At 51.6% G+C, this 276,892-nt stretch overlaps 9 protein-coding genes across 18 annotated transcripts in view; 5 read left to right on the top strand and 4 right to left on the bottom strand.

Annotated features, from left to right (window-relative positions):
* Positions 1-4,684, top strand: part of TMEM59L (transmembrane protein 59 like) — an 8,719-nt gene extending 4,035 nt beyond the window's left edge. The window contains exons 4-8 of one of the 2 annotated variants that reach the window (XM_075444193.1): positions 1,569-1,715; positions 1,810-1,909; positions 2,241-2,352; positions 2,501-2,618; positions 2,864-4,684. In XM_075444193.1, the coding sequence (XP_075300308.1) occupies positions 1,569-1,715; positions 1,810-1,909; positions 2,241-2,352; positions 2,501-2,618; positions 2,864-3,025 (639 nt within the window). In that variant the 3' untranslated portion in view covers positions 3,026-4,684. Of the gene's footprint in view, positions 1-1,568; positions 1,716-1,809; positions 1,910-2,240; positions 2,354-2,477; positions 2,619-2,863 lie in introns of both variants that reach the window. The other variant, XM_075444192.1, reaches the window with a different exon arrangement.
* A 9,844-nt stretch (positions 4,685-14,528) lies between these two features.
* Positions 14,529-33,822, top strand: KLHL26 (kelch like family member 26). 2 transcript variants are annotated; one of them, XM_075444190.1, is made up of 3 exons: positions 14,529-14,684; positions 26,797-26,979; positions 30,106-33,822. In XM_075444190.1, exons 1-3 carry the CDS (start codon positions 14,638-14,640, stop codon positions 31,685-31,687), a joined length of 1,812 nt encoding a protein of 603 aa, XP_075300305.1. In that variant the 5' UTR covers positions 14,529-14,637; the 3' UTR covers positions 31,688-33,822. The 2 variants fall into 2 exon arrangements, with proteins under 2 accessions (XP_075300305.1, XP_075300306.1); XM_075444191.1 differs by lacking the exon at positions 26,797-26,979.
* A 9,379-nt stretch (positions 33,823-43,201) lies between these two features.
* CRTC1 (CREB regulated transcription coactivator 1) lies at positions 43,202-96,155 on the top strand. Of its 5 annotated transcripts, XM_075443977.1 has the most exons (15): positions 43,202-43,380; positions 63,149-63,265; positions 64,821-64,868; positions 67,800-67,937; positions 68,735-68,796; positions 69,663-69,757; positions 71,090-71,175; positions 71,587-71,630; positions 71,945-72,165; positions 75,787-75,923; positions 76,495-76,746; positions 78,906-79,007; positions 84,279-84,365; positions 85,178-85,358; positions 86,149-96,155. In XM_075443977.1, the coding sequence occupies exons 1-15, from the start codon at positions 43,255-43,257 to the stop codon at positions 86,358-86,360; spliced, it is 1,908 nt and encodes a 635-aa protein (XP_075300092.1). In that variant the 5' UTR covers positions 43,202-43,254; the 3' UTR covers positions 86,361-96,155. The 5 variants fall into 5 exon arrangements, with proteins under 5 accessions (XP_075300092.1, XP_075300093.1, XP_075300095.1 ...); XM_075443978.1 differs by lacking the exon at positions 64,821-64,868; XM_075443980.1 differs by lacking the exon at positions 78,906-79,007.
* A 1,877-nt stretch (positions 96,156-98,032) lies between these two features.
* Positions 98,033-135,535, bottom strand: COMP (cartilage oligomeric matrix protein). Of its 3 annotated transcripts, XM_075443988.1 has the most exons (27): positions 135,368-135,535; positions 134,462-134,566; positions 133,559-134,228; positions 132,897-133,321; positions 130,297-130,449; positions 116,111-116,232; positions 115,817-115,944; positions 115,219-115,350; positions 114,119-114,370; positions 111,901-111,986; positions 109,650-109,701; positions 107,304-107,476; positions 105,894-106,031; positions 105,032-105,109; positions 104,723-104,881; positions 104,069-104,173; positions 103,779-103,886; positions 103,167-103,326; positions 101,801-101,919; positions 101,317-101,369; positions 100,691-100,884; positions 100,131-100,309; positions 99,861-99,909; positions 99,416-99,612; positions 99,100-99,272; positions 98,831-98,970; positions 98,033-98,652 (listed from the first exon to the last, which is right to left on the bottom strand). In XM_075443988.1, exons 9-27 carry the CDS (start codon positions 114,192-114,194, stop codon positions 98,606-98,608), a joined length of 2,286 nt encoding a protein of 761 aa, XP_075300103.1. In that variant the 5' UTR covers positions 114,195-114,370; positions 115,219-115,350; positions 115,817-115,944; positions 116,111-116,232; positions 130,297-130,449; positions 132,897-133,321; positions 133,559-134,228; positions 134,462-134,566; positions 135,368-135,535; the 3' UTR covers positions 98,033-98,605. The 3 variants fall into 3 exon arrangements, with proteins under 3 accessions (XP_075300103.1, XP_075300102.1, XP_009930558.1); XM_075443987.1 differs by lacking the exon at positions 132,897-133,321 and having other exon boundaries at positions 114,119-115,350; XM_009932256.2 differs by lacking the exons at positions 133,559-134,228; positions 134,462-134,566; positions 135,368-135,535 and having other exon boundaries at positions 114,119-115,350; positions 132,897-133,469.
* Positions 135,536-135,911: 376 nt separating this feature from the next.
* Positions 135,912-159,224, top strand: UPF1 (UPF1 RNA helicase and ATPase). 2 transcript variants are annotated; one of them, XM_075444489.1, is made up of 24 exons: positions 135,912-136,248; positions 142,484-142,626; positions 143,059-143,148; positions 143,691-143,858; positions 144,747-144,927; positions 145,514-145,675; positions 146,323-146,407; positions 146,578-146,676; positions 146,869-146,977; positions 147,833-147,992; positions 148,114-148,232; positions 148,521-148,685; positions 148,906-149,020; positions 149,215-149,358; positions 149,793-150,006; positions 150,223-150,340; positions 152,001-152,157; positions 153,164-153,306; positions 153,998-154,172; positions 154,899-154,980; positions 155,489-155,650; positions 155,935-156,152; positions 156,594-156,716; positions 156,821-159,224. In XM_075444489.1, exons 1-23 carry the CDS (start codon positions 136,024-136,026, stop codon positions 156,711-156,713), a joined length of 3,354 nt encoding a protein of 1,117 aa, XP_075300604.1. In that variant the 5' UTR covers positions 135,912-136,023; the 3' UTR covers positions 156,714-156,716; positions 156,821-159,224. The 2 variants fall into 2 exon arrangements, with proteins under 2 accessions (XP_075300604.1, XP_075300603.1); XM_075444488.1 differs by having other exon boundaries at positions 146,860-146,977.
* A 1,611-nt stretch (positions 159,225-160,835) lies between these two features.
* On the bottom strand, positions 160,836-164,539 carry GDF1 (growth differentiation factor 1). Its single transcript, XM_009932259.2, has 2 exons — positions 163,359-164,539; positions 160,836-162,295 (listed from the first exon to the last, which is right to left on the bottom strand). The coding sequence occupies exons 1-2, from the start codon at positions 163,633-163,635 to the stop codon at positions 161,460-161,462; spliced, it is 1,113 nt and encodes a 370-aa protein (XP_009930561.2). The 5' UTR covers positions 163,636-164,539; the 3' UTR covers positions 160,836-161,459.
* A 91-nt stretch (positions 164,540-164,630) lies between these two features.
* Positions 164,631-180,133, bottom strand: CERS1 (ceramide synthase 1). Its single transcript, XM_075444491.1, has 7 exons — positions 179,848-180,133; positions 170,570-170,729; positions 169,898-170,078; positions 169,392-169,553; positions 167,953-168,100; positions 166,885-167,033; positions 164,631-165,835 (listed from the first exon to the last, which is right to left on the bottom strand). Exons 1-7 carry the CDS (start codon positions 180,067-180,069, stop codon positions 165,793-165,795), a joined length of 1,065 nt encoding a protein of 354 aa, XP_075300606.1. The 5' UTR covers positions 180,070-180,133; the 3' UTR covers positions 164,631-165,792.
* A 2,477-nt stretch (positions 180,134-182,610) lies between these two features.
* On the bottom strand, positions 182,611-188,154 carry COPE (coat protein complex I subunit epsilon). The gene is made up of 10 exons (XM_075444394.1): positions 187,982-188,154; positions 187,583-187,645; positions 187,082-187,182; positions 186,722-186,874; positions 186,189-186,242; positions 185,612-185,693; positions 184,421-184,576; positions 184,077-184,145; positions 183,502-183,576; positions 182,611-182,968 (listed from the first exon to the last, which is right to left on the bottom strand). Exons 1-10 carry the CDS (start codon positions 188,105-188,107, stop codon positions 182,921-182,923), a joined length of 927 nt encoding a protein of 308 aa, XP_075300509.1. The 5' UTR covers positions 188,108-188,154; the 3' UTR covers positions 182,611-182,920.
* A 171-nt stretch (positions 188,155-188,325) lies between these two features.
* Positions 188,326-193,723, top strand: DDX49 (DEAD-box helicase 49). Its single transcript, XM_075444402.1, has 13 exons — positions 188,326-188,481; positions 188,639-188,762; positions 188,861-188,946; positions 189,146-189,267; positions 189,369-189,556; positions 189,694-189,834; positions 190,172-190,247; positions 190,369-190,445; positions 190,936-191,033; positions 191,400-191,474; positions 192,086-192,174; positions 192,837-192,908; positions 193,203-193,723. Exons 1-13 carry the CDS (start codon positions 188,367-188,369, stop codon positions 193,377-193,379), a joined length of 1,440 nt encoding a protein of 479 aa, XP_075300517.1. The 5' UTR covers positions 188,326-188,366; the 3' UTR covers positions 193,380-193,723.
* Positions 193,724-276,892: the final 83,169 nt, after the last annotated feature.

The following is a 276,892-nucleotide window of genomic DNA, read 5'->3' as shown; positions in this document are numbered from 1 at the left end:
CTCGCGTCTCGCTGAGCCCCGGCGCCGGCACCCGGCGTCCCTCGGCGCTTGCCCAGCGCAGAGGGGGACCCAGCGTGCCCCCCACCCACCCACCCACGCCCCCGCCCGGCGAAACCCGCGCTGCAGGGCGCCCGCTGGCGTTATTTGACGTCCCCTGCGGACGGGTGCGGGGTCGGCAGGAGCCCGCCGTCGGCGCGTCGCCCTGCTTCGCCCGCAGCGGAAGAAGCGGCTGAGCGGGGCTCGGCGCGGGCTGCCGATTCCACCCGGTTCCCAGGGCGAGAGGTTCTGAGCAGTGACTGTGGCAGACTCCCCCACTTTTCATCTGTCATCCTTCCCAGCAATTAGCGACGCTTTTTCCTCCTACATTTAATTAATTCAGATTTTGCCCGGTTAATTAAATTAGTCTTTGGCCCAAGGTAGAGGCTTTTGGCTTTGCGCACGTGCAGACAAAGATGAGTTTGTGCTGTAGGAAGCTGCGGCTCCTCCGAAAAACCACTTTGCAGCTTGTTTTGAAGCCCTTCCCGGTGGCCGATCCCGCTTCCCAGCCCCTCTCCGGGGCCGGGGGTGAGCATCGAGGGGCAACCGGCTGCCGGGGAGGGCTGGCACCCCCTCCACCCCCCCCCCGAAGCCTTTTTCCCGCGGGTTCCCAGACAAGCAGGCAAAGCAGATTTAGCATAATAATTAGATACAGAATCTGACCTATTTATTTCCTGTTTGCTGGTCTGACCGTGCGAGGGGTTGTCGGAAAATGTTCGGAGCCAGTGGCAGGGAGCAGCCAAGCGGATTCCAGCAGGGATGCTTTAAAAATAACAAACCGCTGCGACGGCCAAGAATCCAGGGCACGGCGAGGCTGCCAGGAGAGCAACGCCCTCGGCATCTCGGCCGCTCCGCTCCTCTTGTCTGAAGCCCCGGTGCGAGCCGGGGGCTGCCGAGGGGTTGGGTGATGGCCCTGGGGCTGGGTGGCGGCCCTGGGGACCACGGCCCTGGGGCTCGGTGACCCTGCTATGAGGAGAGGCTGAGGGAGCTGGGCTTGTTCAGCCTGGAGAAGGCTGCGAGGGGACCTTAGAAATGCCTCTAAATACCTGCAGGGTGGGGGTCAGGAGGACGGGGCCAGACTCTGTTCAGTGGTGCCCAGTGACAGGACAAAGGGCAACGGGCACAAACTGAAGCAGAGGAAGCTCCAGCTGAAGATGAGGAAGAACTTCTTCCCTCTGAGGGTGACGGAGCCCTGGCCCAGGCTGCCCAGGGAGGTTGTGGAGTCTCCTTCTCTGGAGATATTCAAGACCTGCCTGGACAAGGTCCTCTATAGCCTGCTGTAGGTGACCCTGCTTGGGCAGGGGGTTGGACTGGGTGACCCACAGAGGTCCCTGCCAACCCCGAACATTCTGGGATTCTGTGATTCTGCGGCTGGACCGCAGGTCCTGCGCATCCCCAGCGCTGGGAGAAGCAGGCTGAGCCTCAAACCAGAGCGCCCGGGTCAGCCCAGCTCTGTCCTCAGCGTGGGACGTTGTCTGCCGGGGTGGGTGACGAGGGGATGGCGGTGACACCATGTCCCCGCTCCTTTGCAGAGCCCGGAGCTGAAGGTGCCGTTGTTCTCCATGTTCGATTTGGTCTCCACCTTCTGCAACGACATTGTCAGCTCTGCCCAGAGCTTCATCTCCTCCACCTGGACCTTCTACCTGCAGGCGGACGATGGCAAAGTCGTGGTGTTTCAGGTGGGGGGGTCCCGTGTCCCCTCTCTGCTGGGTGCTGAGGGGGAGGGACCCCCGTGCTCACTGCTTTCTCCCTCTCTCCCTGCCGACCTGCCAGTCCCAGCCCGAGATGGAATATCCAGTTCCTGAGGTGCAGGAGACCGAGCCGGCGCAGCCGGGACCGGGGTCCAGCCCCCGTGTCCCCCAGCCCCACACAGGTGCGGGGGGGTCCGGGCTGCTGGCCGGGGGGGCCGGGAGCCTCCGAGCCCTTCTGGCTCTCATCCGAGTTCCCCAGAGCTAAACCCGTTACCCGCTTCTCGGGGCTGATGAGGTTCCCAAACCCTGCACCCCAGCGTGGGGGGTGAGTCCGGACTCGGGACCCACTCCGAGACGCTGCCGGGATCCTCTGTGCCCCCCCCAGCAGACAGAGGGTCCCCGGGGGGAGAGAGGACCACCCGGCACCCCTGCGCCCGGTCCCATGCTGGCAAGGGGATGGGGAGCGGGGCAGGCAGAGGGTGCCTGGGCTCAGCATCGCCTTTCCCCCGCCAGGCCCCCAGGGGAAGGGGGAGAAGCCCCCCGTGAAGGAGCTGCGGGGCAAAGCCAAGGCGCAGCACCCGGACCCCCCGCAGCCGGAGCACGACTTCCTTGGCTGCATGTCCAAGTAGGTGCAGGGGGGCTGCGGGGGTCCCGGGGGGGACCCGGACCTGCCGGACACACCAGAGGATATGGTCCTGCCCCCCAAATTCCCCCCCAGTGCCCTGCCATAAACTCGTCCTTTTTCTTTGGCGGGGGGTGGTGGGGTGCTACAGGCGCTCGGGCCTTCCTCGCTGGATCCTGGCTGCCTGCCTCTTCCTCTCCATCATGGTGATGCTGTGGCTGAGCTGTGCCAGTCTGGTGACTGCCCCCGAGCAGCACGTCAAGACCCAGGTACGGGGCGAGCAGTGCTCTGCGCAGCCCGGGGGGGTTCCCACGGGGGTCCCTGACACGCTGGGTCTCCCCGTCACGGCTGGGTGAGACGTGGCCGGGGTGTTTGTGGCCACCGTGCTGGGCTCGCCGGCGTGCCCACGCTGTGCGGTACGTCCCCAGCCAGCCCCGCGGTGTTCCTGGTCTGGGGACAAGGGGGTCCTGTCCCCTGCTCCGGGGCTGCATGGTCCCCTTTGCCTCTGTTCCAGCCTCTGAGCATCAACGGGGACAAGGAGTACCTGGAGGACCTGGACGGCCCCAGCGCCTTCCCGCTGCCGCCCGTCATCGCTGTCACCCTGTGCCCCGCGCGTGGCGGCGAGGACGTGGGGCCGCTGCCCCTCAAAGTCGACCTGGACAAGACCGTCCTGTAGACCATCCCTTCCTGTCATCTCCACGCCACCTCCCTGTCCCCGTCCCCGCGGCATCGTCCCCGGCCCCGCTCCGACTGCTTCATGTCCCCGGCTCCTGGAGCGGCGTCGCGGCGGGGACCGGGGCTGTGATCTGGCTCAGTCCCGCTCTGCTCCCCGGGCACGGCCGCTGCGGAGGAGCTGGGCCATGGCTCTGCCTCCTCCGTAGATGCTCCGTTTGCTGGGATCCTGGTTTCCAGTGCTCGAGAGCCAAGAGAGGAGCTGCCGGAGCCGGGAGGCTGGGGGGATCCCGTCCTCGGAGCGGGGCGGTCGGTCTCCTCCCGACCGGAGCCCCCGGGGCCCCGCAGCCCTCCGGGCATGGGTCCAGCGCTGGGCAGGAGGGAGCCGGCTGCGGTGGGGGATGGAGAGCGTCTGCAGCGAGCGGGGCTTTGGCTCGGCACATCCCCGGCCTCCCACCTTGGGCTGAGCCTCCAAGGCGCCGTCTCCGGCCCTGGGAACTCCCTTCCGCCGGCCGGAGCCGATTGCCTTGGGGAGCCGAAACGTGGCGAATGGATTTGGCGTTGGCAGCCGGAGAGAGGAGTGGAGCTCGCAGCCTCCGTGCCCACGCGAGGACCCAGCCGGCCCCTTCCCGGAGCTGCCGAGGGGCTCCGGGATGGCTCCTTCCCCTCCCTGCTCCGTGATGCCTTCGGGGCGGCTGGCCCCGATGCCGATGGGGTGCTGGTGGGACAGAGCAGGGGACGAGGTCGAGCTCGGGCAGGAGGTGGGAGCTGCTGGGACTCCTCGCCCTGGGCTCGGCGTCCCTGCCCGATGCCGGGAGCGGCTCAGCCTGCGGTGCTGCAGCTGATGGCAGGACCCAGCGGCAGCTGGCCTCCGGGTCCTCGGGCTTGCCGCGCTGCTCTGGAACCGGGGTGCAGCCCTGGGGTCTCCCGGCCAAGCAGGGACCCCCTTGGCTCACCCCGGCACAGCCCCTCGACGTGGAGGGGTCCCCTCCCTCCCCCTGCTCCCGCAGCCGGCCTCACCGCGCTCCGGCGCATCTCCCCTTCTCCCCGCCGTTCTCCATCACTTGACTTCGTGCGTCGTTTTGTGGTTTGATTTGCGTCGGCATGTGGTTCCTCGGCCCCCCGTGCCCCACGGGGACACCCCTGCGTTCGGGAGGGACGGCTCGGCGGCGGCCCCGGCCGTCCCCACGTCCACCTAACGCGTCTGTACAGATTAACTTATTACCTGTGACTCCCCACCCTTGGGTTTTTAGGCTCTCACCGTGCGCCGGCTGCTCCCCAGCGCTGAGCGGTCTCGGGGGGCCATGGCGTGGTGGGGCGGGGGGCTCTGGTCCCCATCCCCGCCGGTTTTGTGCTGCTCCGTATCCCTTTCACCCGTGGAACATGTCTGGGTTTGGGGGGATGCAGGGGGGTCTCGTGTCTGTTTCGGGGTGCACTTATTGCTTTTTGGCCGCTCAGCTCGGTGTAAAGCTCGGTGGAGTCTGTGGTGGTGTCCCCGCCGTGGTGGCTCTCCCCGTCCCCGGGGTGCGACCGCGCTGGGCAGCGAGCTCGGGGAGGAGAGCGGCCGCAGACCCCCCCCTCCGGCTTCACTTCCAAAGGGCAAACCCAGCCCCAAGCTGGCTGGGCAGTGCGGGCACGGGGGAAATAAAAGGTTTGTACCGGACCTGGATGAGTCGGTGGCTTCACGGGGTGCCTGTCGCCATCCTGGCTTTGCCAGGTGAGCCAGGATGAAACCTCCGGCAAACGAGAGGGATCCCCTGCTTGGGCTGCTTCGCGCGGCCGCGGAGCGATGCTCCTCTCCGCCGCGGGCTGCGGGTTCGCCGGATCGAGGGATTCAGCACCAAGCGCACCAGGAGACGCTGCGTTCCCTGGGGAGCTGGTGCCAGCGCCCGTGGGCTCGCTGGGTGCTGGGGGGGTGCGGGGTGGGCAGGGGGCTGCGCACCCCAGCCCGTGCACCCATCAGCTGCGAGGAGGAGGAGGATGAGGACGCTGAGACGCGGCAGCTGGGGGGATTACGTACGCGTGCTTGCGTGTGCACAGAAAGAAGGGCTGGAGAAGGAGGGCTTTTCCCGCTGGAAATCTCCCACCGGCACCCAGGTGCCCATTTCGAGGAGGGAAAGCGTAAATGGGGTCGTGCCCACGCGCGACACGTCAGCGGAACACGCAGCGGCCGCCCGGGCTGGAGGGCTGGGGCACGCTCGCACGTGCGTGCGCCCACCTTTCCCCCGCGGCGTGTGTTTTTCCTGGCGCGGCGCCTGCGTCCACGCCATCGTCGAGCTCTGTCCCCATGCCAAGCACGGCACGAAAGCTCACGCGGGGGCCTGGAGGCTCGTTTTCAGCACTCCAGTAGCTCAGCGGGGTCCCGTCCTCGGAGCCAGCAGCAGCGCGGGGCCCCCGAGGAGCCGGGGCTGGTGCTGGACTCAGCCGCTTGTTTTCCCCAGGATGCAGAGCTGGGGACAAGGAGGTGCTGCCCGACCCCGGGGAGGGCTGCGGATGGGTGCTGGGGTGCTCGAGGCGAGTCACGGCCAAAGAAGGATCTCCAAAGGGGAGACTCTGTTCAGTGGTGCCCAGCGACAGGACAAGGGGCAACGGGCACAAACTGGAGCAGAGGAAGCTCCAGCTGAAGATGAGGAAGAACTTCTTCCCTCTGAGGGTGATGGAGCCCTGGCCCAGGCTGCCCAGGGAGGCTGCGGAGTCTCCTTCTCTGGAGATATTCCAGCCCCGCCTGGACAAGGTCCTGTGCAGCCTGCTCTGGGTGACCCTGCTTGGGCAGGGGGTTGGGCTGGGTGACCCCCAGAGGTCCCTTCCAACCCCGACCATGCTGTGATTCTGTGATTCTGTGGATGCAGAGCCTGCTCCGCTGCCTGCCAGCAGCCCCCGCTGCCGGAGCGGAGCCCCCGCCTGTCCCTGAATCGGGGGTGCGATGTCACCCCCACACAGCATGGCGATGCCGGGTGCCGGAGGGAGACGCTGCGCTCTGCGGGCTGGGCTGGGCTGGCCAAACGGAGGGGACAGGGATGGTGTTTCCAGCTTGCTGCCAGCCCTGCCCGTGCAGAGGATGCTCTGTGCGGGGCCGGTGCGGGAGGCAGAGTGCGTGCCGTGGCTGCGTCGCCCGGGCGGTGGGACCTGGGGGCTTGCGGGGTGTCCTCAGCCATCAGCTGGGCGCCTCGGGGTCCCAGGGTGGGCAGAGGGATGTCGGGGGCCGGCAGGACAAGAGGGACGGGCTGAGAGATGGGAGCCCAGCGCTGAGCAGCCGCTGGGGTAGGCACAAGCTGCTGACTGAGAGGCAAGACCCCCCCAGGCCAGGGCCAAGCCACCGAGTGCCCCCCGGCCGGCGTGTCAGGGGGTGCCTTCCTCCGGCATTTTCCATCCGGAGCCCAGGGCCTCAGCGCTGAGTCGGGGTCCTGCAGACGCTCGACCCCAGACACCCTGCGGCGACGGAGCGGTGGTTGGGTGCAAGCGGGAGCAAACAGGGAAACCCCGGGATGGTGCTGAGACCCCCAGCACAGGGCTCTCTGCGTCCCCCCGCCACGGGCTGGTGCAGAGGGAGGTGGCAGGGCGCAAGATCGGTGCGGACAGCTGGTAAACCCTGCCCGCCGCGGGCAGCGGCTCCGAGCGGGTCCCCTCCTGGGATGGGAGCCGGGCTACGAACCGTGGACAAGCTCCTCGCCTTGAAACTGGAGTCAGATTCCTTGCTGCTGGCTCGGGGTGCAGGAAACCGTGCCCAGGAGCAGGTGAGGAGGGACCCCACTCCAACCAGAAGGAGACGCATGAAATTAGCTGGTTCCACTCCCCCCAGCAGGCAGCCGGGGGGTTTTCCATCCGACGCCTTTTCCTTCTCGTTCCCTGTTTTATTTTTTCACGGGTGAAGCAAAATTCGCGGTGTGTGGCCCCATCGGCGAAGAGAAGAGCAACGGGCAAGCCAGCCCCCGGCAGAATCGCACCCTCCATCCCACGGCCAGCGGCGAGGGCATGGGGGACCACGCGTCCGCGGCGGGTCGCGTCCTCGTGCCCACGCTTGCCTCCCGCGCGTCCAGACGTGGGTTGGCAAGAAACCACAGACCGGTAGGTGGGGACTGCTAGCCACGCTGCGGCGAGAAGTGGCCTCAAAAAGCGGGGGGAGGCCAGCAAGATGCCCCCCACACCCCCGCCACGGACCCTCACAGCATCTCCCTGCTCGTGGGATGCCATCGCGCGGTCTCCACGCCGGCAGCGGGTGCTGCAGGTTGCAGGGGTCTCACCGACCGTGGTTGGGGTTGGTGGCCCCCGCCGGCTGGTCCCTCCACGGCTGCATTGGGCTGCTGTTCTCACCTCCGGAAAATGCCCCCTCGTTTCTCCCCCCTGCAAGTCTCAGCTGCCGGGAGCTGGCCCGGCTCCACGGCCGCTCACACGCTCCAGCTGAGGAGCCGGGCCACGCGGCGAATGCATTTGTGCACGGATTTCCCTCCCCTCTTGCCGTCTGCTCCCAACGGTGTCGTTCGCCTCTACTTCCCACCACGCTCTCCTGTGCTTGGGGACGACTTCGGGAGCTCTCGCAGCTCCTCGTCCCACTGTCGGGGGCCCGGGACCCTGTGCCATGTCCCACCAGGACGTCTCTGCTTGGGGAGAGCTTTGGTGTCCATGGTCCGGGGATGGGCACAGGGCAGAAAGCCCGGGACTGGGACAGCAGGGCGGGGAAGGACCCTGAGAAGTCCCTGCCTCGCACACACGGGTGCCAACCCTCGTTTCACAGAATCCCAGCATGGTCAGGGCTGGCAGGGCCCTCTGTGGGTCACCCAGCCCAACCCCCTGCCCAAGCAGGGTCACCCAGAGCAGGCTGCACAGGACCTTGTCCAGGCGGGGCTGGAATATCTCCAGAGAAGGAGACTCCCCAGCCTCCCTGGGCAGCCTGAAAGTGATTTGTGACCGACTCTCCCGACGCGGAGGGGCCGGGGTGGTGGTTCAGCTGGGCCTGCGCCCATTGCTCCTCTTCGCTCCTTCCTGCTCACATCCCTGGGAGATGCTGCTGGACGCGAAGCAGCCGGGGGGGAGGTTTTGTCTCGCGCTGGAGGAATGAGGGTCTTCCATGAGAAAGCCCAACCGGGGGAAACAGCAGGTCTGGGCCCTGCCAGAGCAGGGCTTTTGAAGATGATGGAAAAAGAGCCAGGGCTCCTATCTCAGCTGGGGAAGGGATGTTTTCTCACTGCTCCAGCTGCCTCTTGCTGCCCCTGGCCCAGCTCCTGCTAGCACATGGCTGCAATCCGGCGCTGTCCTGACCAACACACAGGGCTGTAAATTCAGCTTTAACCCCGGCGGAGGTACGGCTGCGTCCGGAGATGGAGCGAGGATGAGGAGGCAGGGCGGGGAGTTGGACGGGCGTTCGCAGCGAGCTCTGGCAGCGCCGCTGGTTGCAGCACCTTCCTGACCCCACACGTGGGAGCGGAGCCTTCGCCCTTACAAACGCTCCTTCGGACCGCGCTGGGCACCATCCTGGGGCTGGTGGCAAAGCTCACGTGGCCTTCAAAGATGGAAACCTCACGGTGCTGCCGGGCTGGCAGGGCAGCGCCGTGCCGTGGACGCCCACTTGGGAAAACTCATCCCTGGGTTTCCTCTCCTCGCCCGCCTTGCTGTGACCCCAAAGAAGCGGAGCCACGGGTGATTCAACAACAACAAAACCAAACGAAAAACAATCTCCTCGTGCTAATGGGATTGGTTCTGTCCCTACCACGCACATTCCAGCCCGGCTCGAGGGACCGCTCGGGGCGGGGGGGGGGGGGGGGAAGGGGAGGCTAATGAAGCCAAATTATTCTCCGTCTTCAAATGTCAGAGTTCAGCGCGGTGCCGCTGGCTGGACCTGGCGCAGCTGCCGGGCCGTGGCGATGCCGTGTGGAGGCGAAGCACCCTCTCGGCAGCCGGCACGGAGCGCCTGCGCACATCCAGCCCGCCGCCAAGTGACATGCATTTTCCATTCCCTGGGCTTCATTACTTCTTGGAACGCAGACCTCGCTCGCCGGGCCGCGAGGGGCTTCGCTTCCCTCCGTGTTTATTTTCGCTGCCGTGTGTTCTTTTGCCAGGTGAGGAGCGCAGCCAAGCTGGTCAGGGAAAGCAGGGACGCCTGGTTGCGGTTTGGCCGGGCGGATGGGAATCAGGCTCCCTTCAGTGCCGGCACGGCAGCGCGGCACCTGCTCACCTTCAGGCGCTGGAGCCGTCCCGCTGAATTCGCGGTGATGACACACGTGCTCACCGCTGCAGCACGTGCAGGGCGGGTTTGCTGGATGGTGGCCTCGCACCGGTACTGAACGGCGCTGGGGATGGCCAACGCCGGCAGCTGGCGTCAGAGCCAGCTCCCGTAGGTGCCGCCGGTCAGCTCGCCCCGCCGCCCACGGGAGTGGAAGGAGCCCAAGATTCGTAGAAGAGGGTGTTCAGCCTTCCCCCGAGCCAGGCCCTGCGTGGCTCTGCCGGCTGCTTCCCGCTCCCGCCTGCTCCTCCCGCTGACTGCTCGATGCGGGGCATGGCAATGCCCACGCCTGCCAGCACGCGCGTCCGCAGGCGCCTGCGTTATCGGCGCTGGATGAGACGGCACCGCTGCGTCACGGGGTGGGCAGCGCTGCCCAGGGCTGGCAGCCCCACCAAGCAGCCAGGTCGTCTCCATCGCGGCAGTGAGGGGACGCCGCTCGGCCCCTGTGTCGTGGTGGAGCCTCGGCAGCAGCTGCTGCATTGGTTCAGCTCTGCGGCGGGAGGTCGGGGACCTGCAGGGCTGGTCTGTGCCCCAGGACGGGAGGTCTGCGCCTACAGACCGCATCCTGCCTGGGGGGCTCGGGTACCACCGCATCGCTGGGGGTCCCGCGTTCCCGGGGCTGGTGGCCGATCTCAGCCACAGCGTTATCTGCAGTGGCAGTGGCAGAGACGGTGCTCAAGGAGGGGGAGAAGGATAGAGCCCCTCACTGTCACCACCCTCCCAGGAGAGACCAGGAATGTCTCGGGGCACCAAAACCCCTCCACGCCTGAGCACGGCCGTGCGGAGAGACAGGCAGGGTGTCCTGACGGGGCACGACAAAACGGAGGGAGAAAGCCCAGCTCACGCGATGCCGTGGCCCATCTCCACACGGCGAGCCCCGGCTCCACCAGCACACGCAGACGCACCCCAGCCCGCATGCTCGCCCCCTCCCCGGGCTCGCACGCTTGCCGGGATTACACGGGGATTAGCAGAGAGCAGCCTACCAGAAATCGAGAGGGAATAAACCCAGCCAGAAGCGCAGGCACCGAAAAAGCCCACGGCACCCTCCAGCTACGCATGACAAGCAGGAGATGCGGCCGCGTTCGTCACTGATGCGGAGGCAGGGAGAGACAGCGAGGTCACCCGCAGACTCCTCCATAACAATAGCAAATAAAGGAACCGAGAGGCTTCGTTGCACTGGGGAAAATCTAGCAAGAATTGGAAAAAAAACCTCGCTGGGGCCAGCTGTCCTCCTCCTCCACCCAACAGAAACCGCGTGGACCCGCAGTGCCGCGAGGAATTCCTGTTTCTGAGCGCTCGCAGGATGAAACGCAAAGGTCGGAGGAAAAGGCAGCGTTGCCAGCTCATGATTTTGTCATTAGTCTCACAGTGCTGGACGCAGATTTTAAAGCCCCAGCTGTGGGAGTCGTGGGATGTGCGAGAGCTTGGCTTGCAGTAAAAGGTACATTGCTAGACCTCATGTTTTGTAGGGGGAAAAAAAATAAAGTGAAAATACGACTCAGATACATCCTGATGGCTTAAAATGAAGATCAGAAAGAAGAAGAATGGAAATAGTTTGGAGTTTTGTTTTTTTTTTTCCCTAACCCAGTAAGTCAGAGTTGTGATTTCCCGGGCGGACCGCCGCTCTCCACGGTAGGAGTACCAGGACGGCCCCCACACACCGTGTGTGCGGCAGAATTATCGTTCGGTTGTGCGAGTCGCTCAGATGCTGCGCTAACACTGGTCGTAAAAATCACCTTAGATATAAGGCAGGCTCCTCGGGGAAGGGGCTAAGTGCACTCAACAAATAATGAATAGAAATAAAAATAAATATCAAATGGCCCATAAAATCAAACAATAACGGTAACTAAAAAGTTCCTGGATTTGCTGTGAGAGATAAAATCCCACCAGCGGTATGAAATCACAAGAAATACCCCCTTTTGGTTCCTTCTCCACATGACACAAGTCAGCACGCCTGGTCACCAGAGTAGTTACGGAATACATCTTCCTTCCAGAGTCTCATAAATGCATTTTTCATGCTTTGAGAGACCTTCTGGGGTTCGATTTAACTGGGGTCTGGGGAACACGTGAAAGGCATTTACGGCATGCGGCACAGCCCGGTTTTTCCTGCGGGGGAAGCAGAGGTGTAACGTTCACAGCTCCCAGCCGCCGACCCACCTGGGACCCAGGGGTCCGCAGCCAGCGGGCAGCCCGGCCGGGCTAGCCGTCAGCAGGGCTGCTTTCTGGAACCGAAACAGATGCACTTAAAACATCTATATGGACCTAAAAATAATAAAGGGAAAGCATTTATTTTAAACCTTTTAAAGAGCGGGGTGTGCCGCAAAGCTGAAGCTACAGAAAGCAGCCCCAGGAGAAAGTGGAAGGCATCAAATGAAGCAGAGCCGGTGCCTGAGGAAGCAGGACAAGCACGAGGGGGTGGTGAGGAGGGGTGGGAGCCCCCCAGAAACACCAGCAAAACGCAAACCAGCAAGGTGAGGGGAGAGCCGGGGTGGGAACCACGCTCGCTCCCACAGCTCCATCTCACCAGCAACACGGCCCGGCCGAAAGGGCAGCGCGGTGAAACGCCGGGGACGGGCTGCTGTGGGCTCTGCCGACGACTTACGGCGTCAGCTTCCATCCGCTGCCTCTCCCGCGTCCCTTCTGCTCTCCCCGCGCTGACATCTCCTCCTCTGTGTAGGTCAGGTCTAAAATAACAGGGCCCCGAGGTCCTGGCCGGGGTCTCCGTGCGCCGCAGCAATACAAATAGCAAATTAATAAGTACTGCTTCCCTTTCTCCCAAAGGTTTTACGAGGCTTAATTAATGAATGTCTGTAAAACGCATTTGGAGCTGGGAATGAAATGCGCTGTGGAAATGCCAAATATTTTTAATGCTCCAGCAGATTTAGAAGGTTTAAATAAGAAAAATACACAGCTTTGCCTCGGAAACAGATTGCTCTCCTTGAAGCGGAGCGCTCCAGAACATGAAGTTTTCATCAGGCTGACTTGAAAGAGTATTTTCACGGCTTTCCAAGTGCGTTTATTCTCATATACGAATTCCCCCCGTCCCTTATACAGATGTGGACACCGAGGCATGGTAAATCAAAGCAATTTGCCCCCGGTCGTTGGCAGAGCCACCGCTATGAAGAATTTCCTGATTTCCACCGATGACTGGAATGCCCTTTAGACCATCCGCTCTCTCCAGATGCGCGCCGGCTTGAAAAATTACACGGACCTCGCGACGCTTGGCCTCGTCTCCGCCGGTCGCTTTGGGGAGAGCCGGGAGCGACTCTGATGCCGACCATGTGTGGGGACGCGGGGCGGCGAAGGCGTCCTTGGCACCGAGACGGCGCAGCCGGAGCGCTGCGGTCTCCGGCAACAAGACTGCACCCTCTGGAGGGTACTGCTGCTCTTGCACAAAGCGCTTATCGCAATAAAACCCGGGCTGTAATCATCCGGATGGCGCGGTGGGAGGCTTCGTCCCCGCGGTGATGGGGAGCGGGGTTGTCCCCGCAGTCCCGGGCTGGTTGCACACATGAAGGTCCCTGCAGGAGACATTTAATGAGTTGGGTGTGAAGTCCTGAGGGAAGGCGTTGTCGCTTGGGTGCAGGCCACGGGCAGGGGCCGTCGGGAGCTGTTGGGTGATGGTCGGCTGGAGGGTGCTGGCATGAGGAGGCCCATGGTGGCCTGTGGGGTGGTGACAACCCCCTGGATCTCCTCAGCTGTGAGGTGGGGACCCCAAGGTCCTCTCAGCCATGGGGCAGTCACCCCGCAGCCATGGGGAAGGAACAGACCCCGGGCTTCACAACCATCAGATGGTGACAGACCCCTGGGACCCCTCAGCCATGAGATGGGGACGCTGAGGTCCTCTCAGCCACGGGGCAGTGACCCCATAGCCATGGGGAGGGGACAGACCCCGGGCTCCATGACCATTAGATGGTGGCAGACCCCTGGACTGCCTCAGCTGTGGGATGGGGACCCCGAGGTCCTCTCAGCCACGGGGTGGGGACCCCAAGATACTTTCAACCATGGGGTAGTCAACCCACGGCCATGAGGCGGGGACAGACTCCAGGCACCATGGCCTTCGGCTGGTGACAGACCCCTGGGACCCCTCAGCCGTGGGGTGGGGACTCCGATGTCCTCTCAGACATGGAGACCCCAACATACTCTCAGCCACGGGGCAGTGACCCTGCGGCCATGAGGAGGGGGACAGACCCCAGGCTCTGTGACCATCAGACGGTGACAGACCCCTCGTACCCCTCAGCCATGGAGTGGGGATCCTGATGTCCTCTCAGACATGGAGACCCCAGTGTCCTCTCAGCCACAGGGTGGTGACCCTGCGGCCATGAGGAGGGGACAGACTCTGGGCTCCATGACCATCAGATGGTGGCAGAGCCCTGGGCCCCCTCAGCCACGGGGTGGGGACCCCAAGATCCTCTCAACCATGGGGTAGTCAACCCACGGCCATGAGGCGGGGACAGACTCCAGGCACCATGGCCTTCGGCTGGTGACAGACCCCTGGGACCCCTCAGCCGTGGGGTGGGGACCCCGATGTCCTCTCAGACATGGAGACCCCAACATACTCTCAGCCACGGGGCAGTGACCCTGCGGCCATGAGGAGGGGGACAGACCCCAGGCTCTGTGACCATCAGACGGTGACAGACCCCTCGTACCCCTCAGCCATGGGGTGGGGATCCTGATGTCCTCTCAGACATGGAGACCCCAATGTCCTCTCAGCCATAGGGCAGTCACCCTGCAGCCATAAGGTGTGGACAGACCCTGGGCTCCATGACTGTGGCAGACCCCTGGGACGTGTGGGACCCCTCAGCCGTGGGATGGGGACCCCAAGGTCCTCTCAGCCACAGGGCAGTGACCCCGCGGCCATAAGGTGTGGACAGACCCTGGGCTCCATGACTGTGGCAGACCCCTGGGACCTCTCAGCCGTGGGGTGGGGACCCCGATGTCCTCTCAGCCACGGGGCGGTGACCCCGCGGCCATGAGGTGTGGACAGACCCTGGGCTCCATGACTGTGGCAGACCCCTGGGACCTCTCAGCCATGGGGTGGGGACCCCGATGTCCTCTCAGCCACGGGGCGGTGACCCCGCGGCCATGAGGAGGGGACAGACCCCGGGCTCCGTGGCCGTTGGCTGGCGACAGCCCCCCGGGACCCCTCAGCTGTGAGGGGGTGCCAGGCCCCCAGGCCCCCTCAGACAGCCCCGGGGCAGCGGCCGCGGCCGGGCCGCTCTCCCGCGGGGCGGTGCCAGGCCGCGGTGCCAGGCCCCGGTGGCGGCGGGGCGGCGCCAGGCCCGGCGGGAGCGGAGCGGTTCCCCGGGTGCCGCCGCCGAGCCCCGCTCGCTCCTGCGCCTTTAACGCGGCGGCTCCCGCCGCTTCCCAGCCCGGGGCCCGGCGGCGGCGACGCGAAGATGGCGGAGTCCGGCGGGGCCGAGTTCGGCGCGGAGCGGCCGAGCAGGTGAGCGGGGCCCGGGCGCGGCCTAGGCCGGGGGTCCGCGGGCGGGGAGGCGGCCGGGCCATGGCGGCGGGTGCGGGGGGGCCCGGCGTGGCCGCGGGGCTTCCCCGCAGGGCTTCCCCGCTTCCTCCGGCGCCCGCAAGCCCCCCCGGATTCATTGATTTTCCCTTTATTTTCGGCGGGGGTCCCGGCGAGGGGGAGAGCCCGGCCCGGGGGCCTGAGGGGGGTGTGTGTGGGGTGAGTCCTGGACAAGGCCTGGCGGCTGCGGGTCCTGTGAAAGATAACGATAATAATTAATAACGCTTCCCCCGGTGGAGTTGATGTGGGGGAGAGCTGAGCTTTGAGGGAGGCTCTGAAACAGAGAAGGTTGGGAGTCACCCCGAGACCCCGCTTGGGCAGGGTTTGTAGGGCCGCCGGCTTTGGGGGTTGATGGAGGCAGCAGGTTGATGGGTTGATAGAGGCACCAAGCTTCTGGTGTTTCAGGCCGGTTCTGTTGTGCCCCATCCCCTCTGCTGTGACCCTGGGCTGCAGACCCCTCCCTGGGTCACTGCGTTTGGTCCCTACGGGGTCACTCGGCCTTTGAAAGGAGTGTGGGGTCGGCAGTGGTACCAGGCAGGTGGTGGTGGTACCAGGGAGGTGGTGGTGGTACCAGGGAGGTCGTGGTGGTTCCACGCAGGTCGTGGTGGTTCCACGGAGGTTGGTGGTGGTACTGGGCAGGTCATGGTGGTACCATGGAGCTTGGTGGTGGTACCAGGGAGGTCGTGGTGGTACCACGGAGGTTGGTGGTGGTACCGTGCAGGTCGTGGTGGTACCATGGAGGTTGGTGGTGGTACCACGCAGGTCGTGGTGGTACCACGCAGGTCGTGGTGGTGCCAGGGAGGTTGTGCTGGTACCACGCAGGTCGTGGTAGTACCAGGGAGGTTGGTGGTGGTACCAGTGCCATTGTAGGTGCTGGTACCGGGGAGGTCGTGCTGGTACCGGTGTGGTTGTAGGTGGTGGTACCGGGGTGCTTGCAGGGGGTGGGTGGGTGGTACCTGTTCGTGGAGGAGTTTCTGTTGCCCGGGGCTTTTCTCTCTGCCGTCATCCAAAAGTTCCCGTGTTGGACAGTGTTGAGAAAGTTGTGTTGTCTGTCTCTCGGATGTTACGCCGTCAGCCTGTCACCACTTCAAAGTGCTGTTTGTCCTCAACTTAACTCTCTCTGCGTTCGCTCCTGAAATAGCCACCCTGCATGTCACGCCGCGGAGAGGGAAGCGCTTGCAGTCACTGTTCAGCGCTGGAGAAGCCTGTCCTAATTCTCACCTTATATATATATATATATATAATATTTCTTTTTTTCTGATGACTACCTGTGTAAGCTATATGCCGTGTTGCCTGGGGCATTTCATTTTCTCTCTCTGCAGCTCCTTTCTCTTCCCTCTCAGAGCAGGAACAGGAGCACTCCTTTCTCCCGGGTGTCGGTAGGGCCGCTCTCTGGGCGCTCGGGAGTTTCTCGGTGCTGGGGGTGTAGCAGTGAGAAATGGAAGTCATTTGTTTCAGGGCCATGATAAATCACCCAGACTGGAGCTGCAGCAGTTTTGTTCCCTGAGCTGGAGCTCCGTCGTGTTCCCTGTTGCTGTGTGTTTGTTTTCTTTGCTAATTTTGAAGTAAAGCCCGTTGAAGCTTGGGCACTGCTTCTTGTTGGTCATTAGTGTTCTGTTTTAAAGGATGGATTTATCAAAGAATACAGGGGAGAATGATGGGGGACACTGAACGTGCCGCGTTGTCTCTGCAGAGCGAGAGGAGAATTTCAAGGGCATTCCCTGTCAACAGTGGTAACTTATTAGGTGCTGCCACTTGAGACTTTTTTGCACTTACTGAGTATTTACTCTCTAAGGCAAAAGGACAGAGTCCTGTCTTGCTGCTACCCACATGCCATTTCGGTGGTGCACTGCTACTCAGACAGCACGGACAGAATTTCCATCTTTGGAATTGCTACCGCATGGCTGGTGCTGGTTAGCCGTCAGTGTGCTGGCTTCCCCAAAGCCAGAAAACTAACTCGTCTGCTGGGGATCCTGCGCGGTCTGTCGATGAGGAACGCGCTGTGCCAGATGGTGTGGACATCGGACACTGATGGCACGAGATGAGGCCATTGCCATGCATTGAAAAGCAAACGGCCCAAATCTTCTATTTTGAAATAAACTCGCCCCCCCCCCCCCTTTTTTTTTTCTTTCTTCCTCTATGGGTAGAATTTCATGAGTTACAAATGGGTTTCATATTTTACTCCCAGCCCTCAGTATCATGTGGAGGGAGAGTTTCAGGCTACATAATTCACTCTGTAATACTGTGCTGCTCCTGAAGATATGCTTTGAGGTTGGTGAGCAAGTAAGTACCGAGGAAGCGGTGAAATCCATCGGTACCCTCGGCAAGAGAAGCTCTCTGTGCCTTAGACAGTGAGACGCGTGAACTCTGCTGCAGTGCTGGTGAAGTAGGGTTGTACAAAGCAGGGTGACAAAGGTCTAGGAAAAACATCTTTTCATATGCTGGAGAGGATGTTGTCGTGCAGACCTTTAAGCGGGAATTAATCAGGCTGTCCAGACAAGCTGCATGTCTTTCAAATTGGGAATAATCCCTTGAAAAAAGGAAGGCAGCCAGGCTGGATAAACAATTTCTAAAACCCTCCCTAATATTGTTACCCGCTGGTGTGTTTGCTGAAAGCAGTCCCACCTGTCAAAACCAGAATGAATGGGCGAGGGAGACCTGCAGGTCTTCCTTATCTGGAAGTACATATGTCTGGGTTCAGATCAAGAGAAAGTCACCCTGAACTCCCCTAACCTTGTTCCTTCTTAGGAAAGTGGTGGGAGAGAGAGGAAATGTAGAGGAGGATGGAGTAAAACCGCGTCGGGGGAAGATAATAAGGGCTGTGAGCCTGCCTTGCTTTTGTGTTCCTGTAATCTTACATGGCTTCGGTCTTCAATTAGGCTTTCTTCTTCCTTTTGAAACTGTTCAAAGTTTAGTTGTGTGTGGTTTCTATGTTCTATACTCTGCCACATGGCAATTTTAAAACAGATTTAGTTGTTAGATCTGGTAGACGTGGTATAAATGTTTATGCTCTAATTGAATCACTGTAAAAATAACTGCTGCTTTCTTTTTCAACATTGGGAGACTTGTGAGCTGGAGGTTTTATTTAGACCGAACGTAAACTTCAGTGATTCTTTAAAGGTTCCTGTCTCACCTCCGAGTGTCGCGTAGCATTAACTGCTTTGTGAGGAAGAGCCTGGCATCACGGGACGGCGGCTAAGGCGCCTTTTCCAGTTTCTCATTTACGTGGAAGATAAATGCTGAACTTGCACAGAAATGGGTGACCTTGAAGAAAAGCTTTTGGTGCACTTCTGGTGGTCTTGGGCCATTCTGTCTAGGTGACGCGGTGAGGGTGGCACGAAGCCTGTGCCGAACGGAACCGCCCAAGGAGCTGGGAAACATGATGGTGTTGAGGATGGGCACAAGCCTGTCGGAAGGTAAGCGCAGAGTGCTTAGATAACGAGGGAAACGGGCTGCAAACAGCGGCAGCGATGGGGAGAGGATTTGATCCTGGAACTGAATTGGAATGGGTGTTACGATGCCAAGTGCCGGGGCAGCTGCTCGCATCTGCTAGAAAACGCGCTGTCGTTAGTTTGCATTGAGGGGATGGTGGGGTTTTCTTCTGTTGTCTGCTGTTTCGTCATTTTACGTGGCTTTTGCTCGAGATCCCTGCCTGCTCCGAGGCAATAATCTGGAGGGTGGAGGTGCAGGGCGTGCTGTGGGTCGCTGCACGCTGTAGTACCTACTCTGCGTGTAGCTAGTCCTGTCATTTTTATTGCAACACTGCGCAGAGGATGCAATCGGACGCTGCAGAAACAGGCCGAGACAAATGCTGCCCCGAGTACCTCGTAGCCCGATTTTGACGTTTTTCTAAGTTTTTTCCGAGACGTGGAGCAAAGAGCCTGGTATGGTTGTGCGGGAGAGGATTGCAAAGTGATTTGTTGGGGGGGGGGGCAACTTTCTGTCCTGCTAGGAGCTGCTGGCAGAGCTGGAATGGGCTGTCCCCAGCAGGAATGCGACCCGGCCATTGCTGTACGGTGACAAGCCGGGAAGCTGAGACATGTCCCAGTGGATTTTTGGGTGAAAGTGGCAGTAGCCGTGCCACGGGTCGGCTTCGCTCCGTTTCCGAAGGCAAAACCACGATGCTGGAGTGGGGTGGATGGTAGAACTGGGCTGGAGGGAAGAGCGGGGTGGCATCTAGGCGGCCAGCAGCAAAGCAGGGCTTGGGGCTGGGCTGGGTGTCACTTTTGGGGTGGCCTTGGTGGCTCTGCTGTGCTTGCCGACACCACTAGGTGCCTCTCGGCCTTTGCACAGCGGCTCTGCCACGGGTGCTGCTGGGAGCCCTGCGCAGGGGATGCGGGCGCAGAAAGCACCCCCTGCCGCTTCTGGCTGCTGAAGCGACCGCGGCGGAGTGTTGGAAAAGGATGGTTCTGCTTTCTGCCTTTTTTGTTTTTTATTTCTCGTTCCAGCATCACTGTAGTTTTCCTTTTTCTAGAGCTGGGGTTGGCAGGGTTTGACCGTAAGGGCATATGGTGGGGGAAACGTGGAACTGTTTAAGGCAGCGCTGTCAGCAGGAGTATCGAGTGTGTAAAGAGCCTGTACTTAGCCGTGTACTGTGAATACACAGGCAAGTTTTACGTGGTGTAAAATCCACCGTCCTTCTGGGGGTCCTTGTGTGGCTGGCTGAGCTCAGGAGCAACAGAGAGCAGCTGACTTTCACTGCTGAGATGCTGCCTGTGGCTGCCAGAGTAATTTATATGCTTAGAGCGATTTTTATATTTGCTCAGTTTGTTCCTGGCTCAGCGGGATTAGGTTTGGGGCTGACAAGAATATAATCACAGTAAAGTCTGGGGGGTGGCGTAGTGTCTTCCCGTTCTCGGTCATTGTAAAAATCCAGGCTGAGGTTGTGGAAGGGCAGGGTGGTGGGAGCGATGGGTGAGGTGCGTCGCCTGCGCCTGCTCCACACGCTCTGCTGCCGGAGGAGGCTTTGGGCAGGACTGAGGGCGCCCCAGGAGAATCCCCCGTACAGGACTAGATCCTCTGCGGTAGCTCTGGATGTGGGTAGAGAGTAGAAAAATGGCAGATCCTGGTAAATGATCTTCTCAGCCTGATGTTTCGTGCCCTTCCAAGACCCTAATGCTACCGGTGTGCAAATTTGGGCTCGCGGAGCCCTTACCTGAGAGTTGCATTGGCCCCTTTGGCTGTTGAATGAAGAGGACCAAACTGCTGTCCCTATTTGTCACTGCACCAGCATAAAAAGGACTCTGGCTCTGTGACAGAAACATTTTTAAGAATCTTGTTGTTTCTTCCCCCCCCCGGCCCCAGTTTGTCCCGGGTACAGCACGTACTGACCAGTCCCTCACATTGAAACTCCATGAGGTGGCACAGAGTTTAATGCGTTCAGATATTTTGCCCTCTGCTTTTTTATTCTGTGCTCCAATGCTCCATTTTGCCAGGCCAGGCAGCTTTTGACAGACATCCAGTTTCATTAGTGCTTTTAGCAGAAACCAAAATCCCACCTCCTTTGGCTTGCGAACAACCTACCGATTGATGCTTGGGAGCAGGATCTGTGTGTGTGTGTGTGTCTGCTGGGCCCCGTGTGAGTCCAGCTTGGGGAAAAAGAAAAACAGAGATTTGGAAATGTGTCTGGGACTTCTCAGGGGACAAAAAATAATATATACATTAAAAAAACCAACTTGGCAAGCCTCTTGCTTCAACTTGCTGCTGTAACTTTGGGTTATAGGGGTTTCCTTGGTTCCAGCTTGGGAGAAATCGGGTGCAGATAAGCAAATGATGATAAGAGCATCGGTAGGACCTGATTCAGAAAGCACTTAAAAATGAAACATTAAGGTACCTCCTGGCTTCTGTGAAATACGCCTTTAATTGCTGTTTTCACTAAGTGCAAGGCTGAATCAGGCGGGGGCTGTCGGGCAGTGCGAGCGTGGGAGCCCAGCGGCGGGTGGCCCGTCTTCTGCGACCTCAGTTCCCCCTTTGTGAGAGGGACAGGCCTGTGGGTCCCTGTAACACAAAGAAAAAAAGCTTGGTTTGTTGATCTGTGTTCTTTTTTTGAAATAGTGAACGTTCTCCCCTTTGCCAAACATTAACTTTCCTTAAATTTTGAGACTGGAAGTGTAAGAGATGAAAGACGAGACTTTTCAAACTTCACTGTTCAACTTCAGGCATTTTACAGCAGACCATTTTTCCCCACACAAAGCATGACTCCTTCTAAAACTCAGACCCATTTATAAGCTCTTTATTTAAGCACTCCAAATTGCTAGTCACTTCTAAATAGAGGTATTAGTCTCAGGCTTTCTACTTGTGTTTATTGCCTTTGATGAAGGAGAGGGTGTCAGGAGAGGAAAATGAGTGGAGGCAGAGGAGAGAAATAGGAGAAATTAAGGGAAGGAGGTGGAAAAGGGAACAAAGAGATCGATTAAATGATTTTGCGCGCATACTTTTCCTAAGGATGATTATGTTTCTGTGGAAAACATCCCCTTCATTCGATGTGTTAATAGTTAATTAGTGGCTGGTCATTAAGTCCTTATTGTTGTTGCTAATTTGGACAGGGAAGCGATGGTAAATGTTGTTTCTGATGGGGTGCTGGTGACAATCTTGCTTGCTGCTGGCAATGTAAGTAGGTTAACAGGGCAGGTATTTTTAAGTCTCATTGCCTGGCAGCATCGAATCTTCCTTGCACCCAAACTTCAAGGAAACCTCTCGATGCCTTTTTGTAGGGGGGTGCAAAGGCCATGGGAACGTTGTCCGAAAGTCCCGAGAAGAGTCTGTGAAACAGCAAATCTGCAGTAAAGGGTTTAGCCTCTCTGCCCTAACGTAACATTTGTTAGTGTGAGGTGCTGAAAACTCATTTTCATCATTTGGGCATGTGATATAAAGCCTCAGGATCTGAAATATTACAGTAACCATAGCTACCAGTGACTTATCCGAGGGAGTTTGACTTTTGTTTTGATTTTAAGTGTCTTAATTGTAGTTTAAAAATCAGAATCTGAATGTGTTTTTTACTTAGGGATGAAACTAAAGGCATTAAATGATTTGCATTATTAAAATATCTATAATGCTGCCTTTCAAAGGTTCTTAAAGCAGGTCCTTAATATTCATACCCTATGTTCTAAATAAAGTTACTCTGCAGCTTTATGTTAGTTCTGCTGCTCTCGCCATTAAAAAACATCTTGCAGGCTTGAGCGCTCAGAAGGTGCCTCGCTGGCTGTTTTGCAGTCCCGAGTCCTTTGTTTGTCCACAGAAAAGCCGTGGCACGGCGTGCTCGATGCATGCGAACACACACGCACGCTGCTGCTTTGCCTCCCTCCTCTTCTGTACCCCAGCCATGCCCCGCGGGGTCCTACCTTTCGAGCTCGTGTTTACTGTAGAGGCTGCCTGTTGGAAGTTTGCCCTGCTTAGGAATCTTGCCAACCCCCTCGAGTTTCTCCTGTATGAAAAATTACCGAGCACCACCTGCCCTGGGAGTGGGAAAACGGGGGCGGATGTCAGCAAGGATGCTGAACTGGGATGGAGAGCAGGCCTCGCCAGCACCGAACTGTCCCTCCTCCCAGGGAGAACCGTGTTGTAGCAGAAGAGTAGGAAGACAACAGGCAGTTGTGTAGCAGAAGATTTTTCTGATTTAATTCAATCAGTGAAATGTTATAATCTGGCCTGGTATAATTCTCTCCATTTGTACTTGTGCAGTAGTTGCAAACACGCTGAAATATGAACTCATGCTTGGTAAGCCTTTAATTCCAGCTTTGATGTTTTTAATCATTAGTACAGATTTGGTAAAAATGATTCATTAGCTTGAAACGCATCTTGGATTACACGTGATGTTGTGGAGAATCGAGAAGGCAGAGACAGGGGACGGTTGTTCTTTGGGATGTTCTTTGTGCCTCATCTGAGCTGATTCTTGAAGTATGGCCGTTAAATATCTCTCAGCCCCTCGACTTTAGAGGCCCCTTGGGCATCCAGATGCCTCCTTGCTGCATCTGTTTCTGCTCAAAAAATCACGCAGTCCTTGCTCAGAAGCATGTCGGCTAAGGATGTGGTCGGCGTGCTTGGGGCAAGGATGAGCACGTGGCCCAGCTCCTCTGATAGGTATGGCAGCAGGAGATTTTCTGGGCTTGTTTGCCTTCCCTGCCTGCTCTCTGGCTGGAACTGCTCCCTTAACCCTTGCTTTAACATTTTCACAGGTGTGCAATGGGCGTACGGTTTTGGGTTGATTTTCCCCAAGCTGCGATCACATACGCCATGCTGAACGACTGGAGAGGACTGAAAGCAATCTGGCTTCAGAGCAGTGGCTTGGAGACAAATCCTCAATCCCATTACGTGTTCCCTGGCAGTCCCTTTTTGAAAATTGGGTGCCAGTGATGTTATCGGAGTCTCTGAGTGCGCTGCCCAAAATGGGTCGCCCTTCTCAGTCAATGCATCTGTTGAATTCCAGCTGCCCCCACCATTCGTGCTATGGATGCAGTTGCATGAATATAAAGATGCCTTTCACTGCTCCAGCTATTTCCATATGGAAAGTGGGATTTCTGTTCTGGTAAAGTCGCCTTTATGCCAATATATTCATATTAGAGGCCCCGATCATGTAAACATTTTCAGATCCCCTTGCAGATCACTGTGAAGCCCGTGGGACGTGCAGTGGAAGTGCTGCTTGATGTGAATGTGATTTTTATGTTTTACATTTTTCCAAAGGATAAATTTGACTGGGTGCAGCCAGACATACTTGCCTCGCTCCGAGCTAGCGTGCTTGGCCCCTGCCAAAGGACACTCCGGCCACAGAAACCTCCGCAAAGCTCTGCGGCAGGGGAAGGACTTCACTCAGCGCCGTCCTTTTGAGGACAAAGACGAAAAGCCGAGGAAAATTCCAGAAGCTCTCCAGCCCTGCCTCCATCAGAAAGGGAAGGGGGAAGGAGCAGAAGAAACACTTTCGCACTATTGTGTGATGAAAGGCTTTTATCTCGAAGGCATGTTCTGAACTGCTGAGGAGTGGATGCGACTCTTCCGAAGTTTGTCTGCAAAGCTGTTTCTTCTGTAACAAATTGTTAAGCAACAAGTACACGGCATATTCAGATCTCAGAGAAGATAGGGACAGCCTCACAAAGGCGCTTTGAGATGTTCAAGGCTTCCTTTTGTGCTTTTTTTTTTTTACCGCTCCTAGTCTCTGACATCCAGCGGCTGCCTCGCGTCTTCCTCTGCTCCGAAGGCAGCGCGAGGAGTGGAGAGCAAGGCCGTGCGGCAGGATGCGTGCCGCTGCGCCGGCGTGCCCGCGGTACGCCAGCCTGCTCCGAGCCAAGCCTGCTTTAGCACAGATCCCCGGTTACTAACCGCGGCGCAGGCAGCGTTTGTTGCTGTTTTCTCACCTCTCCTCCCCCCGCTTCGTTTTCTGTAAAGTCTCCTGCTTGATTTCTTATGCTTTGTGTGGATTTTATTTTGCTTCCAGCTTATGTAATTCTTCTAAAAATTCTTTTTTTCCAAGCTGAAGAAAACTGGACATTATCAGTATTTCTCTTACTGTTAGGTTTTGTTTTGTTTTGTCGTTATTTTTCCTCCCCTGAAGGATTGTGTAATCATGGGCTCCTTTTATTCTATACCTGTAAATAGACAAAGGAACGAGTACAGGGAGTTTTTCAGGGGTAGCTGTTCACAATTACCTATTGAAATGAATCGCACATGCAAACACTCTTATTCCAGCACAGAAATATCTGCCCGCCCAGATTTAGTCCTCCGTCTGCTTTAAACTTACACTCTGGTTATTAACAGTGCCTGTGAAAGTTAATTGAGAAAAAGGAAAAACGAGGAGTGTTTGTTCAGGTAAAGCTTGTTGTTTGGAGAGGCACCCACGCTGGGAGAGTTGTGGATATAGTGAAAGCAATCGTATTTGGGTAAGCCCTTCGGCTAGGAAAAGGAATATTTAAAACTGGTATGAAAAAAACGCTGAAGAAAATTCCCATGAGAAGAATCCTGCAGGAGATCGAGCCTAATGAAGTTATGGTAAAGTCAGGAGTTACCGTCTCCCAGATGAGCCACCAGAGCTCTCTGTGTGTATTTTTACCTGTCCAGCGTGAAGCAAAATGAGTTTGCTCGGTGAACGATACTGTGTTCAGAGGCGAGATCATTTCCTTGCTTATGCTCAACGTGTCCTCCAGCGAATCAAAGCCGTTGTTCCAGAGAGGAGAGTAAAAGGAGTTTGACGTGATGAATATTCACGCACTCACTCCGATCCCTTGCCTCTTTCGCCTTGGGAAGAGCTGGAGTGGATAGATGTTTCTTGGCTCGCGGAGTAACGGCTAAAGGTCTTGTCAGCAACTGACGTTTTGCTAATCCTTTTTATTGTAGGAAGGATGTTGTAGCTGGACTCCACTCGCTGAACTAAGACTTCAGTGTGCTTTGACATTAGGGTTGGAATTTCAGATCTGTGCTGCAAGCAGCCTGGCTGACCGGTGTCAGTCGTCCCTGTAGGAACTCGTATGGAGCTTGAGGTGCGTTCCCAAGCCTGTGGGGATTCGATATCTGCATCCTGCAGCACCCCAGCGAGCTCTGGAGCCGCTCGCACAAGGCGGCTGCCCCTGCAGTGCTCTGATGAACATCACAGATTTCCCCTAACTCGCCTCTTCTGTAAAGCTCGCAGGAAATTGCGATCCGATAAGTTAGGCAAGTAGCAAGTCCTGTCCATTGTTCCTTATTGTTTGAGGATTGTTCACATCCCCTTTTGGGTTATCCCATCTCCCTGACTCTGCGCTGACCTTGCCTACTTGTTTCGTGCATTGTGTGTGGCTTTTGTTGTTGGTTAGCTAGTGAACTCTTAGGGACAGTTGTTAGTAAATGATGAGGTTGTACGGCTCCGAGCACACTGGGACCTAGTCTCTGTACCATATTTTTTTGCTTTGTTGGTAGATTCTATCCAAATAATAATAACAATAATACTCTTTAAGCACAGTACTAAGTGCACTCTTCCACTGTGGACTTGGGAGCAAGTAATGCAGCTTTCCAGATCCGGTACAATGTGCTTGGGATTTTTTGTATCACGCATCCATAAAAAATTTCTTAAAATGCAGAGATCAAATAGCAGGTCGCTTCTGAAAATGTAAACCCCATCCTGAATATTGGTCCTCGTGTGTGTTTTCTTCCCAGAAGGACTCGGCTCTTGATCCTGAAAAGTAGTTCAGAGTTGGATTAAATTTGCCCATGACTTTAGGATCACTGCTGTTGGCATGAGTGGACTCCGTTTGGTGGGCAGGGCATGCTGGCCCGCTGTCGCCTTGCTCAGGAAGTCTGCAGCATGACTGTAGTTCTTTTCAGAGGAGCACGGAGCATCTAATAGTCTTTTCCACGTGCGCGGAGATACTGCTGATGTTCGCCTCCAAATGCCACCTTCTCACTGACAAGGGCATCTGAGGCCAAGCGAATCGAAGGATGATGCTCTCCGCACTGGGGAACATGTGCGAGAGGCATTGGGAAAGCCGAGGAAATATTTACACTGGGAGGGGACTGTTTACAATGCAGTTCAAACAGCTGACGTTATTTAGAGCAGCCAGTGCTATGTAATCTTTTTCTTTTGCTCTTCTCGTGAGGGTCAGGCATAAGGAAAGGATCAAATAGGGTGAGCAGGGCCGTGCTTGGACAGCATGGAGCGTCTAACAGCTGCAGTCAGGATAGGTGGTGAGAAGAAGAAGCAACTGTGCTTCGGTCTCGTGGTTGAAGTCAAGGTCAGGGTGGACTCTGGGGTAGTTGTAGTGTGGGGACACCAGTGTTTGTTGGAGATTTTGGCCCCGCTAGCTGATGTTTGGATGGTCTCTGAAGCCCACGTGTGCTGCAGCGTGACGGGTTGTCAGTAATGCGAAAGTATAATTTAAAAAATTGGAAGTCTCTTTTGTATTGGGAGAAGGGAATACAACTGAGGGACTGATGTCATGATGTTCTGTGTGGCGATTGAGCTGGGAATTTGCGTTCAAACTGCTTCGTGTTACAGTATCTTCCCCAGCATGCTTTGTAGGTATACCACATATTGTTTTAATTTAAAACCAGCCTGTCTCTCTTGTTCTGTTTTTAGCATGGCTGACAAGAACAGCACCCTGAAATGCACGTTCTCTGCTCCTGGCCACAGCACCACTCTACTGCAGGGACTGGCCTCGCTCCGAGCTCAGGCTCAGCTGCTTGATGTCATCCTCACTATAAATAATGAAGTGTTTCAGGTTCATAAAGTTGTCTTGGCTGCCTGCAGTGACTATTTCAGGTGAGAATCCGATAGGGAAGCAGGCATTTTTACCTTTCCCATTGGTTTTCTGTTTCCCCATCCTCCCCCACCCCAACCTCCCCACCACACCCCGAAATCACACCCACACACAACCCTTTGGAGGTCTGGTTTGTGGGATTACCCACGGGCAGGCAGAGGTCCCTCTGAATGCAGCTGAGGTTTGTTTGACTACAGTCACTGGGCCAAGACGCAAGTTCAAGCCCAGGTCTTGAACCCACCTGGGCAGCACTGGTAGGTGCTCTGCCCGCTGGAGGAGACAGGCTTTTGCCCTGGAGCTACCTGAGATGGTTTTGAAGTGGCAGCGAGGGCTCTGAAATGAGTCATCCCATTGAACGATGGTGCCTGCTCATGTTATCTTTAACTACCACTGATCTGTCTGTAGTGCTTACTGTTCACAGGCTGAAGAGTGTGAAGCGCTTTGTGTGTGCGCGTTCCCTGGCCCCCCGGGAGATAGGGGAGAACTGTCCCATCTTGTGTGAGTAGAAAACTGAAGCATGGAGATGAGATTTCACACCCAAATTAATGCAGAGGGAGCCAATTGCAGAGCAGGAAAAGTAACTTTTAAGCGAAAATACGTATTCATCCATCTTGCTTCTGTCAAACTGTGATGGTTCTCTGACTTGGAATGACTTCTGTTTCAAGTTAGGGGTCCTTTCTGGCAGCACCAGTAGCAGTGTCAAGTGAAGGGCATGTTGGAGGCACTGGGTATAGGGAAGGTTCAGAACAGCAGAGAACTCGACCTGGGTGTTGTTCCAGACTGCGTGTTGCAGCCGGTAAGAGGGGAGAAGGGCTGCTCAGCGGGGTTGGTGATCCCTTGGTGTGTAGGTGACTTCCTGACCCGAGCAGACTGGTTTGCTGAGCAGGTAACCGAGAGCAGGGCCTTCGGTGTCGCTTGGCATGTCTGTTGGATCCCTTTGCCCATTCCTTCAGCTGCTCTGCTGATGTCTGTCTTATGTACACACAGATTTTCTAGGCTGTTCCCTTCTCTTCTCCCTTTGGTGACATAAACCTTCCAAGCTTATCACTCTCCCTAACAGCCGTGCAATTAATGATGGAGCTGATCTCCCACCAAATGCTAATAGCACTATTTGTATTCATAAATGCTGTATGCAGTGCCACTGCTAGTGTGTTTTCGCTGTCGAAATGTAATTGCTGAGTAGGTTTCTTGTTATAACTTGTGTGGTGCTAAGGAAGGTTGTCCTGGGGAACAATGGCAGAATAATCTAGCTTTTGAAAATACTCTGGTTTTATGCAGAAGGGGGGAGGGAAATCGAGGCATTTATATAATCAGCATTTTAGAACAGTAACACTTTTTAAAGGAATTGCATTCTATTTGATGATTTGTCTTCATCATGGCAACAATAATGCTTTTCTTCCCTTAGGCACGTTCAGGTCTGCATAGCTAATGCACGAGTACACATATGTCTGCCTGTCCTCTGGGGCAAGGGATCAGGGCAGCACGCTGTTCTGTGACACGGGATATGCAAGGGGATTTTAGCAGAATGCTCTCATCCGCTATATGGACAAATAATTGCGAACAGTATTCCTGGTCACTCGGTTACAGAAAGCTGATTTCATATGCAGATATTTCCTTATTTAGGTCATTTAGGATTTTGTGGGTTTATGCTGGACGGCAGCAGGTTTTCTAGCCTGGTTTGGACAGGAAACTTGGAACTCCTGTCTTTTGACAGCGCTCCCAAGATATTCCTTTATTCCTGTGTTGCTGCAGGAGAGCAGGGTCTGTTGAGCATTTTTTCTGACTAACTTGCACCTGAGAGTCACTGCAGCTTCCTAAGGCAGCTCTAATTACACAGTGCCTCCACAATGAATTCACCTTTCCGATGGAAAAGAGTAGGTTATCGATGGTGGGAAAACCAGCCCAAAATGCGCCGGCAGCTGGCAGCGGTTTAACAGGTCTTTTGTGTGGCAGTCTGCAGCCGTGCTGTGATGCGTGTACGACGGCAGCGAATGGTGAAACTCCGTGTCACGGTCCTTCCAGCAACCTGTTTTGACTTTGGCTTCCCCAGAACTGCTCTGCTACCGCTTGTTGAACGCCGCACAGAGCGCAAACCTTTGCCCCCGAGCTACCCATATATAAGAAAAACTGCTGAAATTTAATGTAAACGTATAAAAAACCAAATGTGCAGTTGTGTCCCCATCATGCCCACAGGCCCCGTAGCTGGGAAATGCAGCACCGCTCTAGAGGAGCGGTTTACGAGATGTCTGCGCACAGTCCTTGGCGTGGTATGTGCTTCCTGTGGAATTTAGAAGCCTCCCCAGGAGGTGATCTCGGGCCTAATCTCTGCGTGGCCTGGTCAACTGATGTGCTTGCAGCTGTGCTGTAACAAAATCTTGGGTTTTGTTTTTTTTTTAATTGCCTGTTAGCCCCCTGCCGTCGTACTGCAACATGACAGACATTTTCTGGAGTGGCTGCAACTCCTATTTTCTGAAAGCGTTGGGAATGAACCTTGGAAGGGAGGTTCTGCTGCGATGACCAAAGCTGTTCATAAGATGCGTTGCATCTGCAATAGTGAAGCCGTTTCGTAGCTCGCCTTACGATACAGTGGGCCAGCTGAACGCTCAGCCTGAAGGCAGTGCTGCCGGCAAGCTCAGCGGATCGAAGACCTCCTCAACACCCGTGTCTTCCAAAGTGTATTCTTCCTTAGTGCTCACAGATCCTGCATACTTCAACTCCTAGGGTGTGGTTACTGATTTCTGCTGATCCCGTTGTGTCCTTTGGTTGTTGAATATCCTGGATTCTTTGGTGTCCAGTGTACTACACTCCCTGCTCTGGTAGCTCTGCTTACTTCTTGAAGCTTTGTCCTGTGGTCCGCTCTTCTTTTTGTTGCCAGTAGGATTGAAAAACTTCACTTTCTGATAGCTGAATATTACTTCTTAGCGCACTGTTTATGCAAGCTTTATGTAAGTAATTGCATACTCTAATTTCTCCTGGCTTTTAGAGGTTTAGCCTTGTTTTATCCTCCACCTTCCCCGTCCTCCCTAAGAGAATCAGTATGTTAAAAAAAAAAAAAAATTCTCAAGTTATACATCCTTTTACATCTATTTAAAGGGAGAAAAATTTTTGTTTGTGTTTTTGTCCTCCAGGGCAATGTTCACAGGCGGGATGAGAGAAGCCAGCCAAGATGTGATCGAACTGAAAGGTGTGTCTGCAAAAGGACTGAAACACATAATAGACTTTGCGTACAGTGCTGAAGTGACTCTTGATCTTGACTGTATTCAGGATGTGCTGGGAGCTGCTGTCTTCCTCCAGATGGTGCCTGTCGTGGAGCTCTGCGAAGAATTTCTGAAGTCTGCCATGAGCGTAGAAACGTGTCTCAATATCGGGCAGATGGCCACCACCTTTAGCCTCGCATCCTTGAAGGAATCGGTGGATGCATTCACTTTTAGGCATTTCCTCCAGATCTCTGAGGAAGAGGATTTCCTGCACCTGCCGCTGGAGCGCCTTGTTTTCTTCTTGCAGAGCAATAAGCTGAAAAGCTGCAGTGAAATAGATCTCTTCCGTGCTGCCGTCCGCTGGCTGCAGTACGACCCAACCCGCCGTGCCAACGCCAGCCAGGTGCTCTGCCACATCCGCTTCCCGCTGATGAAGTCCTCGGAGCTGGTGGACAGCGTCCAGACCTTGGACATCATGGTGGAAGACGTCTTGTGCCGGCAGTATTTGCTGGAAGCATTCAATTACCAGATCCTGCCCTTTCGTCAGCACGAGATGCAGTCCCCTCGGACCACCATCCGCTCGGATGTCCTGTCCCTCATCACCTTCGGTGGCACTCCCTACACCGATAACGACCGCACTGTGAGCTGCAAAGTCTACTACCTGCCGGATGCCGGCGTCCGCCAGTTTAAGGAGCTGACGGAAATGGAGGTGGGCAGCAGCCACTCCTGCGTGGCCGTGCTCGACAACTTTGTCTACATCGTAGGAGGGCAGCACCTGCAGTACCGGAGCGGCGAGGGAGCTGTGGATATCTGCTACCGTTACGATCCGCATCTGAACCAGTGGCTGCGCATCCAGGCTATGCAGGAGAGCAGGATCCAGTTCCAGCTCAACGTCCTCCACGGCATGGTGTATGCCACCGGTGGGAGGAACCGGTCAGGGAGCTTGGCCTCCGTAGAGAAGTATTGCCCCAAAATGAATGAGTGGACTTACGTGTGCTCCCTGAAACGCAGGACGTGGGGGCATGCTGGAGCCACGGTAGGCGACAAATTGTACATATCAGGTGGGTATGGGATTTCGGTGGAAGACAAAAAAGCCTTGCACTGTTACGACCCCGCTGCGGATCAGTGGGAGTTTAAAACCCCAATGAATGAGCCCAGAGTTCTGCATGCCATGGTCAGTGCAAACAACAGGATTTACGCTCTGGGAGGCCGCATGGACCATGTTGACCGTTGTTTTGATGTTCTGGCAGTGGAATATTACGTGCCTGAGACAGACCAATGGACAACGGTGAGCCCTATGCGTGCAGGTCAGTCGGAAGCTGGCTGTTGTTTACTAGAAAAAAAGATTTATATCGTAGGAGGGTACAATTGGCACCTGAACAATGTTACAAGCATTGTGCAGGTGTATAACACAGAAACTGATGAGTGGGAAAGGGACTTACATTTTCCAGAATCTTTTGCTGGGATAGCATGCGCTCCTGTTATACTACCGCAGGTCACGACCCAGAGATAACTACGCGCGCTGCGGCGGCCCATGAAATCGCCTCGTGTTGCATGTTACCAGGATGCTGTGGTGTTTCTTTGGTGTTTGCAAATGGTATTGTGCGTTTTGTGGGTGAGGGAAGGAGAAAAATAGCTTGCGTTCCCTCCTCCATAAAGTCCCTCCTCCTCTTATGTAGTGTTCTGGCAAGCGCGTTTCATCAGAAGCACTTGTCAGCTAGTTAGACTTAACAGATGCTACAGCTGGGAAAAGCTTTTCTCCTTTTTTCTTTTTTTTTTGAGGGGGGGGTGCATTTTGCCAACTTTTCGGATTTTTAACGATGTTACACATTGCAAACATTGACAGCTCAGGAGTAACTAAGTACTGTGGTATGTTTAAAAGAGTTCAGGTGTCATTTTTATTAACAGCTCCAAAAACCATTGTATGTCGCTTTGTTGTTTTTTAGCAAACAAAAACCCAAAACCTTAACATACTGACCTCCAGAAGCAATAAAAGGACAGTGGGAGCTAGAAGAGCTCAGGTGCTTGGATTATGAAAACATATTCTTGCTTTTTAAAGCTGATTCCCCCCCTTGTAAAAGGGGAATACTTATCCCTGCACACCTCTGGTCTCCGTCGGTTCTTCATTGCGAGGATAACACTGCAGTTCCAGTTCCCTTCCTCGCCCCCTCCGGATACTCCAGTCCAGAAATTCTCCCTTTATTGGGGCATCCAGAGTCAGCAACACTACAGCCATGTTGATAGCTTGAATCCGTATAAATGGGCATGATTATTTTTAGAACTACCAAAAATTGGTTTGGCTTCCTTGGCAATAAGAGCTCTGCAGCCGTTCGCCTGGGCTGAGCCGCTAAAGCGGAGAGCACCCGGAGTTTCTGGCTGAGGACCCCGCTGCCTTTGCCTTTCCGACCGCTCCACCAACACTCCTGCATCCAAACTCTGTGCGTGCAGTAAAGGAGGTGGGTGCTACTTGTTCATGAGCTCGAGGGTTTTCTCCCTTGACTTGTAAATAAGGAACTTGGCTTCACATGAGGATGGAAGTCTAAGTGGAATGGTGGGGTTTTTTTTTGTTATTGTTGCCAGTGGGTATTTTAAATCAAGAGGTGAATTTTAAGATGACTCGTGTCATTTTTGTAAAATCTGTTTGCTGCACGGAATACTGTTACTTCCTGAACTTTCCTTTCCTCCAAGCCATTTTTTCTAATTAATTTGACTGATTAATGAATTGAAAGTTTCTCCTTTTATCAGGTATTCTGTTTCAAGGGCTTTGTTTTGTATCTGTAGAAGTTTGATTTTGATGTATGCAGTCTTCTTTTTGGAGAAACCATTGCATTCTGCTGTTAAATAAATACTGTGCTGTAACTTTTGCAGACAATATATAATGTCTGTTTTGGTCATGAATCATTGATCAGGTCTGTGTAAAGCATGAGCTCCATACCTCAGACTCACTTAAAGATATTTTTCTCTAATAATTAAATCAAAGCACCTTTGGATATGATACAGTGAGGGCACGTGCTCCTCAGTTAAGCTCTGCATTCTAAATTGGAGATAAAATGACGCATAGTTTCATCTCTTCCTATCTCTTTGCTGGTTTGCCAATAATAAATTAATGAAAAGTACTTGTTGTTGTATCATATGCTAAAGTCATGGGCAAGCTTCGCTTTCTAGCTCCTAGGCAGTTAATTTACGCCATTCTCTCTTCATTTGCTCTGGCGTAGAAGCTAGAAACACTGCAAAACAGTCTTGGCAGATAACAAGCAAATTTTGAAAGGACGAAATGTAACTTGATACAAGCTTCAAAGTTACAAAATAATGGATTTTCTTTTTTTAATGCTTCCATATGTTTATGAAAAGGGTGCTTTCTTAGGTTATGGCAAATGGATGGTTACTTGCTTTCCTCTTTGTGGAATACAATTAATCCTTAGGAGTGTGTCATTCCTTCATCATTGCCTTCCTAAAATACGTTAGTATTATTCCCTATTTTATTTAAATTTTCCTTCCAAAAGGAAGCAGTTGATGGTTTGGCTGTTCTCTAATAACTGAGTTTTTCTGAATGTGCAGCTGTAGTGCTCATAAGCCACGCCACATCAGATGGCTGGAGAATCCATGCGATGACCAGAGTTGGCTTCATAAGGAAACCGTGCTTTATTGTTCACTTCCAGCTTCTAAGGTACGTGTGCGTGTCAGGGGGTGAAAAAAGAAAAATGGAAAAGTATGTTTGGTCTCACTTTTAAAACACCTGCAAAAACAAACTTGACCTCTGTATTTGTTCATATCGGAATGGTGGCTTTGAAGGCAGGAGGATACACAAAGCCATTCTGTACCTGTATTTAATAAAGGACTGTTGCCTGCCGTGCAGCAAACTAGCCTGGTACCCGTGTTCCCGATCCCGGCACTGCAGAGCAGGAGCTGGGAAGGGTTTCCAGATTCTTTCACTGAGACTTGTGACAGAGAACTGCTGTGCACCACCTCTCTTTGCTACTGGAATGTTCTTTTTATAGCAATATAAAGAATTATTTTTCATAACGTGAGCTAGAAATATTCTAGCTGTTCTAAATTTAGCAGAGACTGGCTAAAATGTTTGTGGAAATGCATATCATCCATATTGACAATAAAGTTTGTTTTACTCCTGTGAAGGATGGAGTTGTGGCTCTGGACTGTTCTGTGCATAACCTATCCGTTATTCTGAAGATAGACGGGTTTGATTCTTCTGCTGTATTGCAACAACTTGACTGCTAGATGAGGGTCTTCACGTAAAGCAGCGATCGTGCTCCGTGGCTGAGTTGGAGAAAACGCTTTACAGGATGCCCTGCACGAAAAGCAAGTGGACTGGGCTCGTCTCCTCTTCAAGAATGAGCAAAGCCAGATAAACGTTTGATTGCACTCCGAGTCATTTATTAGTCTCAGAGCAGCAATAAACATCATAGGGGTAAACCTGATTTGGTGCGTTTTAAAATACCCTTGAACAGATGGGGAACAGTAAAAGCACAGCATCATTAGTTCTAGGTATTTGCAGAGTATGCGTGTCCCATTAGGGACTCCTGTCATGGCCAGCATAATAGCTTCTGTCTTCTCTGATGTTTTATGGGCCTGAAATTGTACTTAAAACGATAAAGAAAGAAAGCACTAGAACTCTTGGCAGGGTGCAGAATAGCTGGAGATTGGGAATGTCTGCATCCTATTAATGGTGTCACTGACCCTTTTCCAGAGGGTCTGTCGGCTCGGCAAGCCGACTGTCATTTCTCCCTATCCTAGAACCTTGCTAATTTGTGCAGACGTGTCCTAGCTTTCGTACCAAGGTCTTGGAAGTTTAATAGCGGCAGAAAATTTCATTTCTTTGATTTACAATGAATGAAGGCACTCCCACTAGCTCTTAGTGCCCTGGTGCTGATTTAAAATGATGCTCTGCAACAGAACTGCTCGGGACCTCTTGTAAGCCACATCAAACCTAGTCAGACGTTTCCACTTTCATGTCTGTGATAAGGTCTTTAGTTGCTGAAACTCTGCAAACTTTAGGGACATTTATCATGCTAGGATTATTGAAGCCAGACTACTGTCAGAATAAATAAAACATGTTTCCCGGTGCAACTCTAATTATGATTTTTAGCCAGTTGTGTAATGTGCAGAACTTTATTTACAATAAATCTTCCAGTTGCTTGCATAAATGAATGAGATTTCATCACTTGTGACTTAAGGACCAGGAAAAGTTAATGTGGCTGAATTAATTTACAGTCTAGCCTGGGTGTGTTGGCATGTCAGGCGAGTGAGGGAGCAGAGCTGGCTAGCGTTGCCTTCCTGAGAGGGCTCGGCTATCTTGAATTTCACCTGGGATCATATATATATCTCATGTAGACATCTCTCCCTTCAAGTTATTTTTTACAGAGACAGCTTAGATTCTACTCTGCATTTTAATAGTGAGTAGGCACAGTATCATCCCACAGACTCCAGAACTTTTGTTTCTTGTTCCAAACTAATAACTGAGTTTCAGTAACACAAGTTTGGCACTTTTCAGTTTAATTTCAACTTGAGGGAGTTTCACAGAAAAGTTTTAAAATTTATTTGTGGGGCAAGTATGATTTCAGCTGCTCCAACATTGAATGTTCCATAAAATGAACACAAAATGTGCTTTCTGCTTGGAAACAGCTGCTGGTTTAGCTGTGGAACCTGAAATTAGCCTCAGACTGTAAGACAAAGGGTAAAGATTTAGTAGAGGGCAATGGTGGGGGCCTGCAGGAGGGCAGCAGTGGAGTAGTGTGTGCAGTTTGCAATGGAAAGTAGGAAAGCTGTTGGAGCGTAAGTTTTGGGAAGGTTTTTATAAGCTGTAGAGAGCAAATCAAAGGTTCTTGGCTTGGTCCCTGAGGCTTTGCAGTTGCTATTTCACACCCAGGCCCCTGTCACGTAATTAGCTAGAACTAGTTTATATGGCTTTTTAAAAAATGAAAATCTTTTTTGCTTGTTTATGCAGGCTACCAGCCAGTCTGCTTCTGGCTACACTGCTTTGTATCTGGAGCAGTTCCTCCGAAGTCACTGGACTTGCACTACATTAACGCTGGAGCACCTAGAGCCGAATTTATCCTTTTAGCTGAGTTCAGTATTTTTGATGTGTATCTTCCGGTCACGATGCTTTGAAAAAGTGCTAAAAAGTATTTTACACATGGTTATCTGATGTTTGTCATCGGGCTGCTAATCTGTGTCTCCCGACAAAGTTTGCAGTTACTTGCTTTAAATGCACCCTTCTTTCCGCCCCCCCCCCCCCCCCCCCCCCCCCCCACTGTGGCCTGGGGTCTTGTTCAAACATGTGATCCTCCTTACGGACGCAGATTTACTTTTTGGCAGTATCAATACTTGCATTCTGTATTAGTGCCTTAAGGATAGTGGTTTACAACTGGATTTAGAAGGAATGTATGAATTTCACTGAGGTTTGGAAGAGAGAAATTTGCCCTGTGGTGCAGTTAGCATGTCTGGACCTTAATTTTGCATGCTTTGGGCTTCTCACGTGATGAAAGCTTCCTTATGCCAAAAGCATGTACTTGCTATTTCTTAAGAAGAAAATCAGAGCATATACTGTGGGAGAGGGGTCAGGTTTAGTCCCTGGATAAGCAGAGATGCTGTCCACGCCCAAGCACATGTGTGTTTGCCCAGGAGTCGTGCAGGCTAGGGCAGCTGTCCTGTGCTACTTGTGCAACCTTCCTCTGCTTTCTGTGGGGCTGCACCGTGCTTCAGGCTTTTCTCTGCAGCATGGGAGTCTTTCCGAAAGTCTGGTGCGTTCTGTTGGCCTGCAGCTGTTGCAGTTACGCTGGGGATAAGAGGAGGAACGAGGAGGGACCCTATCCTTCCTGCTTTTGTTGGTAGCATTAACCTAGAAATATGTCCGCCTGTTGTACCAGGAGTGACCGTAAAAGCAAACCTTGATCCTAGGCCAGATGTTCAGCAGGTTTTCAGCTGAAGGCTTATAGCTGGCAGCAGAGAATCTCCCATTTTCACAGTGAAAAACAAGTTGTTACATTCCTTCTGAGGCTTTTTCAGGACAGCAATTAGAGTTCGAGTGACTGACTCGCTGTTGTTATCCAAGAGGCCGGAAAGGAACGTCTTATAAATGCCCTTTTCTCGAGGCAGGGATCCTTCATCTGCAAAGCCCAGAGGCTTGCAAGTAGTGCAGGGCACCCCGTTCTGCAAGGCACTCAAGATGGTGTTTCAGTCCAGTGTAGAAATCTGTTGTTACACGTATGCGGAGGTATTTTGCTGAAATAGGGTATAACCACGTGTTTGAAGTGGCCATGTACTGATGCGCTGTGCTGAACTGCAGCCTTAAAATGGCTACAGCCAGCGACCAGATCTGCACTATAGACTTTGCAAGAGAAATCTGCCAGTGTCCCTGAAAAATCAAATTAATTTTTCCCCTGTTGAATTGTCCCATTCGGCAGGTTTAACAATGCCGCTTGTTTTGCTTCGGTAGCAGGAAGAGGGAGGGAGGAAGGGAAGGAGGCGCTTCTACTTTGCAGCTACAAAACAATTTGCAAGCACGGCTGCGTGGTAGAAGAAATGCTTTGCTGTTAGGGCACACTGCTGTTCCTGTCCCAGTAAAGCGGTCCTCGCAGAGACTTAACCTGTGCTGCATTCACACACCTTGTTCATTTGGTGTGCAAATGAAATCTGGATGAAATCAGTGCGGATAAGGCAACAAGAAAAGCTTGGTCCCAGAAGCCACAAAAACGGGACTGCTGTGGAGGGTTGCTTCGTGTCCTGCTGAGGAATCGACTTTCTGTACTGCCCCTCCTTTGCTGCGAGTGAAATGATTGAAACTCAGGAGGTGCCCGAATTTGTCTGGCACATTTGTCTAACTGTTCATCACGTTTTCATGCAAAAATTGCCTGTCCCTGCAAAAAAATCACACTGAATTCTCCTTCACCCTTAGGTTTAATTTTTTTAATACCTTCAGCATGAAAATCGAGCCTTTAACTTGTAGGCAAACATCTGTCCTGGGGCGTGGAAATACCAGAGGTTGGTTTAGCACTGGGAGGTGAACCAGAGGAGTAGGCGGGTGGCTGACCCTGTGGAGCCTGCTAGCCACCGCTGAAGCTAATGGTTGGTACTATTGCATTTCTGCTGCCTCGTGTTTCTGCTCGAGTATAGTAGGAGGGAGCAGGACAAGGCCTGATCCTTGTGCGGCTTCACACCAGGGATTGTTGCCTACCCTGTAGCTGCTTTACTACACCAGAGTGCTCAGGAAACGTCTGCAAAAAATTTTGGATATTAAATGTTACTTGTGACCCGTTCAGCACACGTCTCTGAAGCTGAACCATGAGATTTAAAAAGAAAATATTTTCTGCTACTTTATATATAGAATATCACCAAATTCTCTGAACTTGGATTTGACAGAAGGCTATGGAAGGAAACATCTTGCTCTCTGCCATGCCTCTCTGTCTGATCTACAGCTTGATTTGCAGTGGTGTAATCTCTTAGTGGTAAAAAAGTATTTCCCGGTTTCCTGTTTGTTTCAATAAAGTGCACGATTCTTAGCGGTGCCTCGCTCTGCGGTGCTGACTGTGAATACACCCGCATAGAATACTTTGCCTACCATCCAAGGGTTATCTTTGGAAAGACATGAAGTGGCTGCCGCTTTACCGGCTCACCACATCACCTTTAGCATCATGGGAATACTTCTTGCTTCAGCGTGGCATGAAGCCAAGCCTTGATTCTGGGAAAAATAACCGTAACAGAATCCTTTGTGTGGTTGCCAAAGTATTTCAGAGCACCAGAAGATACAACGTGTAGAAATTAGAAGAATACCTTTTAGCAGTCAGTGTTTGCTTGCTTTCTGTAATTTTAGAATTTATGGGGAATGCTAAAGAAACTAAACAGGCAGAGTGACACTGGAATATCGGTATAGAGAGCAGAACCAAGCGTTCTGTGTGGCTGCGAATTGGTTTGCTTGAACTGCTCATCAGATTTGATGAGTGGTGTAGAGAGGGTAATTGAGGTGCTTTTTTCTGCCCTCTGGAAACAAGGATATCTAAAATTACAGAGAAGGGTCACAAATTCCACGTGAAACGAGAATGTTTTCCTATTGAAAGCGCGATTTGGAGCTCAGTTCAAAATCGCATTGGAACTAGGGACTCTGTGGACCTCACAGGATATTCTTCTCTGAGGATAATGGGAATGTCAACAGGAACATTAAGTAGGAAGTGTGAGAGATCAAAATCTTTGTGTCTGTAGGCAAAAAAATGTCAGCGTATTTGTCGATCAAGGCACAATCTCATGCTGTTTGCTGTTGTGTAGGCTGTTCAACCTCATACCTTCCTCTGAAGCCTCTAAGGGAGAATTCGGAAGTGGCTGGATCTCGTCTGCCAGAGCAATTCCAGAGGACCTGGAGGATAACAAACAAGTGATAAGCAAACACAACCTCCTTCCTGCAGCCCCCTTGCTCTCAGCTGCCTCTGCTCTAAGAAGCTGCAGGTTGCTCTGTAAGGAGTTGTTTGCAACATAAGCAGATGTGAGCACAACAGCCTGGTCCTCCAATGACTCTTTGTTTGCTGCAGAGCAAAGCTCTCATTCTCAGTTACAAGAAACTTTTTCATAACACGCCTGGAAGACTGGGGGAGATAGAACTGCTGTCCCGGGGGATCCCATCGCAGCTTTCTGGTGAGATCGGGTTGTTCTCACATGGCCCCATATGTGCTCAAGGTGAAGAAGGCAGGAGACATTATAAATAATACTTACGGTATGAGCTCATCATTTTGTCAAATGCATGGCATATCTCCTTCGGTAGAGGAAGAAGGAAACCTGGCACCCATCGAAAGTGTCTCCTTGCCAATGCCTTAATGCAGTCAAGATTTACATTGTCTGCTAGGTCATGCACTTAGCAGCCATTCAGATCCACCTACACCCCAAAACATGGAGCTGTGAGTGGGTGAGAAATTCCAGAAGCAACTTGGCAAACACAAATGTTGTATTGAAGAGAAGTTTGTTACGCAAACTTCTTTAAAATCGGAGAATTTAAGAACAGAAGTACGGTCCAGGTTGCACACTGGAATTCCATCTGATAAAGCTGCACAGGCGAAACAATAAGAAAAGGGAGTCTTCTTAAGGGAGGAAGTTGTAACCCCCCACCCTCCCCACCTCCCTGGCCATCTGCATTCCTTCCCTGTGAACCACCAGCAGGAGCAGCCGTCGGAGGGGAGATTTCACTCTCCTCAATCTCGGGAGATCCAAGAGTGGAAAATTTATCAAGTTTCATCTTAGGCACTTAATCTTTTGGTGCTACAGAAGAGGCAGAGTGGCAGCTGGGTCTCTAGATGTTTGATATTACCACCTATGGTATTAAATCCAGGATAACAAAATTATTTATCATCGTCTCTCTTCTCAAGCAAAAGCAATGTGGATAATAGGTATCTTAGTGTTAAATCTTTATGATTTATATGCTTTTAGTGTGACAGGCCAATTTTACAGGTCATATGCTGTTCATGTACACAGCTCGAGGGTATTTCACTGAATATGTGCACCGGTTGTTTATTCCTGGTGAAAAATGCAAGAAGTGGTTAGACTAACATCTGTCAGGAATGACAGAGGAAGGGCTGATCCTGCCAGGGCCTGGATGATCTTTTAAGTCCTGGCGCTGTTTTCTGCGATGGTTATCTCATACTGTGTTATAAACTTTTAAGTGCAAGCTGGCAACTAGAGTTTAGGGTGGGACGTGACTTTCTGGCTAATACTAATCCTGACAGTTGCTGAACTGAGTTTCATCCATCCGTCTCTAACAGCCTTGCAGCGGTGGATATTTATAATCTCTTATTTTCACGTGGGCAGGAAATGCTTGTAAGTGACTGGTAACCTGACTGAACCAAGGCCACAAAGGTGATCAGCAGTGGAAGCGAGAGCAGAGTTTCATTTCTTTGATCTGATAGTTCAGCTGTGACAGGATTTGGTTACTGGAGTAAGCACTGTTCAGGGGCAGAGCCATGCACCAAAAAAAGGAGAGAGACTGTCCACTTTATCTCTGTTGTATTGTAAAAAAAGAAAGTGTAAAGGGCAATGTGTGGGTGTTGGGAAGCAGTACTGTCAGTATTTATTACTGCCTAATGCGTGCGTCCTGCGTATCACAGTGCTTTGCACCCATCGGATGTTAACACAGCTGGAATCAATGGCTTAGCAGCCTAAGCTTGTGTTTCGAAATGGCTGTATTCCCTAGAACTGCCTGCTCTCATCCCAGCAGGTCAGCTCTGCCTGTTGTCCCGTCCCCGTGACAGATACGCTGCGTCCCACACACATCACCGGCACTGCCGGCCAAGGTCCCGACTCCTCGGGGAGAGTGAACAAGTCTCTGTGTTCCGAGGACGTGTGTTGACGTGGGGTTGGGGTTCACCGGGAAGAAGTCTGCGTATGCAGAACGCCACAGGAGAGGGAGAAGGGTGGAGCTGGATGCGCTCGCAGGAGTTTGGCAGGGAAGACGCGCTTGCATGGGAAGGCTGCACTGTTTTGTTCTGCGTCGCTTAGAACAGAGCTGTGGTAGCGTCTTCTGCTTCGCTGTACAACACACCTCAACGGTGTTAGAGATTGGTTATAAAGACTGATTATAGAATAGAATAAAATCATAGAACTAGAACGTAGATTCAGCTGTGTAAACACAGCTGTGTTAAGAAACCATACAATCGATATGTTGCAATTGGGATAGAAATTAATTGTATGGATTGTATCAAACAGAATTTACAAAAGAAGCTGAGACGACCCTGAAACCAGCGAGGGAGAATTCTACGAAGACAGAAGAATAGAAAGAACTTAATAAATTATGTACTCAAAGGAACGGAACAGTTGCTTAGAAACTTATGAAGATTCTAGACTTGATGTAATCGGTTTAATAGATGTATATAAACTGGTCTAGCGAGTTAAGCTTTGCCATGCACTGAGGTGATGGCCCAACTCTGAGTTGTGAATAAAGCAAAACCTAGTGTAACCCACTCGTGTGAGGATAAAATTTTTAACAACGGTCCAGGAGAATGGGAGACTTTCCCAACTCCTAAACCTTTCCCAGAAATAATGCCTTTACTTGGTACGAGATTTCCTCTTTGCAGGTATTGCCTGGCTTGTAGCTTCACCTACCTTATCTTGCAGGAAGAGGCAGGTATCATGGAGTAGGAACTGCTACGTATCTTAAATGACTTGCTAATGAGTTCGTAGCTTGTTTTGCTCTCCCTTTCTCTCCCTGCTGCTCCATCCCAGCCCTGGCAGGTGGACCAAGAGGAGCTGGTTCTCTTCTTCACCTCCTGCCTCAAGAGCCCAGCCTGGTCTGTGTGAGGCGCTGGGTCTTTGTTCAGGAAATTCTCCTGACTCCATTATCTGAAGGAGGGAGGAACGTCTCAGTGACTTCACACAGAAAAAAATGTAAAAATTGAGGCTTTAAATTCTTTGGTTAAAAAATAGTTGTTTTTTTTAGAGATTTGGGATTTACCTCCCTCTTCGGGGTAAGGTCTTTGCTATTTGAGTGCCCAGGGGGAGCACAGGAACACACCTGCCCGCCCTTCTCTCCGCCTGGCATCACCCATTCGGGCCTGGCTCCGCGACCCGGCCCGCTCACGGTGCCGTCAGCGCCGGGGACGACGCCGAGGAGTTTCGGCGGGAAACGCCTCAGCCGCGACGCGCGGGGCCTGCCCGAAGACGCCCACCCCGGCCGGGGCAGCACGGAGGCGGGGATGCCCGCAGGCTGCGGAGGAGGCCGCTGCGGCCCCAAGCGAGCCGCGCACGCCGGGAGAGGACGGCGAAACCGGCGGGGAGGAGCGGGGGCCGCCGGCCCCGCCGCTGCCTCAGAGCGCCCGGCGGCAACGCGCATGCGCGCCGCGCGCCCCCGCCCCAGCAACATCGACGGGGGAAGCCCCGGTGCTGCGCAGGCGCGCCGGCGGCCGCCCCCTCCCGCGCGCGCCGTCCGTGGCCCCGCGCATGCGCTCCTCCGCCCCCTCACCGCCCCCCACCCGCCCCGCGCCGCCGCCGCGCAGGCGCCTTGCAGCCCCCCCCTCCGCCCGCCCGGTCGGCCCGCCCGGCGCATGCGCTTCGCCCCCTCCGGCGCGGGGAGGGGGATGCGGACGGGGGAAGATGGCGGCCTCGAACAACCCGCGGAAATTCAGCGAGAAGATCGCGCTGCACAACCAGAAGCAGGCGGAGGAGACGGCGGCCTTCGAGGAGGTCATGAAGGACCTGAGCCTGACGCGCGCCCACCGGGTGAGCCGTCGCCGTCGCCCGCCCGCGCGCGCGCCCCCGGCGGAGGCGGACGGGCGGGGGGGGGCGGGCAGCGCCCCCTGGCGGGGGCGGGCGGCGCCCTCGGTGCGGGGCGGGGGGCCGCGCTCCTCCCTCCCCCCCCCCCCTTTCCTCCCGTTTTCCCGTTACCGGGCCCGGCCCGCGCCGCCCGGGGCCCGCAGCATCCTCCGGATAGCGGCACCTGCCGCCGGGCGGGGCGGGCCGGGGCGGCGGGGGCAGGTGCGCTGCGCGGGGCCCGGGGCAGGGCCTGGCGGGGGGTGGGGGCTCTGCGCAGGGGCATCTCCCTCACGTCTGTGCCGGAGCGGGCCCGGCTGGGTGGGGGCTGCTCTGGGCTGGGGGGGGGACCGGTTCCCCAGGGATGGGGCTGGGGAGGGTCCCGGTTCCTCAGCCCGGGACAGGCCCAGGTCTGAGGGGAGGGGTCCCTGTTCCTTTGTCAGGGTCTGAGGGGGCTGGGTCCCGGTTCCTCAGCCCGGGACAGGCCCAGGTCTGAGGGGAGGGTTCCCGGTTTCTTCACCAGGGTCTGAGGGAGGGGGTCCCGCTTCCTCACCCTAGGACAGGCCCAGGTCTGAGGGGAAGGGTCCCGGTTCCTTCACCAGGGTCTGACGGGGAGTCCCCGTTCCTCACCCGGGCACCCGGGACAGGCCCGGTCTGAGGCGGGGGGTCCCGTTTCCTCACCCCGGTCAGGCCCAGGTTGCGGCAGGGGGGTCCCAGCCCCCCGGGAGCGCGTCCCTCGGGCCCTGCGGGCCATCCCCCGCTCGTGCCCTGGGCTGCCGGCAGGTAAAGCCCCCGGTTTCCCCGTTGCGGGGGCGGCTGGGCACGGAGCTGCCGGACTGGGTGTCACTAATGCCGTTGCTGTTATACTCCAGCTGTCGTAGGTGCAGACTGCTGCACTTCCCAGTCCTCCCTGCCTTCTGATGCCTCTGCAAAGCCCATCAGCAGAAATTACCGGCGTAACGAATGCGCTTTCCGAGCATCAGATGCCTTTTCTGGTTTAGGTATAGGGATGTCACAGCTTTTCTGTATGGTTCTTGTTGTCTCACCTGCTTGTGTGAACAATGTTAAGTTTTCTTTTAACTGTTTAAAGAAAATTTAAGATCTTGTTTGTGGCTGAACCTTTGCCAGAATGGGAACAAGAGAACATACAGTTTGATTTGCAGTGAAACGTTTCCTTTTATTCCTCTGTATCAGGATAGGGTAAATGCTTGCTTTGAACTGGTACTGCTGGTGGTCAGGTGTGAAAGAAAGGTGTGCTGCTCCCCTCAGCTCCTGCTCGGGACGGTGTTCGGGCTAAACTGTTTGTCCAGGCTAAACTATTTGTGGATGTTTGGTAGAAGACGTGTTAGGGTTACTGTTGGAGTTAGCTGAGTGCAGGGTGAGGACAACTGAGAGATGTTTGCAGTCACTGGAGCCCTCTTGTTTCTTGCACCTCTGTCGTGCCTGCATAGCTCAGCACCCCGGGGTTTTGCCTTTTGATGGTCACTCCTCAGCTGCCGCTCGAGAGCTGGGTGCTCTGGAGAGAGTTCTTGAAGTCTGCAACTGCAGGTTGTCCTTCAGTTAGCTCTTATGGTTAATATTCACCTTCTGCAAGATAAGTTGGAATCCTAATTCAGTTTCTCCCAAATCTGAGTGTTCCTAACCCAGGTTTTGCCGATGGAAACCCATCTGATTTTCAAGGTCCTGGTATTGAGTAAAGGACCCAAGATGAATAAGTTGTCTGAGGATTCTGGGTACTGAAGTGATGGAAACACTGACCAAATAGCTGAGTAAAATGTCTCCTTTGTAGACTTTTTCTGAATTCCATGATTTCATCTGTGTTTAAAATGCAGTATAAAAGCAAAAAGGGGTTAAGCACAACTTTCTGTTTGCTCTTATTTTCATTTGGCAACCAACACTTTGCTGTCAGTTTGAAAATGCGTTACTCAGTTTGTGGAAGCAGCCCAAAATTTCTGCTGCCTTTTCATTATTAGTAATTGTCTTTTTGCAGTGTTTACCATCTTGTCTGTTTTATTGTTAGTTACTGGTCATAGCAGAGGCAGAGAACTACTGTTCCACCATTTCTTGTGCATACACATGCTGTTTCTGAGCTTGCTTTCTGACTTGGTAGTCTTCCACCTGTTTTTGCTAGTCAGTCCATCTGAGATTTGAAGTTATGATACAGCTTTCCTGCCCAGGACAAAACAGAGCATGCTGTTAACTCCTTTTTTCTCTATTGCGCTCACCATTCAGTTGAGGAAATAAAAAAGAATTCGTTTGAAAAATAAATCGGTTTGGTTTCAAAAGTGTCCCCCCTATTCTCAGGAGCGACAAAATCCTGCCTTTCAGCTGGCAAATTCAGGAATGCGTTTTAGCTTTTCTGTGAGACGCAGACCTTGTGAAGAGTCGTGGAGGTGGGTGGCCGATAGAAGCACTGGAGCTGCTTAATTGTCTTGTGAGTGGGACCTTCGTGTTTATAATCCAGAGATTTCTGTGAGTCCCATAGTAACAAAGTGGGTGAGAAGAGGAGGAGGGTTTTTTTCTGTGTGACATTGACTCCTGTATTTTGCTTGTGGTTCTGCTGCTTTCCTTTTTTTCTGTGAAGCACGAAATTTTAGAAGCACGCTGATTTCTGTGTGCCGAGGATGGCTTGTTTACCAGGGCCTACTCTCAATTTCTGTTGTAACGCAGCCCAGTGATGCTTGCTGCGTTGCATGTATTTACTCATACAAGGCTGTTGCTGCCCTTTAAAATTGTAATTAACAAAACATTTAAGGTGCAGGACAACACAAATAGTGCTGAGCTCTTCAATGTATGGATCTTCAAATGCCAGAGGATGTAAGATTTTAAAGAAAATTTGGGCGTAGCTTGTGACCTGCATTTTAAAGGTGGTTCCTTTTCAGTTGGAGGTGGTCTCAGGTTTTCAGGCTTGTTTTTTTAATATATATTGTTAAAGTCAGTTTGGGGGGATTTTAGCCAGAGCTGTGTTTGAACTCCCTCTTACGGACCTTGCAGTCTTACCTTTAAAAAAAAGACACCCACCCCCCAACCCCTAACTCCAAAAACCTGCCAGCCAGCGCAGCTGCACCTGCCTGGAGAGCTGCACTGATGTTGATGTTACTGGAGTGAAAACAGGGAAGAAAAACCGCATTAATGGTGATGTTTGGAAACATTCTGCAAAATTCCAGCACTACTTACACAGTCTTTTTCTGCACACAAAGGCCCCCATGCAGGCAACTTGCAGAAGGTGTCTCAGTGAGCTACTTCTAACAGCACTTCTCAAAAAGAGGTTCTTCAGGAATAACCTGTGTTCCTTAGTGACACAAAACTTATTTTCTGTGCTCCAAAGTACGTAATTCAGTGCTTTGTCAATCTGTGTGGTGGTGCCGTGACGGGGTTTGCTTGCGTGTTTTTAGGTGTTGTCAAAAGTTGTGTGCGCCTGCGGTGCTTTCTGAGTTCTTGAAAACTACGTGAGTAAAAAGTTGATGTTTATATTTTAAACCTCAGTATTTTTAATACAAAGATCCTGTTTTAGTTTAGTTTTTGCAAGTGGAATATATTGTAATGGCATAGCTATCCATAGATGGCCATTTGACAGAAGTGAAATTAAGTAAAAATCGAGTAAAAACCCCATTGTTTGTATTTGTCTGTGTAAAACACGTACACACACCTCCCTGTAACAAATATTGTACTTACGTATGAGACAATTGTGCATTTACTTCTTCCTACTGGCTGTGGAAGAGGTCAAAATGTCTTTGTACATTCACAGATCATTGTTCAATGTAGATAGTATGCAAGACAGTATTTAAAAGCTTAGTTAAATCAGGAATGCTAATCTGTGGTTTTAAAAATGAAAAACAGTAATGATGATGACACAGTGTCGCAATGTTTCCTAATGTCTTCAGCGTGCTTTTTTTAAATAATTTGATAAAAAAGACGTTCCTGACTACGCAATAGTATTTTTGAATGTCTGAAAGATATTAAAACAGAAATACATCAAAATCAGGACTGAGCCCTCCCACCAAGCAGATTACTGCTCTCAGCTGGAAGTAGTTTTGTTCGAGTTAAGTGCCCTGAGTTTCTCTCAAAGCAGAAATGTTAATTTTTCAAGCTCTAGAGGTTGTTTTTCTTTGTTACTTTCCCAAACACAGGGTTTGAACCCAATATGTGTACATTCCCAGGCCAAGAAATAGGTCGCTTAGGCTTCATCCGTGATGTCCCTCTGCCTTGTCTGGTGAAGCAGGACGCAGCCCCGGTCAGTTGGTTTCCATGCTGCCAACTCACCTGTACCGCCGGCTGCGGGCATCGTTAGTCTTTTGACAAACACAGGCTGGGCAAGTAACTGCATTGAACGTGCTGAAATAATGGTGCAGCGTCGTTAATTCTTTGAAAGAGTCATTGTAAATCAGCGAGTGAAAATGCAGAGGTGAGCTACCCGCAGGGGCACAAAGAATCTCTGTTCTTGTGCAACACTCGGCTTTCCTGAACTCGTCTGAGCTGTCCAAGGTAAACACGCGAGGCGGCTGCTGATATGCCATGCTGGAGAGCTCGCATACTTCAGTTAGCAGTGTAATGTTTCTTCTGGTGAACCCAGGCAGGTTTTTGTTGTGGTTTTGTTTTGATTTTTTTGTAAGGGGACAATGACTTTTTTTGTTATTATTCCGTTGTTACCATGCATTACAGCTGCTTGCTTCAGCTCTCGCACAAAGTCTTTTTCTGCGCGGTAGCCAAGTCCGTCTGTTTCAGTGATGTAGCAAAGCCGTGAGGGATCTGTAGGCACGTGAAGCTATGACTGCACAACCGCCGTATTTCAATGCGTTAATTGTAATTCACAGGGTGAGCGTGTGGAACTCGGCTCAGTGTGCTGCGTTTCCAAGTTTTCTTTAGCTTCAGTGGTGGAGAGCATTTGCAGTAATTTGCATTTATAGAAGCTATTCATATAGTAAGAGAATACGCTCTCAAGGTTATGTACAGTCAGCTCTTCCAACTCTTGGAGGGTGATTTGGGGTCTTCCCTTAAAGCGAATTACCGCGCTGCAAAGCTGTTCTTGCAGAGGTCGGCTTTGCCTGGAGTTAAGATCCTGTAAACTTTTGGGTCTGGTTACTGATTTTCTTGGTCTTGTATTTACAAACTGAAGTTTGTAGTTTTTATGATTCTGAGTTCTGGTTGTGAATGTAGGAGCTACAAACCTCCGGTAGAAGTTACAGACATGGCAAAACCATCAGTCAACAGGAGGAGGTGATTCTGCGTTAATCTGAATTATGTGCCGGCATCAGTAGAAGCGTAGAGGTAAACGACTGTTCTCTGTGTAAGTAAAGCATTAAACCACAAAACAGTACAACAGGAATCATTCCCTAAAGTACTTCTCAAGAATACGTTGTACTGAAAAATGGTTTTAGTAGCGATGTGGCCTAGGCACAAACTCTCTTCAGTATCTGTTAGATGAAACAGAAGAGAGCTGTTCTTTACATAGCGCAGTAAAAAAAGCAGGAGGGGAAACCCTTAAGCCCTGGAAAGCCCATCATGTGATTGTGTAAGGAAGTGGTGTTGAAAACCGTTTTTAACTGTAGTCAGGTTTCTCATTCAGATGACTTTTAATTTTTTCATCATGTAAACCACATTTTTAGTTTTCTAACCATCTTGGATTACCTGTGCTGATTGTTTATTTTAAGCTGCTGCTCATCAAACTGCTTCTTCCAGCACTAACCATTTATTTTCAGTTTTCTAATCAATTTATTGATGTCATTGATGTAAGTTATGAAGCATTTACTGTACCTTATCAAGATCACGACCCCCATTCTTTGCTGTGGTAGGAGCATCGTGCGTGTTGAAGTTTGTGTATTCTTTCAGTCCTGCGGCTGCCTGGAGCCGCGTTGGTGCAAGCTCCGGCATGCCGGTGGGGTGGGTTGCATCAGGGGTTGACCGTGTTAAACTGGTGGATTGGGGGTTTCTTTGAGGTGAGCTTTAGCCCAGACAGTTTCCTACTCTGACTAGACATGTAAGTTGTTCTGTAAGAAATTATTGGGTATTTCTGGACACTTTCATTGTAGTGGTAATAAAATATGAATTTGTCAAAAAGTAGACATCTTCTAAAAAACAATCAATAGGGATTTAAACAAAATGTCTTAAAGGCTAAGTATTTGTCTTTGGTTTCTATTATCTATCTCTAATTGCAAAGGAGCGTTTTCTTGGGCTGCGTTCTAGCGGTTTTGTCAGTCTCCCCAGACAGCATCGATCAGTCTCTAATGGTATGTTCCATGCTGGCATCAATATTTTTGTACCTAATGTAGGATCTGAAACTCAAGTGTACTTCAGGGCACTTTTCAGCAAATGTTATACTGTGTCTTAAAAAAAAGAAAAGAAGCTTTTCTTTTTTAAAATAACGTTTCTGGTTGAGATGGCTGGAATTTGACCCTGGTGTTTTTGTCGATGTGCTGGGGTAGCTGTTGCTTTGTAGTCAAAGGTGTATGGTAGCTGACAGGACCGGAGTAAGTGGGTGAAAAGAAGCAAACTGTCAAAATTTGGTAGATTTTTTGTGAGCAGAAGCTTGCAGCAGTGCTCATTTTGTGACAGCAACCGGTTGCATCCTCAGTGCTGCTTCCCTTTTTTTCTTTTGGTCTAAACAACTTGCATTTCAATAAACAAATGCAGCCCCAAAGGCTTTGGTGTAAACTTGAGGTGGTAGCCAAACGTGTGAGTCTTTATTAACTCATTAGCGAAGACCGGCGTATCTGATAGTGCGTAGGAGTTAATATTTAAAATGCTGCTTTGATTTGTTTTAAATGGTTTGCATAGCCTGTTTAGTCCTGTGTAAGTGATACCCAGGAATAAGATTTCTGTCAAGATCTCCACGGGTACTTGTTGAGCCAAACAAGCATTGCAAAAGTGCATATTTGTCAACTGGGGATGTTTTTGTATGATCTCATTGGTACTTCATAAATTATGAAGTTGTAACTGAGTGTTGATAATAGTCTTGTTTTGCAAATTATTTCTTGGGAGCTGAAAATTCTTCCCCTTGTACCAGAACAATCCTTTGCAATAAAACACCACCACCACACACCCACAAAAAATGGGTCTTAAATAATGAAGTAGAGGAGAATGAAATGATCCGTTCTGGCTTTAAGCTTCAGTAATAATTCTACAGCACTTCTTGATCCTTGTGTAGAAGTGTGTCTTTTACTTCCTTACCTGCTTGGTCTGTCACTGTTCTTGATGACTGGGAAAATATCCTCTGTGATGTCCCTGCTGGGCTACTCGCTCATGTTTTTTAGTGTGGCTCCTTATCATTATGTAGTAGTAAGATGTGTTAACAGCAGACTGCAGTTCTGTTAGATGAATTTTCAACTAATTTTTGATACCCAGCTATTACTATTTATGTTAGTATTATTTTCTTTGGATGGCCAAGATCTCAAAGAGGAGGGAATTTGAGTTGATCTTCCAAAATATGTGTATTTTCAGGCAGGTATTGGTGGTTCTCAACTCGGAACGCGTATCAGTTGTTTGTGACCTGCCTTTCTGTACATTGGTGCCTCTTTCGACCTGTTGTGGAAGCAGCATCTTGCAGCGGTGTGAAGCTGTGCAGAAGATTTTTCTAGCTCTGGGGTCCTAAAGTGGTGTTTCAACATCCATAAGCTGGATGAAAGAGTAAAAAGCCCTCGGTAGCAAAAGGGAAGAGTGTAAATGTTTAATACACTGACTTTTCACCTATTTCTTTCCTTGAATAATCTTATGTAAATTGTATTCGTGGTATCTGTTCAGCAGCCACCAGTTATTGGAGTGGTGTTGCTGGGTTTCTCCTTGTTCTGTCTGTACACGCGATGGACAAGGATTGTCTTTGTTGCAGTCTTTTATTCACAATTCCACAAGACTCTGTTCCCCCTCACCACCTCTGTGGCATTTCCCCACTAGTGAGGGAAGAGCAAAAATAATATCTTAAATATTGCACAAGTTTCCCCCAGCCTACTCAGATTCAAATGTCTTATTGACCTTCTCGTTGTAATTAGATTTTTCTCTTGTGCAGTGAAATTACTACATTTATGAGCCTTTTGCATTCGAAGAATTTTGACTCTAATGGGAGATATTTTTAATACCTAGAGAATTGTCTGATGCCTCATGTTAAGACCTACGAACAATTTCTTGAGATGTAAGAGAAGGGCTTAAGGCTGAGCTGCAGTGGGAGGAACTGTTTGGAGGGAAGAACACGCTGCAAAGTCCATGGTGGTTTTGGAGACTGATGATCCTGGTGTCACGGACTGAAGGTCATCATGAAATGGCTTTCTCTGCGTGTGAGCCCATGTGAGCCTTGGCAGCAGCTAAATCGCATGTTTGTCCTGTACCCATGGGTTTTTAACTGAACCAGCTGTGCTTGTGGCTACTGTCAGTGCCGGGCTAGGTGCTCTCCTGATTGCTAATAAACTCCAAAGAGTGCAAACGTGCCCTGCTTGTCTCCTAATTTACAAAACTTGTAGGGTTACATAACTGAATTTTCATTCTTTAGCTAAAAATAATAAATGGAACATAAAAGTTATTTTTATCTTGCTTAATGAGGGCATCTCTGCTTTTATTTCATCTTTTCTGAGACATTTCAGTAGGAGGAATGGGGATGGTTTAGGAAGGTTTATTAGGCTGGACACTTGTTCTCTGTTGTTGTCTGAAGTGTTGTCCATCAACTAGCATACAGAGATGTTGACCTGCTCAGAATGAGTATTTTCGTTAGAAGTACATTGTTAGATAATAATGATCATTAAAACACATAGATTTTAAGAGCATTGCGCTAGATTTAAATGTATCAGGGAGGCAAAGCATTTTTTTGCTATCAGATATCAATGAGCTTCAGGTATGAGTCCTCGCTGATGTATTACATTGAATTATCAGCAACATACACGCCTTTCTTTTCTTGTAACCCTTGCAGAAAAGAAGGGTGGCATTTTCAGAACTGACGTGGGATCTGGTTTGTTTTTAAAAGCCGTGCAAATCAGGTTTGGTTCATATTGTAGCTTAGCTTGGCTCTCTGCCCAGTGATAGAGCAGAACTCTGAAGAATAGTCACTATTTTAAGTCCCTGGTTGTGCTGTATCCTGTTTTTACTTGCTACTCAGTTGTGACTGTTAAGTTTTAAGCAGTAAACCTTTGTTCACCAGAAATAGCAAAGTGTTTTTAAACACAGAGTGACAGCCCGTGTATTAAATTTTATTATTTATTATATTTTAATTCAAATTCTGCAAGGTGTGTTCTTACCAGTTCAAAAATATCGGATAGTTCACATTAGTTTGTTTTCTGGAGAAAGTTAAATGCAGCTAATACCTAACGAAGTGCTACTCTTCGAAGTTCTGCTGGTATACAACAGACATAAAAAAAAAAATTGCAGCATTAAATGCTACAGCCTTCTTTCCTCTCCTCTCCTGCTTTCTCCACAAAACTTCAACATTCTCGTTCGTTCTTTGGGTTCACAAGAAAAAGGGTTTTTGGTCTGGAGTGTAACGTGGGTTTGGGGTGGTTTGTAGATAGCAAGTGTACGTTAGGGGGTGAGATCTTTTCACTTTCACAGGAATTCTAGAAGACATCTGGGGTAGAGGTCCGAGTATGCGTGTAATTTTTATAACCCCGTTTCCTCACAATTTTATAGCTGAGGCAATCTGGGGAGTTGGTTGCAGCTCCTGAAGGAGAATCTAATGGTGCCTTGGAATTTGTGGATGACTCATAACAGGACAAAACAATCCCGTTAAGTGATTTGAGGTCTTGAATAATCTCTTCAACAGGAAGGTGAAGAAAACATCATGAACTCATGAGTAATAATTGGCTCTCTTGGAGTGCTACAAGTGCAGTGATCGCTACTTGGCGGGGATTCACATGATTCCTGTTTAAGCTTTACTGATCAATATATATCTCAGCTCTTATGAATGAAATTTATTTGACTGGGCTATAATGCTTTTAGCAAAGCAGCCTTGCAGTTACCAGTTGGGAGAAGTTGATTTTAAGTTGGTTTGTAGTAGTGACACTTTGCACCTCAGCTGCGTGGGCTGGGACTATGTCTGATCTTTTTGGGTGTGCTTTTTCTCCTGTTCTGTGCTACATGAATCAGCCAGGTGACCAAGATGGTTTTCTGATGAGGAAGAATCCACGATAACAGCTGCACCTTGAAATGGAGAGAAAGCGATCTTTGCCTTTGCAGTTCCTGGCTTTATGGACGTGCCAGCTGCAGAAACTGAATGGGTTTAGATAGTCCCAGAAATAAACCTATAGGAATACCTTCCTCAGATGACCGACCTTGTCACAGACACTGGAGAAAAGAACTTATTCCATCATCTGCTTGCTCCTCTCAAAGCACAGAACCATTCAGGACTGCCTTAATTTTGTAGAGGCTTTTATGCAGCTGCAAGAGTCCTACGCGGATGTTCCAGTAGATGCACACACCCTTTGAGACCTCACAGTTTTACTGGTAAGCAACTGGAACTGCAGCGTCTGTGTAATACTGTCGGGTAATTTTTCAGCTTAACTGGGTTTATAAAATCTTAAGTTAGCTATTTTGCTGTTCCCTTTCCTCTGACCAGCAGATTTAATTAGTTTGTTGATAAAAAACACTTCTGATACCCAGTTTGTTTTTTCATGGCATCTGGGGTGAGCTCCTATTTCCTTTTGAGCTCTGGCGCTGTGAGGTGGAGGAGGAGGATTCTACTTCCCCTTCCCTTCCGTGCAGACCCTCGTACTGAGTTCGTTTGACCTGGGACGCTCGCAGGCCATAGCAGACCCCCTTTGGTTCTGTGCTTTGAACATGCTGCCTCCTGTGGGGTTGTGAACTGCTGAAGTCTTTGAGAATATTTGGGTGTGTTAGCGTGTTGGGAAAACTGTCGAACCTTGGGCAGTAGTAGTGGTGGTGTACTGTAGCTGTCCACTGGTAAAAATCAAGTGCGGTGCTGGCCTTGTGTTTGCAGCTCTGCTAGGAGTAAAGAGTTGGTTATGAAGCGTTTCAGTGTGGCAGAAACAAAGCTGTTGCTCTTCTGTGGCTGCTAAGTTCCAATACATTGCAACAGATTCCTTCCCTAAAAAAAAAGAAGAAAAAGTGCAGTTTTTCTTTTCTTGAATTTTTGTTCTTAATGACTGTGTTTGGCTGTTCTGCAGAGTTTTTCTCTTTGTGTCCTGACATGTCGATGTGATAATGGAACAAATACTTGAAAGTGACTTAAATGACACTTATGGTGATGGAAGAGTAAACAATGATGTAGCAGTTCTAAAAGCATGGGTTCAAATCCAGTTCATACCATATGTCTGGATTTTTTTGTGGTAGTTTTCACTTAGTTTGTAGTAGACATTTGGCTTCCTGTTTTGGCTTGGTAGTGCTTTTCTCTGCAATATCTATTGCGCTAGGATGCTAATAGCATTAGAAGGCCAAATACGATTGGCAAAGGCAACAAGAGAAACTTTTGCTCGGCTTGTCCGCACTTGTCTGTTTTCTAGCCAGTGTTAAAATCTTCACTTTTATGACAATAAAAACATCCTAAAATTAAAAAACCCCACAACATTGCAAAACGTTTTGTTACAAAGCTGATGATGGAATATTTTAAATCCCAGGTGACCCGGACAGAGCAGCTGCTATCACTGCGGATTATACCTTTCCTCTAAACTTCAGACTTCATTTCCTTTACCAGTCTTCCTGGGAGGAACAGCTGTGCGTTTGGATCCGCTGCTGCTGTTGGATCAGTACTTGAAACTGCAGGAAATAAGTTACTTTAGAAATCTGGCTTGATGGCGTTTCTTCCTGATTGTGACAGCCCAAATGAGAGAGAAATGCAAGGGATTCTCTTTTCTTTTTCTTTGATAAATTAGTCTGTGCAGTCTGTCTCCATTCGCGAGGAAGACTTGTGAGGCAGCTAGCTACGCTTTTTCTATTCTAGCGTTACTCTGGGTGCCGTGCTCACTTTTCGTTGCTGTCACGAATGGTTGATTATTAGGAAATAAAAGAACAGTGTCACTTGCTTTGCAGCAGACACATTTAAATGTGTTCTGATTTTTAGAGGAATGCGCTTTTCAGAGTTCCCTTTTTATATCCACAGCGTGAATTAGCTTTAAGGGGCTGATAGCAGACTGCATATGTCTGTGTAATTCTAGATATTTTTTATCTAGTTCGGCGGTCAAGCCTTTTTCTAGAGAATCGGTGTCTTTGATAAAAGAACTTGAGCTGTAGTTTCCTGATAACTGCACCTTTTTCTTTATATTAGCCAGAGTAAGTAGCATTAGGTGCTACGAAAGACAATTTAAAAGGAGTGGGTTTACGTCATACAGTTTATTTCCCCTGACCATCAGGACATTCTTTGGATTGAAGAGAAACATCTATCATATACACACTTCTGCGGGTGCACACTCAGATGAAAGGGAAAGCATTGATGTTATTAGATTCCATAATCTCATTTTTAATTACTTGGAAAATGAAAGTAAAGGGCTAACATTGCAAATAGACTTCCATCTCTTTCTTAGCCACCTAGTCAGCTGTTAGATAACATGCGTAGGTGGATTTTAATCTGTAACATCTAAATAATGGAAGTAATTTTAATTATTTGCTATAAATTGTCAAAAATCTGATAGCACTTATAGAAATGGTCAGTATTAACGTATCAGTTGTAGTCAAAGTATAAAAGCATTATATAGATTAAAAAGTCAGGCATTCCTAAAGTCTTTCCAATCTTCATTCATCTTCTTCTGCTTGAGCAGTATGATAGTCTTTAATTAATTTATCATATATTCCCCACTCCCTTAGTGAGACTGAGCCCCCTGCCTCTTTCAGCACAAAGAGAGATAATGGTGGCTTACTGGGAGGCAGTTAAATATCTTGATTTATCCACAATGTTGAGTGTATTGCTCTGGGCCTCAGAGTGCACCAGTCAAACTTGGGTTTGCTGATAGGATAATTAAACCCCCTGGGAAGTGCTCTGCGCCTTGCACTGTTAAGGAGTCTGAGTAGTTCAAAAACAACTTAATCTTTACAGTATTCTTCTGGTGTGATTATTCTCATTTTATAGGAGGATAACTAAGAAGCAAGCAGTAAAATAGAAGAAATTGATGCTTTGAATGTCCAATTTGATGTGCTTGGTACTTAGAGGGAAAACCTGACAGCAGGTCTTCCGTTTTTAAAGTGCTTTATACACTCACAGCGCAGGTCCAGTCGAGTCCAGGAGAAGCAGCACTTCAGAGCTGAGTAACCTGAAAATTAGCAGCTGCCTCTGAAAAGGGCCTTTATTGCTCACGCCGTGTCCTGAGGAACTTTGGTGGTAGAGGGAAGGCAGAAATGCGGGGTTGCTGTATCACGAGGCCCTGTTCTCTCGTTGTTCGTTTGACTCATTCTTTTCATACCTTCCAGCTTCCATGGGAGTGCAGATGAGTTTTGCTCAGAGCTCAGCTTCAGTAGGCAGCCCTGAAACGTAACACGAGATTGGACCACGCAGCTGAGTTGGTCTGAGTAGGGAAGAAGTCGTCCCTGTGTTGGCTCCTGCTGCTCTCTCCTGTTTCTCTTCTATCAGAAATTCAGCTGGTTGTGGGGTGAGCAAGTGAAGAGAAATCAAGCTAACCCACCAAGTTTTTCTGCTGGTTCAGCTTCTTCAACCAGATTTCTTTCAGGTCGTAAGAGTTCTGGTGCAAGGAGAGGGACAAGGTTATACAGCTTTCCTGGGAAAGAAAAGGCAGCCGGAGCACGGGGACTGCGTTCTCCATGGCGTGATCTGCTCTGTTGTGTTAGAAAACTGCATCCTCCGTTGCTCATGAAACTTTTGTCTGCTGATAACTTTCTGTGTCTTCTCATTATGGGTATTAATTTTAGGTTCTTGGTTTTAATGAGATTGTGTCTGGGTCTGTTGATGTAGAGAGGGACTGGCAGCTGAATACTTGCTATAATTAATGAAATTGTGGCTAACATTTAAATTTTCTTTTCTTTGGCTTACCAGGATTCTTTTTTATTGATTTGCGAATCCGTCATAATTTAATTAAATAAATTCTAGACAGCTTTCATGGAGGGTGGTTTAGTAAATGAGCAGCTATTTTGATGTATGTTAATTTTAGAAATTGTTTTAAAATTCAAATTCTAATACCAACTTTAGAATATTAACAGGAAAAGGTTAGTTTGAGGGGAAGGGAGGAGCGAAACTCTTTGGGTGGTCAGAGCAGTTAGTTAATTGTTGGATAGTTTTCAGCAACTTGAACACAAACATAAAGAACTTTTTTAATGTAATAGTTAGGTGGGTAATTAGGTGATTTTTAGCTAGTGACTGTATTGCCACTAGGTCTAAACGCAGTAACTGTGAATCATTAAATTGACGTTAACTTATCTTTCATTTTAAGACTGTATTTGCTTTTCTTATTAACACGAGGATTGTGAATGGGAAGAAATCTCCCTTTGAAGAAAATTCTTCCACTGGGATTCTACGGAGTAACGGCCTTGTCTTGAGGGTTTGTTTGACTTAGCGTTTAATTTCATGCTGGAGAAAGAGGCCAGATGAGTGGTTTGGGAGGCTCTCTGCCTTCTGCTTGCTCACGGATGGGGCAGAGCCTGCACTCTTGACCTGGAAAGTTTCTCTCTCGCTGCCCTACCTGTGTAACTTGAAAAGTCCAGTTCTGAGGATAAAAGGGCTCTTGGTCTCTACTGTCTCTCTTTGGCTCTTCTGCAGAGAGGCCAGAAATAGTAATAGAAATGCCTTTTCTTTGAGGCTGAGCTTTCTACCAACAGTTGGGCTGTGAGTTCATTTCTAGGGAGAGATCAGAAAATAGCAGTGACATATTTTTGAGGATGCCAAATCAATCCCAGCCAGTTTAAAAACTCCATGCAGTTCTGTCCTTTTCAGTGGCAGGTCCTGCCTCTGGTTGCTCTAGGACAAAGCCTTCCTGAGAAATTTCACCAATTTGAACGACAGGATTTACCTGTAATGCAGTCTCTAAAACTTTCAGTTAATCCTTTAAACAGAATTTAATTTCCAATTAAGCTTTAATAATACATTTCTAATTTTAATCTGCACTCGTTTTGCTGCTTATTAGCCTCAACATGCTAAAGAGAAAGCTTTCTGAAGTGAAAAGCTAAAATATGTAAGAAAGCCTGGTATGGAAACTGCAAGCCAGCAGAAGAGCAGTTATCATGAAATCTTACTTCCTGTATTCATCAGATCTCTGAGGGTTTTTTTATCAAACGGACACTCCACCCTTTTATTACGGTTATCGAAATCAAATTTTGATGTATTAAAAAGGGCATTTTGAAAGAAACCGTTATAGAGGATTTTGATTGACTTAATTCCAGTGTCAGATTTGCTGTCCAGTTACAGTTAAGTTCTGACCAGAAGTTTGTAATTGGCCCAGAATTTTCTGGGAATAATTTAGAGAAGTTGAAGTGTTGAATTTTAATAAATGCTGCCTTTGATTCCCATCTGCATATTTTGGACACTTAGAAAGACTGTAGGAAAACTGGACATGCTTTAAAGGATATGTTTCTCTCTCCTCTTTTTTTTTTTTTTTTTAAATTTTTTATTGTATAACTTGAATCTCTCCCTACAAACACAGCTGTATATCCAGAAAACTTTAACCCAGTCTAAATGGAAAAATTGAGGTGGTTCATATAAATGGGTTCACATAAAAGCTAGTGACTGGAACACTGTTCAATTGTTAGCAAGTCATTAATTGTGTTAAGTCTTAATGTTTTTGATTTCTTACCAAAGTTGTGTGTGTCCAGTTCCATTAACCAGAGTAGGATCATGTCCTGGTACTCAACTGTTAGCTAAGTCAGAATTGTAATTGCTTGCAAATTCCTAATTACTACACGGAAAGGTAACGATTCCTTTCCTGTTTGCTGTAAAGGTGCTGCTGCTGCCTCACAGGTTGTTATTCTTACACCTTTCCAGAAATATATTGATTTTAACATAGCTTCAAATTCGGTGAACCAACGGCATGTCAGCCTTCTGTTTGGGGAACATTTGCAGCTATTCTAGAAAACTGCTTCTGCAGAAGTATATGATTTTTAATGCTTAAATTGGGTTTTAACTTAAAATCTTCATTTTTACTTTAAGTAGCATAAGAGAAATGCTGGTGGAGGGAAAATTACAAATTCAGTTAGGATCTGTCATTTGGGAAACACTTCTTCTGAGCAAGAATGCTAAGCAGAAATAAAATGGTTTAACAAGCAAAAGCTTTTTCCTTACCAAAAGCTTTCTCAGGAAACAACTGGAATATTTAGCAGTATTTTCAGCTGTCAGGGACCTATGATCTTGGCCACATAATGAATACACGGAAAAGCTGTAATGTAGAGTCACTAAGTTCTCATGGTTCAAGAAATTAATATTTCTGGTGTACACTAAGTAAATCATTATTGTACTTCACCATCTAAATTCGTATAGGAAGCAAATTGGCACTAATTGAATCCAATCCCAGGAGATAAAGCTAGAGTTGTCATGAGACTTGTTAACATTTTAAGAGTAATCTGAATTTTTCTATCAAGAAAAGGCTTTTTTTTCTTTTTCTTTTAAAATAAAACTCCACAATCCCCCTCTTCAAACCTAATCCCCAAACTCAAATTGTGCAATATACTGACTTTACCTCACAAGGTAGTTTGACAGGAAAAGGAGGAAATGTTCATTTTAGTCACAACCAATGTCTCTCTTCATTTTCAGTGCTGTTTTTCTTTGTGCACGGGTCCCCTTAGTAAGACTCAAAACTCCTTGAGTTATCTCAAAGCACGACAGTGAAATTTGCAGGGTTTTTTTCTGATCCTCTGCTTTGAAAGACTTGGGCTGGTTTTGCTTGAGGTCTCCTGTTGGAAGGACAGCAAGGTCCAATGTCACAGTATTTAAAAATGCTTTCTTGCTGGCTAAAAAGGAGATTTGAGGCGCTCGGCAAACTGGCCTGCTCTGCATCCTCGTGATCTTCACAGATTGCAAGTGGCAGTTGTTGATAAACCGTGTAGTCTGGGGGCCGCTCGCTGTTAAAAGGCAGGGGCTGCAGAGAGGAACAAACCCAGATCTGCGCGCTGGTGTAATGATAGATGAGAGCAATAACAAGCAATCAGTTTTCTTATTTTTGGCACGGATCTCCAGAAGTGTTTATCGAAGGTAGTGTTACTAAAATTAATGGTACTGCAAAGCCATTTAACGAGCTCGTTTTTGAGAACTGCTTTAGTTCTTGATCTCTTGTGTTTCCTCATTTCCACGTTTAACGGCAGTGGAAAGACAAATGGTCGTGACCTCTGTGTTACATTATGCTTTGGGGTAGGTAGATACTGGGGAAGGCCAAAACATTAAAAAAATGTAAAGCAACCCCCCCTTCTCCCTGGGCGTCTTGTAGTAGGTTCTTTAAAAGAAGCCAACACCTGTTGAAATAGTTACTTCAGTGTTTGGCACAAATCCCAAGCAAGCCTTTTTTTAACAAGAAAAACATATGTAGGGGCCAGGCAAAAAGCACAACTCGTTCTGATACTGTGCTTTTAGTGATCTGCAGCTCGGAGTTAGAGGGGCTGTGACTCATTACGTGATACCGGTGCAGAGCATTTCTCTAATTTCATATATTGCTTAGAGAGCACTGGATTGTAATTGCGTGTCAAAAGATTGCAGAGGAAGAGTGTGAGGGGGCCTTTCCTGCTTTTTAGGTGGGATCTTGTTGCACCGTTTAATACGGCACGCCGTGGATATTTTATAAATGTTTGGGCTGAGGGGATTTATCTGCCCTTTAGTTAGGAAGGATCATCAGCCGCTTCATGACGGGTATCCTGCCCGAATATTGAGGCTGCTGAGAGCGTCTGTTCCGTAGAGAGGTTTGGTCTCTGAGAGCCGTCTCATAAGTTTTGGATTAATTCAGTCCCTCGGCTAAAGCATGAAGATTTTGGCTGTCTGTGCTTGGAAATTGGTGGCTTCTAGGGCAGATTCTGTGAATAAAGGGTATTTGAGTTGCTTTCCTAGGGATGGTTATAAAGTTGGAAGAATGCAGGCGCTGCTGTCCTCAGGGTGATCTTGTTTTCCCCTCCCCTGTTTAGGGACTCCTCTACTACGTACCTGCAAGTGTCGCGTGATACAGGCAGGCTCCTGCCTTTTCTGTGTCCTGGCTTGGTGCTAGCAGTGTGCAGGGTGGCATCTGTCGACACCGCTCAGCGTCCCTGCGTGTGGGGTTACCGTTGTGCCAGAGGACTCTGCGTGGCTCGCCTTGTCAGCGCGGAAGGTGCTAGCTCTTCCTCTGCTTTGCTGGAAACGTCTTCACTCAACCTCAGGGCCTTTGTGGGGAAGCTGTAGAGGCCGAGCCACTCATTTCCATCCTGCTGTTTCCTCTGCTTGAAGAAAGTGTGAAGAGAAAACCCCCGTGTAAACACCCAGTTTTGAAGATGCCGCGTTTTCTAGTACTCTTCTAAACTTTGCTCTTCAGAATTCTGGCATTGCAAGGCAAAGGCTTTCGGATCTATTTGAATGAAACCAAACCAGATTTGTTGATGTACACACTACAGTACCTTAGCAACCAACCTGCATCTAGTCCAAGAGCTGAACATTTAGTCTTTAAACAATTCTTTGCTACCAATCTAGGAGTGTTCTCGCATTTCAGAGTGCAAACCCAGCACTGTGAGGAACAACATGCGTTATAAAACACGTACTACTCCACCGTGGGAGGAGAGGGGACTTATGTAAGCTCATTTCTTTGCTATATTAATTGCAGTTTCTTGAGTCCTTGGAAGGTGCATCCCTGGGAGCAGGATTGTTGTGTTCAGATGATTGCAAATTCTGCTTTATCAGTGTAAAATAGGGCTGCAGTGTCAGCGTGGTATTAAATCTAGATGTGTTGAGTGGGAACGTTAGAGAAATGGATGAGAAATGATTTTAAATACTAGTGCTACTAAACTGAAAAACTGAGAAAGGCCACTAATAAAAGATTAATGAAAAATTGTTGGTCTTATTAATGAGCTGTTGAGACAGTATAGTCTTCTGAAAGAAGTGACAATGAAAATAAGTTGACATTTAAGTAGAAAAACACCAGCTTTCTCTCTTGCATGCTTTTTTCTACACCAGATCTGTACACAGCTACTGGAAAGCATACTAGAATATTTCCATAGAGAGGTGTCATTCAGAACTGAAGAGCAATAGCTGGCAGTTATTGAAGCTTTGCAGACTGTCACATTGATTTTCATCTATACCTGTTCAGTAAGGAATTGTTTGCTGATTGTTTTTTCTTTGGTTGGTTGGGTTTTCTTTGAAACGTGTCTGTCTGCCCTTTCTACAGGGCTTTTCCTGGTACAAGAAAACAGAGCACTTACCTAAGCGTGGAAAGCTACAACTTGCTGTAACATCTCTGTTACCTAGGTTGCTAAAAGGTTGAATGTTTCGTTAAACAGTATCCTCAATATACTAAATTAAGATGACTTTCTTATGTGCGTGGCACACACATGAACAGCTGGCTAATTTTGGTATTAGAGTCATGATCAGACTGACACAGATTTTTTACGTCCCAGTTTTCAGAGCAGCAGGTGACCTAAGAACCGCGTGGTTTCACATGGTGGTGATTTGTTGAGCATGGAATACAAGCACTGTCTGTGAAGTTGATTTTTCTTCCATCTCTTTACGCTGTCACTCAAGACCTAACGTGGCAGTTTGTCAGCCGTGCTTTGTGGAGCAGGTTGACATCCACTCGCAGCAGTTGAATTCGTGCTGTTTGTAGATGGTATCCATTCTCGGCGATAACGGACACGGTGTCAGGTTGAGTCAGTTAAAACAGCTGAAAATTAAACGAGTTGCCTTTACACTTTCCTCCTCCTTTTCTTTTAGCTACAGCTGCAGAAAACCCAGTATTTGCAGCTGGGACAGAGTCGTGGCCAGTACTACGGTGGGTCACTGCCAAATGTGAATCAGATTGGAAACAGTGCCATGGATCTCCCCTTCCAGGTGAGTTTAAAAGGCTGTTTCCTTCTGTTTGTTGATTAATGCTGTGCCTGGATGCTTTGTTTTTCCTCGCAGGGGGCCACGAACAGGCTGCTGGTTCAGCATTGTGGCCTCAGCAGATCACTCTTAAAAATTTTTGCTTTTTTGGAACGGAACATACTTGTGTATGGGATGTGGGGATATCTGTTTTTGTATTGTATATATCTAGTGTTAGATAATAGTTCTCCTGTCCCTAGTCATGCTGCTTTCGTGTCACAGATATGCAGAAGCAATGCAGTTTCTCTGTGAGTGAATATTCATGGTGATGGTGTGTTTTTTTTTGTTCAGTACCAAGTTCATAACAAAGTCTTCTGTGAAGATACTGTAGACTCAGAGCAAAAATGGAAGCAAATAATGCAAGGTGATGTAGCAAGTGCTGGGAGACAGGGGTGTGGAAGAAGGTACCCCATGGCAGCAGGAACGTTCCGTGGGGACAGTGCATGGATTTCAGGAGAGGAGAAAGGGAATCAGGACACAGGCCGGGATCAGGATAGTCACTTTCCCTTGGTCTGATTAAAGAGCAAATGTGGAAATGTACTGGCTTTTTTTTTTTCCCCTGTAGTTGTGACTCCAGAGGTAACGCACTATAAACAGAAAGTGAGTGTTTTATATGAGTGTTTTGCTGTTAGCAAGCGTGTTTGAACGCAAGGTGTTGTGTAGTGGATAGGGTTAGGTGGTGGATACTTTTGCGACTCCTGATTTCGATAGTTAATTGATTTAGGGTGCTCAAAGTAATTAAAATTTCTGTATTAGTTTTCATTTTTTGAGTAGTAACATTTACATTTTATCTCACAAGGATGTGGTAAGAATTACATGTTCCAGTTTGTGGTTTTCTGATGAAGGCTGGCTTAATAAATACAGAGAAACTATTGATGACGTCCTCTAACTATGCCTTTCGAAATACATGTAGGCAGCTGAATTTGTGGAGGTTAAAAGCTTGGATCTTGTGCAAGAGGAGACGCTAATGTCTATTTTAATCTGGTTGCCTTTAGGGAGTACAGTGCAGAGGTTTGTAACATTGTGAAGTCCTTAACATTACTCCACAAGTGTCTGGTCTCTTCAAGATTTTGTCTTTAGTTTCTTGTCAAGGATGTTCATAGTTACTGTTCTTTTTAAGTAGTAGTATTTTTGTGCTTGATGGCCATTACTAATGGTTATTACATAGACTCTTTTAGTCCTGAAGCTAACAGAATGCTTGAAAGTGACTATTCAAAAAATTATGACTGACTAGAGGAGGATGTGGAGACAAATTGACCTTAACCAGGTTCTTAAATATTTTTTCACGCACACACAAAAATCCAAAGCTGATACTGTTACAGATGTCAACTCATGGCAGGCAACAAAATAAAATCATGTATTTGTGTCAGTGATGAATGCTTTCCAGGTTTTTCAATTTTAGGCTAACGTGTGATAAAATTGCTAAAAGATACTTGTACAAAGTGCCGATCAGGTGCAGCCTGTCTGGTTGGCTCTGGTGAGAGCGTTGGTGTCTGAGAATCTTGGTTCTTTGCATTTACAGCACAACGGAGCTCTGGCAGAAGCCTTTGGAGCAGTTCCTGTCTCTTTGGTAATCAAGTATTTAGGTTTGTGCAAATACGTATTTAGGACTGGTGTACTGTTTGCCCAGGTAGATACGTATTTTAGCACATGTTACACTTCTGATATGCACAGTATTTATTTGATTCACCGTCCCAGCTCCGAAGGAGTTATGGTCTGTCACATAAATACAGGTTTTGCCATGCATCCCCGTTTCGAACATGCATAAGAATTCCTGTTCAGACTCCCTGGACTTGCTGTGGTCTGTCATGTGATTACTTATGATTTATGGGGGATTAATTTGATGCAGACGGTGGTTTATTTGGCACTGTCTTGGCCTGTGATTTAAGCAGTCTCTGAGCATGTGCGCTTAGCCTGCATGTTAAACTCCATGGGGAAAGGCAGAATGATGACCCGAATGCTGCTTGTCACCAAGGGGCACCGAAACGTAAGCTGCCAGTAGGTACCACTCCTCGCTTTCCCCTCATCTGCCTTGCTTGTTTTTGTTTCTCAAGTCAATGTCTGGATAAATCTTAAAGGGACACTGTTGCTTTAGGGCACTGAACTTTTTCCTTCCTGTCTGTTTTTTTTTTGTCTTTTTTTTCTTTTTTTTTTTTTTTTCCACTGTTTTTTTGAGTTTTGGTTCTAATCTCAAATCCTTGAATGTTTTTCAGGGAAGCGAAACAGTTCTAGTTCTTCATTTTCCAAATAAAATTGATGCTCAGATCTGGTGGGTTTTTTTCTATCACAGTTGTTTACTGTAGTGCAGTATCCTGTCCCCTGCAGGGATGGGGGTTTTAATGGAGGTGCATTGCCTGATGCTTGGGCCAGAGTAGGTTTCATGGGATGGTTGCTGAGAGAAGCCAGATCTGTTGGAGGTGATACCCGTTTTCTCAAACGTTTGTATTCTTTTTTGATTTCCGTAAGAAAGTTAGGGATTCGCTTGGGATCTTTGTTCCTGGAAAGTCAGAGAATAGCATTGCCCAAAAATTCCTCACTGTGAATTGTAGCCCTGTGCAGGACATGGTCTGTGTTTACTTGTGCCACTGTTGTGCTCAAATTAGATTTTTTGTTGCATTTTTGTATGCAATTTGTACCAAAAAAAGGGGAAAACTTAAGAAAGAACTATTTTTGCATTCAAATTTTTACCTGTATACTCATCTGCATTGGCTTCCTTTTAAATTCCAGGTGAGGTCTGCATTCGGTATGCTTCAGACCGGCTTCTCCTTATTTAGTAACATTGTGGTTGAGACCACTGACAGAGGAAATTGCTTCTCCTGTTGACCTTCCAAGCATGCATGTATTTTCAAGTTTTGCTGCCTCTTGGGGTAGAATTGATGTAACAACAGGACAAAGGAGAGTTTGAGACCTTTTGTTGTTGCTTTGGAATTGTGAATATTCCCAGTTCTGTGTGGTGCTGGTTAGGCAGAACTAGATTTTTGTTTGGTGTTTGCAGCAAAGATTAGACCAACATATTTTAATTTAGATTTCGTAAAGTTGACATGCTATGACTTGAGGTTTCTAAGTCTCCATACAGGAAAGTCATACTTGCTAAGGAACTGGAGCAAAACAGCATGATCTTAATGGGCGAGAGAACAGTAAAAAGTCACTCTGCTCTTTTGCTAGTCCCATGTTGACTTAAGCAATATTCTGCTGCATATAAAGTGTTGGCCCTGAAATGAGAAAATAAACACCACAGCCACTTTGCGTCCATTTGTATTAACACAGGTTGTGTGTGCACAAAGGAAGAGGAGACTAATATTTGCTAAATAGAAAAGTTTAAAATAGTAGAAAGACTCTTTACAAAATTATTACAAACAAAACATTTACAAATAAATGTAGAACTTAGAAATAATCATTTAAACAGCCAAAGCTGGACACTTAAAAAAAAAAGGAAAGAAAGAAAAAAGATTAATGTGGAAGCCAGATGGTTTCATGGCTTGGCAGACAGGACAGTGCATTTGCCACGTGCAGCACCTGAATGGAGGAGGAAATTTTGGATTTCCAAACAGATGGTGTTGAGGGACTCAGCAAAGCTGTTCACATTGGCAAGGAGTGGAAGACTGTGTAGCTTTTTTTCCCCAGAGACCCATATATTGCTGTTGAAGTATGAGTAGAGGTTGACCATTCGGTACTTCCTTTTTCCCCCTGCTGCAGGTATACACTGAGAAGGGCTTTTGAAAATGTAGAAGTTTCCTAGTTTAGCCTGGGAATTTATCTTCCCTGTCTTTTCTCTGCCATCCTCGTTATCTGAAATCAGTTGCTGACAAGTAAATGCTTTCAAGATATCTATGCCGATAAGATTCAAAGTGGAATCAACTCACCTAGGTTTGCTGCGCAACCTGAATGAAATGAAAATCACTTAAAAATATTGCATGCTATAACTTTTTCTAGACAGAGGAGGAAGGAAACTGCTTTTCTTTTTCTTTTAATTCTGTCAGTGTCCCCTTAAAATAATTATTCTGAAAGGAGGAGTGAAAGGAAGCTTTGAGAGAACGTGGCGTGTTCGGTGAATGTTAGGCTCACTGCGCATCTTCTTCCTGCATCTCCTGCCCTTGTAGTTTAAGCTCTGGTTGTCAGCATGTTCCTTCTGGGTGCATGCTGCATGCCACACCGAGGGAATGTAAACAGCCGTTGGCAGTGGGCTCCCTGCCACACTCGTTTGGCGTGGTTTAGAGATACAAAGGCTGGAGAGCAGCGCTGAGGTGTGGGGGGGCAGGTCTGGCATGGTCTGCCTCCACTTGTCTCTGAGCTCTGTCCGGAAGAGATAGCCTTGGTAATGGCTTTCCATGGCTGTAGTGGAAATGTTGCTGGAGGAAAAATTTACATTGTTACACTTGTCCATATCTTTTTTGAGTTTTATTCCTTAGAATAATGCAGCCTTGCATACAATACGAATAGGTTCTGGGCAGACTGCTCGTGCGTGTGTCTTTCTGCTGATAACTTCATGTGTCTCTCTCAGACTCCTTTTCAGTCATCAGGATTAGACACAAGCAGAACAACTCGGCATCATGGTCTCGTGGACAGAGTGTATCGTGACAGAAACCGTCTCGGCTCCCCGCATCGACGCCCTCTCTCTGTGGATAAACATGGAAGACAAATATCCTTTGGTTTATGAGCTGGCAGTGAACACCTACCTTTGTGACAAGATCAGAGTTTTCAGTTTTTACAGTTCCCGTCTTCCTCCCCTCCTCATCTGTCAGCGGAGTTGTTTCCCATCTCTGTGCAGTTAATGTCATCTGCTTTTCCTGAACTGTGGTCTAGTCTATAAATACCTACTATTCTGTAAAGTAAGCGTTTACCTTTGTATTTCCTCAGCTCTAAGCGGGGATAATGATCCACATGAAGCTGAGAGGAACTGAGATCCTTTGAAGGACAAGGCAAGGCAGTCTTGGTGAAACAAAGTTTCCCTTCAAAGCTGAGTAAATCCAAACCAGAATAATTTGTTGCAGTTCATTGTGCATTTTATTACAAGTTGATTCATCAGTTTAGCATTTGCCAAGCGCTGTTTCTTCTTGCCATTTGTGAAAATGAAGTAGCTTGTTATTTCTGACTGGGTTAAAATGTGCTGCAGTCAGACTGGCGTGATGGGGCTAAAGGGGATGTGTGAGTGGGAGAGTGGAGAGATGACGGCTGCTCAGGGAAGAGTTAGATGTTCAGAAAGGGAAAAGGAGGATGGTTGTCCTGTTGCTTAAACATTACAATAATCCAGATAATATTTTGGTTTGAGTGTCCTTTTAAAGTCAGTGTGTTCCCCATAGGGAGTCTGTTTGCCTTCCTCGTATGAGCTTAGTGGTTCTGACAGGTAGTTTTGAATTGTTCCTTTGGAAAAGATTTCAAACAGGCCTCCTACTTAAGTGAGAAAGTGGTGTTCTTCCCCTTAACTGATGGAATCACGTGGACAGCTGTCCGTATGGCACTGTGTATCTGTCACCTCCATCAGACACAAGCTGGAGAAGGTCAGTAGTACAGTAGTGTGCGTGTTAGTATTCGGACTGCGTTCTCCGATACTGCAACACTTTCATGTGCAACAAAAGCCTTTAATGTTCCCCACAGCAGCTGGTCATCTGAATTGCCGTGACTTCCTGAATTTCAAAATTGACTTTTTTCTTCTTCCATTATCCTTATTCTTGTAGATGACCTGCTTTTAAACTGAAGGTGTGTCAGCTAATGTGATCTTTTTAAGGGTAAATCTTGCCAGCTGTTCTAAAACATATCCCAGAATTGTGGAGTTGCGCAGAAACTGGGTTAGTCTGCCCTCGCGTGTGTTCAGGTGGGAAGGAGCACTGGGTTGCCTCTTTCTACCCCTCGCGCTCCTGACGTTGGAGGTGCCGAGTTGCCCAAGTGGTGGCCTACATTCCCGAGCGAAGGACAGTTTGTCCCGAGATGTGCTGACCCCGGAGGTTCCCATCTCCACAACATACTTGCACTCTGAACCAGTCTTTTTTCTCCCCCATGAAACAGGAATGCTTTCTTTTCAAAGCCTGGTATAAGTGTGCATAAGTAGCTTTCAACTAAAAAATTGCATTATTTAATCATGCATAATCTTAACAAAGCATATTAAATTATTTTCTAACTAGAGCAACCAATTTATCCTGTGTTCCTCTCAATCCCATTACTGAAACAATTGCTCTTAAAGCTTTAACTAATTTGTTCTGTGAAGTAATTTTTTCACAAGGAAATTGTGCCTGGTATATGCCACATATAGATTTCAGGTTTTTAATGCAGAGTATTCAGGTTTACAGAGTTGGTTATGTGTAGCTGGGATTAAGCATTCTTTTGTTTAGAGAAACTGACAGTAAAATTTTTTTTGTCTTCTTTTCAGGACAAATTCCGATTCTGCCTTGCACCAGAGTACTATGACTCCAGCTCAACAAGAATCCTTTTCAGGAGGGTCACAGGATATGCAGCAGAAAAGAGGTAAACAGAGAGAGTAAAACTATTTGTAACATGCAAAGCATTGTCCTTCAGAATACACGTATTGGTGTTCATCTATGCCTAGAAATACATCGAAGCATAACACTTTCTGGATTCAGTTACGCGGGAATTGGAACAAAGGACCACCTTTACTCTTCTGGGTACTGAAATCCAGAAAATATTGTACAAAGCTAAGATAGAACATTCTCCTGAACCTTGTATTCTAAGATCTTGCCCTACAGGGAGAAGTAATCTGGGCTTCTGGGACTCTGGTGATTAGCCTGCTCTCAGTGGTACCAGAGGTTTGCAGTTTGTAGTAACTTCCAGACAAGTGTAGAGATCACAGGCATTTCGTGGTGAGTGATACAATCTCATAAAGTAGCGAGACTTCATCTAATTGCTATTTATGGGGTTGAGATCACCGGTGAATACACCCTCAGAGGCAATGCTTACAAACAGTACTCTCCGATAACATTTCTAGTTACAAGCTGGAGCAGTGCAGCCCTCCGGCACTAACAGTGCTGGTGCCCTCTGCTGGCCCTTGCTCCTGCTGCCAGTTCAAGAAATAGATTAAAAGCTCTTAAATCTGTGTAGAGAATTTTAATCCTTAAACAACGACCCAGAGAGAGGTGAACGCGCAACACTCAGATGCATATGCACTGTACTGCAGCTCTTCTGTATACTTCCAGAGCTGTAAAACATTAAATAATGATTCTCTTAAATAGTATTACATAAATATGGATTTATAGTCATCAGTGTGAAAGGCTTCTGTTGATACATCTCTCTGCCTGGGCTGGCCTTTGAGGTTTCTTTGTCACCTTGCTGTTAGCATGATGAAACAGTTGTTTGCTTTGAACAAACAAATGTGCTTGGAATACGGAGAAGTAACAGCTTTACAGTGTTTCTCTGTCCTAGGGGAGATGGTCCGGATTCTTCCCCACTGGAAGTGTCCTTTGGGCCGTGCGTTAGATGTAGCAGGTGTACATCACTTGTGCGAAATAATAAAAAAATAGGAAAAACTAGGGCCCAAGATACTCTTCCGGTTAGATCTAAGCAGACTGAACTGGAGACCAAAATTTTTTGAACTATTATTTAGGTTTTTTGCTTGTTTCAAGATGGGAATGTCTCCTTGCTAATTAAATAAAATTTTAGTCTCTTCTGGTGTTTGGGTTTTTTTTTTTTAAATTTTATCTCATAGCAATACAGTTGCCACTGTTTCGTATTTGTTGATAACAGGTTACTTAAGAGTTTTGAAGTAGTTAAACTTCCAATCTGAATATTTCTTTCTGAGAAACTTAATATTATGATATGATTCCTTTTCTTCTCATTTTTTAGTTTTATTACTGACTGTCCCTGGAATGGAGGAAACCACCACTGAAGCAGACAAAACCCTCTCTAAGCAAGGATGGGACACTAAAAAGGTAGGAATCTCACATTTCAAAGTGTAGAGATTTTATTTTCTAAATGTATTTGGGTACATTAATGCTCTAAATATTGTCAACCAAAACAAACTACTTGCAGAGTTTAGAGATGAAATGCTGTATTTAGCAGCAAATCACTAAGCGTTAGGTCAGAAAGGCACTTTGTAGGTATGTGTGCGTGCACATGTTTGATTATATCGAGAGAAACGCTTTAAATTTGAACCTTGTTGGGCCAATAAAGCGAAAAAAGGTGACAGATACCTTGTAAGAGCTTCACAGAGCTCTTGTGTAGAAGAATAGGTCTTGTTTAAAAATGTATTAAATTAAAGAAAACTTACTAATTGAAATGTATCCTAAGCATTAATCTCTAGCAGTATCTTTGCCTTTAAAAATGTCTTCCTTCTATTTTAGACTGGGTCATCAAGACCTAAATCATGTGAAGTTCCAGGAATCAAGTAAGATTTGAGCAATTTTTTTCAAAGAACATTTTGAGATCTTTAAGAAAGAATGTTATATATTGAATGTCCTCTTGCTTTTGAGTTTTCTGAAAAGCCGTTAGACGTTCTAACACTGCAATAGATACAAGGCAAGCCAGAACCTCTTGTGAGTGAACCATTGGCTGTTACATCTCTGGCTTATCAGAAATACAATATATAATTCTGAATAAGGCATCTTCCTTTTTAAAAAATATTTTATAAAGATCTGCCCAGGCTGAAATTTAAATTGAAATGTCTTTTTTTTTTTTTCCTCCTCTCTCTCCCTTATTTAGCATCTTTCCTTCAGCTGACCAGGAAAACACTACAACACTGATTCCTGCTACGCATAACACGGGTGGCTCCCTGCCAGACCTGACGAACATCCATTTCCCTTCCCCTCTCCCGACACCGCTAGATCCTGAGGAATCCACCTTCCCAGCCCTGAGTAGCTCCAATAGTACCGGAAATCTCGCTGCCAATCTGACTCACTTGGGCATCAGCACTGCCAGTCAGGGTAAGATCAGAACTCCCAGGTGTTTCTGCAGATTGCCCATAATATGTAGCTTGTCTTAAATTATGGAAGTTGCATTGCTGAATATTACTATTTTGACTGAGGGGTAATTGTGCGTCACTGATTGACATGTCTTTGTAAACCAGTTTTATCAAGCCATTTCTGTACGGACAGGTGAGAAAGCTGTAGTTAGTTATATGCCTTACAAGTTGTCTTTCCTTTTTCTCATGTGCTTGGTGCCCAAATCCGCTTTTGGGTTTTTTTTTGTGTATTTATTTTAAGTATAAACTACAAGAGAGACTAGCATCCAAAGCATGCCTCTCTTGTAATTCGTTGTACTTAACCCAACAGCACTTGTGTTATGGAAATATCTTAAGTGGGCCTTTTGTTTTCATTCCTTTAGAATGGGGTTGGTTTTTTTTTCAGTGTGAGGATCTTTTGGAGAGAGAACATTGCTTCATCTGAAGCAGATTTTCTCTTTTGAGTGATCAAGAATAATGTGGAGCCTTTACAAGGTGTAGTTTTTGTAAGCTTGGCTGCTGAAGTTCTGAAAATATCCTGAATGTTCAGGCTGCGTAATCTAGCAGGGCTGTGGGAAATAATACCAAGTGCACACCTTCATTTCTCACGGCTCGCACTATGGTGGCTTTGTGTTGGAATTGTTGCCCTCTTAGCAGTGTAGGTTTTGTTGCGAGTTCTTCTCAGGCGCTGTTGGTGTTTGAGCTGTTGAGCGTGGTGAGTCTGGGTCGTGAGTGTTTGTTGGAGCTTTTGGGCTTTGGCGGTACTGATAATTTTATTTAAAAAAAAAACCCAAACATAATTTGCCATGCTGGCAATTTATAATGCACTGATCACTTGATCATTTCAGGATTAAATGTAACTTTGTAGGCAAAGAGCCTAAACTGGTAATTGTTATTTTTTAACTAATTTCACTGGGTCATGCTTGAACAGTTGTGAAGAGGGTTGCATTTTTTTATTGTCACTGACAATTGCAGTCAGTTGATTCCTAGAATAGAAATAAGGCACTGTATCCAAAAATACAAGTATATTTCCTGTGTTAGGCAGGATTCCCTCACCCACTTAAAAATCCTCTCATATATTGGGAAAAGGAAATCATTTTCATCAGGTTAATGTAGCATTATGACTGAGCAGTTACATTTAAGAATGAAGCAAGAAGACGGTTTAACCGTTTGAGTACAGTCGGTCAGCAGCTTTCAGCATCCTTGAACAAGTTTTCCACTCTCAGAAGAGACTGTCCAGAGTTTCAGAGATGGGCTGTGACTCAAGTAGAACCCGTCGAGTCTGTCCTGAGAGCACTGTTGTGTGTATAAAAAGAAACAAACTACTTGCATGGAGTTGGGCCAGACTGGGTCACTAAATTTTTTGCCATACCCGTAATTAGCAAAGTAAACGGTATAAACCGTTTATATATATTATAAACGGTATTATTTATATATATTATTATATTATTATATTATTATATTATTATATTATTATATTATTATATTATATTATAATATATTATTATATATTATATATTATTTATATATATTATAAACGGTAAATAAATAAATATTATTTATATATATAATATATATTCGCTCTGCGGAGAGGGACCTGGGTGTCCTGGTGGACGACAGGTTAACTATGAGCCAGCAGTGTGCCCTGGCTGCCAAGAAGGCCAATGGGATCCTGGGGTGCATCAAGAAGAGTGTGGCCAGCAGGACAAGGGAGGTTCTCCTTCCCCTCTACACTGCCCTGGTGAGGCCTCATCTGGAGTACTGTGTCCAGTTCTGGGCTCCGCAGTTCAAGAAGGATGAAGAGCTACTGGAGAGAGTCCAGCGGAGGGCTACAAGGATGGTGAGGGGACTGGAGCATCTCCACTACGAGGAGAGGTTGAGGGAACTGGGCTTGTTCAGCCTGAAGAAGAGAAGGCTGCGAGGGGACCTTATAAATGCCTACAAATATCTGAAGGGTGGGTGTCAGGAGGATGGGGCCAAGCTCTTTTCAGTGGTGCCCAGTGACAGGACAAGGGGTAATGGGCACAAACTGAGGCACAGGAAGTTCCGTCTGAACATGAGGAGGAACTTCTTCTCTCTGAGGGTGACGGAGCACTGGAACAGGCTGCCCAGGGAGGTTGTGGAGTCTCCTTCTCTGGAGATATTCAAGACCCGCCTGGACAAGGTCCTGTGCAGCCTGCTGTAGGTGACCCTGCTTATGCGGGGGGGTTGGACTAGATGACCCACAGAGGTCCCTTCCAACCCCTACTATTCTGTGATTCTGTGATTCTGATTCTGTAAACCCAAACTGGTAAGTATGCAATTGCTTTGAAAACATTTCCTGATCTATCAAAGACAGAACGAATGAGAAAGATACGCTCATTGATGATTTTCCTGCTTCTCTTTGGAGACTATCCCATAGTTTAATCATTGACAGAGTCAGTGTTTGGGGCTTTTTTAACTGATTTTTCCAAACGCTCCTTGTCTATCTTCTAGCTCTTTAGCAGAAAACATAAAGGCTTTTGAACCTTTTGCAGGAGCTCTGTGCCTTGCACAAGCATGCCCTCAGCAGCCCCAAGAAAAGGTGGGGAAACAAACACCTGCCAGGTTGCAAAGAACTGCCAGCAATTGAAGACTGCACATTTGTGCATTTGAGGTTGTCAGTTCGCTGACATGTTCCGTGAGACGGTGTTGATTTTGAAAACATGGCAGGGGAAGCCAGGCAGTCTTCAGAATCTGTGCGGTTTGCCTGCTGGCTCCTTGGCAGCCCGGACTTCCTGGCTCCCTGGCAGCCTGCCTGGAAGCCTTGAACATTTGCCAGGTGCCTAGGAGCTCTCAAGCTCTTGTGAATTCCTCCTTTCTGGCAGCTTTAGAAGAACAGCTCGCTAGCTAGATTGTCCTGAACTTACTTTCCAGGGTGTCTCGGTTCCTCTAGGGTGAGGCAGAAAGTAGGAGAGGTCTCAAAACTTCCAGATTTTTGTCTAGAATTTGAGCGAAATTACAATACTTGAATTGCTTATCCCAACCGCCTGCTAGGTTGTGGCTTTTTAAGAGTGAGAAGGATATTTTCTGCCTTCCTGTGCACTGCTATGCCATTAAAAATGGAGTGCTTCCTGTGTAACCAGTTTTTCTTCTGCATTTTCCATTAAATAGGTGTTTGCTTTTATAATATCTCAAGTGCCCTCTGATAAGTCTTGTTATGTGATCTGTTATCTTCTTCCTGAAGTTTGAGCCCTTGCAAATAGAGCAGAATGTGCTTTTGCTGGGTTCGATTTCCTGGTTTGCAAGAACGATACCCATGGTTTCTGTACACTGCTGAAGCTGCTCTGCCTGTTTCATTTCCAAGTCCGCATCTGTGCGTGAACCTGAACAACCGTGACTGGTTTTGATCCAGGATAAACCACAGGGATCTTCCTCTCATCCTGATGCTCTTCAGCCTGACAAAATTAATTGCAAATTAGCCAACGAGTTTCAGCCTGATTGGCCGAGTTGCATTCAGCACTTTGCATTAAGTGGTTGTCCACTTACGCCACTCATTTTTCATTGTTTAGGTAATTACCTCCATACAACTATCAATAAACCATTGCTCTGTTCCCATGTAAGCTGGTTTGTTCCTTCCTGGCAGGAATGACGACGACACCAGCCCCTTCCCAGCAGCACCGTCAGCCAGCCGTCAGTCCTCTCTCGTTGAGTGCAGACTCCAGACGACCACAGTCACAGCAGATGTCTCCTACGCTTTCCCCTTTGTCACCAATCACTCAGGTAGGAACTTACTTGGTGAATTAATTTTTTTTAATCACAGATGAGTTGTTTTACGTTAGCTTGGGAGAAGCTGGCTGTGACTTCATCTCTCTTGTTTGGCAGTTTTTCTTCTTTAGTTGTGTTCATGAATTCAGAGCCTTAAGAAGAGAGATGTTTGTAGAGGGGATAGTTTTTACTTTCACTTTTCTAGAACAGCCATTGGGACGCTTTTCTGTAAAGTGTTGTCCCAAAGTTAGTTGTGAAATTTGAAAGACGTTTCTCGAATTCATGAGAGAAGCTCAGTTAGCTTTTAAAATGGATTTCATAAGAAGTGTGACTCTGTGACTGACTAGGTTATCAATTTCTGACCTGGACATTCAACTGGGCTTTCAGAGTATTTGTTTATTGTACACTAGAGGTGACATTACGTCTTTTGAAACATGTTCTTGGCTGTTTCTGAACCTTTAGGTAATATTTTTCAGATGCAAGATGAGGTTGACTTAGTACAGTTCTCTTGGTGTGAAACTTGATGTGCTTCAAAATCAGGGGAAATTACCTGCCAGTGTGGATGATTTTGATTCTTCTTTTTAAGGCCGTGGCTATGGATGCATTGTCTCTGGAGCAGCAGCTTCCCCCATATACATTTTTTAACCAGACAACTTCCCAGCAACAGCAGCAGACCCAGGTGGCAAGTACCCTGCCTCAGAATACTCCTTTAATGCAGACCTCTGGTTTACAGCGAGGAACCCAGCTCCCCCCGCTCTCCGTCACGGTACCTTCTACCATCCCACAGTCGCCTCCGGGCAGTCAGACCCAGCCGTCAATGGGAATAGACATCAACTCGGTAAGCTTGGGCACAGCTGGAAGCGACAGAGCTTTCAGTGGGAAAACCCGGTAGCGTGCAGTGTAGGGTCAGAGATAAGCTGGACAGACACCGTAATAACTGTACGTTTAGGTGGAGTCTGAGGTAGGCTGAAAATGTTTGTGGTTCAATCCACATCTGAATGTTTTAAAGAGGAAAATGTGGTTTTAATGTGTGGTTAGGGTGGCCAGATTTTCATAAAATGGTGTCCCTTACCGACTCCAGGTTTGATTAGACCAGCTTAAATATATTAGCATTGATTTCATACCTTGCTGCTGCCATTGCATGGATAGATTTTCAGGCTGTTAAATGTAGCGCACCCCCAACACCTTGTGTGTTACGCAGTGGGCTAGAGACTGGAGGAGTTAACAGAACTTTGGTAAAGAAACCTGCTAACAAGCATTTTCCAAAAGTTGGAGAGAAAGAGGTGTTTTCTATACTTTCTATATTTAGAACCCTTCCAAAGAAATGCAGTGCGTGCATACACATAGCAGTGATTTACGGACGGATTTTTTTTTTTTTTCTTGTTTTACCGTGGTCTGTTATGAAATGTTTTCTCTGTCTCTGCATACGAAAATCCAAAATGCAGAGCAAGATCAGGGTTACAGGCTAGCTAGGGAAGAATTTCACAGTTGGTTCTCTGCTTGTTCTGCCCTACCGTGTAGGATCTGGGTTGTCTCGGCTGTTGTGGCCTCCTGGCAGTATTGTAGTGACAGTAATTGGCTTGAGAAAGAGAAGAAATCATTCTCTGTTGATCTAGCACTTGATTGTGGATTTCATTTGTGGATGAAATTTTTAACAGTTTGTGCTGACAAGTACTCCTTGAAAGAAGCTGCTTCCCTTTCAGGGTTGGAAGGGGAAGAGGAAGGACAAATCCAGCAGTGGGAAGGATACCAGCCCACTCACAATGTGTCCCCGTGTTTTGATTCTGATACTCATGTAGCTACCAGTGCAGATGATTCTGATTTTCATTCTTTGCTTTCTGTGTTGCTTTCCTCATCCTAAACTTCTTTATGACCTTAACTTTTAGGTGCTTTGCTTATCTCTTAAAGCAACTGAAATAATACATAAATACACTGAAGTATAAAGCTAGTTTATCAAAAAGCCATTTGAGCTGCATTGGTCTCACTGACAACTTCAGTGCAGTTTTCCTAACGCAATACTGAAATTCGTTTTGCTGTAGTTTGAATGTCTGCTTAAAGTGTGTAAGTAGCAATGCATAGCAGAAAGGGTTAAGACCTATTTTCTTGGGATTTACAGAATTCCGTGCCAGCAAGCATCGGTAATGCAGCGTTCTCCCACACTGCAAAGCTATCAGATTAAATTACTCCTTTTCGTAGAAATGGATTGCAGGTTTTCCTCAATCATCAGTTTAATTTCTAAAGGAAGTATAATGGGAAGAGCTGTACTTACTATTTATGTTAATTAGTGCAACATTTTACTTAAATGCCATTAAGATTATTAATTTGTTGAAATCCAGGGTTGCTTATAACCAAAAAAAGGTAACTCTTTGAAAAAATGTCTCAAAATGACTCAGGACAATGTAAATATAACTAATATAAACCTGCAAAACATAATGTGAATTCACAGACAATGTCTGCTCCGTGGCCTGGGGTAAAACACAGCTTTGAGCAGGGTTCCAGTCTGCGTGGTTATACACTTCAATCTTGATAACGCACCCAGGCTACTGAAACCTGGGCAGAGTGACCGGAGAAGGATTTCCAGAGCAGCGTAAACACAGGTTAAGAATGTGTGGGGATGGCAGCTGAAGAAAAAAATTACATTTTTTTTTTTTAGTTATTCCCGGCTTTCAGGACTTCTCTTCCCTAAATAGTTGGCTGACCAGATTTTTTTTTTTAATTGAGCATAACTGAGAACAGGGAGAAAATATTTCAGCGGTTTTGCTTGTCCAGCAGCAGTGCCCTGCTCTCAGCCGTTCAGTCAGACAAGACCGTGCCATGCTGACACCTGAACTCTCTCCTTTTTGCGGCATTGTTCACAGTAATTGTGTCTTCATACATAGCCAAGAATTGCTGAAGAGGATGGTTTCTCCCAGTTTCCTCGAGCTGCATACACCAGAGTTTTACAATTTTCCAACCTTCCATCAATCCCATGGTCTTTAATTCTGTGTTGTTCTGTAGGCTTCACTCCAGCAGTACCGCAGTAATGCTGGGTCCCCAGCCAACCAGTCTCCCACCTCTCCTGTCTCCAATCAAGGCTTCTCTCCTGGCAGCTCCCCTCAAGTAAGGGACTCTGTGCTTCCACAGGCCTTGCTTCTTGTGCGTGTTTTTAGTTGAGTCTCTCCATTACTGACCCATAGTTGTCTCACTGTAATTGTATGTGCTTCATGCATTACCGATGTCTCATCTTGTTTGCAGTTTCATTCAGTTCCAGAGTTTTTCAATAGCTGGTGAATTGCCTTTTTATTGATCAAGGTTACTGCTTGAACGCTATTAAAACTCAGTGGTTTCTGTGGGGTGTACTGTGGACAGGACCTCCAGGTAGACCCCTTTCAGTCAGCAGGACGGTGTAGGAGCTGACGGATGAGGTTGGGAGGGCAGAGGAGAGACAGAGGGAAACTGAAGTGCCTCCCGCAGCAGGATAACTCCTGTGGCACTGAATATCGCTTGCGTGGCCAAAAGCGTTTACATCAGCACCTTTTTTTACGTGGCAACGTACACTTGGAAAGAAAACGCTGGAGAAAATACTCTTCAAATTAGCAGTTGTATCTTGTGGCTTGCAAGTAATGGGTTAGTAAACACGCTTTCTTGCATGCTAGCTGGTTTTTCTTCCTGTGTATGTATATGCTCATACATCCACGTGCCCTATATGCAAGTCATAACTTGGTGTGTGTGTAAACCCATGAAAGGGAGTTCTTATTTGCCAGCAGCAAGGCAGTTAAAAACAAGGCAGTCTCTGGGGGTGTCTCTAAGGTAAGGGAGTGAGGGTATTTTCAGTACAGAAATAATCTGATGCTGCTAAAGCAGCTCCGTATGGCTGCCCTGGTCCTAAATCCCACCTGTTGAAATGAGGTGCAGGACAATTCATACAGAACATTGCGACAGAGTCTGAAAATACATTTTTCTGTTTCATCGTTTAACGTTTAAGGCTGTAAGGAGGACCCTATCTAAATAAGTGCTGCCCCTTCATGGTTCCAAAGCAGAAGCTTCGTCTCTCCTTGCCATTAGCCAGAGACAGGTCACTGGTAAGCTCAGTAATAGATCCGGGTGTCAGGATTGTCTGGATTTTCTTAACCCTTGCTTAATTGCCTCTTAACTTCTCTCTCTGCTGCCTGCTTCTGCCATTTCTGCCGTGTTCTGTGTGTGGCTCAGAGAAAACAAGCAAACTGATTCCTCTAGGCTGTCACGTAGAGCAAAGCTGTTGCCAGGCTTGCTGCAAATCTCAGGTCCAGTTCTCATTTGGGCAGTGCATCCGATTTTGGTTTTTGCCTTGATTTCCTTTGCCCCTTGACTGCTCAGTAACTCTCTCCTGGTTTTGTCCATAGGCTTGTTGCCACTGGTCAGTCCCAAGTACTGGAGTGCAGCAAGCACTGCCCAGTGGAGCACGCTCCTGGCTACGGCTTTACCTGCTGGGCCTGTTTTACCCTGTAAACTCTTGCTTAGGTTTTGCTGTTTTCAAATGGGACGCCATAACTCTGCGTGAAAGGAAGAGGGTTTATTAATGCTGCTTACGTTAGTATTGGCCTCTTAAAAATACCCACACAATTCTTTATTTTTGCTAAAATAAAACTAAGACCGCTTTCCTGCCTCCATCAATGAACCAGAAGGTAGTAGTGGTGAGCGAGCTGTCTGTGGTGGCGGACCTCTTAAGGCTGCAAATACTAAGCGTGGTGAGAAGCAATGGGGGAAGAAAAAAACCAGTTCGGAAGGAAAATTTGGGTTGGTTGTGATTATGGAGGCAGCTCCCAAATAGCAGGATCCATTAGCCTGTAGAGTAACCTGCCAAGAGTAGAGGCAGGCTGGTTCCGACAGCTGAATGTGCCCGTTGTGGAACAGTCTGGCACTGGCTGACGAGAGGGGAATAAAGTAGGTGTGACCTGGTAGGCGTCCTCCACTTCCTCCTGTTCCTCTGATTAATTTTAGGTTAAATCGTTCTGCAGCGTATCAGCATGATGAGTGACACGCTCTAAAAACAGAAATCTGCGGTTTGATTTTTATCGCATACGGTTCATTCACCAGAAGTGATTTTTCATCTTTCCACATCTCCAAATCTATTTGCTCTTGTGTTTTAGATGTGTGTGTTACATGAAGGTCTTCCTGTTCAAACACGAATTGAAAAGCTCTGCTTGTAGTTCTCCGCTTTGTGTTTGCATGGCTTTTCATTGACAATGGCTTGTTTATTACTACTTCGCTTTTCTCCTCTAACACCTGGCGGACTGTTCCAATTAGATAGAAAGCTGCTTTTTTTAGTAGAATGGCTGTATACTGGATAATATGGTATGTATTTTTAGATTAATAATTTAAGCCAGGGGTTTTGTGGTTTGGGGTTTTTGTCTTGCAGTCACCACATCATTAACCCAAGAAGATGTACTGTTGACAAAACAGACCTCATCTAGTGTTTCTGGAGGAGATGGTGTTAGCAAGATGTTTTCCACCGAGTTGTCGATAAATTATTCTAGGACTCTGAAGTGTTGAAGTAATGACATTTCCAGCTGATTTCCTTTGGGAGAGTCAGTGCTTACAGATGTAATAACCGCTGTACTTCAGAGCTGAGGAATAAATACGGGCTTGTATGTTATGTTAGGAGTTACTAACGTAGACTTGCACAAGTAGATTTCGGTCGCCTGTTTATTATTTTTCATGTTGCCCAAACTTTTTAGGATGGAAACAGTGCTTAGTGGAATGCAAAGGTTTGAGGCTTTGCCCTACTTCCGAAAAGCTCCTGTAAAAAGGAAATGTCGTAAGTTAAAGGAAAAAAAATGCCTTGATCTTCTCTGGAGCTCTCGAATAGCAATGGTATTTCTACCGCCGGTCCAGACTGGCTTTGATTCACGTTGTGTATGTGACATCCTGAAGCGCAAATTTTTCATTAGAAACTGTTATAAAACATCACACAGTTCTGAAGCTGTGCCTGCCGCTTCAGAGGGGAGTGATTTTCCCCTGATAGAGTTAAGCTTGGCTGGTCCTGCTGTGCATGCAGAGTTAGCGCTGCGCTCTGGCTGCATCTTGGTTTGTTGTTTTTTTTTTTTTTTTAGAAGAAAGTCAGAGATGCACCAGGTTGAATAAAGTGGAGTTTGAGTAGCGGATCAAAGTGTGACCGGGCAACGAGTGAGGTGTTAGTGGTTTAAAGAAAAATGCAGTGGTTTGTTCTGTAGTGCTTTGCTTTTTCTTTTGTCAGGTGTAATGTGGCTCTCACTTGTGAGGTCTGGTAGCTTCCTCGTAGCCCTGTCTCATGTGAGGGACAGAGCAGCCACCATAGTTCTGAGGACCAGATGATAAATTGGAGGACCGGTTCCGATTACAGCTGTTGTCCATTTTTGCCTGCTTCCAAGGAGGGCATCAAGTAGGGTGTTAAGCTGCAAAGATGTCATTGTTGTTCTGTGGTCATTGCTGTGACAGATCATAAATGCCCAGGAAAGTGAATCAAAATCTTACTTTTGTCCATAAAACCTTCTTCTTGGCTCAGGCTCTGTTCAATGAGTCTTGAGAATGAGCTGGCTTCGTTTAATTAAACCATTTCTTACTGAGAAGTTACCGTTACGATCTTCTCTGACAAAGATTTGGAGGCGGTTGTCTGCTGCCGTTGCTGACTCTGCCCGTGTCAGACGTTAAGGTGCAGCACCCTGCAGGTCCCTAGGGCTTGCGTTTCCAGTGTCCTGGCGTTACCCAGCAGCGCTGTTCTGCAGCAAATCTCTCTCTTCTCCGAGTGCGATCAGATCGTACCCGCACCCTCGCATGCAGCCAGTGGAAGGCGATGCCTGGCGGTGACGCTCGGAGCAGCTCTTGGATCAAACAGGGTCTGCTCAGCAAGCAGTTCTGTAGCACGCGCAGCACGTGCTGAACTTTCAGCCACCTTCCCGCACGGAGTCTCGCTCTCAGGCTGTGAATCCTTCCCTTGGCGCCACATTTATCCCAAAGCAATATAATGTGATAGCTGGGGATTCTGGCTGCAGGTGGAAAGGTTTTTGTTTGCTTTATAAAGAATATATTGTTGCTTCTGTCCTGATAGTCCCCCCTCCTGGAGGTGGTGGGCAATTTAGTTGTGTTGGGGTTTTTTTTTATGCAAGACTTCCATTCCTTTCCTTGCATGCAGCCTGCAGGTAAGCTGCGCTGAGGTAGCCCCTGAGGCAGGAGGGAGAATGTTTAAAATGTGACGTTTGCCGAGATTTTTATGTTCACTGTTGTGGACATCATCCTGTGTTTTTTGAAAATCTTTGGCTGTGTTCAGTGCTTTTAACTGTGGTGGCTGCTGTAACTCTGTTCTGGTATTTCCTAGGCTTTTGCTTAATTGCATCTGCTGATTAGGTTGCTGAGGAGAAAATTTGTAGCCTTCCTCTTTTAACGTGTAGGTAAAACAGCTGGAAAATGCTATGCAAGGTATTGAATTTTTCTCCAGGGTTGATACAAACTCTCCATGCAAATTGTTTTTTCTAGACATCATCTTTTGTAGATGCTCTCTTTGGCAGTAGATGTTTTGTTTCCAGCTGGAGTATCAGAATTAGCGACAGTTCCAAGTAAGAAGTGATCTCTCTGTGATGTCTTTTATACCTGGCAGTTGTTTGGGGCAGTACTGAATAGTATTAAAACATTGACCTCAAATTCTTGGTCACGTTTAGAATAGTGGATGAATGGTGGAGAATAACTGATAAACGCTTGTTGTACTGGAGGGGAAGGTAAAATTAGCAAGGCTGAGGAGTTCCTCCTGAGATTCTTTGCCTTTGAGCTGCTGCTAACTTGCTTTACCGGGCTTTCTCGTTAACTTTTCTGACCTGGAGCTAAAGTGCAGCGACTTTAAAACGTCAGTTTTGTTGTGGCCTCCTGTTGTCTCTGTGAAGCTGGCTGTTCTGTGAGCGCGAGGTTGCGGGGACGGCGAGCTGGTCCCTGCCCGCGTGCTGGTGAGCAGCTTTGCATTGCATTTTGTGTTAACCTGCAGTTGAATTCTGTGTGGGGTTTGTCTTTCACCAACACCAAAAAGCGGTTCACAAAGAAGCTGGAGTTGCAGAGCGGTTTTATTTCTCGTGTTACCTAGCGCACTCGTCTGTATTCGTAAATCCGGAGTTTTATATGTTGTGTGTCCTCTGTGAGGAAGTTTGTTCGGTTTCCTTGACTGTGTTTTTGTGCTTGCCGAAAGGCAGCGTAACACGGGAGGATTGGTGTGTTGGAGGGAAACCCTGAGCGTTCTGCCAATGTGCTGATGGTCAGTGGTTGTTAATAATGAAGGGCACTGCTAACTAACTTGGAGAAGGATCGGTCGGAAGGCTCGAGTCACTCGCACGCCGTGGGTACCTCTGTTTGTGAGATTTTTGCACCATAAAGACTCTGTTTTGTTTTCAGCATTCTTCCATTCTGGGGAGTGTTTTTGGTGACTCCTATTATGATCAGCAGATGACAGCTAGGCAGGCTAATGCCCTATCCCATCAGGTGAGCAAATTCATCTCGGATTTTCAGCTGTATTTCGGCCACTTTCAGCTTAAAATAAATATAGAACAATTTCTGATTATTTTATGCGAGATCACATTTTGTCCATATAAGTTTCCTTCTGTTATATTTAGTTTGCAATACTCGGGGCTTTATTTTCTTCTGGTCACCCCCCCCCTCCCCTTCCCCTTCCTCCCTCTTAGCCATTGTAGCAGATGTTTTTAAAGGTGTTCTGCCAAGTTTATCGGATTAAAAATAATGAAAATAGATTTCTGCAAATCCACATTTCTGGCCGTAGTAGCATTTGGGAAGGATTCACTTGTGGATGGTTTACTCCTGAATTTGTCAGACGAGTCGTGCACGGTACCAAAACCCAGCAGGCAGACCTGTGCCTTCGTTCGTGTGGCCAGCGAGCGCATTGAGTCATTCGGCTGTGAAATACGCTCTGGTGGCAGGAAAAAATCAGGTGGCTACTGAGAGGCAATGCTTGATGGGCAGATACCTGAGTTAGTAGCGTGAATTATGGGGTTTTTCACTTTGTTTTAAAGCTACCTTTTCTTTTGTTCTTACAATATCAAAAGCAACAATTTTATTTTTGCATCTACCCTCTCCTCATTCCCCTGCCCTCTGAATTTGGCAGTAAACGCTTCTGGAAAGTTAAGTGAAAATAGACTGTATTTTGATCAACGAAACCTAAAGATGAATTTGTTTGCCTGTCTCTTTCAACATTTCTTCCCGTACTTGAGCTTTGTAAGTTGTTCTGCTGTATTTCCTGATGATCCGAAGTAATAATTCCTTTGTGCCTTGGTCTTCAGCTTGAACAGTTTAACATGATCGAAAACGCCATTAGTTCCAACAGCCTGTACAGCCCTTGCTCCACCCTGAACTACTCCCAGGCAGCCATGATGGGACTCACCGGCAGTCACGGCAGCTTGCAGGACTCGCAGCAGCTGAACTACTCCAGCCACGGAAACATCCCCAACATCATTCTTACAGGTGAGGAAATCACAGGCTGAACTGACAAGCAAAACCCACGCGGTGTCGGCGTTTCTCTTTGTGGTGCGATGTTAGAAGTGAGCCAGGGAAGCAAAAGGGTATTGTTGCCTTGGAAGGTTTTGTTTCACCTTGTGTAAATGTTCGTGTTACCGGCCTGGCGTATTTCCCGAGTGCCGGGGAGCCCGACGGCTCTGATGTCGTCCCAGCAAGCAGGTGGAGATGCAATGGCAGCACTAATTGTCTTACACACCTTCCCTGCCCCCGAATTTACTGGATCCTCAGCTGCAGTGAGGGAGAAGTGCCAAAAGCCAAACTTCTTCCTCTGCTGCTCTGTTCAAGCTTGCCAAGAAATGATTTTTCGTGTCACATATGGTAGCGGATCCGGTCACGGCTGGACGTTTGGAAACAATTTCTGCACAGGCCACTGAGAAAACTGTGGCTCAGCCGGTGTTTCAGCCAAGGAACCCTGGCCTATTGGAATCGTGTACATTTAAGGTTGTTGCTCCTAAACCTAAAGGAGAGAAAAGAGACTCAAGTGACACCACTTTGTGGCCCCCAAATAGACGTATGTGAATTTTGCTTTGCGTTAGGTCGTTGTGATGGTTTGAGATGCGCTGACAAATCTGTAATTCGTCCGGCTGGACGTGAGGATAGAAGTTTCTCCTCTGAACTTCAGCCTTTGTTCAATAAATGATTCCAGAATTTTTGCAAGCTGTTTTATGACTCGTCTGCTTGGACAATGTGTATTTGCTAAGTCTTACCAACACCTTTCTCTTCCTCTGCCCTGCAGTGACAGGAGAATCTCCTCCCAGCTTATCAAAAGAACTGACCAGCTCTTTGGCAGGAGTGGGAGACGTCAGCTTTGATACGGATTCCCAATTCCCTCTGGATGAACTCAAAATTGACCCTTTAACCTTGGATGGACTGCACATGCTGAACGACCCAGACATGGTCCTCACTGACCCCGCCACAGAGGACACGTTCCGGATGGACCGGCTGTGAAGCGCGGACACCAGGAGCGTGGGAGTGACGCTCGTTCCTGGAGCCCAGCCGAACCAGAGCCCGACGGGTCAGTCGTGTCAGAACAGGAGCTGCCGAGAGCAGCAGCTCTGTCCTGTACAACATGTACCATGAGTAAAGCTTGTCGTTCTGAGCTTGCAGCGCTGCAGACCCCTACTCCCTGTCGCGCCGTATTTCACCCCGAACCCACTCATCGCCGTTGATGAGCAAGGAGTTTCCGTCAGCCTTTTCCTCTCCAGAGCCCCCCCCCTTCCTCCCACCGAAGCTCCAGCGTTGTCGATTTATCCTTTGCACTAGAGAGGGGGTGTTTGGGGGCAGGCGAGGAAGGTCCGCAGCCCAAGGGTAAAGAGATTCTTTCTAACGTACCAAATTGTTGGCCGCTGTTTGAGACGGGGAGGGGGAAGCCCCCTCTCCCCCCCCACTGATTCGGCAGCAAAGCTCTGCAGTTCTGCACTGCTGCCCTCTGGGAGGGGCTGGGGGGGCTTCGGCGGTCCCGGCGCTGCTTTGTGACGGCTGCTTCGTCAGGCGAAACGCTTCTCCCTCCATCGATATGCCCTGTTTGTTTCCAGGTTCGCTTCCTTGCCTGTCGTCCTGCTCCCTCTGCCTCCTCCGGGCCCTGAGCAAACGCGCGTACTTGGCCAAGCGGCAAAGCAGCCTGGCGGCCCGATGGCCTGCGGTAGCCGGCTAGTCGAAAAAGGCAACTGTAAACACTATTTGCAAAGCTTTTTTTTTTTTTTAAAAAATATATATGTGATATATATATTTATAAATATATGTATACATATATATAGCATTTCTGAGCACACAAAAAAGTACTATAATTCATTACTTGATTAGCACGGAGGAAGGATCGGAACATTTCAAAGCAGCTAAAAGAATATAGGAGACTAACTTGCAGAGCGTGTTTCTAGTTTTACTTTGTGAGAGATTCCTGGGCAACAGGAAGGGCATTTCTGTAGCAATGCCTGGCTCAAATCATGAGGACTATTTTTTATTTTTTATTCTTATTCATTACTTATTCTGTTACCATTATTTATGATCTTTTTGGTTTTTTATTTAAGTATTTGGATATTAGGAAAGTAGCTAAACTACATACAGCCAGTTGAAGCACTCTACATAATACTTGTACAGTACATCTTTTTTGTGTTTTTATTCCAGAAATATATTATATATATTATATATATAGGTATTTTTAACTAACTGGAATTTTAAACAGATGTTGAGCAGAAGTAAGGAAGCCTGAGGCAAGTCTAGATGTTTTCCTTTTGTATAGTCAAAAGAGGGTGGCAGGAACTTAGATATTCCTTCTTTCACCCTGGGGAAATATAGCTTGCTCCGCAGTGACCAGTACTGTGTCCTCGCAGAGGTGGAGAGTCTGTTGACGTTATAATTGACTATTTCTGTTAGTCCTTGTTCGTATGCTGTGCTGCCCTTTAACGGACTGGTGAACGACACTTTATCAGTCGCAGGCTGAAAAACCCCCAAACCCTGGAGCACCGCTTGGCCCCGAGCTGGTGGCTTCGCTGCGGTGTCCTGGCTGCACTGGTGAGGATTCCCAGAGCTCGGTGCCTGAGGCTCTTACCAAGCTTCAAAATCGTACTGAAGGATTTATCCAGAGCCCAGCAGGCGTGTAGGGATTGCCGGGACACAACGTTGTCCTCGTTACACTATAATCTGCGCAGTAACGGCATCGATAAGTGCGTGACCCTTCTCTTGAGCAGAAGGTGTCAATTAACATTATTTGGAGTCTTCTTAACAAATCAAAAATTACGTTGTGCCTAGAAGCCCGAACGTGAGGTGAGGGAATTCCTGGCAAAGCATTTCCGTGCAGTAGGGGTTGAACGTCCACCTCCATGTTTGTTAAATGCAGCCTCAATAAAAGAGCCGTTGTAGTTTTCATTGCAAGATGAGTTGTGTCGTGCTGATTCCCCCCTCCGCATGGCAGTGCCACATCCGCTCTCTTCCCACTCGGTCTGCATCCGCTGGGTTTGCTTCTTGTCGAAAATCGTGTCCGTTCTTTCGCAGCTGCCATGACTTTCACGCAAAAAAAAAAAACCCTCAGCTCATCTCCCCCGTCCCATTCCCCTCGAGAAGGATTTTCCTTGCTGTTCCCAGCAAGCGCAGGCGAAGGTCCGCAGGGGAGCTGGCCTGCTCTTAATGAGTTATACTAGGTTTCTGTGTGCTTCCAGAAATGGGTGGGACACCCTCCCGAGACTCCCGCAAACGCTGCTGCGCAGGGTCGTTGCTGGGATCTCTCTAATCTGCGTGCGTGTTTGCTCACGTTCGTGCCATTAGTTGACCATTTGCACTAAAATATGTTTTTTTCTTTAGATCTCTTGGCTTACGTGTGTCTTTCTTGTTCCTTCCCACGCAACTGAAAGGTTATCCTGCATCTGTCGAAAATGGGTTTGGTCAGGATTTCAGCCCGGTAGCACGTGGTAACTCCTGGTGTCTGCTTATTTCAGATTGCTAACGCTTTTTCAGTTTAAAGAGGGGAGAAAAAAAAAAAGGTAGCTTCGAACAGGAGGAAACCCTGAGAGAACAGGAGTCATTTGGGCGCAGGTGACTCGGAGCCCTTTGCTTTGAAACAGCCGCAGGTACAGCGTGAGCTGCGTGCGCCGCGTCCCGCTCGCGGGGCTCCCCGGCGGGATTTCTGTCCGTGTTGCGCTCGCGTTCGAATGACTCTCGTGCGTGTAAATTCTTGTCCGTGATCTGTTTGTTTTTGTAAAGCCAGAGTCACTTCAGAATGAAGCATCCCCGCCGGAGATGAGATTCCTCACGGGAGACTTGTACAGGGAGCTGTTGCTAAATGCCACCTTCTGAGTTTTTTTAACCAACGTGTATATAAGAGATCTTGTTTATTAGACTTGTAAGTAGACATTTAAAATGGCCTTAATTTAAAAATACCGTGTCTGGATGCAGCTGTCAAAATTAGGGACCATGGAGTTGAGAGAAATCCAGGTTTTGTTCCTCTGGTGCGGGGCGAGCGGTGACGGGCGCTTTGGGAGCAGGGAGGAGCGGGACGGCGGCGTCATGGGCGGTGGGTGACGCCGTGCGTGACCGGGAGTGCTCCGGCTCCCAGCCCCTGTGGCGGGCAGCAACACGGCCGCGTTCGGGAGCGACCCTTTGAGCCCCGGAGCTGTTATTCCAGCAGCTCTCGTGCTGTGCTTCCCGGAGGGCCGGCTGCCTGCCAGCACCGTGTAGGAGCTGCGCTTCCAGAGGGATTTTTCCCCCCCTCTCCCCTGAAAATCCATGGGTTTGTGCCATATGTAGGCAGAAGCCTGATCTTCAAGCAAACCCAGTCTATTAAGATGTCAAACGTAAACGTGGAGCGGATCCCCAGTGTTTTCAGAGCAAGTAATCTGATTTTATTTGGAAGTTTAGTAGTACTGTTTTCTTTTTAAATCATGCGTGTAAGGGCGAGAGCTGCGGGGAGCGGCTGGCCCTTCCCATCCAGGGGCAGCGGAAAGAAAGAAATTCGTATCATTTAGACCTTTTTTCAGTTAAAGGACATTGAAACTCTCTGGTGTCTCAAAGGGTCGCTGCCCAACCGCACCGGCCCTCGCTACAGCGTGGGGTCTTACGGAGCTGGAGGTGACCGGGTTCCCAAGCCAGGCCGTGGCATTTGCCAACGCAGCGGGGAAAGAACGGGAATAAACCTTCAGCGTGTGAAATACTGTGACTTTCGAAGGCAACCCAGGGGCTGGGCTGCTGGCCGCGGGTGGGGGGGGGGAGGCTCTTCCCGTTGTACATAGCGTTCTGCATCCTCTGCCGCGTGACGCTGCGCAGGCCGGGCCGAGGTCACTGCGCCGTGTGCGTGACGGACCGCGGGCAGCGCCGGCCCTGCTTCTGCATGCCAGCCAGCCCCTCGCCCGCGCTGCCGCTGCGCAAAGCCTTCCCTCTGCCGACAACCCCTCTTTTGTTTGTCTTTTTTTTCTTCCCCAAGAGGGGAAAAGGTTTCCAGAAAGAGGCTGCAGATTAATTTAAGGAATTGTTAATTATTTGTACATTTTATTACCTTGCTTTAAATTGAATTTGTTTATTTTAAAAAGCGTGCCTGAGAAGCCTGGTGCGAACCCACGCGGCAAGGACGCTCGCGGATGAAAAGAAAGAGCTGCCCTGCGCGCTTGCGTAAAAGCAGCACCCGGTAACTTACAGAATCGTTTAAACTTCCCTCAAAAACACGGTCTTGACTGTGCTTGTTTGTCAGAGCTTGGATATCTGTAGAAACAATAATTAAGGCTTGAGAGCTGTCCCTTAATGAGCATGGTACTCGCCCTGGAAACCCCCTCGGCCCGCGAGGGCGGAGGGAAGCCCCCTCGGCACCCCGCAGGTTACAGCGCGCTGTGCTTTCAGGAGATAAAAAAGCGCATTTCTTCCTCTGGAAAACGGAACCCCCGTCACTGTGATGGCAATGTGAAAGCGCAGGTAGCGTTGGTTACGTGTGTATGTTCTTTTTACAAAACAAAAAAACCCAAAAAAACCAAACAAAAAATTTGTAGTGTTCCTGTTCTTTGTATTTTTAGTTGCATTTTATTTATACTGCGCAGTGTAGGCATGGATTGCATGTCGGTTTTCTATGCGGGCACCATGACGACATTCTAACTGTGTATTATAAATCATTTTTACCTTTTTAAACGGAATCATTGTGTGGAATTTCTATACTGCAAAACAAAACACTACATTACGTACTCTAGTCATTTGTGTTATTTATTTTATTATTTTGTGGGGGGGAGGGGGGCGGTTTTATCTGTGGTGTATATTGCCTTATGTGGGCTTGACCAATTTTATCAAAATAAAGGCCTGAAGGGGTAAAACGCGCTGACTGTGTTCTTCAGTGAATTGCCTGGTGGCTGCGGGGCGGCAGCGGGGGAAGGCTGCGCAGAGGAGAGCGTGAAGGGCAGCGGAGCCGTAGTGCAGGGGCCTGTGCGGGAAGGCACCGCGGCGGTGTGGTGCGCTGACCGCCCGGCGCAAGGAGTGCTCGTCGGAGGAGTGACGGAGTCTGACGAGGGAATTTGCCATCGGTGATCGCGTCGCGAGCACGAGGAGCCGCGTCTGACCCTTCGAGTCCGGCCGTGCACGTCCCGAGTTCTACTACAGAAACTCGACGCCGTTGTCTTGCGGCGCAGCCCTGCGAGCCTCAGCCCGGACGCGTCTGCGACCCCGACGCTGCGGGGCGCGGGCGCTTGGGGGCAGACCCCGCGGCTCTCTGATTTCTGCTTTGGAAACGCGAAGCATCTGCGAGCGCCGTGGATCTCTGCAGGTCACAGGTAACGAGACCAAAGAGGAGAGAGCAAGAACCAGGTGCCTGCACCTCTTTTTTTCCGGTTAAGCCGCAGGTGGGGCATCGTCCCCAGTGGGCGGCTTCTGGTCGTCGGGTCGCCTGCGGTGTGGTGTCGGGAGCCGACGTCGCCCTTCCCGCCTCGGCTGTTGAGCGCAGCGAGCCTGCTCGGCCTCGGTGGATTTTTCCTGGGAGCAGCATCGCAGTGCCGTGCCTCGGGTGTGGAGCCACGCCGGCGGTGGGTCCGTCTGTCCGTCGGGCGGTGGGAGCCGTGGTGGCTCCGGGGGAGGTGGTGCCACAGCATCGGCAGCCGGGCACTGGCTTCTCCCTGCTTGAGTTCCGACCCCGGCCGGCTCCTCGTACCTGGCTGTGGCTGCGCTGAGGTTGCCTGGGGCGTCTTGTCGCCGAGTAGTGGGCAGGGAAACGCCTGCACAGCGTCTGTTTGGGTTTATCCGCGTTCTTTTTACTTTAAATTTTGCTATTCAGTAGCTGCAGAAGGATAAAGTAAATGCTACGTGTTGAGTTTTCTGGTGTACGTTTTCTGCTTGCTGGAGAGTCGCAGTGATCCGATGTTGGTGTTCTCTGGTGTGTACGAAGGTCCTGTTTTGTTAATTGTGTTTTAATTTAGTAATTAGTTGAGCTTTAAGGCAGCGTAATTGGGGGCAGCAAACCCATGTGGCGAGAGACACGGCTTTTTTGAGGAGCCAGAGGGGAAAACGCGAAGGGTTCCTGGCCCGTCTCCAGCCGTTTGCTGTCGCGACGGGCCCGGTGGCCGTCGGCAGCAGGTTACCAGCGTCGTGTCGGCTGTCGGGAGCTGGGTGCTTTGGGTTTATCCGGTTGCTTTGGGTTTATCCGACAGCTCGTCCCTGTTTCTGGTGGTGTGGTCGCAGCAGGGCCGGGGAGCATCGGAACCGGCACACTGAGACGTCGCGCAGGCTCTCGGCAGGCGCAGAGATCCCGGTCTCTGGCGCCGAGGGACCGGTGAGCGCCGCAGCCCGCAGCGGCTCGCTTCCACGCAGAACCCCTCAGTCCTTGGAACGACAGCCAAAGGCCTCGGGGATCGCTGGCTGGCGGCAGCGGCGGGGCCCTGGCACGGCCGCGTCGCTGCGCTTCCCGGAATGCGTCGCTCGCCGTAGGTGTTTCTGTCGCCGCTGTCACGCGCGCTGTGACCGATGGCAGTCCGGCAGGTGGTTTCTCACTGCGTGGTGGTAGGGTGGAAATGGAGAGGGCACTTCGGACAATGTCGCTCCTCTGTGTTGCCTTCAGCCCACCCCAACTTCCAGGTGCTCCTCCTTTATTTCTTGAAGATTTGCAGAGTGTTTCCCCTTGGTGGCTGTCGATGTGCTCAGACAAGAGCGATAAACCTGGCAGCAGAGAAACTACTCATGGGATTCGCGGGAGCCGCCTGCGGGACTGCGCAGCGCTGGGAGGAAACGCGTCGTCTCGCCGTCCTTACCCCTCGGTTTCTGGGAGACTGGGATCTGCCGTGGCGGCCGGGCACGCATTGGAGCGGTTTGTTCTGGAGTGTGGACGTGTCGACGTTTAATTTGTCACTGGTTCTAGGCTCGTCTTGTGGAGCTCAAAACTAAAACCAATAATTTGAGCAGTAGGTCTGCTCAGTGCGAACATCAATTTCCTATTTCCCGTAGCGGCGTGGTGGATCAGAAGTTCTGTCCTCGTGCAGAAGGGCTGGTGTTCTCCGAGCCGGTGTAAGGATTCCTCCTCTTCCCTACATCGGGTTTCGGTAGCGGCGGTGGCTTTCCTACGTGAGTGGGGACCTGAGCTCGAAGTTTGCTTTAATTGCAATTTAATGTGATCTGGTAGAGGACCCGAGCTACCTTCGGACTTGTTTGCTGGTAATGGTGTGGCAGAAGCCTCCCAAGAGGGGCTTTCATCGGGGTTAACGCCACCAGGAACCCGGGCAGACGTGCGCTGGCTCTGCGCGAGCAGGCGCAGTCGTGTGAGCGTGGCTTCCGTCGGTCTTAAAATTGTGTTTTTAGCCGATGTTGGGTCAGGTTTTCGGTTTGTAGTGTTCTCGTGTCGCGTGGGGGTGAGGCTGTGCCGGGCGCTGGTGGGTGCTGGACGTGCTGGCAGGTGACGGTCGCTGCCTCCTGGCGTTTGCCACTTCTGCTCGATGTTTTCGGACCCCTGAGAGGCTGGGGGGGACGCGCACGCTTAAACAACTCCGATTTCACCTCGATTTCACCTCCCGGTCTCCCTTAGGCGTGAGAGGATCCTTCGGTGAACAAGTCGGGACAAGCGGAACTGAGATGGCAGCAGGCGCTCCCGGCGTGTGAGGAGGGGCTGCATCTCCGCCCTGCGCTTGTCTCGGGATTTGTGCTCTTCCAGCGGGAGCTGTGGTGGGGCCGGGGACGAACGCGTGTAGGGAACAGAGGAGGTGTCACTCGGCTTCGACAGCGACTCTGAAAAGGAGACAAAACCGACAGAGTTGGTGCTTCCACTGGAGAAACGGAGTCTCGGTCGGAGATTGCCCAGTCGCCGGAGACGCGTGTCCTGACCCGAGTCGGCCCGCGTCTCATCGCTGGCACCCGAACCTCCCCGGGCGCTGGCACCCGGGTTTTGGGGGGGCAGAGCTGCTCGCAGGGTGGGAGCTTCCCGACGCCGGTGTTCACCGCTTCCCTTCGGAGCTGATGCAGCGCAGGGGAAGGGGGCGATTGATCCGTTGGTTTGAGGCCGCGGGTCTCCGAACTGCGCTCGGCTGGAACCGCTGCGGGACAGCGCGTCCGTCGGAGACTCGCCTGGAAACGGGCTCCGGTTCGTTCAGGTTTTCTGTGTTGAAGATCTACGGCTTCACGCAGAGAAAGCTTCATCAGATCTGTCGAAGGGCGCCTTGTTCTGCGGGTCAGCCGAGAGGCTTTTAGTGGCGGCTGAGATTTTTAGCTAGCAAGGCGCAGAGTCCCGGGGCAGTGGGCGCTCTGGCCCTGGGAGCGTTACTCTCTACCGGGTGCAAATGGTGCTAAATCTTTAAAGCTGAGCGCGAGAGCTGTGCAGCTTCCTCCGCCCTTCAGCTCCCTCCTGCCATGTGCGGCAGACGTTCCTCCCTCGACAAGCCGAAGTTGTCACCATGGCGTAACGGTGACGGGAGGCCTTGGGTGAGGCTGGTGGTGGCAAGAGGTTTGCTTTGGCGGTGAGTCGCGAGTAGATCTGCGGACGCTGGGCAGGGTTCGGCCGCGGAGGCGGTGGGAGCCAGGAGCCCATGGCGCTGGGCTGGGAGCGCTGGAGGTGCTGCCGGCTCTCCCGGGCTGGGTCTCGGTCCCGGAGCTGCTCCCTCTGCGTGGCAGAATGTGAAGCTCATTCGCACGCATCCTGGGGATTATTCAATCTGACTTTTTTATACCGTGGTTTAGGAAAAACGGGATACGAGGTCCCCGGTTATCGATCTCATTTAAGAACCGGTTTCTGCAGCTGGAGTAGGGGAGTTGTCAGCGTTCCCTTCAGAAATCTGACAAGCTTCAGCTTGCTCACGGAGACGGAGCTGAATTATACCACACAAAGGGCTGGGTTTTAATTCCACAAAATCTGCGCTGGGCGTTTGTCAGGAAAGCAAAGCGGGCCGTTCTCCGATAGCCCGGCGCCTGTGCAGCGCCACAGGCCTCCACGTGCAAGGACAAGGCGAAGCTCGGCTCGGGTTTGGAATTTCTAAGATATGAAGTATAGAGAAGATCAATAGGTGAAGCTTCTGTTCTTGCAGAGTAGGTGATGACTATAAAATTTATAGGATAATATTTATGGGGCAAAATGCTGGGGGGGGGCAGGGGCTGGCTTAAACCACCCGCTCTTTGCTTCCTGGATCCTGAACGGCCACGGCGCGAGCGTCGCCGCAGGCGGAGGAGCGCAGGGTGTGTCTGTGCCGAGCCGCGGGCCGCGTTGGGCAGCGCAGTGACGAAGAGCCTGTATTTCAGCCAGCTGCTAACTAACACGACAGTAGATAGCGAGGTGTTCTTTTGGGGAGGAACTAGAGCTTTGAGAGACTTCTGACCTTAGTGGAGCCCCCGTCTGCGGAAGGATTCCCTGTAGAATTGGCGGTTCGGTGCTTTTGTACTCGTGAAGGGAAAGTGTGATTTTAATAAAATAAAACACAGCTGTTTGTGGCAGCTTCTCTGACAGACTGGCAGCTAAAATCAACTTCACGCCGCTCACGGAGCTTGGGGAGAAGGGTCAGATTTATGCATCTTCAGCGACAGTATCATATACTGTTCTCTACGAGCTAAACTTTTCTATTCCAATAACTTGTGGGTTATTTCACTGATATATGCAATCCTCTGTTCAGCTACAGCGTTGGCGGCACAGGAACTCTGGAAAAAGTTGTCCCTGCAACATAAAAGTTTTATTTATTGTGGTTTTCTATAGGTAAAGTGGGAAACTGAAGTTGGCTTTAAGTGTTTGCAATCTGAGAAATGATGTGGAAAAGCAGCGCAACTCCGTGTACATTCTTTTCAATCTTTTCTTTTCCGCGTGAAGGCTTTTGTCTTTGTATCTTTGCATTATTTGTAAATGAAATGTAATAAAAGTTGAAATGTTTTTGTTTCTGGCTGCTTAGCTTTTCCTTAGTCTCGTTTGCTGTTGGTTTGCTTTTTGACTGAGGGTTTTCCCTGTTGAAGCATCGGTGCTGTCAGTGCTCGTGTTCACAAAGAAAGGGCAAAATCCTGTTGCGATGGTCGGCTGCCGGGTCCCAGCGGGGAGCCCTGACCCCCGCCTTGCTCGGCAAGGGGAAGCTGCAGCCGCTCGGAAAGCCGCAGGGCGCTGTGCGGAGTTGGGAGGTGCAAAACTGTCCCCTCAGCATTGCTGAGCGCCGAAGGCTCCTGGCGATGGCGCAGCTGCCGTCTCTGCTCGGCTCGAGGCCGCTGCCCGGCATCAGAGCACTGCGGGGTGAGGAGGGCCCGTCCGTCTGTCCGAGCTGTTGGGTTTTTGAAAGGGAGAATGAGCGTGTCAGTGCTCAGACTTGCCCAGTTAGGCTGTCGTATGTGTGTGCTTCAGCTGGGTGTAGCTTCCAGCACACTAAATCTGGCGGCAGGTCCGAGGTAAGTGGAGCCAGCAGTGGAAAAAACTTCGCGCCATGAAGGCAGCGCGTGGCTTTGGCTGGGGTGGGATGGCCGGCAGCTCGGGCAGTCATTTCATAGCTCTATTGACCGGAATTCATCTTTTTCTGGCCCTGTTTTACGCTTGCCTGCGGGAGAGGTGGCTCTGCAGTCAGTGCTGTCACCCGTGGGCAGGCAGGCTGGGGAGAAAGCGGTCGTTCTGGCGGAGCGTTGTGCGCGGGGCGTAGCCGAGTCGACCCGGTGACCCTGCGAAAGGCGGCGCGTTTCCGCTCTCGGCCTGGGAACGTCTCTGGCCGCGGCCACTCGCAGTCGGTTTCTTAGACGCCGCGTAACGTCCTGTCAGCACTTGGAGCCGTTCTGTGGGGGGATGCTGTCCTCTGCGCTGCCTCACCTGTGGGTTTTTCCCGTTAGGGAAAGAAAACTTGGTGGCTGTTCTCAGGACAGGCTTAGAATGGTGAGTGGAGACGTTCTCAAAGTGTTGTGATCAGCAAGCGAACCCTCTCTAAGCGAGCTCGTTAGCAGAACCAGTGCTCTCCCAGCAGATCTCGGCATTGCTGTTGCCTCCGGAATGCGAAGCTGAAACGCGCGCAGCTGTGGAGCCCCGCGCCTGGCGCCGTGCGGCCTCCGCCAACAGCTTTCCAAGGGAGAGGGAACGCTGTGCGCTCTGTGCTTGGTCGGCAACGCTTCATCGAGGCAGCGCACCCAGCGTGCGCAGCCCTGGTCTGGAGGGGAACTCCTGGCTGCAGCACCGCACCGGGGCGCGGTGGACAGGACCTGCCTTTCTGCTGCCACCGCTGGAAAGTTCCAGCGTAACAACTGTGAGCGGCTGACCCGAAGCATCTTGCAGAGTTTGGCTTTCGCTGTCTCTTGGGGCAGAGCGGAGAGCTGCGGGGTGGCTGCTGCCGGGCAGAGCCGGCGGTTACAGCAGCGCAGGATTTAAGGCTTTCCGGGTTACCGAGTACAGAAAGCCCTTTGTGAGCATCTGCTGTCCCCAGCTCGAGCGAGCAGGCTCCAGCTCTCCCAGTTCCTCGGCTGTCTCTCGGGGGGAGCCTTGGCGCGGTGTCCCACGACACAGCGAGCACAAGGCCTTCACTTACCGGTCTCTAACTAGCTGCCGCTGACCAGAACCAGGCAGGACAGTCTGACTAGAGGGAGGTCCTTGGACACAAAGTGGCCCTGCGCAGTCGTGCTGCTACCGAAACGACCGCGGCAGCTGAGGGCTCTCGAGCTGTGCTTTCGCTTTCAGCTTTTGAGGGTTTCTGTGTTACACGTCCGTAGCGGAAGTTTCAGAAGAAGAAAAAGCAACATGCACATGACCAAGGAGAAGTCTAAGTATTTATTATCCAACATTCCAAGTATTTATTATCCAACATTCCAGAACAAAAATAACTCTCCTTAAAGTGCTTTTTTTAATGTTTTGTGAGCAACTTGTACAGAGGCTGCTCTCGGTGTCCTCTTCAGACGAGCGCTGGCTTTGCTTTGCAGTAGGTCTCGAAAAGGAGAACAACATTCACACTTGGGAGCCTTGGAGTAGGGAGAAGATTCCTGGGACTCACCCATGCTAAACTGACTCGAACAATTCCAGCTACTGCAGGTCACGTTTCAGCACATCTTTTTCCACGCAGCGTAGAGAACCAGTGTCTACAGCAGCACAGGCCTCTGTTCACACTTGCTGTCTACGCCTCTGCCGTTCCAACAGGTCTTCGTAGCGTTTAAAGGAAGTTGCTGTTGTGGAAAAGACGCCAGATAATGCTTTGCCACTTGGTGCTGTGCAGAGTGCAGTGGTACGGTACTTACAGTCCTTCATACGCTTTACCAGAGCAATAGTGGGGCAGCTGAGCACATTTTTAAAGCAAGTTTGGCCGGACAGGCCTTGAAATTGGAGGTTAGTCTTGCTGAACTCTAAATGTTTCGTAGTCTTCTGGAATGGTGTCTGAGGAGGACAAGATTAAAGCAAATAGAGATTAGCAGTAGAACCAGAAATGAAAAACAGAACAAGCTACTGCGCGGCGTCCCATTACAGCTGTATGCGCAGGCTGGCCAAGAACAAACCAACAACCTGAAGGCAAAATGGCAAAAATGGCTGTATTTGCCTTTCAAAACCAACTCACCGTTGCAGCGGTAACGCAGGTTTGACCAAATAATGTTCTCTTGGGAGAAGCAGAAGACTCCCAGGCGTCCTCCTCGCATAGTTGTGTCAAGGACAACTCCTGTGTCCGCCACCACTTCGGGGCCTTCATAGAAGCGAGCTCTAGAAGAGAAATAAGCCTGTGTAGGGCATGAAGGCAAGACTGATTCGCCCTCGCAGACGTCGTTCCTCAGTCAGACACGCTCCCTCCTCTGCTGCAGGACCGCACTAGAGAGGCGGTGAACCCCTCACCTGATGTACCCGACTTGAGGCCGATGTTGCAGGAACCAGCGGTAGGACGTCTTGTCCTTCCAGCCAGAATTGCGAGGGTCTTTCCACAGCAGCTTCACCTGGTCTGTGGTGTCCCCGGTGTGCCAGAGGGAATTGCGGAGATACTCGCCTGGGCCTGTTTTAGACTTCACCGCCTACGACAGAAAAGACACGGGTAAAATGTGTGGATAAAGGATTGATCGACCACAGGTGCTTGCCCTGCTGTGTGTGTCCAAGCAGCACAGCTAAGAAAAAGGCCAAAATCCACCGCTGAATTCTCCTTCAGTGGCTGCTTTACCTTCAGTTGAATTCCAGGTTCTGCTACTGCTCGGAAGGGGTTTGCCTGCCAATACGTCTGCTCCATCTGCTTCCACATGACCACGTAAAAGCTGGAACTGTCCTGGTAGCCAAATATGAAGCCAGCGTAGTCATCATCTGTGGCAGTGTTGACGTGGAACGTGCCCTCAAAGTCCACTCCATTGAACGCCGTGTAACCTGTAATCAGTAGGGAAACAAATACGCTCTATTTCGAGACAAAACGTAGATCCATTCCTTTCTGGATTTGCATGGGACAGGTGGATTTTGCTAAGCCAAATCTGCAGACTCTGCGTACTACAGAAAATATTTTCCCAGGAGGTGGATGGAATCATTAAGTAGCGTCTGAAATACTCGCAGAAGCTGCACAGAGAAGTACGCGGTCAATGAGCCAGAATTTTCCAATAGGACAAAAACAAGTGCCTCACCTACAGCCAGGCCAGGATCGCTGTTCATGGTCTGGACAATTTCCATGCCCTGAGAAAGACGAATGCAACTCATTAGCACAGCTCCAGACGTACAAACGTCACTCGTGGTGAGTGATCGGGGGAGAGGTACGCCCGGGGTGAGGCACCAGGATTAGGACGCTGTTGAACAGCACCATTAAGCCTGCGGCGTCTTTTAGTGAGAATTGCGTCCGGTTTGGTGCGGGCTCGTTCCTGCCCGACTCACCAGCCCCAGCTGGAGCCGTCTCCTACCTGGTTGAGGACAATCCAGTTGGGGTCAATCTGTGCATCGCCCTCGGGGTCCAGCACAACCGTCTGGAAAGCCCTGAAGTCCGTTAGCGTCACTTCTGCGTTCTCTGGGCACACATCAATTCTGTCAATCACCATGTCTCGGTCAAAGTCATCTTCACAGAGGTTTCCCACACCATCACCTGAGAGCATGGTGGAAGAAAAGGAGTAGCAAGCTTTCATTCATTTCTCCTACCCCTCGTGGTTTACTTGGCTCCTGGCTAGTGCCGTTTAATGTAGCCACGGCTGTGCAAGGTTGGGAGGTGTTCAGAGCACTGGTACACCCTTCCTTTCGGTCAGCTGCAAAGAAACCCTGAGGCTTCTCCTGCTTGCAGAGATGCTGCGAACAGAAGAAACACCTCAAATCGTAGAAGCTTCTGGAAGAGAACTTTTCCCAAATAAGATCCTGATGTCAGGGTTATCTGAGACCTGAAAATGCCGTAGGACTGTCTCAAGTCTCCAGAGGTCAAACCGATATGCGTTGGGACCCCCAAGCAAAGCTAACGTGCATCCATCTGCCTTACCATCCGAGTCCTCCTGGCCAGGGTTAGGGACAAGCCGACAGTTGTCGGGGCCTGGAGGTTTCTCATCTGGAATCCCGTCATTGTCATCGTCATCATCACATTCATCTCCTAGCCCGTCATTGTCTGTGTCGATCTGGGAGCTGTTGGGCACTGACGGGCAGTTATCCCGTGTGTCTTGGTGGCCGTCCCCATCACTGGTGGAGAAAATCGCAGGTAAAGCTTGTTCACTGACATGTGCTTTAAAATAAGCATGCACCACTTTTCTAGGAGCTGGGATCCTCAGCCAGAACAGCAGGAGTTGGGGACTTCAGCCTTATGAAGTCTTAAGCTATTAGTGACACCAGCAGTAGAGCAGAAATATTCCAGCTGTGGTCTGTGACCAAGCCTGAGAGTGGCAGCTGGTGACAAGCCTGCTGTCGGCAAGCTTACAGCCGCTAGCCTTTGGGCCGTGCTTCCGCTGGGAAGCATTTCTGAGGTCTGAAGACAATTCCACCTCCCTTACCCTCTGACTTTTTATCGGCTAAGGCTAAGCCAGGTTGTCCGGGAGTTGCCATTGCATGCCTTTTTCTACCTCCGTCCCCAAGATTTCATGCAACCTAAGTATGATTTTTGCAGCAAGCTCTCACCTGTCCTGGTTGGTGTCGCAGACATCTCCCACTAGATCATGATCGGTATCTTTCTAGTAAAATAAAGCAATAATCATTTAAACTTTCCATAGGTCAAGAGGAAGATCAGGCAATAGAGAGGACAAAGAGAGGTGTCTGTTAGCCTCAGTGCCATGGTCATTCTGAGTGAAAACAGAGAGTACAACAGTGGGAGGGCTCCTTCTGCAGGATTTACAAGTTGCTCCGATGAGTTCAGGCAGCGCTGATTCTAAACAGACGAGCAGGTAGGAAGAGAGAAGGCCAGAGTGCAATACTTCCTCTCTGCCTTACTCTTCTGCACCCCAGGATGTTTGATCTCGAGGGGCTGTACTTCTGTACTGCAGGACGGCAGCTAGAACTTGCAAGCGGTAATCTTGGGGAGTTCCAGGGCTGCCCACCTTCGGCAGACAGCACGAGCACTGTCTGGAGTGAGAGACATGAAGCAAAGGCAGGAGTGCTTGCTTACCTGGTCTGGGTTACTGACTGTTGGGCAGCTGTCACAGACATCTCCTACTCCATCACCATCGGCATCTTTCTGGTCGGGGTTAGGAACTCTTTTGCAGTTGTCCACTTGGTTTCTGATCCCTAGAAAATATGAAGAGTGGACCCATCAAGGCAACAGGGCTATTAAGGTCTACGCAGCAAGATCTCTTTTGGATGTAAGAGATGGTGAAAATCTAGGACGGATGAATTCATGTGATAAAGCAGCAGATTCAATTTTTGTGTATATTTTACTTTTAATAGAAGTTACGTCCTAGCAGCTATGGAGGATGGAAGAGGTCAGCAGCAACTGATCTTAAAACATACTCCAGAGTGCATCGCAGCAGCTGCCTGAGCATGCTATTGCACATGAACCTGAGAGGAAATGTCCTTAGCTGCATTCCTTAGGAAGAGCTAAAGAACTGAAGAACACGGCTCCAGACTGGCACCGTATCTGTGCAGGAGTGGCCAAGAGGGTGAAGGTGAAGCTGTCTGCAGCTCCCTAAGCCACGACAGAGTCTTCTTCCTCTAAAGGAGACGTCTATATAATTATAAAATAAGTCAAGGTTAATCTTGGCTATTTGACACGGCAGATTTAGACAGTGCCTTTTGAAGGCCCGCGACAAGACAGGAACGATCTAACTGGAAACCTGTATGACTTCACTTCCCCCTTCCCTGCATTTACCTACTACAGCAGCAAACCATGCCAGCAGGCAGCTACTTGGCAGGATGCAGCCATACCCAAACAGCACTAGATGCACTGGAAATACTCTGTAAATAAATATGGGTCTCAGGCCAGCAGCAGTTGTGATTTCTGGCTTTTGAAAGCAGGCTTTGTGCAAATACAGCATCATTAGCACACAGACTGTTTCTAAAGCCAGCCAGGTTTTTTTCTCCCCCAGAAGACAGCCCTGACACATACTGCCTTGAGCAGTAGCTGCTAACAACGTGGATATTCCCCTGCTTCTTTGTAAGTTTAAACTGCAGCACAAAGTAGTGTCCTTGTCTGGACTGCGCTTGGTTTGCACGGTACATCTTTCCTTCTTAAGTCTGACACAGGTTCGATGTGATTGTGCGCAGTAAGAGCGCTCATAAAAAATTGTTAGCATCATCCTGGTCTTTAAACCCTGCGAGAGCTGAACTGTGAAGGATGCTGGCTTGACTGCTCATCTTGGCATCTTAAGAACTGAGCTGTGCTTCATCGCATCAGAAATTAGTGCTACTCCTGTAGAGCTCAAGCCTCTGGCGGCTGGGACGTGCCATGAGGACCTCCAGCTGTGTGCTGAATGGCGTCCTGCGTCTTAGCTCAGTATACGTGCACCTCTCTGAGGATGCTCTCCAGCTGCTCTTACCATCTCCATCTATGTCATCGTCACACTCGTCTCCCTTCCCGTCGCCATCAATGTCCCGTTGATCATTGTTCTTCACTTGGCGACAGTTGTCGCAGGCATCACCGAAGTTGTCCTTGTCGGCGTTGCGCTGGTCTGCGTTGCGTGTGTACACGCAGTTGTCCTGCGGGAGAGAGGGACTGGCTGCAGGGAAGCGTTTGGCACTGAGCGCGCTGCCGAGGAGTAAGAAGGGCACACGGCCTGAGGGGTGTGAGCAGCCGCTCGGGCAGCCCAGCAGCCTGTCTGCAGCCAGGCCTGGGTTCCTCTGTGCAGCCTCAGCACTGCCCGTTCAGGGAATGCCAGTAGCACCTGAAAATATCTCCAACTGGTGTCTGACCAAGTGAGAGAGAGACTCCCTAATTCTCAGGGGACCGTGACTTGCAAAGTCCCCTCAGTGGCATGATGCTCTGTCCTGTCTGCTTGTGTTTAGAATCATCAGACCATCCAGAATAAAAGGAAATATTGCACGCTGTGACCCACAGCTTCTCTAAATTCACGTTAAAGGTGTAGGCAGTTGCTTTGCAAGACCTCTCAGTACCTTTAGGTATGTCAGAGCATAAGCATTAGAATTCAAACCTCAGCATTTAATATCCCGTCTCCATCAGCATCATCATCACAAGCATCTCCGATTCCATCTCTGTCTGCATCCTCCTGGCCAGAGTTGGGGACAGTCACGCAGTTATCCTGAAAGGAAAGCAACAAAGGGCCTGCTAGCAAGCTGCGCATGTCGCTTAGCCCGAGTTCTGATGGTTGGGCAGGGTCCCACCAGCACCCAAGGCCTGCCCTCACACCAGCATTGCCCGGTTCTGGTTAGGCATTCCTCTGAGGAACTGTTCCCAGCTAAACATGAGACACCTGCTTCTTACCTTGCGGCATTTTTTGTCAGAGCAGCGTTGCTTCTCATCAGGGACTCCATCAATGTCCGTATCCTTCCCACAGACATAGCCGTTCCCTGCCCACCCCACGAGGCACTGGAAGACAGCAGACAAACAAAATGAGGCTGCCGGTGAGTCCCCTGATAGCCATATGCCTCCAAAATTGACGGCTTTACATGAAAACCAGCACAAAACATTGCAAATCCAGGTACACAACGCTCTACAGGAAAAATATTGTCTGCAAGAAACAGCTATGCTGTAAATATTGTTTCAAATAGCTCAGATACAAGCTCTCTGCATGTTCCTGAGATTATAAAGACAGATGCAGCAGCAACACTTCTTGGCTCCAGCAGGTCGCTGAACGGGCGCTTCGCCCTGCTCAGCTGCGTGTAATGCTCCAGGACTGACACATTTGTAGTGCTTCAGGCAAAAAAACCCAACCAAGGAGCGGAGCTGAGGGGACAGAGCAGCCCAGTTCTGCCAAGAATGCGGAGACGCGGCCATCGCTCCGGTGTTGCCGGAGAGCGGGCTGGTGTCGGGCAGGCTCGCTCTCCAGGAGAGGGCAGGGCAGACCCAGGAGAGCCCACACAGTGCGAGGGAGCCCGCAGCGAGCAGACCCCGGTGGCGGGGCGGTTTGGACCTTACCACGCAGGAGAGGGACCCGTCGCGCTCCACGATGCACTGTGCTTTCTCGTGGCACGGACTAATTTCACCGTTAGGGCAGCGTCTCACTGTCTGGCTCTTGCAGCCGGTGACTTGATCCCCAACAAAGCCAGGTTTACAGGCCCCGCACTTGTAGGATCCCTGCAAGAAAAAGCAATAGGGAATTAACGATAATGTGTGTCCTGGCAAAGCTCCGCTGGAACCTTCCTCAGCAGCTGGACTGCCACAGCTAGCAGAGGCCCCAGAGCCTGGAGAAGAGAGATTCACATGAGGCTTTCCAGTAATATTTACCCGTGTATTGATGCAGATGGAGTTTGGGACGCAGTTTCTGGCAGCACCTGTCTCACATTCATTGATGTCAGTACAAACCTGCCCAGGAAGAACAAAATTGACGTTAACTTCACTCTTAAGCCGATACCACATCAGATTACAGAACGAGGGCATCAAAGCCCCTGACATGCCTTCCCAGGGCCCACAGCTCAAAGTTTTCCTTCAGACAAGCTTGGGCCAGATCCCAGCAATACTCCTGACCCCAAGCAAGCTGTTCACCCTCTACAGAGTCACCAGAGATTTTAGTGGCAAACCAGCTTAGCTCTGAGCTGAGCTGACACAGTATCTCCTTACTGTAAAAGGATAGAAGAGAGTCAATGGAGCAAAAAGGTCAAAGACTGCATCCTATGACCAGCTAGCAGCTCTCTAAATAACACAAGCCACATGCCGTTCCTGCTTTTGGCAATATATTCTTCTAAACCGTACTAAGGCTGCGTGGTTGGGGTTTTTTCACTTGAATCTGGCCACAGCTGTCAGGGAAGCGGGGGTGCAGGGAGCAGTAGCTGAATCAACTCCTCTGTTTCGCAGTATGAAGGGTTCCCCAGGCTGGCTTCATAGCACAAAGGTGTCAGAGACATAGTGTTCTGTCCAGCATAAAGTCAGCAGAGGAAAGGTCTTGGAGCAGAGGCTGCTTTGCTGCTGACGTGCTAGGACATCCTTGGCAAGGCCCTGCTCTCACTGCATCAGTCTTCCCACCAAGACAACGCAGCCACCTTGTGCTTCCCTCCCACCTCTCTGAGGGTGCCAAGACCTTTGAATTACAATTACAGAGGGGAAAGAGTTAATGGCTTCTGAAGGAGACAGAAACGTTCCCGGACCTTACCTGTTTGTTGGCCCTGGCATAAGCTAGTCCAACCCCTTCGACCATCTGCCCAGTGAAGCCGGGAGGGCAGGGATCGCAGCGGAAGCCAGGGGTGGTGTTAATGCACTGGACCTTTGGGAAGCAGGGGTTTGCGTTGCACTGTAAAAAAGAAAGGTTGTGCAGAACTGTGAGGCAGACTCGCTCAAGGCCAGCTGTGAAGGCAGCTCTCAAAGCAAGCCTCGCTGGGTGAGATCCAGCTATTGTACTTTTATTTTTCAAGAATACAACAAAAATGCATAGAAGTTCCTGGCTTTCCTTGCAAGTGGAAAATGCAGCTTCCCCATCTCTGTTGTTCTCCCAAGTCCCAGTATGTGCAGACAAGTAAAACAAATCAACTTTCAGGACTAATTCTTCTTCAGTGACATCAATTGCCCAGGCAAAGAGCTGGCTTCACTTCACACTTTCCTTCCTGGCAGTCTCTGAGTCCAGAGAACTGGATAATTTCTTACACTGGTTGTGAAAGACAAGAACAGTTTTTTGTTTACTACTCTGGGAAGCAATTGTCTTTCCAACAGCGCTATTAATGCTTGCTTTATTTTCTCCAACACTTCATTATTTTCACTGAATTCTTATGCTCTGTACTGGCAGATGTGTTACAGTAATACAGCGGTTCCCACCTTTTGGTGACAAACAGATTAGCGTCAATCTCAAAATCTCTCATCAACCCTTTTAACTTCAGCGGGTTTTTAAACTGCAACGCTGTCAAGGTGACAGGGCTGTGCAAGACACTTACAAACGCTTGGGGGGCTAATCAGCAAGCACAGGACTACGGTTTGGGAACCACAGCACTAAAGGGTCTTATGGACACGCAAAATTAGTGGCTGAGTAAAGTTTTGTACAGGCACAGGCAGTAAACTTGATGGAGTGCCACACTTTCTAAAAAAAAAACCAAACCAACAGTATCTGCCTAGCAAGGTTTGATTTAAAGGCAAAAGTAAAGCCATATGAGTAGTGTGGCAAGATTTATTGTATAAAGGACTATCCGGGAAGCATTTGATTCTCTTCCACACATAATAAATCTTATCTCTAACAACTCATCAGCCATCAGCTCAAAAGATTGTAAGACCGAAAGGGACTGTTCTGGGCTTCCAAACTCACCTTCCTGTGTGGTACAAACCAAAAGATTTATTTTGTTTGAGCCTATGTATCTTTGAGAAAGAAACGCCTAGCTAGTGCGGATGTAAAACCAACACGGAACAGAGCTTAAGGGAGGGTGAGAACCAGACTCCTTCCAGTGAAATGATGTTCTGTTGAATTTCAGCTCCTAGGAGAACTGCAAGACTTTTCTTTACCACCACAAGACAAAGCCGCAACACTCCAAGAAAAGCGAGCTGGTTTTGTAACTCCCAGCCCGTCCTACTTGTTTCTTACCTCATTGATATCGGTGCAGTGGGAGCCATTGCCTGAGTAACCTGGGGGACAGGGTCCGCAGCGGAAGCCAGTGCCGGTCTCAGTGCAGGCCACTCCAGGGAAGCAGGAGTTTGGGAGGCATCTGTTAAACTGCGTCACCGTGATGACAGGGCCTGTCACCTCCGGGCGCATGCCTAGAGGACAAAAGGAACGTTCAGAGCAGAGCTGTCACTGCCAGAGACTATCACCAGGTGGTCCCACTGTCTCAGAAGATACCAGTGTGCTTCACACACAGGACATTTCCTTGCATCCTTTCCGAGGGTTGAGCAGTTATAGTTCTGTTTTGTAAATGGAGAAAAATGAAGCCAGAAGCAGCAGCCTGACAGATTTCTGAGTCAGAGCAGACAAAAAAATAAATAAAAACCCCAGAAGTCTTAGCTCCCAGTCCAAAACTCTTGTCGTGCCACCCTCCTTGGTGGTGTAATGCCCTTGCTTTTGGAGTGCCACAGAGGTCGGCTCTCTCCCTAGTTCCTCTACAGCTACACCTCGCTGGTGCTATGGGCTCACGACACCCAGCTAAAGCAGAGCCCACACAACCCAGGCTTAAATCTGGGAAGCACTGGGGAGGGCTGTCAGGCAGGCATGTTAAACAGGACAGCCTGGTCCGTAGCAGGAATACACTCACGTCAGGCTCGCATCAGGCTCTCGCACCGTCGTGTTATGCCTAACACACTACCTGTTATCTCCACAGGGCCAGGAAACCTCGCTTCGTCCTGGCAGATGAGGAATCCGTCTGTTATTCGGACATTCATCTCTTCTAGGCTGGAATACCACAGTATGGTCTATCTAAGCACGAGGTACTGTGTGTGATGTGTAGGAAATTCTAACCCATACAAAACGCTACTGCACTTCTATTCAGAAGCACTCGGAACACATCGAGCCTGACCCCACACAGCTGCACACCAGCTTCCCTTCAAGTTTTAGGCCAAGTGCCAGGTTTTTGTCCTTATCCTCATGACTTAACCCACAGCACAAGACAACTTGCAAAATTAATCTGTATGGGATGCAGAATTTCACTGAAGGCCAGTTCAAGACTGCGAATAAACTCTCCCAGAATCTAGAATTGTCACAAGTCTCCCACACCCACTGCTCTAAGTGGCAAGGACACATTTTGCTCCTGCTTTCTCCAGCTTAAAAGCCCAACACAAAAAACCTGAAACAAAACAAAAACAACACTCTACCACCACCAACAGCAAAATCTTCACTAAAAACAAGGGCTCCTCTCTTCATGCTTCTCTTTCTGAGAAATAATGAGAGAAGCACACGACTGCGGTGAGTCACGTTGTTCAATGCATGACTAAAAGAGGTCCAGATTCTACAGTAAGGAGTACAGGAGAAGAATGCCTATAAAGCAGAATAGCAAGTGAGGAAAGCAGAAATCAAGTAACAGAGAAAGTTCAGGACAGTTTTATGAGCAAATTATTAAAACAATTGCTGTGGATGAATGCATTTCTGTACTGCAGGTCCCAGAAGCTTTGGCTAATCTCTTTTCCAGCAGAAGTACAATCCCTCCAAATGCAGAAATGGTTACTGCTCCACCCTTTCAGTGTGCTGGCAAATAACAGAGCATCTCCAAGAACCGTGCTTTCTGAAAGCCACATATACTGGAAGGAAGTTCCAGTCTAGAAAAAAAAAAGTTTTTGGGGAGCAGAGGGCAGGATTTAAATGGGAAAATTTATGACCCGGTTTCCCGAATCCTCTGTAAACAACCTCTTTGCTTGGATGGTGACAGCACTAGGATGGAAGGAATAGCAGAGCAATGCCTCTTGGGGGTGATGTTCTCTTCCACTTGCAGCTCAGGAGCAGCCAACTACATCCCACAGGATACCCCGTGTGCTTTCCCAGGCAATTCTAACATGGGCCATGGGCTGGGTTACGAGGAGATGTGGCTGGGCAGCTTTCCGCAGCAGAATGCAGCTACCCTGAGAAGCACAGCGTGGTACGTCACAAAGCCACTAACAAAGCTTATTTCAGAAATTGTGGAAGCAAGCGAATGCTGGGGTTTTGCTGGAAGGAAAGACAAGGTTTTTAAGGCTACTTCTGCACCCCAGGGTCAGGAAAGGGCTAATAGCTTGCCACCGAACCACCAGAACAGCATGGAACACAGGTCCACGCATGCAGAATGCTGTGGAAAATAAAAGGCATCACTAATATTGAGTATTACCCTGTGACACTTGGGATAGTTTTGAAACAAGCCATCTCCTTTGGGGAGATGGTCACAGGCGGCATTTTACTACTATTTTGGACACAAAGGCATAAAGGACTTGGAGGAGGCAGCTGAACATAGGACCCAGCTCAGTAACTCACCACAGGCATCACACTCCATGACTGTGTTCTTCAGGAATGTTATCTCCTTAATCTAGAAGAAAACAAGAACCACCGCTTAGCCTAAGGCTGAGTTTTGCTCCCATGCAAACTAATAGCCCCACTGCCAGAAAACAGGGTGTCTCTCTGAGACTGCACAGCTACTTACAAACAAATTAACTCTTACCCCAAAGCCTGTGTTGCAGACTTTCTGGAAGCTGAGGTGGCTTGTAGTCCCTGCTGTAAGTCACTCCCTACTGGAGTGTTTCTACAGGCTAACTTGGTAATACTGCTCTATCACAGATGCAGGAAGGACTTGACTTGAACACACAGAAACAAGTGTCATGAAGAAAGAGGAATCTACATTATTTGGGTCTTCTCTAGAAGATGCTGAACTAGCAGTCCTAGAGAGGTCTGCTCTATCTGCAGTCCAGGTCCTGCATAGGTAAAGTCAGGAGGAGGTTCCTCTGTGAGCCATTTTTTGCAGATACATGAATATTCTCTGCCATGGCTTATGCCATTCTTTGGCCCTAACGCCCTTGCCATGAGGGTATTTAGAATCTATTCATGAAAGCTCCTCCCTCCAGACTCCCTCTGATACCCTCTAGGCTCCTGTTCCTTCAAGCTTGCTTCAGTAAAGAGATAATCTGTAGCATCAGCAGTGCAAAGATGCCATTCCTTTTGTGAAGAAAGGAATATGGGACAGGCACAAGTAAGCATGTCAGTCTCAAGCTAACATTTATATGACTCTCTAGCATCTTAGATAGCAATCCAGACTTCTTTCCTTGCAAGAGCCTTACTGCCTATCTATAACTGATGCTCAGGACCACCCTTCCGCACCCCATGGACTTCATGCTTCCACGATTAAGTCACTTCACTTTGACAAAGGCTTCTACTCATGTCTCTCTGCCATCTCCCAGGTGTAAGAGCAAGCTTTCATTCTGTGTTAGACTCTCTCTTCCCTCCAACAGGGCTTGGGGTCACGTATTTTGAATAGTTACAGCAGGGACAGATCTAACCCAAATCCCCAGAACATCTCCCATTAGAAGTGGGTGACAGAGAGCAGAGGGGACAATTTGGAGCACTTCTAATGAGTATCAGTGGTTCCTCTGTGCCAGCAATCCTTCAGCCTTTGACTTGGGAGAGGAGATCTGGCCTTTTATTGTTATGCCTTTTGCCATCCTTATTGCAAACATCCGAAGATGCTGAATCAAGGACAAGCAAGTTTTAGAAAAAATCTCTCCACAGATTTAGAAATTATGAACTGCCACCTTGGCTCTCCAGTGGTATATACAAGTTTGTCTTCTGAGAAGGAGTGTTCTTGAAAGTGCAGTTGAGAAAAATGCCATGGATAAAAAAAAAAAAATAGGTGGCAAGAGCGAGAGAAAGAACAAATAGAAAACCTGTATGGAGAAGCAGTGCTAAGCTGGAAGGGAACACTGGAAATCGTTGCTCGAGGCTGCCAGGAGCCATGTCTGACCTGATTCCTAGTAAACACTGGGTATTTATGCAGCAGCCTGAAATGTGAGAGCAACTCAATGCGGCAGATGTTTTTGCAGATTAGAGGCCGCCCAGTTTGCACTGGCACAGAGATCTGTCTGCCATTCCAATTATCTGGCAGGCAGAGGCTGCTGCCCTCAGCTCCCGGAGTGGATAAAGGGAGAATGGAACCTTTTTCTTTACTTAAAAGAGAGTTGACCAGACAAACCACCATCTCCTCGTTAAAACGGGAAAAGATCTAAGCACCCAAGAAGTTCCAAACTGCCTAAGAAACAACTGGATTCAGAAAGATTTAGGATTAAAACAACAAGAGGAAAGAGTGAATACAGAGCTTGTTTATACTCCGTACGACTTCCCTTTCCAGGACCCTAATAGATGGCTGAAAGATCTCTTCCATCTTCCAAGTTTGGACTCTTTACTGATTTCACGAGCCCACAAAACCAAGGAAAAAGTGACTTGTTTTTCCAGTTCAATATATACCCACTGTGTGTGCCTGTCTTTTTTTTTAATTCATTCTCCATGTATGCTGTTTTTCAGGAGAGTTGTAAGCAGCACAATTTGGAATTCAAATGAATCTGAGAATTACTAATCTGATTGTGAGACCACCTCTTGACACTGGTTTGCAGCGCAATAATTCTATTGCTCGTTTCACTTAAGAAGCAGCCCCCTTATTCTAGAATTCAGCACAGAAGGCAGAGGATTCAGAGATCTCTCTTGTGCAGCATATAAGGAATTGGATTCCTTTCTCACTTACCTGCTGTTTCAACAAGTCCCGAACTTCCATTAGCACACGGTTAGTTTCTCTCATCTCTTCCAGCATTTCTGGCCCAACTTCACCTCCTAAAAAAATCAAAGTGGTTGGGAAAAACACAGAAGAGCCATTAGCAGTACAAACCAACTGGTATTATTAACTTCAGCTTAATATTAAAGATACAGACTCCTCCACACCGGCCTCTGCCAGTTCCTAACTAGAAGCTTGCTGGAAATAACAGCCTTGCACATAGGGCAGAATTTGCTCTGGGCAGGGCAGACCGTGATAATCAGCCGCGCCTGTCAGGGAGGTAACAGTTACCCCTCAGCAAACAAATTGGCCTGGCAGTCTGGCATTTGTGGTAGCTGTTCATCTGGCATGGTCTCCACAGTTCACACATAGGAAGGCTTTGCTGCCAAAAGAAGCAAATTAATAATTCAGTGCTGTGGAAGCTGCTCTGAAGGACACCACTAAAGTAAGGCTCTTTGCTGAGTCTATCACAAACGTGCTGCCAAGCACTGAACGTGGAAAACCAGCACATTAGCCCTTGCCTCGCCTCTTCTCAAGGTACAGACTTTTTTCTTGCACAGACGTGTTCTTTCTGGGTAGTGGCAACTTCAAATTACCCTGTAGCGGCTTTGGGACACGGGATCCATCTGCTCATCCATGCAGCATGGCAAAATCCTGTGTAAACTATGCTGAACAGAGGATGTAAATCATCCTACGAGGTCATCTAGGGCAGATTAACACGATTTTTCCTCCCATCTGCTGGATTCTGGGCATGCCTAGTCCTTTGAGACATACTAAAAATCTAGTCTGTACTCCAGCTTCGCTCAAGAAGAAAGAATGGAAGTAGCTCACCGTTTCCAGAATTATGTAAGTTTTAAGAAAAGTTGAACCGTTCAAAAACAATTGGACACAAACTTCAACTGTGGTCTTCTCCTGTCTGCCATGAGAAAGCACAACCTCATTTCTCTAGTTTTTTCTAGATTAATTGATCATCTAACAGAAATCACACCTTGCCTACAGTGTAAGCAAACCTTTATGAAGGGAGAAATAGCAGTGTCTTCTACAAACAGCACTGTGTGTTCAGGGGAAAATTAGCAGGAGTTAGGAGTCTGCCTCCTTGAGCATGGCGAATTTGCCGGTGCCAAAGGCAGGCTGTGAGCCTGTGCTACTGACTTGGTACAACTTCAGCATTCTCAGGGGACAAAGAAGAGTCTGAAAGCCTCGTGGGTCTTCCTGCACAGAACCAAGAGGACTTTATGAATATTTGTAACCTCTCCAATACATTTTGGTTTGGGAACTAAATTGAAAGTACCACAAATGTGTCATTCTAAGACAGAAAGACTGAATTAAGTGATGTTTCTTATTTTATTAAAAACAAGGAGCTTGCACATAATTTCTGACTTCAAACAGAGGTTTTAAATAAGCTCTTCATGAAGGCTTCAGGCAGCTTCCGTTACTCCTGGGAAGAATTTTCCATCCCTAGATGTAATTTAAAACAAAAGTTTGGGGTTTTTTTAATATTCAAATTCACAACAATGATTCAGCCACTCAGGAGTAATTTCCAAAAGAAATCTATGCACTCACAGACATTTCCATTACTCTGCATCCTACTCTATGGACTCAGTTTGTCTCCAGAAGCACACACCTGAATCTCTGGTACGCAGTCTGAGTCTGCTGGACCCCACAGATCCTCTTGGAGTTCAGCATTTCCCTAGTGGGCTCTTCAGAGACACGGAACTTTTGTAATGAACTTAGCATGGCTACGTTTTTAGAAGTCAGGGCTCCCCTGAGCTCTGGGTGCACAAGCAGAGAGAATAGCCAAGGATCCTGCTATAGGACATTCTGTACGATCTGGTTTTTTAACTTAAATCATATGCAAAATTCAAATTAAAGTGTCTCTTGCAGGTCATTACAAAACACACCAAAATTTCCAGTTGCCCTAGAATAAATGTTTTTCTTAAAACACTTCACTTAAAAAACTTCTAAAAAAGTTCAGGAGGGGAACCGGGGGAAAATCTAAGACTGAACATTTACACAGTTAAGCTTCAAGTTTCATACGAAACTACAAAATCCCTAAACATTGTTCTTAGGTTTCAGTAGATGCAGTTGAAATGTTACATTCTTCTTCATTCCCTTCTGCAAAACAGAATTTTTGTAGGAGTCTAGAAAGCATACAAGTCCAGAAAATATAGAAATAATTAAAATTACTTACCAGCTCTTCTCTGCTGACATGATGTAAAAGGACAAGAGAGGCAGAGGAGAAAAACAAATGCTAGACCTGAAATCATCTTTGAATCTCCAGGCAGTGTGGATGTACGGGCTTCTCTTGCAACGAATTTTTAACCTGCAGGTTTGCCTCTGCTCCCCATTAGTGTCTGTGGTTTGCTATTTATGAAGTTGCATTCCTTCCTCTGAAGTTCTTATTCTCTGATGCTGGACGAGGGGTGGACGTCATTTCTGGCTGCTAGTCCACAGAGAACGTTACAAAAGTAAACAATATGAGAAACTCATCAGGAGAGTAGTTTAATTTTTTTTTTAGACCAGCTTGCCCCAAAATAGGTCAGAAAATTCCAGAATTAAATGAATTCTTTTTGGATTGGGGTTTTTATTTCTTCTTCATGGACACAGGATAGACAGATGATTCATAGCCCTATCCCTCACAGATTTTCCTTCTAAAACTGCTCGCAAGATCACAAAAGCTATGAGACATCTGGACTTCACTAGAGTTTCAGAAAAGGCTCTTTAAAGTCCCAAAAGACAGTTTTACCACTCATACTTGGGGTAGAATTATTGAATCATCTTCCAACTCCAAAGAGGAGCTATTATCCTTTTTCGGAGAGGGATCGAGTAAACGTACTGGCCCTTAGAGGCTGATGTTCTTATTGCCCAGGCTTGTCTAAAGGAAGGATGCAGTGCAGAAATGACAGCATGAAAGCAAGGTAGACTTTGCTGTTTCTTGTCTGAGGAGCAATGAGTCCCAATCCAGCATTTTCCATCAGTTAGTCTCAATCCAGCACTTTCCATCAGAAGACACAGAGCGGATTGAGAAATGCATTGAGAGCAGCCAAAGAAAATCTGCCCAAAGAAAATCTTAAAGCTACCACATCAAGGAAACTGCAGTTAAACTGCGACCTGTAAAATAGGTTAGTCTGAAGACCAGCGAGATTCTTGATCACACATTCTCACTGTTTGATTGTGAAATCTGTCAGTATGTTGATCATACAACACCCTTGGGGACACAGACAGGAAAGCCCCAGGAAACAGTAGCTCAGTCTTTAAAGTGTTATAGCAGCAGGATTCTTGCATATTTACATAAAGATTTTCTTCTCATTTTGGCCTCAGACCTCCCGTGTTCAGGAAAGAACTTCCCGTCCCTGTGGCTGTCCACAATTCTTGAAGGTAACAGGGCGCAGTCTTGCAGGCGCTGGTGAGCATGTACGTTCACTAAAGTCAGCAAATAAATATTATTAGTTTTATGTTACGAGAATGCTGCAGCAGACAGATTTTACACTTTCTTGCACCAAGCAAATTTATACTGGAAATAAAGTTACTTTGCACGTGTTACCTAGGTGGCATTTGTATGATTCTGCTTGTCTAGTGCACGTGCCATCTCATGTCACACACACTTTTTGCTGTTGACCCACAGGTAAATCAGCTTTGAGGGTTTGATACTTGTGGTAAGCTAAAGTGGTTTAGCTGGAACTCAGAACAACTGAGTTTCCCAGGTTTTAGCATTTATGGGTCCTTCTGGAGACATCAAAACCACGGCAACTGATTATCAAGATAAAATATACTGCTTTTCCCAGTGATGTTGTGGGAAATATTATTTACAGTTTCTATTTTATAGCAATAAATGGGGAATGAATGAAAAATACCCTTTCGCCCATCCTACAGAGACCAAGTCTTTCACCTGAAACAGTGATGTCTGTCCAGCTTGTTTGAAGATGCTGCTGTCAAGAGGTGAGAGAGGTGCTCAGACTTTGGAGACTGCTCAGTCCAGGACCCTGCTAGATGGCAAGCAACGAAGCCCATTCGTACCTGTTATGGTAGTGGAGAGTTTCAAGGGAAAAGCACATTACTTCAACAGAAGCCTGATAGGTCACTAATAGAAGAAGGTTGTTGCCAACTATCAAGAAAAAATCTGGGTTTTTTTTTCAAGTGGGAAGAAGTCATGAAGCTCCAGAAAGAAAGAGATATAACTCACATGGAATGAAGAATGGACAAGGGTCACTTGTGAGGTCACCTTGGAAACAACTGACATCAGATTTGCTTTGTGTGGAGAAATGTATGTCACTATAGAATGCTGAGACAATCAAAATCCCAGCTCTACAAAAAAGAAAAGAAAAAAGGAACTATTCAATAGAAAGCAAATAAAATATGTATGAGCAGTAGTGATGTTTTCTGCGAAGTACAGCATTACTCAATGAAATCAGGACACAAAACCAAACAAATCCACATTAATAAAACCCCTTAAAGCCAGACACCTAATAAAAAAGTTGCTTGAAAGTCCAGTATCCAGCTAACTGGATAATTCCGTGTTTCTAAGTTTTCAGGGGCCAAAACCCACCAATTTTTGAGAAAAGATAGTAGGCTGACTAAAACAACCATTTCTGAGACCATGTGAAATTCACTTGTAAAACAACGTGACCCCCCCCGCCAGCAAGGGAGCGGTATTTGTGTCCAGGAGGAGCTGTCGGAGACTACCCAGAAGAGTCCTGCTTCCCCTGTACCGAGTTCAGCATTTTTCTGAACACTTTCAGCTGCCCAGAATCACATGCCCTTTTATAATACTATAAACTGAGGATCACGTTGTATGTAAAATTCACTGTATTTTTCCAATATGCTTACTATTTAACATCCAAATTAACTCATCAAAACCACATTATAGAGAAGTCAGATAATTTTCTTAGGTTTTACTATGAAGTAAAGACACTCAAATAATTGACATTAAAAAGAAGAAATCTCCCAAGCTCCTGGAGGACAAAAGGAAGAGTGAATCCCTCTCTTCTGAAGAATACCTTGTATGGACGAGCTGTACGTCACCGAAGTATTTAAAACATCCAGGGCTACCAGCAGCAAACCTCGATCTCTTTACAGGGAAGAGAAAAAGAGAACTTTGGGAATATGGATAGTCTGCAAAGTGGGTGATCTGTAAGTACCTCACCATCTCTGTTCTCCCCTGCAAGAGAGTCACTAATAATGAGTTTATTAGTGGAGGCTGGGGAGCATACTGAACTGGCTCACAAGAAGCACATGTGACTTGTAAGTACCTTTGCAGTTAGCTGAGGTGTTACAGTGCAAGAGGAAGACTGTGAGTATGTACTTAGAAAATGCAAGTTCTCAAACTCAGTAAAGTCATGAATGTTGACTGCTGAGAAATGACATTCATTTTCCTCAGCAACAATTAGTGTAGGACAGCATGGTGACAGAGCAGTGCTTATTATTGCTCACTCATGCTAAATGAAATGAACCAAAGTGTATTAAATCTGCATTACACCAATTTTCAATATTTGAACAAGTCTTCTGCATATTAAGGCAGCAATCAGTATGTCTTTATATTCTTCTAGAAACCTGAGGCCATTTCTCTTTAGTCTCCAACAGTTTCTGGGATCATTTCTATTCATTGACAGCAGCAAAATAACTGTGCAAATTAAGATGTAGCTAGTTTATACAGAGCTTTCTTGAGTTGAGCAAGACACAGTGTCTCCACAGGGTGAGGTCATTCCTACCTTTATTTTCCTTGGACTCATTTTATACCTTTCTATATTCAGATCTGAGAGCTAGAAATCTCTGTAAATCACTAACGCAGCTTAAACACACAGCAGCAGATCAGAAAGTGGTCATGGCTTGTTTGCCTATATCTGTTTAAACAGGACAAATTAAAAAATAGCTGATATATCTGAAGTTATTATTATCTGATTGGGGAAACATCTTCCAGATTTGTCAGTATCATTTTTTAAGCATTACTGATCTAAAAAAAAAAGGAGCAGTAGATAGTGTTTATTTGGGCTTCAGTGTAGAAGTGTTTTTGCACTCAGTGCAGTGCCAGGTTAGTTACACCTTTTTCCCTGACTGGAGTTGACATCACAAATGAAACCAGCACACAAACAAACAACAAAAAGAAAAGCTCATGCTAGTTTAAAGTTTAAATATTTTCCATCTCTGTGTTTTTAACTAATTTTGCCAAGTGAAGGACAAAAGTCAGAAGGAAAAAGTTATGTTTCAGTCTTGTAAGGTCAAGTTCTAAAAATAAGTGAAAAACACCTACACCCTCTGAAATGGTATGCTAAGTGTTTTACAATGTTTCTTATATATTTGTGGTCATAAGAAACCAAATTTTACAAAAGATGACCAGTAAGGATTTCAAAAACCATTTCCTCCCAATACAGGATCAATAGTACCTATGGCACTCTTCACAAAGGCTTCTCTACCCTGTTCTTAAATGCTTCCAGCGATGGAGACTCCGCAAGCACCCCAGGCAGCCTGCCAATGCTTTACATCCCCAGTGTTAGGACATGTTTCCGAGGGGTGCTATTTAAGTCCATCGCTTCCTTTCTTATTCACCATGGACTCAGAGAGCAGATCAGTCCCTTCTCTGAAGTAGCACTATGTATCTGAAAACCTGCATTTCAGTCCTATACTTTCATAAAAGAGTCTGGTAATGTGTGTGGCTTCCAACTTTTGTACAACCAATATAGAAAGGTGGAGATGAAAAATTTTCATAGTCATTGCAGACTGTCAACAGGTAGCCAGTTCTAAGAGAAACATAAGTCTTGAAGTCTGAACTAAACCCCAATCAGTCATGATTTTTGTTAATTGTCGCAGTATATAAACTCTCTGCGACTCAGAAGATACATTATCTGTTGTGGTGAACTGCTAGATTAAAACCAATGTTGAACCAACCCGACACATTTATGCAATACTCATTTCTGTTTCACTCCTGAGTACACCAGTAAGAAGCCCGCTACATCAGAATTTCACAGCAGAGGTTTTTTCAGCTTGGACTTATTTTGAATGCCACTGTCTAACATTTACAAATTCCAAAGATACACATTGCAAAAAGGACTGGACACTGAAGTTTGAGGCCCAGCTGCCTGCAGAATATTCAGTCGTGTCCTACCTTTCTACCATGTGCTTCCAGACAAAACAAGAACCTACTTTCGAAAGTTTGCAAAACATGATTTTACAGCTTGATTATGTACAAATACTTATTTCATCCGTTGCTAAAACACAATCTCAACAAACAGGATTCCTAAATGATCTGTACTTGGACCTATTTGCAGTCCTGAGGTAACAGTTTAAGTATTAACTAAATGATGTAAAGAATAGCACCAATGCTTTATGGAGGACAGATTCATTTTTTGACATAAACACCTGAAGTGATGCAAATATTACACACAAAATCCGTCAGTCGATACCTAAGAACATCTCCCTCCCCTCCCTGTATGCCCCATTCATTACAAGATGGAATAATCTGTTAAAGGCCATGGTTTGTTGCACGTTTGAAGAGTTACAGCTTGCCGCAGTCTGGTTTCTGTCTCTAACTTTCAATTCCTCATGAAAGCAAGGCACTGAAGGTCACTGAAGACCTTTTATAAGTACTTTAAATGTTTTTTTCATTTAATCAATGGCAAACTGCAGTGACAGAGAATCAAGCCTGTGAAATGTAATAAATGGACACAGCTCCATTGTGCACTATGCTAAGTTTATCATTCATTCTTCTTGTTGTTTTCTACCCTACTAATGGAATTTGACTCATGTCAGTGAAGACATTTACATGAACTAAAAAACACTCACAGAGCAACTCGCTGTGGCAATAGGAGGAATGACATAAGGCTGGGCCACAACCACAGTATCACAGCAACCGCCACGTTGTGACAGGGACGTCTCCTGGGAGGAAGCTATTGCCTGACACACAGAAACTGGGGCCCTCCTTGAAGTGAGACCAGAAGGGTCAACCTCCCAATTTCTGATTCAACACTGTTAGAAATTTGATGACTTTTAGCCTTTCTGCATATGAAAGGCTGACTTTCAAGGGAACATCAGTTTTTACCCTGAACGTTTTCTCAGAGTTTTGAATGCAACAGAACACAAACACCATAACGTTGGTGTCTAAAAATAGCTGCAAAGTGGTTTCTGAAAAAAGGTGCAGAGATGCCTTCCGATGTCTGAGGGAGGAATACCACAAAAAAGAGACTGACGAGCTGAGAACACATTCAAACTCTTTGTTTTATCCTCAGCTCCTAACCCCCAACCAAAAATAGTAACCAGAATCAGTACGACCTGAGTAGGGGTTTTTCCAATAATTGTGCTGTTGAATAGCCAACACAACAAATGCACATTTAATAAGTAGGAGACATTTGTAAGCTTTCAAACACCTATCAAGAAATTGATGCCTTTACCACCTCCTTTTTCTTTCTTTCTTTTTTTTTTTTTTTTAACTTGAGTGAATGCTGAGGTAGAGGGAAAAGAAAGGTGCCAGTCTGAAAATTTCTAAGTGTGTCATCAGGACAGATTCCCTGCACCTCCAGATCTGACCTAGGAAGCTACTAGTAAGAGTCGGAAGCAGCTTCTGTCCCACAAGGTTTTTTGTTTCTTGACCTCTCTAATGAGACTCCCAACAAGATAACCAATCTGTAGCAACGAGGAGAGAGATAAATGGCCTGATTTTTTATTGCCACGTTACTGAGGAAGGAAGAATCCTGCTCTACAGATATGGAATGGAATCACTCAGAAGCTCAGCAGCTTGTGCTAGGTCATACCATGTGAGTAAATTGAACCTGGAAGCCCAAAGCTCATGCCAGCACTGTAATAACTAAACCGTCTTTCTTCTCTGAACAAGGGGAATCTTCATTCACAAACATTGGCAGGGAAAGATACTGAAAAAAAAAAATGCACATGCACATTCATCTAAACTAAGTGATACTACATAATGTCTGGGCAGCCTTACCACCACTGTAGGTGGCTGATCTTCCTGGAAGTGTCCTATTCTACCCACATTGGCCGAGAGAACGACACACGATGATGCGGGAACTCTGAGGAGCGTCAGCAAGAAAAGCTGTATTTTTACAAGAGAAGAAAATATCAAACAACTATAACCCTGCAACAAACAAAACGTGTCTAAGTGCACAGTAAGAACACCACAGTTCAGTTTCATGGCAGATGTGGTACTGAACTTCCAATACTCAGAGAGCAGCAGAAAGCATGAATGAGGCTAACCTAGACTGTTCAGGTAGTCTCGGTTACTAGATTACTTGGTTACCAGTAGATCCATCCAGGGAGTCTACTCAGAAACAGCACGAGATGAGGCCAGTGACAGGACTGGTGACAAAGCCACAATATAAGTCCAAGGTCTGTGCAGAGACAAGGCTACAAGATCACCTTGAACGTTGTCCTTCATTTAAAATATGGTCCAGAACTTCCCAGCGTCTTGCTGAGTTTTGATAATGGAATTTGTCTCTAGAAAGGCCGCAGCACTGTCAAATGTTCCGTGCTCCTGGGTCCCACACAGATAATCCCACTCCTTCCAAAATGCCTGAGGCATTGTGTCAACATAAGCCTGTCTGAAGAGAACTAAGACACCTGGAATTAAATTTTCTTTACAAAACTGAGGGCAGGAGGCCAATCAAAGGGCCCACAAATTTCATATCGGCCCTCATTCAGTTTTGCTTTACCTCTCGTTTAAGCCTGCCAAAGACAAACTGTGACAAACCAGAAGCCCAAGGGACTGAAAAGCAGTGGCATGTTCAGATCAAGAAGAGCTGTCTCCCATCCTTCCCTCCCTCTCAAGCAGCTCGCTGTAACAAGGCTTACAGACAGGGGCGTAAAATGCTGCCAGAGCTCCTTCTCCCCACTGCCACCCTACTCAAAACTATTCCCCAGCATGTGTTGTAATCATACACCCAGGAGGGCTGTTAAAACCTTACAGGAAACATCTCACATTTTTTCCTTTACTATTCATGCCATTTTCTATCATGGACAATAAAGACTGCTAACACTGGATTAAGCTCATTTGCAACAATGAGCTACTATTGCTCCAGGAGCCAGCGGGAGCTCAGACTCACTGAGGGAACTGGGAATAATTAACTGAATTGTACTGGAAAAAAAAGGAGAACACTGAAGGCTGTTTTGACCAAGAGAGATACAAACTGATGTGATGGTTAAGCCATCAGGTCTTGCTGGGAATTATTGTTGGGAGTATCATTAATGCTTAGAGTATGCAGTTTTCTTCAGTAAAACTGCTTTGGCTGTGGTCTCCCTTTTTGGTGTTTGCTACTAAAAGACACCTCCCAGAGTCATAATGACAATAACACAGTTTTACTGATAGCTTTCACTCGTTGCTCAGCATGCACTAAGTCACTTCCCAAAACTCTTAGGGATAGCAAACGTTAAAAACAAAAGCTTTTCTAAGCAGACTGGGCTTTCTTTTCCCCTAAATGATGTATATAATTCATCTCTGTGATCAAACCTTCTTATTGTGTAATTCAGGGGTCTTCAGCAAGAGTGTAAACAGGAATTGTCTCATTACAGAAGGGACTGGAAGTGCTCAGTGCTCTGAGATCACACATGTAGGTGGGCAGACAGCACGTACACTTTTTAATAGTCTAGGGGACCTCTCTTGGGGAGCATTGACTTGGTTTGGATCATGTACCAAGACTTACTAACTTAGAAGAAACATCTGGCATTGTCCCCTTCATAGGCAGAATATCAAACCTGAGGAACCCTGGAAATCTACTCTGATACATTGCTGGAACTGTCTGCACTTTATTAGTTCAGTAGCCATACATAAATGCACACATTGTGTATGAATAATACTATTTCTGTATAATACATACAAGTATTACTTAGATGAGTATTTGCTGTCCTCAAATTACTGCCTTCTACCCACAAGTTGGCACATGCCTTTAGCCTTTTGACACGCAGCTTCAAAAAAAGATCAAGTTTCCATCATGCCTTTCAGCAAGGAAGATCCCAAGGAGCTTGACAATCTATTCATACCTAATACCACCAGAACACAGACACCTTTGGGACAGAGAGCACAGCCAAACACATAACAAGAGTGCAGAACAGCAGAAAAAAAGGGAAACATTTGGCTTGAGACTCCAGAGGAAACCTTTCTTTTTATAGAGAGAGCGAAGGAATGGTTAGCATCCATTCACGGGAGACAGAACTCTGCTTTCTATGGTCACATCCCAAAGACCCACAGAGAAAATGTGAACTTCACAGTTTATTCTGCCTCAGAAGTATGAAGTGGTAAGTTACCTTTCCCAACAAGCTGGACCAGTAGTTCTAATAAGCATGTTCAGACAGACCACAAAGCTGTCCTTTCTGTGGACATCTGAAGGGAACAGCAAGAAAATTTCCATGCCAAAAGTTATATTAAGCAAACCTGTTCAGGTCTGCTGGATACATGCAGCAAAAAGCTGTAGCTTTTTGTTAAGTGTTGATTCAAGATTAACGATGGTTCTCTTGACATTTCCTCTCTTGCTGACTGCAACAGGGGCCATTTTTTTTCTTCCCCTTTGCTCTTTTTCACACAACCTCTCCATAGCAATTAGCTCTACTGCTTACACTTTAAAAAATACCAAAACAAACAAAACCCCCACCAAAAACCATAAGGAAGATATCTGGTGTAATTTAACAGCTGGAAATAAGCAAAACCAGTACCAAGCAATCAGGTCTTTTCAGGACACCAGTCATCAAAAGACCACTGTTGAGGTACTCTGTTAAAATTTCATTTGCAGTCAGCTGTAAGCAGGAGATATAAACCTTTTCACTGCTGAAAGTCAGAGTTAACTTGTACGAAGAGGAAGAAAGGATAGATCACGCTGTATTAATCCCCCCTCACACCTTCACTGGCTATGGGGATGCTGAAAGCATGAGGTCAAAAGCCTGACCATGCTTTCTTCAAACTCAACTCCTCAAAATATTGGATGGGACAAAAAAGGGGGAACAGAAGTTGATCACTAAATGCAGTGCTCTTTGTCTCGTCTCAGGAAGAAGCTACAAACTTAAGTTCAGTTTTAATACAAGTAGTTTAACACTTAACTATGATTTTTTCTTACAAAAGGGAGATGTGGAAAAAAGTCTTTATGAATTACAATGAAAATTCTTCAAGTGTGGGTGCTTTCATCGATTGTCGTGGAATGAGGATGACTGGGAGATTCATGAAGAGCAGAAAGAACAGAGGGATATAGGAAGCACCAGCAGACTGTCAAGGCTGTTCTCTGAAGCAGTCTTATTAGCCATATGTAAAATGAGAATCTTGAATATGAAAAACAAAAATGAGTTTATTATTATAGCAGAGCCCTAGTATTCCACAAAAATAATTCTTTCTCTTATGATGGTGGCTCAGCAGAACATTGTCTCAATCTTTTTTGCTTATGCCTCACTTCAACCGATTAATAACTTTTGTTAGATTTCAAGCAAATAAGCATGAATCTTCTTCCTGGAAACTGTCTTTTATGCCTTCATTAATTGTTCCCAAAATCTTGACCACAAAAGGATGCCAGATCCTCAAGGATGAGCAGAGAACGACAAACCCGGTATCTTCTAGACAGACCCCATTTTATCACAAGGCAGTACACCCTCCAGGCTGTTGTCCTCCTTCCAGTGTTTGCCTGAGGCGTTCCATAGGCTTTCTGTCAAAGGTAATTACGGCTGTCATAGGAATGAATAGACAAAGATGTTCACAAGGCCCACGCTCTGGGGGTGGGGAAGGACAGCTATCATCCTCAGAAGCAGGAGCACGTTGTCTCTCTCAAAAGAGAGATCTCATACAATACGAAGACGAATTTTCAAACAGAAATAATAGCACAGAGCCAGGCAGCTGAGCCCTCATTCACATCTGGTTAGATAACGATGTTAAATACTCAGCTATTCTCATGCAGAAGTATCTCCCCACTCAGGCCTGAAAGCACACAGGTACGACTCAAAAATGTTACTTGAGTTGCAGCTTTCGCAAAGCTGAAGGGAACATCTGTGCTACCTGGCCCAGACTACTAGAAAGTTATTAACAGGTGCAAGGCAAAAGAATCCATTCAAGAGGCCTATTCGCCTCAAAGTAAACAGTTCCATTTCTCAAACAGCTTGTTTCACCAACTTCACAGACTGTCGAAACAAAGAAGCCACAGGCTCCCAAACGCGTGCTTTTCCTGGCGCACACACTGTCAGTTCATCTTATCATACATCTCTTTTCACATGCGCATTTTATTTTCATAAGCTTTGAGACATTACAGATTACTGGCTTTCTCCAAAAATTGTGCTTCTTTGTACATCATTTATAAGCTCAGAGGAAAATTCAACATCATCCAGACTACGGGTTGGTTTTTTTTTCACCCCTAGAGAAATGGAAAAATGGCGTGTACAGAGGCTCACAAGTGGTGGGAAGCCCTCCAGAAAGATGGAGTCTGGAGACTAGTCCAAACCTCCTGAGTTTTCAAGAAAATATCAAACCAGAAATCTCACAGGAATGAACTGGCTCTGGAGATTTCTGGCAATTCCTTCTCCTGACCCCACCCAAAGCTGAAAAACAGCCACAAAAGCAAATCTAATCTTTTTCACAATATTTTTCAGTATCATGGTCTGTGTAAAAATTCCAGGTAAGTCCGTGCTTCATCTAAATTGCTCTTCCCATCCAAACGTTGCAAGGACACCTATTTAGCCTAATTGCAACAGTCACAGAATTACTCTATTTTTAATTCCACATGGAAACTGGAAGTTTGATCCTCTGTATTTTTGCAATGCTTCCTTCAATAAAGGCCAATTGCTCTTGGCTAGCACAGCAGTCAGTTTCTTCCATTAACCTTTATTCCAGCCAAAATACTTTGGGTGTAAGCGACATTGAGTTCCTGAGACAATGACAGCCAGAGAAATACCTATCATGAGAGTGGAATCTGAGAGCTCTCCCTAAACTCCAGCTGCCTTGTCTCTCCTTGACATCTTTTCAGTCTTTGAATCCTTTCTGCACAAGCCATTACACCCTTCAACACTTCTTCCAGGAAAGCGCACACAATTCCAGGAACCCCACGCCTCAGGGGGGCAATGACAAAAGCAAATTTCTACTGGCAAGGCAGGAGCCAATGTTGAAACTTTGAGCCTCTATACACAAACCTGGTAAAGGCTACCGCAAAGACCAGTGTTTCCCAAGGAAATCAAATATCAATGCATGGTTTGGATAGGAGATCTTCTGGAAAGAGTAATGAACATGTCTAACCCTGTATACTCAGCAAAATCTGATCTCACAGCCTGAGATCATTTGCTGGCTTCAAGTCACATCTGGGACTTACTCCTAACACAGCGGGAAGAGAAGTTGCTTCTAGGGACATCCAAGTTCCACTTCTAAATCTCCCTATAAAACAGGAGCTTTTGCCATTTAGTACTGCAGGTGCCCTCTCCTTTTATTTTTTTTTCCTTTTCTTTTTTTTTTTTTTTTTAGATGAGGTTTGTGGTGGCCTCTAGCGGAATATGGAACAGAAGCTATAAAAAGCAAAAAAGCAGCAAGGCATGTGAAGCCTCCTACAAAGCTGACCAGGCCTTCAGCTATTCATAGCAGAATTCACTGGGAATTTGTTTTAAACTATATGTACTTGCTAGTAAAGGGCTAATCTCTGTACCCTTGCTGGAGAGTGATCCATCAACCCAGACCACTTGCAGCACCATAAAGGGTCATCCTACACAGAAAAAACCTGTAACACCACAGTTTTTAAACGATATTTTTGATGTTTCCTGATGTTCATCAAGTTGTCAAGTCCACAAGAATAACATCCCTTGTTTTGTTTCAGTCTTTCTGCTTCCTCAGCAGAGGAGGTGGATGCAGGTTATAACTGGATTTGTTTTGAGCCGCAAGAGAACAGTTCAAGATCAGTCTGGGATCACCGCAATCATTCAGGCTGTTCCAGTGCTCCAGCGAGCCCAAGATTTGGCTTCTGACTTCAAGACACACGGACTGATGATGAGTGAATACACTATTTGACTAGAGTTATAATACCTTCCTCCCCTCCATTTCCTAGTAAGCCCTCACGCTCATCGAAAATACTGGGTTATTTATCCTGCCACTCCTCAGGATTATTCTAATATGCCTTTTCCATCATGAGCTTGCATGCTTTGGACTTTCCACAAGCTCTTTATTACTCTATGCAACTTCTCCTGCTGTAGAAGTTCTTCTGCATTTTGGCTAGTGGCCCTGTGTTGCTCTTGATCCAAAGGAGTTCATTGCCCAATGTTTAACATTACTTTTTGTTTAAATGACATCATTACTAAAGCGCTATTTAGAATTATTGCTCTCCAGACCTTCTTCATAACCTTTTTGCAATCATCTCTTCCAGCAGAGTCATATACTAATCTGCTGCCAGGAAGGTGGCCTAACAAGTTAGTATCTTGTCTGAGATTGGACGGCCACTCACTTGCCGGAAAGCTTCCCACAGCACCTTTGCCCTGTCTTCATACTACAGCTGAAATAAAAGCTGCAGGATGTGGTTCAACAACATTTCATTCTCTTAATAACATTTTGCTAACAACAACTTAAAAAAAATTTCTGTGTCCTGGGTTTCCTCCATATGACATAAGGCTCATGGATATCTGGACCAGAACTAAGAAGCTGTCTGAAAACTTCTGTTTGATCATAAATCAAGCCCAGTAACTACCTTCTTAGTAAAAACAGCCCCAGTCCACAGTTTCCAGACTCCATGATGGGTTCGTAGTGTTGCCATGGCCCTTGCTCAGGGTCCAAGAATTCAAGCAGACTCCACTTTCATTACAGCACCTGTAGCAGCTTCTGCAATGGCACCACTTGATAACTGCTGGTCTGCGTCACACTGGAAGGAACAGCATGGAAGGACTCCTTATCTCTCTGTCTTTACACAGCACTTCCAAAACCTTTCCATTTATTTACTCGCCGACACACTGGCTGCCTTTCACAGTGGGAGCTCTGCCTCCTCACATGGTGCCTGGAAAAGCCAAAAGTGAAGGCTAGCTGGGCAGTTAATTTGGAAGTGCTGTTGAAAGCCTGGCAGAAGACAGATTGGATCAGGTCCAGAGAAGGTCCCGAGGTGTTGCCATCAGGGTGCTGCTGCTCCCAAGGCAGGTCAGTGGGTCTTAAATCGTCCTTTCTGAGGAAGTCTCAGCAACCAGCCCCACCAAGTTGGGGTGAGAGAATTGCTCCACTTCTGCCCTGGCTTAGCGGCTTAGGAGCAGGCTGTGAAACCGTACTGAGAAAGGGAAACCAAATAACCCTTAGCAAAGGAACTCCACGAAACACTCCTTAACACCAGTCTGATAGTGGGAAACCTTGTCTCAAGCAAGTAGGGGCAAATCCACTGTATTTTAAGCCCACTGTGTTTAGGAAGCAGGTTGTATAATCAACTGAAGTGTTCACTCTCAGGAGTACTGTTAAAATCTGGGACCCCACTGTCTTCTTGATCTTTTCATATGCTGTTTGATGAAATTCCACCAGTGGCCTGGGTACATTTCCAAGGAACTCATGACTTCTGGGAAGGCATTACAAAGCTACACTGTAACCATTCATGACCTGCGTTCAGTACTGGCTTGATTCCTCCTCAAATCCACAGCATTCTGCAAAGAAAACATTCTTTCCACTTCAAGTAAGCTTCTCCATCCTGACACCAGTCTGGTTCAGGCACCCAATCACTTCTTGCTCTGCACTCATCCCAGACATCAGAATCACAGGGCTTCCATGATGGCAAAACAACTACGACACCTAATACATTCGGTTTCCCACAATCCTAGATGTTTGGGTTTTTTTCCAGCAAGAAATAAAGCAAAAGCAACTGTTAATCTTACTAGTCCTACCTATAGCTGGTACTACAGAATGAAAGTCCCTGCACTTACTGTCTTCTGAACCTTTAATATTTGCAATGAAAAGATAAGCCCTAGCTGGTAAATTCTGTGTTTCACATCAAAGAAACTGAGATGTCCATGAAAAAAAACAGAGAGGATTATTCTTGAGAGCCGAAGACCAGAAAATCAAATGGTACGTATTTCAGGACAAGGACCATCTTGGATGCAGGTGTTTATATTTAGTCCAACAGGAATCTGAACCACTCATATAAGTCATGTAGCCACATTATATGGCTAAACACACATTCCTACATGTGTGTTTAGATACTCCCCGCCCGGCAAAACCCAAAGGGAAGCACACCTAATTATTGGATTGCTTACATTATTTCATTTTTAAGACAAGTGCCAAATTAACAGATTTCTCCCACAGCAGGATGAAGGATTTACTTGGATGGATTTACTTTATATGTAGAGAATGCAAGTATGTTATTCACTTAAACAAAAAGCAAAGAAAAAGACAGGGTGGGACTCAAAAAATACTGTTTTTCAAATGATCTGTTCTCTTAGGCTACTCTTTACAAAAACAACCTCATATTTAACCCTGTGCATGTTACCTTCCCCAAAAGCTAAAAACATGTCTGTAAAGCACGAATGCTTTTGAGAAGAAAGCAAGCTGTTACCGCGTTAGAAGTCATGTTGCTAAAACTCAAAGTATTTATAAACTTAAATGAGACACCAGGGATAACCTGAAAATTCACCACTCTTCTACTTTCCCCACTAAAACAGAGGGAGGAACACCAGTCCATGAGATTCAAACACACATCAAAACCCTTTGTGAAGTACTGGATTTTACATTATACCGAAATAACCTCACTGCTTCTCCATCTGCCTAGGATAACTGCCAGGAATTAAAACAAAGAAACATGTACCCTCTTTGTAGTCAATCAAGAGCTTCAAAATTTGTTTTTAAGCTCAGATACAACAACATCTGTTTTGAAGAAGCCCCGTTTAAAGAAATGTTGATGCCCATTTAGAAACCAAATATTTTTAACAAGTCTGCTCCTTCCAGAACTCCTACCAAAGACAGATTTAATAGGTAACAGATCCTCTCAAATACCTTCTTGAATATATGCATCAATTCCAACATTTTTTTCTTGGATTTCAGAAGTTACGTCTTTTTGCTAGCAATCTTTAACTTCTGTGACCAGTTCAAGAGAAGTAGATCACTTCACATAGTATTTTTGCAACCAAAAACCTGCAGAAAGCCAGAAGCTCTGTTCATAAAGATTTTTCCCTTACATTAGTTCCTTGAATCCAGATTCTGTGCTAACGTGGCATTGTTTAGGAAGAACACACGCTTAGCTGTTTTCAAGGTGTGGGAGTTACAAAGGATTTGAATACATTTTGCACGGGAAGGATTTCAAATTTTATACAGGAATAAAGTATTTTTAATTAGTACTTTAATATTAAGTTACCTTTTCACAGTTTATTAGCTGTTTAGAATCCACTTAGCTTAGACAGTGAAAAAAACCTGATTCATATCACAGAGTTTATAGGTAGTTTCATTTACTGGCTTTCATATACTGCTATTACCTTCTTATGTCACTCATCTCCTTAATATCCAAGTACCTTCTTCATTCAAGATCACTGAAGAAATGTCAAGATCTTCTCCTCCTTTTCCTTCATTGCTTTAAGTTACCTACGCATGACTTGCTTCAGGAATACATTTTATAGCCACAATTGAACCTGCAGGTAAATCAGTTGAAACAGAAATATTACACAACTTCTGAAGGATAAAAGCATTGAGATTCCCCTGATAATGAGTAATAGCCCTTTTTTATGATTTTTCTATACTACATTACTCGTACTCCTGAAATCAAAGCTGGGTTGCATTTACTGTTGCGCTTAGATTTCTGGCACCTTAGAGAAATTATTATATTTACACAATGATACTTTTCTGATATGCTTTTAACTTGTGAAAATATTCTATGCATTAAAGGAAGTTTTTAAAATGACCTTTCAGTCTAGTACCACTTGACAGAGATCTTTTAATATGATGTTAAAATATCTATCATGTAAATTTAAGCATTGACTGAAGCCCATAAAGCTCTAAGTAAAAAAAAAAAAAAAAGAGTCTCTATTTCCACCTTACTCAGAACAGCCCCTTCTCAAAGTATTATTATTCTGATCCCATAAAGCAGCCTGTCCAACTAGTGATGCCTCTGTCTCACCACGGCGCGAAGTAAAGCTTTACTGACATTAGGGATTAATAAGACTGCATATCCTTAAACACACACGCTGCATTACTTTCAATCTAGTGCATATTAGGACTGTGCTTTTTAATTTCACAAGAGCCCAATAAACCCTTCAATATTTACTTAAGGGGATTTTATGGTCCCCTTGTTTCATCAAGGCATTTATATGAGCTCTGCTCTTACAACATTTGCATCATCGGCCATTAATTTGGGAAAATTAAATAAATGAAAATAGCTCCATAACCTTCTTCTCCACATGCCTACGAAATTCTGCAATATTTGTTGGTCCAATAGCTAGAGATGGAACAAAAATACAGCCAGCCTAACCGCTCCCTGTCCCAACGCTACTACAGACATTCCAGTAGGAAAAAGCTGAGGAAAGATTATGAAGTTCTGGGAAAAGATTCATTTTAGCTATTAATGCTTATTATCACATTTACGAAGGTCTATAAAGCTTTTTAAAGATTATACGGGATGAAGGAAGCCATAGAAATGATATGATCCCAGAAGATCTTCCTAAACAAAAGGAAAATGTATGTTGCTATGATCCTGCGTGAAGCTGTTCTTTAGATTTTTTTTCCCAGCGCTGCGTTAGCTTTCCTTCTGTGTCCCTCTTGTGGTAACCGAGAAGAACTGTAACATCTGCAATGGAATAGCTAATTCATAGCCTTCAAAAATTTTGGCTTTGTTGCTGCATTTTTGGTGCTTTTTTTAAACAATTATTTTATTGAAATTTTATCAGTATACAAGGGAATAGCTTTTCTTTTTTTAAAAAAACACAACAGGTATTCTTTGCTTTTCTATTTACTAGTACTCAGGCTAGGTAAACTAGGTAAAAATGCACAGAATTTTCATTTGAAGATTTGTTTTAGGGAGGAGGCAAGCAAAAGGAAAAACAGAGAGAGACAGAAAATGAAGAACTTTTAGAACAGTATGAGTTACCTGAACATTAAACAAAAAAGAAGAAATACAGAGACGTTAAAATGCAGATGTGAAGTGACAGAGCAGATAAGAAGATAAAGGGATTAAATATGCAGAATAAATTTACTGATAGCATTTATTGTTCCACAATATGTTAATGTATTGCTAACCACAGTACTTATTATATAGACATCACCATCACATGTGTAATGTGTGAGCCCTGCTCAAGCATTCTTTGTCAAGAACATCTCATCTCTGCTTCATACTCATTTTCCCCTAACCTGACTTGTTTTATCCCAGGATAAAAATACACTCTTTTTTTTTTAAATCCAACCCTGTCATCTGAAGTAGCAGTTTTGCAAAGATTCCTCACGCTTGGTTTGATTGGCTCTGAACCCCTCACGTCATCGTGACACTTTCTAGCACTATCTCCATGGCTTGGAGTTTGCAGAGACCAATCAGTTCACTCCTTTTCATAACAGCTTGTTTTCAGCCCTCTCTTGTGCAGTCCTGAGTGGAGGACGTTATCAAATCCCAGTGCTAGTGTGTCTTGGAATTGAAATGAGTTTCAAGGAAAGTCCTCTGGCAAAGCCAATTATTTTGAGTCAGGACTGCGTTATTTCTACCAACACTTAAACTGCTGTATGCATCAGTTTTACACATATAATCATCAGGAACCTTTATTATCATTTCTTCACGATAACCACCTTAATTTTTTTAGCTCATGGAAGCAAGCAGAAAGCATCTTTTTAAAAATTAAATTCACCCACATTTGTTTTCCTCGATAGCTTCTTATGGCTAAGTATGTCTTGCAAATTTTAGTTTCTAACTATGCATAAAAATGGCAAAGCAGCAACATTTTCAGAGAACGTGCTCCAGTTTTCTGAAGTGTTACCTTTTTAAATTTCATATTGGGTGCACAACAGTAACGACCAATGAGTCAGAGTGCTATTTCCCTGCATTAGCCCACATTTAAAAGAGAAAATTTTCACAAAATACGGCTTACACAAAAAATACCATCTAGAAGCTTTGTAGTGTAGCCTGCATGTGCGCCTCCACGTTTATCTTTAAAAGCACCATAGTCCAGTTTCCAGCATGCCGTGAACTACAATTAAGCAATAATACATGAAATTCAAATGTACCCTCTTCACAAGTCATGCTTCTATATTGGCATAAAGACTATTTGCAATCTCCCTTCTAAAACAGAGTAACCAGGAGCCCAATGGCCACAACTAATTGCCAGTTTGATCCCTCGTCAAAATATACCGAAGTGAACCGCAGCCTTTCCACACGCGGCTCGCTCCGGTTTCACTCTCGCCGTGCTTGGCGGGGAGCGGGGTGTCCCGGGCGGTGGGGGATCCCCGCGCAGCCCTCCAGCTTCAGCACCTCAGACAGCAGCACCCTCTTCTCCCTCAACGCGGCCAACCGTCCTCCGCGCCTCCCTGTCAGAAGCCAAGTTTACCTGTCGACGGCACAGTGAGCCATCGGCGAGTTTTTCAAACAGCTGGTCTTTAAAAGCATTGTTATTTTCCATATTATGTAGGGGACAGGGAAAGAAATCTAGCAGCACATCAAAACTTTGATCGGTTTCCAAGACTTTTGAGGATTCTGTAAACCAGCCAAATGTTGCCAGCACATTCTGTTTATTAATAAATAAGTGCTCATACCAAGCAGCCTACCTGGTTTTATAAATTTCTTCTTCAATTCCACTTTCATCCTCAGGTAGGACTTCATATTTTCTCACAGTTATGCTTTTCTCTGAACTACGAAACAGTTAATTTCCGGTTTGTTTTAAGCAAGCGCCAATATAGTTCATCCATGGCTGCTTTCCAACCAAACTTTGGGTGGGCTTTAATTCAGTTGTCTTCCACCTTTAGGAATCAAGAGTCTCAACATTTGAACTGTCTTGTAATGCTGACAAATTTATATATGGGTATGCACTGACTTCTCTTCATGTTACTATGCTAAACTGGAGCTGTAACTGTAGCTGTAGTTAAACTGATGCGACTGGCATAATTCAACAGTCAATCTACCATTCTGCCTTTTGATTTTAGTGGCTTGTTGGATTAACCTACTGTAATCTGAATGCTGAATTATTGTATGTACAATATTATAGTACGATAAACTATTGGTACTGTCTATTCCTTCATAGACGCTTAAAGCTAAAGATTAATTCAAACAGTCTGCATGCAGAAGTGATGACTCCTGTATTCTCTCTACTCGTTCTTTCCCCTTCTGTACTTGGTGCATAATATTCCTAGGACAAGGATGCTTTTCAATCTTCATCTAGATCTTCTCCGCCTAACAGCTGCAAATCTAGTACATACTGCTTCAGTTCCAGGCTTTATCCTACACCAGAAGCAAGAATAAAATGAAAGTTACTTATAAAAGAAGATACATATCTGCATGTTACAGTTGAAGGCTTAAGTAGGGAAGAGGTCTGAATATCCACACTTTCATATCAATGCTTTTCACAACACACAGAAGTTATCTTAATAGAGATTTATCGTGTGCTAATAAAATGAGGGCACCCAAATCCAAAACTTTCTATTTATTTATGGGTAGAAACATGTGAAACTCACCTTCTCTGGACAACCCAGTCATCTTCCCTGACCTTGGAGAATCTCTGTGGCCAACTCCACTATCCTCACCTCACAGCAACTCAGTTTTCTGACTATCACACTGTTCTGTTAGGTATTACAGGTATAATAGGTATTACAGCTGGAGCAGGTATTACTATAATACCAGATCCTTCTTAATTACCACGTCTGTCTCAAAACACTTAAAGACCCTGCATAAGTCCCTTACCCAGGCAATGTCCCTGTTAGCCCAGACCCCACAGGCTCATTTCATAGAATAAAATCATAGAATGGTAAGGGTTGGAAGGGACCTTAAAGATCATCTGGTTCCAACCCCCCTGCCATAAGCAGGGACATCTTCCACCAGATCAGATTGCTCAGAGCTCCATCCAACCTGGACTTGAACCCTTCCAGGGAGGGAGCACCCACAGCTTCTCTGGGCAACCTGTGCCAGTGTTTCACCACCCTCATGGTGAAGAATTTCTTCCTAATATCTAATCTAAATCTGCCCTCTGTTAGTTTACAGTCACTCCCCCTTGTCCTATCACTACACACCCTTGTGAAGAGTCCCAGCGGCCGCGGCAACAGGCTCACAGCGGGCATGAGGGGATAGAGGGCCCCACGTTGCCTCCACAGGGGCAACCACCATGTTTCCCCTCACAAAAACCCAGTATCACCACAGTGCTCCCACCACAGGGCTCTCACCACCACCATCACCACCATCACCACCATCACCACAACAGAGGCCACAGCCTCCGCAGGGCCCACCCACCACCACAGCCCCGCAACCCACCGAAGCCCACCACAGTCCCCCCCCCATCACCTCCACAAGAGTCAACCACCACCACAGCCCCTCTCCTCCCTCCGACCCCCCCCCGGTCCTTCGCCACCACAAGCCCCAGCCGCCACCTCAGCGGCCGGCCCGCCACCGCGGCCCGCCACCGCCTCCACGGCCCGCCCTTCCTCCTCATCTCGAGGGCCCATTGGCTGGCAGAGCAGTCACTCAGGAGCAGGCCCCGCCCCTCCGCCCGCGGGGGTGCCGGCGGTGGGAGCGCCTCTGACAGCGACCCCCCCGCCCCGCCCGCCAGGTGGCTCGCGGCGCCTCCCCCGCGCGGCGCGGCGCGAACCCCTTCGCGCCTTCCGCCGGAGCCCCGCCCCCTCGCCTGCCCTCCCCAGGTGTGTGCGTGCTACGTCACCCCTCCCACGCGTACGGGGCGTGCTGGCGTCGCCGTCCTCCGTGCGCTCCGCGTCACCGCTCCTGGCCTGGCGCGCGGCGGCAGCAGCGGCCGGACGGTTCCGCTCGCAGCGCCTCGGGGCTTCGCTCCTCCGGCGCCCGCCCGCCCGCCGCTTCCCCCCCGCCGTTGGCTCCGGCCGCGTGGGACCGCCCGAGCGGGGCGGCGGCGGGCCCGTTGGCGGCCGGCTCGCGCGCGCGGCCTGGTGCGCGCGGCGGATCCCGCCGCTCGCGTAGCGCGGCGCCCGGGCTCCCTGAGGTGAGGCCCGGCCGGCTCGGGCGAGGGGAGGGGGGGCTGGGTGGGGAAGCGCCGCTTCTCCTCGCCGCCGCCGCCATGAGCGTGGAAGCGTACGGCCCCAGCTCGCAGACCCTCACCTTCCTGGACACCGAGGAGGCCGAGCTGCTCGGCGCCGACACTCAGGGCTCCGAGTTCGAGTTCACCGACTTCACTCTACCCAGCCAGACCCAAACCCCGCCCGGGCCCGGGCAGGCGGGGCCGGGACAGGTCCAAGGCCCCCCCGGAGCGGGGCAGGGAGCGCCGGGACCCATCGAAGCGCAGGTGAGGCCGCGGCGGGGAGGTGGGGGGGGTCGGGGCGTCTCCGCCACCCCGGGGCGGGGGGGGGGTCCGGAAGGGGCGGGCGGGCTCGGCCGTGGGGCCGGCGAGGGGAAGCCCTGGGCGGGCTGCGGGGTTGGGCAGAGTCGGACGGGGAAGTGGTGGAAGCGGCGTGTGGCTGCTCGGCTGCCGGCTGTGCGGAGCGGGGCCGCCGGCGCAGCGGGGGCCGGGCCGGGCAGCCGGGTGTCCGCTGGTGAGGCGGGCGGACCCCGCGGCTCTGTCGTGACAGCTGGGCCGCGTTTCGGTGCGGTGTTGAGGGGAGAAATCGGAAACGCTTCTGGGTATCATTTCGGTTTCTTTTCCTCTTTAAAGCAAATATGACCATCGGTAGTATTTGATTATCAAAAGCTGAGTACTGTGAAGGTTCAGCGTTGCCTGCTTTCATTTCTTTCTTTCTAGAGCGAAAAGCAGAATACGGTCTGGTGTTTTCTTTTTGCCCCCTTTTCTGCTGCACGGTTGCTAGACTGGTTTGTTTTGGGTTTGTATGGGAGTGACAGTCGGTATGGCCTGAGAGCTAAGTTCAGAGGTCTGTTTCCTCACTACTTAAAACCAAGTGATTTTATATATACAGATCTCCTGTTGATGGTTGGTGCGTACACGACAATTAAATTGTGTTTAATGAACAATTCACAGAAGTGAAGGAAAAGAGGGAACTAGGGTTGTATACTCACAGGTGATGAAGTCTTGCAAATGAAGATGCGACCTGTCACTGTGCTGCGCCTTGACTGAGTCTGTAGTAAAAAAAACAAACCATCTGAAGAACTCTTCCATGTTTTTTAAAAAGTCAAAGTTTTTGCTATTTAAAGATATGGAATCTTCTGCGAAATTTCGTTACATCTAGATAAATGCTAAATAATGTAGTCCCATTATTAATAGTTAAACATTTGTAAATTATCCATGTTGTAGAGGGTGAGTTTAAAGAGGAGTTAAAATGCTTTAGATAAGTTGTTGTGTTTTTTTAGTCCTGAACCAACCATAGTTTGAGTGGGCTTGATTTTTTCCTTTTACTTGCAAAACCTGATGTGTCGGGGTCGGTAAAGGATAAAGCAAACTGAAAGCGTGCCAGCATGTCCCGGCGCTGGGAATCCACAGGTGTGCGGTGCAGGACTGCAGGTGGTACTATCCCGTCCGAGCTGTATCAGGTTTATCCCAGGGCGAATGGAATGACTTTCTCGTGCTCGAAGCTGCTCAGCGTGCAGCTGGGCGTAGCTGCTGTGTGGTGACTTGCTCCAGGTTTTGGTGTGTTGGTAAGAGAATTGGAGATGTGACCCCGTGGGCTGTTTGTTTGTTTTCTGTTTACTTACAGCTTTTGAATTCTGGTTTGGCAGACTTTTTCCAGTTTGAGCACTGAGAGATCAGAAATATTAAGTAGTAGTGGTAAAATCATGTCTGTGTGCAGTCAGACATGCATTGATTAAAAGGACAGTTTTAATAAAATCTTAGTTTTTAAAGCTTTAAATAGGTTATGATCGTTCCAGAACTCACAGTAGAGACTATGTGGCCAGAAGAAGAAAAATCACCCCAAAATAAGCCTCATAAGCTAAAAGACCAGACGAGAGGATTAATTTGTCTTTTTTTGTCTAAACATGTTTGAAAAGCCTTTGAAGTAAAAAGAAAAAAAAACAAAACCTGGAGAGTACATTCAGGTATTGGTACGTCTATAGCCATCCGTCCTGGCAAGAAGGAAGGGATTTTTTTTTTAAACTGAGTGCGTGTTTCCTCAGACTCTTGCGGTCATCGTGATCCTCATTTTGACTGTCGAAACGGGGGGTTTTGGGGGGGGTGGGGAGAGAGAACGGACCTATGGCAACAAGTCCTCTCAGAAGTGTGGTAAGTACAGTGCCTTCCTGAGCTGAAGTGCAGCAAAACCCAGATCCCTGGATCTGTTTCGACTTGTACATTTCAACGGTCTCATGAGTGATAAGATCAGAAATTATGTGGTTTTTAAAGATTCTGGGGAATATTTTTCTGCCTTCAACAAATAATCTAACCTTGTTATGTCTTTTGGCTGGGGACATACTAAATAATAACTTCTAAGGCCCAAAAATTGATCGCATACATTTTGCTTAAGTAAATGTTGTCACTGGGTTTATAGTTAAAGCTACTTGAATAAATATTTTTTTTATATGGAGCTGATAGACATTGGCGGTACATGCTTTTACTCTGCTGTTTCATATTCTGATATGTTATTAGTATCCTGGTATTTAAAAAGATTAGTTGAGCGATACAGAGCACTTAATTTCTTAAGAAAATGTGATTGATTTAGCCAGTCCATAGGCGCTTCCTTTCCCAATGTATATTTAACTAATAGTTTAAGTGGATGTTGTTAGAATTGATTAGTGTCCAATTGACAAAAGATAGCGAGAGGTGAGTAGCGCAGGAGCAATGGCTACTGTTTTCAGAAAACTGTATTGCCATTGTTTACCTATAATTGAAGTCAAACATAGGGATAGCTTTTTCTAAATATTTCAAGATAAATTCTGATTTCTGCCTAATTTTTTCACTCTTCCAGGCGAGGACTTAGTTATGATGCTAGGAAGCAGTCACGTGCTCCACGAGTCTGTGATGGACAAAGCACATGGTGTTAGTGTGTTAGCTAAGCTGATGGAGTGAGTGGCTGAGGGAGGCTGGGTCAGCTATTAGATTTTTAGTCTAGACTATGGGGGCTGGATTTAATTTCCAGGGCTAACAAAGACTTTTTGTCTTAGTGAAATGACTTGCTCCTTGTTGCTCACGTCCCCGTCTGGAAATACAGCTTGCTCCACGCTGCTTTGGAGGTGTTGGGGGGGGTGAATGTTTGCAGTAATATCCCCTTCCTTATTTTGAACAGGAAAGCAAATCAATATAAGGGATTATAATAAGGTACAGTAAATACTCTATAGCTTTAATGTCAAGAATCCACAAACCACAAATAGCTGGGTTATCCATGCTAGTCCAAAAGTGTGCGTTTTTTGCTTCTAAAGCGTGAGGGGAAAATTACCTGAACTGGGACAGTGTGCCTGGGTGTCCTGCGGTTACTGTGCAGTGTTGAAGTGCGTTGCTGATTGGACTGCAGTCTTGTAACAAGAGTGTTCTTCTAGTAAAATACCTACTTAACTGCAATTATTTTTCTTGTTACAGCTTGAAATGTACTACTTAAGAGTAGAACTGCATTAAGTGGATGTAGCTGCATTCACCTGTGGATCAGCTGCTGGTGTGGGTGGGGTATGTTAGCCAGAAGCACCGTGAGAAACTGAGATGGTAATGTTCTGTTACCACTGCTTTGGGGCTCACATGGGCAGTAGAAGCCACTACTTAAATAACATCATCTGGTTTACTGTTCTGTGACTTGATTCCCTGCACCTTTACTGTTGTCCCTCAACCAGTATTGTAGAGGCCAAAGAAGGAGGAAGGGAGGGACCAGTACCTTGGTGATAGTTTCAGAGCACCTCAGTTTTCGGATTGCTGTAGCTGTTAAACTTGCTGTGCCAGAAGTTTCAGTCAACACTTTTAAAATAGAGAAGCCCCCCCCGCTCCCTTATACAACAGTTGATGGTGCCAGATTTTTAATCATATGCACATAGGCTAACATCACAGTAGGTTTTAGAACAATAGTTGAGTCACTTCCTCGTTGTGCGCCTGCCAAGGCCTAGTACTCGCTGTCGGATTTTCATAGTAACAGGTGACATCATTCCTGCTGAACTCTGAAAGGGTAGGAGCTGCGTGGGGTGGAACTAACAGAGTCACCTGGCCCCAAAGTACAGATAGCTTGCAGTTGTTGGCAGTTCCTTGTTTTCCTGCCTTAAAAAAAAAAAAAAGCTTTACAATTTTATTGCCATTCAGCAATCTGATTTTTTTTATGAGCACCCAAAAAAAAATTGAGTAACTACTTGTCGGCTGATGTGTATAATAATGTATTCTGGCTCTTTGGAATAGACCGATAGAAATGCATCTGTGAATGCCTGGCATTCGTGCTTCTAAGAAATTCAGATTAATTTAAGGCTTTGGTATTCCACCTGTTCTGTGATCAGTTAATAGGTTATCCTCGCATGTTGTAAAATGGCACTATCCATTTAAAATGGATATTTATCTTCAAACATCTGTGGAGATGCTATTACACAGTGAGCCGATTGGCTTGGGGTTCTTCATACTAATGGGTTGTTGCATGCTACTGCAGTTTCTTTGGGTTTTTTCCTTTTTTTCTTTTGCACATTGTATGCTGACGGTTCCTCTTGGCTGATCTTGCTATTAAAAGCCAGTACTTGGAAGTAAAGTCAATAAAATTCATACCATTTAGACTGTTTTGCAAATGCCCCTCATTTCATTTGAGGATAGTGAAACAAAGCTTGTGTCATTGAGTCCAGTTCCTTACTGCTGAGGGCAAATATGAAGTGGCTTACACTTACTTTTAAATTTAAACTCTTGCAATTGGCTGTTAAATTTTAATGTGCAGTACTGAAAGTAGCTGGCATGGAATCTAAATGAGACTTTCAGAGAAGTAAGCTTGTTTTGATTTGCTTATGAGTTATAGCTTTAGAATGCTACAGCAACTATTTTTATCAGATTTCTTTTAATAAAGATTTAGTGTTCTCTCACTGTGGACAGCTTTCTCATTTCTTGTCAGAATTAAGTTACAGATAGCAGATAAATTGCCTTAAATGTCAAAGTGCAGGAGTTACTAAAATGCTCTATTGATAGACAAAGGCCTGGAGTGATTCTTATGCTCCCATTTCTTAGCGAGTTAAAATTTGCAGAAATAAATCTCACCTTGTCTAACCTAATACCTTTAAAAACATTGAGGGGTTTGATATATCTGATGATTTTGCTGTAATAGGGAAACTACCTCACAGCACTCAAATGTTTTGTGAATATTGTGCTAATCATTGCAGTCGCTGTGGTGGTCCCTTTCCCACCTTTTTCCGCTCGCGTGGAATATGGTGTGCTCCTCTCCTCTCAGCTTGAGAGAGATCTTGCTAAATTGGTCAAAGAATCAAGGGATTGAGTGAACAGGGTTTTGGGGGGTGAGGGATCTAGCCATCCTGGGGGTTCTTGGCAGCATGGGGTTACGTTGCTGGAGCTCTCCGTGGGTGTTAGTCTGTGGAGACGCAGCAGTGGAATGAAACCAGAACGCTGGTGAGGCCCGAGGGGCAGCGGCTGTGCCAGCCATGCCGAAATCCCGCTTGTGACATTCACGCTTCTTGATGCTCCTTCCTGGTGGTAAACACGCTGTACTCATACTGCCTAAAAGGAGTTATTTTTAACAGCAATAAGACTTGGTATGTAGAAGTTGCTGGCACAGCACCAAATGTTGCAGAACTTCATGGTTCTGGCAGTTAGTGCACCACCGGTGGAAAGAGAGCACACCTGGTTTGCATGTGCTGTGTTGGCACACTTGGTCTCTGAAGTGTGTTGCTCTGAACTTGAGCTGCAATAACTAGTTTTGATGGACTTTTTGCCGTTTTCTTGGATAACTTAGAGAGGCCTCATTTTTAAATTAAATCATGTTGTAGCTCACAGTAGTGGCTGTCGTACCTGATGTCTTTTGCAAGCATGTTTGATTCAGTGCGTCGTGTGGGTAGTACATCTTGAACAAGTGGTACTGCCTGGAGAGTTATCCCCTCCACTGAAAACCAGTTGCTGTTATTTCTTGCACTATTTAAATGTTTTAAAAAACCAGGCTTATATGAAAACAGGTTTCTTGATTACCTACTCTCTATTGTCCTAGTGTCATGAAGTCGTGCTTCTGATATCTTGGAGGGGGCAAACATTGATTTGGCAGATAGAGAACAGCAGAAATGGGTGGGGAAAGTCCTGTACAATAAAGATCCTGTTTTGAGATAGATTCCTGAGGGGTGAAAAAACAATGTTTGGTACTGCTAGAATTGTTTAAATTGTTTACATTTTGTATGTTGTGTAAGACTGTATGGGAAAAATGTAATCTGCAGAAAAGTGATCTCCTTTTGCTAACTTTTTTCTACTCATCAGCTGGAGTTTAAATAATCCTGTAAAATAGGAGGTAATGAAGCAACTATTGATTACGTAACTGGTATGTGTTTCAGCTCTTACCAGCATTTTTCTTTCCTTTTGAGATTTTCTAAATTAAACACAAGTTTTTGCTTCGAGGAGTAGGGATTACTGGCCTTGGCTTTATGTTTTGGAGTCTGTTTTGATGTGTAACCTAAGCACTGACCTTGTATTTCAGGTTAATGGACCTGATGGCATTCTGCAGAATGGAGCTGTGGATGATAACGTGGCTAAAACCAGCCAGCTTCTGGCAGAATTGAATTTTGAAGAAGATGAAGAGGATACCTATTACACAAAGGATCTTCCTGTGCACGCTTGCAGGTAAGACCTCATCTTGGCCACAGGCTTATTATTTCCAGAGGGCAGGAGCACTGTCTGTGGGTGACAGGTGTACGCTTAGAGGGTTTGGGGATTTTGAGAGCAGCGTCCTTGGAGACAGCCACATACTGGTAGGAAAGTGGTGCCCTCTGGTGAGCTCTTCTGTATGCTTACAGCTGCCACGGCCATGGGTCTTTGGCCTCACTTGAGGAACAGAAGGCCAAGCTAGCCCGAGGGATGGTGATGGTGGGAAGTTTTAAAGTACTTGAGACTCAGAACAGAAGTTTAGCTCATGTTTGATGCTTTCACCAACACTCATGTTCCCTAATTTTCACTTCCCCTTATTTTTGTACACTACTAGATAGTTTAAATCTTGTATTTGAATTTTCCTATAAGTACCCAATCACTTCCTGTTTTTTTTATTTCTGATTCCAGTTACTGTGGTATCCATGACCCTGCTTGTGTAGTTTACTGTAACACCAGCAAAAAGTGGTTCTGTAACGGGCGTGGAAATACATCTGGCAGGTAAACAGTCATGTGATGGAAATAACAATGATGATCTTGTTTTAGTGTGTGTGTTTTGAAGTGGTATGGTGGCTGTGACTCGGTGATGATCAAAGTCTAGTGATTTAAAGAGGAGGTTGGAGGCTCACATTTAGCTTTTCCGCTGTTACCGGCTTAGACCTCGGTCTCAGCAAAACTTGAATCACTTCTGTGAAGTGAGCTTGCTGCTGCTTCCCCCATCCTGTGTTCCAGCAAAGCACAGTAGAGCTGATGCTCTTCACCTGTGGAGCTTTGGGAGTCTCCTTTCAATTACCAGTGACATAAAAAGAATTTTTTACACGTTTCCTATTCTTTCATGCTGGAGTGCCTTAAAGTGTTTGTGCACTGAGAAACCATTGAAACTGTGTTAGCAGTGTCTTTGCTTGGATAAAAAGAGCGAGATGTTACCAATGTCTGCCACAATGTACATAGATTTTGCTTGTCTCTTTTAATAACTGAGCTGATAGGACTAAATCTGATTTTCCTACTAACTTGATATAAATGTGTGTCCTGTCTGGTTTCAGCCACATCGTTAATCATCTTGTGAGAGCGAAGTGCAAAGAGGTGACTCTCCATAAAGATGGACCTCTAGGAGAGACTGTCTTGGAATGTTACAACTGTGGATGTCGTAATGTGTTTCTCCTTGGCTTTATTCCAGCTAAGGCAGACTCTGTGGTGGTTTTGCTGTGCAGGTGAGAGAATGCCTTTGCTGGTATGTTTGTGTCAAGGCTATTGCATAACCTAATTTCTAAAGGGCAATACCTGCTTTCATTTTGTACCAAAATATAATTTATACTCTGATTTACCACCATTTTTCCTTTGAATGATCATATAGGCTTCATGAATTGTGTACAAGTACATAATATAATAAAGAAACATTCTGTTATGCTGGGCAAATGTGTTTGGTCTATAGAAAAGGATTTCTCCCAAATGAAGCAGTATGTAATGGAAAAAAGGTGGTTTTCCCCCTTGTTAAACTGATTTTCAGATTTGGAAGAGTAACAGATCTGTTCAGAAAATTACTCTGGAGCCCTGCTGGAGTGGTGACTCTGAGACACAGTATGTTTTTCTGTTAGCTCATAGAATCATGTGAAGACAACAGTAAATCAGAAATTGTTCTCTGATAGAGTCTATCAGAAATAGTGATTTTATAATTGAATGTATTAATTACGTGCTGTCACTTAGCACGTGTTTGACAGTAGAAGGTATGTTTCTGTGGAAAGAGTTCTCGTATTTGTTTAAACAACAGATGAGAAGTAATCCCAAGTGTTTTCTGATACATGTGTGCATAATCATAGTGGACTGTAACCATGTTCAAAGGTGAGTGTCATACTTAGTATTTTAGATGCTGAAATTTTCAGTTCTAGAAACATCCAAGAAATACTACTTACGATACCGAGCCTTCCCAGTGTTGAAATAGCAAATACAGGAACTAAAAAATGCATTGGCCCAGCAGGCTAGGGTTGTTTTGTTTTTTCCTTTTAAGTGAGATACTTCAGTTGTTTTAGGACTTCACACGGCAGACTTTCGCTTACACTTGTCTAATTTAATAATTTTTTTTCAATATTTTGGTTGTGCAGGCAGCCATGTGCCAGTCAGAGCAGTTTAAAGGATATTAATTGGGACAGTTCACAGTGGCAGCCTCTTATCCAAGATCGCTGTTTCCTTTCATGGCTGGTAAAGATTCCATCTGAACAGGAGCAGTTGAGAGCACGTCAGATCACAGCTCAGCAGATTAACAAACTGGAAGAACTTTGGAAGGTATGTGCTGCTTTTCAAATACTGGTGGTGTTTTACCAAGAGCTAATTCTGTGTGTTTGTGAAGGAGGGACAAGACTGTTCTAGCAACTGTACGAGGTAGGGAACATACTTAAATCACTTGAGGTTTAAATCTCGCAGATTTGACAAGCAGTGCAACTGGGAATTGATCAAAGGATTGAGGAGATCATTCATCAAAGTAGGAAGGTTTCACATTTAGGTTTTTCAGCTCTGTTCAAGTTGCGCTATCAGGCAATCTGAAAAAACAACTTTCCTCCCCTATATCAAGTCGTTCACTTGTTTCTGCTTGACCTGATGACTCGCTGAGTAGGTTACTGTTAGTCCATGTTTGGTATTCAGTTATTGCATTTTGAGAGGTTTTTCTGTACATCCTTTAATGCTTAACAAACCTGACTGGGTGTGAGTGAGCGTGACCTAACAGCTTGGTGCAGTTTTGACAAGTTGTTATACCTTGATATAACTTCCTCTAGCAGTAAAACACAGTATTATCAGTCCTGTTGCACAGTGAGAGATTTGACTTGTTTATGCTTAAAACTTCAAGACAAAATATTTGTGCTCTAAACTCTAGGAAAATCCATCTGCAACCCTTGAGGACTTAGAAAAGCCTGGTGTTGATGAAGAACCACAGCATGTCCTGCTTAGATATGAAGATGCTTATCAATACCAAAATATATTTGGTCCTCTAGTCAAGCTCGAGGCAGACTACGACAAGAAACTCAAGGAGTCTCAGGTAAGAGGCTTGATATATGCCTGTGTGAGGGGGCTTCAGACCAGTTCCCTGGCATCAAACATGTGGTCACTGTTAACAGTGTAGAAGGAAGGCTCTTTATTACAGTACTGTTACATTGTGGTAATTATAGTAGTAGTGGTGATGTAGGATAGCAAGGAGAGGAAAGAAAAATCCTCAAACTGAGGTTTTAAAAAAGAACTTGAAACATGTGGGAGCTTCTGTCTTTTCTATGTTCAGAGTTTGTCTTTCCAAGAGCCACATCCTATTGTAGAACTGCAAGTTGGTCACCTTCTTTTGTATTATCTGCATAACCTGCAGTTACCTTGTCAGAGTTTCCAGTCAAACTTGAAGTATAGGAAGTCATGCAAGCACTTTAAATATTTTAAAAGTGAAGAGAGAATAACACAGGTGGTGATTAGGACTTTGTTCATCATTAACTAAGTAACTCTCTTGTAGAACAGAATTATCTTCTGCAGATGGTGTGAACTCAGTCCATAAAAATAAGTATGGATATTTGTCCATACTGTGACACTGGAACAGCAAGTTTTGTGTTTCTCCACTGTTTTGAAGTATAGGAGAGTGAGGACTGTGGTGGTTGGCAAACAGCTCTTTTAAGAACATAATAGATGCCTCTTCTTTACCATTAGACCCAAGATAACATCACGGTCAGATGGGACCTGGGCTTGAACAAGAAAAGAATTGCTTATTTTACTTTGCCAAAGACCGATTCAGGTAATGATGGCTTGATTGTATGTTTTGCCTGTTTGTTTTTTTTTTTATGCCTGGTGAACAACATCAGTGTTTAAAGAACTGGGATAAAGATAGTACTGTAAGTTTTTTGTGCTGGGGGATCGTTTTCTTCAGGGAATATTTTGAGAGTGGCTTTTTTCCTTCCTTTGTAGATATGCGTCTTATGCAAGGAGATGAGATCTGCTTGAGGTATAAAGGAGACCTGGCCCCTTTATGGAAAGGAATTGGTCATGTTATCAAAGTTCCTGATAGTATCCTTTACTTAGTGAGCCTTCAGGAAGGCTTAATTAAAGATTGAAATCTCTCTGAGGAATCAGTAAATGTGTCTAAAAGTAATTTTGAGATAATTTTAATTCGTCATGGGGGTCTGCTAAAAAAGTCAAAATTGGGAAAAATAAAATTCAAATTTTTACTATAGATTACTACTTAACGAGGTTCTACAGATTATGGTGATGAGATAGCCATTGAGCTGAGGAGCAGCGTTGGAGCGCCTGTGGAAGTTACTCATAACTTCCAAGTGGATTTTGTGTGGAAGTCTACTTCATTTGACAGGTACTGAGAAAGCGCATCAAAACTTGGCAGATAATGGGTGCAGTTGGTGTGTATATTTCCCTTTACCGTCAGCGGGATTTTTTGAATTGTTTCATGACACTAACAATCAGAAATCTGATTATGCCGAATATCTCAAATGTGTGAACACGTGAGATCTGCTTCATAGAGCAACAGACCTAACTGTTGTTAGAAATGGAATTAATCTGAATGCTATCAAACTCTCATTTTTTTCTCATTTTGAAGGCACACTTAAGATTTGTTGCAAATACGTCAAGGTAGCATGTAAACCAAAAGAGGAAAATTTACCTTATGTTGAGTAGTATTTGGGATCTAAGAAGAAAAACTGTTTTGTAGTTCAGCTTCCTGAACACTGCTCCATCATGAAATGCTCTCTGATTTTAGTTGGCCTTCCTAAACTTTGACTCGCTTAAACTAGCAGAAATTTCAAGGTTCTTGAATAGGCTATGGGGTCAGTAGGCTTCAGATGTCTCTACTACATTTTGTAAGATGGGATTTCATTGTCCTGAAAGAGATATACTGAGTACAAATTTTCTTCAAATCTTGCACCTAAAATTACTGTTGCAGGTTCTGTCAAAGGGTTGGTGTTTCTCTACAGATTTTTCTGGTTATAAGACTTTGTAGTGTTCACATGGGGAAAAACAAGATACGTGTTCTTGGAGTCTAATTTTTGTCTCTTAATTCTGTTAGTAAGTGTTCTACATCGTTCTGTTTTCCCAAGGTGTATTTTAATTTCTGCCTGATGTCTGATTAACCCTTGTGTAGGACACTTGTGGATAGTTGTATTTGAGGTCATACTGATTTTTGTTTTTTTTTCCTGTCCTTCCCTCATTTCAGAATGCAGAGTGCTTTAAAAACATTCGCTGTGGATGAGACTTCAGTGTCTGGGTACATCTATCACAAACTGTTAGGTCATGAGGTAGAAGATGTAATTATTAAATGCCAGTTGCCAAAGCGCTTTACAGCACAAGGACTTCCTGATCTCAACCATTCTCAGGTAACCTCATCTCCTTTTTATTACACGCAAAGAATATGATAAAGGTTTATGAATAGAGGTTGAACAACTTTGTAACTTCCTATGCATTGAATGCTAAATAGCAATAAAAAAAAATTTATAGGTTTATGCTGTGAAGACTGTACTGCAGCGTCCTCTGAGCCTTATTCAGGGTCCCCCTGGCACTGGAAAAACAGTGACATCAGCCACAATCGTCTATCATCTGGCTAGACAGGGCAATGGGTAAGAACTATTCTCTCTAAATCTTTATGTATGAGGTTACTTTATTAATGGTCAAAAAATCAACTTGATTTTAAAAATTAATTTGTGTTATCAAAGTAAAAAGGCTTTCTAGAAATACATTTTTCTGGGAAGACTTATGCTAATTTCAGAAGTTGTTCTTCCCTGGCATATTTTTAGGGGATGTGCATCAGAACAGGTGATTTTCAGAATCACAGAATTTTATTGGAAGTCTGGTGGAAAAAAGTTTACAGCTTATTGAGACTTAATTTTTGCTTAACTTTTTTCAAGGCCCGTGTTGGTCTGTGCTCCGAGTAATATAGCTGTAGATCAGTTGACTGAGAAGATCCACCAAACTGGACTGAAAGTGGTTCGTCTGTGTGCTAAAAGTCGTGAGGCAATTGACTCTCCTGTATCCTTCTTGGCATTGCATAACCAGATCAGAAACATGGATAGGTAAGAAATGGCTGAGGGGGCAGGGGAAAAAAAAACCACTAAAGTGTGGTGATGGACACAACTGATACATGTTGTCATCATTACACAGTTAATTTGCTTCATATGGTAGTTGTTTTGGTTGTATACATGTGTCATATTTAGTTTTACAAGTGAATTCTCCCATAATCCTACTAAGTTGTTAATTAGGCCATAAAGCAAAATTTCTTTTTTTTTTTTCCAGCATGCCAGAGCTTCAGAAACTGCAGCAGCTTAAAGATGAAACTGGAGAACTGTCATCTGCTGATGAGAAACGTTACCGTGCACTGAAACGAACAGCAGAGCGTGAGTTACTGATGGTAAGGTTCCATTGGTTCTAGCAGCTTCGATAACTGCCTGCTCCCACTTGAGGCTTAGTTATAATTTGCTGGTGGAGATCAGAGTACAGTTTAACTTCTGGGGGGATTTCTGGGATGGTATTGAACACTCTTCATGTAGAAATATGGTCCGTTGATACCCTTCTTGATTAATTTCAGTTGCGTTTCTGTCTCAGAATGCAGATGTGATCTGCTGCACCTGTGTGGGAGCTGGTGATCCAAGACTTGCAAAAATGCAGTTCCGCTCCATTCTGATTGATGAGAGCACACAGGCTACTGAGCCAGAGTGCATGGTGCCGGTTGTTCTGGGAGCGAAACAGGTAGGAGCCATCAATTTCATTAAAGAAAACAGAGTTTATAAATAGAGGAGGTAGCATCAAGCAGTAACATCCACAGTGCAGGCACTTAAGGATACAAAATCCTTTCCATTCATGGAAGACAGTTCCATAATATAGATCTAAATGACTTTGTTTTGTGTTAATCCTGTCAGTTTTCTGTTTCCATGGCATAATCTTTGCCTAGAACATGTTGGTCCTGTTGGAACAATCTGGAGACTGAATGAGATTTTATTAAAAAATGATCAGCTGAAAAGTTAGTCGACACTAAATGTTTATAAGCCTTAGATTAGGTCTGAAGCTTATTACAAGTCATTAGTTCCTAATACATTTTATGTAGGATACTGCTATTGTATCTAGCTATTGGGCAAGCTTCAGATAAGAAAAACTCTGATATTTACAAACTTTCTTTTCCACAGCTTATTCTTGTGGGTGACCACTGTCAGCTTGGTCCTGTTGTGATGTGTAAAAAAGCTGCGAAGGCTGGCCTGTCTCAGTCTCTCTTCGAGAGGCTCGTGGTGCTGGGGATTCGTCCGATTCGCCTCCAAGTGCAGTATCGCATGCATCCCGCACTCAGTGCTTTTCCATCCAATATCTTCTATGAGGGTTCGCTCCAGAATGGTGTTACTGCAGGTAAGCAAGGATGGTACTCCTGCAAATTGCTTTCTTTTCCATTCACTGAGGATCAAAGGAAGGATTCTTTAATCTAGATGAGATTTTTGAATACGTTCGCTTAAAAAGAGAATTGCCACTGCACTTAATTTTGAGTCTTTAAGGTACTTCAATGTGAAAGTGAGTATTCTTGATAGTAAAGAATTACTAACTTTTTAACTTTTATGTGCTCTTCAGCGGACCGTGTGAAGAAGGGTTTTGATTTCCAGTGGCCACAGCCAGATAAGCCAATGTTTTTCTATGTAACACAAGGACAGGAAGAAATTGCCAGCTCAGGCACCTCTTACTTAAACAGGTAAGCAAAATTCAACACTGAGATACAAACTTACACTAGAACTAAGTATATTTAAGTATCTCAAATGTAAGGGAGATTAAATGAATCTGTTACTAATCCTTATGACATCCCTTGGGGACAGTCACAATTAGTGAAGTCAAGGGAAAGTGCAATACACAGTTCCCATTGCAACCCAAATACGTAAGCATTTCTCTATCCTTCTGAATCTCTGCAACAAAATTCATAGTATACTGTATTCACCATGACTTGTGATGCCTTTTTATGTGAATAAAGGCAAAACAGCTGAATAAAGGCAGAAGGGCTAACTAAAGCCTTGTGGTTTTGATGAGGAGTTACCACCTTCACAGACACAGAAAGTGTCTGTACTTCAAATGCGCTAACCCACAGAACTCGGATGTACAGTGTGCTGGGATGCAGTACGTCAGTGCTGTTGGTTCGTATGTTCTGCAGTACTCCTTCTAAATTAATAAAATAGCTGTTAATAGGAAACAGCTATGATTGAAATCACTTGTGCTTTTCTTGATAAAAGCTGCCATTGAGGATAGTGCAGGCTGAGCCACGTTTGCCACGTTTTTGAGTTTATTTGCCCTAGGGTCCTTTTACAGTAAGCAAAGAGAAAAAGGCATCTCCAGTGGGAGCAGTTCAGATCTTAAGTGGGTTTGCATTGTTCTGTGGAGGTGTGTGTTTTCGTTCGCTAGTAGTATAAGAAGCATGGGACAATTAAGTGCCTAATATGTGGGATGAACTTGGGCCAGCAAGTAAACTAGCTGCAGCAGGAAACGCTGATCAGGTTGTATTTCAAAGCCAGAGTTCCAGTAGCTCCTGAAGCAGAGCCAGAAGTCTTAGATTTTTAGCAAGAGTGTGAAAGGGATGGGAATTTAATTTTCTTTTTTCTGTGCCTTTTTTCTGCACATTCCAACTTCCTTTTCAAAGAGTAAGCTCGAAACATTTTGCTTCTCTTGGTCATATGCATTTGTTCATGTGCCTGGAAGGGAAATCAGACAAACTTATGAAAAATATCTGCGGTGATATTTTTAATCTTGATCTGTTTCATGAACAGCATGTGCAAGACTGCTGAATGCAGCAAGCCAGATTGTGCACAAACAAATGGCACAATAGTTGGCTGGCAGGGAGACTGGCATTAAAAACATTCTATATTTAAAATTTTAAGATAAAGCAAGTGAAGGATCTGCACAGCAGGCTAGAACATTTTTAGTGACCTTGGTCATAAAAGTACACTTGTACATTTAACTCGACTAAGAAGTTCTATTTCAGAGTGATGGCCACCATGAATTTTGCTATTCCAGGAAGTTTAGGGGTGTAGTTCTGAGAAGGTGGAGGTATACATTAAGGAGAAATTTCCATGTCGTTCCGAGACCCTCTCTTTTTTTTTTTTTTTTTTGAGATGTTGGCTTTCGCCCATATTCCTCTGGCTGAGAACATCTTTGCATGGCCCAAGTCAAGAGGTGATAGTGGTGAATGTTCCTGCAAAGCTTGGAGTGCTCAAGCAATGCAGTGCAAAATTGATCTTTCTTGAAGTACCCTTTCTGACAAAAGTCTAGCACAGCATACGCGTTGAAGTTTTTTAGACCCATTAACTTGGAAGAAGTTGAGATCTAATGCCTTGATTCTCCTTAGATAAACAAATCTCTCTTTCTAGGACGGAAGCTGCCAATGTGGAGAAGATAACTACAAAGCTATTGAAAGCTGGTGCCAAACCAGATCAGATTGGCATTATCACTCCTTATGAAGGTCAACGATCCTATCTGGTGCAGTACATGCAGTTCAGTGGTTCCTTGCACACAAAGCTCTACCAGGTACAAAGTCGCTGCACAAACAAGAACGGTTGGATGCAGAGAAGCTAGAAAAGTCGGATATTGTGAAACTTAACAATATTTTTGTTTTTAGTCTGGCTTCTTAGGCATCAGTCTGTGTTTATGCTTTAGTAATTTCTGAGGTTTTCAGTTGATTGTGGTTAAAATAGACCAGAGGGAAGAGTTTAGGAGGTATCAAATGCCAGTGAGTGTCAGGGGAGCAGTTGGACAGATAAAAGAGAAAGCCCTGTTAAGGTCTCTGCTGAAGGCTGCAGTGAGTCCGTCCTCTGAGGACTCACTGAGGCACAGAGGGAGAGGTCATTACTTCTTCAGCTGTGGAAAAGCTTCAGTCAGCTTGTGTCCTAGATAAAAGCATCAAGCCAAGAGACGTGCAGGAAACCAAGCTCCCTAAGTTCTGATGGTCGTCCTGTTTACTTGCTTGGGAAAATGCCTTCCCATCAGTGGAATGCCTCTACCAAACATTAAAATTTGTTGCTACAAACAAGGTGGTTGTATGTTTAATATAGTCTGTTTTGCAATATTGAGAATTTGGGCAGTGTTTTTGCTGAAGGAAAACTTGATGGAAATAGTTCCACTTCTGCCAGGAATGATCTGTCCCTCTGATTCAGGTTTCTTGGTAGCTGGGAGCAGCAGTGTTCGTTTGGAGCTGTCTTACTACGAGGTTTTGGAATAGTCAGAAGTCTTTTTTGGCAACATACTTAGAAAAGGGATGCTTTCCATAGTGCAGATGCCAGTTTTGGGGAAATTTGAGAACCATAAAGCAGTGAATATAAAAGTAATTTGTCCTAAACTGAGGCTGTCTGTTCCCCTTTAGGGAAAATATTTAGTGACCGGTGGAATTAGCAAGTCATTCATCATTACAAAAATAACATTTTTGTCAGATGATGGGAATGGCTAGAGCATGGCCAACACATTTTGTAATGCCTGTTGGTAGCATAACTGTTTTGCACTGTGCTTCCGTGATTTACATGTGTTTTGTCTGTTTCAGGAAGTGGAAATTGCAAGTGTGGATGCCTTCCAGGGGCGAGAGAAGGACTTCATTATCCTTTCTTGTGTGAGGGCCAATGAACACCAAGGAATAGGGTTCCTGAATGACCCCAGGCGTCTTAATGTAGCTCTTACAAGAGCAAGGTGAAGTAAAATTGGGCACATTTTTACCTATTCTAGAGATGTAATTCGGTCTGCTGAAGTATCGATACAGTCTGCCTAACGAAAGGTCTGTGTTTTGTTGGGTAGAAGGCCCATTCCCCATCCAGTTTAAGGGAGCCTTGAATGATTTCCACATTCCCTGCAATTTACCAGAGCAATCTCAGCCTGCGCAGTGTTACCATTTGGCATCAGTAGTTTCTAGAAGTTGCCATGTCATTCCCCTTTGTTTGCAGGACAGAACTCTTCCCTTCATCTGTTGCTTCGTCCCTTCCAGCAACCATTTGTTTACCATTTTGCTTCTCTTAAAATGGATTTGATTACTGAGAAGGGTGATGTGGAGTCAGTACTGTGTTGGTTGGCTTCCTTGGTTTCTGCAAGCTTCAAACCGGTACAGTGTGGTTGGAGTACACTGGTGTGTTTGCCAAGCCTGCAGAAGGAAGCTTGTGATTATTGAGAAACTGGCTGCAAAAGTGTTTTGTCATACTACAAAAACCATCTGCTGTAAACAAAACAGTTGCATCAGGGTCTCCTGCACCTACCGCCATGGGCATCTGTTAGGTGCCCGGATTTACTGCAGAAGAGATTGACTTTGAGGCTGGTCCGACATCAGTATGTAACATGGCTTTATTTTTAGTCAAAATTAATTTTAGCCTCTCTGTCTGCTGTTGTACAGGTATGGAGTAATTATTGTTGGGAACCCAAAAGCGCTGTCTAAACAACCACTTTGGAATCACCTGCTGAATTACTACAAGGAGCAGAAGGTTCTGGTGGAGGGACCACTGAACAACCTCCGGGAAAGCCTCATGCAGTTCAGCAAGCCCCGGAAACTTGTCAACACCATCAACCCTGTAAGTTGAGCTCTTCTGTCTCGCAGATGTTTGTGGCTTGAAGCAATTGGGGGTTGATTGATCAGTTATAAACAGTCACCCGCATACCTTCACACACCCAGGACTTTCCATTTTTGTTGCCTAGCTAATGCAGTGTGACCCAGGTTAGAAACAGCTGAAGCAGAGACTAAGTTGAGCACTTGTAGAAAAGACTTTTTAATGCTTTTTTTGTCATTCTTTACTGCAAAATTTTGTCAGGGAGTAACTTCTGAGGTGAAAGAGACATCAAGTGACTGTTTTGTGTAGAAATGGCAAGCTCATTAGGCACATGTACTTCAGAGCAGTGTCCTCTAAAACTTGCAGGTTGAGGATTGTACTCAGTTCTTTAACATAAGTAGTTGTTCAAGGGGCAGGGAGAAGCTTGTCAGCCTTCACAAAAGGACAGTGGTAGGAACAAAGCAAGGAGAACTATCATCAGAGCGTCGGAACAGACTGAAGACTCATCAAATGTTTCCCAGTTTGAGATAGACTGCCTGTAAAATGTTTTCTTTTTTCTTGTTGTCATGATGTAGTTGAAATGATAATTGGATGCTTTCCATGTTTTAGAACTAGTTAGTTTCCTCAGGACTTGTAAAGTGTGCGTTATCTGTGGAGTTTAACCGGATTCTTACCCAAAATAACTTGCACTGAAGTTGCAGTGCAAAGTTCTATGCAAAGGCTTTGTCTTAACCCCTGCAACGCTTCCAGGGTGCCCGTTTCATGACTACTGCCATGTACGATGCGCGTGAGGCCATTATTCCAGGATCTGTCTATGACCGGAGCAGTCAAGGTAAAGAAAGCTATCAAAACTAACACCTTCCTAGATTCCCACCACCCCCGCTAGTCCTTGGGGTATGGTATCTTACAGACTTCAAACTTCGGAATGTTTGAAGAGCCACTATAGAAAAATACGAAATTTAAGAACTGAAAATGCATGGATTTTGCTGCCTGTATATACAAGCCACTACTGGATGTCTGCAGAGCAAGTGAAAAATATGAGGGGAAAAGGAGTGTGTGTGTGTGTGTAAGCATTTCGGGAATCTTAGATGATGCTGTAAAAGAGTAACTCTGTGGGGATGAAGATGTGTTAGGTGAGTCTCTGAAACTTTGAAGTGTGGAGTAAATGGTGGACTAGAAATATTGGTGGTTCTTGGCAGTGGTAGGCTCGTCCTTTCAATTTCTGATTCTGATTTATCCTGCTTACAAGCCCTCCCATTACTGTTAGAAGCAGGAATATGAATTGATGGTGAAATATTTGGGGTGCCTGAAATCACTGTGGCTCTTCCTCCCCTCCCTAGGGCGCCCATCCAACATGTACTTCCAAACCCATGACCAGATCGGGATGATCAGTGCTGGCCCCAGCCATGTCACTGCTATGAACATTCCTATCCCTTTCAACCTCGTGATGCCACCGATGCCACCACCGGGATACTTTGGCCAGGCTAACGGACCAGCGGCAGGTACGGGGGCACGGGTGGAATGGTACAAAACCCACATTTGAGGTCTGAAGTGGGAGAATGGTTTTTGCTACTCTTGCAGCAGCGCTGGTGAGAGTAGATAATGATGTGCTTCAGTAATAAATCTTAGTTGCATGGAGTACGAACACAACGGCACTGCAGCCTCCAGTGAGTGTCCCTTCGCCGTGTCTACGCTGGTGTGATCAAGTCTTTGTAGAAACAGTTAATTCTCACCTCTTTGCTTGTGTAAGGCTTCTCACTGTTGGTTGGAATAAACACTTTTCCAGGACGTGGGGTGCCAAAAGGAAAGACTGGTCGTGGTGGGCGCCAGAAAAATCGTTTTGGGATTCCTGGAACTAGTCAGTCAAACCTTCCAAACAGCCAAGCGAGCCAAGATGTGGTGTCCCAGCCTTTCTCCCAGGGTCCACTGACTCAGGGGTATATCTCCATGAGTCAGCCATCACAGATGAGTCAGCCTGGGCTCTCCCAACCAGAATTATCACAGGTAAGCAGGATTTGATGTATAGATTGCACTTTTTCCTGGGTTTTATGTTGGTGATCCATGCGCATGCACATCCTTGTTTCCTAGTATTGAGGAAAATGGGAACTAAAACCATTTTCAGTGACTTGGCCACAGCGTTTTATACTCCTCCACTTGGTTTGAAGTACACTCGGGCATAGAAGTGAAATGCTGCATGTGTAGACATCAGCTCGAGCCTTAACTGTGAACGGCTTGCCAGTTCAACAGCCAGTTATTGCAAAAACCTTTGTGAAAATTCTGCAGCAGAATGAGTAGATTTTAAAAAAAACAACCAAATCAACAAAAAAACCCCCAGCAAAACAAACTCAGACTTCATTAACCTTGGCTGCGAGGTATTCTGCTCTGCAGAGGGAACTCTGGAGCTTGATAACGAGTTAGCGGCTTAACACACGCTTTCATTTTCAGGACAGTTACCTTGGTGATGAGTTTAAATCTCAGATTGACGTGGCGCTGTCACAGGACTCTACGTACCAGGGTGAACGTGCATATCAACATGGCGGAGTGACGGGACTGTCACAGTATTAGAGTGTAAGGCACCCGCGGTTCACTCCTCTGCTGCTTCTCCCCGATGTAAGTTCATGAACACAGAGTTTGTCCCTAACGCAACCATTGTTCTGCTTTCTTGCTTTCAGGTTGAGGAAGAAGAGCTAAGCTTGTGTGGAGCTTAGTTCATCAGCATTTTATTCTGGGTAATAAAAAAAATAAAATAAAATGGATACCTGTTTTCCACTGCTAAAACTGAAGCACCACTGTGTGAGAGCAACAGGAGAAGGAAACCAACCAACGGAAAGGAGAGAGAGAGAGAGAGAGAAAGGAGCGCGCGCGAGAGAGCCCACTGCTAGCTCACTGAGACAAGGAGACTGACCGGAGAGGAGAGAGAGCACCGACGGACTAGCTGGCGCCTCACCGGGAAGGCAACTCACCCCGACATGAGTGGTCAGCCGAGTCCCTGCTCCCCCAGTCAAACCAGCTCGAGAGAAGGGCCTTAAGCAGGTTTCACTTCATTCCATACTTCTCTTTGCGAGCAGGGCATTACTTTTCAGAGCAGATGGGGAGAGGAAAACCCTCATCTCAGAGTTGTTCTCGTTTTAAAGGGGTACTATATTTTAGCAGTAACTGTTTACATTTTAGAAGCAGAGTATCTGAGAGAGAGAGAGAGTTCCTGACTAAGTGACAGCAAGCCAAGCAGAAATCCAGCGGAACATAGCTGATGCTCAACTCTGAGATGCAGGTTTTGTTGTCCAGCGCTGGCTCTGAAATCCTAGTGTCATCGTGTCGCCCACATTCTGAACGGGTCTTTCGTGACAAGGTGGTTTTAAAGAGATTCTTTCAAAGGAGCACTGAATTTTTAGAAGTTTGTCTCTGAATTCGTAGTGGTGGACCTGGGAGATCCTTGTTCTGAGAAGCTTACAAAAAGTTTAAAACTAAATTAGAGCACCAACCTTGAGAACTTTCAGTGTGATTTAAAGTTGCAGCAATCAGCCTCTTCTTCCTACATTGGATAGCAGTTAGAGTGAAAGGAGCCTGCGCGCTCGAGCAGGAGGAGGGTTTCAAAGTGTTTTCTGTATGCTTTAATTGGCTACTGTCTGGACTCTACTCTGTGAAAAACAAGCCTTTCTGTAAGATGAACTTTGCGCTTGAAAGGGGACGGGTTCCTGTGCCCTTCGGCCCTGGAGGAAAAGATGCTAACAGGCCTGCTTTACTCGCTCCCTCGGATCGGGGGAAGAAGTAGTGGAAACTGGGGATTATATTGGTTTGGAAGTAAAGACTCTACGATGCTACCGAAGCAGGTTGGAAAAACGGGCAAAGCAGGCAGTTGTTGGAAGGTGGCCTCTGATAGCTGGGTATAATTAGAGATAATGGGTTAGGCTTTTGTGTGGCTTCTTCGGTGATTAACACAGAGAGCTGAAAGATTCAGGTGTTGAGAACCAAACCCGGAGCCTGTTTTTCAGGTAGCGGACACTGGCTGCGCCATCAAGCATGGCTTGAGAAATAGCTGGAAGTCAAAACTGAAAACAGCACATAAGAGAAGCCATCCAATTTCTAAGTTGTACCCATGTCTTAAATAAGTCATTTGGGAACACTGGGAGCATTTTATTTCTGTCTAAACCTTTTTAGAAGCAGTGCAGAGAATTTAAAATTCCTATGGACCCATTTTTATCAGATCCCTAAATTAGACTAACCTCTACCTCCTAATTGGCAAAGAACAGTAGAGCGATTCGCTGACCTCAGTGTTTTTAAAGTTTGAATTACATTAGCTTTATACTCAAAGGGCTCCAAGTGTTTCTGGTCTTTTTTTTTGGGGGGGAACTCAAAAATACCTCTCATATGAATGTACTTAAACGATGTGAACCCCACTTTTTGTAACTGGGGGGGGAAGCCCTTTCATTACTGTCCTTTCTGTAGAGTGTTGACCCGCTTTCATGACCTGTATTTGCTGTAGTTTTTCAAGAGTGTCTCTCCCCCAGTGCAGACCTGGTGTCGCACGCCCACAAGCCGTGAGCAGCGTGCGCATCGACATGGAGCAGGTGTTCAGAATCTTCATTCAGTCCTGCAGCGAACATAGTTCCGAGAACTGCAAAAGAAACTTTCCAGAGGTGAAACCCATTCTTTTCTCAAAAAGCCTCCAGAGTTTAGACTTCTAAAATGTGAAAGAATGGAGACACAGGCCACCTTCCTTGCTTGTAAGATGGACTGTTTTATTTATTAACATTGCCGAAGGGCTTTTTAATTTTTTTTCCTTCTGTAGGCTGCGTAGTTGCGTAGACTTTTCCGATAGGTTTAAGCTGTAACCCTCTGTGCAATGCAATCCATTGAGTAACGTAACCCCCTCCTCTCCCCTCACCCCCTTTATTTCACTGATGGGAATGCTTGCCTCTGCTTTGTGCTGGTTTTTTCCTTTGTAGCAGTTACTCTGAGTTTTATAAATCCAGACATCAGTGCTAGCACGGTGTTAACTCTTTTTTGATTTTGTCTCAGTTTGTTTTAAACCTGTTTGTCATCAATAAAATATTAATAAACAGCTCTTGCATTCAAGGTGGCCCCTACCTTTCAATGATGAAACCATGCAACATTCATTAAAACTTAGTCTGATTGTATAAACTTCAAGTTTATTACTTTTTTTAAACACAGACTAGTACAAAAGTGGGGGGGGGGTGCATAGCGTACACATGTAAGCAAATGACCGTGTTCAAGACCCTGCCCCTCTCCCCTCCTCTGGGGTGGGGGGGTCTGTGCAGGGGGGGAGCTGCAGGGGTTATGGAAGGCTCCTTCTCCAGGTGCCCAGGCCAGCCTGGAAGAATCTCCTCCCGCTGCTTCCCTGCACCGCAGCAGACACGAAACTGGCCTTTACCTGTCTTGCAGCTGGGGGGCTGCTGCGGTGCAGCTTCGGGCCTGTGTGTGAGCTCCTTGTGGCTGCTCCAGGGCTGGTCACTGCTCTAACCCACCTCCTCCTGCAACCCTTCCCCCAGTCTCTTGGTGCTTGGACAGGGCCATGGAGGTGGGCAGTCACCCTCCATCAGGGTGCAGAACCAGGTAAGGAGTTGCCTTATGGGGTGGTGAATGAGCCAAGCCCTCCAGGCCCATGGTCTGCCACAGCACAGGTGGAAAAAACAAATACTTACAGGTTCTCTTAGTCCTGCCTGACTTAAATTTGAAAGGGCTCCTGCTTGCTTCTGTCAAGTCCTGATCTAAGCCCTCGAGATGGGTTCCAGCCTAGCTCTTGTTCTGCTGAAGTAAAGCAGGAGCTCTCTGCTCATCCCGGCGCTGTCAGGAAACAAGAGGGAATGCGAAGAGGTTGGTACACGACACCCCTGGAGTACTGAGCAGCTCCTGGCTCAGGTGAAAATGCTGTCCCGGGGCCAGGGCAACGTTGCCTCTGCCAGCGCAGCAATGGTCAAACCTCCCGTGCTTCCCTCGAGGGAGCAGCAAGGCTGCGGCAGCCCTTAGGGACAATACTGTGTCGGTACAGAAACAGCAACAAAAAATCATCTATGTTATCTTGTCAGGTTCACATTTAAAAAAATAACACAAAAAAATTCAAGTCTAACTGATTCCTTCTCTCAAAAAAAAACACACCCAAAAGCAGAGCTGCAGGGGGGTGGGGAGAGGCTCCCCTGGCAGGGCGGGTGCTGACCCCAGCCCGGATTAGGGCTGTGGGACCCTGCCCAGCACGGCTCAGCCCAGGCTCTGACGCTCCCACTGCCGTATCGGCACACACAGCCCGGGTGCTGGCAGAGGTGCAGAGCTGGGTCCCTGCGCACAGCACCGCTCCGGCAGCGGCCCCCGACGCGGTGACAGCACAGCCACGCTACTGCAACGGGCTGGGTACCACAGCCAACAACAATCCAGAATAACCCTAAAACGCACTGCCGCGGGGAGGTGGTGCCTGCTGTCACACCACTGCGCCGAGCTGCTGGGTGCTCAGCAGTGAGCAGCAGGGACCCTGGGCTCAGCAATTTGCAAATGAGGTAAATTAATTACTGATTCAGAGCAGGCTGGGAGGGAAGGAGATGCCACCGACGCCACTGCAACCGCCCCGTGCCCGCCGCTGCGTCGGGGCACCACAGCCCCCGCTTTGCTTTTCCTTTCCTGACCCAAAACCACGCAGCAACCTCCCCCCAGCTCCCAGGGCTGCGCCTGGCCCCCCCAGCACCCCGCAGCCCCCCCCATCACCATCCGCGCAATAGAACCAGTGCAGGCCAGAGTTCCCATAGCAAAAGCAAAACCCGCGCTGCTCCCGGCTCCCGCTCCGCAGTGGGAAGGGTTGGGGTCATGCAGAGCCGCAGCTCGTGCCACGACACCGTACCTCTGTGCAGCGGCCCAGGAGCTGCCACATCACCTCCTCCCAGCACCATTTCGACAAAAAAATAGTAATTTCTTTTTGCACTAAGCTGCAGCATTTAGCCAAAAAGCCGAAAAGCACAAGCCCTGCTGCTGCTCAGCCAAGCACGAGAGGGCTCTGGGATTCACAGCCCGGTGCTGCCATCGCCCGTGGAGGACAGAACAGACAGCCAGCATCAGACTCGATCATAATCCCGTAAAAGTCTGCCAGCAGCAGCAGGCGGCTGCTCGGAGCACCCAGCTACTACTAAATTACAACTCCTATAACGATCCCTTTGTGCCAGACCTCCTCCCCGGCTGCACGTGGGAGCTCTGCCACGGGACGCCCCACCGGGAAACTCCCTGGACACCAGCACAGAGGGGATTTAACACGCTTGGATTTATTCCATCAATCATTCAACGCTTCGGCCGGGAGCCCAAGGCGCTCTGCTATCTGCAGCCACACTCGTCCACCACCATGTCCTCGTAGTGCCTCAGCACCACGTTGTCGTTGTTATCGTAGTAGAGGATGGAGATGGGGGAGAGCCTGACGGGGACGCAGCAGGGCTGGGGGGTCCCCTCGGGGTCCAGCGAGTGCACCATGGTTTGGAGGATGGCGTGGTTGGTGCTGTTCAGCTCCGCCGTCAGGGGAAAGGGGCACTCGCCCAGGCAGTAATTCGCCATGTAGCCCTGCGGCGCGATGATCCAGTTCTCCCAGCCGACGTCGCTGAAGCTGATGTAAAGGCGCCGGGGCTTGCAGAGGTTGCTCGGAGTGACAGGGGTGTAGTGAGCACTTCTCCTCCTCCTGGAAGCCTTGCACTGCTGTGGGCTGAGGGTCACCACCAGCAGAGAGGTGTCCACGAAGGAGTCGATGCTGGTGCAGAGGCTCTGCAGCCTCCCGGTCCTCGGGGCTGCTGCGTCATCGCCGCCGCTCACCGAGATCTCCAGGATCAATCCCAGATTCCTGCTCTGCGTTCTCCAACCCTTCGCCACCCCGCTCAGGTTGAAGAGAAGAGACTTGTGCAGCTGGGCGAAGGACTGCTCCACCAGCAGCTCTCGGCCGTGCTCGTGGGAGGACATCCCCCGTAGAGACATCTGGAAGGTCTGGTAGAGCCTCAGCTCAAAAACCTGCCCCTGGCTGGAGGCGTGGTAGGAGTTTTGGCTGAATTTGATCTCCAGCTGAGCCATGGTCAAGCGCTCACTCTCCTCCAGCACGGAGAGGTTAAAGTACAGACGCTTCTGCAGACACAGCAGCCTCTGGGGCTGCCCGTTATGAATGAAGTGGCCTGACAAAGAAGGAGAAATAGAGGTGGTGGTGGTTGGACCCTGTGGCGCTGAGCAGGATCAGCCTCCCAGTGCTCCAGTTTAAGCTCTTGGCTGCACACCAAGAGGAAGACGGGGCTGACAGAGGCCGGCAGACAAGCATGCCTGCAGTCGTTGGATGGAGATGGCAAGGCTGCAGGAAGGGCTCTTGGCCCGATGGCACGGCCTTCAGAAAGGTCTGGAGGCACAAACCCCAGCCTGGGGTCCAGCCTGCGGCACTGGGATGCTACAGCCATGCTACATCTCCTCCAGATGCTGCTCAACATCTTGGTGCGTTATTTTTCCCCAGCTGTAAATATCTCCCCCCAGGACAGGGGAGTTGCTGTGGGTGCCGGCCGTTCGGGATGGAGGGGAAAGGAATAGCAAATAGGAGCAAACTTCAGGAGCTGGTAAGCTGCCTGTTGAAGCCAGGCCTAGGTTTCCACTGGAAATCTGGAACCGCAAGAGAAGCGAGCTCCGTGGTGCCTTGAGACCTGGAGGACACCGACCAAACAGTTCCCACGTAACTGAGAACAGCTCAGAGAGGCCCCAGGCTGTGGCAGCCGGATGGACTGCGTAGTCAGCCAGCAGTTGAGGACAAAAAGGAGGAGGGGGGACGCAGCCAAACAGCCGAGCGTCCCCTCCCTGCCGAAGCTGGGTGCTGGTGTCACTCACTGCACCCACAGCCCCGGTGAGGAGTCACCTCCACCACCACGAGCCCATCGGGTCAAGCCAAGTCACCCGCGATCACCCAGTATCTCCAGACTGCGCGAGGTGGCTCCAGGACAGATCCTCACACAGCTCCACACCCTCACCCACTGCCTTGTCTACTGACTCACTCCTAAACTGCAAATCATTATCTGCAACATCCAGAGCATCGCGGCAGTGATCTCTCTTGGAGGCCGACTCTGGCTGCTGCCCTGTCCTCCCCCAGCCTCTCCTCCCCACACCCAAGAGACAGAAAAGGAAGGACTGGAGCAAAGTCTCCCAGCCCAGATAGCAGAGGGGCTTCCAAAAGACAGGACCCAAACCATGGCGTTTCTGTACCTTGGTCAGTGAAGACACGGATGATGTTCCCAGGGACATTAAATTCCTCCACCCTACAGCCGTCCGCCAGGTCTTTGTTTGTAGAAGGCAGCGTCTTTCTCTTCTGGAAGATCCGCCAGAGCACGGATGGCACAGGAACGGGGGTTTTTGGGCTGGGCCTGGTGCTCAAACCCAAGGATTTTAACAGCAAACTTTCCTGCAAACTCAACTCCATCCCCAGAACCACGCTAAGGAGAGCCCAGGCGAGGCCGGCGCTGAAGCTGGGGAGAAGCCGCATCGCTCTGCTCCGCTGCCGGCAGACAAAGAGCAGCTGGGGCTGGGGACCCGCAGACAAGGCTGGGGGGTGTTGATTGCCTGATTGGAGCCTTTGATCCCCTTAGTGCTCAATTAGCACAGAGGGATTCCCAGGATTGGGCAGAGGGTGTGAATGGTCCCTCCAGGCTCCCCGGGACCTGTTAACCCTTTGAGGCTGCGCAGCAGGAGGGCAGCTGCCCACCCCTGAGCTCCTACGACCTCTGCCACGTCTCCATGCCATCGAGACCCAACAACCAAGTCCTTGGCGGCAGGGGACCTTCCCCGTACAAAGATGCCAGCAAGCTGAGCACTGGGGACTTTGAGCACCCAGCCCCAGGAGACACAGATCAGGGTCTCCTCCCGCTCCCTCCTCCCAAATCAGTTTGGTTTGGGGTTTTGTTTTGTTTTTCTTAATTTAATCACAGCATCCAACACCTCTCTAATCAAGGCTGTCAACTTCCAGCACACCAAATTGTCAAACCCTAGGCTCCAGCTCGCTGCCACACGACACGCAGCCCCAGGGCCAGCACGAAAAGGCCACCAGCACCCTGCCCCGATGTGGGGTCCCTGCCCCAGGCGGGCAGAGGGACCCCCGTGGTCTCCCCGTCCGCACAGCCCCTCCCCAGCCACGGCAGCAGATCCTGATGCTATGCACACACACATTGCTGGCCAACAAGTTGTCCAGCTAAACGCTGCAGCCTGGGCAAGCCGGTACTATAAAATTCAGTTTATCCACACCGGTGCAGACGAGGTACCGCCGTTACCCCAACTCGGCACCGTCGCTGCCCCAACTCCGCTACGACCGAGTGCGAAGAGGCCGGGGATATCAGTTCCCTTCATTTCCCCCTTCCTGCGAATCCTGCTTGAAAGCCAAGGAACTGCAGCGCCGAGAGGCACCCTCTGAAACCCTGCTAGGCGATGCTGAGGGAGAAGGTGATGGATCCTGCCACAGCCTGGGACAGTCTCCAGCAGCCCAAGTCACATTTTGCTTTCTGTTTACTGAGGAACTTTCCCCGTGGCTCGCACAATGAGCCTGGAATTGAATCAACGTGACAAACCGAACAAGAAAAAAAAGAAAAAAGAAAACGAAACAACAATTACCCACCCTCTGGTGCCCGGAATTGATGGCCCGAATCCTCCCCCCTCGTCCCTGACCGGGAGGGAGGACGCAGGAGCTGTGGGTCCGGAGAGCCGTGGGGCAGGCTCGCTCCGAGGGGCTGTCAAACCCAGAGGGCTTCCCAGCAGGGACGCAGCCCAGCCTGGGGACCCCGCGAGGCTCAGGGCCGGTGCTGCCTGGAAAACCAGCACAGGGAGCAGAAACCGTTTGTTCTTTACGTGAGCAAGCAGACATCGTGGGGTGGGAGTCTCGAGGTCCCTCACCAGGGGACCCCGCAGGGCTGGGACTGGGTTTTTAAGCAAGCGTAAGCCTTACATAGGCTTTTTAAGCAAATTAAATCTCCTGGCCCTCATCCGGCGGGGCAGGGGGCTGGGATAATGCTCCAGGGCTGGGTTTCCAGGCAGACCTGCTCAGGGGATCGGTGCTGTGCCCCCAGGTACATGTGGGCAGCTCTACAGTCAGGACCCCTCCGGAGAAGGAAGGCTCAGAGCTGCATCGCCTCTCCAGTCCCTGCCTGGCAGCTAGAGAAGAGCTGGCTTTGGGCTCCCCTCGCCTGGGACGGTGATGCCAGCAGAGGAGAGGCCGTTTCCCTCCCCAGTTTGAGGGTGGGTCAGAGGACCGACCCTGCAGAGCTGCTGAGGAAGGGTCGGTTGGAGGCTCCAACAACAAAGACGTGGGAAATCACAAAGAGAGTGAGAACAGCCGAGGGATGGAGCGACAGAAGAAACACCAGGGGACCTAAAGCCAGCTCCAAATCCTACCTGGGCCAGCCAAGCCACCAGCCTCCCAACTGAACCAGCACGGGCTGGCCACGGAAAGCACATCCGCGTCAGGTGAAGCCTGGTCACAGGCAGGCCCCAGGAAGGGCCCGATCCTGCCAGCGGCATCTCTTCCCCAGCTCCAGGCAGGGGATGGAGGGGTGTCGGGGATGAAGGTCTCTTTGTGCCTTTCATTTGCTGGGTTTGAGTGTAGGGTCCCGGGTCAGTCCTCAGCTCCAGCCAGGCTGCAGCAGCCACGCTTCCCTTACAACCGCTTGTCTTTTACAAGTCCATTCTTCAGGTGCATCCTGTGAAAGAGCACAGCGGGCAGTGAGCCTTGGTCTCCACACCGACTCTCCCTCCCCGACCTTCACAAACCACTACTGAGGTCAGCCCTGTCTTGAGAGGCTGACGCAGACCGTTTGTCCCCAAGTCAGCCGGAGCTGCGCTGCGGGATCCAGCATCTCACCAGGCTTTGTGCTCACCACATGATGGGGAAGGTGCTGCTCAGAGAGAACAGCCTCACGCAAAGAGCCACTCCGACACGGTGAGCAGGAGACGGGCGGGTGAGGGTTCAGGGGACATAAAGATGGATCACAGAATTGTAGGGGTTGGCAGGACCCTCTGTGGGTCACCCAGCCCAACCCCCTGCCCAAGCAGGGTCACCCAGAGCAGGGGGCACAGCACCGCGGCCAGGCGGGGCTGGAATAACTCCAGAGAAGGAGACTCCACAACTTCCCTGGGCAGCCTGGGCCAGGGCTCCATCACCCTCAGAGGGAAGAAGTTCTTCCTCGGGTTCAGCTGGAGCTTCCTCTGCTTCAGTTTGTGCCCGTTGCCCCTTGTCCTGTCGCTGGGCACCACTGAACAGAGTCTGGCCCCGTCCTCCTGACCCCCCCTGCAGATATTTAGAGGCATTTCGAAGGTCCCCTCTCAGCCTTCTCTTCTCCAGGCTGAACAGCCCAGCTCCCTCAGCCTCTCCTCGTAGGAGAGATGCTCCAGTCCCCTCATCATCCTCGCAGCCCTCCGCTGGACTCTCTCCAGTAGCTCCTCATCTTTCTTGAACTGGGGAGCCCAGAACTGAACAGAGTACTCCAGGTGGGGCCTCACTAGGGCAGTGTAGAGGGGAAGGAGAACCTCCGAATGGATGGACACACCCCAACACCGAGGCATCAAGATACAGAGTCCTTCCTGACACCTGCAGCACTATTTTATACTCTGTGCCAAGCCATCCTGCTCTTCTGTTTTCCAGCCCAGGGGCGAGCCCTTAGACAGCGGCTCCAGGGCCCTGGGATCTGCCAGCATCCCTTCCCCGGCCCACAGACGCTGTACACGTGTGCCACCCTCCCTGCCCACATACCCTTCTTTCAGAGCACTGGGCAGCTGCAGTCCAGCCTCTTTCTTCTTGGCCGTTGGGGTTTTCTTGCTGTCCTCCACGTCGTACTCGCGCACGTCATTCACCTCTTGCATCTGCCCCATCAGCACCTTGGCCACAAACAGGACGATGTACTGCGGGGGGACAGACGCTGTCAGCCACAAACCCCGAGGCTCAGAGCGGCTCCACCCCACCCACCCACTCCCCATTTCCCAAGCGGCACCTTTCTCCGCTGCCCTCAACCCCAAGAAGGGCAGGGCAGACCCCTCCGCGATGGCCAAAGCCCTGGCACGGGGCTGATGACCTGCAGCAGCGCGAGGCAGCAGTCCTGCAGCCACCCTTAACCGATTCCATCCCCGCAGGATGACACAGACTCGGGTGCTCCCAGCTCCACCCAGGGTCGAGCTTGCTGGCGTGAGCCCTCCAAGTCCACCCCACCCCCTCCCCAAAGCTTCAGGGGCTGCCAGAGCATTCACACCCCTATCACGTTCCAGCCTGCCCCAACTGCTGCTATCGCTCCCTCCCCTGGGGCCCTGGAGTGCGAGACAGTCCCAATTCCAGCGCAGAGGAGACCCCCGTGCACTGCCATGGCTTCCCCCCACCCTCCCCAGTCCCCCCAAGCCCCCTCCATCCCTGCAGACCCCCAGCTGCCCCACGCCAGTTCCCCCCACTCTCCCAGTCATCCCCCGGTCCCCCGAAGCCCCCTCCATCCCTGCAGACCCCCAGCTGCCCCACGCCAGTTCCCCCCACTCTCCCAGCCATCCCCCAGTCCCTCAAAGCCCCCTCCATCCCTGCAGACCCCCAGCTGCCCCAAGCCAGTTCCCCCCACTCTCCCAGCCATCCCCCAGTCCCCCGAAGCCCCCTCCATCCCTGCAGACCCCCAGCTGCCCCAAGCCAGTTTCCCCCACCCTCCCAGCCATCCCCCGGTCCCCCGAAGCCCCCCCCATCCCCGAAGCCCCCCATCTGCCCCAAGCCAGGCAGGCAGCAGCGCTGTGCGGGAGCAGCAGAGGAGGGGGAAGCCGGCGCAGGGGTTGCCGAGCTCCCCCTACTCACCAGAAACCAGTAGATGTTCATCAGAGTGAGGACAAGGAGCAGAGCATTGAAGAAGAAGTAGAAGGGGATATTGGGGACCGACTGGAGGCTGGAGTAGCAAGTGGCGTAGAGCACCTTGAGGGGGAACCAGTAGAGACGGAACCAGAACCTGCCAGGGCAGAGGGAGCAGGGTGGGTTCAACGGCCACGGGATCAACCGGCGGGTTCCCCCGGCACAACCCCTGCCTCCAGGCAACGCTCGCAGCTCCGCTTGCACCCGGCAGCGCCTGCTCTTGGCATCTGGCTTGGGGCTCACAGCCCGGCTCCAGGCAGGGCTTCACGCAGACCCTGGGAAAGGGCAGCTACTGAAGGGAGGACACGATTTCTGCGGGCAGAAAAGGCTTGGCAGAAAGAGGGGCAGGTCTCCGCTGCAGATTCTCTCAGCTGGATGCGGGACAGGAGGGGAACAGAGCTGGAAGGTTTTCTTAGTCCCGTGCATCACTAGTCTATCACCAAAACCCTTCGCTGCTCTCCTCCCCTCAAACCAAGGGCTCTGGTTGCCACTGCTGCTTTTCAGAGCAGCCTGCGGAGAGGAAGGAAGGGGACAAAGGGACAAACGAGGAGTGACAACGTGCAAGTTACCCATCTCTACTCCTCTTTTTTTTTTTTCCCCCTGCGAGGCTGGAATCTGTGACAGCCCCACATCACAGAATCACAGAATCAGAATGGTAGGGGCTGGAAGGGACCCCTGTGGGTCCCCCAGCCCAACCCCCTGCCCAAGCAGGGTCACCCAGAGCAGGCTGCACAGCACCGTGTCCAGGCGGGGCTGGAATATTTCCAGAGAAGGAGACTCCACAGCCTCCCTGGGCAGCCTGGGCCAGGGCTCCGTCACCCTCAGAGGGAAGAAGTTCTTCCTCGGGTTCAGCTGGAGCTTCCTCTGCTTCAGTTTGTGCCCGTTGCCTCTTGTCCTGTCGCTGGGCACCACTGGAAAGAGTCTGGCCCCGTCCTCCTGACACCCACCCTGCAGATATTTAGAGGCATTTCTAAGGTCCCCTCTCAGCCTTCTCTTCTTCAGGCTGAATAAGCCCAGCTCGCTCAGCCTCTCCTCGTAGGAGAGATGCTCCAGTCCCCTCCCTTCTTGCAAAAGCGCTTCTTGCTGCTAAAACGGAGCGAGTGGGAAAATGGAAACAGCTCCTCCTCCCCCGGGGTCATTTGTCATGCTGCAAGTGAGATTTCACAGGCACTTCAGTGGTGACAGACGTCGAAGTGACTACAGAAGGATTCCAAGCCCAGCATGGGGTCCAGCACTGCGGGAACCCCTGCCCAGACAGTTTTTTGAAAGGGCTTGTTCCCATGCACCCAAACCCAGCCGCCGTACCCCCAGGCACCGGGGGATGGCAAAAAGCTGCCCGGGGGGGGGTGTGGAAGGGGGCTCAGGGCCGGGCAGGCTGGCAAACTCACCAGCTGACGCCGAAGGTGAGGCAGCCAATGTTGGAGATGACGTCGTTGAGGCGATGATAGACTCCCCCCCGGTGCTTGAAGTAGACGTTGAGCTTGGTGAACTCCAGCTGCACGTCGTTGACGTCATGCAGGAAGAGCACGAGGATGCCCACGTTGTGGTACCTGCGGGAAGAGGGAGACGTGTGGGGCGGCGGGTCCATGTTGGCACCCACCACCCACAGCCCATCGTGCCAGGAGCAGACTCACTCCGTAAATCATCCTGGCAAGCAAGCCTGGCACGGCACGGTAACGTGCTGCGGGGGGGGGTCTGGCACTGCACAGCAGCTCAGGGGCCCTGGGATTGCTGCGGTAGCGTGGAGGCAGGGCAGAATCCACACCAACCCCGCAAGAGCTGCCTGCCCACGAGATCCACGCGAGCACCGAAACGCCGCAGTTTTTGCTGTGTAGCTCCCCAAAGCTGGCCCAGGCACGTGGCAGAGGGGCAGCAACACGGCCCCGGGCCTCACCTGAAAGCGTAGGAGAAGGCTATGAGGGTCAGCGTGACCACGTGGTGGAGAAGCATGATGACGGAGTCCTTGCGCCACGTGTCCATGTAGGCGGTGGCATAGATGGAGTGCCCGTAGAAACTGCACTGCAACAGGTAGGCGATGGCGATGTCCGTGGGCACGTCCATGCCCTTCTTCCAGTCTGGGGTGGGACAGAGATGCCCAGGGTGAACCCACAGCCGCGAGCACAGAGACGGGGGTGCAAACGGCGGGGAGCAAGCAGCAGCCAGAGCTGTCCCGTGCGGGACCTCGCAGATGCAACGGCTGGAAGGGAACCCAGGCATCCCGGCTCCCAGACTCTGCCTTTGGCATCAGACCCACTCCCTCCCCTAAATCAAGGCTTCTCCCTCGGGTTTACTTCTCTCCTGCTTTACTCAGACCCGTTCCCCTCCGTAGCTGACGCATCCCAGGCCCTGCCATGGGCAATAGCCACTAGGTGCCCCTCTCTGTAACGAAATGAAGGGAGACAGCCCCGCGTGCCCTTTCCGTACCCACAGCATCACAGAAAAGGCAATTTAGGGGTTCAGTCTTCTCTTTCGCTCACCCCAACTCCCATTCCCGTGTTCCAGCCTGGATACCCTATGAACCTGGACATCCTAATCCACACCCACTTCTCCCTGGCTCTCACTGTACCGTAAAAGACAGATGGTGGGTCGTAGAAGAAGGGGTAGTCGGTGAAGAAGAGCAGGTAGATGCCATAGGACCAGGATAACGTGTAGAAAAGCAGCTTCCAGGCACTCTCCGGCATCTTGGCAGCATCTTTCGGCTGCAGGTTGCACCACTCCGCGAAGGGCTGCATGGAGAGGGGAGAAGTATCGTCATACAGGGCAAAAAAAGTCAGGGGCAGAGCTCACCAAATCTCAGAGGGACTCGAGCGCTGCAAGCTGCATGCACTACTGGACAGGGCTAAACCAGGGCCACGGTCCCCATTTTTCTGGCCCTCCTTACAGCACGGATAAGGAGGTCAAAGAGGCTTTAGAGAGCCTGAAGCTGGGAAAACCACGAGGCTAGAGAGCCTCCCGCCCAGCCTTGGCCCCAGTGGGAAGCTGCGAAAGCAGAGCCTGGGGCTGGCGTCCTCAGCCTGGGCACCACTCCCCACGGGAGCGGGGCTGACCACAGCTGCTTTTGCAGAACAGAATCAATAACTAATAAAATATAAATCAAGTCCTATCTGCACGAGGGAAACCCAGAAGAGGAAGCTGCAACACCACCACCCTGCGCACACGGACTTTGCGGCGTCGCCAGCTCCCAGAAAGAGCCTTCCAGCCGGGGCAGCCGAGGCTCCGCAGACCCCCAGACACGCAGCCCGCGACCAGCGCGGCACGAGACTCCCCTGCACGTAGCAAGTCAGGAGCGGCCGAGACGCTGGGTCCTCTCGCTCTCTCACACCTACCCACGCTCACCCCACGTTCCCAGCAGCTTTTCTAGCCAACCAGTACTGAAACACTGCTGTTTTTTCCCCCTCTGTGGTTTGCGGCACCCCTCCCACAGGTCAGGACTCAGAAATAGGAGACGAAGCCTCCCCAAATATGGCCAAAGCGAGGGAAGTTCTGCGGAATTGCTCGCACTAATCAGAGTGAAACTTTCTCACCCTGAGCTCCCCACACTCCCGAGGATGTCAGGTACCACCCCGTTCTCCTGACACTTCTGCTCTGCAACGGAGAGTGAGCTGGGCCACCGAGGCCGGGGACAACTTGGAAATCACAGCAAGCACAAAGCCCCGGGGTTAAAAAGCCTCAGCTCCCCCGGAGTAAAACGGAGAAGCTGGCGCTGCCCTTCGCCTCAGACCGCGTGCGGGAGGGCGAGCGATGCTGCGCCGAGCGTGCCCTTAGCTCAGCTGGGGCTCCGGGCATGGATGTTCTCCCTTCATAGCAGCTGAGCAAGGCCAGGCACAGCTTCTGCTTCTCATCACGGGAGTGAGAGCCGTGTCAGCCCGGCCAACCTCCGCAGCCCCCGGCCGCAGGGGAGCAGTCAATGCTGGGGAGCATTGCTCAAGGTCCAGAGGGAATCATCGCTGCCCGAAACACAGATAACGCCCAAAGGCCCCCGGCTGAGAGCTCCACAGGGAGAGACCAGATAAGCTTGAGATGAAAACAAAATGCCTGCAAAGTAACTGTACCCTGCCCCGGGTCAGCACTTTCTGCAGCCGGCGCTCAGCTCCTCGATGCTCAAAGGCTATATTAAGGCCCCAGCTGTCCCCAGGCAGCGGCTGGTCTGGCTTTTAGCTCCTCTCCGCATCAGATTTTCAAAGCATTCTACTCCAAGCATTGTCCCAGCCTAAAAGTGCTTTGCTCCGAGCTCTGAATTTCCCAGCACTGGTCAGACCTGGAAGCACCGGCCCCACAAAGCTCTGCCAAGTGGTCCGTACCCCCTCCAGCTCAAGAGGCACGGCTCTGGCATCTCGCATTCAGAGCACGGCCGTCCTCATTGAGACCAGGAACATGCTGCTGCCAAGCCTTCTTCCAACGGGAGCCACGGCAGGAAAAAAGAGGAGGAAGCTTGAAGGGTGAATAAATAATGCAGAGACAAAGTCCTGAGCCCAGAAAGCACGAATGATTTGTGTCTCCGTAGAGTGGAGCACAGGAGCAGCTCAGAGACGGGGAGAGCTGACCACGCTACCATGACAGCGAGCGGCAGAGCCTCCCGCCCTCCTCGGCCGGGGCTGAACTTTGGATGCTGAGCTCAGCCTCACATCCCCGTTGGCCTTGCTGCCAAACACCGGCCAAGCCTTTCCGCCCCTTCTCCGCACCTCAGTTCCCCACCTGCAAAGGGGGAAGGATGCCACGATTCTACCCCGGGCAGGCAGAGCTGATGACAAGGACCATCACCTGTGGGGCAGGCACACACCACTGAGACGAGCCACGTTTTACGGCCCCTCGGCAGAGGTGGCAGCAGCGCAGCAGATTGTCACTGCGAGCCTGCAGCCATGGCCTGATGAACCGACCATCGCAGGCAGGGCAGCAGCTCCCAGTCCGGAGCGAAAGCAGAACCCAGGGAAGAGCCACCCCGCTCCAGCTTGTGGTGGCTACTGCTCAGAGAGGTTTCAGCCCTCGCTGCGTATATAGAATCATTGAAGTTGGAGAAGCCCTCCAAGATCAAGTCCAATCATCAACCCAACGCCACCATGTCTGCTAACTTATGTCCCAGAGTGCCATGTCTACAGGTTTTTTGAACCCCTCCAGGAATGGGGACTCCACCACTGCCCTGGGCAGCCCGGTCCGATGCCCGACCACTCTTTCAGTAAAGAAATTTTTCCCTAATATCCAATCTAAACCTCCCCTGACGCAACCTGAGGCCATATGGTTAATGACAAGTCCTGGAGAGAGCCCTCCTCCTCCCCCAAAGAGCCACGGGGCATCTCATGCTGTACCCTGAGCACTATGGAGAGGGAGCTGGCTCTGGAGCGGACACGGGGATCTCCCAGAGCCCCGACCCACATAGGGGGCTGGCAGGGGACAAGTGAACGTCCCCAGGGAGGCCCCACCAAAGCCTGGAGCCCTCGCTCGGGGAAGCACAAGCCGAGGTGAGGGCAGCCCTAGGATGCTCGTCTGCCCTCTCCCCAGAGCGCGGGGTGCGATGTCCTCCCGCTACCCGGCTGCCGTTCCCACGGCAACGGAGCAGGGATGCCTGTTGCTAAGGGCGACGGCTGCTGCGGCGGGAACAGCGGATCTGGCTCTGGCTGAAAGAGCCCAAGGCTCTTGGCAAGTGATGTAATGGGGCTTCGCTTAAAGGGCGACCGGCTCTTCCTCCCTCCTCCTCCTCGTTACCCCCATGCAAGCCTTCACAGGCATCTTCTGATTCATTTGCAAAATTAACAGCTCCGAGGGATGTGACTGTTCCCCCGCAGCACCGCCCCGCACAGCCCGGGGGAAGGAGCGGAGCAGTGGGCGACAGCGCGCAGCGAGAGCGGGTTGGAGCTGGAAAGAGAAACCAAATGGAAACTGTCGCTGCCCACAGCTCTGCCAAAGCGTCGAAAAAAAATACTCGTAGCAAGAAGCAAACATGCCCTCTCCCTTTTCGCAGCCTCCGGCACCAGAGGAAAGCAGCCAGTCCCCTTACATCTGCAGCCGGCTGAAGCAGCAGGACACGAGTCCCTGCAGCAGCGTGGCAGGCTCGCAGGGATGGGTTGTGAACTGAGGCTTGTGACAGAGGAGTCGTGTCCCCCCGACCGACCCCATAGTCCCCACCACCTCCCCAGCCCCGACGCGAGGGCCTGGCCGAACCCCAGCCACGCGGCGTCTGGCTTCTGGGCACGACGAGTTCCCCGGAGGAGCACAAAGGAACGGCTGGCACAAAGCACCCTCAGCCCAGGGAACTGGCAGCTCTACATCAGCTTTTACTCAACGCAGAGGATAACGATGAGCAAGCAGAGCTCCAGTTCCAAGCCTGGCCACAACCGACAGCTTCTGCCCCTGCCGCGGTGGCACAGCTCCCCGCAGCCCCCTTTGCTGCTTCCCAGAGCTGCGATGGTGCCTTCCCCCCCCAAGGGACCACGTCCCTGCCGTACCCAGCCCGCCCGCTGCTCCCCGACCGGCTGCCACCCCCTGCCACATCAGGGATGGGCACAGAGCCTGCAGCAGGAATGATCCGGTAAAATGGTACCTAAAGCCCAAGAAATGAGTCCCCTGGAGCCTGCAGACCCAAGGGCAGCGGCTGTCACCCCCTCTAGGAAGGGGAACGAACCGAGCATAGCACGAGGAGCTCCAGCTCTCATTGGTCCATCCCTACACCAGGCTGTGAGCCGCTCTGTGCCTCAGTTTCCCTGCCCACACAGCAGCTAAGGCACTGGGAAGCTGTGCTGGGCTCTGTGTGATGCTTTCCAGATAAACATGTAGAAAAAGGCACTATCACAACAGCAGCAAACCAGCAGACGTTATTTCTTCCTCTGCCAGCAGTAAAATTTGCCCCCAAGAGAGCAAAGCCGCAGAAGACACTGTTTGAAGGCAAGACTCGGCTGCCCACGGGGGCTGCACGACCTCCCCACGCCTGGCTGCTGACACAGCGGCCCAGGGAGAGCGGCCCCCGCTCCGGGACGCGGCGTGAAGAAAAGACTCTTTGTTGTGGCCTCTTCCCCTCCAGTTTCCAGGGTTTCTGCTTCAGACAGCGGGCAGAGCGCGGCAGGGTGAGCAGGGCAGCCAGCGGTGCGGCAGAGCTGCTCCCACCCCAGGCTCGGTCGGCGTCCTCTGCTCTCAGCAGATCGTATTGGGTGTCCGGTTCTCAGGGCAGTGACAATTTTCCCCCCTCAAGTCACACACCCAGCACTGGGGCTTGGAAAATGAAGTCTTGACAATACTGTAGGGTGGAGAAAAGCCGCATAAATCACCGAAATGGGTAACAGGACCCTTGCTTTCCAGCTTCCACGTCCTTCCTGGGGCTACACCGTATCACTCACCTAAAAACCCTGCTTTCCAGAGCACATTTTTTAATTTACACAACGCTTTGCCTCGCAGAGGACACCGCAACGTCCGACAAATTTTGACACTGCGAAGTTAGCACGCTGACTAGTGTCTGGGCCAAACATGAAAACCATTTACCCACCGCAGGCAGCCGGTAGGGATGGAGGCGATACCTGACCAACACCACCAGATTCAGAGGCAGCTTTTATACAGAATGGATTCCGCTCGCTTATGGATTTACCCTTAGCTGACTTCGGGGACTCTAACTCCCAGCAGCAAAGGTGGCTCGGGGTAGTTCAGGGCTGCAAGCATCTGCCTCGGCTTGCCACAGCTACGCTGGGTCATCGCTGAGCGCGAACCCAGGTGTGCTCTGAGCTTTATCTGTTTGAGTTGACTGCACAGCTGACCACCTGCTTGGGAAAGGATGCTGCCGGCACGGGCTTGCTGAGCTCCAGGCACTTCACCAGGCCTTTCCCAAGCGGAGCTGCCGGGTCCCGTTCCAGCAGCGCTTGGCCTCGGCACTGCTGGGCTCAGCTGCCCTCCAGGGTGTTTAACTAATGCAGAGATGCTCAGGTTGCTGCTTTTTAATCAAACTCCTCAGAGCCTGGCTCCAGCCGCTCTCCACGCAGGGGACACACCAAGGACGGCGGCTTTCAGAGACTGAGGGAGCTCAGATGCAAACCAGGCGTGCAAACCAAGGAGGCTTCCAGGGATGGGAACACTTGCCTAGAACTGGCTTGGTTTTCGTTTCCGAAGGCAGTCTGCAGCTCCAGCGAGCGCACACAATCCGACATGCCCTGAGCATCGTGCGAGTTTGTGCACTCTGGAGTCACAGAATCAGAATTCTAGAGTCAACAGGACAAAGAGCAGAGACCCTCAGGCCAGACCCCAGAGAGGAAGGGTACATCCTCGGGCCTGTGCAGGGATGCCCCTGCCCCCACTACAGCCCACTTCAGGGCTCTTTCCGTCCCTAGCAATCCACATTTGCTCAGCTAACTGGGATCTTCCCTACACCAAAGCAACTCCTTCCCATATTTGCACCAAGTGAGTATTCTGCGAAGAAGAGGCAACGGGCCAAAAACTATCTCTGCTCCAAGGATGATGGGAAAACCACGTCTAATGCACAGGCACCGACCTAGCCACTGTAGCGGCAGAAAGCCCACGCTTTCGAATCCTAACCAGACCCCTCCCATCACAGGCACAACCTTTACCGCTCCCTCAACCCACCTGCAAGACCTTTTGTGGCACAGGTGCTGCAGGAGAAATGCTGCTGCGGTCCTAGCAGAGGGCGAGGAGCTGACCTCCCTCCTCTTCTCTACGTCCCACCGACAAACATGGGGCCGTGCAGACAGCACAGGAAGAGCTACGCGGCTTTACGGCACTCGTTTCTCAGAGGAGCGGTCACGGCCAGAGCTCAGCATGGTGCACTTTACGCTCCAGCTTCAAGGCCCTGTGGTAAGAGTCACTTCCTCTTCAGATGCAGAGAATCGCAATCCAAGCAGCAAGGTTTATTCTTTATGAATAACACGCAGGAAGGCAGCGTGCTCCGGACACCGAGGGGATTCATTTCTGTAACCGTGAGCGCTGTGGTTCTTGCAGGGAACATGAAGAGATTCAAAACGAGGAAGGATGCTCTTTGAGTCTGTGCTGGGAAGCGAAGTCCTGACCATGGGAGAAGTTTCCTCCCAGGGTTAAACAGGAGGTCTTTTCTCCCTGACTTTCCTCGTGAACGACCCCACTCCACCGCTGCCCAGACAAGGGCCACGCAGTAAAAACTGATTTCCTAAATACTGCCAGAGGTTTAGGAGGAAAGCCACAGCCTCCAGCTTCTCCCACAGCAACTCAAGTAGAATAAACAGATAAAAGCTTCAGACCCTTTTAAAATACATATACATGGAGAGAGAGTTGTCTCTCCCTACTGCTGCCCTTCCACGCATCCGCTGGGAGAAAACCGATGCCATCACAATTTTGCTCCGCATCTCATCACTATAACACATGCAGATGTAGCCACAAGAACCGGCTCCGATCAACCCCCCTCGCTCTTCTGCAATTACAAGTGTGACCCACTTCTCCGAGCGATACCTCGGCGCTTGTACAAGCTGCCAAGCACCCTCCGAGGGCTCCGAGCAGACTCCACTGCACAAAGAGCTTTTTTTCACGCTCTGATCACCGCTCGCTCTGTAAAGGTGAGCCTTACACAAGGAGAAATTGGACAGAAAAACAAATTGGGGGTAATTCCCTATGACAGGGCTACAAGGATGGTGAGGGGACTGGAGCATCTCTCCTATGAGGAGAGGCTGAGGGAGCTGGGCTTGTTCAGCCTGGAGAAGAGAAGGCTGCGAGGGGACCTTAGAAATGCCTCTAAATATCTGCAGCGTGGGGGTCAGGAGGACGGGGCCAGACTCTGTTCAGTGGTGCCCAGCGACAGGACAAGGGGCAACGGGCACAAACTGAAGCACAGGAAGCTCCAGCTGAACCCGAGAAAGAACTTCTTCCCTCTGAGGGTGACGGAGCCCTGGCCCAGGCTGCCCAGGCTGCCCAGGGAGGCTGTGGAGTCTCCTTCTCTGGAAATATTCCAGCCCCGCCTGGCCGCGGTGCTGTGCAGCCTGCTCTGGGTGACCCTGCTTCAGCAGGAGGGTTGGACTAGATGACCCACAGAGGTCCCTTCCAACCCCTACTATTCTGTGATTCTGTGACCCTGCTTGGGCAGGGGGTTGGGCTGGGTGACCCACAGAGGTCCCTTCCAACCCCAGACACTCTGTGATTCTGTGACAGGCCTAGGGTTACCTGCAACCTCGTTCAACCTGGTACGCTGCCCACGGGCAGACGGGGGTGCAGGGAACGAGGAGAGGTTCAGCCCCACGCAGACAGCCAGCACGTTACCTCGCCCACATCCCACTTCCGCAGCTTCACACGACTGCAACGGACCTAGACTGGAACCTTGCACAAGGTCATGATCCACCTCGCATTACCAGATAAGCAAAGATGGCTCTGAACAGCAACAGAAAAGCTACTTTAAAGGCAGGCTCACAGCAGACAGGGCAGAGGGAGGACAGCGGTGACTCTCGACAGCCTAATTACAGGATGTGAGGTAGCCGTCTCCATCCCATGAAGCGGTTCGCACAGGGAACAAGGCCTGTCCCACGGAGCCGCAAAGAACCATGCACGCGCTCACGGCTCCTCAGGGCCTCGTGCCACCACTCTCATGAGAGGAAAGGGTCCCCGTGGGCCAAGGACGATCCCCTGGCCCAAAACACTGCATCTCCGCAGGGATTCTGCTGCCCCGCAATCCCCGGCCCGGGACGGCAGCAGCGCAGCATCTCTCTAGGAAAGCAGCGCGGAAGAATCCTCCTCTGCTGGGACGGAGCCAGCAGAAAGACGGGAGCTCTCGCTTCATCACATACACGACTCCACAGCAAGAAATCACACAGAGCCGTTCTTCACTCCCGGGGACGTCCTGCCCATCCCGTCCCCTGCCAAGCACGGCACGAACAAGGCGGGGGGGGGGGGGGGTGCACGGGTGGGCCACCCGCATCCCTGCAGCCCCCGCGCCCGGGGATGGCCAGCCCCGCACTGCAGCACAGCCGCCATCCCCGCGCCGCGCAACGACGCTTCTCACGCAAACCACGGATGACACGCAGAAACGCGGTCCTCGCCATCCCCCCACGCGAGAAATGAACCCCGAACCCTCCCGGGACGCGGCCGAGGGGGCTGGGGGGGGCTCTCCCGGTGCAGCGGGATGCTCGGTCCTCCGGGATGCAGCCCCGGAGGAAGGCGCGGGGGTCTCTCACTCCAGGTGAAGGACAACGCGCTTTCCCCGTCCCCGGGATGGAGGAGCAGGGCCCCCCCGCAGCCCCCGGGATGGAGGAGCGGAGCCCCCCCACGCTGCAGCCCCCCGCCGCCCCACGGCCCCCGGGGATGGCGGAGCGGAGCCCTCCTGCCCCGCAGCCCCACGGGATGGAGAATTGGGGCCCCCCGCAGCCCCTCAGGATGGAGGAGTGGAGCCCTCCTGCCCCGCAGCCCCCCGGGATGGAGAAGCGGGGTCCTCCCGCACCCCCCGGGATGGAGAAGCGGGGTCCTCCCGCCTCCCGCACCCCCCGGGATGGAGGAGCTGGACCCCCCGATCCCGCAGCCCCCCGGGATAGAGGAGCTGGGTCCTCCCGCCTCCCCCCGCAGCCCCCGGGATGGAGGAGCGGGGTCCTCCCGCCTCCCCCCGCAGCCCCCCGGGATGGAGAAGCGGGGCCCCCCCCGCCTCCCGCACCCCCCGGGATGGAGGAGCGGGGCCCCCCGATCCCGCAGCCCCCCGGGATGGAGGAGCGGGGCCCCCCGATCCCGCAGCCCCCCGGGATGGAGGAGCGGGGTCCTCCCGCCTCCCCCCGCAGCCCCCGGGATGGAGGAGCGGGGCCCCCCCCGCCTCCCGCACCCCCCGGGATGGAGGAGCAGGGCCCCCCGATCCCGCAGCCCCCCGGGATGGAGGAGCGGGCCCCCCCCCCCCCCCCGGCGCCCCGCACTGACCCGAAAGAGCGTGCGGGCGGCGGCGCGGCGCAGCGCGGTCCAGCCCAGGGCGCAGAGCCCGCAGAGCAGCACCTCGCCCCAGCTCAGCCGCGCGTTCTCGGCCCAGCTCCGCCGCGCCAGCTCCCAGCCGCAGTCCCCGCAGCCCCGCGCCGCCGCCGCCAGGCTCCCGTAGCCCCGGCGGAGGAGCTGCCCGTACCCGGGCATGGGCTCGGGAGGCGGCATCGCCGCGGAGCTCAGCGCTGCCCGCCCATGGCCCGGCTCCGCGCAGGCTCCGCGCCGGGGGACGGCCCTCCCCGCCGGTACCGGGGCCGAAGAGCCGCCCCCCGGCCCCCCCCTCCCTCCGCGGCCCGGCCCCTTCGGGCTCCGCTCGCCCCCGCCGCGGAGCTCCCGGGGCAGCCGGGCGGGAGGTGCGGGCTCTCGGCCCCCCCCCGGGGCCAGGGCAGCGTGCCCGGAGGGGAGCGGCGGTTCATTAGGGGCCGGTTCATCAGCAGGGAGAGGAGCAGCGGCTCATTAGGGGCCGGTTCATCAGCACGGAGAGGGCCAGCGGCTCATTAGGGGCCGGCTCATCAGCACGGAGAGGGGCAGCGGCTCATTAGGGGCCCATTAATCAGCACTGAGAGGAGCAGGGGCTCATTGGGGGCTCGTTCATCAGCACGGGCGCTCGCTGAATGAAGTCACGTTACAGTTTCTTATTAATAAAAACCCCCAGCACCCAGCAAGGCGACGGTTCTCTTGAGCGAAGGGCTGTGACAACGGGCTGGGGTCACTCCGGCAGCACGAACCAAGACAAACGCCAGTGGTGCCATATCAGGAGATGACAACCGACGATAGAGCAGCGGAAAACGGCTGCGCCTGCTGGGGTTGCAGCCCTCGGGGGGCTGCGGGGGCTGGAAGGTACCCACAGTGCCTTGGCAGCGGCCCCCGACGACACTGAGCACCCACAGCTCCCAACGCCTGGCTGCACATTCACCCTTTAACGTTTTTTCATTTGATAAGCAAAGAGAAACATTCCTCCAGATCTTTTTTCCCTACCTCTCAGCAGAGACCTCCGCGCAGCAGAAGGTTCACCCCTTCCTCGCAGAGCCTTTGGGCAGAAAGAAATAGGGTGTTTCCAACCCTAACACCACAGCTGAACTGGGGCACCTGCTGCGGTTAAGAAGGCTCTGGGATAACGAGAGGCATCTGAAAAACACAAACACACGCTAAGAAGGCTCTGGAATAACAAGGGGCACCTGAAAAGGCAAACACATCCTGGACAGGTGAGCCCTGATGCAGGACTTGATGGTGGAACATCTCCCCCAGAAGGCAGGCAGCTTGTGCCCCGGCTAGCTGCCGATTCATTGAACACCAGTCTTGTTAGGTAGATGTTTAAAATTAAAAGCGTTATATCCACAGTCGTGTACAGACAGCCAGGTGTTTGGCTCGCCAGGAGAAGCCTGAGTTTAAGACAAAGATTCTCCTAAAGTGCCGACACTTATATTGTCTCACGGCAAGGCCCAACGGACCAGCGGCGCTGGAGCAGCGCGGTGGCAGTCGGTTTTGGCCAGGGAGGAGTAAACGGAGTTTGGTTGTGGCCCAACGCATGAAAACAGTCAGCTCAACAGTGGCGGGATCCTTGCTGCCGGGGATGCAGAACAGTCACTATCGTCACAGGCACTGATGGAGCTGTAACTCGAACCGGCTTGATAGGGAAAGACAAAATGTAAATGAGTTTTATGTCATTTAAAGTCATTCCTCCGACCACAGCCGTTGTGCCTCCAGGTTCTCTGGAACCTCTCTAATCGGCCTGGGGCAGCAAGGAGCAAACGCAACCTGGTTCCTCTCGGAGGCCCGAACAACATGTTCCCCCATTCTCACACTGACACCGCTGGCTCCTACCATGCCACTTGCTTTTATTGTTTACGTTTTTAAGTCAATTTATCATGGCCCATCAAGTGGGTAATGGCTGCCCTGAACACACAAGCCCCTTTCACATCTCCCCCAGACAACTCCACAAAGGAAACATTCACTGAAGAGCGGACCATGAATAACCCCTCATTGAAAATAGCTGCTCGCTAAACAAGCCAAGGAAGGAGACAATGAGCCCTTTGAGAGCAGCCTCGGGAGGTGGGCACAAAGGAAACGCCAGTTAGACACATCTACCGTGAGCACAGACCCCTCTTCTCCCCCTCCCCAAGCGACCCAAAGGGTAAATCGAACGTCAGAGTCCAGGAGGTCCCCGCTGCGGGCTCTGCTCAGACATCTGCTCTCTCAGTCTTTGATATAACGCAATCGCTCGACACACGCGGCAGTCGGAAACGCCGCGCCGCAGTCCGAGGCGACAGAACAGCACCAGCCCATAGCGTTGGATCGCGTCACGCCCCACGACACGCCAGGTTCAGCAGCCACCCGGGTTTCAGAAGCGACTGGTGACAAGCAGGCGTGGACACGTAGGGCAGGATGCGCCTTCCTGGCGCCAGGAGTGGAGCTACTGCCGGTCACCAGCTCCAGATTAAGGCTGAGCCTGTTACAATCGGATTATTTTTATTTTGGGGAAGATTTCCCTCTCACCCCGCAGCAACCCCTACAGCTGCAGGGTGCCGATGTTAACGGAGGAGTCATCAGTTGGACTGAAAAAAGATCCGTAACTCAGGATTCATCTGTGTGCTGAATGTAGATGCTTAAAATTAACCTTCATACTCTTCCCACCGGCACACCCTCAGGACAGGTGACAGGGCTCAGTCCCAGAGTGGAATTACCCGAATTCCAGAAACTAAGGGCCACACAGATCCAGAAAAGGCTTTATTGGGAATGTGTAAGGTACAGTGTTGCACACTCTGGATTCACACTGTATTTTAAACCGAGTTCAGGACCCAGGTACGCCAGAACACGGGCTCTCCAGCCACCAGGATCAAGTGGCTGTGTGTTACACGCAGCGTTAGCACCCGCTTGCTGGACCGCAGGACCCCGCCACCGTGAGTTAAGCCAGACCGACGTGCAGAGGGCATTTTCCCATGTTAACAGCGAGGCTTTGCGTATCAGCCGTGGTCCCCAAGGGACCGCAGAGCAGGTCGGCAGGCTCGCTCCCCTCTCCTCACGCGCTGGGGGCATACTGCATGGCCAGCCGGTCAAAGTCGTTCTCCTTCAAATCAGAAACAAAATGAACAAATGTTTACTGAAAATTTAATAAAACCTGCACTAGCTGAAGAGAATGCTACTGTCACAGCTCACTATGACTAAAGGAGTTCTAAGAAGCAAGATCCTCTGTATCAGTTCTCAATTTTTCTCACTTCATTCCATTTTCCCTTCGCTATTACCTTTATCCTTCCTCCCCCCTCCCCGAATTCTCTCTTCCAGAAGGATGTTTCCACTGTTTAAGCACAGTGTCTGATGGTAACAAGCTTCTGACTCGGCTTAAGAACCTGTACCACAGAGCTATTCTTTCACGATGTTACCAGGTTCGGGCACATCACCCCGTTGTTTAACACCCGGCTCGTGTTTCCCAACATCTCTCACCAGGGCTAGAAAATCTGCTGGCAAGTGATGTGACAGCGACAGAACGAGGACCTGCCCCCTCAGAACTGCAGTCACATACTGGTAAAGCATCCGCTCGCCCCATCAGACACTGGTATGAGGCATTATAAACTCAATTTTATACGAGAAAGTAATTAGTACCTTTGCCTGATACTCCTTTATGAACGGATGATTTTTATGCGCGTCTTTCAACTGGGACAAATAGCGATTCGTAACCTGATGGGATGAGATAAACCTTGAGATAACGAGGAGAAGCCAAGAGTTTAAAACATCACACTTCAACGTGTTTGCTTGCAGTGAGTAAGGACCTGATTTTCCCAGCGTCCTGAATGTTATCGGCACCAATTTAAACCAGTAAGACCTGTGCATACACTGCACTTAAAAATTAGACCTTAAATAGTTGGTTCAAGACAACAATCAATCAGTGAGAACTGAACTTGGGACTCCAGAGACTATTTCTTCCGCCCACACCTTCCTCTCAGGTATACACCATTATCTCCATCACCTGTAATTCCACAAACACTACTGAATATCGAAGATGCGAGTTCCCTGCACCCCAGAACTGTTCTATTTTGTTAATGCCAACCCTGTGGAGAACACGTACAATTACAAACCCAGGTAAAGCTACCACGTGTGCCAGGAACGCCCCGCCTGCCCGCAGCAGCGGGAGCAGGCTGTCGGTTTCTGCTTGCTGAGCACAGGAAAAGCAGCCTCACCTCTGGTGGTTTGCCCAAGTGCTGTGACAGGACGACAAGGTTGATCAGGGTCTCAGGATGGCCGCTGTCCTGGAAACAAGGACAAGCACCTGGTCTATCCGACTTACCGCTGCCAGGACTACGCGTCACAAGCAGCACAGCTCTGCGGGAACAAGCTCTGCCAAACCCACAGCTCGCTCTACTGGAAAAGGCAAAGTAGCAAGCAAGGGAGGTCTTAACACCAACCGCCCTTAGCGATATGTATCAACATATTGGTATTTTCATAAAGGTTAACAGTGAAGTCCTCGCTGTTTCACTCTTATGTGCCCACAAGAGCAAATCGGCCTGGCAAAACCAGAAAGCACCTTGTCCAGCGCCTCCTGAAGCACTCCCTCCGCATCGTCCCACTTGCCCTGCGCCATGTAGCAGGCTGCTTGTCCGTTAAGCAGGAGGAGGGTGGAGGAGCATTTGTCTGCCATCTCTTGGAAGATGTAATAGGCATCTTGCAGCTTCTCACCGCCCTGCAAAGGGAGGAGACAAACACCCACAGCTTCATTACACGTTGCTGAGAAGGCTGTACCTTCTTGCCATGGTGGAAGGACTAGGCACAACGTTTGTTTCCAGGGTTATAAAGCACAGGTACGCAATGCATGAGAAACAATGCTAACAGCTGATGGCAGTCCTGGGGTCTCCTGCACCACAACAGATCGCTGTCAGACCGTAGACAAAATAAATGCAAAAATATTAAGAACCCCTTAAATGGACAAATGATCCAGGCTTCGACTCAAAAAGAAGAAAATATTTCAAAAGAACCACTTCAGCTGCTTAATGTAATAAAGGATTCTGACATGAGATTTTGATGATGAAACGCAGGTATGGACACCTGGCTTTTCACAAAGTTCCAGCTCCAGAAAGGTTCCACGTGCAGGGGCTTCCACCAGTTAGAGGTGGGTTCCCTTGTGGAAACCAAGATCTTAACAAGCATCTAGCCGCACACCATTGCAAGGCAGGGGCTATGCATGAGAGATTTCGCAACAAAACCAAGTGAACGCCAAAAAAGAAGTCTTAACAGTCTACCAGGTTATTGCACGCACAACCTGGGACTTCACTGAATTTTAGGAGACTACTTATTATCTGGGCTGCCAAACAGTGCATGTTTTTGTCTGATTCACAAACACGCTTAAAGCCAGTCTGCTCAAAGAATTACATTTCTTTCTTGGAGTTTAACTGCAAGCTCTGGCTGCCAGTAACACTGCAGCTTTCCATTTTATGTTATAACACTTTGTGAATTATTTAAGCACGGTTTAGCACTTCCCTGTGTGAGCCCAAGGCTAAGGAGCACAGATGAAAGATGTCAATCAAAACAGCCAGTCAGTTTGCGAAGCCAGCTGCCAATATTCTCCGTGTACTCGAAAGAAGCGGGGAAAAAAACCCAAACCAACAGAAAACCTGCCTGCTTTCCTGAAAGCATGATGTGAAAAGAGCAACTGGGAACAAGCTACAGGGTGGTGTTTCTCAGACGCTGTAGGCTAGGGATCCCCGTTTAAGGTACTCACTACGGCCAGGTTCACCCAGGCAGTGGCCAGCTGAGTAAGAGTTGCATCCTCGTCTTGCTCCTGCATTTTCTTAAGCTCCTTGCTGCAGAAGCAAAAGTGGGAGTCACATAACGGAAAGACGAAGCAGCTTCTGCACTTCTTTAACATACAGACAAAATGTTGTAGTCTCCTCTCTCAGCTCTTCCATCACTAGAGCACAACAGCTGCAGCGAGCTGTAACGTGGCACAAACAACTCTTAATATTTCTCTGAAACAATCTGTGAAAGACCTCCCAGTTCTACCTCCTGGCGGGAAATTAGAAACCCAGGACTAGAGATTCAAACCACGTTCTGCCAAAGGGAAGATTAAGCCTAGAGGTCCAGCTCTTCCTTTACTTGTATGTGGCTCTACTATCCCCACAGCTTTTCCAATCTGGAGAACACAAACGCTCTGCAGCACGCCCACACCTACACACAAGTTCTTCTGCCCACTGCAGGTGTCAAAACGCTGCACCCCGGGGAGGGCGGCTGATGAAAACTCTCCTACCGAGGCACACCCCGCAAGAGCACCATTAAGGAGCAAAGGGACACAAACCTACCGGGCCAGATCGAGCCTGTCGAGCTTCAGAAGGATCTGTATCATCATGGCCATGCTGCAACGAAGAAGAGCAAAGTGATTTTCACCACTGCAGGCTTCACCGCTCCCTGCGCTTTGCCCGGGAGCCTGCTGCTCGGCAGAGAGACGTGCTGCCGGCGCCAGGGACGAGCCTCCCTGTGCAGGGACCAGCGGAGCAGGTGGTTCCCAGAGCAGGACCCGAAATGGGGAAGCTTGGCCCTAGCTCCCAAGTGCCCCCTCGCCGTATTGACAGTTTTGCTCGCTTCAGCAATTCTGAACACACACGAATCGATACATCAGGTTCTTAAGTTCCACAAGGGAGCAACAGACTTGGCATTGTAGGACGAGCGCCAAATCATTTGCTACTCTGAAAGCAAACCTCAAAGCAGTTTCTCAATGGTTTCAAGGCTTTTTAGAGGGAAGCCAGGCCTCAGCCATTTTTACGGCACCTCTCCAGAGCCACGAGAGAGGCTCTGCTAGCACACATCCCCGCGACACCAAGTGAGCCGCGCTTACCATTCCAGGCTCTCCCCTTGATGCAGGGTACGCAGTGCTGCGTCAGGATTTTTGTCGTGGAAATAGATGGAAGCAGCCATCAGCAAGAAAGTAGTATTGGCTACATCAACACTTTTTGCCATTTTCTTGTCCAAATCGGCAATGATTGCATCCCTGTGAACAGCAAGGGGGAGAATTTGGGAGTGTTTCCTTACTAAGCCAGACAAACAGATCCTGCCCCCACAGAAGTCTCCCTTGTTGGAGTTCACTGCAAACCCACAGCAAATCACAATAAAGACCACACCTCTACAACAGGCTTTTCATGTGGAAATATACTCCCCGTTAGACAGGGCTCGAGTTCCAACTTGCTATCAGGCTTACCTTTGACTCTCATTGGAGAGATATTCTGCAAACATCCTCACTGCTTGGAGCTCAGGGCTCGCACTGGCTTTGATTTCATCCAGGACAACACCGTATTTTCTCTGTTGAAGGCAACAAACACAAACCTGTGACTTACTAATTTCTCACAATGTGGGAAATAATTGCTTGCTTTCTAAAACCTCAGTTAAAACAACAACAAAAGCAGAAACAGCAGATTTCTAGTTTATGTCTCACATCACACTTTACAAACGTGGTCATATTCCGTGACCCTGAAGAGGATTGTTTGCCCATTTGCCATCTTAAAAATAAAAAAGCACCTCTCGAAGAGGTCTCACCGGGCCATCCCAACCCCGCACACAACACGCTGCAGTCGCGTTGCTGTCAGGGAATGCGTTACGCCACAGCGCTGAAGGAGGAATTATCACCGAATGGTGCGGTGCCGGACTCGGAGGACTCGGACTCGCAACCCCCCCGGCTCCAGCCCCGCACTTGTGGCCTCACCTGGGCGATGTATGCTCGGAACAGGAAAACGTCCCTCTCCACCTCCTTCTCCGGACTAGACGGCTGCAGGGAGGGCAGGAAACAGGAACCTCTCTCAGGGACCCGCGCAGTCACAACCCGACCCCGCAACAACACACGAGACCCCCCCCGCCCCCCGCGCACATTCCCGGTGCCCACGGGAGCCCCCGGCCCCCCTCCCCCGAGTCCCCCTGCTCGAGCAGGGCGGCGGAGAGCTCCGCCAACAGCCCGGGGCGGGGGGGGACACACACACGAAGGGCACCCGGCGATCGCGCCTGCAGGCCCCGGAGCGGCGGGGGGGGGGGGGGGGGGGGTGTTGGGGGAGAGGCAGGCCCCGGGGGGCGGCCCCGACCCGCGGGCCAACGGACAGCCCGGCCCGACCTTGACCCGCTGCGCCTCGTTGATGGCGGCCTGGTAGGCCCCGATGTAGAAGCTGTTCTTCACGTCGAAGAGCTCATCGGCATCGCCGCCCTGACCAGCACAGCCCGCGCCCGCCCCAGCCGCCATTGCGCCGCCTCAAACACGTCTCCGGAAGCAGCTGAGCCGCGGCGGCTGCCGGGAACCGGGTCTCCATGAAAACCCCCCGCGACAACCAATAGGCTCGCAAGAAGCAGGAAACGTCAGCACGGCGCCGGAAGCCGGGGCAGGCTGGGAGGGGGTCAGCAAGGAGGCAGCCAATGAGGGGGGCGGACGCGCCTGTGGTGACGCGCGGGAGGAAGCGACGGGCGGAAGCGGCGGTCGCAGGCGGTCGCAGGCGGTCGCGGCCATGGCAGAGTTCCGGGCGCTGGGGCTGGCGCCGTGGCTGGCGGAGCAGGCGCGGCAGGTGGGGCTGAGCCGGCCCACGCCCGTGCAGGCCGCCTGCATCCCGCCCGTGCTGCAGGGTGAGCGCTCCCCGGCCCCTCCGCTCCCGCAGCCCCCCCGCTCCCGCGGCTCCCCTGCTCCCCGGCTCCCCTGCTCCGCCGCTCCCCGGGCCCCCCGCTCCCCGACCCCGCCGTTAACGGCCCCTCACCGGCCCCGCGCGTTCTGCCTCCCTCGCAGGTCGCGACTGCCTGGGCTGCGCCAAGACGGGCAGCGGGAAGACGGCGGCCTTCGTGCTGCCCGTGCTGCAGGTGCTCTCCGAGGACCCCTACGGCATCTTCTGCCTGGTGCTGACGCCCACCAGGTGCGGAGCGGCCCCGGGAGGGCCCGGACCGGGCGAACCGGGCGCGGAAGGCCCCGCCGCGGCCGCCGGCCCCGCCTCAGCTCTCCTCTTCCCGGCAGGGAGCTGGCGTACCAGATCGCCGAGCAGTTCCGCGTCCTGGGGAAGCCCCTCGGCCTGAAGGACTGCGTGGTGGTGGGCGGCCTGGGTGAGTGCGGCTGCCGGGCCCCATCCCGCTGGGCTGGGAGCCAGCAGCGCTCCGGGGAAGCTCCCTTTCCGCACGGCTTCTTCCTGTCCCGCTGAGGAGCTGCTCTCCGGTGCCCAAGGCGGCGGGGGCTGGCGGGAATGAGGCGCTTGGCCTTCACCAGCGCTCCGTTCCCGGTGACGCCGCCGTTCTCGATGTGCAGACATGGTGGCGCAGGCACTGGAGCTGTCCCGTAAACCCCACGTCGTCATCGCTACGCCCGGCAGGCTGGCGGATCACCTCCGCAGTTCCAACACTTTCAGCCTTAAAAAACTAAAGTTCTTGGTAAGGCAGTTCCCCAGGCGCTTTTTTTTCTTGATGCTTTTGAGGTTTGTAGCTTTGTGGGGGTGCGTGCGAATAAGCTCAGTGTTTGCGGCCATGCCTAGGTTCTGGATGAGGCTGACCGGCTGCTGGAGCAGGGCTGCACTGACTTCACCGCGGACCTGGAGGTGATTCTGGAGGCCGTCCCAGCACGCAGACAAACGCTGCTGTTCAGCGCCACGCTGACCGATACGCTGAAAGAGCTGAAGGGCCTGGCCAGGAACAGACCCTTCTTCTGGGAGGCTGTATCCGAGTAAGTCCCCATCCGCTCTGCTGAGCGGGTGAGGAATCCCGTCTCCTCTCTGCTGTCTTCTCTCCTGGCTGTCTTTCACCTCCCTCGTGTTCCACCTTCACTTGCCAAACCGGCGCTTTGTCTTCCCCTCCCGGAAGGGTGCGGACGGTGGATGAGTTGGACCAGCGCTACTTGCTGGTACCTGAAGCGCTGAAGGACGCGTACCTCGTGCATCTGATCCAGACCTTCCAGGACGAGCACGAAGATTGGTCTGTCATTGTCTTCACCAAAACCTGCAAGTGAGTGGCACCGTTCCTCCTGGTGGCTCTTAACGCGTGCGTGACTTTACATTTCTAGTTCCGATTCCAGACCCGCACTATGCTGGGTGTTAGGCTGGGATGGTATTTGCTTCTTTAGTCTATTCTGACATTTGGTAGAGAAACACCTTTTCCTTGGGGCGAGCGGGCGTGGGGTGGGTGTCCCGCTCCCTGCCTCTGTCAGGGCGTGTCGGTGACTAACTGCGTTGTGGTGCTGCAGGGTGAGGGCTCCTCGGGGAGCCCCAGCTCTGTCCTGGCCCATCAGCTTCACGTTTCCCTGGTATATTTTGATTACTTATTTTTTTCCTTTTCCTTCAAGGGACTGCCAGGTCTTGAACATGATGCTTAGGAAATTCAGCTTTCCTTCTGTAGCTCTGCATTCCATGATGAAGCAGGTGAGCGCTGGCCAGGTCTGGGAGGTGGATGCTTCCAGCTGCATCCCTGAGCCCGGCGTCTGTCCAGGTCCTGCAGCTCCGCTGGGTCACAGCGTCCCTCACAGAGGTTTTCTCTTCACAGCGGCAACGATTCGCAGCTTTAGCAAAGTTCAAGTCCAGCATCTTTAAGATTCTCATTGCCACTGATGTTGCTGCCAGGTAAGGATAGAACACGGTCTCTGTTGCCAGAGGTCTTCAGCCTGCCTTCCAAGCACCAGAACCACTGTGGAGGTTAGGCTGGGTTTAGCAAGAGGAGAGCTTTAAGATCCCCGCGCTTGGGTAGGACAAGGTTGTTCGCTTCTGCTGTGCAACATCTCTGAGCTGTGTTTTGGAGCCCACTTGTGTGTGATGTAGCTCCGATTATGGCTTGCTTTGCCGTGGCGGGGGGAGGATTTCTTGCAGGAGAGTGATTTCTGTGAGGCTTAGAGTGTTCCCTGGGCCTAGGAGGGAACAGCAGGCTGCAAGGCGACACTGTGTTTTGTGTCGCCCTGGGGAGTTCCGTGAGGAGAGGGTTTGTCTTGGAATTAGCCTGATCCAGTAAAGACTGTATTCGTGAGAATGTGGGGCCCTTTGGGAAAGCAGAGGACAGGAGCTTGAACTGCAGTCATTAAAACAGCGCTTCTCAACCCCTGTGCTCTTTGCATTCCAGAGGTCTGGACATTCCTGCAGTGCAAGTTGTCATCAATCACAACACTCCCGGCCTGCCGAAAATCTACATTCACCGGGTTGGCCGCACAGCCCGGGCGGGTGAGCAGGGAAAACCACGTGCTGTTTGCTGGGCCAAACTGGGATCCCAGTGCTGGGGCTGAGCCCTGGATGGGGGCGAGGAGGCTTCACAGCAGCTGCGGTGCAGCCTTTTTGGTCAGCACCAGGTCTCCTCAGAGCACCAGCTCAGCACCCTGCCTTCAGATTGCAGTGGTGGCTCAGCCTGACTCGGGTCTGCTCTGCACCAATAGTTAGCTGATTTTTCAGAGCAATTAAAGACCCCTCTGAGCACCCTGTCACTGTAATGTGCTGGGCTGACTCTCGGGGATGGATGGAATTTGGCACGGGTTAGGCTTCATCTCCCTCTGCTTGTCAAGATTGATCTGTCACTGTGTTCTCATCATCCAGGTCGGAAAGGAATAGCGATTACACTGGTGACGCAGTACGACATCCATCTCGTACACGCCATTGAGGAGGAAATCAGTAAGTAGAGCACCATTAGCGCTACTAAAACCTGGGATCATGCATGTTCCTCTGCGCTGGTGGTACCTGCAGCACGGATTCCATCAGCGCAGAATGCGTGATCCAGAGCAGCAGCATAAAAGTGGTTTCTCTTCCGTGTGTGGCTAAGGTGTGGGGAGGAGCAGGAGCACTTGGGTCTCTGTCAGCTTGGATTCTGCTCTGGAGTGTGCCAGGCATGCATGTGTTTGGTTTCCTGCTGCTTCTAGTGGAGGAGGAACAGTGTGCTAAACTTCCTCCGCAACCTTTTTATTAAAGCAGCCAGCTTCTTCCTTACCGCCTTGCTCCTGTGTGTGCTGAGGTGGACGAAAAGAACAGGTTGCTTTGCGTAGGTTCAGACTTCCTATTTTTTTAGGAAGTGACCTAATGAATGCAACATCTTGTGATGGGGGGAGTGGTAGGCAGAGGGGGGGATTTAATCCTTTGCTGTAGGCTGAAGAAGTCAGAGTGATCGCAGCATATGACAACATTTCTACTGATAACCAGAGGAGCTATACTGGGTTTTTTACTAGTTGAGAATCTGCCCCTGGATTTTGTAACCAACCATGGTCTGTAAATGTCTCGCCCTGATTTAGAACTGAAGCTGCAGGAGTTCTCTGCGGAGGAGCGGTTTGTGCTCGACATCCTCACCCACGTGAACATCACCAGGAGGGAATGTGAAATCGTAAGCGTGCGAACGTGAAGCCCCTTTGTTCCGGGGGCTGGAGGTCCTGCGCGGCTGGGCGTAACTGGGAGATGCGCTGCAGTCTAACGCGCGGCTCTGGATACGCAGCTTTGCTCTTGAGCGTGTCAGTAAGGATCTTTGTTCCTTCTCACAGAATCACAGAATGGTAGGGGTTGGAAGGGACCTCTGTGGGTCACCCAGTCCAACCCTCCTGCCGAAGCAGGGTCACCCAGAGCAGGCTGTAGAGGACCTTGTCCAGGCAGGTCTGGAATATCTCCAGAGAAGGAGACTCCACAGCCTCCCTGGGCAGCCTGGGCCAGGGCTCTGTCACCCTCAGAGGGAAGAAATTCTTCCTCATATTCAGACGGAACTTCCTCTGCTTCGGTTTGTGCCCTTCCTAGTGGAAGCACATAGACCTGTGTGCGGGGAGGGCCGTTTTAGTTCTCTTCCCTAGGCTTGCTCTATTACTGCACATTTTTGCAGCATTTTAGTGCTGCGGGGTGTTGAGGCTGGAGGCTGGTGCCTTGGGGGGAAGGTCTGCGGGCTACCAAACGTGTGCGCGCTGCGGAGGCTCCGCTGACTCTTCTGAGCCGTGCTGCTTTTCTCCGTGTCAGACTCCGCGCTTGGTGACTGACTGCCCTGCTGTATTTTTGCTTTGACAGAAACTGGAGGCAATGGATTTTGATGAGAAGAAAGAAATCAATAAGCGGAAACAAATGATCCTTGAAGGGAAGGTGAGAGCTGCTGCTCTGTAAACTGCTTTGATCAGTAGCTGGTATGATGCCATCGACATGAAACAGAAATCACAGTTCCTCCATCGCTGCTGGGGTGTGTCGCCTCACTCCCCTTCAGGGTGGCGAAGTTTTTTCTTAAAGGGTGACTGATATTAAAAAGTGCATTGGAGTAGTGTCTGGCTTTTGCAGCCTACTCGGTCACGGGCTGGAAAGCAGCGTGGGCATCTAGGAAAGGCAACGGGGCTGGCGCTGTCCCTCGGCGTGTCACTAGTGTCCTGGCATTTGCTATTGCAGGATCCAGACTTGGAGGCAAAAAGGAAGGCAGAGCTGGCGAAGATCAGGAAGAAAAACAAGCAGTGCCGTGAGAAGGTCCAGCAGGCACTGCAGAAGCAAAAGGAACTGCAACTGAAGAGGAGACTGCAGAAGAAGATGGAGCGGCAGAACAAACTGCGTGCTAAGGAAGAGAAATAACATCCTCTGGCCTGGCTTGCTTGGCTCAGACTGCCCTGACCTTGCTGCTGCTTTGGGAATACTGGGACCTGACATGGTTTAAGGTGGACACTTTGGACCTGAATCAGGGTTGGAGAGTAGGGGGGAGGTGGGTGAGAGGAGAAGGGATGCTTTGATAAAGTGCCTCCACTATTTTTCCTTCCTGCACAATGCTGCTGGCTTGGGCCATTCCTGGCAGGCTGGATCAGTCTCCTGGAGGAATGTCTTTCAAGAACATGTTTCCTTCCTCCAGCAAAGGAGAGGCCAGGCCTGAATTCTTGGTGACGTGAAGGGAAATAAAGATCCTCTCTTCTCTTCCCCATTCATTCAGTCATTGCTCTTTCTTTTTCAAGGGCTGGTGCTTGCCACTCACACTTGTTTATATCAACAGATTCTCCCCTGAGCCAGAGTCTAAAAATACCGTTGACGAAATGAGCTCAGCCCTTATCTGTGCCATAGCCCAGAGTTCTCTGAGAGGAAAATTCCTGGAATGTGGGGAGGTGGTATTGTGTGGCTGGTCCTGGGGTCTTCTTGGGGTAATTCTGCTTTATCCATTGAAGTGATGCTCTTGCCTGCGGTTGTCTGCCTCGGCTCAGGCTCCAGCCCTGGGCTGCTGTCTGCAGGGATAGCAGAGCCGTGGTCTGGGACCAGGGCTGCTGGGGACTCTGTTGTCCCAGATGATGGGTTGGTTCAAAGACCGTTTCTGGCACAGAAGAAGAACCCCAGGGGCAGGATTGCCTTGTTTCCTCTGCCAGCCAAGTCTAACCAGAGTGGTTTGTACTGGGGTCTGCTCTGTAGGTTTCTGGGCCGCCCTGTGTGGATTGGCATCACGGATGTTTGGCACAGGAGGCTGGTTAGGCTGGGGGGGGCTGAGCTCTCCTCAGAAACAGTTGTGTTTCCTTACAGAGCTTAAAATCCCAGAGCAGCTCAGGCCAGAGTTTGGCCAGCTCTGTTCTGATGTCAGGGTTGATCCTCAGTGCCTTCTCTAACGGCCAGCGCTCTCTGTGACTGGAGACTGAAGATCTGTTATTTCTGTCCTCTGGCTCACCAAAATAGTTTCTATGGCCAGTGCCCAAATAAGTATTTATTGCAACAAGCGACTGGATCTCTGACCTTCTCCAACACATGGGGGAGTTGTGAGATCTTACGGGCGGGGAGCAGTACTTGTGTGGGCAAACAGCTTGGAGATAAAATCAGTTTTATTTCAAGAGGTGAGCTGGATAAGGATTGAGCTCCTTGTGGGTGTTCTGTCCGTCAGTCCCTTCGTGCAGCCCGAGCCCAGCTCCTCTCCTGGGAGCGTGCAGTCCCTGCGGTGCCTTTCCCTGACTCGAGTGTGGTCTGTGCACAGCGAGGTCATGCGGAGGAAAGCTGGTGTTTCCCTGGGGGAAGCTCCTCCAGCCGCACACAGCAGGGCCTCCTGGTGCCTTCAGACCGTGCAGGAGGTGCAGGTCCATCCGTGGAGAGATGGGTGTGGTACCATCTCGGAGATGCCTGCACGCGTTCCTCCTCGCTTTGTCCTCTTGGGTGCCCTCCAGGAAGGGGAAAAGCACTCCACAGCCTGCCTTGTAGCAGAGCTCCCTGTCACCGGTGGCAGCTGCTGCAGCGGCAGCAAATAGGTTTGTATCAGACTGATGCTTTCTGAATACCAAATGCTTTTACAGCCACGTGCATGCTAATTTGTGGAGCGAGCCTGTTAGCTGTAGATTAAAAAGCCACCCTCTCTGGGACAGGCTGCTCGTGCCTTCCCGGGGAGCATGCTGGTACTGCCTTTGAGTGCCAGCTGATCCCCTCCCTCTCGCAGACACTTCTTAACCTGCGGTCTGAAGTCTCTTTGTTTCAGCCTGGTGGGGGTTTCTCTGCTCGTCTCCTTCCACATGTGATGTGGCGTTTGATCAAGGCTCTTTGTCTTGAAGCTTTATTCAAAATTCCTTTTAATACATCCCTTGTCTTTCTTGAGCAGCCTTCTCTGTGAGGGTAGGACACGTGCTGGAAATAAGAGCTCTCTGTAGTGCTGACTAGCAGTTCTTGCTTCAGATAATGTCTTGAGAGTGGCCGAGTAGAAAAAGAGATTGCTGTGCTAGTTGGGATGTAGAAAGATGCCTTAAATTCCCACATTAGGAATTTACATCTTGCCCAGGGCAAAAAGACATTGGGTGATGTTTCTGTCTGTGCTGTCAGTACTGCCCCCCACAGAGGATATTCCTTTCTGGGCTTTCTAAGCGTTGTCATAAACCCTTGGGATCCCCTAGGGACATGAGGACTTCTTTCTTGTCACAGCCTGGATTGCGTTTTGGCTGTAAACCCACCCTCTCTGCCTGCGGCTCTGCCTGCCAGTCCCCCACGCAGGCGCTCGCACGCTGCCCTGTCCGGGCTCTGCAAGACCTGGCCCGAGCACGGCTGCCGTTCCATGCCCCGCTGTGCCCAGCACGCCCGTTGCCTCTTGCCGTGTGCCTTCCGCACCCCCTGCGCTCCCCCTTCCTTCAGGCCAAGCTCCCCAGCTCGGGGGGGGCGTTCCCTGGCTGGGTTGCCATGGAAACGTCTCAATTCTGCATCTCGCATTGCTGCCTCTTCTCTCACCCGGACCGTGTGCGGCTGCTGAACACTTGGGGCTGTGCCGGGGTGTGTGAGGGGACAGTCCTGCACCTGTGCCAGCCCTCCTCATCCTCCTGGCTCCTCTGGGTGTGAAACCACCCCCCAGGCTCACTGCTCCGAGGGGCTCGGCAAGCACAGGCTCCTCCGCCTCCCGCCTTGCGGGGCCTTTACGCTGCCATCTCTGTAGGCACGTGTCAAGACTGGCTGCTCTGTGCGTGTTCAAGGAAATATTTGTCTGCTTCTGGAGCATTTCCCCCCCATCTCTGCCCCTCTTATGGAGGGAACAAACATCTCTGCGGAGTGCTTCCCAGTTTGCAGGGAGAAGGGGAAGGCGGGGTGAGATATACAGGATTTGGTAAATCCTCCACACGGGCACTTCTGCTGAGCAAGGAAATGTGGAAGTGGGGACAGGTTTGGTGACATGGCTGTCACCTTCAGGAGCTGCCACCCCCTTCATGAAGGGACTCTGTACGGGGCAAGAAAGCTCTGGATCTCTACAGTGCAGGAAAGGGGTAATCTTTGGGCCAGGCTTTTGATTTCTCTGCTGAGACAGTGCTGCACTGGAGCTCTGCTGCCGTTTCCAGCCCTCCCTCACAGGGGCTGCCTGTGGTGCACGGCTCTACCTCCCTGTGGGCTCCTCGCGCTGTCCGAGATCTCCCTGCTCCAGCCTGCACTGTGTCAGCTGCTGCTTTACCTTTGGATGCTCTTTGCAAACACAAACTCAGCTGTTCTGAGAGCCTTACAAAGCTGCTTAACAAGCTTTTCTACCAGGAATGGCCTTCTCCCCGCCAAACCCTTCTGGTGGGGCAGCGTGCGTGCAGCCCTGGGGCCCTGCCGCCCAGTCAGCTGGGAGATGGTGAGCTCCAGGCACCCTCGCTGCTGGCTCTGGTCCTTGTCCAGAGGGAAATACAGCACAGGGCTTCCTGGCTGGGCAGCTGGGTATTAAAAATTTGGCTTGAGAAAGCAGGGAGGCAGCGGGGCACAGGGCTGCCTGTCCCTGAGCCTTGCCCGTGCAGCAGTCAGGCCCCAGCTGGGTGCTGCTCCTGGCAGGATCCTCCTGGGCCAGCGTTTCAAGCCTCGGCATTTTCCCTTCACTTGCAGGGCAGGACTGATCCCGAATCGCTGCAATGCTCCATCGCAGCTTTGCTGCCTTCTCCATTCCAGGGTTCTCCTCCCAGCTCCTTGCAGTTTCTTTGTTGAACCTGCACCTTCCCCGCTGCACCTTAAAGCTCTTCCCTGCCAGTTTTTGCTGATTAAACTCCCTGCCCGTGGCACGCCCTCATTCAGGGCCTGACTGCAGCTGCCCGGACACGTGTCTGTGCTCTGGGTATGACGTGCTTCACACTGCAACGCCCCCAGTTCCTCTCTGCCAGCATCAGGACTCCAGAAACAGGACAGAGGGAAGGAATACCTGGAATTTTCTTTCTTCTATGCTCAGAAAACCTCCTTGCTGGCTCTGTTTAATTCATACCCATCTCTCACTCCCTGCAGCAGCTCGGTCTCCTGGGAACGCATCCCTGCATGACTGGCTTTGGATTCCTGTCAGGGAGGGAAAGCAGTTGTCAAGGAGCAGAAGACTCTGCTCCAGCCTTGCAAATAGAAGCCGTGAGCACAGCACTAGCCTGTTGCGGTGGCTCGTCCTCATCCCTTCATCTCTGCTTACTACTCCCCAGTATCATTCCTGAATTCCCAAGCCCAAACGCCACAAGCTGTGCTGCTCCCCCGGGGAGACCACAGCAGAGGTGGCACTCCTGCCACCAGCCTCTAGGCTCAGACACTGTTTTCATCTGCCCATAACAAGCTCTGGACATTAGTATCTCAGCCAGTACGGCTAGAGTGAAATGTTTTCTGTCTTGCCCGCTGGGATTTGAAACCCTGTTAGCCCAGCATTGGTGGAAACAGAAGGCAGAGACTACATACGGCATCCTCTCTCACTTGTTGTTCTACCAGCCCTTGGGACAAATAAGGTGGCAACAGGGTGAGGAGGTAGGGCTGAGGCAGAGCGGTTGCCCTGCTCTCCCCGGAGCACACGCTGTCACACGCGTGCAGGCAGCAGGACGGGGTGACAACTCATGTTTGTGGCAGCCTATGCACGTCCCAGGGAACTACAGAGGGGACAGAGGCCCTGGAACAGCTGGTGCTGCAGAGCCCTTCCCTGCACGCTGTGGGGACAGAGGTGATGCCAACCTCCTGCCGCTTTCCACCTGGCAGCTTCCTACAGCTGCAGCTGACAGCGGCAGTCGAGGAAATGGGGTTTGGGACCTTTGATTCCCAGGGTTGCGCTCGGCAGAGCCTGGGGAGCTGAGCGGGTGCAAACGGTGCGTCGGAGCGGCCAAGGGCTGCTCCTTTGGATTACCTGTTGCTGGAGCAGCCATGTCCCTTGTGCCTGGAGTGTTCCTTGCCCTCAGCACAAGTGTCTCATGCCCAGCATTATTCCAGCTGCTGCTGTTTTGGAAGGCCGGAGGGAAGCAGGCAGAGGAGGTAGGACCTTGTGCAGAGATGATTCGTGCTGTAGCTCATGTTCTTTTCCCTTGGAGCAGAAACTGCTTTTACATACCACAATCTAATGATGATAATAATTATAAGTTACTCTGGGAAAGGGGACTGTGAACCTCACTGGATTTTTTGGGCTTTATTATGTGCTCATGGACATTTTCCAAAATACACATTTAATCACCTTCTCTGGTGCACACGGAAATTGTGGGGGAATTTGGGGGTCCCTGCCAGGCTCCTTTTGCAGCCCTGCTCCCAAAATGCGAACGTCTGCAGATAGCTCGCAGCCAGAAAGAGCTAGCCTGGAAAGCTGTTGCTCAGCCTCATCTGCCCATGGCACTGCTCGCACAGAGGCACAGAGACTGGGGCTGCTTGCTTGTCTTGCCACCTCAAACGTCAACTGTATATCTGGGGGTCCGTGTCGGGCGTCTTAGGCAGCCCTGCTCCCAAAATGCGAATGTCTGCAGATAGCTCGCAGCCAGAAAGAGCTAGCCTGGAAAGCTGTTGCTCAGCCTCATCTGCCCATGGCACTGCTCGCACAGAGGCACAGAGACTGGGGCTGGTTGCTTCTCTTGCCACCTCAAACTTCAAATGTATCCCTGGGGGTCCGTGCCGGGCACCTCCGACAGCCCTGCTCCCAAAATGCGAACGTCTGCAGATAGCTCGCAGCCAGAAAGAGCTAGCCTGGAAAGCTGTTGCTCAGCCTCATCTGCCCATGGCACTGCTCGCACAGAGGTACAGAGACTGGGGCTGCTTGCTTGTCTTGCCACCTGAAACATGAAAAGTATTTTTCGGGGTCCGTGCCGGGCGCATCCGGCAGCCCTGCTCCCAAAATGCGAACGTCTGCAGATAGCTCGCAGCCAGAAAGAGCTAGCCTGGAAAGCTGTTGGTCAGCCTCATCTGCCCATGGCACTGCTCGCACAGAGGCACAGAGACTGGGGCTGCTTGCTTGTCTTGCCACCTCAAATATCAAACGTAGATTTGTGGTCCGTGCCGGGGGTCTCCAGCAGCCCTGCTCCCAAAATGCGAACGTCTGCAGATAGCTCGCAGCCAGAAAGAGCTAGCCTGGAAAGCTGTTGCTCAGCCTCATCTGCCCATGGCACTGCTCGCACAGAGGCACAGAGACTGGGGCTGGTTGCTTCTCTTGCCACTTAAAACTTTAAAAGTATCGTTGGGGATCCGTGCCGGGCGTCTCCGGCAGCCCTGCTCCTAAAATGCGAACGTCTGCAGATAGCTCGCAGCCAGAAAGAGCTAGCCTGGAAAGCTGTTGCTCAGCCTCATCTGCCCATGGCACTGCTCGCACAGAGGCACAGAGACTGGGGCTGCTTGCTTGTCTTGCCACCTTAAAAGTCAAACGTATCTCTTGGGGTCTGTGCTGGGAGTCTCCGGCAGCCCTGCTCCCAAAATGCGAACGTCTGCAGATAGCACGCAGCCAGAAAGAGCTAGCCTGGAAAACTGGTGCTCAGCCTCATCTGCCCATGGCACTGCTCGCACAGAGGCACAGAGACTGGGGCTGCTTGCTTGTCTTGCCACCTCAAACGTCAAACGTAGCTTTGAGGGTCCATGCCGGACGCCTCCGGCAGCCCTGCTCCCAAAATGCGAACGTCTGCAGATAGCTCACAGGCAGAAAGAGCTAGCCTGGAAAGCTGTTGCTCAGCCTCATCTGCCCATGGCACTGCTCGCACAGAGGCACAGAGACTGGAGCTGCTTGCTTGTCTTGCCACCTCAAACTTCCAACGTAGCTCTGGGGGTCCATGCCGGGTGCCTCCGGCAGCCCTGCTCCCAAAATGCGACCGTCTGCATATAGCTCGCAGCCAGAAAGAGCTAGCCTGGAAAGCTGTTGCTCAGCCTCATCTGCCCATGGCACTGCTCGCACAGAGGCACAGAGACTGGGGCTGCTTGCTTGTCTTGCCACCTGAAACATGAAAAGTATTTTTTGGGGTCCGTGCCGGGCGCCTCCGGCAGCCCTGCTCCCAAAATGCGAACGTCTGCAGATAGCTCAAAGAGAGAAAGAGCAAACCAGGAAAGCTGTTGCTCAGCCTCATCTGCCCATGGCACTGCTCGCACAGAGGCACAGAGACTGGGGCTGCTTGCTTGTCTTGCCACCTCAAACTTCAGACGTAGCCTTGGGGATTTGTACTGGGCGCCCCCGGCAGCCCTGCTCCTAAATTGCAAACGTCTGCAGATAGCTCGCAGCCAGAAAGAGCTAGCCTGGAAAGCTGTTGCTCAGCCTCATCTGCCCATGGCACTGCTCGCACAGAGGCACAGAGACTAGGGGTGCTTGCTTGTCTTGCCACCTCAAACGTCAAACGTACCTTTGGGGGTCCATGCCGGGCGCCTCCGGCAGCCCTGCTCCCAAAATGCGAACATCTGCAGATAGCTCGCAGCCAGAAAGAGCTAGCCTGGAAAGCTGTTGCTCAGCCTCATCTGCCCATGGCACTGCTCGCACAGAGGCACAGAGACTGGGGCTGCTTGCTTGTCTTGCCACCTCAAACTTCAAACGTAGCTTTGGGGATCCGTGCCGGGCGTCTCCGGCAGCCCTGCTCCCAAAATGAGAATGTCTGCAGATAGCTCGCAGCCAGAAAGAGCTAGCCTGGAAAGCTGTTGCTCAGCCTCATCTGCCCATGGCACTGCTCGCACAGAGGCACAGAGACTGGGGCTGCTTGCTTGTCTTGGCACCTCAAACTTCAAACTTAGCTTTCGGGATTTGTACTGGGCGCACCCGGCAGCCCTGCTCCTAAATTGCGAATGTCTGCAGATAGCTCGCAGCCAGAAAGAGCTAGCCTGGAAAGCTGTTGCTCAGCCTCATCTGCCCATGGCACTGCTCGCACAGAGGCACAGAGACTGGGGCTGGTTGCTTGTCTTGCCACCTCAAACTTCAAACGTAGCTTTGGGGGTCCGTGCCGGGCGCATCCGGCAGCCCTGCTCCCAAAATGCGAACGTCTGCAGATAGCTCGCAGCCAGAAAGAGCTAGCCTGGAAAGCTGTTGGTCAGCCTCATCTGCCCATGGCACTGCTCGCACAGAGGCACAGAGACTGTGGCTGCTTGCTTGTCTTGCCACCTCAAACTTCAGACGTAGCTTTGGGGATTTGTACTGGGCGCCCCCGGCAGCCCTGCTCCCAAAATGCGAACATCTGCAGATAGCTCGCAGCCAGAAAGAGCTAGCCTGGAAAGCTGTTGCTCAGCCTCATCTGCCCATGGCACTGCTCGCACAGAGGCACAGAGACTGGGGCTGCTTGCTTGTCTTGCCACCTCAAACTTCCAACGTACTTTTGGGGGTCCATGTCGGGCGCCTCCGGCAGCCCTGCTCCCAAAATGCGAACGTCTGCAGATAGCTCGCAGCCAGAAAGAGCTAGCCTGGAAAGCTGTTGCTCAGCCTCATCTGCCCATGGCACTGCTCGCACAGAGGCACAGAGACTGGGGCTGCTTGCTTGTCTTGCCACCTCAAACTTCAAACGTACTTTTGGGGGTCCGTGCCGGGCGCCTCCGGCAGCCCTGCTCCCAAAATGCGACCGTCTGCATATAGCTCGCAGCCAGAAAGAGCTAGCCTGGAAAGCTGTTGCTCAGCCTCATCTGCCCATGGCACTGCTCGCACAGAGGCACAGAGACTGGGGCTGCTTGCTTGTCTTGCCACCTGAAACTTCAAATGTATCTCTGGGGGTCCGTGCCGGGCGTCTCCGGCAGCCCTGCTCCCAAAATGCGAACATCTGCAGATAGCTCGCAGCCAGAAAGAGCTAGCCTGGAAAGCTGTTGCTCAGCCTCATCTGCCCATGGCACTGCTCGCACAGAGGCACAGAGATGGGGCTGCTTGCTTGTCTTGCCACCTCAAACTTCAAACGTAGCTTTCGGGATTTGTACTGGGCGCCCCTGGCAGCCCTGCTCCTAAATTGCAAACGTCTGCAGATAGCTCGCAGCCAGAAAGAGCTAGCCTGGAAAGCTGTTGCTCAGCCTCATCTGCCCATGGCACTGCTCGCACAGAGGCACAGAGACTAGGGCTGCTTGCTTGTCTTGCCACCTCAAACTTCAAACGTAGCTTTGGGGGTCCGTGCCGGGCGCATCCGGCAGCCCTGCTCCCAAAATGCGAACATCTGCAGATAGCTCGCAGCCAGAAAGAGCTAGCCTGGAAAGCTGTTGCTCAGCCTCATCTGCCCATGGCACTGCTCGCACAGAGGCACAGAGACTGGGGCTAGTGTCTTGTCTTGCCACCTCAAACTTCAAATGTATCTCTGGTGGTCCGTGCCAGGCGCCTCCGGCAGCCCTGCTCCCAAAATGCGAACGTCTGCAGATAGCTCGCAGCCAGAAAGAGCTAGCCTGGAAAGCTGTTGCTCAGCCTCATCTGCCCATGGCACTGCTCGCACAGAGGCACAGAGACTGGGGCTGGTTGCTTCTCTTGCCACTTAAAACTTCAAATGTATCTTTGGTGATCCGTGCCGGGCGTCTCCGGCAGCCCTTCTCCCAAAATGCGAACGTCTGCACATAGCTCACAGCCAGAAAGAGCTAGCCTGGAAAGCTGTTGCTCAGCCTCATCTGCCCATGGCACTGCTCGCACAGAGGCACAGAGACTGGAGCTGCTTGCTTGTTTTCCCACCTCAAACTTCAAATGTATCTCTGGGTGTCCGTGCCTGGCGCCTCCGGCAGCCCTGCTCCCAAAATGCGAACGTCTGCAGATAGCTCGCAGCCAGAAAGAGCTAGCCTGGAAAGCTGTTGCTCAGCCTCATCTGCCCATGGCACTGCTCGCACAGAGGCACAGAGACTGGGGCTAGTTGCTTCTCTTGCCACCTCAAACTTCAAATGTATCCCTGGGGGTCCGTGCCGGGAACCTCCGACAGCCCTGCTCCCAAAATGTGAACGTCTGCAGATAGCTCGCAGCCAGAAAGAGCTAGCCTGGAAAGCTGTTGCTCAGCCTCATCTGCCCATGGCACTGCTCGCACAGAGGCACAGAGACTGGGGCTGCTTGCTTGTCTTGCCACCTCAAACTTCAAATGTAAATTTGGGGATCCGTGCCGGACGTTTCCGGCAGCCCTGCTCCCAAAATGCGAACGTCTGCAGATAGCTCGCAGCCAGAAAGAGCTAGCCTGGAAAGCTGTTGCTCAGCCTCATCTGCCCATGGCACTGCTCGCACAGAGGCACAGAGACTGGGGCTAGTTGCTTGTCTTGCCACGTCACACTTCAAACGTATCTCTGGGGGTCCGTGCCGGGCGCCTCCGGCAGCCCTGCTCCCAAAATGGGAACGTCTGCAGATAGCTCACAGCCAGAAAGAGCTAGCCTGGAAAGCTGTTGCTCAGCCTCATCTGCCCATGGCACTGCTCGCACAGAGGCACAGAGACTGGGACTGCTTGCTTGTCTTGCCACCTCAAACTTCAAACGTAGCTTTCGGGATTTGTACTGGGCGCCCCCGGCAGCCCTGCTCCTAAATTGCAAACGTCTGCAGATAGCTCGCAGCCAGAAAGAGCTAGCCTGGAAAGCTGTTGCTCAGCCTCATCTGCCCATGGCACTGCTCACACAGAGGCACAGAGACTAGGGCTGCTTGCTTGTCTTGCCACCTCAAACGTCAAACGTAGCTTTGGGGGTCCGTGCCGGGCGCGTCCGGCAGCCCTGCTCCCAAAATGCGAACATCTGCAGATAGCTCGCAGCCAGAAAGAGCTAGCCTGGAAAGCTGTTGCTCAGCCTCATCTGCCCATGGCACTGCTCGCACAGAGGCACAGAGACTGGGGCTGCTTGCTTGTCTTGCCACCTCAAACTTCAAATGTATCTCTGGGTGTCCGTGCCGGGCGTCTCCGGCAGCCCTGCTCCCAAAATGCGAACGTCTGCAGATAGCTCGCAGCCAGAAAGAGCTAGCCTGGAAAGCTGTTGCTCAGCCTCATCTGCCCATGGCACTGCTCGCACAGAGGCACAGAGACTGGGGCTGCTTGCTTGTCTTGCCACCTCAAACTTCAAATGTATCCCTGGGGGTCCGTGCCGGGAACCTCCTGCAGCCCTGCTCCCAAAATGCGAACGTCTGTAGATAGCTCGCAGCCAGAAAGAGCTAGCCTGGAAAGCTGTTGCTCAGCCTAATTTGCCCATGGCACTGCTCGCACAGAGGCACAGAGACTGGGGCTGCTTGCTTGTCTTGCCACCTCAAACTTCAAATGTATCTCTGGGTGTCCGTGCCGGGCGTCTCCTGCAGCCCTGCTCCCAAAATGCGAATGTCTGCAGATAGCTCGCAGCCAGAAAGAGCTAGCCTGGAAAGCTGTTGCTCAGCCTCATCTGCCCATGGCACTGCTCGCACAGAGGCACAGAGACTGGGGCTGGTTGCTTGTCTTGCCACCTCAAACTTCAAACGTAGCTTTGGGGGTCCGTGCCGGGCGCATCCGGCAGCCCTGCTCCCAAAATGCGAACGTCTGCAGATAGCTCGCAGCCAGAAAGAGCTAGCCTGGAAAGCTGTTGGTCAGCCTCATCTGCCCATGGCACTGCTCGCACAGAGGCACAGAGACTGTGGCTGCTTGCTTGTCTTGCCACCTCAAACTTCAGACGTAGCTTTGGGGATTTGTACTGGGCGCCCCCGGCAGCCCTGCTCCCAAAATGCGAACATCTGCAGATAGCTCGCAGCCAGAAAGAGCTAGCCTGGAAAGCTGTTGCTCAGCCTCATCTGCCCATGGCACTGCTCGCACAGAGGCACAGAGACTGGGGCTGCTTGCTTGTCTTGCCACCTCAAACTTCCAACGTACTTTTGGGGGTCCATGTCGGGCGCCTCCGGCAGCCCTGCTCCCAAAATGCGAACGTCTGCAGATAGCTCGCAGCCAGAAAGAGCTAGCCTGGAAAGCTGTTGCTCAGCCTCATCTGCCCATGGCACTGCTCGCACAGAGGCACAGAGACTAGGGCTGCTTGCTTGTCTTGCCACCTCAAACTTCAAACGTACTTTTGGGGGTCCGTGCCGGGCGCCTCCGGCAGCCCTGCTCCCAAAATGCGACCGTCTGCATATAGCTCGCAGCCAGAAAGAGCTAGCCTGGAAAGCTGTTGCTCAGCCTCATCTGCCCATGGCACTGCTCGCACAGAGGCACAGAGACTGGGGCTGCTTGCTTGTCTTGCCACCTGAAACTTCAAATGTATCTCTGGGGGTCCGTGCCGGGCGTCTCCGGCAGCCCTGCTCCCAAAATGCGAACATCTGCAGATAGCTCGCAGCCAGAAAGAGCTAGCCTGGAAAGCTGTTGCTCAGCCTCATCTGCCCATGGCACTGCTCGCACAGAGGCACAGAGATGGGGCTGCTTGCTTGTCTTGCCACCTCAAACTTCAAACGTAGCTTTCGGGATTTGTACTGGGCGCCCCTGGCAGCCCTGCTCCTAAATTGCAAACGTCTGCAGATAGCTCGCAGCCAGAAAGAGCTAGCCTGGAAAGCTGTTGCTCAGCCTCATCTGCCCATGGCACTGCTCGCACAGAGGCACAGAGACTAGGGCTGCTTGCTTGTCTTGCCACCTCAAACTTCAAACGTAGCTTTGGGGGTCCGTGCCGGGCGCATCCGGCAGCCCTGCTCCCAAAATGCGAACATCTGCAGATAGCTCGCAGCCAGAAAGAGCTAGCCTGGAAAGCTGTTGCTCAGCCTCATCTGCCCATGGCACTGCTCGCACAGAGGCACAGAGACTGGGGCTAGTGTCTTGTCTTGCCACCTCAAACTTCAAAAGTATCTCTGGTGGTCCGTGCCAGGCGCCTCCGGCAGCCCTGCTCCCAAAATGCGAACGTCTGCAGATAGCTCGCAGCCAGAAAGAGCTAGCCTGGAAAGCTGTTGCTCAGCCTCATCTGCCCATGGCACTGCTCGCACAGAGGCACAGAGACTGGGGCTGGTTGCTTCTCTTGCCACTTAAAACTTCAAATGTATCTTTGGTGATCCGTGCCGGGCGTCTCCGGCAGCCCTGCTCCCAAAATGCGAACGTCTGCACATAGCTCACAGCCAGAAAGAGCTAGCCTGGAAAGCTGTTGCTCAGCCTCATCTGCCCATGGCACTGCTCGCACAGAGGCACAGAGACTGGAGCTGCTTGCTTGTTTTCCCACCTCAAACTTCAAATGTATCTCTGGGTGTCCGTGCCTGGCGCCTCCGGCAGCCCTGCTCCCAAAATGCGAACGTCTGCAGATAGCTCGCAGCCAGAAAGAGCTAGCCTGGAAAGCTGTTGCTCAGCCTCATCTGCCCATGGCACTGCTCGCACAGAGGCACAGAGACTGGGGCTAGTTGCTTCTCTTGCCACCTCAAACTTCAAATGTATCCCTGGGGGTCCGTGCCGGGAACCTCCGACAGCCCTGCTCCCAAAATGTGAACGTCTGCAGATAGCTCGCAGCCAGAAAGAGCTAGCCTGGAAAGCTGTTGCTCAGCCTCATCTGCCCATGGCACTGCTCGCACTGAGGCACAGAGACTGGGGCTGCTTGCTTGTCTTGCCACCTCAAACTTCAAATGTAAATTTGGGGATCCGTGCCGGACGTTTCCGGCAGCCCTGCTCCCAAAATGCGAACGTCTGCAGATAGCTCGCAGCCAGAAAGAGCTAGCCTGGAAAGCTGTTGCTCAGCCTCATCTGCCCATGGCACTGCTCGCACAGAGGCACAGAGACTGGGGCTAGTTGCTTGTCTTGCCACGTCACACTTCAAACGTATCTCTGGGGGTCCGTGCCGGGCGCCTCCGGCAGCCCTGCTCCCAAAATGGGAACGTCTGCAGATAGCTCACAGCCAGAAAGAGCTAGCCTGGAAAGCTGTTGCTCAGCCTCATCTGCCCATGGCACTGCTCGCACAGAGGCACAGAGACTGGGACTGCTTGCTTGTCTTGCCACCTCAAACTTCAAACGTAGCTTTCGGGATTTGTACTGGGCGCCCCCGGCAGCCCTGCTCCTAAATTGCAAACGTCTGCAGATAGCTCGCAGCCAGAAAGAGCTAGCCTGGAAAGCTGTTGCTCAGCCTCATCTGCCCATGGCACTGCTCACACAGAGGCACAGAGACTAGGGCTGCTTGCTTGTCTTGCCACCTCAAACGTCAAACGTAGCTTTGGGGGTCCGTGCCGGGCGCGTCCGGCAGCCCTGCTCCCAAAATGCGAACATCTGCAGATAGCTCGCAGCCAGAAAGAGCTAGCCTGGAAAGCTGTTGCTCAGCCTCATCTGCCCATGGCACTGCTCGCACAGAGGCACAGAGACTGGGGCTGCTTGCTTGTCTTGCCACCTCAAACTTCAAATGTATCTCTGGGTGTCCGTGCCGGGCGTCTCCGGCAGCCCTGCTCCCAAAATGCGAACGTCTGCAGATAGCTCGCAGCCAGAAAGAGCTAGCCTGGAAAGCTGTTGCTCAGCCTCATCTGCCCATGGCACTGCTCGCACAGAGGCACAGAGACTGGGGCTGCTTGCTTCTCTTGCCACCTCAAACTTCAAATGTATCCCTGGGGGTCCGTGCCGGGAACCTCCTGCAGCCCTGCTCCCAAAATGCGAACGTCTGTAGATAGCTCGCAGCCAGAAAGAGCTAGCCTGGAAAGCTGTTGCTCAGCCTAATTTGCCCATGGCACTGCTCGCACAGAGGCACAGAGACTGGGGCTGCTTGCTTGTCTTGCCACCTCAAACTTCAAATGTATCTCTGGGTGTCCGTGCCGGGCGTCTCCTGCAGCCCTGCTCCCAAAATGCGAATGTCTGCAGATAGCTCGCAGCCAGAAAGAGCTAGCCTGGAAAGCTGTTGCTCAGCCTCATCTGCCCATGGCACTGCTCGCACAGAGGCACAGAGACTGGGGCTGCTTGCTTGTCTTGCCACCTCACACTTCAAACGTATCTCTGGGGGTCCGTGCCGGGCGCCTCCGGCAGCCCTACTCCCAAAATGGGAACGTCTGCAGATAGCTCACAGCCAGAAAGAGCTAGCCTGGAAAGCTGTTGCTCAGCCTCATCTGCCCATGGCACTGCTCGCACAGAGGCACAGAGACTGTGGCTGCTTGCTTGTCTTGCCACCTCAAACTTCAAACGTACTTTTGGGGGTCCGTGCCGGGCGCCTCCGGCAGCCCTGCTCCCAAAATGCGACCGTCTGCATATAGCTCGCAGCCAGAAAGAGCTAGCCTGGAAAGCTGTTGCTCAGCCTCATCTGCCCATGGCACTGCTCGCACAGAGGCACAGAGACTGGGGCTGCTTGCTTGTCTTGCCACCTGAAACTTCAAATGTATCTCTGGGGGTCCGTGCCGGGCGTCTCCGGCAGCCCTGCTCCCAAAATGCGAACGTCTGCAGATAGCTCGCAGCCAGAAAGAGCTAGCCTGGAAAGCTGTTGCTCAGCCTCATCTGCCCATGGCACTGCTCGCACAGAGGCACAGAGATGGGGCTGCTTGCTTGTCTTGCCACCTCAAACTTCAAACGTAGCTTTCGGGATTTGTACTGGGCGCCCCTGGCAGCCCTGCTCCTAAATTGCGAACGTCTGCAGATAGCTCGCAGCCAGAAAGAGCTAGCCTGGAAAGCTGTTGCTCAGCCTCATCTGCCCATGGCACTGCTCGCACAGAGGCACAGAGACTGGGGCTGGTTGCTTGTCTTGCCACCTCAAACTTCAAATGTAGCTTTGGGGGTCCGTGCCTGGCGCATCCGGCAGCCCTGCTCCCAAAATGCGAACATCTGCAGATAGCTCGCAGCCAGAAAGAGCTAGCCTGGAAAGCTGTTGCTCAGCCTCATCTGCCCATGGCACTGCTCGCACAGAGGCACAGAGACTGGGGCTGCTTGCTTGTCTTGCCACCTCAAACTTCAAATGTATCTCTGGTGGTCCGTGCCAGGCGCCTCCGGCAGCCCTGCTCCCAAAATGCGAACGTCTGCAGATAGCTCGCAGCCAGAAAGAGCTAGCCTGGAAAGCTGTTGCTCAGCCTCATCTGCCCATGGCACTGCTCGCACAGAGGCACAGAGACTGGGGCTGGTTGCTTCTCTTGCCACTTAAAACTTCAAATGTATCTTTGGTGATCCGTGCCGGGCGTCTCCGGCAGCCCTGCTCCCAAAATGCGAACGTCTGCACATAGCTCTCAGCCAGAAAGAGCTAGCCTGGAAAGCTGTTGCTCAGCCTCATCTGCCCATGGCACTGCTCGCACAGAGGCACAGAGACTGGAGCTGCTTGCTTGTTTTCCCACCTCAAACTTCAAATGTATCTCTGGGTGTCCGTGCCTGGCGCCTCCGGCAGCCCTGCTCCCAAAATGCGAACGTCTGCAGATAGCTCGCAGCCAGAAAGAGCTAGCCTGGAAAGCTGTTGCTCAGCCTCATCTGCCCATGGCACTGCTCGCACAGAGGCACAGAGACTGGGGCTAGTTGCTTCTCTTGCCACCTCAAACTTCAAATGTATCCCTGGGGGTCCGTGCCGGGAACCTCCGACAGCCCTGCTCCCAAAATGTGAACGTCTGCAGATAGCTCGCAGCCAGAAAGAGCTAGCCTGGAAAGCTGTTGCTCAGCCTCATCTGCCCATGGCACTGCTCGCACAGAGGCACAGAGACTGGGGCTGCTTGCTTGTCTTGCCACCTCAAACTTCAAATGTAAATTTGGGGATCCGTGCCGGACGTTTCCGGCAGCCCTGCTCCCAAAATGCGAACGTCTGCAGATAGCTCGCAGCCAGAAAGAGCTAGCCTGGAAAGCTGTTGCTCAGCCTCATCTGCCCATGGCACTGCTCGCACAGAGGCACAGAGACTGGGGCTAGTTGCTTGTCTTGCCACGTCACACTTCAAACGTATCTCTGGGGGTCCGTGCCGGGCGCCTCCTGCAGCCCTGCTCCCAAAATGGGAACGTCTGCAGATAGCTCACAGCCAGAAAGAGCTAGCCTGGAAAGCTGTTGCTCAGCCTCATCTGCCCATGGCACTGCTCGCACAGAGGCACAGAGACTGGGGCTGCTTGCTTGTCTTGCCACCTCAAACTTCAAACGTAGCTTTCGGGATTTGTACTGGGCGCCCCCGGCAGCCCTGCTCCTAAATTGCAAACGTCTGCAGATAGCTCGCAGCCAGAAAGAGCTAGCCTGGAAAGCTGTTGCTCAGCCTCATCTGCCCATGGCACTGCTCACACAGAGGCACAGAGACTAGGGCTGCTTGCTTGTCTTGCCACCTCAAACGTCAAACGTAGCTTTGGGGGTCCGTGCCGGGCGCCTCCGGCAGCCCTGCTCCCAAAATGCGAACATCTGCAGATAGCTCGCAGCCAGAAAGAGCTAGCCTGGAAAGCTGTTGCTCAGCCTCATCTGCCCATGGCACTGCTCGCACAGAGGCACAGAGACTGGGGCTGCTTGCTTGTCTTGCCACCTCAAACTTCAAATGTATCTCTGGGTGTCCGTGCCGGGCGTCTCCGGCAGCCCTGCTCCCAAAATGCGAACGTCTGCAGATAGCTCGCAGCCAGAAAGAGCTAGCCTGGAAAGCTGTTGCTCAGCCTCATCTGCCCATGGCACTGCTCGCACAGAGGCACAGAGACTGGGGCTGCTTGCTTCTCTTGCCACCTCAAACTTCAAATGTATCCCTGGGGGTCCGTGCCGGGAACCTCCTGCAGCCCTGCTCCCAAAATGCGAACGTCTGTAGATAGCTCGCAGCCAGAAAGAGCTAGCCTGGAAAGCTGTTGCTCAGCCTAATTTGCCCATGGCACTGCTCGCACAGAGGCACAGAGACTGGGGCTGCTTGCTTGTCTTGCCACCTCAAACTTCAAATGTATATCTGGGTGTCCGTGCCGGGCGTCTCCTGCAGCCCTGCTCCCAAAATGCGAATGTCTGCAGATAGCTCGCAGCCAGAAAGAGCTAGCCTGGAAAGCTGTTGCTCAGCCTCATCTGCCCATGGCACTGCTCGCACAGAGGCACAGAGACTGGGGCTGCTTGCTTGTCTTGCCACCTCACACTTCAAACGTATCTCTGGGGGTCCGTGCCGGGCGCCTCCGGCAGCCCTAGTCCCAAAATGGGAACGTCTGCAGATAGCTCACAGCCAGAAAGAGCTAGCCTGGAAAGCTGTTGCTCAGCCTCATCTGCCCATGGCACTGCTCGCACAGAGGCACAGAGACTGTGGCTGCTTGCTTGTCTTGCCACCTCAAACTTCAGACGTAGCTTTGGGGATTTGTACTGGGCGCCCCCGGCAGCCCTGCTCCCAAAATGCGAACATCTGCAGATAGCTCGCAGCCAGAAAGAGCTAGCCTGGAAAGCTGTTGCTCAGCCTCATCTGCCCATGGCACTGCTCGCACAGAGGCACAGAGACTGGGGCTGCTTGCTTGTCTTGCCACCTCAAACTTCCAACGTACTTTTGGGGGTCCATGTCGGGCGCCTCCGGCAGCCCTGCTCCCAAAATGCGAACGTCTGCAGATAGCTCGCAGCCAGAAAGAGCTAGCCTGGAAAGCTGTTGCTCAGCCTCATCTGCCCATGGCACTGCTCGCACAGAGGCACAGAGACTGGGGCTGCTTGCTTGTCTTGCCACCTCAAACTTCAAACGTACTTTTGGGGGTCCGTGCCGGGCGCCTCCGGCAGCCCTGCTCCCAAAATGCGACCGTCTGCATATAGCTCGCAGCCAGAAAGAGCTAGCCTGGAAAGCTGTTGCTCAGCCTCATCTGCCCATGGCACTGCTCGCACAGAGGCACAGAGACTAGGGCTGCTTGCTTGTCTTGCCACCTCACACTTCAAACGTAGCTTTGGGGGTCCGTGCCGGGCGCATCCGGCAGCCCTGCTCCCAAAATGCGAACATCTGCAGATAGCTCGCAGCCAGAAAGAGCTAGCCTGGAAAGCTGTTGCTCAGCCTCATCTGCCCATGGCACTGCTCGCACAGAGGCACAGAGACTGGGGCTGCTTGCTTGTCTTGCCACCTCAAACTTCAAATGTATCTCTGGTGGTCCGTGCCAGGCGCCTCCGGCAGCCCTGCTCCCAAAATGCGAACGTCTGCAGATAGCTCGCAGCCAGAAAGAGCTAGCCTGGAAAGCTGTTGCTCAGCCTCATCTGCCCATGGCACTGCTCGCACAGAGGCACAGAGACTGGGGCTGGTTGCTTCTCTTGCCACTTAAAACTTCAAATGTATCTTTGGTGATCCGTGCCGGGCGTCTCCGGCAGCCCTGCTCCCAAAATGCGAACGTCTGCACATAGCTCACAGCCAGAAAGAGCTAGCCTGGAAAGCTGTTGCTCAGCCTCATCTGCCCATGGCACTGCTCGCACAGAGGCACAGAGACTGGAGCTGCTTGCTTGTTTTCCCACCTCAAACATCAAATGTATCTCTGGGTGTCCGTGCCTGGCGCCTCCGGCAGCCCTGCTCCCAAAATGCGAACGTCTGCAGATAGCTCGCAGCCAGAAAGAGCTAGCCTGGAAAGCTGTTGCTCAGCCTCATCTGCCCATGGCACTGCTCGCACAGAGGCACAGAGACTGGGGCTAGTTGCTTCTCTTGCCACCTCAAACTTCAAATGTATCCCTGGGGGTCCGTGCCGGGAACCTCCGACAGCCCTGCTCCCAAAATGTGAACGTCTGCAGATAGCTCGCAGCCAGAAAGAGCTAGCCTGGAAAGCTGTTGCTCAGCCTCATCTGCCCATGGCACTGCTCGCACAGAGGCACAGAGACTGGGGCTGCTTGCTTGTCTTGCCACCTCAAACTTCAAATGTAAATTTGGGGATCCGTGCCGGAAGTTTCCGGCAGCCCTGCTCCCAAAATGCGAACGTCTGCAGATAGCTCGCAGCCAGAAAGAGCTAGCCTGGAAAGCTGTTGCTCAGCCTCATCTGCCCATGGCACTGCTCGCACAGAGGCACAGAGACTGGGGCTAGTTGCTTGTCTTGCCACGTCACACTTCAAACGTATCTCTGGGGGTCCGTGCCGGGCGCCTCCGGCAGCCCTGCTCCCAAAATGGGAACGTCTGCAGATAGCTCACAGCCAGAAAGAGCTAGCCTGGAAAGCTGTTGCTCAGCCTCATCTGCCCATGGCACTGCTCGCACAGAGGCACAGAGACTGGGGCTGCTTGCTTGTCTTGCCACCTCAAACTTCAAACGTAGCTTTCGGGATTTGTACTGGGCGCCCCCGGCAGCCCTGCTCCTAAATTGCAAACGTCTGCAGATAGCTCGCAGCCAGAAAGAGCTAGCCTGGAAAGCTGTTGCTCAGCCTCATCTGCCCATGGCACTGCTCACACAGAGGCACAGAGACTAGGGCTGCTTGCTTGTCTTGCCACCTCAAACGTCAAACGTAGCTTTGGGGGTCCGTGCCGGGCGCCTCCGGCAGCCCTGCTCCCAAAATGCGAACATCTGCAGATAGCTCGCAGCCAGAAAGAGCTAGCCTGGAAAGCTGTTGCTCAGCCTCATCTGCCCATGGCACTGCTCGCACAGAGGCACAGAGACTGGGGCTGCTTGCTTGTCTTGCCACCTCAAACTTCAAATGTATCTCTGGGTGTCCGTGCCGGGCGTCTCCGGCAGCCCTGCTCCCAAAATGCGAAGGTCTGCAGATAGCTCGCAGCCAGAAAGAGCTAGCCTGGAAAGCTGTTGCTCAGCCTCATCTGCCCATGGCACTGCTCGCACAGAGGCACAGAGACTGGGGCTGCTTGCTTCTCTTGCCACCTCAAACTTCAAATGTATCCCTGGGGGTCCGTGCCGGGAACCTCCTGCAGCCCTGCTCCCAAAATGCGAACGTCTGTAGATAGCTCGCAGCCAGAAAGAGCTAGCCTGGAAAGCTGTTGCTCAGCCTAATTTGCCCATGGCACTGCTCGCACAGAGGCACAGAGACTGGGGCTGCTTGCTTGTCTTGCCACCTCAAACTTCAAATGTATCTCTGGGTGTCCGTGCCGGGCGTCTCCTGCAGCCCTGCTCCCAAAATGCGAATGTCTGCAGATAGCTCGCAGCCAGAAAGAGCTAGCCTGGAAAGCTGTTGCTCAGCCTCATCTGCCCATGGCACTGCTCGCACAGAGGCACAGAGACTGGGGCTGCTTGCTTGTCTTGCCACCTCACACTTCAAACGTATCTCTGGGGGTCCGTGCCGGGCGCCTCCGGCAGCCCTACTCCCAAAATGCGAACGTCTGCAGATAGCTCACAGCCAGAAAGAGCTAGCCTGGAAAGCTGTTGCTCAGCCTCATCTGCCCATGGCACTGCTCGCACAGAGGCACAGAGACTGGGGCTGCTTGCTTGTCTTGCCACCTCAAACTTCAAACGTAGCTTTCGGGATTTGTACTGGGCGCCCCCGGCAGCCCTGCTCCTAAATTGCGAACGTCTGCAGATAGCTCGCAGCCAGAAAGAGCTAGCCTGGAAAGCTGTTGCTCAGCCTCATCTGCCCATGGCACTGCTCGCACAGAGGCACAGAGACTGGGGCTGGTTGCTTGTCTTGCCACCTCAGACTTCAAATGTAGCTTTGGGGGTCCGTGCCTGGCGCATCCGGCAGCCCTGCTCCCAAAATGGGAACGTCTGCAGATAGCTCGCAGCCAGAAAGAGCTAGCCTGGAAAGCTGTTGCTCAGCCTCATCTGCCCATGGCACTGCTCGCACAGAGGCACAGAGACTAGGGCTGCTTGCTTGTCTTGCCACCTCAAACTTCAGACGTAGCTTTGGGGATTTGTACTGGGCGCCCCCGGCAGCCCTGCTCCCAAAATGCGAACATCTGCAGATAGCTCGCAGCCAGAAAGAGCTAGCCTGGAAAGCTGTTGCTCAGCCTCATCTGCCCATGGCGCTGCTCGCACAGAGGCACAGAGACTGGGGCTGCTTGCTTGTCTTGCCACCTCAAACGTCAAACGTAGCTCTGGTGGTCCGTGCCAGGCACCTCCGGCAGCCCTGCTCCCAAAATGCGAACGTCTGCAGATAGCTCGCAGCCAGAAAGAGCTAGCCTGGAAAGCTGTTGCTCAGCCTCATCTGCACATGGCACTGCTCGCACAGAGGCACAGAGACTGGGGCTGGTTGCTTCTCTTGCCACTTAAAACTTCAAATGTATCTGGTGATCCGTGCCGGGCGTCTCCGGCAGCCCTGCTCCCAAAATGGGAACGTCTGCAGATAGCTCGGAGCCAGAAAGAGCTAGCCTGGAAAGCTGTTGCTCAGCCTCATCTGCCCATGGCACTGCTCGCACAGAGGCACAGAGACTGGAGCTGCTTGCTTGTTTTCCCACCTCAAACTTCAAAAGTATCTCTGGGTGTCCGTGCCTGGCGCCTCCGGCAGCCCTGCTCCCAAAATGCGAACGTCTGCAGATAGCTCGCAGCCAGAAAGAGCTAGCCTGGAAAGCTGTTGCTCAGCCTCATCTGCCCATGGCACTGCTCGCACAGAGGCACAGAGACTGGGGCTAGTTGCTTCTCTTGCCACCTCAAACTTCAAATGTATCCCTGGGGGTCCGTGCCGGGAACCTCCGACAGCCCTGCTCCCAAAATGTGAACGTCTGCAGATAGCTCGCAGCCAGAAAGAGCTAGCCTGGAAAGCTGTTGCTCAGCCTCATCTGCCCATGGCACTGCTCGCACAGAGGCACAGAGACTGGGGCTGCTTGCTTGTCTTGCCACCTCAAACTTCAAATGTAAATTTGGGGATCCGTGCCGGACGTTTCCGGCAGCCCTGCTCCCAAAATGCGAACGTCTGCAGATAGCTCGCAGCCAGAAAGAGCTAGCCTGGAAAGCTGTTGCTCAGCCTCATCTGCCCATGGCACTGCTCGCACAGAGGCACAGAGACTGGGGCTAGTTGCTTGTCTTGCCACGTCACACTTCAAACGCATCTCTGGGGGTCCGTGCCGGGCGCCTCCGGCAGCCCTGCTCCCAAAATGGGAACATCTGCAGATAGCTCACAGCCAGAAAGAGCTAGCCTGGAAAGCTGTTGCTCAGCCTCATCTGCCCATGGCACTGCTCGCACAGAGGCACAGAGACTGGGGCTGCTTGCTTGTCTTGCCACCTCAAACTTCAAACGTAGCTTTCGGGATTTGTACTGGGCGCCCCCGGCAGCCCTGCTCCTAAATTGCAAACGTCTGCAGATAGCTCGCAGCCAGAAAGAGCTAGCCTGGAAAGCTGTTGCTCAGCCTCATCTGCCCATGGCACTGCTCGCACAGAGGCACAGAGACTGGGGCTAGTTGCTTGTCTTGCCACGTCACACTTCAAACGTATCTCTGGGGGTCCGTGCCGGGCGCCTCCGGCAGCCCTGCTCCCAAAATGGGAACGTCTGCAGATAGCTCACAGCCAGAAAGAGCTAGCCTGGAAAGCTGTTGCTCAGCCTCATCTGCCCATGGCACTGCTCGCACAGAGGCACAGAGACTGGGGCTGCTTGCTTGTCTTGCCACCTCAAACTTCAAACGTAGCTTTCGGGATTTGTACTGGGCGCCCCCGGCAGCCCTGCTCCTAAATTGCAAACGTCTGCAGATAGCTCGCAGCCAGAAAGAGCTAGCCTGGAAAGCTGTTGCTCAGCCTCATCTGCCCATGGCGCTGCTCACACAGAGGCACAGAGACTAGGGCTGCTTGCTTGTCTTGCCACCTCAAACGTCAAACGTAGCTTTGGGGGTCCGTGCCGGGCGCCTCCGGCAGCCCTGCTCCCAAAATGCGAACATCTGCAGATAGCTCGCAGCCAGAAAGAGCTAGCCTGGAAAGCTGTTGCTCAGCCTCATCTGCCCATGGCACTGCTCGCACAGAGGCACAGAGACTGGGGCTGGTTGCTTCTCTTGCCACTTAAAACTTCAAATGTATCTGGTGATCCGTGCCGGGCGTCTCCGGCAGCCCTGCTCCCAAAATGGGAACGTCTGCAGATAGCTCGGAGCCAGAAAGAGCTAGCCTGGAAAGCTGTTGCTCAGCCTCATCTGCCCATGGCACTGCTCGCACAGAGGCACAGAGACTGGAGCTGCTTGCTTGTTTTCCCACCTCAAACTTCAAAAGTATCTCTGGGTGTCCGTGCCTGGCGCCTCCGGCAGCCCTGCTCCCAAAATGCGAACGTCTGCAGATAGCTCGCAGCCAGAAAGAGCTAGCCTGGAAAGCTGTTGCTCAGCCTCATCTGCCCATGGCACTGCTCGCACAGAGGCACAGAGACTGGGGCTAGTTGCTTCTCTTGCCACCTCAAACTTCAAATGTATCCCTGGGGGTCCGTGCCGGGAACCTCCGACAGCCCTGCTCCCAAAATGTGAACGTCTGCAGATAGCTCGCAGCCAGAAAGAGCTAGCCTGGAAAGCTGTTGCTCAGCCTCATCTGCCCATGGCACTGCTCGCACAGAGGCACAGAGACTGGGGCTGCTTGCTTGTCTTGCCACCTCAAACTTCAAATGTAAATTTGGGGATCCGTGCCGGACGTTTCCGGCAGCCCTGCTCCCAAAATGCGAACGTCTGCAGATAGCTCGCAGCCAGAAAGAGCTAGCCTGGAAAGCTGTTGCTCAGCCTCATCTGCCCATGGCACTGCTCGCACAGAGGCACAGAGACTGGGGCTAGTTGCTTGTCTTGCCACGTCACACTTCAAACGCATCTCTGGGGGTCCGTGCCGGGCGCCTCCGGCAGCCCTGCTCCCAAAATGGGAACATCTGCAGATAGCTCACAGCCAGAAAGAGCTAGCCTGGAAAGCTGTTGCTCAGCCTCATCTGCCCATGGCACTGCTCGCACAGAGGCACAGAGACTGGGGCTGCTTGCTTGTCTTGCCACCTCAAACTTCAAACGTAGCTTTCGGGATTTGTACTGGGCGCCCCCGGCAGCCCTGCTCCTAAATTGCAAACGTCTGCAGATAGCTCGCAGCCAGAAAGAGCTAGCCTGGAAAGCTGTTGCTCAGCCTCATCTGCCCATGGCACTGCTCACACAGAGGCACAGAGACTAGGGCTGCTTGCTTGTCTTGCCACCTCAAACGTCAAACGTAGCTTTGGGGGTCCGTGCCGGGCGCCTCCGGCAGCCCTGCTCCCAAAATGCGAACATCTGCAGATAGCTCGCAGCCAGAAAGAGCTAGCCTGGAAAGCTGTTGCTCAGCCTCATCTGCCCATGGCACTGCTCGCACAGAGGCACAGAGACTGGGGCTGCTTGCTTGTCTTGCCACCTCAAACTTCAAATGTATCTCTGGGTGTCCGTGCCGGGCGTCTCCGGCAGCCCTGCTCCCAAAATGCGAACGTCTGCCGATAGCTCGCAGCCAGAAAGAGCTAGCCTGGAAAGCTGTTGCTCAGCCTCATCTGCCCATGGCACTGCTCGCACAGAGGCACAGAGACTGGGGCTGCTTGCTTCTCTTGCCACCTCAAACTTCAAATGTATCCCTGGGGGTCCGTGCCGGGAACCTCCTGCAGCCCTGCTCCCAAAATGCGAACGTCTGTAGATAGCTCGCAGCCAGAAAGAGCTAGCCTGGAAAGCTGTTGCTCAGCCTCATCTGCCCATGGCACTGCTCGCACAGAGGCACAGAGACTGGAGCTGCTTGCTTGTTTTCCCACCTCAAACATCAAATGTATCTCTGGGTGTCCGTGCCTGGCGCCTCCGGCAGCCCTGCTCCCAAAATGCGAACGTCTGCAGATAGCTCGCAGCCAGAAAGAGCTAGCCTGGAAAGCTGTTGCTCAGCCTCATCTGCCCATGGCACTGCTCGCACAGAGGCACAGAGACTGGGGCTAGTTGCTTCTCTTGCCACCTCAAACTTCAAATGTATCCCTGGGGGTCCGTGCCGGGAACCTCCGACAGCCCTGCTCCCAAAATGTGAACGTCTGCAGATAGCTCGCAGCCAGAAAGAGCTAGCCTGGAAAGCTGTTGCTCAGCCTCATCTGCCCATGGCACTGCTCGCACAGAGGCACAGAGACTGGGGCTGCTTGCTTGTCTTGCCACCTCAAACTTCAAATGTAAATTTGGGGATCCGTGCCGGAAGTTTCCGGCAGCCCTGCTCCCAAAATGCGAACGTCTGCAGATAGCTCGCAGCCAGAAAGAGCTAGCCTGGAAAGCTGTTGCTCAGCCTCATCTGCCCATGGCACTGCTCGCACAGAGGCACAGAGACTGGGGCTAGTTGCTTGTCTTGCCACGTCACACTTCAAACGTATCTCTGGGGGTCCGTGCCGGGCGCCTCCGGCAGCCCTGCTCCCAAAATGGGAACGTCTGCAGATAGCTCACAGCCAGAAAGAGCTAGCCTGGAAAGCTGTTGCTCAGCCTCATCTGCCCATGGCACTGCTCGCACAGAGGCACAGAGACTGGGGCTGCTTGCTTGTCTTGCCACCTCAAACTTCAAACGTAGCTTTCGGGATTTGTACTGGGCGCCCCCGGCAGCCCTGCTCCTAAATTGCAAACGTCTGCAGATAGCTCGCAGCCAGAAAGAGCTAGCCTGGAAAGCTGTTGCTCAGCCTCATCTGCCCATGGCACTGCTCACACAGAGGCACAGAGACTAGGGCTGCTTGCTTGTCTTGCCACCTCAAACGTCAAACGTAGCTTTGGGGGTCCGTGCCGGGCGCCTCCGGCAGCCCTGCTCCCAAAATGCGAACATCTGCAGATAGCTCGCAGCCAGAAAGAGCTAGCCTGGAAAGCTGTTGCTCAGCCTCATCTGCCCATGGCACTGCTCGCACAGAGGCACAGAGACTGGGGCTGCTTGCTTGTCTTGCCACCTCAAACTTCAAATGTATCTCTGGGTGTCCGTGCCGGGCGTCTCCGGCAGCCCTGCTCCCAAAATGCGAAGGTCTGCAGATAGCTCGCAGCCAGAAAGAGCTAGCCTGGAAAGCTGTTGCTCAGCCTCATCTGCCCATGGCACTGCTCGCACAGAGGCACAGAGACTGGGGCTGCTTGCTTCTCTTGCCACCTCAAACTTCAAATGTATCCCTGGGGGTCCGTGCCGGGAACCTCCTGCAGCCCTGCTCCCAAAATGCGAACGTCTGTAGATAGCTCGCAGCCAGAAAGAGCTAGCCTGGAAAGCTGTTGCTCAGCCTAATTTGCCCATGGCACTGCTCGCACAGAGGCACAGAGACTGGGGCTGCTTGCTTGTCTTGCCACCTCAAACTTCAAATGTATCTCTGGGTGTCCGTGCCGGGCGTCTCCTGCAGCCCTGCTCCCAAAATGCGAATGTCTGCAGATAGCTCGCAGCCAGAAAGAGCTAGCCTGGAAAGCTGTTGCTCAGCCTCATCTGCCCATGGCACTGCTCGCACAGAGGCACAGAGACTGGGGCTGCTTGCTTGTCTTGCCACCTCACACTTCAAACGTATCTCTGGGGGTCCGTGCCGGGCGCCTCCGGCAGCCCTACTCCCAAAATGCGAACGTCTGCAGATAGCTCACAGCCAGAAAGAGCTAGCCTGGAAAGCTGTTGCTCAGCCTCATCTGCCCATGGCACTGCTCGCACAGAGGCACAGAGACTGGGGCTGCTTGCTTGTCTTACCACCTCAAACTTCAAACGTAGCTTTCGGGATTTGTACTGGGCGCCCCCGGCAGCCCTGCTCCTAAATTGCGAACGTCTGCAGATAGCTCGCAGCCAGAAAGAGCTAGCCTGGAAAGCTGTTGCTCAGCCTCATCTGCCCATGGCACTGCTCGCACAGAGGCACAGAGACTGGGGCTGGTTGCTTGTCTTGCCACCTCAGACTTCAAATGTAGCTTTGGGGGTCCGTGCCTGGCGCATCCGGCAGCCCTGCTCCCAAAATGGGAACGTCTGCAGATAGCTCGCAGCCAGAAAGAGCTAGCCTGGAAAGCTGTTGCTCAGCCTCATCTGCCCATGGCACTGCTCGCACAGAGGCACAGAGACTAGGGCTGCTTGCTTGTCTTGCCACCTCAAACTTCAGACGTAGCTTTGGGGATTTGTACTGGGCGCCCCCGGCAGCCCTGCTCCCAAAATGCGAACATCTGCAGATAGCTCGCAGCCAGAAAGAGCTAGCCTGGAAAGCTGTTGCTCAGCCTCATCTGCCCATGGCGCTGCTCGCACAGAGGCACAGAGACTGGGGCTGCTTGCTTGTCTTGCCACCTCAAACGTCAAACGTAGCTCTGGTGGTCCGTGCCAGGCACCTCCGGCAGCCCTGCTCCCAAAATGCGAACGTCTGCAGATAGCTCGCAGCCAGAAAGAGCTAGCCTGGAAAGCTGTTGCTCAGCCTCATCTGCACATGGCACTGCTCGCACAGAGGCACAGAGACTGGGGCTGGTTGCTTCTCTTGCCACTTAAAACTTCAAATGTATCTGGTGATCCGTGCCGGGCGTCTCCGGCAGCCCTGCTCCCAAAATGGGAACGTCTGCAGATAGCTCGGAGCCAGAAAGAGCTAGCCTGGAAAGCTGTTGCTCAGCCTCATCTGCCCATGGCACTGCTCGCACAGAGGCACAGAGACTGGAGCTGCTTGCTTGTTTTCCCACCTCAAACTTCAAAAGTATCTCTGGGTGTCCGTGCCTGGCGCCTCCGGCAGCCCTGCTCCCAAAATGCGAACGTCTGCAGATAGCTCGCAGCCAGAAAGAGCTAGCCTGGAAAGCTGTTGCTCAGCCTCATCTGCCCATGGCACTGCTCGCACAGAGGCACAGAGACTGGGGCTAGTTGCTTCTCTTGCCACCTCAAACTTCAAATGTATCCCTGGGGGTCCGTGCCGGGAACCTCCGACAGCCCTGCTCCCAAAATGTGAACGTCTGCAGATAGCTCGCAGCCAGAAAGAGCTAGCCTGGAAAGCTGTTGCTCAGCCTCATCTGCCCATGGCACTGCTCGCACAGAGGCACAGAGACTGGGGCTGCTTGCTTGTCTTGCCACCTCAAACTTCAAATGTAAATTTGGGGATCCGTGCCGGACGTTTCCGGCAGCCCTGCTCCCAAAATGCGAACGTCTGCAGATAGCTCGCAGCCAGAAAGAGCTAGCCTGGAAAGCTGTTGCTCAGCCTCATCTGCCCATGGCACTGCTCGCACAGAGGCACAGAGACTGGGGCTAGTTGCTTGTCTTGCCACGTCACACTTCAAACGCATCTCTGGGGGTCCGTGCCGGGCGCCTCCGGCAGCCCTGCTCCCAAAATGGGAACATCTGCAGATAGCTCACAGCCAGAAAGAGCTAGCCTGGAAAGCTGTTGCTCAGCCTCATCTGCCCATGGCACTGCTCGCACAGAGGCACAGAGACTGGGGCTGCTTGCTTGTCTTGCCACCTCAAACTTCAAACGTAGCTTTCGGGATTTGTACTGGGCGCCCCCGGCAGCCCTGCTCCTAAATTGCAAACGTCTGCAGATAGCTCGCAGCCAGAAAGAGCTAGCCTGGAAAGCTGTTGCTCAGCCTCATCTGCCCATGGCACTGCTCACACAGAGGCACAGAGACTAGGGCTGCTTGCTTGTCTTGCCACCTCAAACGTCAAACGTAGCTTTGGGGGTCCGTGCCGGGCGCCTCCGGCAGCCCTGCTCCCAAAATGCGAACATCTGCAGATAGCTCGCAGCCAGAAAGAGCTAGCCTGGAAAGCTGTTGCTCAGCCTCATCTGCCCATGGCACTGCTCGCACAGAGGCACAGAGACTGGGGCTGCTTGCTTGTCTTGCCACCTCAAACTTCAAATGTATCTCTGGGTGTCCGTGCCGGGCGTCTCCGGCAGCCCTGCTCCCAAAATGCGAACGTCTGCAGATAGCTCGCAGCCAGAAAGAGCTAGCCTGGAAAGCTGTTGCTCAGCCTCATCTGCCCATGGCACTGCTCGCACAGAGGCACAGAGACTGGGGCTGCTTGCTTCTCTTGCCACCTCAAACTTCAAATGTATCCCTGGGGGTCCGTGCCGGGAACCTCCTGCAGCCCTGCTCCCAAAATGCGAACGTCTGTAGATAGCTCGCAGCCAGAAAGAGCTAGCCTGGAAAGCTGTTGCTCAGCCTCATCTGCCCATGGCGCTGCTCGCACAGAGGCACAGAGACTGGGGCTGCTTGCTTGTCTTGCCACCTCAAACGTCAAACGTAGCTCTGGTGGTCCGTGCCAGGCACCTCCGGCAGCCCTGCTCCCAAAATGCGAACGTCTGCAGATAGCTCGCAGCCAGAAAGAGCTAGCCTGGAAAGCTGTTGCTCAGCCTCATCTGCACATGGCACTGCTCGCACAGAGGCACAGAGACTGGGGCTGGTTGCTTCTCTTGCCACTTAAAACTTCAAATGTATCTGGTGATCCGTGCCGGGCGTCTCCGGCAGCCCTGCTCCCAAAATGGGAACGTCTGCAGATAGCTCGGAGCCAGAAAGAGCTAGCCTGGAAAGCTGTTGCTCAGCCTCATCTGCCCATGGCACTGCTCGCACAGAGGCACAGAGACTGGAGCTGCTTGCTTGTTTTCCCACCTCAAACTTCAAAAGTATCTCTGGGTGTCCGTGCCTGGCGCCTCCGGCAGCCCTGCTCCCAAAATGCGAACGTCTGCAGATAGCTCGCAGCCAGAAAGAGCTAGCCTGGAAAGCTGTTGCTCAGCCTCATCTGCCCATGGCACTGCTCGCACAGAGGCACAGAGACTGGGGCTAGTTGCTTCTCTTGCCACCTCAAACTTCAAATGTATCCCTGGGGGTCCGTGCCGGGAACCTCCGACAGCCCTGCTCCCAAAATGTGAACGTCTGCAGATAGCTCGCAGCCAGAAAGAGCTAGCCTGGAAAGCTGTTGCTCAGCCTCATCTGCCCATGGCACTGCTCGCACAGAGGCACAGAGACTGGGGCTGCTTGCTTGTCTTGCCACCTCAAACTTCAAATGTAAATTTGGGGATCCGTGCCGGACGTTTCCGGCAGCCCTGCTCCCAAAATGCGAACGTCTGCAGATAGCTCGCAGCCAGAAAGAGCTAGCCTGGAAAGCTGTTGCTCAGCCTCATCTGCCCATGGCACTGCTCGCACAGAGGCACAGAGACTGGGGCTAGTTGCTTGTCTTGCCACGTCACACTTCAAACGCATCTCTGGGGGTCCGTGCCGGGCGCCTCCGGCAGCCCTGCTCCCAAAATGGGAACATCTGCAGATAGCTCACAGCCAGAAAGAGCTAGCCTGGAAAGCTGTTGCTCAGCCTCATCTGCCCATGGCACTGCTCGCACAGAGGCACAGAGACTGGGGCTGCTTGCTTGTCTTGCCACCTCAAACTTCAAACGTAGCTTTCGGGATTTGTACTGGGCGCCCCCGGCAGCCCTGCTCCTAAATTGCAAACGTCTGCAGATAGCTCGCAGCCAGAAAGAGCTAGCCTGGAAAGCTGTTGCTCAGCCTCATCTGCCCATGGCACTGCTCACACAGAGGCACAGAGACTAGGGCTGCTTGCTTGTCTTGCCACCTCAAACGTCAAACGTAGCTTTGGGGGTCCGTGCCGGGCGCCTCCGGCAGCCCTGCTCCCAAAATGCGAACATCTGCAGATAGCTCGCAGCCAGAAAGAGCTAGCCTGGAAAGCTGTTGCTCAGCCTCATCTGCCCATGGCACTGCTCGCACAGAGGCACAGAGACTGGGGCTGCTTGCTTGTCTTGCCACCTCAAACTTCAAATGTATCTCTGGGTGTCCGTGCCGGGCGTCTCCGGCAGCCCTGCTCCCAAAATGCGAACGTCTGCCGATAGCTCGCAGCCAGAAAGAGCTAGCCTGGAAAGCTGTTGCTCAGCCTCATCTGCCCATGGCACTGCTCGCACAGAGGCACAGAGACTGGGGCTGCTTGCTTCTCTTGCCACCTCAAACTTCAAATGTATCCCTGGGGGTCCGTGCCGGGAACCTCCTGCAGCCCTGCTCCCAAAATGCGAACGTCTGTAGATAGCTCGCAGCCAGAAAGAGCTAGCCTGGAAAGCTGTTGCTCAGCCTCATCTGCCCATGGCACTGCTCGCACAGAGGCACAGAGACTGGAGCTGCTTGCTTGTTTTCCCACCTCAAACATCAAATGTATCTCTGGGTGTCCGTGCCTGGCGCCTCCGGCAGCCCTGCTCCCAAAATGCGAACGTCTGCAGATAGCTCGCAGCCAGAAAGAGCTAGCCTGGAAAGCTGTTGCTCAGCCTCATCTGCCCATGGCACTGCTCGCACAGAGGCACAGAGACTGGGGCTAGTTGCTTCTCTTGCCACCTCAAACTTCAAATGTATCCCTGGGGGTCCGTGCCGGGAACCTCCGACAGCCCTGCTCCCAAAATGTGAACGTCTGCAGATAGCTCGCAGCCAGAAAGAGCTAGCCTGGAAAGCTGTTGCTCAGCCTCATCTGCCCATGGCACTGCTCGCACAGAGGCACAGAGACTGGGGCTGCTTGCTTGTCTTGCCACCTCAAACTTCAAATGTAAATTTGGGGATCCGTGCCGGAAGTTTCCGGCAGCCCTGCTCCCAAAATGCGAACGTCTGCAGATAGCTCGCAGCCAGAAAGAGCTAGCCTGGAAAGCTGTTGCTCAGCCTCATCTGCCCATGGCACTGCTCGCACAGAGGCACAGAGACTGGGGCTAGTTGCTTGTCTTGCCACGTCACACTTCAAACGTATCTCTGGGGGTCCGTGCCGGGCGCCTCCGGCAGCCCTGCTCCCAAAATGGGAACGTCTGCAGATAGCTCACAGCCAGAAAGAGCTAGCCTGGAAAGCTGTTGCTCAGCCTCATCTGCCCATGGCACTGCTCGCACAGAGGCACAGAGACTGGGGCTGCTTGCTTGTCTTGCCACCTCAAACTTCAAACGTAGCTTTCGGGATTTGTACTGGGCGCCCCCGGCAGCCCTGCTCCTAAATTGCAAACGTCTGCAGATAGCTCGCAGCCAGAAAGAGCTAGCCTGGAAAGCTGTTGCTCAGCCTCATCTGCCCATGGCACTGCTCACACAGAGGCACAGAGACTAGGGCTGCTTGCTTGTCTTGCCACCTCAAACGTCAAACGTAGCTTTGGGGGTCCGTGCCGGGCGCCTCCGGCAGCCCTGCTCCCAAAATGCGAACATCTGCAGATAGCTCGCAGCCAGAAAGAGCTAGCCTGGAAAGCTGTTGCTCAGCCTCATCTGCCCATGGCACTGCTCGCACAGAGGCACAGAGACTGGGGCTGCTTGCTTGTCTTGCCACCTCAAACTTCAAATGTATCTCTGGGTGTCCGTGCCGGGCGTCTCCGGCAGCCCTGCTCCCAAAATGCGAAGGTCTGCAGATAGCTCGCAGCCAGAAAGAGCTAGCCTGGAAAGCTGTTGCTCAGCCTCATCTGCCCATGGCACTGCTCGCACAGAGGCACAGAGACTGGGGCTGCTTGCTTCTCTTGCCACCTCAAACTTCAAATGTATCCCTGGGGGTCCGTGCCGGGAACCTCCTGCAGCCCTGCTCCCAAAATGCGAACGTCTGTAGATAGCTCGCAGCCAGAAAGAGCTAGCCTGGAAAGCTGTTGCTCAGCCTAATTTGCCCATGGCACTGCTCGCACAGAGGCACAGAGACTGGGGCTGCTTGCTTGTCTTGCCACCTCAAACTTCAAATGTATCTCTGGGTGTCCGTGCCGGGCGTCTCCTGCAGCCCTGCTCCCAAAATGCGAATGTCTGCAGATAGCTCGCAGCCAGAAAGAGCTAGCCTGGAAAGCTGTTGCTCAGCCTCATCTGCCCATGGCACTGCTCGCACAGAGGCACAGAGACTGGGGCTGCTTGCTTGTCTTGCCACCTCACACTTCAAACGTATCTCTGGGGGTCCGTGCCGGGCGCCTCCGGCAGCCCTACTCCCAAAATGCGAACGTCTGCAGATAGCTCACAGCCAGAAAGAGCTAGCCTGGAAAGCTGTTGCTCAGCCTCATCTGCCCATGGCACTGCTCGCACAGAGGCACAGAGACTGGGGCTGCTTGCTTGTCTTACCACCTCAAACTTCAAACGTAGCTTTCGGGATTTGTACTGGGCGCCCCCGGCAGCCCTGCTCCTAAATTGCGAACGTCTGCAGATAGCTCGCAGCCAGAAAGAGCTAGCCTGGAAAGCTGTTGCTCAGCCTCATCTGCCCATGGCACTGCTCGCACAGAGGCACAGAGACTGGGGCTGGTTGCTTGTCTTGCCACCTCAGACTTCAAATGTAGCTTTGGGGGTCCGTGCCTGGCGCATCCGGCAGCCCTGCTCCCAAAATGGGAACGTCTGCAGATAGCTCGCAGCCAGAAAGAGCTAGCCTGGAAAGCTGTTGCTCAGCCTCATCTGCCCATGGCACTGCTCGCACAGAGGCACAGAGACTAGGGCTGCTTGCTTGTCTTGCCACCTCAAACTTCAGACGTAGCTTTGGGGATTTGTACTGGGCGCCCCCGGCAGCCCTGCTCCCAAAATGCGAACATCTGCAGATAGCTCGCAGCCAGAAAGAGCTAGCCTGGAAAGCTGTTGCTCAGCCTCATCTGCCCATGGCGCTGCTCGCACAGAGGCACAGAGACTGGGGCTGCTTGCTTGTCTTGCCACCTCAAACGTCAAACGTAGCTCTGGTGGTCCGTGCCAGGCACCTCCGGCAGCCCTGCTCCCAAAATGCGAACGTCTGCAGATAGCTCGCAGCCAGAAAGAGCTAGCCTGGAAAGCTGTTGCTCAGCCTCATCTGCACATGGCACTGCTCGCACAGAGGCACAGAGACTGGGGCTGGTTGCTTCTCTTGCCACTTAAAACTTCAAATGTATCTGGTGATCCGTGCCGGGCGTCTCCGGCAGCCCTGCTCCCAAAATGGGAACGTCTGCAGATAGCTCGGAGCCAGAAAGAGCTAGCCTGGAAAGCTGTTGCTCAGCCTCATCTGCCCATGGCACTGCTCGCACAGAGGCACAGAGACTGGAGCTGCTTGCTTGTTTTCCCACCTCAAACTTCAAAAGTATCTCTGGGTGTCCGTGCCTGGCGCCTCCGGCAGCCCTGCTCCCAAAATGCGAACGTCTGCAGATAGCTCGCAGCCAGAAAGAGCTAGCCTGGAAAGCTGTTGCTCAGCCTCATCTGCCCATGGCACTGCTCGCACAGAGGCACAGAGACTGGGGCTAGTTGCTTCTCTTGCCACCTCAAACTTCAAATGTATCCCTGGGGGTCCGTGCCGGGAACCTCCGACAGCCCTGCTCCCAAAATGTGAACGTCTGCAGATAGCTCGCAGCCAGAAAGAGCTAGCCTGGAAAGCTGTTGCTCAGCCTCATCTGCCCATGGCACTGCTCGCACAGAGGCACAGAGACTGGGGCTGCTTGCTTGTCTTGCCACCTCAAACTTCAAATGTAAATTTGGGGATCCGTGCCGGACGTTTCCGGCAGCCCTGCTCCCAAAATGCGAACGTCTGCAGATAGCTCGCAGCCAGAAAGAGCTAGCCTGGAAAGCTGTTGCTCAGCCTCATCTGCCCATGGCACTGCTCGCACAGAGGCACAGAGACTGGGGCTGGTTGCTTGTCTTGCCACCTCAAACTTCAAATGTAAATTTGGGGATCCGTGCCGGACGTTTCCGGCAGCCCTGCTCCCAAAATGCGAACGTCTGCAGATAGCTCGCAGCCAGAAAGAGCTAGCCTGGAAAGCTGTTGCTCAGCCTCATCTGCCCATGGCACTGCTCGCACAGAGGCACAGAGACTGGGGCTGGTTGCTTGTCTTGCCACCTCAAACTTCAAATGTAAATTTGGGGATCCGTGCCGGACGTTTCCGGCAGCCCTGCTCCCAAAATGCGAATGTCTGCAGATAGCTCGCAGCCAGAAAGAGCTAGCCTGGAAAGCTGTTGCTCAGCCTCATCTGCCCATGGCACTGCTCGCACAGAGGCACAGAGACTGGGGCTGCTTGCTTGTCTTACCACCTCAAACTTCAAACGTAGCTTTCGGGATTTGTACTGGGCGCCCCCGGCAGCCCTGCTCCTAAATTGCGAACGTCTGCAGATAGCTCGCAGCCAGAAAGAGCTAGCCTGGAAAGCTGTTGCTCAGCCTCATCTGCCCATGGCACTGCTCGCACAGAGGCACAGAGACTGGGGCTGGTTGCTTGTCTTGCCACCTCAGACTTCAAATGTAGCTTTGGGGGTCCGTGCCTGGCGCATCCGGCAGCCCTGCTCCCAAAATGGGAACGTCTGCAGATAGCTCGCAGCCAGAAAGAGCTAGCCTGGAAAGCTGTTGCTCAGCCTCATCTGCCCATGGCACTGCTCGCACAGAGGCACAGAGACTAGGGCTGCTTGCTTGTCTTGCCACCTCAAACTTCAGACGTAGCTTTGGGGATTTGTACTGGGCGCCCCCGGCAGCCCTGCTCCCAAAATGCGAACATCTGCAGATAGCTCGCAGCCAGAAAGAGCTAGCCTGGAAAGCTGTTGCTCAGCCTCATCTGCCCATGGCGCTGCTCGCACAGAGGCACAGAGACTGGGGCTGCTTGCTTGTCTTGCCACCTCAAACGTCAAACGTAGCTCTGGTGGTCCGTGCCAGGCACCTCCGGCAGCCCTGCTCCCAAAATGCGAACGTCTGCAGATAGCTCGCAGCCAGAAAGAGCTAGCCTGGAAAGCTGTTGCTCAGCCTCATCTGCACATGGCACTGCTCGCACAGAGGCACAGAGACTGGGGCTGGTTGCTTCTCTTGCCACTTAAAACTTCAAATGTATCTGGTGATCCGTGCCGGGCGTCTCCGGCAGCCCTGCTCCCAAAATGGGAACGTCTGCAGATAGCTCGGAGCCAGAAAGAGCTAGCCTGGAAAGCTGTTGCTCAGCCTCATCTGCCCATGGCACTGCTCGCACAGAGGCACAGAGACTGGAGCTGCTTGCTTGTTTTCCCACCTCAAACTTCAAAAGTATCTCTGGGTGTCCGTGCCTGGCGCCTCCGGCAGCCCTGCTCCCAAAATGCGAACGTCTGCAGATAGCTCGCAGCCAGAAAGAGCTAGCCTGGAAAGCTGTTGCTCAGCCTCATCTGCCCATGGCACTGCTCGCACAGAGGCACAGAGACTGGGGCTAGTTGCTTCTCTTGCCACCTCAAACTTCAAATGTATCCCTGGGGGTCCGTGCCGGGAACCTCCGACAGCCCTGCTCCCAAAATGTGAACGTCTGCAGATAGCTCGCAGCCAGAAAGAGCTAGCCTGGAAAGCTGTTGCTCAGCCTCATCTGCCCATGGCACTGCTCGCACAGAGGCACAGAGACTGGGGCTGCTTGCTTGTCTTGCCACCTCAAACTTCAAATGTAAATTTGGGGATCCGTGCCGGACGTTTCCGGCAGCCCTGCTCCCAAAATGCGAACGTCTGCAGATAGCTCGCAGCCAGAAAGAGCTAGCCTGGAAAGCTGTTGCTCAGCCTCATCTGCCCATGGCACTGCTCGCACAGAGGCACAGAGACTGGGGCTAGTTGCTTGTCTTGCCACGTCACACTTCAAACGCATCTCTGGGGGTCCGTGCCGGGCGCCTCCGGCAGCCCTGCTCCCAAAATGGGAACATCTGCAGATAGCTCACAGCCAGAAAGAGCTAGCCTGGAAAGCTGTTGCTCAGCCTCATCTGCCCATGGCACTGCTCGCACAGAGGCACAGAGACTGGGGCTGCTTGCTTGTCTTGCCACCTCAAACTTCAAACGTAGCTTTCGGGATTTGTACTGGGCGCCCCCGGCAGCCCTGCTCCTAAATTGCAAACGTCTGCAGATAGCTCGCAGCCAGAAAGAGCTAGCCTGGAAAGCTGTTGCTCAGCCTCATCTGCCCATGGCACTGCTCACACAGAGGCACAGAGACTAGGGCTGCTTGCTTGTCTTGCCACCTCAAACGTCAAACGTAGCTTTGGGGGTCCGTGCCGGGCGCCTCCGGCAGCCCTGCTCCCAAAATGCGAACATCTGCAGATAGCTCGCAGCCAGAAAGAGCTAGCCTGGAAAGCTGTTGCTCAGCCTCATCTGCCCATGGCACTGCTCGCACAGAGGCACAGAGACTGGGGCTGCTTGCTTGTCTTGCCACCTCAAACTTCAAATGTATCTCTGGGTGTCCGTGCCGGGCGTCTCCGGCAGCCCTGCTCCCAAAATGCGAACGTCTGCCGATAGCTCGCAGCCAGAAAGAGCTAGCCTGGAAAGCTGTTGCTCAGCCTCATCTGCCCATGGCACTGCTCGCACAGAGGCACAGAGACTGGGGCTGCTTGCTTCTCTTGCCACCTCAAACTTCAAATGTATCCCTGGGGGTCCGTGCCGGGAACCTCCTGCAGCCCTGCTCCCAAAATGCGAACGTCTGTAGATAGCTCGCAGCCAGAAAGAGCTAGCCTGGAAAGCTGTTGCTCAGCCTCATCTGCCCATGGCACTGCTCGCACAGAGGCACAGAGACTGGAGCTGCTTGCTTGTTTTCCCACCTCAAACATCAAATGTATCTCTGGGTGTCCGTGCCTGGCGCCTCCGGCAGCCCTGCTCCCAAAATGCGAACGTCTGCAGATAGCTCGCAGCCAGAAAGAGCTAGCCTGGAAAGCTGTTGCTCAGCCTCATCTGCCCATGGCACTGCTCGCACAGAGGCACAGAGACTGGGGCTAGTTGCTTCTCTTGCCACCTCAAACTTCAAATGTATCCCTGGGGGTCCGTGCCGGGAACCTCCGACAGCCCTGCTCCCAAAATGTGAACGTCTGCAGATAGCTCGCAGCCAGAAAGAGCTAGCCTGGAAAGCTGTTGCTCAGCCTCATCTGCCCATGGCACTGCTCGCACAGAGGCACAGAGACTGGGGCTGCTTGCTTGTCTTGCCACCTCAAACTTCAAATGTAAATTTGGGGATCCGTGCCGGAAGTTTCCGGCAGCCCTGCTCCCAAAATGCGAACGTCTGCAGATAGCTCGCAGCCAGAAAGAGCTAGCCTGGAAAGCTGTTGCTCAGCCTCATCTGCCCATGGCACTGCTCGCACAGAGGCACAGAGACTGGGGCTAGTTGCTTGTCTTGCCACGTCACACTTCAAACGTATCTCTGGGGGTCCGTGCCGGGCGCCTCCGGCAGCCCTGCTCCCAAAATGGGAACGTCTGCAGATAGCTCACAGCCAGAAAGAGCTAGCCTGGAAAGCTGTTGCTCAGCCTCATCTGCCCATGGCACTGCTCGCACAGAGGCACAGAGACTGGGGCTGCTTGCTTGTCTTGCCACCTCAAACTTCAAACGTAGCTTTCGGGATTTGTACTGGGCGCCCCCGGCAGCCCTGCTCCTAAATTGCAAACGTCTGCAGATAGCTCGCAGCCAGAAAGAGCTAGCCTGGAAAGCTGTTGCTCAGCCTCATCTGCCCATGGCACTGCTCACACAGAGGCACAGAGACTAGGGCTGCTTGCTTGTCTTGCCACCTCAAACGTCAAACGTAGCTTTGGGGGTCCGTGCCGGGCGCCTCCGGCAGCCCTGCTCCCAAAATGCGAACATCTGCAGATAGCTCGCAGCCAGAAAGAGCTAGCCTGGAAAGCTGTTGCTCAGCCTCATCTGCCCATGGCACTGCTCGCACAGAGGCACAGAGACTGGGGCTGCTTGCTTGTCTTGCCACCTCAAACTTCAAATGTATCTCTGGGTGTCCGTGCCGGGCGTCTCCGGCAGCCCTGCTCCCAAAATGCGAAGGTCTGCAGATAGCTCGCAGCCAGAAAGAGCTAGCCTGGAAAGCTGTTGCTCAGCCTCATCTGCCCATGGCACTGCTCGCACAGAGGCACAGAGACTGGGGCTGCTTGCTTCTCTTGCCACCTCAAACTTCAAATGTATCCCTGGGGGTCCGTGCCGGGAACCTCCTGCAGCCCTGCTCCCAAAATGCGAACGTCTGTAGATAGCTCGCAGCCAGAAAGAGCTAGCCTGGAAAGCTGTTGCTCAGCCTAATTTGCCCATGGCACTGCTCGCACAGAGGCACAGAGACTGGGGCTGCTTGCTTGTCTTGCCACCTCAAACTTCAAATGTATCTCTGGGTGTCCGTGCCGGGCGTCTCCGGCAGCCCTGCTCCCAAAATGGGAACGTCTGCAGATAGCTCGGAGCCAGAAAGAGCTAGCCTGGAAAGCTGTTGCTCAGCCTCATCTGCCCATGGCACTGCTCGCACAGAGGCACAGAGACTGGAGCTGCTTGCTTGTTTTCCCACCTCAAACTTCAAAAGTATCTCTGGGTGTCCGTGCCTGGCGCCTCCGGCAGCCCTGCTCCCAAAATGCGAACGTCTGCAGATAGCTCGCAGCCAGAAAGAGCTAGCCTGGAAAGCTGTTGCTCAGCCTCATCTGCCCATGGCACTGCTCGCACAGAGGCACAGAGACTGGGGCTAGTTGCTTCTCTTGCCACCTCAAACTTCAAATGTATCCCTGGGGGTCCGTGCCGGGAACCTCCGACAGCCCTGCTCCCAAAATGTGAACGTCTGCAGATAGCTCGCAGCCAGAAAGAGCTAGCCTGGAAAGCTGTTGCTCAGCCTCATCTGCCCATGGCACTGCTCGCACAGAGGCACAGAGACTGGGGCTGCTTGCTTGTCTTGCCACCTCAAACTTCAAATGTAAATTTGGGGATCCGTGCCGGACGTTTCCGGCAGCCCTGCTCCCAAAATGCGAACGTCTGCAGATAGCTCGCAGCCAGAAAGAGCTAGCCTGGAAAGCTGTTGCTCAGCCTCATCTGCCCATGGCACTGCTCGCACAGAGGCACAGAGACTGGGGCTGGTTGCTTGTCTTGCCACCTCAAACTTCAAATGTAAATTTGGGGATCCGTGCCGGACGTTTCCGGCAGCCCTGCTCCCAAAATGCGAACGTCTGCAGATAGCTCGCAGCCAGAAAGAGCTAGCCTGGAAAGCTGTTGCTCAGCCTCATCTGCCCATGGCACTGCTCGCACAGAGGCACAGAGACTGGGGCTGGTTGCTTGTCTTGCCACCTCAAACTTCAAATGTAAATTTGGGGATCCGTGCCGGACGTTTCCGGCAGCCCTGCTCCCAAAATGCGAATGTCTGCAGATAGCTCGCAGCCAGAAAGAGCTAGCCTGGAAAGCTGTTGCTCAGCCTCATCTGCCCATGGCACTGCTCGCACAGAGGCACAGAGACTGGGGCTGCTTGCTTGTCTTACCACCTCAAACTTCAAACGTAGCTTTCGGGATTTGTACTGGGCGCCCCCGGCAGCCCTGCTCCTAAATTGCGAACGTCTGCAGATAGCTCGCAGCCAGAAAGAGCTAGCCTGGAAAGCTGTTGCTCAGCCTCATCTGCCCATGGCACTGCTCGCACAGAGGCACAGAGACTGGGGCTGGTTGCTTGTCTTGCCACCTCAGACTTCAAATGTAGCTTTGGGGGTCCGTGCCTGGCGCATCCGGCAGCCCTGCTCCCAAAATGGGAACGTCTGCAGATAGCTCGCAGCCAGAAAGAGCTAGCCTGGAAAGCTGTTGCTCAGCCTCATCTGCCCATGGCACTGCTCGCACAGAGGCACAGAGACTAGGGCTGCTTGCTTGTCTTGCCACCTCAAACTTCAGACGTAGCTTTGGGGATTTGTACTGGGCGCCCCCGGCAGCCCTGCTCCCAAAATGCGAACATCTGCAGATAGCTTGCAGCCAGAAAGAGCTAGCCTGGAAAGCTGTTGCTCAGCCTCATCTGCCCATGGCGCTGCTCGCACAGAGGCACAGAGACTGGGGCTGCTTGCTTGTCTTGCCACCTCAAACGTCAAACGTAGCTCTGGTGGTCCGTGCCAGGCACCTCCGGCAGCCCTGCTCCCAAAATGCGAACGTCTGCAGATAGCTCGCAGCCAGAAAGAGCTAGCCTGGAAAGCTGTTGCTCAGCCTCATCTGCACATGGCACTGCTCGCACAGAGGCACAGAGACTGGGGCTGGTTGCTTCTCTTGCCACTTAAAACTTCAAATGTATCTGGTGATCCGTGCCGGGCGTCTCCGGCAGCCCTGCTCCCAAAATGGGAACGTCTGCAGATAGCTCGGAGCCAGAAAGAGCTAGCCTGGAAAGCTGTTGCTCAGCCTCATCTGCCCATGGCACTGCTCGCACAGAGGCACAGAGACTGGAGCTGCTTGCTTGTTTTCCCACCTCAAACTTCAAAAGTATCTCTGGGTGTCCGTGCCTGGCGCCTCCGGCAGCCCTGCTCCCAAAATGCGAACGTCTGCAGATAGCTCGCAGCCAGAAAGAGCTAGCCTGGAAAGCTGTTGCTCAGCCTCATCTGCCCATGGCACTGCTCGCACAGAGGCACAGAGACTGGGGCTAGTTGCTTCTCTTGCCACCTCAAACTTCAAATGTATCCCTGGGGGTCCGTGCCGGGAACCTCCGACAGCCCTGCTCCCAAAATGTGAACGTCTGCAGATAGCTCGCAGCCAGAAAGAGCTAGCCTGGAAAGCTGTTGCTCAGCCTCATCTGCCCATGGCACTGCTCGCACAGAGGCACAGAGACTGGGGCTGCTTGCTTGTCTTGCCACCTCAAACTTCAAATGTAAATTTGGGGATCCGTGCCGGACGTTTCCGGCAGCCCTGCTCCCAAAATGCGAACGTCTGCAGATAGCTCGCAGCCAGAAAGAGCTAGCCTGGAAAGCTGTTGCTCAGCCTCATCTGCCCATGGCACTGCTCGCACAGAGGCACAGAGACTGGGGCTAGTTGCTTGTCTTGCCACGTCACACTTCAAACGCATCTCTGGGGGTCCGTGCCGGGCGCCTCCGGCAGCCCTGCTCCCAAAATGGGAACATCTGCAGATAGCTCACAGCCAGAAAGAGCTAGCCTGGAAAGCTGTTGCTCAGCCTCATCTGCCCATGGCACTGCTCGCACAGAGGCACAGAGACTGGGGCTGCTTGCTTGTCTTGCCACCTCAAACTTCAAATGTAAATTTGGGGATCCGTGCCGGACGTTTCCGGCAGCCCTGCTCCCAAAATGCGAACGTCTGCAGATAGCTCGCAGCCAGAAAGAGCTAGCCTGGAAAGCTGTTGCTCAGCCTCATCTGCCCATGGCACTGCTCGCACAGAGGCACAGAGACTGGGGCTGGTTGCTTGTCTTGCCACCTCAAACTTCAAATGTAAATTTGGGGATCCGTGCCGGACGTTTCCGGCAGCCCTGCTCCCAAAATGCGAACGTCTGCAGATAGCTCGCAGCCAGAAAGAGCTAGCCTGGAAAGCTGTTGCTCAGCCTCATCTGCCCATGGCACTGCTCGCACAGAGGCACAGAGACTGGGGCTGGTTGCTTGTCTTGCCACCTCAAACTTCAAATGTAAATTTGGGGATCCGTGCCGGACGTTTCCGGCAGCCCTGCTCCCAAAATGCGAATGTCTGCAGATAGCTCGGAGCCAGAAAGAGCTAGCCTGGAAAGCTGTTGCTCAGCCTCATCTGCCCATGGCACTGCTCGCACAGAGGCACAGAGACTAGGGCTGCTTCCTTGTCTTGCCGCCTCAAACTTCAAATGTATCTCTGGGGGTCCGTGCCGGGCGTCTCCGGCAGCCCTGCTCCCAAAATGCGAATGTCTGCAGATAGCTCGGAGCCAGAAAGAGCTAGCCTGGAAAGCTGTTGCTCAGCCTCATCTGCCCATGGCACTGCTCGCACAGAGGCACAGAGACTGGAGCTGCTTGCTTGTTTTCCCACCTCAAACTTCAAAAGTATCTCTGGGTGTCCGTGCCTGGCGCCTCCGGCAGCCCTGCTCCCAAAATGCGAACGTCTGCAGATAGCTCGCAGCCAGAAAGAGCTAGCCTGGAAAGCTGTTGCTCAGCCTCATCTGCCCATGGCACTGCTCGCACAGAGGCACAGAGACTGGGGCTAGTTGCTTCTCTTGCCACCTCAAACTTCAAATGTATCCCTGGGGGTCCGTGCCGGGAACCTCCGACAGCCCTGCTCCCAAAATGTGAACGTCTGCAGATAGCTCGCAGCCAGAAAGAGCTAGCCTGGAAAGCTGTTGCTCAGCCTCATCTGCCCATGGCACTGCTCGCACAGAGGCACAGAGACTGGAGCTGCTTGCTTGTTTTCCCACCTCAAACTTCAAAAGTATCTCTGGGTGTCCGTGCCTGGCGCCTCCGGCAGCCCTGCTCCCAAAATGCGAACGTCTGCAGATAGCTCGCAGCCAGAAAGAGCTAGCCTGGAAAGCTGTTGCTCAGCCTCATCTGCCCATGGCACTGCTCGCACAGAGGCACAGAGACTGGGGCTAGTTGCTTCTCTTGCCACCTCAAACTTCAAATGTATCCCTGGGGGTCCGTGCCGGGAACCTCCGACAGCCCTGCTCCCAAAATGTGAACGTCTGCAGATAGCTCGCAGCCAGAAAGAGCTAGCCTGGAAAGCTGTTGCTCAGCCTCATCTGCCCATGGCACTGCTCGCACAGAGGCACAGAGACTGGGGCTGCTTGCTTGTCTTGCCACCTCAAACTTCAAATGTAAATTTGGGGATCCGTGCCGGACGTTTCCGGCAGCCCTGCTCCCAAAATGCGAACGTCTGCAGATAGCTCGCAGCCAGAAAGAGCTAGCCTGGAAAGCTGTTGCTCAGCCTCATCTGCCCATGGCACTGCTCGCACAGAGGCACAGAGACTGGAGCTGCTTGCTTGTTTTCCCACCTCAAACTTCAAAAGTATCTCTGGGTGTCCGTGCCTGGCGCCTCCGGCAGCCCTGCTCCCAAAATGCGAACGTCTGCAGATAGCTCGCAGCCAGAAAGAGCTAGCCTGGAAAGCTGTTGCTCAGCCTCATCTGCCCATGGCACTGCTCGCACAGAGGCACAGAGACTGGGGCTAGTTGCTTCTCTTGCCACCTCAAACTTCAAATGTATCCCTGGGGGTCCGTGCCGGGAACCTCCGACAGCCCTGCTCCCAAAATGTGAACGTCTGCAGATAGCTCGCAGCCAGAAAGAGCTAGCCTGGAAAGCTGTTGCTCAGCCTCATCTGCCCATGGCACTGCTCGCACAGAGGCACAGAGACTGGGGCTGCTTGCTTGTCTTGCCACCTCAAACTTCAAATGTAAATTTGGGGATCCGTGCCGGACGTTTCCGGCAGCCCTGCTCCCAAAATGCGAACGTCTGCAGATAGCTCGCAGCCAGAAAGAGCTAGCCTGGAAAGCTGTTGCTCAGCCTCATCTGCCCATGGCACTGCTCGCACAGAGGCACAGAGACTGGGGCTAGTTGCTTGTCTTGCCACGTCACACTTCAAACGCATCTCTGGGGGTCCGTGCCGGGCGCCTCCGGCAGCCCTGCTCCCAAAATGGGAACATCTGCAGATAGCTCACAGCCAGAAAGAGCTAGCCTGGAAAGCTGTTGCTCAGCCTCATCTGCCCATGGCACTGCTCGCACAGAGGCACAGAGACTGGGGCTGCTTGCTTGTCTTGCCACCTCAAACTTCAAATGTAAATTTGGGGATCCGTGCCGGACGTTTCCGGCAGCCCTGCTCCCAAAATGCGAACGTCTGCAGATAGCTCGCAGCCAGAAAGAGCTAGCCTGGAAAGCTGTTGCTCAGCCTCATCTGCCCATGGCACTGCTCGCACAGAGGCACAGAGACTGGGGCTAGTTGCTTGTCTTGCCACGTCACACTTCAAACGCATCTCTGGGGGTCCGTGCCGGGCGCCTCCGGCAGCCCTGCTCCCAAAATGGGAACATCTGCAGATAGCTCACAGCCAGAAAGAGCTAGCCTGGAAAGCTGTTGCTCAGCCTCATCTGCCCATGGCACTGCTCGCACAGAGGCACAGAGACTGGGGCTAGTTGCTTGTCTTGCCACGTCACACTTCAAACGCATCTCTGGGGGTCCGTGCCGGGCGCCTCCGGCAGCCCTGCTCCCAAAATGGGAACATCTGCAGATAGCTCACAGCCAGAAAGAGCTAGCCTGGAAAGCTGTTGCTCAGCCTCATCTGCCCATGGCACTGCTCGCACAGAGGCACAGAGACTGGGGCTGCTTGCTTGTCTTGCCACCTCAAACTTCAAATGTAAATTTGGGGATCCGTGCCGGACGTTTCCGGCAGCCCTGCTCCCAAAATGCGAACGTCTGCAGATAGCTCGCAGCCAGAAAGAGCTAGCCTGGAAAGCTGTTGCTCAGCCTCATCTGCCCATGGCACTGCTCGCACAGAGGCACAGAGACTGGGGCTAGTTGCTTGTCTTGCCACGTCACACTTCAAACGCATCTCTGGGGGTCCGTGCCGGGCGCCTCCGGCAGCCCTGCTCCCAAAATGGGAACATCTGCAGATAGCTCACAGCCAGAAAGAGCTAGCCTGGAAAGCTGTTGCTCAGCCTCATCTGCCCATGGCACTGCTCGCACAGAGGCACAGAGACTGGGGCTGCTTGCTTGTCTTGCCACCTCAAACTTCAAACGTAGCTTTCGGGATTTGTACTGGGCGCCCCCGGCAGCCCTGCTCCTAAATTGCAAACGTCTGCAGATAGCTCGCAGCCAGAAAGAGCTAGCCTGGAAAGCTGTTGCTCAGCCTCATCTGCCCATGGCACTGCTCACACAGAGGCACAGAGACTAGGGCTGCTTGCTTGTCTTGCCACCTCAAACGTCAAACGTAGCTTTGGGGGTCCGTGCCGGGCGCCTCCGGCAGCCCTGCTCCCAAAATGCGAACATCTGCAGATAGCTCGCAGCCAGAAAGAGCTAGCCTGGAAAGCTGTTGCTCAGCCTCATCTGCCCATGGCACTGCTCGCACAGAGGCACAGAGACTGGGGCTGCTTGCTTGTCTTGCCACCTCAAACTTCAAATGTATCTCTGGGTGTCCGTGCCGGGCGTCTCCGGCAGCCCTGCTCCCAAAATGCGAACGTCTGCAGATAGCTCGCAGCCAGAAAGAGCTAGCCTGGAAAGCTGTTGCTCAGCCTCATCTGCCCATGGCACTGCTCGCACAGAGGCACAGAGACTGGGGCTGCTTGCTTCTCTTGCCACCTCAAACTTCAAATGTATCCCTGGGGGTCCGTGCCGGGAACCTCCTGCAGCCCTGCTCCCAAAATGCGAACGTCTGTAGATAGCTCGCAGCCAGAAAGAGCTAGCCTGGAAAGCTGTTGCTCAGCCTAATTTGCCCATGGCACTGCTCGCACAGAGGCACAGAGACTGGGGCTGCTTGCTTGTCTTGCCACCTCAAACTTCAAATGTATCTCTGGGTGTCCGTGCCGGGCGTCTCCTGCAGCCCTGCTCCCAAAATGCGAATGTCTGCAGATAGCTCGCAGCCAGAAAGAGCTAGCCTGGAAAGCTGTTGCTCAGCCTCATCTGCCCATGGCACTGCTCGCACAGAGGCACAGAGACTGGGGCTGCTTGCTTGTCTTGCCACCTCACACTTCAAACGTATCTCTGGGGGTCCGTGCCGGGCGCCTCCGGCAGCCCTACTCCCAAAATGGGAACGTCTGCAGATAGCTCACAGCCAGAAAGAGCTAGCCTGGAAAGCTGTTGCTCAGCCTCATCTGCCCATGGCACTGCTCGCACAGAGGCACAGAGACTGGGGCTGCTTGCTTGTCTTGCCACCTCAAACTTCAAACGTAGCTTTCGGGATTTGTACTGGGCGCCCCCGGCAGCCCTGCTCCTAAATTGCGAACGTCTGCAGATAGCTCGCAGCCAGAAAGAGCTAGCCTGGAAAGCTGTTGCTCAGCCTCATCTGCCCATGGCACTGCTCGCACAGAGGCACAGAGACTGGGGCTGGTTGCTTGTCTTGCCACCTCAAACTTCAAACGTAGCTTTGGGGGTCCGTGCCGGGCGCATCCGGCAGCCCTGCTCCCAAAATGCGAACGTCTGCAGATAGCTCGCAGCCAGAAAGAGCTAGCCTGGAAAGCTGTTGCTCAGCCTCATCTGCCCATGGCACTGCTCGCACAGAGGCACAGAGACTAGGGCTGCTTGCTTGTCTTGCCACCTCAAACTTCAGACGTAGCTTTGGGGATTTGTACTGGGCGCCCCCGGCAGCCCTGCTCCCAAAATGCGAACATCTGCAGATAGCTCGCAGCCAGAAAGAGCTAGCCTGGAAAGCTGTTGCTCAGCCTCATCTGCCCATGGCGCTGCTCGCACAGAGGCACAGAGACTGGGGCTGCTTGCTTGTCTTGCCACCTCAAACGTCAAACGTAGCTCTGGTGGTCCGTGCCAGGCACCTCCGGCAGCCCTGCTCCCAAAATGCGAACGTCTGCAGATAGCTCGCAGCCAGAAAGAGCTAGCCTGGAAAGCTGTTGCTCAGCCTCATCTGCACATGGCACTGCTCGCACAGAGGCACAGAGACTGGGGCTGGTTGCTTCTCTTGCCACTTAAAACTTCAAATGTATCTTTGGTGATCCGTGCCGGGCGTCTCCGGCAGCCCTGCTCCCAAAATGCGAACGTCTGCAGATAGCTCGCAGCCAGAAAGAGCTAGCCTGGAAAGCTGTTGCTCAGCCTCATCTGCCCATGGCACTGCTCGCACAGAGGCACAGAGACTGGAGCTGCTTGTTTGTTTTCCCACCTCAAACTTCAAATGTAGATTTGGGGATCCGTGCCGGACGTTTCCGGCAGCCCTGCTCCCAAAATGCGAACGTCTGCAGATAGCTCGCAGCCAGAAAGAGCTAGCCTGGAAAGCTGTTGCTCAGCCTCATCTGCCCATGGCACTGCTCGCACAGAGGCACAGAGACTGGGGCTAGTTGCTTGTCTTGCCACGTCACACTTCAAACGTATCTCTGGGGGTCCGTGCCGGGCGCCTCCGGCAGCCCTGCTCCCAAAATGGGAACGTCTGCAGATAGCTCACAGCCAGAAAGAGCTAGCCTGGAAAGCTGTTGCTCAGCCTCATCTGCCCATGGCACTGCTCGCACAGAGGCACAGAGACTGGGGCTGCTTGCTTGTCTTGCCACCTCAAACTTCAAACATAACTTTGGGGGTCCGTGCCAGGCACCTCCGACAGCCCTGCTCCCAAAATGCGAACGTCTGCAGATAGCTCGCAGCCAGAAAGAGCTAGCCTGGAAAGCTGTTGCTCAGCCTCATCTGCCCATGGCACTGCTCGCACAGAGGCACAGAGACTGGGGCTGGTTGCTTGTCTTGCCACCTCAAACTTCAAATGTATCTCTGGGGGTCCGTGCCGGGCGTGTCCGGCAGCCCTGCTCCCAAAATGCGAATGTCTGCAGATAGCTCGCAGCCAGAAAGAGCTAGCCTGGAAAGCTGTTGCTCAGCCTCATCTGCCCATGGCACTGCTCGCACAGAGGCACAGAGACTGGGGCTGCTTGCTTGTCTTGCCACCTCAAACTTCAAATGTATCTCTGGGTGTTCGTGCCGGGCGCCTCCGGCAGCCCTGCTCCCAAAATGCGAACGTCTGCAGATAGCTCGCAGCCAGAAAGAGCTAGCCTGGAAAGCTGTTGCTCAGCCTCATCTGCCCATGGCACTGCTCGCACAGAGGCACAGAGACTGGAGCTGCTTGCTTGTCTTGCCACCTCAAACTTCAAACGTAACTTTGGGGGTCCGTGCCAGGCACCTCCGACAGCCCTGCTCCCAAAATGCAAACGTCTGCAGATAGCTCGCAGCCAGAAAGAGCTAGCCTGGAAAGCTGTTGCTCAGCCTCATCTGCCCATGGCACTGCTCGCACAGAGGCACAGAGACTAGGGCTGCTTCCTTGTCTTGCCGCCTCAAACTTCAAATGTATCTCTGGGGGTCCGTGCCGGGCGTCTCCGGCAGCCCTGCTCCCAAAATGCGAATGTCTGCAGATAGCTCGCAGCCAGAAAGAGCTAGCCTGGAAAGCTGTTGCTCAGCCTCATCTGCCCATGGCACTGCTCGCACAGAGGCACAGAGACTGGGGCTGCTTGCTTGTCTTGCCACCTCAAACTTCAAACGTAGCTTTCGGGATTTGTACTGGGCGCCCCCGACAGCCCTGCTCCTAAATTGCAAACGTCTTCAGATAGCTCGCAGCCAGAAAGAGCTAGCCTGGAAAGCTGTTGCTCAGCCTCATCTGCCCATGGCACTGCTCGCACAGAGGCACAGAGACTGGGGCTGCTTGCTTGTCTTGCCACCTCAAACTTCAAACGTAGCTTTCGGGATTTGTACTGGGCGCCCCCGGCAGCCCTGCTCCTAAATTGCGAACGTCTGCAGATAGCTCGCAGCCAGAAAGAGCTAGCCTGGAAAGCTGTTGCTCAGCCTCATCTGCCCATGGCACTGCTCGCACAGAGGCACAGAGACTAGGGCTGGTTGCTTGTCTTGCCACCTCAAACTTCAAACGTAGCTTTGGGGGTCCGTGCCGGGCGCATCCGGCAGCCCTGCTCCCAAAATGCGAACGTCTGCAGATAGCTCGCAGCCAGAAAGAGCTAGCCTGGAAAGCTGTTGCTCAGCCTCATCTGCCCATGGCACTGCTCGCACAGAGGCACAGAGACTGGGGCTAGTTGCTTGTCTTGCCACGTCACACTTCAAACGTATCTCTGGGGATCCGTGCCGGGCGCCTCCGGCAGCCCTGCTCCCAAAATGGGAACGTCTGCAGATAGCTCGCAGCCAGAAAGAGCTAGCCTGGAAAGCTGTTGCTCAGCCTCATCTGCCCATGGCACTGCTCGCACAGAGGCACAGAGACTGGGGCTGCTTGCTTGTCTTGCCACCTCAAACTTCAAACGTAACTTTGGGGGTCCGTGCCAGGCACCTCCGACAGCCCTGCTCCCAAAATGCGAACGTCTGCAGATAGCTCGCAGCCAGAAAGAGCTAGCCTGGAAAGCTGTTGCTCAGCCTCATCTGCCCATGGCACTGCTCGCACAGAGGCACAGAGACTAGGGCTGCTTCCTTGTCTTGCCGCCTCAAACTTCAAATGTATCTCTGGGGGTCCGTGCCGGGCGTCTCCGGCAGCCCTGCTCCAAAAATGCGAACGTCTGCAGATAGCTCGCAGCCAGAAAGAGCTAGCCTGGAAAGCTGTTGCTCAGCCTCATCTACCCATGGCACTGCTCGCACAGAGGCACAGAGACTGGGGCTGCTTGCTTGTCTTGCCACCTCAAACTTCAAACGTAGCTTTCGGGATTTGTACTGGGCGCCCCCGACAGCCCTGCTCCTAAATTGCAAACGTCTTCAGATAGCTCGCAGTCAGAAAGAGCTAGCCTCGAAAGCTGGTGCTCAGCCTCATCTGCCCATGGCACTGCTCGCACAGAGGCACAGAGACTGGGGCTGCTTGCTTGTCTTGCCACCTCAAACTTCAAATGTATCTCTGGGGGTCCGTGCCGGGCGCCTCCGGCAGCCCTGCTCCCAAAATGGGAACGTCTGCAGATAGCTCGCAGCCAGAAAGAGCTAGCCTGGAAAGCTGTTGCGCAGCCTCATCTGCCCATGGCACTGCTCGCACAGAGGCACAGAGACTTTAGATGCTTGCTTGTCTTGCCACCTCAAACTTCAAACGTATCTTTGGGGGTCCGTGCCAGGCACCTCCGACAGCCCTGCTCCCAAAATGCGAACGTCTGCAGATAGCTCGCAGCCAGAAAGAGCTAGCCTGGAAAGCTGTTGCTCAGCCTCATCTGCCCATGGCACTGCTCGCACAGAGGCACAGAGACTAGGGCTGCTTCCTTGTCTTGCCGCCTCAAACTTCAAATGTATCTCTGGGGGTCCGTGCCGGGCGTCTCCGGCAGCCCTGCTCCCAAAATGCGAATGTCTGCAGATAGCTCGCAGCCAGAAAGAGCTAGCCTGGAAAGCTGTTGCTCAGCCTCATCTACCCATGGCACTGCTCGCACAGAGGCACAGAGACTGGGGCTGCTTGCTTGTCTTGCCACCTCAAACTTCAAACGTAGCTTTCGGGATTTGTACTGGGCGCCCCCGACAGCCCTGCTCCTAAATTGCAAACGTCTTCAGATAGCTCGCAGCCAGAAAGAGCTAGCCTGGAAAGCTGTTGCTCAGCCTCATCTGCCCATGGCACTGGTCGCACAGAGGCAGAGACTGGGGCTGCTTGCTTGTCTTGCCACCTCAAACTTCCAACGTACTTTTGGGGGTCCGTGCCGGGCGCCTCCGGCAGCCCTGCTCCCAAAATGCTAACGTCTGCAGATAGCTCGCAGCCAGAAAGAGCTAGCCTGGAAAGCTGTTGCTCAGCCTCATCTGCCCATGGCACTGCTCGCACAGAGGCACAGAGACTGGGGCTGCTTGCTTCTCTTGCCACCTCAAACTTCAAATGTGTCTCTGGGGGTCCGTGCCGGGCACCTCCGACAGCCCTGCTCCCAAAATGCGAAGGTCTGCAGATAGCTCACAGCCAGAAAGAGCTAGCCTGGAAAGCTGTTGCTCAGCCTCATCTGCCCATGGCACTGCTCGCACAGAGGCACAGAGACTGGGGCTAGTTGCTTGTCTTGCCACCTCAAACTTCAAATGTATATCTGGGGGTCCGTGCCGGGCGCCTCCGGCAGCCCTACTCCCAAAATGCGAAGGTTTGATGATAGGTCGCAGCCAGAAAGAGCTAGCCTGGAAAGCTGTTGCTCAGCCTCATCTGCCCATGGCACTGCTCACACAGAGGCACAGAGACTGGGGCTGGTTGCTTCTCTTGCCACCTCAAACGTCAAACGTCGCTTTGGGTGTCCGTGCCGGGCGCCTCCGGCAGCCCTGCTCCCAAAACGCGAACGTCTGCAGATAGCTCGCAGCCAGAAAGAGCTAGCCTGGAAAGCTGTTGCTCAGCCTCATCTGCCCATGGCACTGCTCGCACAGAGGCACAGAGACTGGGGCTGCTTGCTTGTCTTGCCACCTCAAACTTCCAAAGTACTTTTGGGGGTCCGTGCCGGGCGCCTCCGGCAGCCCTGCTCCCAAAATGCGAACGTCCGCAGATAGCTCGCAGCCACAAAGAGCTAGCCTGGAAAGCTGTTGCTCAGCCTCATCTGCCCATGGCACTGCTCGCACAGAGGCACAGAGACTGGGGCTGCTTGCTTGTCTTGCCACCTCAAACGTGATCCATATCTCTGGGTGTCCGTGCCGGGCGTCTCCGGCAGCCCTGCTCCCAAAATGCGAACGTCTGCAGATAGCTCGCAGCCAGAAAGAGCTAGCCTGGAAAGCTGTTGCTCAGCCTCATCTGCCCATGGCACTGCTCGCACAGAGGCACAGAGACTAGGGCTGCTTCCTTGTCTTGCCACCTCAAACTTCAAACGCAGCTTTCGGGATTTCTAATGGGCGCCCCCGGCAGCCCTACTCCTAAATTGCGAACGTCTGCAGATAGCTCGCAGCCAGAAAGAGCTAGCCGGGAAACCTGTTGCTCAGCCTCATCTGCCCATGGCACTGCTCACACAGAGGCACAGAGACTGGGGCTGGTTGCTTCTCTTGCCACCTCAAACGTCAAACGTCGCTTTGGGTGTCCGTGCCGGGCGCCTCCGGCAGCCCTGCTCCCAAAACGCGAACGTCTGCAGATAGCTCGCAGCCAGAAAGAGCTAGCCTGGAAAGCTGTTGCTCAGCCTCATCTGCCCATGGCACTGCTCGCACAGAGGCACAGAGACTGGGGCTGCTTGCTTGTCTTGCCACCTCAAACTTCCAAAGTACTTTTGGGGGTCCGTGCCGGGCGCCTCCGGCAGCCCTGCTCCCAAAATGCGAACGTCCGCAGATAGCTCGCAGCCACAAAGAGCTAGCCTGGAAAGCTGTTGCTCAGCCTCATCTGCCCATGGCACTGCTCGCACAGAGGCACAGAGACTAGGGCTGCTTGCTTGTCTTGCCACCTCAAACTTCAAATGTGTCTCTAAGGGTCCGTGCCGGGCGCCTCCGACAGCCCTGCTCCCAAAATGCAAACGTCTGCAGATAGCTCGCAGCCAGAAAGAGCTAGCCTGGAAAGCTGTTGCTCAGCCTCATCTGCCCATGGCACTGCTCGCACAGAGGCACAGAGACTGGGGCTGCTTGCTTGTCTTGCCACCTCAAACGTGATCCATATCTCTGGGTGTCCGTGCCGGGCGTCTCCGGCAGCCCTGCTCCCAAAATGCGAACGTCTGCAGATAGCTCGCAGCCAGAAAGAGCTAGCCTGGAAAGCTGTTGCTCAGCCTCATCTGCCCATGGCACTGCTCGCACAGAGGCACAGAGACTAGGGCTGCTTCCTTGTCTTGCCACCTCAAACTTCAAACGCAGCTTTCGGGATTTCTAATGGGCGCCCCCGGCAGCCCTAATCCTAAATTGCAAACGTCTGCAGATAGCTCGCAGCCAGAAAGAGCTAGCCGGGAAACCTGTTGCTCAGCCTCATCTGCCCATGGCACTGCTCACACAGAGGCACAGAGACTGGGGCTGGTTGCTTCTCTTGCCACCTCAAACGTCAAACGTAGCTTTGTGTGTCCGTGCCGGGCGCCTCCGGCAGCCCTGCTCCCAAAATGCGAACGTCTGCAGATAGCTCGCAGCCAGAAAGAGCTAGCCTGGAAAGCTGTTGCTCAGCCTCATCTGCCCATGGCACTGCTCGCACAGAGGCACAGAGACTAGGGCTGCTTCCTTGTCTTGCCGCCTCAAACTTCAAATGTATCTCTGGGGGTCCGTGCCGGGCGTCTCCGGCAGCCCTGCTCCCAAAATGCGAAGGTCTGCAGATAGCTCGCAGCCAGAGAAAGCTAGCCTGGAAAGCTGTTGCTCAGCCTCATCTGCCCATGGCACTGCTCACACAGAGGCACAGAGACTGGAGCTGCTTGCTTGTCTTGCCACCTCAAACTTCCAACGTACATTTGGGGGTCCGTGCCGGGCGCCTCCGGCAGCCCTGCTCCCAAAATGCGAACGTCCGCAGATAGCTCGCAGCCAGAAAGAGCTAGCCTGGAAAGCTGTTGCTCAGCCTCATCTGCCCATGGCACTGCTCGCACAGAGGCACAGAGACTAGGGCTGCTTGCTTGTCTTTCCACCTCAAACGTGAACCGTATCTCTGGGTGTCCGTGCCGGGCGCCTCCGGCAGCCTTGCTCCCAAAATGCGAACGTCTGCAGATAGCTCGCAGCCAGAAAGAGCTAGCCTGGAAAGCTGTTGCTCAGCCTCATCTGCCCATGGCACTGCTCGCACAGAGGCACAGAGACTGGGGCTGCTTGCTTTTCTTGCCACCTCAAACTTCAAATGTATCTCTGGGGGTCCGTGCCGGGCGTCTCCGGCAGCCCTGCTCCCAAAATCCGAACGTCTGCAGATAGCTCGCAGCCAGAAAGAGCTAGCCTGGAAAGCTGTTGCTCAGCCTCATCTGCCCATGGCACTGCTCGCACAGAGGCACAGAGACTGGAGCTGCTTGCTTGTTTTCCCACCTCAAACTTCAAATGTAGATTTGGGGATCCGTGCCGGACGTTTCCGGCAGCCCTGCTCCCAAAATGCGAACGTCTGCAGATAGCTCGCAGCCAGAAAGAGCTAGCCTGGAAAGCTGTTGCTCAGCCTCATCTGCCCATGGCACTGCTCGCACAGAGGCACAGAGACTGGGGCTAGTTGCTTGTCTTGCCACGTCACACTTCAAACGTATATCTGGGGGTCCGTGCCGGGCGCCTCCGGCAGCCCTGCTCCCAAAATGGGAACGTCTGCAGATAGCTCACAGCCAGAAAGAGCTAGCCTGGAAAGCTGTTGCTCAGCCTCATCTGCCCATGGCACTGCTCGCACAGAGGCACAGAGACTGGGGCTGCTTGCTTGTCTTGCCACCTCAAACTTCAAACGTAACTTTGGGGGTCCGTGCCAGGCACCTCCGACAGCCCTGCTCCCAAAATGCGAACGTCTGCAGATAGCTCGCAGCCAGAAAGAGCTAGCCTGGAAAGCTGTTGCTCAGCCTCATCTGCCCATGGCACTGCTCGCACAGAGGCACAGAGACTGGGGCTGCTTCCTTGTCTTGCCGCCTCAAACTTCAAACGTAGCTTTGGGGGTCCGTGCCGGGCGTCTCCGGCAGCCCTGCTCCCAAAATGCGAAGGTCTGCAGATAGCTCACAGCCAGAAAGAGCTAGCCTGGAAAGCTGTTGCTCAGCCTCATCTACCCATGGCACTGCTCGCACAGAGGCACAGAGACTGGGGCTGCTTGCTTGTCTTGCCACCTCAAACGTCAAACGTAGCTTTCGGGATTTGTACTGGGCGCCCCCGACAGCCCTGCTCCTAAATTGCAAACGTCTTCAGATAGCTCGCAGCCAGAAAGAGCTAGCCTGGAAAGCTGTTGCTCAGCCTCATCTACCTATGGCACTCCTCGCACAGAGGCACAGAGACTGGGGCTGCTTGCTTGTCTTGCCACCTCAAACTTCAAACGTAGCTTTCGGGATTTGTACTGGGCGCCCCCGACAGCCCTGCTCCTAAATTGCAAACGTCTTCAGATAGCTCGCAGCCAGAAAGAGCTAGCCTGGAAAGCTGTTGCTCAGCCTCATCTGCCCATGGCACTGCTCGCACAGAGGCAGAGACTGGGGCTGCTTGCTTCTCTTGCCACCTCAAACTTCAAATGTGTCTCTGGGGGTCCGTGCCGGGCACCTCCGACAGCCCTGCTCCCAAAATGCGAACGTCTGCAGATAGCTCGCAGCCAGAAAGAGCTAGCCTGGAAAGCTGTTGCTCAGCCTCATCTGCCCATGGCACTGCTCGCACAGAGGCACAGAGACTGGGGCTGCTTGCTTGTCTTGCCACCTCAAACTTCAAATGTATATCTGGGGGTCCGTGCCGGGCGCCTCCGGCAGCCCTACTCCCAAAACGCGAAGGTTTGATGATAGGTCGCAGCCAGAAAGAGCTAGCCTGGAAAGCTGTTGCTCAGCCTCATCTGCCCATGGCACTGCTCGCACAGAGATACAGAGACTGGGGCTGCTTGCTTGTCTTGCCACCTCAAACTTCAAACGTAGCTTTCGGGATTTCTAATGGGCGCCCCCGGCAACCCTACTCCTAAATTGCGAACGTCTGCAGATAGCTCGCAGCCAGAAAGAGCTAGCCGGGAAACCTGTTGCTCAGCCTCATCTGCCCATGGCACTGCTCACACAGAGGCACAGAGACTGGGGCTGGTTGCTTCTCTTGCCACCTCAAACGTCAAACGTCGCTTTGGGTGTCCGTGCCGGGCGCCTCCGGCAGCCCTGCTCCCAAAATGCGAACGTCTGCAGATAGCTCGCAGCCAGAAAGAGCTAGCCTGGAAAGCTGTTGCTCAGCCTCATCTGCCCATGGCACTGCTCGCACAGAGGCACAGAGACTAGGGCTGCTTGCTTGTCTTGCCACCTCAAACTTCAAACGTAGCTTTCGGGATTTGTACTGGGCGCCCCCGGCAGCCCTGCTCCTAAATTGCGAACGTCTGCAGATAGCTCGCAGCCAGAAAGAGCTAGCCTGGAAAGCTGTTGCTCAGCCTCATCTGCCCATGGCACTGCTCGCACAGAGGCACAGAGACTGGGGCTGGTTGCTTGTCTTGCCACCTCAAACTTCAAACGTAGCTTTGGGGGTCCGTGCCGGGCGCATCCGGCAGCCCTGCTCCCAAAATGCGAACGTCTGCAGATAGCTCGCAGCCAGAAAGAGCTAGCCTGGAAAGCTGTTGCTCAGCCTCATCTGCCCATGGCACTGCTCGCACAGAGGCACAGAGACTGGGGCTGCTTGCTTGTCTTGCCACCTCAAACTTCAGACGTAGCTTTGGGGATTTGTACTGGGCGTCCCCGGCAGCCCTGCTCCCAAAATGCGAACATCTGCAGATAGCTCGCAGCCAGAAAGAGCTAGCCTGGAAAGCTGTTGCTCAGCCTCATCTGCCCACGGCGCTGCTCGCACAGAGGCACAGAGACTGGGGCTGCTTGCTTGTCTTGCCACCTCAAACGTCAAACGTAGCTCTGGTGGTCCGTGCCAGGCACCTCCGGCAGCCCTGCTCCCAAAATGCGAACGTCTGCAGATAGCTCGCAGCCAGAAAGAGCTAGCCTGGAAAGCTGTTGCTCAGCCTCATCTGCCCATGGCACTGCTCGCACAGAGGCACAGAGACTGGGGCTGGTTGCTTCTCTTGCCACTTAAAACTTCAAATGTATCTTTGGTGATCCGTGCCGGGCGTCTCCGGCAGCCCTGCTCCCAAAATCCGAACGTCTGCAGATAGCTCGCAGCCAGAAAGAGCTAGCCTGGAAAGCTGTTGCTCAGCCTCATCTGCCCATGGCACTGCTCGCACAGAGGCACAGAGACTGGAGCTGCTTGCTTGTCTTGCCACCTCAAACTTCAAATGTAAATTTGGGGATCCGTGCCGGACGTTTCCGGCAGCCCTGCTCCCAAAATGCGAACGTCTGCAGATAGCTCGCAGCCAGAAAGAGCTAGCCTGGAAAGCTGTTGCTCAGCCTCATCTGCCCATGGCACTGCTCGCACAGAGGCACAGAGACTGGGGCTAGTTGCTTGTCTTGCCACGTCACACTTCAAACGTATCTCTGGGGGTCCGTGCCGGGCGCCTCCGGCAGCCCTGCTCCCAAAATGGGAACGTCTGCAGATAGCTCACAGCCAGAAAGAGCTAGCCTGGAAAGCTGTTGCTCAGCCTCATCTGCCCATGGCACTGCTCGCACAGAGGCACAGAGACTGGGGCTGCTTGCTTGTCTTGCCACCTCAAACTTCAAACGTAACTTTGGGGGTCCGTGCCAGGCACCTCCGACAGCCCTGCTCCCAAAATGCGAACGTCTGCAGATAGCTCGCAGCCAGAAAGAGCTAGCCTGGAAAGCTGTTGCTCAGCCTCATCTGCCCATGGCACTGCTCGCACAGAGGCACAGAGACTAGGGCTGCTTCCTTGTCTTGCCGCCTCAAACTTCAAATGTATCTCTGGGGGTCCGTGCCGGGCGTCTCCGGCAGCCCTGCTCCCAAAATGCGAACGTCTGCAGATAGCTCGCAGCCAGAAAGAGCTAGCCTGGAAAGCTGTTGCTCAGCCTCATCTGCCCATGGCACTGCTCGCACAGAGGCACAGAGACTGGGGCTGCTTGCTTGTCTTGCCACCTCAAACTTCAAACGTAGCTTTCGGGATTTGTACTGGGCGCCCCCGACAGCCCTGCTCCTAAATTGCAAACGTCTTCAGATAGCTCGCAGCCAGAAAGAGCTAGCCTCGAAAGCTGGTGCTCAGCCTCATCTGCCCATGGCACTGCTCGCACAGAGGCACAGAGACTGGGGCTGCTTGCTTGTCTTGCCACCTCAAACTTCCAAAGTACTTTTGGGGGTCCGTGCCGGGCGCCTCCGGCAGCCCTGCTCCCAAAATGCGAACGTCCGCAGATAGCTCGCAGCCACAAAGAGCTAGCCTGGAAAGCTGTTGCTCAGCCTCATCTGCCCATGGCACTGCTCGCACAGAGGCACAGAGACTGGGGCTGCTTGCTTGTCTTGCCACCTCAAACGTGATCCATATCTCTGGGTGTCCGTGCCGGGCGTCTCCGGCAGCCCTGCTCCCAAAATGCGAACGTCTGCAGATAGCTCGCAGCCAGAAAGAGCTAGCCTGGAAAGCTGTTGCTCAGCCTCATCTGCCCATGGCACTGCTCGCACAGAGGCACAGAGACTAGGGCTGCTTCCTTGTCTTGCCACCTCAAACTTCAAACGCAGCTTTCGGGATTTCTAATGGGCGCCCCCGGCAGCCCTACTCCTAAATTGCGAACGTCTGCAGATAGCTCGCAGCCAGAAAGAGCTAGCCGGGAAACCTGTTGCTCAGCCTCATCTGCCCATGGCACTGCTCACACAGAGGCACAGAGACTGGGGCTGGTTGCTTCTCTTGCCACCTCAAACGTCAAACGTCGCTTTGGGTGTCCGTGCCGGGCGCCTCCGGCAGCCCTGCTCCCAAAACGCGAACGTCTGCAGATAGCTCGCAGCCAGAAAGAGCTAGCCTGGAAAGCTGTTGCTCAGCCTCATCTGCCCATGGCACTGCTCGCACAGAGGCACAGAGACTGGGGCTGCTTGCTTGTCTTGCCACCTCAAACTTCCAAAGTACTTTTGGGGGTCCGTGCCGGGCGCCTCCGGCAGCCCTGCTCCCAAAATGCGAACGTCCGCAGATAGCTCGCAGCCACAAAGAGCTAGCCTGGAAAGCTGTTGCTCAGCCTCATCTGCCCATGGCACTGCTCGCACAGAGGCACAGAGACTAGGGCTGCTTGCTTGTCTTGCCACCTCAAACTTCAAATGTGTCTCTAAGGGTCCGTGCCGGGCGCCTCCGACAGCCCTGCTCCCAAAATGCAAACGTCTGCAGATAGCTCGCAGCCAGAAAGAGCTAGCCTGGAAAGCTGTTGCTCAGCCTCATCTGCCCATGGCACTGCTCGCACAGAGGCACAGAGACTGGGGCTGCTTGCTTGTCTTGCCACCTCAAACGTGATCCATATCTCTGGGTGTCCGTGCCGGGCGTCTCCGGCAGCCCTGCTCCCAAAATGCGAACGTCTGCAGATAGCTCGCAGCCAGAAAGAGCTAGCCTGGAAAGCTGTTGCTCAGCCTCATCTGCCCATGGCACTGCTCGCACAGAGGCACAGAGACTAGGGCTGCTTCCTTGTCTTGCCACCTCAAACTTCAAACGCAGCTTTCGGGATTTCTAATGGGCGCCCCCGGCAGCCCTAATCCTAAATTGCAAACGTCTGCAGATAGCTCGCAGCCAGAAAGAGCTAGCCGGGAAACCTGTTGCTCAGCCTCATCTGCCCATGGCACTGCTCACACAGAGGCACAGAGACTGGGGCTGGTTGCTTCTCTTGCCACCTCAAACGTCAAACGTAGCTTTGTGTGTCCGTGCCGGGCGCCTCCGGCAGCCCTGCTCCCAAAATGCGAACGTCTGCAGATAGCTCGCAGCCAGAAAGAGCTAGCCTGGAAAGCTGTTGCTCAGCCTCATCTGCCCATGGCACTGCTCGCACAGAGGCACAGAGACTAGGGCTGCTTCCTTGTCTTGCCGCCTCAAACTTCAAATGTATCTCTGGGGGTCCGTGCCGGGCATCTCCGGCAGCCCTGCTCCCAAAATGCGAAGGTCTGCAGATAGCTCGCAGCCAGAGAAAGCTAGCCTGGAAAGCTGTTGCTCAGCCTCATCTGCCCATGCCACTGCTCACACAGAGGCACAGAGACTGGAGCTGCTTGCTTGTCTTGCCACCTCAAACTTCCAACGTACATTTGGGGGTCCGTGCCGGGCGCCTCCGGCAGCCCTGCTCCCAAAATGCGAACGTCCGCAGATAGCTCGCAGCCAGAAAGAGCTAGCCTGGAAAGCTGTTGCTCAGCCTCATCTGCCCATGGCACTGCTCGCACAGAGGCACAGAGACTAGGGCTGCTTGCTTGTCTTTCCACCTCAAACGTGAACCGTATCTCTGGGTGTCCGTGCCGGGCGCCTCCGGCAGCCTTGCTCCCAAAATGCGAACGTCTGCAGATAGCTCGCAGCCAGAAAGAGCTAGCCTGGAAAGCTGTTGCTCAGCCTCATCTGCCCATGGCACTGCTCGCACAGAGGCACAGAGACTGGGGCTGCTTGCTTTTCTTGCCACCTCAAACTTCAAATGTATCTCTGGGGGTCCGTGCCGGGCGTCTCCGGCAGCCCTGCTCCCAAAATCCGAACGTCTGCAGATAGCTCGCAGCCAGAAAGAGCTAGCCTGGAAAGCTGTTGCTCAGCCTCATCTGCCCATGGCACTGCTCGCACAGAGGCACAGAGACTGGAGCTGCTTGCTTGTTTTCCCACCTCAAACTTCAAATGTAGATTTGGGGATCCGTGCCGGACGTTTCCGGCAGCCCTGCTCCCAAAATGCGAACGTCTGCAGATAGCTCGCAGCCAGAAAGAGCTAGCCTGGAAAGCTGTTGCTCAGCCTCATCTGCCCATGGCACTGCTCGCACAGAGGCACAGAGACTGGGGCTAGTTGCTTGTCTTGCCACGTCACACTTCAAACGTATCTCTGGGGGTCCGTGCCGGGCGCCTCCGGCAGCCCTGCTCCCAAAATGGGAACGTCTGCAGATAGCTCACAGCCAGAAAGAGCTAGCCTGGAAAGCTGTTGCTCAGCCTCATCTGCCCATGGCACTGCTCGCACAGAGGCACAGAGACTGGGGCTGCTTGCTTGTCTTGCCACCTCAAACTTCAAACGTAACTTTGGGGGTCCGTGCCAGGCACCTCCGACAGCCCTGCTCCCAAAATGCGAACGTCTGCAGATAGCTCGCAGCCAGAAAGAGCTAGCCTGGAAAGCTGTTGCTCAGCCTCATCTGCCCATGGCACTGCTCGCACAGAGGCACAGAGACTGGGGCTGCTTCCTTGTCTTGCCGCCTCAAACTTCAAACGTAGCTTTGGGGGTCCGTGCCGGGCGTCTCCGGCAGCCCTGCTCCCAAAATGCGAAGGTCTGCAGATAGCTCACAGCCAGAAAGAGCTAGCCTGGAAAGCTGTTGCTCAGCCTCATCTACCCATGGCACTGCTCGCACAGAGGCACAGAGACTGGGGCTGCTTGCTTGTCTTGCCACCTCAAACGTCAAACGTAGCTTTCGGGATTTGTACTGGGCGCCCCCGACAGCCCTGCTCCTAAATTGCAAACGTCTTCAGATAGCTCGCAGCCAGAAAGAGCTAGCCTGGAAAGCTGTTGCTCAGCCTCATCTACCTATGGCACTCCTCGCACAGAGGCACAGAGACTGGGGCTGCTTGCTTGTCTTGCCACCTCAAACTTCAAACGTAGCTTTCGGGATTTGTACTGGGCGCCCCCGACAGCCCTGCTCCTAAATTGCAAACGTCTTCAGATAGCTCGCAGCCAGAAAGAGCTAGCCTGGAAAGCTGTTGCTCAGCCTCATCTGCCCATGGCACTGCTCGCACAGAGGCAGAGACTGGGGCTGCTTGCTTCTCTTGCCACCTCAAACTTCAAATGTGTCTCTGGGGGTCCGTGCCGGGCACCTCCGACAGCCCTGCTCCCAAAATGCGAACGTCTGCAGATAGCTCGCAGCCAGAAAGAGCTAGCCTGGAAAGCTGTTGCTCAGCCTCATCTGCCCATGGCACTGCTCGCACAGAGGCACAGAGACTGGGGCTGCTTGCTTGTCTTGCCACCTCAAACTTCAAATGTATATCTGGGGGTCCGTGCCGGGCGCCTCCGGCAGCCCTACTCCCAAAACGCGAAGGTTTGATGATAGGTCGCAGCCAGAAAGAGCTAGCCTGGAAAGCTGTTGCTCAGCCTCATCTGCCCATGGCACTGCTCGCACAGAGATACAGAGACTGGGGCTGCTTGCTTGTCTTGCCACCTCAAACTTCAAACGTAGCTTTCGGGATTTCTAATGGGCGCCCCCGGCAACCCTACTCCTAAATTGCGAACGTCTGCAGATAGCTCGCAGCCAGAAAGAGCTAGCCGGGAAACCTGTTGCTCAGCCTCATCTGCCCATGGCACTGCTCACACAGAGGCACAGAGACTGGGGCTGGTTGCTTCTCTTGCCACCTCAAACGTCAAACGTCGCTTTGGGTGTCCGTGCCGGGCGCCTCCGGCAGCCCTGCTCCCAAAATGCGAACGTCTGCAGATAGCTCGCAGCCAGAAAGAGCTAGCCTGGAAAGCTGTTGCTCAGCCTCATCTGCCCATGGCACTGCTCGCACAGAGGCACAGAGACTAGGGCTGCTTGCTTGTCTTGCCACCTCAAACTTCAAACGTAGCTTTCGGGATTTGTACTGGGCGCCCCCGGCAGCCCTGCTCCTAAATTGCGAACGTCTGCAGATAGCTCGCAGCCAGAAAGAGCTAGCCTGGAAAGCTGTTGCTCAGCCTCATCTGCCCATGGCACTGCTCGCACAGAGGCACAGAGACTGGGGCTGGTTGCTTGTCTTGCCACCTCAAACTTCAAACGTAGCTTTGGGGGTCCGTGCCGGGCGCATCCGGCAGCCCTGCTCCCAAAATGCGAACGTCTGCAGATAGCTCGCAGCCAGAAAGAGCTAGCCTGGAAAGCTGTTGCTCAGCCTCATCTGCCCATGGCACTGCTCGCACAGAGGCACAGAGACTGGGGCTGCTTGCTTGTCTTGCCACCTCAAACTTCAGACGTAGCTTTGGGGATTTGTACTGGGCGTCCCCGGCAGCCCTGCTCCCAAAATGCGAACATCTGCAGATAGCTCGCAGCCAGAAAGAGCTAGCCTGGAAAGCTGTTGCTCAGCCTCATCTGCCCACGGCACTGCTCGCACAGAGGCACAGAGACTGGGGCTGCTTGCTTGTCTTGCCACCTCAAACGTCAAACGTAGCTCTGGTGGTCCGTGCCAGGCACCTCCGGCAGCCCTGCTCCCAAAATGCGAACGTCTGCAGATAGCTCGCAGCCAGAAAGAGCTAGCCTGGAAAGCTGTTGCTCAGCCTCATCTGCCCATGGCACTGCTCGCACAGAGGCACAGAGACTGGGGCTGGTTGCTTCTCTTGCCACTTAAAACTTCAAATGTATCTTTGGTGATCCGTGCCGGGCGTCTCCGGCAGCCCTGCTCCCAAAATCCGAACGTCTGCAGATAGCTCGCAGCCAGAAAGAGCTAGCCTGGAAAGCTGTTGCTCAGCCTCATCTGCCCATGGCACTGCTCGCACAGAGGCACAGAGACTGGAGCTGCTTGCTTGTTTTCCCACCTCAAACTTCAAATGTAGATTTGGGGATCCGTGCCGGACGTTTCCGGCAGCCCTGCTCCCAAAATGCGAACGTCTGCAGATAGCTCGCAGCCAGAAAGAGCTAGCCTGGAAAGCTGTTGCTCAGCCTCATCTGCCCATGGCACTGCTCGCACAGAGGCACAGAGACTGGGGCTAGTTGCTTGTCTTGCCACGTCACACTTCAAACGTATCTCTGGGGGTCCGTGCCGGGCGCCTCCGGCAGCCCTGCTCCCAAAATGGGAACGTCTGCAGATAGCTCACAGCCAGAAAGAGCTAGCCTGGAAAGCTGTTGCTCAGCCTCATCTGCCCATGGCACTGCTCGCACAGAGGCACAGAGACTGGGGCTGCTTGCTTGTCTTGCCACCTCAAACTTCAAACGTAACTTTGGGGGTCCGTGCCAGGCACCTCCGACAGCCCTGCTCCCAAAATGCGAACGTCTGCAGATAGCTCGCAGCCAGAAAGAGCTAGCCTGGAAAGCTGTTGCTCAGCCTCATCTGCCCATGGCACTGCTCGCACAGAGGCACAGAGACTAGGGCTGCTTCCTTGTCTTGCCGCCTCAAACTTCAAATGTATCTCTGGGGGTCCGTGCCGGGCGTCTCCGGCAGCCCTGCTCCCAAAATGCGAACGTCTGCAGATAGCTCGCAGCCAGAAAGAGCTAGCCTGGAAAGCTGTTGCTCAGCCTCATCTGCCCATGGCACTGCTCGCACAGAGGCACAGAGACTGGGGCTGCTTGCTTGTCTTGCCACCTCAAACTTCAAACGTAGCTTTCGGGATTTGTACTGGGCGCCCCCGACAGCCCTGCTCCTAAATTGCAAACGTCTTCAGATAGCTCGCAGGCAGAAAGAGCTAGCCTCGAAAGCTGGTGCTCAGCCTCATCTGCCCATGGCACTGCTCGCACAGAGGCACAGAGACTGGGGCTGCTTGCTTGTCTTGCCACCTCAAACTTCAAATGTATCTCTGGGTGTCCGTGCCGGGCGCCTCCGGCAGCCCTGCTCCCAAAATGCGAACGTCTGCAGATAGCTCGCAGCCAGAAAGAGCTAGCCTGGAAAGCTGTTGCTCAGCCTCATCTGCCCATGGCACTGCTCGCACAGAGGCACAGAGACTGGGGCTGCTTGCTTGTCTTGCCACCTCAAACTTCAAACGTAACTTTGGGGGTCCGTGCCAGGCACCTCCGACAGCCCTGCTCCCAAAATGCGAACGTCTGCAGATAGCTCGCAGCCAGAAAGAGCTAGCCTGGAAAGCTGTTGCTCAGCCTCATCTGCCCATGGCACTGCTCGCACAGAGGCACAGAGACTGGGGCTGGTTGCTTCTCTTGCCACCTCAAACTTCAAATTTGTCTCTGGGGGTCCGTGCGGGGCACCTCCGACAGCCCTGCTCCCAAAATGCGAACGTCTGCAGATAGCTCGCAGCCAGAAAGAGCTAGCCTGGAAAGCTGTTGCTCAGCCTCATCTGCCCATGGCACTGCTCGCACAGAGGCACAGAGACTGGGGCTAGTTGCTTGTCTTGCCACCTCAAACTTCAAATGTATATCTGGGGGTCCGTGCCGGGCGCCTCCGGCAGCCCTACTCCCAAAATGCGAAGGTTTGATGATAGGTCGCAGCCAGAAAGAGCTAGCCTGGAAAGCTGTTGCTCAGCCTCATCTGCCCATGGCACTGCTCGCACAGAGATACAGAGACTGGGGCTGCTTGCTTGTCTTGCCACCTCAAACTTCAAACGTAGCTTTCGGGATTTCTAATGGGCGCCCCCGGCAGCCCTACTCCTAAATTGCGAACGTCTGCAGATAGCTCGCAGCCAGAAAGAGCTAGCCGGGAAACCTGTTGCTCAGCCTCATCTGCCCATGGCACTGCTCACACAGAGGCACAGAGACTGGGGCTGGTTGCTTCTCTTGCCACCTCAAACGTCAAACGTCGCTTTGGGTGTCCGTGCCGGGCGCCTCCGCAGCCCTGCTCCCAAAATGCGAACGTCTGCAGATAGCTCGCAGCCAGAAAGAGCTAGCCTGGAAAGCTGTTGCTCAGCCTCATCTGCCCATGGCACTGCTCGCACAGAGGCACAGAGACTGGAGCTGCTTGCTTGTCTTGCCACCTCAAAATTCAGACGTAACTTTGGGGGTCCGTGCCAGGCACCTCCGACAGCCCTGCTCCCAAAATGCGAACGTCTGCAGATAGCTCGCAGCCAGAAAGAGCTAGCCTGGAAAGCTGTTGCTCAGCCTCATCTGCCCATGGCACTGCTCGCACAGAGGCACAGAGACTAGGGCTGCTTCCTTGTCTTGCCGCCTCAAACTTCAAATGTATCTCTGGGGGTCCGTGCCGGGCGTCTCCGGCAGCCCTGCTCCCAAAATGCGAAGGTCTGCAGATAGCTCGCAGCCAGAAAGAGCTAGCCTGGAAAGCTGTTGCTCAGCCTCATCTGCCCATGGCACTGCTCGCACAGAGGGACAGAGACTGGGGCTGCTTGCTTGTCTTGCCACCTCAAACTTCCAAAGTACTTTTGGGGGTCCGTGCCGGGCGCCTCCGGCAGCCCTGCTCCCAAAATGCGAACGTCCGCAGATAGCTCGCAGCCAGAAAGAGCTAGCCTGGAAAGCTGTTGCTCAGCCTCATCTGCCCATGGCACTGCTCGCACAGAGGCACAGAGACTAGGGCTGCTTGCTTGTCTTGCCACCTCAAACTTCAAATGTGTCTCTAAGGGTCCGTGCCGGGCGCCTCCGACAGCCCTGCTCCCAAAATGCAAACGTCTGCAGATAGCTCGCAGCCAGAAAGAGCTAGCCTGGAAAGCTGTTGCTCAGCCTCATCTGCCCATGGTACTGCTCGCACAGAGGCACAGAGACTGGGGCTGCTTGCTTGTCTTGCCACCTCAAACGTGATCCATATCTCTGGGTGTCAGTGCCGGGCGTCTCCGGCAGCCCTGCTCCCAAAATGCGAACGTCTGCAGATAGCTCGCAGCCAGAAAGAGCTAGCCTGGAAAGCTGTTGCTCAGCCTCATCTGCCCATGGCACTGCTCGCACAGAGGCACAGAGACTGGGGCTGCTTCCTTGTCTTGCCACTTAAAACTTCAAACGCAGCTTTCGGGATTTCTAATGGGCGCCCCCGGCAGCACTACTCCTAAATTGCGAACGTCTGCAGATAGCTCGCAGCCAGAAAGAGCTAGCCGGGAAACCTGTTGCTCAGCCTCATCTGCCCATGGCACTGCTCGCACAGAGGCACAGAGACTGGGGCTGCTTGCTTGTGTTGCCACCTCAAACTTCCAACGTACATTTGGGGGTCCGTGCCGGGCGCCTCCGGCAGCCCTGCTCCCAAAATGCGAACGTCCGCAGATAGCTCGCAGCCAGAAAGAGCTAGCCTGGAAAGCTGTTGCTCAGCCTCATCTGCCCATGGCACTGCTCGCACAGAGGCACAGAGACTGGGGCTGCTTCCTTGTCTTGCCACCTCAAACGTGAACCGTATCTCTGGGTGTCCGTGCCGGGCGCCTCCGGCAGCCTTGCTCCCAAAATGGGAACGTCTGCAGATAGCTCGCAGCCAGAAAGAGCTAGCCTGGAAAGCTGTTGCTCAGCCTCATCTGCCCATGGCACTGCTCGCACAGAGGCACAGAGACTGGGGCTGCTTGCTTTTCTTGCCACCTCAAACTTCAAATGTATCTCTGGGGGTCCGTGCCGGGCGTCTCCGGCAGCCCTGCTCCCAAAATGCGAAGGTCTGCAGATAGCTCGCAGCCAGAAAGAGCTAGCCTGGAAAGCTGTTGCTCAGCCTCATCTGCCCATGGCACTGCTCGCACAGAGGCACAGAGACTGGAGCTGCTTGCTTGTCTTGCCACCTCAAACTTCAAATGTAGATTTGGGGATCCGTGCCGGACGTTTCCGGCAGCCCTGCTCCCAAAATGCGAACGTCTGCAGATAGCTCGCAGCCAGAAAGAGCTAGCCTGGAAAGCTGTTGCTCAGCCTCATCTGCCCATGGCACTGCTCGCACAGAGGCACAGAGACTGGGGCTAGTTTCTTGTCTTGCCACGTCACACTTCAAACGTATCTCTGGGGGTCCGTGCCGGGCGCCTCCGGCAGCCCTGCTCCCAAAATGGGAACGTCTGCAGATAGCTCGCAGCCAGAAAGAGCTAGCCTGGAAAGCTGTTGCTCAGCCTCATCTGCCCATGGCACTGCTCGCACAGAGGCACAGAGACTAGGGCTGCTTCCTTGTCTTGCCGCCTCAAACTTCAAACGTAGCTTTGGGGGTCCGTGCCGGGCGTCTCCGGCAGCCCTGCTCCCAAAATGCGAACGTCTGCAGATAGCTCGCAGCCAGAAAGAGCTAGCCTGGAAAGCTGTTGCTCAGCCTCATGTACCCATGGCACTGCTCGCACAGAGGCACAGAGACTGGGGCTGCTTGCTTGTCTTGCCACCTCAAACTTCAAACGTAGCTTTCGGGATTTGTACTGGGCGCCCCCGACAGCCCTGCTCCTAAATTGCAAACGTCTTCAGATAGCTCGCAGCCAGAAAGAGCTAGCCTGGAAAGCTGTTGCTCAGCCTCATCTACCCATGGCACTGCTCGCACAGAGGCACAGAGACTGGGGCTGCTTGCTTGTCTTGCCACCTCAAACTTCAAACGTAGCTTTCGGGATTTGTACTGGGCGCCCCCGACAGCCCTGCTCCTAAATTGCAAACGTCTTCAGATAGCTCGCAGCCAGAAAGAGCTAGCCTGGAAAGCTGTTGCTCAGCCTCATCTGCCCATGGCACTGCTCGCACAGAGGCAGAGACTGGGGCTGCTTGCTTGTGTTGCCACCTCAAACTTCCAACGTACATTTGGGGGTCCGTGCCGGGCGCCTCCGGCAGCCCTGCTCCCAAAATGCGAACGTCTGCAGATAGCTCGCAGCCAGAAAGAGCTAGCCTGGAAAGCTGTTGCTCAGCCTCATCTGCCCATGGCACTGCTCGCACAGAGGCACAGAGACTGGGGCTGCTTGCTTCTCTTGCCACCTCAAACTTCAAATGTGTCTCTGGGGGTCCGTGCCGGGCACCTCCGACAGCCCTGCTCCCAAAATGCGAACGTCTGCAGATAGCTCGCAGCCAGAAAGAGCTAGCCTGGAAAGCTGTTGCTCAGCCTCATCTGCCCATGGCACTGCTCGCACAGAGGCACAGAGACTGGGGCTAGTTGCTTGTCTTGCCACCTCAATCTTCAAATGTATATCTGGGGGTCCGTGCCGGGCGCCTCCGGCAGCCCTACTCCCAAAATGCGAAGGTTTGATGATAGGTCGCAGCCAGAAAGAGCTAGCCTGGAAAGCTGTTGCTCAGCCTCATCTGCCCATGGCACTGCTCGCACAGAGATACAGAGACTGGGGCTGCTTGCTTGTCTTGCCACCTCAAACTTCAAACGTAGCTTTCGGGATTTCTAATGGGCGCCCCCGGCAGCCCTACTCCTAAATTGCGAACGTCTGCAGATAGCTCGCAGCCAGAAAGAGCTAGCCGGGAAACCTGTTGCTCAGCCTCATCTGCCCATGGCACTGCTCGCACAGAGGCACAGAGACTGGGGCTGGTTGCTTCTCTTGCCACCTCAAACGTCAAACGTCGCTTTGGGTGTCCGTGCCGGGCGCCTCCGGCAGCCCTGCTCCCAAAATGCGAACGTCTGCAGATAGCTCGCAGCCAGAAAGAGCTAGCCTGGAAAGCTGTTGCTCAGCCTCATCTGCCCATGGCACTGCTCGCACAGAGGCACAGAGACTGGAGCTGCTTGCTTGTCTTGCCACCTCAAAATTCAAACGTAACTTTGGGTGTCCGTGCCAGGCACCTCCGACAGCCCTGCTCCCAAAATGCGAACGTCTGCAGATAGCTCGCAGCCAGAAAGAGCTAGCCTGGAAAGCTGTTGCTCAGCCTCATCTGCCCATGGCACTGCTCGCACAGAGGCACAGAGACTGGGGCTGCTTCCTTGTCTTGCCGCCTCAAACTTCAAATGTATCTCTGGGGGTCCGTGCCGGGCGTCTCCGGCAGCCCTGCTCCCAAAATGCGAAGGTCTGCAGATAGCTCGCAGCCAGAAAGAGCTAGCCTGGAAAGCTGTTGCTCAGCCTCATCTGCCCATGGCACTGCTCGCACAGAGGCACAGAGACTGGGGCTGCTTGCTTGTCTTGCCACCTCAAACTTCCAAAGTACTTTTGGGGGTCCGTGCCGGGCGCCTCCGGCAGCCCTGCTCCCAAAATGCGAACGTCCGCAGATAGCTCGCAGCCACAAAGAGCTAGCCTGGAAAGCTGTTGCTCAGCCTCATCTGCCCATGGCACTGCTCGCACAGAGGCACAGAGACTAGGGCTGCTTGCTTGTCTTGCCACCTCAAACTTCAAATGTGTCTCTAAGGGTCCGTGCCGGGCGCCTCCGACAGCCCTGCTCCCAAAATGCAAACGTCTGCAGATAGCTCGCAGCCAGAAAGAGCTAGCCTCGAAAGCTGTTGCTCAGCCTCATCTGCCCATGGCACTGCTCGCACAGAGGCACAGAGACTGGGGCTGCTTGCTTGTCTTGCCACCTCAAACGTGATCCATATCTCTGGGTGTCCGTGCCGGGCGTCTCCGGCAGCCCTGCTCCCAAAATGCGAACGTCTGCAGATAGCTCGCAGCCAGAAAGAGCTAGCCTGGAAAGCTGTTGCTCAGCCTCATCTGCCCATGGCACTGCTCGCACAGAGGCACAGAGACTGGGGCTAGTTGCTTGTCTTGCCACCTCAAACTTCAGATGTATATCTGGGGGTCCGTGCCGGGCGCCTCCGGCAGCCCTACTCCCAAAATGCGAACGTCTGCAGATAGCTCGCAGCCAGAAAGAGCTAGCCTCGAAAGCTGTTGCTCAGCCTCATCTGCCCATGGCACTGCTCGCACAGAGGCACAGAGACTGGGGCTGCTTCCTTGTCTTGCCACCTCAAACTTCAAACGCAGCTTTCGGGATTTCTAATGGGCGCCCCCGGCAGCCCTACTCCTAAATTGCGAACGTCTGCAGATAGCTCGCAGCCAGAAAGAGCTAGCCGGGAAACCTGTTGCTCAGCCTCATCTGCCCATGGCACTGCTCACACAGAGGCACAGAGACTGGGGCTGGTTGCTTCTCTTGCCACCTCAAAAGTCAAACGTAGCTTTGTGTGTCCGTGCCGGGCGCCTCCGGCAGCCCTGCTCCCAAAATGCGAACGTCTGCAGATAGCTCGCAGCCAGAAAGAGCTAGCCTGGAAAGCTGTTGCTCAGCCTCATCTGCCCATGGCACTGCTCGCACAGAGGCACAGAGACTAGGGCTGCTTCCTTGTCTTGCCGCCTCAAACTTCAAATGTATCTCTGGGGGTCCGTGCCGGGCGTCTCCGGCAGCCCTGCTCCCAAAATGCGAAGGTCTGCAGATAGCTCGCAGCCAGAGAAAGCTAGCCTGGAAAGCTGTTGCTCAGCCTCATCTGCCCATGGCACTGCTCGCACAGAGGCACAGAGACTGGGGCTGCTTGCTTGTCTTGCCACCTCAAACTTCCAACGTACATTTGGGGGTCCGTGCCGGGCGCCTCCGGCAGCCCTGCTCCCAAAATGCGAAGGTCTGCAGATAGCTCGCAGCCAGAAAAAGCTAGCCTGGAAAGCTGTTGCTCAGCCTCATCTGCCCATGGCACTGCTCGCACAGAGGCACAGAGACTGGGGCTGCTTGCTTTTCTTGCCACCTCAAACTTCAAACGTATCTCTGGGGGTCCGTGCCGGGCACCTCCGACAGCCCTGCTCCCAAAATGCGAACGTCTGCAGATAGCTCGCAGCCAGAAAGAGCTAGCCTGGAAAGCTGTTGCTCAGCCTCATCTGCCCATGGCACTGCTCGCACAGAGGCACAGAGACTGGGGCTGCTTGCTTGTCTTGCCACCTCAAACTTCAAATGTATATCTGGGGGTCCGTGCCGGGCGCCTCCGGCAGCCCTACTCCCAAAATGCGAAGGTTTGATGATAGGTCGCAGCCAGAAAGAGCTAGCCTGGAAAGCTGTTGCTCAGCCTCATCTGCCCATGGCACTGCTCGCACAGAGGCACAGAGACTGGGGCTGCTTGCTTTTCTTGCCACCTCAAACTTCAAAAGTAGCTTTCGGGATTTCTAATGGGCGCCCCCGGCAGCCCTACTCCTAAATTGCGAACGTCTGCAGATAGCTCGCAGCCAGAAAGAGCTAGCCGGGAAACCTGTTGCTCAGCCTCATCTGCCCATGGCACTGCTCGCACAGAGGCACAGAGACTGGGGCTGCTTGCTTCTTTTGCCACCTCAAACGTCAAACGTCTCTTTGGGTGTCCGTGCCGGGCGCCTCCGGCAGCCCTGCTCCCAAAATGCGAACGTCTGCAGATAGCTCGCAGCCAGAAAGAGGTAGCCTGGAAAGCTGTTGCTCAGCCTCATCTGCCCATGGCACTGCTCGCACAGAGGCACAGAGACTGGAGCTGCTTGCTTGTCTTGCCACCTCAAAATTCAAACGTAACTTTGGGGGTCCGTGCCAGGCACCTCCGACAGCCCTGCTCCCAAAATGCGAACGTCTGCAGATAGCTCGCAGCCAGAAAGAGCTAGCCTGGAAAGCTGTTGCTCAGCCTCATCTGCCCATGGCACTGCTCGCACAGAGGCACAGAGACTGGGGCTGCTTCCTTGTCTTGCCGCCTCAAACTTCAAATGTATCTCTGGGGGTCCGTGCCGGGCGTCTCCGGCAGCCCTGCTCCCAAAATGCGAAGGTCTGCAGATAGCTCGCAGCCAGAAAAAGCTAGCCTGGAAAGCTGTTGCTCAGCCTCATCTGCCCATGGCACTGCTCGCACAGAGGGACAGAGACTGGGGCTGCTTGCTTGTCTTGCCACCTCAAACTTCCAAAGTACTTTTGGGCGTCCGTGCCGGGCGCCTCCGGCAGCCCTGCTCCCAAAATGCGAACGTCCGCAGATAGCTCGCAGCCACAAAGAGCTAGCCTGGAAAGCTGTTGCTCAGCCTCATCTGCCCATGGCACTGCTCGCACAGAGGCACAGAGACTAGGGCTGCTTGCTTGTCTTGCCACCTCAAACTTCAAATGTGTCTCTAAGGGTCCGTGCCGGGCGCCTCCGACAGCCCTGCTCCCAAAATGCAAACGTCTGCAGATAGCTCGCAGCCAGAAAGAGCTAGCCTCGAAAGCTGTTGCTCAGCCTCATCTGCCCATGGCACTGCTCGCACAGAGGCACAGAGACTGGGGCTGCTTGCTTGTCTTGCCACCTCAAACGTGATCCATATCTCTGGGTGTCCGTGCCGGGCGTCTCCGGCAGCCCTGCTCCCAAAATGCGAACGTCTGCAGATAGCTCGCAGCCAGAAAGAGCTAGCCTGGAAAGCTGTTGCTCAGCCTCATCTGCCCATGGCACTGCTCGCACAGAGGCACAGAGACTGGGGCTAGTTGCTTGTCTTGCCACCTCAAACTTCAAATGTATATCTGGGGGTCCGTGCCGGGCGCCTCCGGCAGCCCTACTCCCAAAATGCGAACGTCTGCAGATAGCTCGCAGCCAGAAAGAGCTAGCCTGGAAAGCTGTTGCTCAGCCTCATCTGCCCATGGCACTGCTCGCACAGAGGCACAGAGACTGGGGCTGCTTCCTTGTCTTGCCACCTCAAAGTTCAAACGCAGCTTTCGGGATTTCTAATGGGCGCCCCCGGCAGCCCTACTCCTAAATTGCGAACGTCTGCAGATAGCTCGCAGCCAGAAAGAGCTAGCCGGGAAACGTGTTGCTCAGCCTCATCTGCCCATGGCACTGCTCACACAGAGGCACAGAGACTGGGGCTGGTTGCTTCTCTTGCCACCTCAAACGTCAAACGTAGCTTTGTGTGTCCATGCCGGGCGCCTCCGGCAGCCCTGCTCCCAAAATGCGAACGTCTGCAGATAGCTCGCAGCCAGAAAGAGCTAGCCTGGAAAGCTGTTGCTCAGCCTCATCTGCCCATGGCACTGCTCGCACAGAGGCACAGAGACTAGGGCTGCTTCCTTGTCTTGCCGCCTCAAACTTCAAATGTATCTCTGGGGGTCTGTGCCGGGCGTCTCCGGCAGCCCTGCTCCCAAAATGCGAAGGTCTGCAGATAGCTCGCAGCCAGAGAAAGCTAGCCTGGAAAGCTGTTGCTCAGCCTCATCTGCCCATGGCACTGCTCGCACAGAGGCACAGAGACTGGGGCTGCTTGCTTGTCTTGCCACCTCAAACTTCCAACGTACATTTGGGGGTCCGTGCCGGGCGCCTCCGGCAGCCCTGCTCCCAAAATGGGAAGGTCTGCAGATAGCTCGCAGCCAGAAAAAGCTAGCCTGGAAAGCTGTTGCTCAGCCTCATCTGCCCATGGCACTGCTCGCACAGAGGCACAGAGACTAGGGCTGCTTGCTTGTCTTGCCACCTCAAACTTCCAAAGTACTTCTGGGGGTCCGTGCCGGGCGCCTCCGACAGCCCTGCTCCCAAAATGCAAACGTCTGCAGATAGCTCGCAGCCAGAAAGAGCTAGCCTGGAAAGCTGTTGCTCAGCCTCATCTGCCCATGGCACTGCTCGCACAGAGGCACAGAGACTGGGGCTGCTTGCTTGTCTTGCCACCTCAAACGTGATCCATATCTCTGGGTGTCCGTGCCGTGCGTCTCCGGCAGCCCTGCTCCCAAAATGCGAACGTCTGCAGATAGCTCGCAGCCAGAAAGAGCTAGCCTCGAAAGCTGTTGCTCAGCCTCATCTGCCCATGGCACTGCTCGCACAGAGATACAGAGACTGGGGCTGCTTGCTTGTCTTGCCACCTCAAACTTCAAACGTAGCTTTCGGGATTTCTAATGGGCGCCCCCGGCAGCCCTACTCCTAAATTGCGAACGTCTGCAGATAGCTCGCAGCCAGAAAGAGCTAGCCGGGAAACCTGTTGCTCAGCCTCATCTGCCCATGGCACTGCTCACACAGAGGCACAGAGACTGGGGCTGGTTGCTTCTCTTGCCACCTCAAACGTCAAACGTCGCTTTGGGTGTCCGTGCCGGGCGCCTCCGGCAGCCCTGCTCCCAAAATGCGAACGTCTGCAGATAGCTCGCAGCCAGAAAGAGCTAGCCTGGAAAGCTGTTGCTCAGCCTCATCTGCCCATGGCACTGCTCGCACAGAGGCACAGAGACTGGAGCTGCCTGCTTGTCTTGCCACCTCAAAATTCAAATGTAACTTTGGGGGTCCGTGCCAGGCACCTCCGACAGCCCTGCTCCCAAAATGCGAACGTCTGCAGATAGCTCGCAGCCAGAAAGAGCTAGCCTGGAAAGCTGTTGCTCAGCCTCATCTGCCCATGGCACTGCTCGCACAGAGGCACAGAGACTAGGGCTGCTTCCTTGTCTTGCCGCCTCAAACTTCAAATGTATCTCTGGGGGTCCGTGCCGGGCTTCTCCGGCAGCCCTGCTCCCAAAATGCGAACGTCTGCAGATAGCTCGCAGCCAGAAAGAGCTAGCCTGGAAAGCTGTTGCTCAGCCTCATCTGCCCATGGCACTGCTCGCACAGAGGGACAGAGACTGGGGCTGCTTGCTTGTCTTGCCACCTCAAACTTCCAAAGTACTTTTGGGGGTCCGTGCCGGGCGCCTCCGGCAGCCCTGCTCCCAAAATGCGAACGTCCGCAGATAGCTCGCAGCCACAAAGAGCTAGCCTGGAAAGCTGTTGCTCAGCCTCATCTGCCCATGGCACTGCTCGCACAGAGGCACAGAGACTAGGGCTGCTTGCTTGTCTTGCCACCTCAAACTTCAAATGTGTCTCTAAGGGTCCGTGCCGGGCGCCTCCGACAGCCCTGCTCCCAAAATGCAAACGTCTGCAGATAGCTCGCAGCCAGAAAGAGCTAGCCTGGAAAGCTGTTGCTCAGCCTCATCTGCCCATGGCACTGCTCGCACAGAGGCACAGAGACTGGGGCTGCTTGCTTGTCTTGCCACCTCAAACGTGATCCATATCTCTGGGTGTCCGTGCCGGGCGTCTCCGGCAGCCCTGCTCCCAAAATGCGAACGTCTGCAGATAGCTCGCAGCCAGAAAGAGCTAGCCTGGAAAGCTGTTGCTCAGCCTCATCTGCCCATGGCACTGCTCACACAGAGGCACAGAGACTGGGGCTGCTTCCTTGTCTTGCCACCTCAAACTTCAAACGCAGCTTTCGGGATTTCTAATGGGCGCCCCCGGCAGCCCTACTCCTAAATTGCGAACGTCTGCAGATAGCTCGCAGCCAGAAAGAGCTAGCCGGGAAACCTGTTGCTCAGCCTCATCTGCCCATGGCACTGCTCGCACAGAGGCACAGAGACTGGGGCTGGTTGCTTCTCTTGCCACCTCAAACGTCAAACGTAGCTTTGTGTGTCCGTGCCGGGCGCCTCCGGCAGCCCTGCTCCCAAAATGCGAACGTCTGCAGATAGCTCGCAGCCAGAAAGAGCTAGCCTGGAAAGCTGTTGCTCAGCCTCATCTGCCCATGGCACTGCTCGCACAGAGGCACAGAGACTAGGGCTGCTTCCTTGTCTTGCCGCCTCAAACTTCAAATGTATCTCTGGGGGTCCGTGCCGGGCGTCTCCGGCAGCCCTGCTCCCAAAATGCGAAGGTCTGCAGATAGCTCGCAGCCAGAGAAAGCTAGCCTGGAAAGCTGTTGCTCAGCCTCATCTGCCCATGGCACTGCTCGCACAGAGGCACAGAGACTGGGGCTGCTTGCTTGTCTTGCCACCTCAAACTTCCAACGTACATTTGGGGGTCCATGCCGGGCGCCCCCGGCAGCCCTGCTCCCAAAATGCGAAGGTCTGCAGATAGCTCGCAGCCAGAAAAAGCTAGCCTGGAAAGCTGTTGCTCAGCCTCATCTGCCCATGGCACTGCTCGCACAGAGGGACAGAGACTGGGGCTGCTTGCTTGTCTTGCCACCTCAAACTTCCAAAGTACTTCTGGGGGTCCGTGCCGGGCGCCTCCGGCAGCCCTGCTCCCAAAATGCGAACGTCCGCAGATAGCTCGCAGCCAGAAAGAGCTAGCCTGGAAAGCTGTTGCTCAGCCTCATCTGCCCATGGCACTGCTCGCACAGAGGCACAGAGACTGGGGCTGCTTGCTTGTCTTGCCACCTCAAACTTCAAATGTGTCTCTAAGGGTCCGTGCCGGGCGCCTCCGACAGCCCTGCTCCCAAAATGCAAACGTCTGCAGATAGCTCGCAGCCAGAAAGAGCTAGCCTCGAAAGCTGTTGCTCAGCCTCATCTGCCCATGGCACTGCTCGCACAGAGGCACAGAGACTGGGGCTGCTTGCTTGTCTTGCCACCTCAAACGTGATCCATATCTCTGGGTGTCCGTGCCGGGCGTCTCCGGCAGCCCTGCTCCCAAAATGCGAACGTCTGCAGATAGCTCGCAGCCAGAAAGAGCTAGCCTCGAAAGCTGTTGCTCAGCCTCATCTGCCCATGGCACTGCTCGCACAGAGGCACAGAGACTGGGGCTGCTTCCTTGTCTTGCCACCTCAAACTTCAAACGCAGCTTTCGGGATTTCTAATGGGCGCCCCCGGCAGCCCTACTCCTAAATTGCGAACGTCTGCAGATAGCTCGCAGCCAGAAAGAGCTAGCCGGGAAAACTGTTGCTCAGCCTCATCTGCCCATGGCACTGCTCACACAGAGGCACAGAGACTGGGGCTGCTTGCTTTTCTTGCCACCTCAAACGTCAAACGTAGCTTTGGGTGTCCGTGCCGGGCGCCTCCGGCAGCCCTGCTCCCAAAATGCGAACGTCTGCAGATAGCTCGCAGCCAGAAAGAGCTAGCCTGGAAAGCTGTTGCTCAGCCTCATCTGTCCATGGCACTGCTCGCACAGAGGCACAGAGACTAGGGCTGCTTCCTTGTCTTTCCGCCTCAAACTTCAAATGTATCTCTGGGGGTCCGTGCCGGGCGTCTCCGGCAGCCCTGCTCCCAAAATGCGAAGGTCTGCAGATAGCTCGCAGCCAGAGAAAGCTAGCCTGGAAAGCTGTTGCTCAGCCTCATCTGCCCATGGCACTGCTCGCACAGAGGCAAAGAGACAGGGACTGCTTGCTTGTCTTGCCACCTCAAACTTCCAACGTACATTTGGGGGTCCGTGCCGGGCGCCTCCGGCAGCCCTGCTCCCAAAATGCGAACGTCCGCAGATAGCTCGCAGCCAGAAAGAGCTAGCCTGGAAAGCTGTTGCTCAGCCTCATCTGCCCATGGCACTGCTCGCACAGAGGCACAGAGACTGGGGCTGCTTGCTTGTCTTGCCACCTCAAACGTGAACCGTATCTCTGGGTGTCCGTGCCGGGCGCCTCCGGCAGCCTTGCTCCCAAAATGCGAACGTCTGCAGATAGCTCGCAGCCAGAAAGAGCTAGCCTGGAAAGCTGTTGCTCAGCCTCATCTGCCCATGGCACTGCTCGCACAGAGGCACAGAGACTGGGGCTGCTTGCTTTTCTTGCCACCTCAAACTTCAAATGTATCTCTGGGGGTCCGTGCCGGGCGTCTCCGGCAGCCCTGCTCCCAAAATGCGAAGGTCTGCAGATAGCTCGCAGCCAGAAAGAGCTAGCCTGGAAAGCTGTTGCTCAGCCTCATCTGCCCATGGCACTGCTCGCACAGAGGCACAGAGACTAGGGCTGCTTCCTTGTCTTGCCGCCTCAAACTTCAAATGTATCTCTGGGGGTCCGTGCCGGGCGTCTCCGGCAGCCCTGCTCCCAAAATGCGAAGGTCTGCAGATAGCTCGCAGCCAGAGAAAGCTAGCCTGGAAAGCTGTTGCTCAGCCTCATCTGCCCATGGCACTGCTCGCACAGAGGCACAGAGACAGGGACTGCTTGCTTGTCTTGCCACCTCAAACTTCCAACGTACATTTGGGGGTCCGTGCCGGGCGCCTCCGGCAGCCCTGCTCCCAAAATGCGAACGTCCGCAGATAGCTCGCAGCCAGAAAGAGCTAGCCTGGAAAGCTGTTGCTCAGCCTCATCTGCCCATGGCACTGCTCGCACAGAGGCACAGAGACTGGGGCTGCTTGCTTGTCTTGCCACCTCAAACGTGAACCGTATCTCTGGGTGTCCGTGCCGGGCGCCTCCGGCAGCCTTGCTCCCAAAATGCGAACGTCTGCAGATAGCTCGCAGCCAGAAAGAGCTAGCCTGGAAAGCTGTTGCTCAGCCTCATCTGCCCATGGCACTGCTCGCACAGAGGCACAGAGACTGGGGCTGCTTGCTTTTCTTGCCACCTCAAACTTCAAATGTATCTCTGGGGGTCCGTGCCGGGCGTCTCCGGCAGCCCTGCTCCCAAAATGCGAAGGTCTGCAGATAGCTCGCAGCCAGAAAGAGCTAGCCTGGAAAGCTGTTGCTCAGCCTCATCTGCCCATGGCACTGCTCGCACAGAGGCACAGAGACTAGGGCTGCTTCCTTGTCTTGCCGCCTCAAACTTCAAATGTATCTTTGGGGGTCCGTGCCGGGCGTCTCCGGCAGCCCTGCTCCCAAAATGCGAAGGTCTGCAGATAGCTCGCAGCCAGAAAGAGCTAGCCTGGAAACCTGCTGCTCAGCCTCATCTGCCCATGGCACTGCTCGCACAGAGGCACAGAGACTGGGGCTGCTTGCTTGTCTTGCCACGTCAAACTTCCAACGTACATTTGGGGGTCCGTGCCGGGCGCCTCCGGCAGCCCTGCTCCCAAAATGCGAACGTCCGCAGATAGCTCGCAGCCACAAAGAGCTAGCCTGGAAAGCTGTTGCTCAGCCTCATCTGCCCATGGCACTGCTCGCACAGAGGCACAGAGACTGGGGCTGCTTGCTTGTCTTGCCACCTCAAACTTCCAACGTACATTTGGGGGTCCGTGCCGGGCGCCTCCGGCAGCCCTGCTCCCAAAATGCGAACGTCCGCAGATAGCTCGCAGCCACAAAGAGCTAGCCTGGAAAGCTGTTGCTCAGCCTCATCTGCCCATGGCACTGCTCGCACAGAGGCACAGAGACTAGGGCTGCTTGCTTGTCTTGCCACCTCAAACTTCAAATGTGTCTCTAAGGGTCCGTGCCGGGCGCCTCCGACAGCCCTGCTCCCAAAATGCAAACGTCTGCAGATAGCTCGCAGCCAGAAAGAGCTAGCCTGGAAAGCTGTTGCTCAGCCTCATCTGCCCATGGCACTGCTCGCACAGAGGCACAGAGACTGGGGCTGCTTGCTTGTCTTGCCACCTCAAACGTGATCCATATCTCTGGGTGTCCGTGCCGGGCGTCTCCGGCAGCCCTGCTCCCAAAATGCGAACGTCTGCAGATAGCTCGCAGCCAGAAAGAGCTAGCCTCGAAAGCTGTTGCTCAGCCTCATCTGCCCATGGCACTGCTCGCACAGAGGCACAGAGACTGGGGCTGCTTCCTTGTCTTGCCACCTCAAACTTCAAACGCAGCTTTCGGGATTTCTAATGGGCGCCCCCGGCAGCCCTACTCCTAAATTGCGAACGTCTGCAGATAGCTCGCAGCCAGAAAGAGCTAGCCGGGAAACCTGTTGCTCAGCCTCATCTGCCCATGGCACTGCTCACACAGAGGCACAGAGACTGGGGCTGGTTGCTTCTCTTGCCACCTCAAACGTCAAACGTAGCTTTGGGTGTCCGTGCCGGGCGCCTCCGGCAGCCCTGCTCCCAAAATGCGAACGTCTGCAGATAGCTCGCAGCCAGAAAGAGCTAGCCTGGAAAGCTGTTGCTCAGCCTCATCTGCCCATGGCACTGCTCGCACAGAGGCACAGAGACAGGGACTGCTTGCTTGTCTTGCCACCTCAAACTTCCAACGTACATTTGGGGGTCCGTGCCGGGCTTCTCCGGCAGCCCTGCTCCCAAAATGCGAACGTCCGCAGATAGCTCGCAGCCAGAAAGAGCTAGCCTGGAAAGCTGTTGCTCAGCCTCATCTGCCCATGGCACTGCTCGCACAGAGGCACAGAGACTGGGGCTGCTTGCTTGTCTTGCCACCTCAAACGTGAACCGTATCTCTGGGTGTCCGTGCCGGGCGCCTCCGGCAGCCTTGCTCCCAAAATGCGAACGTCTGCAGATAGCTCGCAGCCAGAAAGAGCTAGCCTGGAAAGCTGTTGCTCAGCCTCATCTGCCCATGGCACTGCTCGCACAGAGGCACAGAGACTGGGGCTGCTTGCTTTTCTTGCCACCTCAAACTTCAAATGTATCTCTGGGGGTCCGTGCCGGGCGTCTCCGGCAGCCCTGCTCCCAAAATGCGAAGGTCTGCAGATAGCTCGCAGCCAGAAAGAGCTAGCCTGGAAACCTGCTGCTCAGCCTCATCTGCCCATGGCACTGCTCGCACAGAGGCACAGAGACTGGGGCTGCTTCCTTGTCTTGCCACCTCAAACTTCCAACGTACATTTGGGGGTCCGTGCCGGGCGCCTCCGGCAGCCCTGCTCCCAAAATGCGAACGTCCGCAGATAGCTCGCAGCCACAAAGAGCTAGCCTGGAAAGCTGTTGCTCAGCCTCATCTGCCCATGGCACTGCTCGCACAGAGGCACAGAGACTGGGGCTGCTTGCTTGTCTTGCCACCTCAAACGTGATCCATATCTCTGGGTGTCCGTGCCGGGCGTCTCCGGCAGCCCTGCTCCCAAAATGCGAACGTCTGCAGATAGCTCGCAGCCAGAAAGAGCTAGCCTCGAAAGCTGTTGCTCAGCCTCATCTGCCCATGGCACTGCTCACACAGAGGCACAGAGACTGGGGCTGGTTGCTTCTCTTGCCACCTCAAACGTCAAACGTAGCTTTGGGTGTCCGTGCCGGGCGCCTCCGGCAGCCCTGCTCCCAAAATGCGAACGTCTGCAGGTAGCTCGCAGCCAGAAAGAGCTAGCCTGGAAAGCTGTTGCTCAGCCTCATCTGCCCATGGCACTGCTCGCACAGAGGCACAGAGACTAGGGCTGCTTCCTTGTCTTGCCGCCTCAAACTTCAAATGTATCTCTGGGGGTCCGTGCCGGGCGTCTCCGGCAGCCCTGCTCCCAAAATGCGAAGGTCTGCAGATAGCTCGCAGCCAGAGAAAGCTAGCCTGGAAAGCTGTTGCTCAGCCTCATCTGCCCATGGCACTGCTCGCACAGAGGCACAGAGACAGGGACTGCTTGCTTGTCTTGCCACCTCAAACTTCCAACGTACATTTGGGGGTCCGTGCCGGGCGCCTCCGGCAGCCCTGCTCCCAAAATGCGAACGTCCGCAGATAGCTCGCAGCCAGAAAGAGCTAGCCTGGAAAGCTGTTGCTCAGCCTCATCTGCCCATGGCACTGCTCGCACAGAGGCACAGAGACTGGGGCTGCTTGCTTGTCTTGCCACCTCAAACGTGAACCGTATCTCTGGGTGTCCGTGCCGGGCGCCTCCGGCAGCCTTGCTCCCAAAATGCGAACGTCTGCAGATAGCTCGCAGCCAGAAAGAGCTAGCCTGGAAAGCTGTTGCTCAGCCTCATCTGCCCATGGCACTGCTCGCACAGAGGCACAGAGACTGGGGCTGCTTGCTTTTCTTGCCACCTCAAACTTCAAATGTATCTCTGGGGGTCCGTGCCGGGCATCTCCGGCAGCCCTGCTCCCAAAATGCGAAGGTCTGCAGATAGCTCGCAGCCAGAAAGAGCTAGCCTGGAAAGCTGTTGCTCAGCCTCATCTGCCCATGGCACTGCTCGCACAGAGGCACAGAGACTAGGGCTGCTTCCTTGTCTTGCCGCCTCAAACTTCAAATGTATCTCTGGGGGTCCGTGCCGGGCGTCTCCGGCAGCCCTGCTCCCAAAATGCGAAGGTCTGCAGATAGCTCGCAGCCAGAGAAAGCTAGCCTGGAAAGCTGTTGCTCAGCCTCATCTGCCCATGGCACTGCTCGCACAGAGGCACAGAGACAGGGACTGCTTGCTTGTCTTGCCACCTCAAACTTCCAACGTACATTTGGGGGTCCGTGCCGGGCGCCTCCGGCAGCCCTGCTCCCAAAATGCGAACGTCCGCAGATAGCTCGCAGCCAGAAAGAGCTAGCCTGGAAAGCTGTTGCTCAGCCTCATCTGCCCATGGCACTGCTCGCACAGAGGCACAGAGACTGGGGCTGCTTGCTTGTCTTGCCACCTCAAACGTGAACCGTATCTCTGGGTGTCCGTGCCGGGCGCCTCCGGCAGCCTTGCTCCCAAAATGCGAACGTCTGCAGATAGCTCGCAGCCAGAAAGAGCTAGCCTGGAAAGCTGTTGCTCAGCCTCATCTGCCCATGGCACTGCTCGCACAGAGGCACAGAGACTGGGGCTGCTTGCTTTTCTTGCCACCTCAAACTTCAAATGTATCTCTGGGGGTCCGTGCCGGGCGTCTCCGGCAGCCCTGCTCCCAAAATGCGAAGGTCTGCAGATAGCTCGCAGCCAGAAAGAGCTAGCCTGGAAAGCTGTTGCTCAGCCTCATCTGCCCATGGCACTGCTCGCACAGAGGGACAGAGACTGGGGCTGCTTGCTTGTCTTGCCACCTCAAACTTCCAAAGTACTTTTGGGGGTCCGTGCCGGGCGCCTCCGGCAGCCCTGCTCCCAAAATGCGAACGTCCGCAGATAGCTCGCAGCCACAAAGAGCTAGCCTGGAAAGCTGTTGCTCAGCCTCATCTGCCCATGGCACTGCTCGCACAGAGGCACAGAGACTAGGGCTGCTTGCTTGTCTTGCCACCTCAAACTTCAAATGTGTCTCTAAGGGTCCGTGCCGGGCGCCTCCGACAGCCCTGCTCCCAAAATGCAAACGTCTGCAGATAGCTCGCAGCCAGAAAGAGCTAGCCTCGAAAGCTGTTGCTCAGCCTCATCTGCCCATGGCACTGCTCGCACAGAGGCACAGAGACTGGGGCTGCTTGCTTGTCTTGCCACCTCAAACGTGATCCATATCTCTGGGTGTCCGTGCCGGGCGTCTCCGGCAGCCCTGCTCCCAAAATGCGAACGTCTGCAGATAGCTCGCAGCCAGAAAGAGCTAGCCTGGAAAGCTGTTGCT

Source organism: Opisthocomus hoazin, chromosome 27 (genome assembly GCF_030867145.1).
Source record: "Opisthocomus hoazin isolate bOpiHoa1 chromosome 27, bOpiHoa1.hap1, whole genome shotgun sequence".
NCBI classification, from domain to species: Eukaryota; Metazoa; Chordata; class Aves; order Opisthocomiformes; family Opisthocomidae; genus Opisthocomus; species Opisthocomus hoazin.
Note: the sequence above shows the minus strand (reverse complement) of the source record. Positions and strands in the feature narration are given on the sequence as shown.

What these genes read in the sequence shown, in the direction of transcription:
- KLHL26 (XM_075444190.1), top strand. Translation starts at nt 14,638, where the DNA reads ATGGCGGAGTCCGGCGGGGCCGAGTTCGGCGCGGAGCGGCCGAGCAG. An exon ending in GGCGCGGAGCGGCCGAGCAG is followed by an intron (nt 14,685 to 26,796) that starts GTGAGCGGGGCC and finishes TTCTGTTTTTAG; the next exon opens with CATGGCTGACAAGAACAGCA. An exon ending in GCCTGCAGTGACTATTTCAG is followed by an intron (nt 26,980 to 30,105) that starts GTGAGAATCCGA and finishes TTTGTCCTCCAG; the next exon opens with GGCAATGTTCACAGGCGGGA.
- CRTC1 (XM_075443977.1), top strand. Translation starts at nt 43,255, where the DNA reads ATGGCGGCCTCGAACAACCCGCGGAAATTCAGCGAGAAGATCGCGCTG. An exon ending in GGATATGCAGCAGAAAAGAG is followed by an intron (nt 69,758 to 71,089) that starts GTAAACAGAGAG and finishes CTCATTTTTTAG; the next exon opens with TTTTATTACTGACTGTCCCT. An exon ending in AAGGATGGGACACTAAAAAG is followed by an intron (nt 71,176 to 71,586) that starts GTAGGAATCTCA and finishes CTTCTATTTTAG; the next exon opens with ACTGGGTCATCAAGACCTAA.
- COMP (XM_075443988.1), bottom strand. Translation starts at nt 114,194, where the DNA reads ATGATTTCAGGTCTAGCATTTGTTTTTCTCCTCTGCCTCTCTTGTCCT. An exon ending in CGATCCTGGCCTGGCTGTAG is followed by an intron (nt 99,613 to 99,860) that starts GTGAGGCACTTG and finishes TACTGATTACAG; the next exon opens with GTTACACGGCGTTCAATGGA. An exon ending in AACCTGGAATTCAACTGAAG is followed by an intron (nt 99,273 to 99,415) that starts GTAAAGCAGCCA and finishes TTTCTGTCGTAG; the next exon opens with GCGGTGAAGTCTAAAACAGG.
- UPF1 (XM_075444488.1), top strand. Translation starts at nt 136,024, where the DNA reads ATGAGCGTGGAAGCGTACGGCCCCAGCTCGCAGACCCTCACCTTCCTG. An exon ending in CAGAGCGTGAGTTACTGATG is followed by an intron (nt 149,021 to 149,214) that starts GTAAGGTTCCAT and finishes TTTCTGTCTCAG; the next exon opens with AATGCAGATGTGATCTGCTG. An exon ending in TGCACACAAAGCTCTACCAG is followed by an intron (nt 152,158 to 153,163) that starts GTACAAAGTCGC and finishes TGTCTGTTTCAG; the next exon opens with GAAGTGGAAATTGCAAGTGT.
- GDF1 (XM_009932259.2), bottom strand. Translation starts at nt 163,635, where the DNA reads ATGCGGCTTCTCCCCAGCTTCAGCGCCGGCCTCGCCTGGGCTCTCCTT. An exon ending in CCGTGTCTTCACTGACCAAG is followed by an intron (nt 162,296 to 163,358) that starts GTACAGAAACGC and finishes CTTCTTTGTCAG; the next exon opens with GCCACTTCATTCATAACGGG.
- CERS1 (XM_075444491.1), bottom strand. Translation starts at nt 180,069, where the DNA reads ATGCCGCCTCCCGAGCCCATGCCCGGGTACGGGCAGCTCCTCCGCCGG. An exon ending in CCCACCATCTGTCTTTTACG is followed by an intron (nt 170,079 to 170,569) that starts GTACAGTGAGAG and finishes GTCCCACCCCAG; the next exon opens with ACTGGAAGAAGGGCATGGAC. An exon ending in CTCACCTTCGGCGTCAGCTG is followed by an intron (nt 168,101 to 169,391) that starts GTGAGTTTGCCA and finishes CTGCCCTGGCAG; the next exon opens with GTTCTGGTTCCGTCTCTACT.
- COPE (XM_075444394.1), bottom strand. Translation starts at nt 188,107, where the DNA reads ATGGCGGCTGGGGCGGGCGCGGGCTGTGCTGGTCAGGGCGGCGATGCC. An exon ending in ACGAGGCGCAGCGGGTCAAG is followed by an intron (nt 187,646 to 187,981) that starts GTCGGGCCGGGC and finishes CCCTCCCTGCAG; the next exon opens with CCGTCTAGTCCGGAGAAGGA. An exon ending in CCTGGGTGAACCTGGCCGTA is followed by an intron (nt 184,577 to 185,611) that starts GTGAGTACCTTA and finishes CTCCCTTTGCAG; the next exon opens with GGCGGTGAGAAGCTGCAAGA.
- DDX49 (XM_075444402.1), top strand. Translation starts at nt 188,367, where the DNA reads ATGGCAGAGTTCCGGGCGCTGGGGCTGGCGCCGTGGCTGGCGGAGCAG. An exon ending in CTGGTGCTGACGCCCACCAG is followed by an intron (nt 188,763 to 188,860) that starts GTGCGGAGCGGC and finishes TCTTCCCGGCAG; the next exon opens with GGAGCTGGCGTACCAGATCG. An exon ending in AAATGATCCTTGAAGGGAAG is followed by an intron (nt 192,909 to 193,202) that starts GTGAGAGCTGCT and finishes TTGCTATTGCAG; the next exon opens with GATCCAGACTTGGAGGCAAA.